The sequence below is a fragment of the Aythya marila genome (genome assembly GCF_965140915.1).
Source record: "Aythya marila genome assembly, chromosome: 11".
Taxonomy (NCBI): Eukaryota; Metazoa; Chordata; class Aves; order Anseriformes; family Anatidae; genus Aythya; species Aythya marila.
The window spans coordinates 20976823-21221279 of NC_139052.1; the positions used below are offsets into that span (position 1 = coordinate 20976823).

General features: G+C 48.2%; 6 protein-coding genes across 10 annotated transcripts; 2 read left to right on the forward strand and 4 right to left on the reverse strand.

Annotated features, from left to right (window-relative positions):
• Positions 1-65625: 65625 nt before the first annotated feature.
• On the reverse strand, positions 65626-96235 carry UACA (uveal autoantigen with coiled-coil domains and ankyrin repeats). Of its 2 annotated transcripts, XM_082769140.1 has the most exons (19): positions 96071-96235; positions 83189-83322; positions 81533-81621; positions 80718-80782; positions 80509-80566; positions 79976-80046; positions 79763-79869; positions 78637-78818; positions 78112-78149; positions 77313-77399; positions 76061-76168; positions 75266-75298; positions 74662-74760; positions 74437-74473; positions 73765-73817; positions 69976-72678; positions 69275-69427; positions 68257-68322; positions 65626-67468 (listed from the first exon to the last, which is right to left on the reverse strand). In XM_082769140.1, the coding sequence occupies exons 1-19, from the start codon at positions 96125-96127 to the stop codon at positions 67397-67399; spliced, it is 4212 nt and encodes a 1403-aa protein (XP_082625266.1). In that variant the 5' UTR covers positions 96128-96235; the 3' UTR covers positions 65626-67396. The 2 variants fall into 2 exon arrangements, with proteins under 2 accessions (XP_082625266.1, XP_082625267.1); XM_082769141.1 differs by lacking the exon at positions 75266-75298.
• A 15944-nt stretch (positions 96236-112179) lies between these two features.
• On the reverse strand, positions 112180-132106 carry MORF4L1 (mortality factor 4 like 1). Of its 4 annotated transcripts, XM_082768837.1 has the most exons (14): positions 131990-132106; positions 129424-129470; positions 127944-128011; positions 126437-126502; positions 125936-126022; positions 124917-124997; positions 122294-122356; positions 117863-117888; positions 117183-117271; positions 116786-116887; positions 115080-115168; positions 113682-113854; positions 113290-113374; positions 112180-112873 (listed from the first exon to the last, which is right to left on the reverse strand). In XM_082768837.1, exons 1-14 carry the CDS (start codon positions 132027-132029, stop codon positions 112789-112791), a joined length of 1101 nt encoding a protein of 366 aa, XP_082624963.1. In that variant the 5' UTR covers positions 132030-132106; the 3' UTR covers positions 112180-112788. The 4 variants fall into 4 exon arrangements, with proteins under 4 accessions (XP_082624963.1, XP_082624965.1, XP_082624964.1 ...); XM_082768839.1 differs by lacking the exon at positions 126437-126502; XM_082768838.1 differs by lacking the exon at positions 122294-122356.
• Positions 132107-134173: 2067 nt separating this feature from the next.
• ADAMTS7 (ADAM metallopeptidase with thrombospondin type 1 motif 7) lies at positions 134174-179479 on the forward strand. The gene is made up of 24 exons (XM_082768998.1): positions 134174-134317; positions 135420-135772; positions 138627-138798; positions 142076-142272; positions 143599-143682; positions 144480-144604; positions 145722-145871; positions 146939-147082; positions 150188-150332; positions 150495-150587; positions 151157-151302; positions 153662-153831; positions 154155-154288; positions 155972-156092; positions 156921-157165; positions 160106-160247; positions 162363-162489; positions 162630-162843; positions 165649-167466; positions 168550-168702; positions 169277-169450; positions 170155-170301; positions 170639-170798; positions 177643-179479. Exons 1-24 carry the CDS (start codon positions 134236-134238, stop codon positions 177810-177812), a joined length of 5466 nt encoding a protein of 1821 aa, XP_082625124.1. The 5' UTR covers positions 134174-134235; the 3' UTR covers positions 177813-179479.
• A 10951-nt stretch (positions 179480-190430) lies between these two features.
• CIAO2A (cytosolic iron-sulfur assembly component 2A) lies at positions 190431-196796 on the reverse strand. The gene is made up of 5 exons (XM_082768787.1): positions 196606-196796; positions 194204-194368; positions 192993-193042; positions 191232-191277; positions 190431-190928 (listed from the first exon to the last, which is right to left on the reverse strand). Exons 1-5 carry the CDS (start codon positions 196730-196732, stop codon positions 190831-190833), a joined length of 486 nt encoding a protein of 161 aa, XP_082624913.1. The 5' UTR covers positions 196733-196796; the 3' UTR covers positions 190431-190830.
• Positions 196797-197321: 525 nt separating this feature from the next.
• Positions 197322-230603, forward strand: SPG11 (SPG11 vesicle trafficking associated, spatacsin; the record flags this gene model as incomplete). The annotated part of the gene is made up of 40 exons (XM_082769174.1): positions 197322-197536; positions 198570-198754; positions 199498-199725; positions 200207-200405; positions 201019-201156; positions 201289-201752; positions 201997-202142; positions 202730-202862; positions 203214-203369; positions 204371-204549; positions 204656-204832; positions 205447-205518; positions 205959-206086; positions 206929-207104; positions 207586-207793; positions 208338-208541; positions 209454-209560; positions 210359-210504; positions 211031-211192; positions 211942-212008; positions 212518-212683; positions 213879-214084; positions 214656-214764; positions 215212-215371; positions 216587-216844; positions 217072-217272; positions 217597-217704; positions 218908-219067; positions 219485-219699; positions 220071-220815; positions 221689-221831; positions 223313-223511; positions 224505-224642; positions 225938-226071; positions 226809-226916; positions 227490-227658; positions 228358-228446; positions 228970-229125; positions 229318-229469; positions 230198-230603. The coding sequence occupies 40 exons, from the start codon at positions 197322-197324 to the stop codon at positions 230376-230378; spliced, it is 7287 nt and encodes a 2428-aa protein (XP_082625300.1). The 3' UTR covers positions 230379-230603.
• Positions 230604-232005: 1402 nt separating this feature from the next.
• Positions 232006-242292, reverse strand: EIF3J (eukaryotic translation initiation factor 3 subunit J). The gene is made up of 8 exons (XM_082769537.1): positions 242181-242292; positions 241995-242098; positions 237684-237741; positions 237322-237413; positions 236741-236855; positions 235545-235703; positions 234427-234500; positions 232006-233083 (listed from the first exon to the last, which is right to left on the reverse strand). Exons 1-8 carry the CDS (start codon positions 242203-242205, stop codon positions 232952-232954), a joined length of 759 nt encoding a protein of 252 aa, XP_082625663.1. The 5' UTR covers positions 242206-242292; the 3' UTR covers positions 232006-232951.
• Positions 242293-244457: the final 2165 nt, after the last annotated feature.

Below are 244457 nucleotides of genomic sequence, written 5' to 3' on the forward strand. Positions count from 1 at the left end.
GCGGAGGAGGACGACTGATGAGCAGCCCTGCTGCAGCGACAGCCGCTCCGGGGGCACGGCGAGCGCGCAGCCCCCAGCCCCCAGCCCACCCCGGCGCCCCCGCGGGCACCCACCCCCAGCTTGCGGGGGGAGCTGAGGAGCGGATTCAGGGATTTCCATCTCAAATCCCACTGGGAAACTCTGGGCCTGGGTTTTTATATGCAACGTGCAGAAATCTGCAGAACCTGCAGCCACAAACGCGTGCAAGAAGTCTGGGTAAAAAAGCCGATTATGGTCTGGGCGCAGGGAGAGGGCGGATTGCTGCTCACACTCTCCCATCACCAAAACTCGGCAATTTCACTGAAAACCGGTGGCACTTTCAAAAAAAAAACACCCAGGCAGAATATCACAGTCGGGTAGTGGCACAACTGACGCAGACGGAAAAATACTCAGCAGCCAATAAGTGAAAAAAATGCGAAAAAAAATCCCAAATGAAGAGCGTGAAGCAGCCACAGAGTGCGGAGCTGTCCTGGAGCGCTCGGCCAGCCGTGCCTTCACACCAGGGCTGTCCCTGGGGTTATTTCATCCTCTTCCAGAAGCCGTCGTTATCACCAAAGTGGTGGTCTCCGAGTAGGGAAGGCGGGGAGCACAACTTCCACATCGTGGCAGGTTTCGATGGAATTAATTTCTTCTTGGCTAGACTTGGCCTGAGGGGTTTCCACGCCACCAGGACCCGAGGCACGTCCCAGCAGCGCATCCCCTGCAGGAGCCGTCCTGCCAAAAGCTGGGTCTGGAGAGGCTCTGAGGAGCTCCCACAGACACTGCTGCTATTTTGCTGTTTTTCAAAGGCAAAGGGAAGGCTTTTTTTTCCCCTCTAAACACACTCGGGGAAACGGATATATTATTTCAGCTGGATTTCCCCCAAAACTTAAACAAGTTCAGCCCAAGGTGAGCCTTCAGCTTACACCATCCGAATTTGCTGAAACAATAATAAACGGGAGGCAGGGGCTAGCTGGAAAGCACACAGCAAATCCCTGCGTGGGTGCTGCAGCTCCCACCGACAGCAGCCCAGCCCCGCGGCCCTGCCTCGAGCACGAGGCATTGCGATGAGTTTTGCCATGGGAGCCACCGAACCCAAACCCTCATGGTGCAGTAATATTTAGGGTAAAGCAAATATTACCCCAAATGGGGCAGGGGCGAGCCGCAGGCCCCTCTGCAGAGCGATGCTCACGTCGGGGTGGGGAAGCGCATTTGCATTTCCCCGTATTGATGCAGGCATCCAGCTGGAAGATGGAGATGTCTTTTTAATGCACCTACATTTGAAGGCTGAATACATAATCTCCCTATTACACGTATACTTTATATATATGCGGCCATACAGCAGCGGTGATTTATGCGGGCGCGTTACACATGCAGGGGTTTGGGATCCCGGAGCACAGTGGGCAATGATTCTGCTTTTCCGTAGCTATTTATTTGCATAGCAGCGGCTGCGGATGATGAATACAGAGCGCTGCGGTCAGGGCGAGACCACTGCTGAAATACAGCCCGGCTTCCCAAAGCCGCCGTGGCATTAATTATTAACTCCGTACAGGAGATTTGCCACTCTCCCAGCACCAGACACTAAAATAGTTTCGTACATAAAAGAGCATTAAGTGAAAGCTCGGGTAAAGCCGATCGCTCTGCAAAGAGGCGTCCCGCTTTCAAGACCTATTGCTCGGCAGGAAAATTTACAATCCTTTAATTCCATTTACAACGCGGCAACACAAAAGGGAGCTGGAGACGGAGCCTGCAAGCGGGGAGACCGAAGGGGAAGAATAAAATAAACAGGACTCCAAGGGAGCCGGGATCAGGCCCGCGCTCCGGCATTCAGCTGCTCGTTAAATTCCAGCCGGGATTAGAGGCAGGAAAGCGCTGGGCACCGACCTCGGCGGCGCACAAAGGGAGGTGTATTAAGTTATATGGGTTCCATCTTGTCCCTGTTCGTGACTAGCCGTGTTGTATGTATCCGAGCAGCTCCCCGTAATTTGCTTATAAATAATTGACTTCTTCACGATTAAAATCTCTGGAGGGTCTCTCGGTTTATTCACAACAAGCCGCCTCGGCCTGCCGTGCAAATTAGCCCTTTCAAACCTGTCTCATCTCCAACAGAAACGTTATGAAGAGTGATTTTTTTATCCCCTGTAATAACCTTCAACTAACCTTTAAACTGAAGTGAATAATTTAAATCTTATTTTCATATCAATGGGGGAGTCAAGCCAAGCAATTATCTTTTATCTGTATACTCTGTCGTCAGCGAAGGCATAATAAAGTTTTCCCAAGTGGGCAGAGCGAAACAGGGAGAGAAAGAGAGAAAGGGAGAGAGATGGTATCTGAAGGCATTAATGCAACAATGAATTATTCAGTAATGAGTACAAGCTCTGCCACAACAGCAGCGCTCGGCGTTGGGTCGCGGCGCCCGGCCGGCGGCAGAGGCAGCGAGGGGTGCGCGGGGCTGGCACTGCCCGCGGGGTGCTGGGGAAAAAAGGGAGGAAAAAGGGAAAATCCCCGAGCAGGGGGCTGGGGCGGGGGGGCGGGGAGCGGGGCTGCAATTCCCCACAGTGCTCATTAACATTCTGCCGAGCACTTTTCTCCCCGAGTCCCGCCGGACCGTCCATGATCTTTTTTTTTATTAATTCATAAAATATCACACCCGTGATTGAGGCCGCTGATTGCGGGAGCAGACAAACACGAGGGCTGGTGAAATATCGCGTGTTTCATACCGAGCCTCGCCAAGTAGGAACACGGCCCTGGCATGAAATATTAATCCCTTCCCTCGGCCGTGGGCAGGGAGGAGAGGCACGGGCAGCCGGCGTCGGCAGAGCAGGCTGGGGAGAAGCCTCCACTGGGAGAAAAAACACCGTGAAGCTCCTGCATCGGGCGTCCTCGCTAAAAAGCCTGAAGCCAGGGTTTCTCTTCCCATCGCTGAAGGTGGCTCGGAGCATCCTGCTCGGCCTGGGGTGGCTGCATCCCAAAGAGCATCCTCAGGCAGGGGCGAGGGCTTTGCTGCTGCTCGGTTTTGCCACCCGGCACCAGCAGGGGCTGGGAATCCACCGACTGCCGAGGAAAATCCCACGGGGCTGGAGCCCGTTTGTGCTTGCTGCTCCAAAGCAGCGAGGAGCTGGGATAATGCAAAGCGATCCAGCAGAGCGCTGGATTAGATGCCGGGGCAGCTCTGCCACCAAGCATTAAATATCTTCTTGTAATCTTTCCACTTAAACCAATGATTAAACAGATTTAGCAGATGATTAAACAAATAAAGATTAATGGAACAAGCAAAGTAATCAAATCTTTATGGGGGAATAAATGCATGATTCAAAACAATATTAGGACAAATTGTCTAAAACTAATAGTGAATGTGTTGCTTTTGTCTAAACAGCATTTGTTGTGCTCTCACTTAGCTGCAATCAAAATATTTGCTCAAACCAGGATGGAGCTGAAAAACCTAAAATGCTATCAGTGATCTAACAGCAAGCAGTGGCTCTGTGGGATGCCCCGTCCCGGGGCCAGCACCAGCCCCTGTCCTGGGTGCAGACGGTGCTCAGCACCCTGCGGCAGCCCCAGGGCAAGGTGGGCATGGCACCAGCCCAGGGATGGCCACAAGAGGCATGGGACAGCCCCAGGGCACCCAAAGCACGGCCAAGGGGTGCTCACAGGGCCCCCAGCCCCACAGCAGCTCGTGCCAGCCCCCTCCGACGGGCTGTGCGGGGACTCAGGGATTTGCTTTTATACATAGGCAGCGGCGCGGGGTTTTCGAGCTGTAAGCCTTTTTCTTTCATCAATTTTGCATATGGAAAGATCGTGTTTGCTCTAAATACTTTTGTTTCTAAAGCCTCTTAAATTTTTGAGATGAAAATAACGAGGGGGGGGGGGGGGGGAAGAGGGAGAGATTTCCAGACAAACTGTCACAAGGCTGCAAGCGCCAAGCGAACAGAAGCAAAGCTCCACCACCAGAGCAGTTAATTAAGAGGGGAAGGAAACAAGGTGCCTAACGCAGAGATAATTGCATGTGTTCCACCATGGCACACGCGTGCCTGCACGCATGCACCCCCCCAGGACAGCCAGCACGTTTCCACCCACCGTGGTCCCTGCCGCAGCACTCTGCGGGGCCATGGGGCTGTGGACATGGGGTTCCCCGCATGCACTGCCCAGATTTTGCCTTTTTATTCCAATGATGCTCGGAATAAAGCCATAAACTTGACTCAGCATCACAGGATGGAGCCAAATTGTTCAGCGACACCGCCCTGGCACTGCTGTGAGAGCCATGGCACCGCTGCATGGGGCTGTGCTGCACAGGGAGAGCTCCGGGGCGCAGCCCTTGAACCCACACAGAAAAGAAGACAACCCTCCCTCCAGGCCAAGGAAGCGCAGCCGAAAATTCAAGGCGCATGCCTCCAGGCCCAGGGAGCTCAGGGTGTGAATGCCATTTTGGAAAGCTTGGGGCCAAAAGCCATTTTTTGGACCCCATGGGAGCAGAAGTCCTCAGTAGTCCTCAGGGCCTCCCCAGCTCCCACAGCCTTAGGGTTTGGACATCACCTGAAGCAATTGCTCCAAGGAGAAGCCCTGGTCCTGGGGGGGTGCCAGCCCCTGCCTCCACCTCGACCCCTTCGTGCTGCCCTTCCCTGACCCCCTCAGCGTCTCCTTGTTGTGCTCAGCTCCAATGCAGCCCCCACAGCCCCTGCGTGGCTCCTGCCTTCCCCAGCTGGCCCATGCAGTGCGCATGGCTCCCCCAAGCTCGTTAGTGACACCCTTATTAGCGTCAGAGCCTTGCCAGGAGCCGCATTCTACAGCGAAGAGCCCGGGACTATCACAGCCGTCACGCACACTCCTGGGATGGCGCTGGAAACGAGGCTGCAATAAAGGAGTTTATTATTGCTGTTAAATTGGAAAATAAACATCTCGCCCGGCTCACAACATGTTCTCTTTCTCACGCCTGACGTTAAGGGTAACATCAGAGCCACCCACCGCGGCACGAGTGCGAGCAGGGCGCAGCTGGGGGCCGCTCCCAGCTCCTGTCCTCTCCCTGGGGAGGTCTGAGCCCGCGACAGGACGCAGCTGAGCAGAGCCAAGGGGGGATGTGATTTTTCCAGGCTCCTGGCGAGGACTGGGGCTCAGCTCCGAGCTCCAGATGCAGTTTATGGAGAGCTCAGGAGAGAGCAGCCGGGCATCCACCACGTGCCGGACACGTGCGGTGCCCGCTGGGGCTGCTCCTGGACCAGTGTTGGTGCCAGCCAGGGACCCCCCCATCGCACCCCGGGCTTCCCGGGGGTCCCACTACAAGGAAACCACAGCCCAGGGGGTCTCAGCCACATTGCTGCACATCTGCCCCTTCCTGACCCCGTGGGCAAAGTGCTCCTGGAGCACAGCGAGTGTCGCCGGTGTGCTGGCAAAGCTCTGGCTCCTCTTCCATCCCATCTGCAGCTGTAAACCAAGTCAAGAAGCACCCAAAGGAGCAGGGCTCCAACTCCGCAGGCAGTGGTTCCTTGCAGTCACACCACCAGCAGCCTTCACCCGCCCAGGCCAGGAACACGGGGCTGGAAATTTAGGGCTAGAAGGGAGGGACAGGGGTGGCAGTGGGGCAGCTTGGCCCAGCACCACGTGCCATGCATCACATCCCATCACATCTCGACACGTTGCATCCCTGGGGCTGCTCCTTCCATCCCCCAAAAAGAGCTCGGGGCAGACCCCACCACGCACCCGGTGCCCCCAGCGCTGCGTCGGGGCCGCGCTGCCCTCGCCCCCCATCCCGTGCCACCTTGCCACGGCACCAGGGGTAGATTTACAACCAGGAGCTGCAGCAGGAGAATCCAGCGAGTCCATGACATGAATTACAAGTCTCCTTCCTGCGAGGAAGCCGCTCGGAGCCGGCTCAGCCATTGCTCCTATCTCTCACTCTCCCCCCCCCCTTTTTTTTTTGGAGACTCATTACTATATTGTGGATATTCTCCACTAAAGGGCATCTCTTTGAATGCATTTGCTTTTTTATTAATGTGTGCTAAGACAAGTCAAGCCTGATTATCATGAAGACAATTGCTGAATTCCCTCCTGGAGAAATCTCATCTAGACTGTGTAGGCGTTTTAATTTCAGAGACCCATTAATTGGCACAATTGCTTAAGCAGCTGCTTTCCGTGTCATTTTAGGACCACTTTATGAAAAACAGAGCTTAAAAAAAAAAAAAAAAAAAGTATGTGACAGGCCAGAGCTTTCTACATGGTAACATAATTAATGCACGGCGCTTCTTGCGGGCGGCCGAGCCACACGAAGCCCCCCCCGGGGCCCTGCACCCTGCAACCGGGCAGGGTGCTCAGCTCCTGCACCGCACCGACCCCGCTGCCCCTGAGCTTCCTGGAAAATAGAAAATAAAGAAAAGGGAAGGGGAAACGGCAGCCAGGAGAGACCTGCTGAGTGCATTTCCCACGGTGCGAAGCCGTGCGCCGGGTACAGCTCGGGATGCTGAGCGGGTGCAGGAATCCCTGCGTGGGCACAGGGCTTGAGGCCACATCCCCCGTCCCCATATCCATGTCCCCCTGAATTGGGGAGGTCCCGGAGTGTCCCCAACCCGCACCGCCCCTGTCCCCACACGCTGACCTCTCCAGCGGCCACGCGAGCCTGCGCCCTGCCTCGCAGCCGGCACAGACGGGCTTCCCAGAATTAGGTTAATTATTGAATTACTGATGAACAAATCCTTCACTCCGGGAGAGGTGGCCAGAGAGAGCCGTGCGCCGTTCTTTGCTATAGGCAAAAATATACATTCCCGTTTATTAATAAATAAAGCCATATCAATGCCCTAAATTATCAGCGGAATATATTTGCTAACCTGAAGCAATAGTAGGAACAATTACTTATTAATAAAGCAATAGCTAAATCTAATTACATCCCCATCAGATCCTGCAAGTAATAAAACCACAGTTGCCTTGCAGAGCCAGGGGACCTCCTGACCCCAAATCAAAGTTTAAACCATCCATCAGCTTCCAATACATTCCCAGCACATCCAGCAATTACCATCACCTCCGCTCCGCTCCCTGGCAGGGGCAGGGGTCACCCCATGCACTGCATGGCTGTAAGCTAGAACAGAGCCTTAGAAATCTCATTATCCTGTTAACCATACATTTATCTGACAAGATAAAAGAGACTAGGTGACCAAGCTATCATTAAAGATTAATAGAAAGTATAAAAAATTCAGCTGCAACCAGCATTACTGTTTAGTGCCTGTGATAGGCCTGACAGGATTATTAATCAGGCAGCCAAAAAGATTTAGGTCTTTGCTCTTGGTTTTTCATTTTAAGTCTTTAGTTTCCCTCACGCCATAGAAACCACAGGTCAGAGACGACTCTTGCTAATTGGTTCTGCAGGGTTTGAATAGTAACGACTCAGACCAATTATAAAATCACCGGGAGCCGAGGTGACAATGCTGCACGGGGCCCCGCTGGAGCGGGGACGCTCCGAATTAGGGCTGGAGCTGTTTATCACGGCAGCCCCTCTCCCGGCGCTGGGCTATTAATAAATTGTACAGATCAATGCCAGTATTAATTTTAATAGAGGGCTACAAGGATCACGCTAGTCCCAGGGTGATTTTCCCCTCATTCTTAATTCCATTTAAGTTTAACATGAAAGATTCCCAGGTAACACCTACACAGGAAGAAACGAGATTTCCCTGTTTTTAAGTCTTAAGTATTCTTTTTATTCTGCTTTGCTTTTTCCCTTTTGATCATAAATCAATGTCCTTTCACAAGTTTCCCTGGAAGCCACGTTTGCAAGCAGGCTGCGCGGCGCTGCCCTTGATTTTTCCACCCGTGAGAAAGAAAAACCAATAAATTAGGGAAGGCGCTTTCAGCAACCCTGTGCCGGGAAGGAGAGGCCCCCCCTGCCCCCGGCACAGGGGTCCCGGAGCCCCCAGCCATGCAGGCTCTGCGCCTCGTCCCCATCCCCATCCCACCACCTTTTGCCTTTCCCCCGACCATTCTTGCGTTCCTCCAAACGCTAACCCATTTTTTAAATAAAAAAAATATTGCTGAAAACATTTTCAGCCTTTGTTGGGGCGTCTCCAGAAACCATTCAAACCTTTCTAAAAGGATTTCTCACAAGGAAATATTCCAGCGGGGGCTCAGGATGGCGAAAGCCAGCAGAGGAGTACCCATCCTTTACCCCGAAAATGGAGCAAAGCAGAGAGACACACTGTGAGCTTTCCATAGGGAAAAATTGCCTTAAACAAAAAATTATTGCTCATTTCAAAAAAGTGCAAACCAATCCACTAGGGCTCTGCGTGTCCCCCCGGCTGGGGCCCTGAGCATCACCTCCTGCACGTGGCTTTGCATCCCCGCCTGCTGCACCACTCTCACCCCAGTGCCTGGAGCACCAGGAGGGGACCCGAGCAAGAGGTAAATGCAGCAGGTAAGGATGGGGGTGTCTGAAACACGGCCCAGAGCCCCAGCTGGGAATGCACTCTGCAGAACCACGGTGTTTTACATCCCCAGTATCACACGTAATCCCCCACGAGCAGCCTTATCTGCTGCACGATCATGTTTAAAAGCATTCCCCCCCTCCCCACGAATTATCACACTTCCAATCAGCTCAGTGCATTGTTTTAGGTGCTGCAGTTGGGCTGTTAATCGTCAAACATAATTGGAATTATGCAGGGAACAAGCTGGTGCTGCAGAGATGCTGCCGGGGGCTCCCTGGTGAGGGATGTGGGTGCTGGTCACCCATGGGTGATCCTTCCCCGGCACAGGGCTGCGGGTTGCTGCTGGGAGCAGAAGTCTTATGCTGGAGGAAACCTCTCTCCAGAGGGATGTCGGGTGGTCGTGGACATCTCCCCAGCCACCAGAAAGCAAGCAGTGCAGGGGAGCAGGATGGTTTGAATGAAGAAGGAGACAGAGAGAACCACAGCTGGCCCTGTGACCCCCTCCCTGCCAGGCTGCAGCTATGCGGCCTCTCCTGTGCACCCCCTTGCAGCACTGCAGCAAGCTCCCCCTTCTCCAGGGATGCAGAAACTCTGTAAATTCCTTCTCAACCTTTGAAACACAAGGAAGGAGGAATTAATTTTGCCCTTCCTGCAGCAGGTTGGGGATAGGACAAAGGGAAACCCACGGCTGGAGCGCATCCTCCAGCAGGGATGGGGGGACCTGGGGTCTCCTGGCACCTCCAGCCCCAGCTGAGTGGCACGGGAGGGGCACGGACCCAGGCTCTGAACCACACAGAGCCCAGTGGCCTGGCAAAGGACAGCACAGAAAAGGGGAACTGGGATGTGCACATGCAGCTGTGCCCAGCATCTTCCACCCGTTCGTGCTGGTTAAACAGAGCAGGCCTTTGGCCTGGGCCATATGGCCGGGCACCGCGCTCCAAATGCACACAGACACCAAAATAATCCCGAGCGAAGCAAAGCAAAGCAGAACGTCCGGCGACGCTGCGAAAACGTGAGCAGACGTGTCTCGGTTTTCGTGGTTGGAAATAAATTTAATAGAGGCTTCAACACGTCGCTGCTGCTATTCTGGGCACAGCGCTTGGAGCCGATGCGCAGCCCGCTAATTGACAGATCGGGCTCGTGATCCAAAAAACAAGAGTGTTGTCGTTGCGGGAAATGTTGTCGGCGCGGGTTTCTCTTGCTTCTCTGCCATATCTGGGTGGCACAACCATCACGTGCAGCCCCTGAGGACACCCTGCTGTCCTCACACCGTGCAGGGCATGGAGGAGATGCCCCAGGAGCACCCCGATCCCCGAGCCGCAGCGTGCTCCAGCCCATCTCCTCCTGCAGGGAGCTCCCCGACGTCAGCCTCGACGGCTCGCCAGCACCGGGGAAGTTTTCGGGTGCTTTCTCATGGGGCGATGCTCACAAACTGCTCTGCTTCCTGCCTGCAGGAACAGGCCACATAAGCAAATGGGGAAAACGGCTTTTATTTGCATCAGGTTTTGCTGTCAAAAGCAAAAGATGGTGGCGTTGGCCTTGCAAAGGGTTTCCTAAGAGCCAGCATGCTAAAAAAGACTCTGAGGAGCCTGGTTTTGCATCCACCCAGGAGCTGCAGTCGTCAGTGCTGCAACCAGAATAAATCAATTCCAGTTCTACAGGATGAGCACGGGAAGCACGAGCTGCCTCGTTCCCATCTGCAGCAGGTAGAGCTTGGCTGCATGCTGGCTTTGAAGCCTGCAAGGTTGAGATAAAAAAGAAATGCTAAAACTTCATGAAAGCGAGCAGAACTGGGATGGTGGGAAAGCTGGCCGCGAGGCGAGCCGTGCTGCCCGCGTGCTCCACGTCTGTCTGTCTGTGTCTGTCTGTCTGACGTCTTCCACGGGCATCGTGAGCAAGCACAAGGTGAAGGCAGAACCTCCGACAAGGGGCACCTCACCTGTGCTTTGCCAGACAAAATAACAAAAGTCTCCCAAAGCCGAGGCCATGTTGGGTCGGCCACATTTGCACAGGCTCCAGAACAATTCAGGGCAAAAAGTTGCAAGTCTTTGAAATAAAATTTCCCATTTTTAACAGAGCGTGAAGCCGGGCGAGAGTCACACGAGCCTGACGGGTTCAGCAAGGGAATGTCATCCCACAGGAGAAAAGCAAATCCAGATTGATCGAAAGTTCAATTCATCTCAGAGGGGTCCAAACCACAAGGAAACGGATCTAAATTTCAAACATTCCCAGGGTTTTGTGGTATTCCTATCCAGAGGGCTGGGTGGACCCATTACGCAGATGAAAACCAGGTGCAAAAATCTGTCATGAGGTGGGCTTGGACTCTGGGCTCAAAGCTTGTGGGTTTTCAGATTGAGGGTTTCGTTTCAGGGACATCTAATTCTAAGTAAATACACGTGATTCTTGCTTAAAATATTCCACCACATCCTATGGAGCTGGGTTTGCCATTTATCCCTATCTGGAGGGGATCGAGATGTTGTGGCTGCCATTAACACATCAACGTTTACCATATTATTTTCCCTGGCCTCACCGTGATGTTCTGTAGATGCACTCGGAGGTCAGCTGCCTTCAATCAGAGCAGTAAATTTACCCGCTGCCGAAGGTGCCATCCAGTCCCCAGCTTCTCTGGCCATGGGGATTTTCAGATCATGTTTGGTGCTTTGGGTTTTTTGCCTACGGGATGCTTTGTGAGCTGCCCCCAGCTGTGTGTCCGCTTCATGAAGCTCCAGCTCTGTGCAGAGACCACACAGCTCCCCGGGACCAAGGTGCCTCTGCTCCCTGGTTTCCACCAACACCAAGAGCTAAAAAAAAAAAAAAAAAAGCCTTTTTATTGGATAATGCTAAAAAATGGAGCTGCCACTCAGTGCAGAAGCTCAGAGCACTTGGCAGAAACTCTTCGCATGGTGGTAACTGGAAACGCTTGGGAGGAAAATCCATCCCTTTTCGAGGGAGGAAATGTCCGGAGTAGATAGAAGATAAGGTAGAATTAATTATTTACCTACATTAGCTGATGGAAAGCTTCTCTGGGAGCCCGCCGAGACCAGCGGGCTCCGATCTTTTATCTGTTTAGCAGGCTGGGATGGAAGAGGAGGATGGGGAAAGAAAGAGCTTAATGACGGTGTCTGTTGATCATCAACGCGAGAAAAATGAATCGCTTCCCTGAACCTGAAAAATATCAAACTGCATAAATAAATCTATTTAAATTATTAATAAACGAATTTACATTTGGAGCCTGAGCATGAGAATTAATTTCATTTCTTATGCTAAACTGGTCAGTACGGCTGATGACTCAAGAATTAAAAGATGCAGAAATGGAGAAAAAATAAAAGCTAGGCCAGTTTCATGAGAAAATAGATGCGGAGTGGAAATTCTCAGGCCCAAACAAAGCTGTAAAATGGGAGTGAGAGGAACAAAAATGGTCTGCGAGCCTGAAGCTGGGCTGAGGACCACCTCCTCTGCCCTTACAGCCCCATGGACCTGCCAGCATTTGAAATGATGCTGGCTGCCCGGGTCGGGATTGTTATGAGGGGCAGTGGATGCTCACACTTACTAAAAAATTAAACCTCAGTGAACCCCTGAATTGAGGTGTCCTTCCAGAAAACACCAGCACAGAAGGGGTCGGGCCACATTCTGCACGCCCGCCTGTATGCAGAACCTCATCAGCTGGTTGCTCCCAGGGAAGTTATTTAGAAGGTGCCAGCTTGGGGTAAAAGATCGGGGTACAATGGAGACAGGGTTGAAATCCTTGCAATCTGCTGCCCTTTCTGGGAATTTATGCCAGATACGATGTCACGAAGCAGGCAGTTGGTGGCTGCCACGGACAGGATGCTGTGGGTGGAAATGCCAGGGTTTTGGTGCACTTCCCAGACCCCCAGCACTGCTGGGACACAGGCAGGTGCCCCTGTCCCTCTGTCCGGATCCCTCCTGCTGCCCTTTTGGGGCAGCCCCGTTCCTTGCCCCCTTCCCCAGCTTCCCAGCCACGCTCCCAGCCCCTCACATCCCCCCAGGACCCGGTGTGCCCAGCAGGATCCGTCCCTTTCCCCTACTGGGGCTCAGGCACATCCCAAATGGCGCAGGTCCCTGTAATTATCCTGATCTGCTGGGAACTGGCATCTGTGATGGGCGCGTGTAAATCCTCCTCTGGAACAGACTCTCCTCGGCTGCCCCCTCACTGGAGCCCGCTCGCAGTCTCTTCTCCAGGATGTATTGTTATTTCATGTGATGAGGCATTCCAGAAAATGAAATAAAATAAAAATAGACATTTGGAGGGGCTTTTGTTTTGCTTTTTCACAGCTCCCCCCCAGTTTGACTCCTGTGAACACACTTGTCGGGTTGATTTGCTCACGCTGCCTCCTAAGCATGTCCTTGTGCTGGAGACACTGCTCTTTTAAATTCAGTTTCTCAGAATTAGAAGAAAAACTTGGCAAAGCAACAATAGGGAAAAAAAAAAAATATGAATAATCTCAGAACAGAAGTTGCATTATGTGATGTGGTTGCCATGTGGTTAAGCCTGAGAGAGGATCATGCGAGCGCATTGTGGGAAAAACGATAACAGGCTGAACAATCCGGGGGAACGCCGAGGGTTCGGTGAGGGGAGGTTACAGCGCGCACCCGGAGACACCGCGCGGCGGCTCCACGCCAAGAGATTTGTGAAAGTGAGCATGGGGCTGGGTGAGGTGGGGGCACGGGGATGTGCCCAGCTCGTGGAGGTGGTGATGGGTGCTGCTGTGCCCGGCCGGCAGCACCGTACCCAAAAGGTGCTCGCTCCTGCTCACGGTTGCAGTCCGTTCCCTGAATGTACCCAAAAATCCCCCTTGGTGTTGGATAGGTCCGTGCCACAAACAGAGCTGTGTTGGACATCTCAGCTGCCACCAAACTGGAGCCACCAGCCAGTGCAGTGCCCGTCCAGCCCCAGTGCCATGTCCCCAAAAGTGGGCTCAGCGCGACCATGGGGCCGCTGGCCATCACCATTCACAACCTGCTCCTACCGGGGTGTCCCCAAAGCATCATCTCTGGGGCACCGGCTGGGGAGCAAAGCCAGATTTCTGATAAATTTGGATTCAGATGGTTTGGGGGAAGTATTTGTGAGCTATAAAAAAGCATATTTTGTTCCCCTCGCCGTCTGAGCTGCGTCGGGGAGCTGCTGTCGGGACCGAGCCCAGCCGTCCCCCGCGCGCCTCGCCACGAGCGTTTGAGTGGGAGGGAAGTCAGCGCAGTCAGCCGGGCTCCAGGAAGCTCAGAGAGCATGGGGAAATGCGTGCATGCAAAAATCAAAAAGGAAAGGAGGGGGGGTAAATTCTCTGAAATCGTATCAGCAATGTGAATTCTGCTCTTTTATTGCGCCGTGGCTCGCTGTCAGCCTGGTCCGGCAGAGCACGGGCGATGCCCACGGCGGATCCCAGTCCCACTGGGTCCTGCCCCTGCCCACGGCCCCTCGTGAGTGAGGGCAAAGCGCAGAGGGGAGGCGAGGAGAGCGGCAGGGCTGGGGCTCCCCCAGGCAGGATGGTGCTGGGGCTGAGGCTCCGGGAGCGGGGCCCTGCGGGATGCGAAACCCGCCGAGAAGAACTGGCAAAGCAGCCCGCGCCCTGGCGCCTCGCTTTGTCTCCGAGTAATTTAGCAGACTTTAATGAGAATTCATTCACGTTATATGGTGAATAGCTGCCTTTATGGGAGACGGGAGGGGATGGAGCAGTGGGAGCGGGGACGGCTGGCACAGATGCCATGGGGCGCATCACTGCTGTTCGCCCCCGTGCCACAGGAGAGCTCAAGGGAAATGGAGAGGAGAGGGAGCAGAGGGAAGGGAACAGCGGGCTCCATGCTGCTGGGGGGCAAACCCAGCCCTGCAGCTTGGGGAAATGTGGCGTTGTCCAAATGTGCTCACCCTGGGCCACCAAAGGGCTCGGCTCTGCCTGGGGAGTGGTCTCCCACGGTGCAGGAGCCCCCAGATGGGCCCCAGCCCCCTGCAGCACCCATGGGCTCCTGCTGGAGAGGGCTGAAAGCACCCAGGGTGCAGGGATGCTGGGGGCCCCGTTCCCAATGCTGCCAGGGGGCAGAGCCCCGGGACAGGCGAGCTTCAGGAGCTGCTGAGTGCGTGCAATTAGGGAGCGATGCGAGGCAGCGGGACTCAAAATCCTAATTTGGCCTGATTAAAGCTTAATGATTCCAGCTTGGTGATTAAAGAAATGCCCCAATTTCCTCGTTCCAAAAAGCCCTTGCTGCCAAAACTCAGGTGGAGAGGACACGCAAGGCTCTGCAGATCTGAGAGGCAGCATGAAAAAATTAGGATTTCAATGGCCTGGGCACAGAGAGAAGGATTCATGCAAGCAGATGAGCCGGTTATCTAACGAAAGGGAGGAATTAAAGTGTTTTAATGAGGATTTCAGGATGAATAGCAACCTGGTGGCACCTCCACCAGCACAGAGCTGCTGCCTGCAACAATTTGAAGGGAGGCAAAGTCCAGGCTGAAGAAGTTCAGCCCCGATTCCTGCCCCGAGGGTGCCCCCAGCATCGATCTCCACCAGCACAGCGCAGAGCCGAGGCGCCCACATCACCTCCAGGTTCACTCGGTGGGAATCAGGTGTGTGGGTGTGGATGTGTGACCCACACCGTGCAGGGAAATGCTGTCTTTCTTTCCAAAAAGCCCTGCGAGGCACCGTCCCCGGAGGAGCACATGCAGAAAATAAAGCTCCCCATCTGCGCGCAGCTCTGGACCCCATTAAATCGGCCGTCTGCGGGGGGAGAGGGGCCGGCCTCAATTCGCACAAGGTGCTCTCTTCATGAAAGCATCTTTTGATTATGTTATTGCAGCTATCAAAATATTGCAGAGTTCAGAGCATTCCACAGGGATCCCCGAGCTCTTCAAAGACCAGAGGACCACGGCTGGGGAAAAAGAAGCCTTTAATTATGTCGGCTTCCATGCTTGTTTCTGCAGTGGAGTTCCTTAAAAAAAAAAAAAAAAAAAAAAAAAAAAATAAATGTTTTTAATGAGAAGAAACACATATGGCTTCATTGTTCAAACACGGAAAGACACAGCTGATTTTTTTTTTTTTTCCTTTTTAATAGATGGGCAAGTTTCTTTCGGCCCCGTGGTCTCATCCATGAGCACACACCACGGGATGCGGAGCTGGGCACTGGAGGCTGCGTGGAGCTGTGCTCACCTGGGGCAGAGCCTTTTCCCCCAAAACCCAGCCCGGGTCGATGTGCCCCTGGTTTTCCATCGCTGCCACGTACTTCAGCACAGTTTTCCTCCTTCTCAGCTACTTCAAGCCACGCGAAGCCGCGTGTGATAGGATTTCCATAGGGCAACCTGCCCCGCACACAGTGGTTTTGTTCAGATGTTCGTTTGGATCCAAATGTAAAGGCTCATTTTCCCCCCAGCACAAATAGCAAATAGAGGAGCCGAGTATTGCACAACAGCAAGCACGGGACCACCCCGGGCTTTAAAGGACATATTGAGCACATTCTTCTAATGAATTATCCTATCTAGAAAATTTAATTAATGGGCTACAGTGTGTGGTGCAGCCTGCTGAATAAAGTATCTCTATCAGATCTGCAATGCTTTTAGGAGCTTTAAGTATTAATAAAAGAGTGTTTTGTTCGAGAACTCACAGGGAACAATTACAAATAATTGCCAAGAAGGGTGCGTGCCTCATTTAAGTGACTACGTATTAGAAAGGATGAAGGAGGAGTTTAAAAAAAAATCATAATTGTTCACCCCAGTAGCACTGAGTGGCTTTTACACAGTGATTTCTGCCCTTCTCCCCCCCACCCTCCCTGCTGCGTGTGCCCTGCAGATGGGCTGCTGCCAGCGGGGAGGGATCTGTCCTGCCCAGGGCACGCACTTTGCTGTGGCCAGAGCCAGGGACGTGGATGCAGGCATCCCAAAATCCATCCCAATGTCTGTCCTGGTGTCTGTCCCGTGCCCAGCACCTGCATTTCTTTGTGGTGAGACGGGAAACCTGCAGAGCCCTGATTCTGTTCTGCAAAAGGCCGGAGCAGGCGGCATCGGCTGTTGCTGCAACGTGCCCTGAGGAGGAGGCCTCAGTGCTCCAGCCTTCATGTTGCATTTACAGCACACAAACAGCACTGCTGCACAGAAGAAAATAAGGTTATTCCCTTTTTTTTTCCTAAAAACACCAACCGACAGGCACTGCAGAGCCATCCCAGCAAGGCTCGGCGGGGTTGCAGGCTTCCCAGCCCCAGAGCAGCAGCAAGTGCTGCTTGAGGCAACGAGTGCTGGAGCAGCCGGAGATGTGCAGCACTGGGAAAAGGAGCTGCAAAACCCTTCACCAGGTCTCCTGCTCTATGCTGATGTCAAACCCGTGCCTAACATTTAATGGAAATGACAGCAGCAACCTGTGCTGTTAAACTTTGATTTACGGTGCATCCTTTCAGCTTATGCCGTGCACCATCACGGGTATTCATCCGTCAGCCCAGAAAGGCTCGAGCTGCAGGAGATGCACCCCATCATCTCCCTGTTTGGGTGGCCAAGTGGGGCAGGACAGCCACCGATGTGCACTTTGGGGTCCTCAGCCCTCCCAGACCCTTCCTGGGTCCCACAGGAATCAGACAGCAACAGGTCACCGAGCAGAAAACTTGCTCTGGATGGAAAAAAAAAGCAAAACAACCACAGAGAAATCCAAACCAAGAAAACCACATGAAAGATCCCTCGCTGTAAATAGATTTTCTGGGAACATTTCCCCATTTTTCCTCCCCTGAAGTTATAGAGTGGGATTTTCCCCATGTGCAGGGTGTGAGACGCACAGGGATCAAGTGGTGCACGCTCACTTCCAAACACACACGGGGCTCGGGTGCAGGACCCCCATCTGGAGATGAACCCAGCGCCCAGGGAGATGCAGGGCAGGGGATGTGCAGCCACGGAGAACACCCCCGTGAGTTCCTCCCCTGGTGTCTGAGCTCTACAGGCAAATGGGATATGGTTCGCAGTTTGTGTACTGCTTTCACAGCACTCGATATTAATATAGACCCCTTGGTACCCTGCCAGCGCCTGTCTTGGTGCTTTCAAACAGTAAGAACGGTATCAAGTCAAGTAAAAGAAAAACCTCCTTCAAAATGACTTCTCATGGTAGAAGGGCTTACAAAGAGCAACTTCTTGAAATGTTACACGCTGCAGCATTGGCATTTTAGCTGCCAATTTCTTTACACCGCTTGCTTTACACGACAATAGGAGAAAAGGAAAAAAGTGCAGCGATTCCCTTTCACAGTCAGCAGGACACTGGCGCGTAATGCCCAAATTAAAGCTCTGTCAATAACCAGCAGCAGAGATCAGAGAGGTAGCCACCGATGCCAAAAAGCGGCCCATTTAAAACCACCATAAAGACATAATTTTGCTGTGTTTTCACATGCAAATAACAAGCCAGGAGAGCAGCATCTCTGGCACGGAGAGCAAAGCAGGGTTCAGAGCGGGCTGCGCCAAGTGCCTGGGCGATCACGTTTAGCTGGAAAAGCTCAGACCTGTGCCCGTGAGCCTCCGCTCCCCAACCTCGCTGCATGGGGCTGCCCCGGACACGTCCCCCGGGACCTGGTCCCAGTGCTGGGGACGTGGTCCCAGTGCTGGGGACGTGGTCCCAGTGCCGGGGATGTGTTCCCAGTGCCGGGGACGTGTTCCAGGCAGGGACCAGCAGCAGGTAGCACGGTCCAAGGCCCCCATGAGCTGCAGCAGCCGGTGCTGCACGGCTGCAAGGATTCCCAGCAGCGTGCTGTCACACTGCGGGACAGACAGCAGCAAATCCCAGCCAGAGGCACGCGGTGCCAGGGCCCGTTATTTTCCATCAAAGACGCACGCGATGCTTTGGCTGCAAACATCTCGTTTTGATTTCATCGGGAAGGAATGTTGTGAACTCGGGTTTAGAGAACAATTTATTTCTCGCAATTTCTTCCCCTGGTAGAAAGCGGCTCGGTTTTCCAAGACATGATTTTCCAAAATAACACAAGAAGTTAACCATTGAAATGAAGTAATCGGCTTCCACGCTGGTTTCCCTATTGCTGCGTTTCAGAACTTAGATTAAAAATGGAAAGGGGCACCTTTAAAACTTTAATACCATTTAAATGTTCCAGTCTCACTACTGCACCAGATCGTTCAGTAAAGTAGCTAATTAAAAAATGGCTGCTGTGATGACAGACTAGATTAATAGTTTTTGAAGAGCAGCCAGTGCACCAACTGCTCCTGTAGCCACGATGAAAGCTAATAATGTAGAAAATTCTGCCAATTCTTTTAATTCATGAATATTTAAGCCTGTGAAAAATCTGTCAGATTATAGCACTTTTCTGGTGATTTTCTGCTTAAGTACATTTATGGGCAAATGCCAGTTGCTCAAGAAACTTCAGTGGAATGCAGAGACTTTTTATTGTCTGCATCACCGGAGCCCTGCTCCTTCGCACTTGGCGTTTTAGCCCCGTGATGCCCGGTCCGTGCAGCCACCAGCCTGCACTGACTGCCAGCCCACACACCAGGAAGCCCCGGGTGGTTCACATTTAGGGATTTTTTTTTTTTTTTTTTTTATATAGGAGCACAAGTGCCCTGGATTGTCACCCACTAGTGGGGATGGGGATGTGCCCAGCAGCGTGGCCACGGTGTCCCCTCCGGCTGGCTCCTCGGGCGGAGAGGCTGCTGCAGTCGTGCGTGGTTTATTGGCAGCTGACGCGCTGGCAGCTCCTCGGCTCGCTCCTTGCTGGTGGGCTGCGCTCTGCGGCGGAGCCAGGTGACTCATTTTACAGTTATTTAAAAAAATAAAAATAAATACGCCTGGTGGAAATGTAACCAGCTTCTCCCTTCCTCAAAATGCCGAAGGCTGGTGCTCCCCGCAAGCGCAGCGGGAGGCTTCCACGGGGTTTTTCTCCAGACCACCGCAGCGGGGATGCTCTTTTCCATGAAACTTCCAGGACTTTTTCTATAAAAACTGCTTGTTTCTTGCTGTCAGACCATAACCCTTCTATGCCAGCTGGAACCAGGGCAGAAGAAAGCCAGCAGCAGCAGCAGAAGCCCCTGTCCTCTTGGGACGAGGTTTCTCCATGCAGAAAGTCTGCCCAAGAGAGGATGCAACATGGGCAGAGCTGTGAGCATCGCAGTGGGCCTGGTGTTCTGGTCCTGTCCTCCCTGGCTGGGATGTCCCCACAGCATGTTGGGGCTGGGGGCGAGGGGCTGCAGACCTGCTGCCCCCATACCCACAGCCCGAGGGCTGCCCCTGCCTCCTGGCACCCCGGTGATGGAGCAGAGGTGGGGAGGGAGACGGCGACAGGGGGAGGAGTGAAGGCAAGGTGCTCAGCTGCACCCTGTGCTGGACGACCTTGCTTCAGCAAAGTCCTGAAAACACAAAGTATTCCTGCGAAACACAAATAGGAGGAAACCCCAGCAGCATTTGGAGCGTGTTACCGGAGCTGGAGGCGCAGTTCCTCATCCCAGCTGGTATGGCGGGGAAGGGAAATCCTACGTGGAGCCGCATGCTGGGGAGGTCCACGCTTTAAACCTCTACCTCAAGTCTCCTCTACACTGCCAGCTTACATGAGCGCTTTAAAACGTTACCTAAACATCGCTGTGTAATTAAGTGCTTACAGGATTTGCAGGCTATTTGTTTCACGGTTGGGAATGGCTCCTCCAAAGCGCCAAGCTCAGCCGTCAGTCCAACCCGGAGTTCCTTGCGCCCAGGAACACCACGCAGTGATGCCCTGCTAATGAAGAATCGGGGTGAACCTGGAGGAAAGGCACTTCCAGACCCATCACCGGGCAGGAGGGCACAGGCAGCACGGTGCTGGCAGGGGCTGGGGCTGGGGGTCGGGCTGGAAACGAGCTCAGGGGTCTGGGGGCCTGCCCCGGTGCTGGGGTCCCTGCTCGGAGCAGCAGCCGAGCCGCCCCTTCCTCTCCTCGCCACCTTCAGCCACTTCCAATGTCACTTCAGCCGAGCAGTAAGCAATTATGGTTTAATTACTGCGATGCTCTTCAGCAGAATTTTCTGAATAATAGTAGTGGCTTTTACGGCACCTCATTTATCCTGCTCCTCTTCACTTGCATTTGTTCTGCACGGGAGCGAGTCTCACGGGGCTGCCGCAGCCCCGGGCACCGTGGCGGTGCTGGGCCGGTCACCTTGTCCTGGGGACTGTCCCCGTCCTCCCCGTGTCCCTCCTGGCTGCAGCACAGCCAGCAGCCCCAACGCACCCGCCCCGGAGCCTCACCGCTCAGGAAGAACGCGACAAGTGCCGCTAATTCATAAATATTTAACACCCAAATCTGCTGCCTCCTGATAGCTCTTTCCAGAGTTTCTATTCTAATACGTATTCCACCCCCTTCTCCTCCCCACCGGCCCTCCTCGTTTTTTTTTCCCTTCCTCTTTGCCGGGCACTAATCCAAGTGCTGAGATGACTGTTTCACTTCCCTGCTGTCATCAGTTGTTTTTATCTTATCTGGGCCGTGGATGCCAGTCAGCAACCCGTTGCGGTCTTTCCAGTTGAGTCCTGACCTCCGCAATCAGCCTCAAGATGTCCTGTAACAAGCAGATACGGTTACTCAACTTGTCCATCAGCACTTCTGGAGGAGGGAAGGAAAAAAAAAAAAAAAAGAAAGAAAAAACAGAAAATGCTGGCACGAGGCAGGGCTGACACTCGGGGTGGAGCGCGGCCGAGCGCGGCGCTGGGCTGGGGACCGGGCTGGGGTTTGGGGGCTGCCTGGGCTCGCAGGGGCGCGAGGGCTCCCCAGGTTCGGATGCTTGCCCACTCCAGGACCCTTCCTCATCCCTGTCCAGCATGGTGAAACCTCTCTAAATTGGGGCCTCAAGCACTGGCTGTGCACATCCCTGCAGGGCCAGGGGCCGCATCCAGACCCCGGCGCTCAGCATCCCACCACAATGCCCTCAGCCCTGCCTGCCTGCACCTCCTCGCACCGGCTTCCACAGATAATTTATCAGTTTAATAACTGCATCATCAAGAAGGGCAAAGCAAGGCGAGCACCGAACGAGACCGACTTTATATACATACCACCCAGAGTAAAAACGTCATGTAAGATTTACTCGACATGCGTTTTATCAAAGTGCTCGAGCGCTGGAGTAAAAGGGCTTTTAGTTACAGCAGGTTGAAGGGGGGCACGTGGGGAAGGAGGGAACGGATGGATTTGGGCTCTGCCAGAAGCTCCTGTTGCTTGCGCATCAACATCTTTATTTTCTAAGAGAGGATTTAAGAACTCGTTGTGTATAAACAACCGAGACTAGAGTAACTTGAACGGTGAGGAACTGTAAAAGGTCGTCATGAAAAATGCTATTAGTCCGCATGAAATAAGATTCTTCCTGGAAACATGACACTGAACATCTAAGGGAGGGGGAGGAATAGCTGTAAAATGGCTACAGAAAAAGGGTTACAAATTAAATATAATAAAAAGAATCCTTTTGAATGAGATCTTAATTTAACCTCAACATCATGATCATATATTTCAGGAAATTAATCCCTCGGCCTACAATAAATCCAAAGTATAACACAACCACTTATGGTTCAGCAATGAGCCATTACTATGGGCTACAGATCCTGCAAAACTATTAGACCCATTATTTAGGAATGTGCTGAATTACCCAAGTCTAATGCAGCTCATCAGAGATCGGGGCTGCCGGTTTGCCCGCAGCACAGGCAGAGTAAATCACGGCAGGGCTGCTGCCTGAACCCAGGGACAGCTGAGCAGAGCAGAGCGCTCAGCATCCCAGATCAGGTTTGTACATCACTCCTTACGATGCGCCTCGCAGCACAAAAACCCAGCAAGGACACAAGGAGAGAGTTTTAAAAAGGGGACACCAAGGAACAATGAGAAGCAGCCGTGCAAAGCCCTTCTGTGCAAAGCCTTTGAGCACCTCGGATCTCAGGCAGGGACACACGTATGGAGGTGGAAGAACTCTGCTAAAAGGGCAAGATCTTGTTTGCCCAAAGGAATGAAACCCCAAAGCCACGACCATCAGCTTTGCCTGGCAAGGGAGCCTCGGGTGAGTTTGTATAGCCAGAGAGGAAAAATAAATCTCTCCAATTAAAGCATGCAGTTGGGGAGCTCCAGAGCCATGCGGAACAACCTCACCCATGTGCAGGGGTGTGCTGGCTTTTGTCACCATCCCACCCTTCTGTGTCCCATCCCAGCCTTCTCAGGACTTGGTTTCTGAGCAAGCATCTTGTCTGCAGGTCTCGTGGGGAAGGAAAGCCAGGCGTGGTGGGTGCAAGGCCGGGGTACGGCACGTTGCCATCCTGCCAGGGCCACGCGGGGCTCCAAGGCCCTGCTGTGCCAGCCCGGAGGCAGGGCACACCCCGTGCTGCTTTCACAACAAAATAATTGGGGACAGAAGTGCAAGTGCAAACTTCCCTCGGAGCCTCGCGGAGCCCTCCCTGCTCCGCCACGCGCGTTGCCAGCTTGGCACGAGGCTCTTCTACATATGCCCCAAAATGAGGAAAGTAACTTCTAATGAGTCAAGACTGTAACCTTGCTCTGAGAGCAAACATATGCCACCGCAGCTCCCTTGGCAAAAGCACTTGGAGCCGGTTGCTGGCGCTTCAGTGAGAGCTCTTCCCATCCAGGCTGCAGACACTTTGGGGCTCTTGATAAGGAACAAATAGACCAGGTGAAGAGCACTGAAGCTTTGCAAGCTTCAAAGGACCTGCTGGCAAAGCCTGCTGCATCCCTGCTTTATGTCAGCAGCAGCAGGACGTGCGGGCAGCTCGATTCCTCCCAGAGAAACGTCCCTGCACGCTGTCAGGGATGTTGCTGAGCGATTTGGGTGGCAAAAGGCACGGTTACAAAGACGTGCTCCCAGACAAGGCAACGCGATCGGCAGAGCACGTGCCGAAAGGGGTGAGTGCAGGGCAGAAAAGTGTGATTTCTGCAGGGCTTTCCACCCCGGCAGACCCTTCCCCACGGCACAGGTGGGGCAGAAAGTTTCCTACAGCTGCGGCCGGCCCTCCTACTCGTGGCACCACGAGAGGCTCCCCACCTGCACAAAGCGCGTTGCAGTTGGAGAAGGAGCGAGGTGGGAACACGGGGCGCTCGGCTTTCTCATCAGCTGCCCAAGTTCTCGTTTGTCGCACGGCCCCGCTCCCCGCTCGCCCGCGCGGTCGCTGCAGCGGATGCTGTGGTTTTCTCGTCTGAAATAAATTGCGCAAGAAACCCAGCCCCGCGCTGAGAAGCATTAGCTGAAGCAAAGCAGCCTTAATAGTGCTGGTCCCGTACGTCCCGCTGGGAGACTTTCAATTGATGGAGTTACAGGAGATGAAATATTCAGTAGGATTAAGAATTTGGAGGAGGTGGAAATCAAAGTGAAAAAGAAAACAAGTAAAAACAGCTTAATCTAGCCTTCTAGCACTAATTGTCATTGGGATTCGGGCTAAAACAAACACAACAAAACGAGCTGCCAATTTGAAAGGGGAAGGAAGAGGGTGAACGCGATTCCCACCGCATCGAAAGCAACCTTTTTATCTCTCCTCCACCGCAGACAGCGGCACGTGGGGCCGGGGGCCGGGGCCGCCCCAGCCACAGGAGCAGGATCCGTCCCTCCCCACACCAGGCAGGGCGTCAGCAGAGGTGCCACCAGCCGCGGGCACCGAGGACCCAGCACGGAGCTTGTCCCTTGGCACCGCGGGGAGCCGGGCACGGCGCTGCCCCACGCTGCTGGGGCGAAGGCACCCGCGAGGCAGATTATCTTCCAGCCGGAGCAGAGTTATCCAACACTGCAATTTAAGTTGACAATTACATGGTAACCGACTTGCACACAAAGAGAGGCTCTGGAAGTATTCCCAGAATACAGAAGTCTGACAGTATCCACCCAATTTGTTGCAACAACAAAGAATACTGGAATATGTCCTTTCATTTGGCAGAGTAGTGTTTTATTTTTTTAGGCTAGGTGGAGAAATTTAGCCTGCTATTTAAGGAGCTTGTTGTGTCTTGAGAGTGACAAGCCAAGAGTTTCACTAGAAAGCCAAACTCAAACACAAATTGCATCCTGTCACCCATGAAACTAAACTGCATTGAGGAAAGAAATTAGCGGGGCCTCATCTGTTGTTAGGGCCTGCGTTTCACGTCTTACAGAGATAAAACTGGGGGCTTTTTATGGCTCCCTTATACATCCCCCTTCTTCACACTGGCACCAAGGAAAACACATATTTCAGCAGGAATCTTGGATGGGCTTTATTTTTTTTTTTCAAGCACTGTCCCCATGGCAAAGCTGGATCGCTCAGAGGCACCCAAATCAACACCACAGGGTGCAGCTGGTTTTACCCACCCGAGGGCTGGGGTCACCACCAGGACCCCCGACAGATGGGTCTGGGTGTCCCAGCTGGGGCACGGCCACCAGCTGCAAAAGTGCCCAGAACCACAACACTCAGCTCGTCTGGGGAGATGGAGAGCCAGGGCGGACAGAAGAAACCACTTGTTAACTTTCTAAGTGTTCCCTGGTACTTTTACATCAGCATCTTCTAATAAAAGTAAAAATAAATAAATAGATAAATAAATAAATAAAAGGGGAAGATTTTGTGCATCAGAAGATGATAATTTGCTGAGAGCTGGGTCTCCAAAAGTTTTAATGTTGGCCAGAATTGTGTCTTGGGAGCTGCTGGGGAAAAAGCACCCAGGCTCTGGGTTTGCTCTGCTCTGAGGCCAGCGGGGAGGAGCAGAGACCTGGAACCTCCAGCACGGCCATCTCTGGGGACGTCACCTCTCCAGCCCGTGCTGCTGAAGCCTCTTTGACCTTAAAAAGATCGGGATAGCAGGCAAGCAGCGAGCCCAAAGACCTGCAGCCCTCCGGGGGTTTGTGCGCCAGGCACGTCCACGTCACCGAGCCCCTCAGCCTCTTCCAGAAGCCCATGTCAAAAGGTTAGTGGCACAGCCATTTCTTGGGATTTTTTTTTTGTCTTGCGGCCTCACTTTTGGTGGAAATTAGTCAGCTTTCCAGAGTAGAAACCTCAAGCCATAGCCACATTTCTGAACCAGCTCATCGCTGCCACCATTCCACAAACCACTTCCTGCCCCATTACCGGCAGCCAGTCCTGGTCCCGGGGCGATGAAGGGGCCAGAGCCCGGCCCTGCGCCCATGGGACCGTGGTGGGCACTGAGGGGCTGTGTCCTCACTGCCAGCCCTGCACGGGGAGCTCCTGCAGGACGTGGGGAAAAGCAGCGGTGGAGAGAGACATAACGTGATGAGAACACGGAGCACGGCGCGCAGCAAGGAAGAAGTGCCAGCCGAGACACACGGCGGTGCCCGGGGAGTTTGGTCACACCAGCCCCCAAAAGCAGTGCAAGCACAGCCCCCACTCCTGCTTCAGCAGCAGCCCTGGCAGAGCGAGTTCCTGCCCGCCAGCAAGGATGGTGTCAAACTCCAACCAAGGAGGCGATTTTTGGGGCTGGGGATGCGCCTTCACGGCCTTGCAAAGCCACTTGGGCACAAAGAGAAGATCCCAGGTTGTACTGCCAAGAGGGGCAGCCCTGGGGGTCGTGGAGCAGGGGCACAGCCGAGCCAGGCAGTGCCGGGCGTGCAGCAGCTCCAACCCCTCACCGAGCCGCTCGCTGCTGCCTGCTGCCAGCCACGTGCTCCCCGCCAGAGCTGCTGACACCAGCCCGGCACCGCTGCGCTTTCGCTCCTGGTTTTTCCCCCGCCAGCTCTGCAGAAGCAAACCCTCGGCTTGCACAAGCAGCAGCTTGAGTGCGGGAAGCGCAGGCGGGTCCGAGGGCCGGCGCCGCCAGGCAGACACCGCAACCAGCAGCAGCGTTTCACAAAAAGCTCCCCGGGTGCCTGCAGCACGGCTCCGTGCCGGCGCTTTGCAAGCTGCCGCCGCCGCTGCTGCTGCTGCTCACCTCCCGTCCCTGCCACCCCCGCGCCTTCCCCGCTCGCGCTGTGCAAAACCTCCCTACCTGACACAGGCAAAGCAAAACCGCGGCCACTCGGCCACGGGGGATTCGCCAAAGCTGGAAAATTTGGAGCGGAGAAAGGGAAAAGGGGAAGAACTCGAGGGGAACGGTGACACAAGCTCCGTGGCAGTGAGGAAGCAGGGAGCCAGGGCAGCGTGCCCCCGCGGTGCCCAGCTCGCTGCTCCAGCAGCAACCCGTGCTGACAAAACCCCCACCAGCTGGTGCTTTGCACGTGCCGACGTGGGCACGTCTCTCCTGGGCTGGTGTAATTGCTCAGCAAAGCCTTCACGGGAGGGAAAACGAGCCAATTTCACCCCAAAACAACCACCTTCCACCTTCACAGCCTGCAGCCACAGCAGTGACAGAGAGGCATCGCCAGCGGCTCCTGCCACACAGGGCAGGATTTATTCATTTTGGGGCAGGATTTATTCATTTCAGGGCAGGATTTATTCATTTCACCATCAGCAGGAGCGAGGCCCCTGGCGCAGTCCCCAGGCCACAGGGCCGTTTTCGCACTGAGAAGTTTCTCAAATGACTCAACAGAAACCAGCCCTGCTCTGGCGAGCCCTCAGAGAGGCCACAGACCAGGTCCCCTCCCACGCTGTGGTTCCCAGGTCCTGGGGAAACAGGACGGCCACCCCCACGTTCATCCCCATCCCATCCCATCCCATCCCTATTCCCATCCCATCCCTATTCCCATCCCATCCCATCCCATCCCATCCAATTCCCATCCCATCCCATCCCATCCCATCCCATCCCATCCCATCCCATCCCCATCCCATCCCCATCCCCATCCCCATCCCCATCCCATCCCCATCCCATCCCTATTCCCATCCCATCCCACCCCACAGCCCCCTGGCCTGCCCATGGGGACAGGCAGACCCAGGACCTGCTCTTCCCACAGGAGCAGCCCCGACCCGACCGCTTCCACCCCACGTGCGGAGCACCCCCGGGGCTGGGCCAGGCCACAGAGATTTGTTTTCTTTAGAGAAGATCTCAGCCTGAAGGAAGAAAAAAAAAAAAAAAAAAAAAAAAAAGACCCCCAAAAACAGAGAAGGAAAAGAAACCACGGCCACATCCTGCCTTAAACTGTCGCTCTCGATGTGTTGTTTGCCCGTGAGGATGCACGGGGAGCGGCGCCGGGGGTGGGAGCTCTCCTCCACTTGCCAAGTAACACTTCAGCTATGAGTCAGTCGGCTGAAGCCACAAATCCATTTGCTTGTGAGCACGAAACCACAGCAACCCATGCTGCTTCTCAGGACCACGTGTGCCACCACCTGCCTGCCACGGCGCTGCTTGGGACGGGGCCGTCCCCCTCCTGCATGCACTGAGCCACCACGGGCAGGCAGGAGGGCGAAGCAGTGCCCATTGCTGCCCCTCCCTGCCCACCCCTTTGCCTGGGGGCCCCCTGATTTTTTAGGACGGGCTGGGGTCCCCCGTGCCCACCCCACGAGCCCCGAGGTGCTGCCGTGCTCCCGGGGCAGAGCTGGACCATTGCCCGCAGGTGTGGGGCTGGGTAGGATGGAGGCAGTGGTGGGGTAAGGCTCCTGGTATGCAGTGTTTTGAAAGCCCGGTGCTTTTCCCCTGTGGCTTAATAAACACTCGACGTGGGTGGCTTGTGACTCACGAGCTCCATTTCGGAGCGCTACAGGTGCTGCTAGCGCGGAGAAAGCCAGCAATTAAGCACTGGGAGAGGGGAAGAAAACCCCGAGCAATTAGAGGGCCGTGAGCCGGCTGGGACCCCGCGGGAGGGTGCTGAGCACCAGCTCCCCGTGCTGCGGGCTCCCAGCACGGAGCCTCCCCGCTCGCATCCTCCGCAAAACCCTCGTGTGGCTGCAGCATCGCCGCGGGAGTGGGGCCGTGGGGTGCAGGGCTGCCAGGGCTTTGCAAAGAGACCCCTGGGGTGGCCTTGGAGGTATAAAACTGTTTTAATTCAGCGTCCAAACCATGCTTGCTCCAACCAGCACCACAGCACAGGCGGGCTCAGTGGGATCCCCAAGCTGCCTCTCCAGGAGCCCTCCGTGCAGCCGGATGGATTGGGGTGGCCCCAAGAGGGCTGGGGTGGTTTTTAGGAGGCTCCTCGCTGAGCTTCCCAGCCTGAGCACTGGCACAGCCACGCAGAGCATCCTCTTATGAATGCATGGAGGTTGTTAGAAAGGCCCAGGGGACCACATGAGCACTGCACGTCCTCCCACCAGGCTGCACGAGGAGGGTGTTAAAGCCCCGGGTGCTGCTCAGCAACACAGCCCCAGAGATCCTACACACCCCAGGCCCTTCCCTGCTCCCTGTAGGGGGAGAGCAGCCCCCCCAAAACCGGGCCCTGGCCCCAGGCTCCCACACAGCATCGTGTCGCTGCAAGGTGGGGTCAGGTTCTGCAGCGCAATTAGGAGGAGAAAAACAATTACGCAGTAGGAAAACGTGTGAGAGAAACAGCAGAGCGTTTCTGGGGGGAGATGTTATCTGCGAGGTGAAATTGTGCTCTCAGGAGCTCTGCGAGGCTTTGAACGTTTCGCTGTGGCACTGCACCGTGGGGGAAATCCCCTGCGGGCAGCACGGCCCCGTTCAGCTCTCCAGAAAGGCAGAGGTGCTCTCACCGCCCTCCCCATCTCCCAGGACAAAATGGGCATCGGGAACCACAGGTACCTGGCTGGAGCCAGGACTTGGTGACAAACCACGAACAAACTGGCTGGAGAGCTCCCAGCACGTGCCAGTCTTACGGGTGAAATTCACACAAAGCGGCCCCAAAACTCCCCCCAGATGGGGCCATGCGAGCAAGGGTAAAGGGAGGGCTTGGTCCAGCCTGCTCAGTGCTCTTGGGACCATTCCCCAGCCGTGCCTGGGGGTCCCAGAAGTGCCCGACCCCACTCGGTGGCTCCTCAGGACACTCACATCCATCCCCGCCACCCCGCAGAGCTTCAATCTCTGCCCAGACCTACAGCGAGCAAGCCCCTTTCAGGCAGGCCACCAAACGCCCGCAGGGCAGGAATACTCACCAGCCCTATTTTTATTTTTCCCCATTAGAGCAGCACCGCACAGTTTCAGGGAGCAGCCACGTGCACGCCGTCCCGGTTCGCTTTTTGCCCTCGGCTGCAGGTCACAACCTGCGCCCCGAGCTGGCTCCGCAGCAGCACTGCCCCGAGCCACGCAACTTCTTCCCTCCCCTCCACCTCCCTGCCTCCGTGTTAACCTTTTTGGCTCCTTTATTAAAGCAACCGAACAGTTTATACTCTTTTTTTTTTTTTTTCTTTTTTTTTTTTTTTTTTCCTGTGAGGTGCTCGCTGTAATCTGCCTTGAATATTTGATGTGGAATCCCCTGCGAGAGCAAGAAGTGTTTTTATGGGCGCTAGAGGAAAACTCTTGCAAAGAAGAAGTGGTAATGAGTACCCCTGAGTACCCTCTCGGTTTCACAACTGCTTGTGTTTAAAAATGAGCAGAAATTGGGCAAGTGGTTCTCACCGGGGAGCGCAGCCGCCTCTCGCTCCCAGCGATGCTCTGCGTTGCAGGAGCCCAGCCCGGGCGAGCAACACTTGTTTATTCCAATTGAAGCTGACACCAGAAGCGGTCCAGACCAACCAGAGGAGCTCATGTGTGTCCTGCTTTATTTCCAACCCAGATTAACAGCATCTCTTTAATTTCTAATGGCCTATTCTGGGATTTGCAGGCAATGTTCAAACAGCACCGAGGGCTGTGTCTCCGCGCGCCCCTCGGCTCGCTTATTCCCCCCGTGCCCGACGTCACGGCTTTGCACAAAGCAAGAGCTCTCATCCCAATTACATGGGATGAACTCGCAGGAAGCTTTTCATCACACGCGCACACGTCTTTTTCATAGCCGGGTCTCTGGATTTAACACAGCAGACACGATCCCTCTCCTTTTCAAAGAGAAAATATTCCTTTTCATTTCCAGCCCCCTCTCCACCATAACCCAGAGAAAACTCAGTGCGGAGCTGCACAGTGGCTCTGTGCTCAGCATCTGAATAAACAGCTCGGAGAAGTCCTGGAGGTGTCGGCTCGTCCTGAAAGGAGCTTGCCCCGATGCCTGCACCCGTGGAGAGCTCCTGGTGATGGCAGCCGAGCATCGGGGGCTTTTCAAGGCCGTGGCTCACTCACAACCAGAAAGCAGGAGGAGAACAAACCCACGGGGAAGAGATCCTCAAGGGCATCCTGCCCCAGCCTCCTGTGCCTGTGGGATGAGCTGGACCCGGGCCCGGGGCAGGCAGGACCAGCTGCCAGGACCAGCGGGCTGTGCCGGAGGTACCGGGCTGGATTATTTCAGCAAGGCTTAACGAGTGCCATTTGGCAGGGCTGGGGGGTCTCCCGCAGCTGCCCGGGCTTTGTGTCTGAATATCCCGGGCGATTCCTCCTTCCTTTGCCCCTGGGGGAGCCCATACACGGTCCCTCACCCGTGCAGGACCAAGAGCCCCAAAATAAGGGCCGCATGATCTGCCTGGTCCCAGCCACACAAAGGCTGCCTGCAGGCTGCCAGGAGGAAGAGGCACCCGCCGAGCCCAGCAGGCTCGCACGTGGTCCCGACGGGTGCTGGGGGGCTCAAGGCACAACATCCTGCACCAGCACGGCTGCAGAAACCTGGGAAAAGGATCTGGGTTCCCCCGAGCCCGTGCCCAGCCCCACGCTGCTGTGCCGCAGCAGGATCAGAGAACACTATTAAAATAATGTCATGTTACCTATCAATAATAAATGACCAGAATAAATTCGCTGCTCTGCGCTTAATAACCCTGCCCGATTTCCATTTAAATATCTGCAAAGGAACGGGCCCTCATCCGGCGAGCCTCTCAGATGGAGGCAAGTGCTGCATTTTGCAGAGAGAGCCCGGGAGGAACTGGCCCAACTTTTACTGGGAAAATGCTTTTCTCCTGCCGCAGGACCAAACAGCAGCAGGGGGGGGAAGAGAAGCTCGGGAGAGATGAGATAAGCCCAGTATCAGCGATGTGCTCCTGTTTAGATGCAGCTGAGCATCTCCAGCCCCAGCTCTCTACCTGCTGCTTGTGTTTCATAATGACCACTGCTGCACAGCCCCGGCTCCCCTGCCCAGCAGCATTATCGGCATTTCATGCCCAGGGACAGGACCTGGGGCTGTGGCCAGGAGAAATGCAGCAGAGCAGCAGCGAAGCTGTTCTTGGGATGCTCCCAGCTCACAAGAGGCTGCAGCAGAGCCCCCAGCTGGGATTTGCAGGTGGTGGCTCCTGAAAGGTGATGGAGAGCGGTCCCTGGTGTGAAAGGCACATCTCAGCCACAGGAGTTGGCCCAAAAAACCTCATTTCCACCACTGCAAAGTGGGGCAGGAGCAGTTCCCACTGCAGAGCCCTCGGAACCCCTCGCACCAGCCCCATGCAGGGGCTGGAGCCTCCAGGGAGCTGCACTGCTACAACACAGGGGCAGGGCAGGAGGTGCAGCCCCTGGAGACCCCACAGAGGGCTCCTTTCAGTCCTCCCTGCAGGGGAAGCGTGTGCACAGGTCGGTGCAGCATCTGTTGTTTCAACACTCCCATAAAACCAATCCAAAACTGAGAACAGAAAGCAGAGGGGTTCTGGGGCCAGGAGACATCAACCCAAGGAGCTGAGGAAAGGGGAGCCTGAGCTTTGCACCTCGGCAGCACCACGCAGCTACCGCAGCACACGCCTGTGCCCGAGCAATACGAGAGCTCCACAAGAGCCTTGTGCTAAGGATGGAGGAGGAGCTCGGCTCCTTCGCTGCCCCTCCTTGCATCCTGCCCCCTGCCCTCTGCTTTCCGTGCCGTTCGCCCTCCCCAGCCCTCCCATGCCGCCTGGGCACCCGCACAGCACCGCTGCCCTGCCTTCTGCCACCTCCCAAACACCAGCAGCCCAAAAGCCTCGGGCAGGGAAGGCCAGGCTCATCCCATCCGTCCTGCAATGGGGCAAATGCAGTCCCTGGGGGCAGCACGGGGGCACATCCAGAGCCCGTGCCCCCAGCACCACGCACCGACCCCAGCCGGGCACCCTCCTGGCCACGCAGCCCGTGCAGCCCCATGTGTCGGCGGCCCCGTTGCGTGCCTTTCGCTTTGCTTTTCAACCATGCCAAAGCAGACTGCCTCCCTCCCGGCGCTCTCAGATGTGGTTGAATCGTTTTAGCCAAAACTTCCCGAATACAAAGTTTCAACCTAAAGCAGACGCTGCCCGCAGAAAGTTTTCCCCCCCCAAGCTAAGAGCAAAGTCATAAGCAATAAAAAAAAACTGGATTTAATAATGGGAAATATTCATTATTCTTGCACACAGGCCTCTGAAGTCAAACCACCCTTGTAGGGGGAGGCATCCTTCCCCAGCAAAGCAGGATGGAGTCTGCGCTGGGTGTTCACTGCTTTTCTGACCAAAGCACGAGAAGACTGGGTTCATTTTCCCTTCATGTGGGTACAATCCCGTGGCAGTGCTCAAACCTCCTTTCTTTATAGTTTTAAAAGCTGCCGAGAGGCCGCTTTGCTGCAGCTGCTTTTCAAGAGGTCACCAAGCCAGCCTCCCCCAGAGCCGCCCACCCCAGCTCAGCACCCTGCCTACATTGTAGGCACATTTTTCAGTCAAACCCAGAATCCAAGACGTACACAGACACCTTAAAGATGCTCCCAAGCACCAGGAGGCCTTGGGGAGCAGCTCCTGGGCAGCACAGCCCCTCGCCGTGGTGCTCAGGGGATGCTGTGCAGCCTGCAAGGCGCAGCATCCCACCCTGCTCGTGGCTGCAGCGAGCCACCAGCGCAGGCAGAGCGCATGGTGGCACGGCCAGCCTGCCGCCTCCCCAGCATTTCCCACCCCGAGCAAAGTTTTAATTTCCAGCGGTCCTCCACGCCTCAGAGCTCTTTGTTCTTCCAATCTGGAAACTAATTAAACCTGACCGAGGAAACTTTTCGGATTCCTTGCCTGCTTTTATTGGAAATCATGGGAGAAATACCATCGAGCGTAAAAATACAATACGGCCCCAACAGCAGCATGAGCAGGCTTCTCACGACACGCAGCCTTAGACCTGTACTTAATGATCACCCCGGCGTTGTTTTGGGCTCCTTAAAGCAGAGCTGCCAGCAGAGCCCTCGCTGCACCGAGCCCAGGAGGCACGGGCAGGAAGCGACGTGCTTGGAGCCCGCGGCTCCTCGCGCTGTTTCTGGAGCCGTGGTGATTTGTTAGGGGACCTTGTGGGTTTAACCCGGGGTGTGGGTATTCCCCGAGGGCTGTGAGCAGCCCCGTGCAGCCCCAGCCTCCTGCAGCTCTAAAGGGTGAGCAGGGGGCTCTGCAGGCACCTGGCTGTCCCCTGCCCCTCCGTGCCACCCGGGCGGTGGAGCTGGGTTTGTTTATTTGGGGTTTCACAGCCAGAGGCTTACCGAGGTGTGTGGAAATGGGAAAAAAAAAAAAAAAAAGCCAAGAAGAGAGAGAGGTCCGCTTCAATAAAGCGCAGCATGCAGACAGATCTCTCCCAGGATGTAAGAAGACAGGAAAACCCAGCCAGGCTGCAGGTTATTTGCCCTTCCCAGCTGATGAGACAGCAAGAGGAGACCGCATCGCAGCCCCAGCAGTGCTCAGCGTGGTGTTTGTGCACCCCACAGATCTGGGAGGGAGGGAGGGAGGACACCAGGCCCCCCTCCAGTGGCACAGGACCCCAACCCACGGGCTGGGTGAGCCCCGAGGTGACCCAGGACGGGTGCCCTGCACGGCTCCCTGAGAGCCACCAGCCTGCCTGCCCTGCTGCACATGACCAGGAGAGGCGAGGAGGAGCAGGCATCTGGTGGGGACAGGAGAGAAAATCCGTGAAGCCACAGCTCCCAGGAACAGCTCGGCTCATCCCTCGTTCGCAGCCGCACACGCCAAGCACACACATCCTGCACCGCAGCGACGGGTGCCTGGGGGAAGGTCAGGCTCTGTAACCTAACATCAAGGCACCTCCCAGGCAGGGGAATTTACCATTCTGTCTGATAAGCTGTGATCCCTTAAAGAGACTCCTCTGTATCCTCCCATCTCGCACAGCTCTGAGATGCTGCCACCAGTTTAGCGGAGAGGATCACACGGAGCTGGGGCGCACGCGGCTGTTTGGGAGCGACAAGCCTCCCGTTTCCCCAGGAGGTTCTGCAAAGCATGAGCCTCCGAGCAAAGCTCCTCTTCCCAGAAAGGGAAGGGAAGGAAAAGAGCAACGCTTCAAAAATCAGATCTTCCTTTACGCGGTCTGAAAAGGAAAAACATGCAAAACACCCCACAAATTCCCGTCCCTCTGAGGAGGGCCGGCACCGCCGCGGCTCCAGGCAGTGCGCGCAGCCGTCTTGACAAGGGCACGGCGCGGCCCCCTGCCATCGCGACACCTCCTCCCCGGAGACTTTAGATCAATTCATTTCGGTGCTGGAGACAGAGATCATTTGTCAGCTTTAAGCAGGACGCCGTCTTCACCCGCTGTCAAGGCGCAGCGAAGGCAGGCAGCGTGCTTTGACAAGCCGGCGCTGCCCTGGGTTCGCTGGCAGCACACGGAGAGGGGGCTGCGAGGGATGGGGACGGGGGGGGCCCTGCCCTTCACATGGCACGGAGGGGCTGGGGGGCACGGAACAGGCACACGGCTCCAGCAGTCCTTGAACCCATGGCCACGCACTGCCCTGTGTGCAGCTTCCATCCCCGTCACATCAAGGGCGATTTTAGGGGTGGGCAAAACGAAACGCAGGCCACGCACCCCTGGTAACGGGCAGCACGTTTTCCCCGTATCAGAGTTATTCATCTGAAGGACTGGACAAACGCACACAAAAAAGGAAAATATTTGTATAAATCAAGAAATCAAGCCTGTGAATAATATATCAATCAAGGATCTCTTCTCTTGGACTCAACGAGTGCTATTTGAAGTGCTCAGGAAAACATGATTCATCTCTAGTGTTATTGTCAAAATCCATGCCAATTTGTTTTTAATAGATAGCAAGCGCTCTGATGAACAGCATCGGGAATAAAGTATTTAAAAATATTAATCTGTCTCTCTTTCTAGAATAAGCTGATTTATTATACTTTAAGCCTGAAAAAAAGACTCAGAAAGCCTTCCACGTCTCTCCCCGTGGGAGGTGCAGTATCTCATCGAGCTGCATGAGCAGCTTCTATCGCACGTTGTCGTGCCCTCCCTGCTGGCAGGGCATCTCCGCCTGGGTGGCTGTTCCCTGCTGAGCCTCCTGTGATGCCCTGTGGTGCTGAGCATCTCACCCCATGAGCCTGTTAGGGGCACAGTGCTCCTGCAGGAGACCCACGGGCACCATCAGCTGCAACGGCGAGGGTTGGGCTGCCTTTGGAGACAGCGCGGGTCCAGGAGGGAGCGCAGCAAGGAGGAGACTCACCAGGGAGACACACAATCTGCACGTGCCATTAACAAGAGTTTTTGCAAGTACCTGCCCTGGTTAATGGGAGGGGACCTTCCTCGGAGGAGGCAGAAACAGAGCTGTAGGGGATGGAGTCAGCCCCAGGCCCGGGGGATTGCGCAGGTGGTACCTGAGAGGCGCAAGCACGGCGGGGGCAGAAGGCATGGAGAACTCAATTAACCACCCATACGCACCCTGAGCATCCATCGCCGAAGCTTAATTTAATTGCAGAGAGAGCAATAAACCTTGCTGGCTTTGCAGTGCAGGCATTCAGTTCTCATTACAGTCAGCGCCACCAGCCTGATCGCTGTCCATGCGAAAAGCAAGAAGGAAAACCAGCAAGAAACAGATGACGGGCAGGAACGTGCGCTCTCAAGCCACTGCTAACGAGCTTGCCTGTGACTCCCCAGCAGCCCTGGCACGCTCTGTTTGCACAGCTCGTCAGCTGCTGACCCCCAGCAGCAGGAGGCTCGCGGGTGCTGAGCTCCCCATGGTGCCCACAACACTTAACAAGTGGGCAATCACCACGTCGTTAGGCGCAGGTTGAAGGCTGCGCACCAACATCAGAGAGTTTGTAATTAAAAGGCCCGACAGTTTGGGGAGAACTGAGGTTAAGGTGATGCTAAGGTGACGTACGGAGAGGATGCCAACGCCTCTATTAAAGGCCTGCGAGGTAACCAGAACAAACAGCTCCAGCCCTGCAGAACGGGGCAGGGCACAGCGGGGCCGCGAGCTGATCCCCAGGAGAGCAGTAGGGAAGGTCCCCGAGCGCTGCCATACAAGTTGCTGTTTCTTTTTGCCCAGCGTGAGACCAAAAGACAAGCTGAGCTACCAAAAGACAAGCTGAGCTATTACTCGCTCAGCTCGTGGTGTAAGGCAAGGCTGAGAGTGCAGACCCTGGTCCTGCCCCATGATATTTCACCTGCAAGAAGCAGTCGGGGGGAAGCCAGCACCCTCCATCGTGCTGTTTGCCTCCAGGCCACTAACGAGCAAACACCAAAATGCCTGTGCCCGATGAACAGGCTCCAGCACTTGCCCTGCTGCACAAGGCGGGCAAGGAGGGGAAGGAGCCGAGGTTTGCACCCCGAGGGGAAGCGTGCTGCATGTGCTGAGGGCTGGCACGGCACACCAGGACAGAGGACACCCAGGGCCAAGGAGCCAGGCTCCTGAGGACCGTGGGAAGTCTTTATTGACCTCGCCTGTGATCCTCAGGGCATCTGACAGCAAAACAGCTTGCCCGTGTTTGTGCACAAGGAGGGACCCTCAGGGCAGAGGCTGCGTTTAGGGCAGCAGTCTAGATTTTTACAGTCTTCCCTCCCCTCTTGCTCTCCCTCCTTAAATGGGCAGCACCGAGCGTTAATGCAGATGCCAAAACTGTGTAAAACACTTGCTGAATTCTGGGGAATTAGGAAATTTCCATTTCAATTCAAATACAAATTAAACTCAAAGTTGTCATCAAAGAAAAGAAGAAGATGAGGATCAAAGTGATGCAACACTCTGGGAAAGGAAAAGATTAAAGAAAGTAAATTGAACAAGATTTTAAAGAGATATTAAAAGGTGTTAATGCAAGCTAATGCAGCTAATGAAGAGAAAGGGAGGCTATTCAATTAACATTTGCAGCAAGGAGAGGAGAGCTTTCTACACCTCCGCTATAACATCAAAGGGTGGATGCTACCTCTTATTAAAAGGGAACATAGAATATTTAAAAGGCAGAATAGATTAAAATAGATTTCAGATAATTATGTCTACCTCCATAATAGCAACAGTTTATCATTATATTCCAAAAACAAATCTAATAATATGTGCCACATACTGCGGTTAGAAACATTCTTTGAAGTGTTGCAGAAAAGCAGCAATTAAAACCAAAGTACAGACGGGTCTGTGGTTTGTCTGGGTGAGGGGGAGCTGGGAAGGCCCAGCTGAGGCTGGGAGCTGTGCCCTGCAGCCCTCATGGGCAGCCCCAGCGGGGCGAAGGGAGGCTGCTCCGTGCCGCTGCGCATGGAGAGAGCCAAGCCGTGGAGCAGCGACCTCGGCACGCCGTTAACACGAGGTGACGGCCGCATGCTGGCAGCCAGAGCGAGCACACACTCCCAGGGACCTTCAAGTGAGATTAGGAGCCGCCTGCTGTGGCCACGAGGTCCAAGAGCTCAGCTCCAACCCCAGATCGCCAGCCCCCGCTGTCCCCCGGTGCCCAGGGCTCGCCGCCGCCGTGCTGTCACAGCAGCGCCTTCCTCAAGCTTAAACGAAAGGGGACGGTGAGGGGAAACCCCAGCAAAGCAGACAGACAGCCAAAGCAGCCTGACAACCCACGGGAGCAGAACGACAAGCCGAAGGGCTCTCTGTAATCGCCCCTCCAGGGCCCTGCTCCCACTGCCAGCCTGGCTGCTCTGCGCCTTGGCTCAGCCGCAGCGGGGTTGATGCGCACGGGGGATGTTGTCTGTTTGGTTTTGAGCAATAATTAAAGATAATTCTAGTATTTGCAAACACCTCAAAACTAAACAATGAGGAGCAAGTGCAGTAACAGCTCCCTGGATCTCGGTGGATGCTCTGCAGATTGATGCGTTCTAGCAGCAGGGACTGCTTGCGGAGCGATGTGCGGGTGCAGGGATTTCATTGTCACAAGACAAAAGCAGAAAAAACAGAGGAAACCTGTACCCTGGGTCCTGGTGCTCCCACTGTGCCAGGGAGCACCCAGGCCCGGTGCAGGTTCCGCCAGGGGAAGGCTGTAAAGCCCAGCTGGGAAATGGTATTTTTTGTGCTCACCGCATTTGTTAGCTCCAAACTGGAATCTCCGAGTGTTTTTGCACAGAAGACAGGTGCTGAACGGCCTGAAGCGATGCCCATGCCACAATTCCTTGTTCCCCACACCTCGCTGGGGTCAGACAGGGCTGGATGGAGGGCCTGGCTCTGGCCACTTCACCCCATGGGAGCACCCCCAGGGCCGGATCCCCTCCAGCTCTCAGGACAGCCTGGAAGAGCTCGGCTGCCTGGTGCCTCCCGCTGGCACAGCGCACCCGTCCCTCCCGCACCCTGCCTCGGCGGAGATGCTAACAAGGCTGAAGCAAACACCAAAGCTTTTGGGAAGTTATTTTCTTTCTGGTTGAGGGGGAAAAAGCAGAAACTGTGCTAACCCCCGGGCAAGATGTCTGAGAATTAGAATCAATGTATTTTTAATTTCCTCCCAAGGGACAGAGCACCGCCCCTGGGCCTGGGAGCCGCCGAGCTGCCTGTTTGCGCCTGGATGCCCAAAGCACCCAAACCAGCCTGGATTTGGGTGTTTTGGGAGATTTGGGCAAGTCTGTCAGCTGCTTCTGGGGCTGCTGGAGTTTTCCTTAGCGCCTTCAGAGACTTGTGGCATTTTCTCAAATTTGTCCATAAGGAAAAGTAGGCAGCAGGGAAGGTTCCTCTTTTGTTTTGTTTTGTTTTTCATTTGACACAGATAACAGAACAGAGGCGTACATCAAAATGGAGGTGTGAGGACAGAAGTTACCTGGAGCTGGTGGTTTTAGATGTCCAGTCCAGTGTAAATCTTGCTCTCCCACCAGCTCCCTGCTAACATGCAGTGCCAGGAAGCAGCCCCCTGGCAGCACTGCAGCTGCAGGAGCACATCACTGCACGGAGGGGTGAGATGGAAGGAAGGGAGATGTGGCCTTGTGCCCATGGACAGGCAATGGGCTAGCTCATGCTGGTGGCCATCAGCACGGTGCTGTCACATCCTCACCCTTCCTGCCCCGAGCCATACCCAGAGCTGCCTGGCCCCAACTCTGCCGGAGGCACCGTCACTGTCAGCCCGCAGGAGCCCCTTCCCTGAGAGCTTCCTCAAACATTTCCAGTTCATCAATCATGCCACCGAGATGATCTGCATCCTCAACATCTCCCTTAGCCATCTCGTGCAGCACTCCTGTCCTGTGGCTTCTGCCTGACTTTGAGCTGCCCCCATCCAACACAGAGGAGGAAAAGATGGGCTTACGCTCCAGGCGTTGCAGCCTGGCCACAGACAGTGCCCTGAGCAAGAGCAAAGCCTGCCCTTTGTCAGGAGGAAGCCTTGCCACTGACACAGGTCTGGTGATGCAGGTGAGAAATCCTCTCCAGTGCATTTGATTTTCTGCTCCCGTCTCCCTTCCTCCCCTGGAACAGCCACAGAGGCAGGCTGCGGCGCTGCAGGAGGGGTGTTCCTCCTCTGCACAAGTGGGTGCTTCTGCAGATTGGGCTCTCCAGCAAAGCAAACCTTTACTTTGCTGTAATTGAGCGTTTCCTTTGAACAGAATTAGCGAAACCCGCAGGTTTCGGGATGGGCCGCTCCGCCTGATGAGCGGAGGGAAAGGCAGGATCTCGCCCTTTAAGCAAGGGCACCATAACCGCACGGAATTATCAGCGCTCATTATTTCAAGTGCCAGAGGATTTCACTGAAGAGATGCAGCAGCTTAATAGCACGGCATTAGGCTGGTGACCCGCTCACCTCTGCCAAAGCAGCACCGAAGCCTCTCCTCCTCCGCTCCGTGCGGCAGCGGCGGCGCGGGCGGTTAACGACACGCCGGGGGCCTCCCCTCCTGCCCGCGCTAACGAGCAGAGCATCTGGGCAGCCCCGCGCTGCCTCTTCAAACGCCCAGCGCAGGAAACCTCCTCACCCCTGCTTGGAGGAAAAAAAGAAAAAAAAAGAAAAAAAAAAAAAAAAAAAAAACACGTTTTGGGATTTTTTTTTTTTTTTTGCAGGCAAATGTCAGCTCCAATGAAACATCTGAATTTTCCCATGGGAGATGTCTAAACAAAACATTAACATTTTGACTTAAAATGTCATTTCACTCTGGTTCTGCAATTAAAAACAAAATGACATTTCAAGTCAAAACGTCAATTCGAAACTGATTTTTTTTTTTTGTTTTATTTTAGAAACCAAAATTATATTTCAAGTCGGGAAGACAAGAGCAGGGCTTGTTCCGGAGTGCTGCTTTCTTGTAGGTTAGATGAGCAAATTCATCAGGAAACCCAAATTCTGCGAACAGGCAGTTCTAAGAAAGATGTTTCATTCAAAACTTCTCTGCCAGGAGCAAGCTGGCTCCCAAGAGGTGTCTCGGAGGGCTCGGTGCCTGCTCCCGTGGTCCTGGAAGCTTTTCCTTCCTGACCCTGCCCCAGAGCAGGAGCGCGCCTTGGTGAGCAAGGCAAACAAGACCGGGATGGAAAGCTGCAGCTGGGGGGTTCATGGTGTCTCCGCCAGGTCTGTGCCATGCAGAGATGCCGTGCAGGAGCAGAGCAGTGTCCCGGGGTGTGATCAGGGTGCAGGTGCTGTTCTGGGACAGGTCCCCTGCTCCTCAGTGCCCGGGCACTTTCAGCTGCGCTTGCTTCTGTTGGAAAACACCGCTTGACAAACCAAAACCCGCTGCAGGGACATCCTTGTCTGGATGAACCACAGAGGTGGGCTCAGCCTGAGGCCAAAGCTCTGAACAAAAAACATTTCAAACCCCAGACATCCTCTGCTGGATAGGAGCACTGCTTTCCAACAGCCAGCTCATCTCCAGCCCCCAGCCATGACCCCACAGGGCTCAGCCCAGCCTTGGGCACGCAGCCTGCACCCAGCGCCCAGCCCCAGCCCCAGTCCTGGGCTGGATTTCACCCTCAGGCTGCTGGTGATACTGGGCAGCCTCGGCTCTTCCTCGAGGTGTTTGCTTGGCACTCAACGCCGTGATCGTGGTCAGAAGATTTCCCCTCCAGTAGAAACAGAGCCGCACAAAAATTCCCTGAGCAATTTGCTGGATGAATTTAACGTCTTTGCCGTGCCTGTTTCGTTCCGTATATATAAAATATTATTTTATACGCTACAAAAATACTTTGAAACCAATTTATCCTTAAGCGCTACAAGGCCCTTCTCTTCCAGCTGCAAAAACATCTCAGAACAGGTTGAACTTTTCCCCCGAGAGGGCTGTGGCAGCGCGGCGCTGCACCTCGTGGCAAACGGATAAAGCCAGAGGAAGATTGCAGGCTGCGTTACGGTGTCGGAGGGAGTATCCCTTGCTGCAATTTAAATACCGAATAAGCAGTTACCAGAACAAGCAACTATATGTTAGAACCTGGTGAAGTGTTCACAATAAACTTTAAAACATACAAAATTCACGGGGTTTTGGCCCTCAGTCCAGACGCCGGTCTTCAGGTTATATCCATCCTGGGATGCGCGGGGGCCAGCTGCTGAGCGAGCCCAGGCTGCCGTTTCCCCTTTGTTGTACAAAGTTCATGGGAAATTCCCCTTTGCAGAGTTTTCACGTGAAATTCAGCCGCTACAAGTGAGTTTGCTCGGGGCTTTGGGCTTGCCAGGAACTGGGCTCCTGCTCCCTGCAACCACTTTGCTGGCCGGGCTCACCTCTGCTCAGCAAGGCCTGGCACCGACGTGGGCTCAGGCTGCTTCTAAGAAATTAGGAGACTGGGGAGGGACACCAGGAGCACCTCTGGCTCCTGCTGGGCCTCCAACACACAGGGCTCAGACGTGCTGGGAACAGCAGGTAATGGACAGCGTGGTACCTAGGGACCTCTGCTGCCAGAAGCATACATGCCTAACAGATTTTATGGTCCCCTAGGGTTAGATCACACGTGAGCAAGGCCCTAAGTTTCAGATCGGGATGCTCACAGAAATAGTAAGGCAGTTTTTTGATGCCTAAGTCACTTTGAGATTGAGAACGTGGCGCCGCGCAAGATGAGAGCATCGCTGTGGGTACACGCAGACGTGTTTGTGCTGCAGAGAAATCCCTCACAAGGCACGGCTGGCAAAAGAGTAGAAAAAGTGTCCTAGAGCTGTGCAGAAATTTGCTGGAGGCCACACGGAACCGGTGCCAGCGCCGAGAACAGCATCCAGGTCTCCAGCTCCCACCCCAGGCCCTCACCAACACAACCACATCCAAGGGCTCCCCGGGAGGCAGCCAAACCAAACCACAGACCCGGGCAGCGCTCGCAGCTCGGCGGCTGACACGAACAAAGAGATGGTGAAGGGAAAACCCTCTCCCTCCGTTCAGTTGCTCCCCAACCCTTCTGACCAGCAGTGAAACCAGCACCGTGCCATGCTCTGGTTGCTGCCTCCAATGCCTCTGGATGCTGCTGGCACCCCACGTCCCGCGTCCCTGTGGGAACCTCCTGCACTGATCCGGCACCGCTACCACCCTCATCCCCACATCCCTGGCACTGGGCAGAGTGGGCTGCATTCTTGCAATGGCACCAGTGGGAGAGGGGCTCACATCCCTCCAACACGACTGGTGATCAGCTGAAGGGCAGCCCGGGCTGAGAGGTCCACCCAGCATCTCCACCACCCGCTTCCACCACCACGGGTGCTGGCACGAGGAGCTGTGCAGATTTCCTGCCATTACACCGTGTTCCTTCCCCGTGGAGCGAAGGAACTGTCACTTTGCTCTAATTAGCCAATTAGGTCCCTAATTAGCTGATGTAATTACTCCGAGGAAGTGATTTCATTTAAGACAAACCTCGCTCCCGGAGCAGGCAGAGCCGGTGGCAGGAGCAGTGCGGGGACGGCACGGGGGCTGTGCCGGCCGGGCTGGTGGAAGCGGCGTGGGGAACAAACCCGGCGTCATCCCGCAGCCACATCGGGCCCGCAGAGAGAGCTTCCCATCAACAATTTGTTCTTTAGAAAGAGATCAGATAATCTAATCAGCGCGGCTCCATCTGTCGAAAGGACGAGGGGAAAAAAAAAAAAATATAATACCACTTATTTACATTTTTCCCCTTTCTTGGTGTAACTTCGAGATCTAATCAGCACCAAGCTGTGCTTTAATTGGAAATATATAGCAGACGCGCATTTCCCTACAGCTCATTTGTTTTTTTATCACAAAAAAACGTTGGCCGAGCAGACAGGGAGGCGCTCAGCGTCCTGGGAGGGGCCCTCCTGCCCCTGCTGGGGACAGCCCGGTCCCCACGTGTGCCTCGCTGTGCCCCTCAGAGGCAGGAATTGGGGTGAGATGCTGCAGGGACTCGGCTGGGTGGATAACCAGGGGCTGGCACCACGCTCTTCAGATGGCATCGCCGTGACTTTGAAGCCACGAACGAGCCCCGTGTTTGGGCTTGGAGTCTGCGCGCCCCACGGCAGAGGAAGGAGCCTGAGAGCGAAGCATCCTCCCCAGAACAAGAACAGCTATTTCTGTGCGGTGACGGGAATAGCTGCTCTCTGCCGAATGTGACTCGACAAGCACAATATCCTCCCCAGCCCTCCAGCAGCTTTAGCTGTAAAAGTCTATGCAGATATTGTGACCTTTTAGGAAGGCACAGATCTGCGGGGTTTAAATAGCACGCCACAGAGGCTCCCCGGCAGAGCCTTACGCCGGGCAACTCTTACACAAAGCACTCGCAGGAACAATTTCCAGGTCAGCAGACACGAAGGAAGAGGGGTGACCCTCCTCTGGGGGTGATGGGGAGCACGGAGGAGATGCAGATGGCACCCGAGGTGCAGCAGCCTGGGAGCAGCACGTCCAACAGCGAGGCCAGGTTGGCAGCGCCGCACCAACGGCACGGTGCAGGTTGTTACCAGCGGTTCTGAGCTCCAAATTAGCAGCCAAAAGCTGTTAAGTGCTTGAATTCATCCACATTAATGAGAAAGGGAACGAGGACAGTGACGAGACACCCAGTCTTCTCCCCAAAGCTCCGTATTAAGGCTGTCAATAATGCATGTGCACGAGCCAGGTCATTAGAGGACATCGCTGTCTGCGCTCCTTTCCCACAGCCCCGCTGGTGGCTGAGCTTGAAAAATCCCCAAGACGGGCAAATGCTAACACACTAAACTGTGGTTTATGTCACCTAGAGCATTTTGCAAAGTCTCAGTGATCTGCAAATAATTAAAGGAGAAAGCAATCAATCTTGTTGTTCAAAACAGCGATTAGCTTGGGAGAACCCGGCATTGTAATGCTGCAGGCACCCGGGGGGAAGATGCTGCATGCATAATGATAGCTGCCAGTCCTCACAAGTTCAAGGACCACGGGGGTGTTCTCCGCTTGCGATGGGAATTTCTTATCGGTCTCCAAGGCTGTGTCATCCTGTGTTTCACAAGCACTTTGCCAAAGGAACAGAGAAACAGCTTTGCCGCTTGTCAGGCACAACCTGGGCCCGGCTGCCAGCAGTGGAAGCGTTTGTAGGCGGCTGCTCCCCGGGGCACTTGCCACTTCACGAGGCAGCAGCAGCTCTGTCCTGGACAGATGAGACCCCTGGACAGGCAGCCACCCAGCCTCCAGCCCCAGCCAACCTTCAGCACTTCCACGTGCAGTGGGAAACCCGGCAGATCCACGCACCGACACAGCTCTGCTCCTCCCGAATTGCTCTGGGTGATGAAGAGAAAGAAAATCCCTCCACGAGCAGGAGAGACCAGCATACACACATATGTAGGTCTGTGTAGCACTTCCTACCCACCTTCTGTTGTGCATTTGGATGTCAGACTTTGCATCTGTGGCTAAAGCAACCCACAGTGATTTAAAAGTGATTGCACAGCATTTTGTGCTGGGTTAGGTGGAGATTTCTATTTTGTGCATCGTTACAGCAAGCAACAGTGGTTTCTCAGGCTTGGATCTAGCCTTACCACAAGGCAAAGAGGAAATTGCAATTATTTGTTGATGGTTTTTCAGAGCCCTCATCCAAGCACAACATACACGCAGCTCCCCTGACACCATCACCACACAGCCCATAAACTTCCCAAGAGCTGCCAACAGGAGCTCGTTGTCTCTGCTCCGCCACTGCTCACATCACCACCTACCTGCTTCTCCCCGCGCAGGGAAACACCCCTGCCAAGCCAAGTCCCAGGGCTGCTGCGGGAAGACTTGGCTTGAAAAAAAGAAAAAGATGAAAAAAAAAATGTATTTCAAAACCAAAAAAAAAAAAAGGAAAAAAGCAGAAAGCTTTTCCCTCAGGTCCCTCCACAGCCACTGCGACACTGAGGCGGCACCAGCCTGGGGGAAGGACTCCCCAGACGAGACAAAGATTTCCCTGCCTAGACCCAAATCCACAGAAATAGGAAGGAATTTCTACCAGCTTTCCTAGGGCAGACCCCACACGTCCATCCACCCCCAGCTCTCCAACGTGCTGCCCCACAGCAGGGCATGAGGTGCTACAGGAACACGTGGATAACTCCCCGAGTACAGCACAACCCAGCTGCCCACCACATGGACGGGGCTGCTAGCACCGAGACCCAAAAAACGATGTGGGAAACCTCCGAGAGGGCTCCTGCACCGCTCCCTGTTAGCACAGACCGTGAGTCAGCCCGAGCTGCGCTGGGAAGCTGCGGCACAGCCTCAGAGCTGCTCAGCACTCAGCCCCGGCAGGCCTGGATCCAGCAGGAGCTTGGCTGCAGAGGTAAGGCGCAGGCACCGCTTGGTACCCCACCGCTGCCTCCGGGCGCACGGCGAACCTCTCAGCATGCACAGGCACTTTGCAAACGCTCCCAGCCTGGGCGGGCACCCACTGCCTCGGGAGATGCGGGGAGGGATTTGCGTTTGTGGCCGAAACTGCTGGGAGCAGCGCTGCTCTTTCGCACGAGGCGCTGAGAGGGGCCGGCCCAGCAAGAAGGGCCCAGTTGCAATTAGGAGGACAATTTTCTGTAATGTTTTTATTGGGAGTGTTTCGCATGCCGATGGTCTCGAGAGGCAGAATTCATGCCTGTGAGGTTTTGCTTCTCAGCCCATCCCTTTGTGTGATACTTAGTTTAAGCGGTATCTGAAAGAATCAGGCTCTCTTATTATCAAAGCCACAAGCCATCTGGTTCCACTTTCCGAGGGAAAGGGAATGAGTGGAAATCTGGTTTCACTTGGGTTTTCCTTCCCTGGGTTATGGTTTGCTCTATGTTTAATGTTGTTACTGCAATATGATATTTGGGCAGTGGGTGGCCTGTTTCCCCCATTTGAAACTAATTTACAGCTTTGTCTGGCAAAATTGTTGCTTCCAATCAATTAGCACTGACACAGAAATTAAACCATCCTGGGGTCTCGACACATAGGGAAGCAGGTCCTCGTTTGCTGGAAGAAATCCTCTGTTCGGGGGGAAGCTGGTGGCTCACCCTCGCTCTGTGCCAGTCGGGGTTTTTGCTTTTAAAGATCCAGAGTGCATTTTTAAAAGAGATTTAATAGGCAAGATTGAGATCTAGCATGGATGCTATTTTTGTTTTACGGCCGTGACCTCATTAAGGATTTGGACAAACGAAGCCAAAAACGGAACACTAATAAATACAGCCTGAATCCATCAAAAGACAACTACCAGCATCTCGAGCGTTTCTTCTCCAAAAGCATGCTGATGGTTCCCCTTCCTAAACCCCTTCTCCTGCCACCCCCGGCACCAGGCACATTCCTCGGCCTTGGCTCTGTGCTACCCACAGACAGTGCAATGGGATGCGCCCCCCAGAGCATGCCAACGTGCACACTGCAGGGCCCCCAAAAGACATCGGTCTGTCCCGTGGCAGCAAGGCTTAGGTCACACCATGTCTCCAACCCGGGAGAGGTCTGTCCTGCTGCTGCCTCTGCCTCCTCCCCGCTCCTCATCTTTCTCACCAGCAGCACAGCGGAGAAGGGGTTAGAGGCTGTGCCAACAGGCCCCCATTTCGTGCCACATCCACGCACTGCACTGCAGGTCAGCCTAAGAGAACATCAGTCCCTTCCCAGCTGTGCTGTCAGGCCTGGGGTCACTGGCTACCCAAAATAACGGGCTCCTCGAGGTCCATCCGTGTTCCTGGTGAGAAGGCCTGGAGCTCGCAAGGGGAGAGCAGAAAGAAAAAGGAGCAGGGAGCTCAAGGTGCCAGCCATCCCCTGGCCCCTAAAGACCTGGCAGAGGCAGTGAGACACAACAGGAGGTGGATCAAAAGAAGAAGGAGTGGTGCCAGCATCTGGCCTGCCCTGGAGCACACAGGATGCCCCTGCTAGGAAAAACACAGCAATAAACAGGGGACAAGAGAGAGGAGCCTGCAGAGGATGGGAGAGGTTAAGTCAGGCCCTGGCTACTGACAGCCAGGTAACGTCTACAGACGTCACGGTGCCAACAGCACCTGCCCCGTGAGCCCTCAGGAGGTCGCAGATGACACATCCCAGAGCTGGAGAAGGCTTCATGTCAGAAGTGCTGAGCCAGAGCCCAAGCTTGGCTCAAGCCTGCACTTGGAAGGCTTAGCTTGCTTCAAAGGCAGCAATCACAGCGAAGGAGTTTTGGCTCCAGGGATGGAGGAGGCAGAGTCCCTGGAGAACAAACGCTGCCGAGACAGAGGCGAGGCTCCGCAGCATGCCTGGCATCAGCGAGGTTTGGGCTCGGCCTTGGAAGCAACGAGCCTGGCCTCCTCCACTGGACGTGGAACGTGAGCACCCATCCATCGGGGCTCTGTGCACAGGAGCTGAGCATGGAGAGTGAGCACCCAGTGCTGAGCACCCTGGGGATGCATCTCCTGCACACATTCAGATAGTTCCACCCCAACACAAGGCAGGGCACCACGGGCTATCCCCCTGGTAATTCCAGAGGGTTGATATTTGGAGCTCACACCCTGCTCAGGCACATCTCCCACCAAGGCTGCCTTTCTGCCACAGCTGGGAGATGGCACCGACCACTTGCTGCAGCCCTTCCCTGTGGCAGCGCCAGGGCAGGGAGTGCAGAAAAACTTGGCCCTAAGGGCTCTGCTGAACATCAGCCTTGACTCGAGCCCTCCCGAACCCTCAGCCTTCCCTCCACGCAGGCCAGCACATGAGCTCGTGCACTGCTGCTTTGAGATGCTGCCATATGGCACGAGCCCCGCACAGACAACTCCTGCAAGGGCTCAGCAGCAGTGCCTCTCTCTCCAGACCCAGCAGCTGCTAAAAACTGGAGTTTCTAAACCTTCCTTGAACGCTCGGACCCTCAGCAGTGCTGCAGAAGTGTGCATTGTTTAAAACAAAGCAAAAAAAAAAGTCTAACCTCTCTCCCAACAGGAAGAAAAATATTTTTTAAAGCACTGAAGTTTTTACAGCTGGTGAGAGACAGCAACGGGGAAGGCTGCAGGGCAGTCCCGGTCAGCAAATTCCAGCCAAAGTAAAAGCACAGGAGCCAGATATGAAGAAGGGAGATGACGAAGACGAGATAAAAACAAGATAGCTGACAGCCCAGTGCCCACGGAGAAGGGCACCAGAGCCTCGTAGCTGGAGATGCACCAGCTCTAGCTGTGAAAATTCCCTGGCTTTGAAGACCAGGTCTTCCTGGAGACAAACAGCTCTAATCCACACTCCTGAGTAATTCTCTCTTTGGCAACACATCATACCAGCATTGATTCAAACCTCAGGGCAGCTGTACTGGCTTTAATCTAGGTTTTATTTTTGTAAACTACAGTTTCAAGGAGAATGCTTGCAAAGTGGATCTGGGGATGGGTGGCAGGGAGCAGAGCCAGAATCACTAATGTCTGCAGTGGAAACACTTGTGCTTCTTCAAGAACAGGGACCAAATGTGAAAAGCTTTGATCCTAAAAAGCTAACAGCCCTGTCAGAGAGAAAAGGGGTCAACCTCTTCCACTTTTGCTAGGGCAGCTCCCTCTGCTGTCTTTGCTCACCAGCTGTTACCCAAAGACACATGTCAGTTCCAGATGGGCTCGCAGCAGTATTTCATCAACATGTGGTCATTAGTCTCCTCTGTAAAGTTATCACCTATGAAGAAACCAGTCTCCACAGAAACCAAACTTGAAAAGGAAAATGCCATCCATGCTACCCCATTCGGCAACCAGCTGGATAGTCCACAGCACATAAATTACGTCCACAGCCTAGTGCAAAGCCAGATTCAGCCCTTCTCTTTAACCACCAGCCCTCTCACACGTCGCCTGATCAGCAAGGAGTCGGCAGAGGAATTTGCACGGTGGGTACGCGGGGCAGGGCAGCAGCACTGCCAACAAGCACATTTGATTCGGAAAGCCAGATTTGCAGAGGCTGGGTGGGCACCACCACCAACCAGCTCACCCAGTGCAGCAGCCATTTGGTCCCCACATCCTCCAAGGGTGCTGTCCCCAGACATCAACGGGAAGAGAACCTGGTCCTGGGGACACTGGAGGAGGAGGATTCACCTCTTTCAGAAGAGAAGAACATACATTTTGACTACGCAGTCAATGAGACTGTGCTTTGCTGAGCAGGTCCCCCAGTTCCAGTGAGAACGGAGCTCTTGTACCAGGCTGGTGCTCGAAGCAGGCATCTGCTGCAGCAGGATGGACCAGGGACGTCTGTCAGATCCTGCACCCAGCTCTCACTGACCACAAGCACTTTTAAACAGGGAGACAAGCAGTCAATCTGAAGTCTTTGGAAATTAAGAGATCAAGCATTTCAGCTCTGTGATAGCTGTGAACCACGGCAGACACACCGCTGCTCCAGACATCCCTCTTTGCTCAGTGAAACAATTTTGAGACAGCCTGCTTGACTGCTGCAAACTGAGGCAGCTGATGCTACGAAAGGTGTTAAACACTCAGATTGAGAGATTAATGAAAATGCCTTGGAGATATTCAGAACCAGGGGTCATGCTCACAGAACAACTGAAACAACAGACGGGACAGAGCAGCAAGCTGGTATGAAACCTCCAGCACACGAGGCTGATGGTGGACAAGCACCTCTTTTAGGTATCCTTCTTCACAGGGCACTCAATGAGCAAAGCTTTCTGCTTTCCTGGCATCGTCACCTTTTGTTTTGCAGGAAGGGTCCAGGACCAGGCCCCACCAGTGTTGCAGCCAACAATGCACGAGGACCATGAAGCCATAAGGGATCTGTACAAAGCGAGGGCCTTTTCCACATGTGTCTTGTTTTCAGCGCTTCCCCTGCTTCAAAGCAATATTCTCAGCCACCTAAAGCAATAGGTTTCTATAACAATCTTCTCCAAACTCCGGAATGCATTTGGTACAGATTTCCTCTCAATTTCCACCAACTTGCCTGTATTATCTTCCTATTACTTCTGTGCTGCTGAGCACAGTATTTTCCTAAACCAGTGTAGGGATGAGAGCTGTGCAGCAGCAACCAGCTTGCATTTGGCCACGTCTCTGGCACCATCTGCAGGCTGCGGTGCCATCCACAGCACGGGGCTCCTGCTCCTCCCCAGTGGGGCGACGAGCAAAGGGCGCATGGGAGGCAGAAAGATCTTGAAAATTGTTATTTGTATACCCACGGAACAGCACATGCCTGAAAAGTCAAAGCCCAGCCTGTGTGGAAGGATGCTACAATATGCAATGGAACAGTCTCTCCTATTAACATGAGAATCACTCCACGGAGTTCATTCAGAGAAGCCAAATAATAAGAGTATAATATATATATGAGAAGGGCAGCGTGGTGCTTAGATGTCAGCAGAGAGCTCTCTCTTGGCATTAGCCAGCCCCAATTTCTATTACATTCAGAGTTTCACAAGCCTCTAGTGTGTTTATCCTCCCAAGCTCCTGGAGAGGCACACTGCTGCTTTTATCATCAGTGCACAGATGGAAAGCTGAAGCAAAGAGGGATTTGGCGACCAAACCAAAACCTGCCCTCAGCGAGTCCCAAAAGTTGAGCCTCTCCCAGCTTCTCCACTTACCCCCGAGAGGTTTTTTGCCATAAGAGAACCACGACTGTCCCTACAGACCTTTCAGCACGAGGTAAGAAAATATTTTTAAAGCCCGTGAGCTTAAGATGACTTCCTGGAGCTTTACAGGGCTGCAGATCTGAACCCCCGGGCTGTCAGGCACAAGCCCACCTCCCAGCAGGGTTCACAAGCCCACAACAGCACTTACAAGGCAGGGCTGAAAGAGCCCTGAACCAAGAGGTTCAGCCAGAACCACGAGGAGGGCACACACCGACTTATAAAGCACAAAGCCCCCAAGTCAAGACCAGATTTATTTTTTATTTTTTGGCCCAATACAACTCCCTAGCCTCATGCTTAAATTGCTAGATGGGCTAAATATTTATACTCAGGATGAAGATGACACCTGGGGAGTGCGTGCCCCCTACGACCCTCCCTTTGCTCAGCACATCAGCCGCACGCCCCGCTGCCAAGCCTCCGGGCACAGCACCACCGAGAGCCCCGGGTCCACCCCACGCTCTCCTGTGCCTGGCAGCAGTACCTGCCCCAGTGCAGATGCGAGGCTGAGCACCCCAGATGAGGAGGAGATGAGCTCTCCAGCAGTGGCTGGAAGCACGTGTCCCTGCCTCCAGGAGCTGCCATTTCGCTCACACCATCGCCTGTCACAGCCCCTGCTGACAAGCCGCTTATCGGCGGTTATCAGGTTTTGGCTGGAGGTAAGGGAGCTTATTTCCCATTCTTTGGGGAAGGAATCAGCTGTGATAGTTATGGGGAAGGAATGGTGGTGAAAAGGAAGCGCTGGCATGTAGATGAGGAATTCAGGAGGTCAGGAGTGCTAGAAACCGTGGTTTGCTGAAGAGAGGTCGGTGCGGCAAGCTGCTCTGATCCAAGGCACCGCCTTGCACAAGCGGTGAAGCAGCCTACGGGTTTCCACATCTGATGGGAAGCGCAGTTCCCAGCTCCCCAGGCTCCGAGCCAAATCCTCTGTGGAAGGCAGATTTTTTATTACAGCAACTTGAACAGGCGTCGGTTCAAGCTCGCACACAACACGTTGGGTGGGAGTGGGCAAGGGGAATTCTTCACCGCGCTCTTTGGCATGGCAGCGGCTGGCTCACCTACCAGCTCACTGCCAGTTAAACAGCACCTCCCATAAGACAAAAACAAACAAGCTGACATGCTTCTAAAGAGCTTTGGCTCCGATTTTATCATGGAATGCACTGAAGATTTAACATTGCTAGTTCTGCTTTTTCTGAACACCTGTAAGTGTTCCCTCAAGTACCTATTCAGCATGCCTTAGCACTGAGGAAATTCCACATCTGAGACCTGCACCAAGACATCCCCTTCGGTCGTCCTCGGTCTCCTTCAGAAAAACAAGCTTTAACAACATTTAAGTTACTATTCTGATCCTGGATACCAGCTTTACAAGAGCCAGAGCCCAGGCAAGGAAATGGAAGAGCATTCATTTTACACTGTATCTCCCGGGAGGTTTTGAAAGTAACATTTCCAGCACAATGAGAAACACTGCAGAATTGGCATATTTCCTTCCTGAAGATTTTGCAAAATATACTTTTTCTGCGGAAAATCAAAGCCAGACTCAGCATCGCATGATTAAAGGTTAACTAAGACTTCAAACAAGCATCATGTGATGGGTCATTCTACGGATTATGGAACACAAACTCGTCCTCCATCTTGATATCTGCATTTAATTATGGCCATGTCTGAAGGTGATGAGCAGAAAAATACAGCCTTTGTTACAGATGTGCATTTCACTCTGGAAAATCTTTGGAAAGAAAAAGTTTGCTGCACCTGTTAAGCACAAAACGCTAATGATTTCTCAGCACTATGGGGCCAAGTGTCCTGAGTTTAGGGTGAAATGAATCTGGAGCTATTTTATAATAAGCAGAAGATTCCACTAAAATACATGGCCTTTTTATTCTATGGGAAACAAGGTCCACTGGCTTAGGATGTGAGGATGCAAACGCAAAACAGGCTAGAAGAAAACTTCATAAAGCAGCACTGCAGTTGGGTTTCTCCCATAGAAACTTGGCCAGTAGAAGCCACGAGCAACTAATGCAGCACAGGGGAAAGCAGCATTCCTCGCGCTGGAAACCAGCATCTGCTTCCAGGCACATCCTCTTCACACATCTCTCCATCCCTCACTAGAACCTAATCACAGCAGCCTTTTTAATTAAAAGAGGTGGCTCAATGCACCTTTTTCCTATTGATCTGGAGTCAACAAGAAACCATAAACCAAGAAATTAAAATAATAATTTATAGCCTTTGGCCTGGCTGCCTGTTAGCTCTGTTTGCCATATTGTACACAATGGTTTCCTGCCTCTGCCAGTATATAAACTTGATACAAGAGCTCCAAAAAGTGGGAAAAAAAAAACCAAACCCCCCACACACAGCCCTATAAGGCTTCCTCTAGAAACCGGCTCTGAGGATGGTTTTCAGTTCACCCTTTGTCTGATCTGGGGCCAACCCTTGGTTCCAATCATAACAGAAAACAGAGAAGATGAAAGGCCAAACTCCATTTTTTTCCAGCTTGAGCCAGGTGTACAGCTGGCATCAGCAGCCTCCGATGGTAACATGTTCCAGTGAAGGCATGTTAAAGCAATAAAAAGAAAATGAGTAACATGTGGCTAAAAACATCTATTCATTTCACTTATTTTCTATAAATGAATTTTCCCAGGGCAGTGTTTGGGGGTTTCTTTTTAAGAGTGTTCGGTTCCATAGGCATTACAGGGTTTCCAAGACAGTGTGATCCCTCCGAGAGGTTTGAAATGCCAGCAAGCATGTCTCTTATAAACTAATAGCCTATTATTTACAATTGTGAGTGGCTCAAATAGCTGATTTAAAACCTTCAAATGACAAAAATTCCTCTGAGGCAAGATGCCAAAGTTGAGCAAACAATTTGTACGGTATGTTAAGTGTAGGGGGAAGCCATAGAGCTTGTAATGAAGCCATGTCTTGTGTTTCCAATCACAGGCAGGCAGGACTAAATGCATTATGGCAAGCTACTGAGTGAAACAACAAACCACAGGGGGGGCGAGCGGGTGGGAAGAAGAAGGGGGAAGCAAGGTTGGATTAAAATATAATTTTCTGTGGCTTGTTGAACAACATGACGTAGTTATTCCTTGATGTGCAGAGGATGGGTGCTTGCAAAGAGCACAGAGCCATCTGCTGCTCATCAGATTCCAAAGCAATTACAGAATCTGCGTGTTTTGTTGGTTTTTGTGGGAGGTTTTTTTTTTGTTGCTTTTTTTTTTTTTAATCACTTTAATTTGTTGCCCAGTCTACACAGCAAAACCCACAAGTGACAGCATGAGAAAGAGCATTTAAGTTAGGGCAACCCCCATGTGAGACTTAGGATCCAGTTTCAAAGAAGGGTTGACGTGATGGAGGTAAATGGGAAGTGGAGTAAAACCTTGCAGAGACCTTTGTGCCCAGCCGACTGCTCGAGGCTACCCCCAGAGGGCTGTAGTTTTTGATTGGGATGGGAGCAGGGGTTTTTTAGGGTTGTTTGTTTTAAAATCAGAGCACTAATTCCTGCAACAAAGGACAACAGCAAGGCTCAGCTGTACTTCCAGAAGCCATGCCCAGCCATGCCCTGTGAACAAGCTAGCTTTGATGGAAAGAGCAGGGTAAAGAAGCAGTAAGAGAGCAAGCACAGGCAGTACAGTCACTGCATCAACTCACTTCTAGCACACACCGGAGTCCTTCATGGATCGATGTGGGGACCAACACAGGTTAACAGAGCAAGTTGTTCAGAGCACACTCTAGCCACTGAGGAGCTGAAGGTGGGTTGCTGCCAGCACCCAGGGGGAACAAAGCTTCAGGAGCATGGAGAAGCCTCAGCACCCAGCCAGCATGGGGCCAGATGGTATACTCGAAGACACAGAGGTATACCAGCAGTAAATATCAACAACAGAAGGTGTCTATGTAAAGGGATGGTGTCTTGTGGGAGAACGAAGCAGTCACAAAGCAGGCCGTGAACCAGGGCAGAAGCGATGAGCACCATGGACAAAACAACTTGCACCGGCAGGCCTGCTAGGAACAGCTCGCGCAGGCAGCTGCCCACAGGCCTCCCCATGAAGGCGAAGGCCCCACGTGAGGCATTCGGGTGAAGCTGTACATGGAGCAGGACTGGGGAGGCTCCACTAGAGCCTTAAAGGAGTTCAGGGAACAAACAGAGCTTGGGCCTGCAGCATTGAGCTCCTCCCAGCTGCATCGAGGGGCTGCGGGAGGCCAAATCCCTGTCTCAGGGAGCGTGTCAGAGCGTGTACAATTCAGCTGTCAAGTACGTGCCAAGCGTTAAAAGCCATGAGTAATCCCAAAGCACTGGGTTTCAGAGCCTGGGCAGCTCTGCTTCTGCTAAGTCGGTGCACAGCCACCCCCACTTCTTCCATGAAATCCAATCATATCAGGAAAAGACAAGTTACCTTTAAATTAGAATTATTTGCAATGTTTTCCGCTAAGCACGTTCTTCAAGAGTCCTTTTCTCCTGAAATTATTAATGGAAATTTTCATTTTAACAGAAGTTTTAGGACTACCTATTTGTTTTGAAAGCACACATCTCCCCACTTACCCTCCACCTCTCTTCATGCCACGCAACATTTCCACAGCAAATATTGGAAGGTTTGAAAGAAGTGCCCACACAAACGCTCAAAGAAACACCTCTTCACAATACCTTTTGGCCAGCTGTACAGAACATGCCAAACAGCAGGCATCTTTCTTCCTACGTAAATGCTTCTGCTCAACAGCATTAATTCATTCATCCTGGATGCTGCTAAGTCAGGACATCTCCCACCTTGCTATCGGTGAATGTTTCAGACATTAAACTGTTCCAGGAGCGTGCATGAGGCACAGTCCTGCAAACAAGCTGCAGCTGGGCCAGATCCTGGTTTGCATGGGGAACAACACAGGGCAAGGTGCTATGTAATTCAAAACCCATCGGTTCCCTCACACCGAGCCCCAGGGGATTCCACATTCATGTCCATTAATACTTCAAGCATCAGCCCACCTAATAGTTTAAAGCCCTGTGTCTTGCTGTCCAGCTCCAGCCCCTCTGTGGTGTTCATTTCTCCCTCACCTATCCCCCTATAATATACTCCCAGGAGAACGGGACAGCTATGAGAGTCACATATATATTCTGTCCTGATGAGACAAGCCAGCTGGCATAGAGCACATACCTTCTGTAGCCCAAGGAAAACCCATCTGCAGCATTTGTAGCCTCTCACAGGCATCTCTATTTCAACAGAAACACCAGAGCATCCCCAGACCAAGATGGGAATACACCTGATGACGTTTACCCAGGAACGTGCTCTTGTATCAAGGTACAGTCAGAAACGTCTTGCCAACCTTCCCTCCCTGTGATGCTTGCTGCAGTTTACAGCTTGCTGTGTTAGTGCAGAGTGTGTGCTGTCAATTAGGAAATAAGCTGGCACAAAAAAACTCAGAGCCACAGGGCAGAACATCTCTGCCAGAGCCTACAGGCAGAAGCTCTGTAAGCACATTTCAATTAAATGCATTTGAAACTAACAGGGGAAGTACGCATCTTACAGAGACAAATGCAGTAAGAACTTGGCATGGCAGGCAAGATGCCTTACCTCTTCCACAGCAGCCCAGGGGTCACTGGCTGAAGGAGCAGAAGGCTTGCTAGCCAGGATCTAGAGCCCTTCCTGGTTCCTTGATTTGCCTAGAAAACCACAGAGCCTTCTCCCTCACTCCCCAGCCTCCTCCTGGTCCAAGGAAGGAGGCTGAGAGGCTAGGTTTTGTTATCAAAAGAAAGGCTCATCTGAATCACCATGTGTCTAAGTAGGCTTTTGTCACATCCTCCAGAAAACGCTCGAGTCAGCAGCACTTTTCCATGAGCAGCATCGTGGAATAGCACAGCAGAACAAACGCGCGTAACGGGAAACATCACCTCCAAATCTCACTCAGCCTTGAGGGATGAGATCCTTTTCTTTCAAGAGAAAAGGGATAAAACCAGCTTGCAACAAAACAGACAGTGGTGGGCTCACTGGGGACCCTCTTTTGACACTATTTAAGAGAAATGCATAGTTCAGTTGGAAGGCACCTTCAATGATCACCTAGTCCAGCTGCCTGACCATTGCAGGCTAACCAAAAATCAAGCGTGTTACTGAGGGCCTTGCTCAAACGCTTCTTGAGCAGGCACGGGGCATCAACCACCTCTCCAGGAAGCCTATTCCAGTGCTTGACCACCTTCATGGTTAGGAGATTTTTTCCTGATGTCCAGTCTGAACGTCCCGGGGCAGCTCTGACATGAGTGACTAAGGAGCAGAGGCCCGCACCCCCCTCTCCATCTCCCCTCACAAAGCTGCAGAGGGCAGGGAGGCACCTCTCAGCCTCCAGACCAGGCAGCCGGGCTGTCCTCAGCCTCTCCTCAGAGGATGTGCCCTCCAGCCCTTTCCCCAGCTTTGTTGCCCTCCCCTGGAGGATTGCTTTTCAGGTCTGAGGTGTGTGACGCAGGACGAAAACATGCTGTAAGCGGGTAGCCCAGAAGTGCTGACCCCATGCAAACTCCCTGAGCCAGTTCAAACACATTCCAGAGGTGCTGGCAGGCACGTTAACTTTGTCCTGACAGGCTCTGTGCCAGATCAGGCAACCTCTGTCCTCAGCCTAGCTTTATCAGATTGCAGAAAAGAGGTTATGGCAGAGCAGGTACCATCTGTTATCCACAGCTGGCACAAAAACCACAAAGCCAGCACGAGCTCAGGACTGCCAGTTCTAGCTAGTCTGACAAATACAATGACAGGATCATGCTCGAGGTAGACAAATTTGTACTGCCAGGTGATCTGATGGAACACAGACAGGTTGTTAATGATCACTAACCCAGCTGAAAGCGCTTGGAACATGGCCCGCGGTGCAAAGCGATTGCTGTGAGCTCTGCCTAATCCCCAGAGAACATCAATAACGCTCACCGCACGAGGAGCTCTCCGCCCCACAGCACGGAGCCTGAGAGGACAGTTAAATTGATACAGGGAAGACAGAGCAGGAGACCAAGTCATCCTGAGCAGAAAGACACTTGCAGGCTTCTCCTCCTGCAAAGGGCTAAGTGCCCAAAGGAGCAGTGAAGGGTCAGCGCCGTGCTTGCTGCCGGCCAGGCACATGGCCACGAGCCCCGTGGACGGCAACATCAATGCTGGCTGCTGCCAGAGCTCACAGCCCAGGGTACAACAGACAGCATTTTGCACAAGAGTTACTGTTTTGTCCTTACCCTTGTGGCTGTCTGAGCAGGCTGGCATAGATTAAGAACAGACGTATCCTAAAACACCACCCACATCACCTGGGTTATTTTTTTTTTTAATTTATTTTTTTTAAGGTCAACTCAATTAGAATGAATACAAGTACCCTTTAAAAAAAAAACAGCAGCAGTGCCAGTGTTTTCAAAGGCACAAATGCTTTAGAAGCAGATTGGTTTATTTGTTCCATGTAATTTACTTTAAAATGCGTCCCTGGATTCCCCATCAATTGCATCTGAGATACTGCAAAGGTGACCTGGGAAGTTTTTAAATCATACGCTCTATAGGATGCCACAAGCAACTCAGCCGGAGTTTAGTGAGCGGACTGGGGGCATAGGGGCTGTGCTGACGGGTGTGTAGGGGGTGGTGTTTAAATAACCTCACTTTTGGCTGTCCAAGGTCATGTTTCTGGAAGGACAAAACCAAATGCCTGCACACAGCCTTGACTGAGCTTCAGAGGAAGCATCTATAAAGCAGAACAAGAAAGGCATGCAATCTGAGGCTGGTGATCTGTTGAGGCACCGATAATTTTAAAGCTGTAAATCACTCTTCCTTTATCACCAGCAGAGCTCTTTGCTCTAGAACAGCTCAAGAGAATAAGCAGATTAAACACTCATAACATTTGCTGAGAAATTAATATGCAGCTAAGTGCTGCCATGCAATGTCACTTCTTTGTCCTCTCCCCTAGCTCTCCAGCCTGATGCACCGTGACATCCCTCAGGCAGGGGCTCGTGAGCAGCACACGGCTCCCCTCCATCAGGGCGAGCCACGACATGGAGCACCTCACCTCCACGTCACTGGTGAGCTGACACAGCCTCCTCTTGGGATGGCACAGCTTCCATCAGCCACAGCTAAAGAACAGCCCTTCGCTACCGGTACCTCCCATAGCATTTGGTTTTAGTTTTGCTAAGAAACAAGCATGGGAAAGCTCTTCTGCTGCAGATAGAAAGCTCTCAGCCCATGAGGCATTTCTGAAGCTCCTGGGAAGGGCCAGCTCCTGCACTGTCTGCTGGGACCCTGCCTCTGGTCCTGCTCCACGAAACCTGGAGAAACATAAGCAGGGAAGTCCAGTAGGCCCAAGAAACAAATCTGCATCCACTCACCCAGGATAAATCTTTTAAAGACCCCAAGTGCAGCAAAGTATTCCTTGTCCCTTTCAGAGGGGTGAGCCTTTGTCCATCCTCCTCCTGTCAGCAGCCCTCTCATCCTTTCCCCATAGGTACCCAGAGGAATAACCAGGGAATTCTGAGAGCCCTCTCCAGTCTGCAGAGGAATCGTCCCCTCCTCCCCGCTCAGCTCATTTTACACCTTCATTAAGAACCTCATTAAGGAAAGAGAAAAAATCTCCTGCCAGGATTCTTCACAGCTCCCCAGATTCATGTAGTTTTGTACCTCCCTCGCTCTCCCCAAGCAAACCTGAAATCCTAAGAGGACTGTTACCCTTTTAGGGCCCTGCTCCTCCTGCACCCTAACCACCCACAGGGTTTTGCTTTTTTACCAAAGAGCTCCCTTTATCGCAGTGAGCATTAGTTAAATGCCCCACTGGTTTTCTTTACATTTCAGCAACAGTAGGACATGCCAGACGCTTTAACTACCCAGCGCTGGAGGAAGCTGCTTGAATAGGGCTGCCACATTTCTGCCTCAGATTTCTTGTACAGAAATATGCGCGAGTGCCAGAGGTCCCATATTTTCTGAGTGCATCACGCCCACTCCTTGTATGTGTAGATGGTAACACAGCACCTCCAGAGAAAGTCCAACAGCTTGAGAGTGTCAGACTTAAGAGCTGAGATATGTACACACACTTGTCATTTATTTTTTAATTTTTTTTTAAGATACTTGACAACTCTGAGCTTCAGATCAGAGCAAGCCACTAACAGCCCAAGAAGCCTAAATGAAGACAAGGTCAGTTTTGTTTTTTTTTTTTTTCCTAGGCAAAAGACAACAAATACATCACTTGAAAATCCAGGCCCTACTGCAGCCCCTGCTGGAACTGTTAGCTCCTGTGAGATCCGCATTTAAGAGCGCCCATCAGCTACACTTCAAGTCTGCTCTTCCACAGCCAAATTCTTCCTGTCACAACCCACTGGAAATGCTCCAAGTCCCCTGTTCATCCAGCAGCCACCAACTGCTGTCCTGGATACCCGGTCTCTCCAGGGGCACACAAGAGCAGAAAGCAACACTCTTCATGAGTGCGCTTTCCCCCCAGTCCCTTTCAAAGTGGGATCAGCTCTTCAAACTTCTCCCTCATTAGAAGCTGAGACACTGCTGCAAGATGCTGCAGGCTTGGCCAAAGTGCTCTGAGCTGCTGGCAGAGGGCAGCCCTGTGCTTACCCAGGCACCACAGCCAGTCACAAACATCTCCAAGCAAGTCAGCTTGCCAGTTTTGTGCCTCGTTCAAGTGCACCGTGCTGTTCAGGCTTATTACTTCTGTAGCTGATTGCAACGTGTCAAATGGCAGCATTAGAAAGTACTCATGCATACACCATCTCAGCAGCCTCCTTGGAGCAGAAGCAGTAATCTGGAGTAATTTTCACTTCATATTTGAGATGTAGGAGGTAAAAAGAAGTACTACTTTTGCTGAAAGGGATGGAAGAGTTCAGCATTTCTTCATACGTTACGCTGTGAGACTTCGCTGACAATTTCTGCGTTTTCCCAGCTTTACCACGCTAGAAGCAACGTTGCCTTTTCCCCATCAGGCAAGCCAGCACCGCGCCCTGCTCCAAGAGATGTAGGATGCCAACTTCTTAAACACTGCTTGACAGGTCTACTGATACCTCCCAGCCCAAGCACTACCAACAGAAGTCTGCATCTTCACGGGTTCATCTCAGCTGAGACTGCATGGCAGCAGTCAGAGCAGGAAAGGCCTGCTGCCTTTTAATTCATGCTTGAGCTAAAATTAAAGCTTTTCAAAATGTGATATAACTCGCAGGAGTCCACCCACAGTCAGCTGCCTTCTCGCTGCAGCTTTCAAGCCTGGAGAACAATGTTCTCGCTGCTTTTAGCCCATGAACTGGTCGCTTTAGTATCACACCTTGCCACCTATTCTGCCGTTTCTTGTACATCCCTGTAGCAGCTCCCCTGCTAGAACATTCTCCAGTTTCGCAATTTGAAGTCAGGCCCATAGCACTGAATGGGTATTTCTCAACACACTTCTTTTAAAAACCTGTCTGTTGTTCTCGCTTGCAGCGCCTACCATACTTCTAATTCCTTTGCTTCCTATACAGGCACAGCAGCTTTTGCTGTTCTCCTGAAGCTCTAGCCAATTTCGTATTTTGAAAACGTTTTAATTCTGCTATGCCGCAACTGGCATATTTTTCTTAATTTTCCTCTTCCTACTTTTTTCCTAGGGAATTCCTTATCACTGACAAAACGATCTGTTTAACTTCTCCCTTCTCTCAAAACATTCCTTTATCACTTCTTTCAGAGGAGCTTTCAAGTTGAAGTATGCCTACACGGTCAGGAGATCACCATTTTTCATTAGTGATGTTTAGACTTTTTTTTTTTTTTTTTTTTAAACTCAACAGCATAAGTATCCCTATCATCAAGTGCTAGAATTTCTTGAAAACTAAGAGTTGTGTGTCAAAGTCCCTCGTGACCAGATCATATTATAGATTTACTTGATCTACACTAATTGTTTTTAGGTTTGTCCACAGGTAGTTAGAGCAATGTGTTCCAATTGCTAAACTGCAGCAAGTAGTATGGCAAGACACGACAAGCGTCCTTGCACCCAAAATAACTCTTACACCACACTTGACTCCCAACACATGAAGAAGCTTCAAGAGATCCTCTCTTACTTTGGAATACTCCCACTAGATTACAAAACTCTGGCTTGATGCCCTGCAGAGAATTTTTGAAGTCATCTCTGTTGTATCCTAAGAGCACATAAGCAGGAAAGAAAAACAAAAAAACAGCATTTAATGAAGTGTAAAACTAATTATTATGAAATAAAGCTAGCTGTTCACACTGGAAAGAAGTCATATTTTCATGTCCTGTTTTCCTTTCATATGCATTCCTTTCCTGTCATCTAAGATACTTGGTAAATGCACAAATAAATATTCTTCACAGTAGAGTGCTGGCTTGAAAGCTGAGTCCAACAGTAAAAAGCTTCACAATTTAATATCCCTTAATGCTCAGCATCTTTTTCACTTAATGTAAAATCCATCTGATCTAATAGCTGTGATTGAGTTATATGTATGTTTTTTTCTATTAAAAGTTAATTTTCTGAGTTGGCAGAGCAATACACACATTAGATTAAGAAAGCAGTAATCTCTACAAACTTTCCAGGACTCAGACATATTTCCAAGTCAGCTACTTAGAAGTCATATACCCACTTAAAACAGGGCTGCCGAATAATAGCAACATTGTGCCAACAATCAATTATAAGCAGCATTACCTTATAATATTGCTTTCCCGTTTCACGTAACAGATCACCATACATGTCTCATGAAGCACCCCTGAAACCTCTTCAATGCATTTCATTTACATCTGGCATTTTTGTGACCTCCCATTTTCCCCCTTCATTTATCAGCAATGTTTGTCCATGAAAGCATAAAAATTGAAAGCTTCCTTTACTACACAGGTGATTCCTCATGCTTGATTATACCAAACACATGGATTATCACTGCCATGGGAATTTTGCTGATGAGCAAACACAGCCCAGATTTTACCTTCACCTTCATGATTCAGTTGAGCCAAAAACCTCATACAGAGCACTGCCAAGAGAGTTAGTTGTTCTTTTGGTTTGAGCCCACAGATCTCCCCATTCATCCAGTATTTAAATAATCCACACCTAGTAAACCCCAAAACATTAAGCTTAGTTTCTTACATGCTAGGACTTCACAGCATCATCAACACCAAGGTAACAAGAGGGTGAACTAGCAGGCAAAAAAAAAAAAAGTCTCAGCTAGCAGGAATTACATGCTGTGTTGAGTTAGTGTTCCCAAGGAAATTGAGATTTAGTTTCTCACTTCTAGGGCACTCTTTGTCTTGCATTTCCCCCACCCCGAAGTAAGAATTCTTCGCAGTTAACCACTGCATCCAAACACAATCCTGCTTTTAAGAACAGCTTCATGCCCAGGGAAACGTAACCACAGCTAAGAGCTCCACAGCTGCCTACTGACGCCACGCTGGCAGCAGCTCTGGGTACCACTCCTCCAGAAGAAAGCAACTTTCTGATGTGCAATTGAGCTGTTACTACATCATTTTAATTTCAGCTCCACTAACTCTTTTGATAATGAACTGAGAAAGAAAAAATAATCCATGCCAAGACAGAAATGCTCCTAGAGCAAACAAGGCACAGTTCAACACATGAAAGCACTGTTCAAAAAATAAATGTTGAACTCCAGCAGATCAAATGGGTTTAGCATGATGGTTTTGAGGAGGAGACATAACAGAGTGCTCTGAAACTCTCAGCACACACAACAGCTAGTGTCAGACAAGCACCCAGATTTCTTAGAGCCTATATTCAAGTGATTACTTGTCCTGAATTAAAGAGTGACAAGAAACTACTAATAACCTGTACCAAGCTGAAGTAAATCTGTAGGAACGCTATTGCAACTATTGAGATCAAGACGTTCAGGCTTGGCAATTTTTGTTGCGTTTGATTTTGTTTCCAGACAAGCACCAACTTCTCACCTTTATTTTTTCCCTCTCATATAAATATTCCTCTGTCTCCAGTTAAAGAAACATTTTTAAACGAATCAAGAAAGTAGGTTCTCTATTCCCAGCTACCAATTCATGTTTCATAGAAATACAAAACTTACTTATTCTCTCACATGCTTTATATATACAGTTCCTATGTGGACTTCAGTGAACCAAGCCAGCAGTCACATTCAGGCTTCTAGTAACGTGACGGAGTTAAAGTTGCTAAAGTGATCTTGAAGTCATCTAAGAGTCAAACCAATTTGTGTCACTGCTGGAACAGCAGTTACAACAGTCAAGCCTTCACTCAAGAAGAAACCTGGAAACGCTGAGGTTGTACACTTCCAGCATCTGTTCTGGCACTGGTCAAGTTGTGGAAGAACAGTAAGTATTTTCCACTAGCAGCTTACACTCGATGTTTTGAGCTGGTGTTTAAGAGGCACGTTAATCAATTAAAAAGAGAGGACAAAAGTCAATTATTTCAGCAGAAGGAAATCACTCTGCTTACTAACAAAATAAAAAGATACAAATACTATTCAAAAAGCTTTTAAATAGTTAGCCTTACTCTGCAGTAAAAAAAAAAAAAATTGTTGGAGATTACAAGACCCATATAGTACATCTGAGAGTATATACAGTTATGGGGAAATTATCAGTGGAAATCACTTCAATGGTACCCTGTACGTTAACTGACTCCGTGAGGTTGACAGAATACATCTACTGGCTAAGGGGATATTTAGACACATCAAATCACAGACACATCAAAAAACAGTTCTACTTAAGTGTCATTTCCTCTTTAGAAAACCTCAAACATTTATTCTTTTACACACAGAAGCACACACACACTTAAAGGTCAAAGAAGAGACTTACAAGAACCCTGAAGAAAGGATCTGCTTACTGAGTCAGAAAAGAAGCAGCTCCTGTAAAGCCTTCAAGGTCCAATGAAGATATCATTGTTCCAGTCACTGTTTAAATACAGTAAAGTTTCACTTGCACTGTTCATACCCTAACAACTGACCACCTTACTCATTTTCACATCCCACGTGCAACAATAGTTACACCAAGTAACTAAAAATCAAGTTACTTGTAAAAATAGGGAGCCCCTCTCTTTCAATTCGTAGCCAATAAGCCAACTTGAATAGTGTGCCAAGGAATTACCCTGCAAAGACTGCTTAGCAAGTCAGGCAGCAGTGTAACATGTTACATGAACATGTTTTCATTAAAAGTAGTAGTAGAACTTCACTGTTTCACCCCCAAAACCTAGGGACTGGTACAACAGGCAGCATGCCCTGTTTGATGTAGAGGTGGCCAGGGCAGATTTACTCTGAAGAGCTAACTGGTGAAGCTTCATCTTTGATTCTTGATTAATATCATCAGAATTTTTACCAACCACAAATTCTGAAATTAGATGGAAAAACACCAATCCCAAAAAACACCAATCCCAGCAGACATCTAAAAATAAATGTGTTACCTGGTATTTGAGAGCATTGAAATGACTTCAATATCCTTCATGACCCACTACTTTGCCAAAACTATTTACATTGCTTTACCTTTTACAGAATTGACCACTACAATAAAAAAAGAAGAAAATATTTTATTAATAATGTAATATGGGAAAATATTAGAAAAACATACATAGAACTCCCTCAATAAAGAAACATACAATATCAAAATATGCCAGAGTTAGTTAGTATATTAAAACAATTTCTCTCTAATAAGAGTTTCAAGTAACGCAATCATAAAAGAATTTGGCTAAAAGTAATGTATATATACTGAGATGTTTTCTGTAATAGTCCTCTAAGAAATTAAAGGAAAGCAGCACTAGATCTGTTGTACTACAGACGTATTTAGTAAATATATTAAATGTATTTATATAATAAAAACTGTCCTGCACATTTATCACTTTCTGTATCCCCCTCTACGTGGCAGTCATCTCTTCAATTCTATGACATGACTCCGCCCAAAAAGGGACACAAAAGGAAATAAATATAACATCACTGGAATAAAAGAAAAAGAGACCTAAGCCTGCAAGAGACAGCTTGTTGGGAAGCCCAATTAACGTGAAGCAAAGAATTCAGCGTTCTTTCTTAAGTCTTTATTTTTCTGGAACATGGAAAAGGCAGCTCATCTTCTCTGCATCAGGATGCCAGGTTCCTACTTGCTAGTTATAAGCAAATGCTTTCAGCCAAGTAGCTTGAAGTTAACAGGGCTACCGACAGCACTCACGCTGTTTGCACTATTAGAACACCAACATATGTTATTAGGCTCACTTCTGAATTACTTTCTTTGAATAGTCCCAAATTATTTTCTGCCATAAAACTTACTTATGGGAATATCATCCTTCAGTTAAAAATGAAGCCCTGCTTTAATAGGTAGATTCCAAGCAAATAAAAATTCTCATTTCATTAATCTTACTATTTGCATCTTTCCCCATAAATAATCAGATTATAGTACATAATTTACAGTTAGGAGGAAAATACCTTAAAATTCCATGAGATAGTGTTTGAAAATCCAGCAACTAAATTATCTAGTCCACAGCTAAATGAGCTGCTCAGTCTACATCCATATTATGCCTAATGAAGAATGAAATTATACACAAGTAGAACTATTGCATTTATTTCAAAATGCTGCTCTACCAACTATGACACTCCAGTCCTACTACTTTAGCCTACAGTAATCAATATTACAAAGCATTCATGAAAAATTTCTTGGGTCAGGGGATAAACAAAGTTAGTGTTCTGATGGAAAATTTGATTTTTGTGTCTTGTAAAAAGCAAAGGCACTACATCTTAAAGTTTATTTAAATAAAGTCTGTAACTTGGCCAGCCAAGTTACAGCGTATACCTAAATACCCTCCATCGAGCTTTGCAGCTGACTTTCTAAACACATTGCAATAAGTGTCGATCAGCTTAAGTTACAAATAAAATAGTCACTTTCTTAATTGAAGGAGTTATACAGCTACAATACTTATCCAAGCTCATTTGAACATAATTTATTTTCAACCACACCATGAGAGTTCAAGTTATAGGACAAACTGGAATTTCTAGGTATAGGCCTCATTTTAAGAAGTGGTCAATCAGACATTGAAATAATTTAACTACTATGTCATCATTTTGACAGTCAATTTGCATACCAATTTTAAAATGTTCTACATCCTTTATTAATCTCTTGAAAAAAGTGTCAGCTCTGAAACTTAGTAGCTCTATTTTACTGTTTTGGAAGAAAATATTTCATTTTTTAAAGTTGTTTCTTATATGAAGTAACTTTCTGGGGTTCTAATTGTAGCTGTATTATCACAATTACACAAATCTCATGAAGGTTATCACTACCATAATCACAGCATTCCTACAAGCTGCAGCAGCCTTCAAGAACAACGGCACTAAACACGTCAGCAAACAAGTCCCTGTCTCATTCGAATGATCTGTAGTAAAGCAGCCTGGACATCTTCATCCATGTGACCCTAGAGCAAGCAAACACTTAGTTAAAAAGTAAAATAGGAAAAAGTCCCATAAAATGTCAGCCCTTCATAAGCTCATATTAGGAGATTCTTCAAAATTGCTCAGAAGTCTTAACTCATTGCTGTATTTTCATCATTTTCTAGATAAATCTGAAATGTTGTAGGAACCCTGTTACAGTTTTCTCATTTGAGAAAGAATGGTCTGCCTTTCTGGCCCAGTAGAGTCTTGTACAAAAATATGATTTGGGGAAAAAAAAAACAAAACCATACTGTTCGTGTTCTCTGGAAGCAACAGCTTGCTGCTGTAGCAGCGGTCCTTCTTTTGCACACTTAAGTATCTGAAGGCACAACACAAGTTAGTTGCTCAGCTCTTCACTCAGCGAGAGCCACTCAACAGGCCTGCATTAAGATTTCCAGCTCCTACTTGACTTCTCTCCCACATTACGTGGGATAACGCAGAATTAATATGCTCACATCACCAGACATTATATGTAGCAGGAACCTGCTTTGAGGATGATAATCACACTGTAGACAAATGGCCATAAGAACACAGAATGGTAAGACTACAGTGCTTTTTTTTTTTTTTTACTTGTGCTTTTTTGAGGGATCAGTCCATTCTCTCAACTTCAAAATTAAAACTCACCTTCAAAACAGGTTACTAATTTAAAGAGCTAATTAACAGATACTACTTTCAAGTTTAACGTCTTCTAGCATGACAGGTGGAAATGTTTTTAAGAATCTCTACATCCAGATGACACAGTAAAAACAATCTGAACTTGGGACTATCATACCTGTACAGCACTAAGAAGATGTGTCCGATAAACTGAAACTACCTCTTGATGCTGCCTTTTAGCATCCTATAAAAGGAAGACAAGGAAAAGAAATGAAGTCATTAAATCAATACCTATTCTTCCCATTTCCAGCTTTGCTGCCTTGGTTCTGCACACTAGACAAAGAAAAAATTCAAGGTTAAAGTTAGCTATATCCCCTCCACTAATCAGGGAAAGTCACTTTTTCACCTTTTTTATTGGTTATTTGCAGCAGAGTAATTTTGCTGAAAGGCTGTCAGAGACAGGCTGACCTAGTGTACCAGCCCAGGTGCTAAAACAGAAAACCTGTTCACCAACAGCATTAGCCATCTATTTAAAAAAAACAATTCAAGCATGCTTTGCCTTACAAGGGCCAACCTTGCAAATATTATTGAAGATGCATCCTATTTCTGAACAGATATACTAATACCTGACTTTGCTCACATACGTAGCTTTAATTATGAGCGCTACTTAAGTCACAGGAGCCAAAAATGTACGCATTTGTGCACAAAACCACAGCACTTAGCACAAAGTGTTCCCCTCCGCTGTTAGTGCTTAATGGTAAGTAATACACTTCACAACATTTGCAGACAAGAGAACAGACAATAACCAAATCCATTAAGAAAGGACCACCTTACTTTCTTTCAGAGTGAGAAAATACATGGTTCGTCTTTTTTGGGTAAGAAATATTAGCATGGAACTAGCACACAGAAATGGTCTTGGCATGAACTAGAGCAGCATCTTTCCATATCTCCTAAGCACAAGTTCTCTGTGCCCATTTCATCTGGAAGAGTTCCTAAATGTTGCAACTCTAGCATGCACAAAGAAGCAAACAGATTTACAGACAGAAGTGGTTAGAGAAAAAAACAAAAGCACATTTATGAATACTCTGCTGTTCCTCAAAGCCTACGCCCACCGTGCTCTGCTGACCACATACTACAGAAGAATCACTGTAAGCAGCATAATTGTGTGTCGGACAACACCTTGCAGAATTACTTACAGCTAGCTGTTGTTGCAGTGTTTTTACTTGGTTCTGAAGCATTTCAACCTGCTGGTTCTGCCTCTTGGAAGGAATCCCACTGGTGTACGTAAGCTGAGACAAGCCATTAAGAGCTTGTTTTAACCGCTCCACATCATTAAGCAGTTCTGTAATCTTTAAAAGAAGCACATTAAAAAAAAAATCATAAGGATGCCTCATTGAAAAAATGATATTAACTTAGAAAAAGTCTGGTGAAGAGTGGCAACCACTGAAGAGTTGCTGTCCTGGCATGCCATCATACTGGCTAAGAGATGGCTGAGGGGAGAGACATCTTTTGTACAGAACAGACATTAACATGTATAACACGTGTATTAATACTTGGAAACCAAGACAGGAATAGTTCTTGTATTTAAAAGACAACCATAAACATTCAAGCCACCAAACTGATGGAAGAATGAGCTTGTACCCCAAGAGTCTGGAACTCAAGTTGGTAGTTTTATCGGGTTGACCACAACATATGATACCAAAAGCTAACAAGGAATTAGAAAAGCTTAGCATAATGCTACCAAAACCAAGACTTCAGCTTTGCAGATTTGGGCCAGTCCTGCATACCTACTGCCCCATACACCATCATACATGAACAGCTACATAACTGCATCTGCAACCTAGCTCTTTGCCACTACATTAAAAGTGTTAGGACCGTTAACAATCTGACAGCCTACCTTGTTATCCTTGGCTTCCACCTGCTTTGCTGACTCCTGTATTCTCTTCTGCAAGTCAATAATTGTCATCAGTGATTTATCACACCTTTCTTTCTGGTCTTTAATTTCTTGCTCAATACTGCAACTCCGTAACTGAAGCAATTCCTTTTCATCCTTTAAAGAAAGCTCATTCTTTTTAGCTTGCAAAGCCTCTTCACATGCTTCCTCATACTTTTTATTTACACAAGACAAGTCTTCAGCTATGCTATTAATTTGGGCCTCCAGAGTACTTTTCATGGATTTGTATTCTGCCACGTCAATCACATCTTTGCTCTCCAGGTCTGTTAGAGCTTGTCGATTAAGCTGAATCTCAGCCTGCAACTTCTGGATTTCCTCATTTTTAACTTGGTTTTCACCCTCCTTTTCTTTTAAACTGTTTTTGGCTGCTTTGATTTCTTCTTCCAGCATTTCCTTCATTTGTGTATATTCTACCAAAGATATCGAAGATTGTTTTAGATCCAACAATTCCTGCTGTAGTTCTCCTACTTTTAGTGTCTCTTTGTCGTAACATTCCTTCTTACTTCTGAGGGCTTCCTTTAGATCCTCTATAGTGTGACCAAGCGCCTTCTTCAAGGCCTCAATTTGTTCCACTGAAAGGTGCTGACCCTCCACAGGAGCCTGCAGAGGTGCGTTCTGCTTGGCACTCTCCTGCAGCTCACCTTTCTCATCTTTGTTGCCTGTGTATTTCTGCAGCAATTCCCTCAGTTGCTTATTCAGCTCCTCCATTTTGCTTGCAAACATTTTTTCCAATTCATGGGATTTCTCGGCAAGGATATAGTTCTGTTGCAAGTCATTTTGGATGGACAAAATGCCATTTTTGAGCTTTTCGTTCTCCTGTTTGTACTTCATGTTTTCCTCCTCACTTTCTCTGCACTTCTGTGCCTGTTCCTGCAACTGCGCTTTTAATTCTTTCACTGTAGCTTCAAAGCTCTGTTCTCGGTCTTCAAAGGAGGCAACTGGGGCATATCTCGATTTAATGCATTCCTGAATTGTGTCAAGTTCCTTCTTCTGGGCTTCAATTTCTGCATGTAACTGTAAGATTTCTTCTTGACCCCTCTTATATTCAGCCATTATTGCAGCATTGTTTTCCTGAAGTTCCTGCATGCTTTTATTTAAAGTAGCCACTTTGGCTTCATGATCTTTTAAGCTTATATACTCAGTTTGTAATTGATTCTGTACAAGTTTCACCTGATTTTTCAAGGTTCCATTTTCTTCATTTACCCTCACAAATTCTCGCTTTATCTCTTCAGTTTTTTCCTTCAGATCTGACAGCTCCCTATTAGTCTCTTCTAGTGTGTTATTCAAAACTGTTTTAATCTCTTCATGTGTTGTAGCTAAAACGTACTGATCCCTGAGAGTCTCTCTTATGACTGTGTTTTCAGACACTAGTTTGCACATTTTTTCTTGTTCATCATCGTATTTTTTCTGAAGCTCAGCAAGCTGACGTTCAAGTTCAATACCACTAGATTTTAGAGCTTCCACTTCTTTTTTGTGCTGCTCTGGAGACAGGTACACAGCTTGGAAGTGGCTGATGTTCTCACTTAAGTTGTTCTTCTCCACCAGTAACTTTTCAGCTTCTGCTTTGCTTTCATTGTACTTTTTAGTTATTTCAAAAAGCTTTTTGGTCAGATCACCAACGGTCACATCACTTGTTTTTTTCAATTCTTCATGGATTTTTAAAGGCACATTCTGGCTTTTTATTTCAGTTTTTAACACTTGGATTTGTTGCTTAAGCATCTTGTTATCAACCTGAAAACTTTCAAGTTCCTTCTGCAGCGCTTGATTCTTCTGTGATAATTCAGAAATTGTTTTCCCAAGTTCCTTGCTTTTTTGCTCAAATCCACTCCTCATTTGCTCATGGTCTTCTGGCTTTATATGCTGAGCAAGTTTAGCTTTCTGAGTCTCAGATTCCTTCTTTAGAAGGCGAATCTCTGCCTGCAGTTTTTCATGCTCTCCTTCCATCTCTGCTAACTTCCTTGCCTTCTCATTTACTTCATTTGATAACAAACTCTTCATGTTTTCAAATTTCTCTGAAGTTACAGAGTGGGCTAACTTTGCTGCTGTTTCTTTGAGCTGTCCTTCTAACTCCATGACATTTTTTCCCTTTTTATCTCGCTCCATCTCCAACTTAACAAGTTCCTTCTGCAACCTTTTATTCTCTTCCACCAGCCTTCCTTCATCTCTCTTAAATTCTGCCACTAGCAATTCATTCTGCTTAATCTGGTTCCTTAGTTTACCCACTTCAGCAGAGGCTCCTTCATACTTTGTTTTCATTTCTTTCAACTGATCCTTCAGCTCCTCTGTTACCTTACTGTTTCCCGAAGCAGCTTCGTTAGTCAAGTGATCCTTCAGAGCAAGGAAGTGGGTCTGCATTTGCTTAACTTTGCCTTCCGAGTCAAACATTCTCTTCTGTACATCTTTTAAAGCATCTTCCAGTTGTTTTATCTGTCCGTCAGATTCTTCCTTGGTTCTTTCACATTCTGATGCCAAAGCTTTACATTCAGATACCTTGTGAGACAGTTCTCTCTGCAATTTGTTTATTTCTTCTTTTGCTGCACCATAGCAGGTCCTCATGTTGTCAAGTTCTTTCTTTAAAGTTTCCTTCTCTGAACTGGATGATTGGTTAGGCAGGGACAGCTCCAGGGGTCTCAGCATAGACCTAGACTGAAGATAAATTGGCACAAAAGTAGATACACACTTTTTCCCAAGTCATGCACATGTGCATTGTCAAATTCATAACTACTTTATACCTATGCTGATATGAGCATAAAATTTTCCGAGCTTCTTTTTAAATACACTATTCTATTCCTGCCCATACTATAAAATCCATATTTCACCTTTCAACAATAAAAATTGATTATAATTCTAGTTATTTTTTCCCAGTCATCAGACACTACTGACATTAAAATGCAGCTACAGTACATTCGTTTTATTTTCCCTCATTATTCATATTTAATCATACATCTGCTCAAAGAAATTGAATTTAGTAAGAGTGTCCCCTCCCTCAAGCACATGAAAACAACATTAAAAAGGAATTGGAAGAGACTGAGTATGTCATGGTTAACAGGACCTCCTTCTCAGAAAGGACGGAAGAAAACAGCTATTTTATTCTCTGTCCAATAAAGGATATCTTAAAAAAAAAAAAAAAAAAAAAAAGAACATTTGCTGTTCTGCTATGAGGTCTTCACTGCCAACCATCACTTTGCTACCAGGCACTATGCTCATTACATGGCACAGACCTGCTCTGGAAAACTCAGTTGTGCTGCAAGTACTTACTACTTTCAGGTCACTTCCTGACACGATTAGCTTAAAGCCACTTATTGTGGACAGGGTTTGGGTCTTTGGCTGGGTGATGTTTGAAGGCTGCTAGCTATCAGCAAACAAAATTGGCAGGAAATTGTTAAGTTGGCTGGAAAATAAAGTCTTATGAATTGTAACTGAATTTAAAGCAGGAAAAAGTTATGGAGATGAAAAACCAGTTATACTTGGAAGTGTGACTGCTAACCCAGCAATGTGCTGATTCAGTTTAAAAATGCCCATTACAAGCCATTCAGTACTGATATCCTCACAGTATTTAAAGCCATTTCACAAACATAACTCTAGAGGGCACCACCAGTTAAAAAAACATAGCAAGCCTAGTATATAAAATTTTGTTGTCAGAAACAGGTTAATATACATACATTTACGAGCATATTTAGCCTTCCCAAGCATAACTACCTTAGAATTTTGCTTAGAGAAAATATTTATTACCTGTGACTCCACAGCAAACACTTGACCTTGCTTAAGTAATAAATCTTCTTTTCCTGTATTTTTAAAGCAAATAGCATTTAGTCTGTTTAAAAACAATAACACAAATCACAAGAGCTATGTTTTTCCTTCCTAATTTTATTCTCTTCAAGGCAACTGTGCTATGTAGGTTGGTATTTAAGTATTCAGAGTTAAATGTAAAAGACCTCAGTTTCTGGAAATGGAATTATTTCTAGCAGAAGTGTAGGCTGAGGTACTGCATTTAAAGTTGTGCTTCAACTTGCCTACAGCAAACCCTCATGATGACCATAGCTTTCGCGTTCAGCAGAAGCAATTCACAGACTTGAGCCAGAGCACTGTTAATGAAGAATGGAAAGACTCTGGAGCAGAGACCTTGCTTAGCTTGTTTTTCATGCTCTTAGAAGACATACCAGAGTTACAACCCAGATTTCACGAGACCACAATCACGTGTGAGTAAGAGTGATCAATAATGCCCTAGAACTCAGGTACAAACACAACTGGGCCCAGCTGCCTGCCTTCTGAGGTCTACAGCGTGGAAAATCACATTATGTTTGTCTATAGTTAAAATAACAGGAAAAGGGAAAAAAAAACAAACACACACACTTTGTTTTCTAACAGTGCATCATGCATAGCACATTTAAGAACTATACTTACTATTTCCAAAGTTACTTCCAGATGTCACGAAGTCAACCTAAAAGCAAACAGTGGGAAATACAAAAAAATAAAGCTTACATCAATTTTTTTCCATATTTAAGCTATGGATCAAAGAACAGAGAAAGCTTTTCAAATTAGATAACCCTTTCAACAATTCTAAGTTCTTTAAGTATTTATTACAGTAAATATCAAGCATCTTACTACATTTCAAATCAGTTAACGTACTTCATAATATTTGAGTTTAGCTTTCAGAGCTTCGATAGTTCTTAAGCTTTCTTCCTGCTGTTTTTCCTTGGTAGCTAGGATTTTCTTCAATTCATCTTTCTGAAAGAGAATAAAAAGTGCCAAATAGCCAAGGCCACAGGAATGACCAGATTCATAAAATCTCAAGCAACTTTAAAAAAGTAGTTTAGGGAGAACTTCAACCAAAATCAGCATTGAAAAAATCCTTGAATTCTTCACTTTAAAATTCTTCTACAAAGCTGCTCATCTACAAGGACAGTCTCAAAGAAAGAGTCAAGGGAACATGTACCAACACCATGAGAATAAACTAGATTGCACGTTTATTAGCCTTGCGTTGATGAAAGTCACTACTTAAACAGATACTTACAACATTAAGTCTGTTTTAGAGGTGAGATAGGAATTAGAATATATTAGTTGCAGTATTACAAATGCTATACAGCTGTATGAACTGAGAACATATTACTAGATACTTTGTTTAGCATTTATACATCGCTTTTCTCTATAGTTTTAAATACTATTTCTTAAATGCAATATACATTTCCCCTATTTCACAGTTCTCTTACACTTTAAGGCGATATAATCATACCTCAATTTCAAGATCATCTGCAAACATTTGCTCCTGCAAAAATAACAAAAATCCCCCCACAAATCATTTTTAAAATAATATTTTCAAGGGGCTTATACACAGTTCATTAGCTGATGAGTCTATCCCAGTTTCTAATACTACATGCTTCCGATACACTGTTCCCCTCACATTTACCACCTAACCTCTGCCAACAGGAAAAAATAAGGATGTTTGTCAAAACAGTATCTCATGACATACATACTAAGCAAATAGAATACCTTTTCAGTTATCTAGACCTTATGCCATTGAGGTGGAAGAGTAGAGTTTTTCAGTTAAAAAATGCTGATTTTTGAGTGTGAATAGTAAACAGGAGGAATGGTTTGGTTGAGGGGAGGTAGTTTGTTCAGGGTGTAGGAGGGGGCTGGTATGAAATGGGAATTCAAATTTCAGAGAGTGATCCTATATTGAAAACCCTTTCCCCACCCACTTTTGCCAACTGAAGAGTTTTCACTCATTTTCCATTTAAACTAACAACTGGAAAATAAGCAGTGGCTGTAAGTACCTGTACACAACACCTACATTTAAATGGCAGATTGAGTTTACTTTCCAAATTACAATATACCAGAATACCTCATGGTTCCAATTACATTAAGTATAGCTATAAATGCTATTGCTCAACTTTATGAGGATCAGTGGATGAAGCTGTAATATCTCCTCACATGTTGAGTATTACTACAGACTGCAGGCCGTTGCAGAACAAAATGACAGCAACACATACAGAAATATTTACAGTAAAGCAGGGAATACTGAGTTTACCTCATTTAATTGTAGTTGTAGCCCACTAATTCTATCCAGCAACATCCTTTGCTCCTCTTGTACTTCTCTCATTCTATCCTTCAAATCTTGATTTTCTAACTCCAATTCCTTTAAATAAAAAAAAAAAAAAAGGCAACAAAATAAAGCAATAAATACACTACACTCACATGAGGAAAGCTAATGAATTTACACCAACAATTTTAACAGCCATTAAAGATGCATCAAGCTTTGCCTAAGTCCCAGTGATACTGAGGCCTCACTTTAGGTCTCCATCATTCTTGAGTTTAGAAAAGCACATTTCAAAGTCTTCCAGATTTGTGTCTCTAATAGGCCATTCTGACATAAGTTTAAATAAAGGTTTTGGGAGTATTTGCAGGGTAAGATTACTTTCAGTGCTGACAGCACTAAAGAGGCTGCTTACCTACTGTCTGCTAACGTGTAAAAGTAACTAGTACTAAAACAGTCCCTGAAACCCAACCACCACAGCCAAAGCTGTAATGAAAAAACCTCACTGGCATGAAGCGCAGCAACCTTTAAATGGACAAGTGTTCCAGCAACCCCAAGACTCACCCTGGTAATGCATATGAATCCAACGCATGAGAACTATACTGTGGGTCTTGGGCCTTCAATCAGTCCAGCGTTTACATCCAAACAAAGGCTGTGTAACCACTGCTAGATAACCACCTGAGGTAACCACTTGAGCTCAAAGCAGACAGGTTTCATTTAGAGATCCTTATTCTTTTAAGACAAAGGATTTCAAAATGAAAGTCTCAATTTCTCCACGGTTTGTTCCCCACAGCTTGAAGTTTTACTTACCTTTTTGAGAACTGTATTGACACAGTAAGATGACAAAAAAAAATGAATACCAGTTAATAAAACAATTATGATACAAGTTATTTTTAAGGAATACAAGTACATATCTCCTGAGAATGTTACACCTTTGTGTTTTGTGACACTATGATCTTACTGCGGGTGAAAGCAGTAGACACAAGATTAAGAGATGGGAAGGGTTGACGTGAAGAGGCTCCCAAGTATTCATTATATGAATTTTTATTTTCTTGCAAAACTTTATAGCTTATCTGCATAATTGCCACTTTACATACTCACACAATTAAGTTTTAAGTAAACAGCAATATCTATGACCTTTCTTCGTGGAATTGCTAATGCTTATTTACAATCACATCTTGTCTTTAATATGCCTGGTTCATTATGCACATGGGAATATGTAGTTGTAGAAATCCTTCTTGCTTACCTGAGCGTTATGTTCCTTCTGATACAGCCTGACATTCACCTCTTCCTGTGCATGCAGCCGATTCCACTTTTGTGACATATTAGACATCTGTTATTGCAACATTCAAAGCGTTAATTTTTATTCCTGTTGCAGCCTGACAACATCCATTTCTGGGGACAGTAGGCTGCTCTCACAACTCCCTTTTCAGCTTCCACTGGGGGGCAATACCACTGAGCGTTCAAACTTTGACAGACCGCTTCTCAATAAGTAGACCACCCACAACCTCGTCCAGACAGAAAACAGGATGCTTGTCAAAGCTCAAACCCCAAATATGCAAATAAAATATTTTTCATATAGAAATACAAACACCATCTAATTATAGATGGAATCTTCTCCATGCTACGTTTGAAGTCAACTCAAAAATACTGAATCAGTTTTGCATCCCTGTGCAGTATTAGCCACTCTCTCAACAGTACCAGCTGTGTGCTGAATTTTGGCAGTCGAGAGTGAACAGCTTACACCTCACCTCTTTCAGTTTCATACAACTGCAACATAGAGAGAGTACAAGTTTCCTAGGGATGGGAAACAAGTACAAATTTCCTAGGGATGTAGCTCACAAAAGACAGTTTTACTCATGAATCACCTTTACACGCCAGCAAACAAAGCTGATTATTTCACAGTACCAAAGATCAAAAAAAAAAATCAGTAAGATTTACACTACAAATCTGCAACCTTTCTGCAATATACACCAAACATTTGAGTTAAGAACACCTTGAAAAATGTTGTTGGGTCAGTTAAAACACAACTCAATAAGACTTACCTTTTGTTCAGACTGCCCTTTCTTCAGGGTATCTCTTCCTAAAAATAAAAAGCAACATGAAACAGGAAGGTTAAAAAAAAAAATGCATTTCATTCAGATTCATGCAAGGCATACCTAGTTAATCTACTTATGTTTCTTTCTTGGAAGGACGTTTCAAGAAATAGTCATTCTCTCCTTCCTTCCCACCCCGCACCCCATTAATCCAAAACAGGAAGCATTTCACAAGTACAAAGCTTCTCCTATAAATGAGGCTAAATCACTCCTATGATCAATACTGCAATACAAAAGATTCATCAACACTAATACCCTTTATCTCATGATGTCACAGCCTGCATTAACTTTAAGTTTTACTAAACACAAGCAAACAAAGAAGCATAACCCTTCTTTACCCTCCTATGCAGGATGGGTATCACCTTTTGGTTTAAAGCACTACAGCCATCCCACAGCCACACAAAGACATAACTTGGGGAAGACACAACCCAAATGAAGGAGTAATAGCAAGCAGTAACAGCGTGTTCTTCATACCTTTGCCGGAATCCTCAATGGCAGCTTTTATTAAAGTCAAAATGTCAATATTGTCACCGATTCTGGCATAGTAAGCACAGTCATGACCAAGGCCATCGACCAAACTAACATCTGCACCATTTTTGAGCAAAACTTCTACCGCGTCCTTGCAGCCATATTCACAGCCTAACATTAGGGCAGTCCTGAGGATGGGGAGAAAGATTGCATTCAGAGACGCTGGGATCGTGTGCTTTCAAAGGAGCACTCACAGATATAAATCCTCTGTACACTTATCTCTGATCATGGAAAGCTGAGTGAAGGAACATTTCCTCTCTCAAGAGAGGAGACTACATTTTAAAAGTCATTTAGCCAACATTTAAATATTTGTCAAAAAGCAAAACAACACTAACAGCAGCACTTCCCTGAAGCCCAGCATAAGCCCGCTGCCTTTGAGAGCACCACCCAGCTGTTTAGAAATCTCATGCGATTTTTGGCTTACTCTATTTACATACAAACATCAATAGACACAACACACACAAGACAAAAATAAAGACAAAGTTTGAGTGAGTGCTTGGGAGCCCTGGCACTGCCTCCCAAACACACACTTGCCAGCTTCAGGACATGCAATGCAAGCGCCTGTGCTCTGTCTCACAGCAGCCTCATGTCCACTGACCACCAGGCAGCCGTCCTCCAAGAAATAACAGGCAGGAGTAGCTCAGTTAGAAAGTCCCCCCACCCACTCCTCCATGTATAATGAATAAAACAGTTCTGGACCCTCAGGTCCCTTGGAAGCCCCAGTGAGACTCAGGTACCACTTCTGTCATGACCCATTTTACGTATGGATCCCAAAGAGAGCAAGTTGCAGCTGCGGACAGAAATCTTTAAAGCAGCCAACCACCATTTCCCTGCTGGCAGCAGCATGCAATACTTTCCACACAAGTCTACAGGTATTTTAGGTGCAAGAACAAGCAATAAGAAAAGCCAATTTTGTTTGAATTATTGAATTGGAACATTACTTCTGGACTAAGTCCCAGGTCAGAGTTTTTTCCTGCTGAATTTAACATTTTTCTGTAGCCTTAAAGCTAATGGACAGCCTTCTACCCTTTAACTGTGAGCAAGCGTTCTGACAACCCTCTGCATGCCTTACCTGTTTTGTTTGTCCCTGGCATTAACATCTGCTCCTCTGTCTATTAGAAGCTGACAAACTGTGGGACGACACATCTGAGTGGCCAGCACCAGCGGTGTCCTCCCATCCTGAAGAGGGAAAGAGGGCAGGAAATAAGGAAAGGCAGGGGAAGCAAAGAAAGCACAAGAACTCCAGTAGGGCTTGTATGGGAGAGAGGTCTAAGCAACAACTTACTCCATCTTTTGCATTCACTGAGGCCCCATGATCACACAGGAGCTGTATGCTGGAGGAACAGTCTGACATAGCTTTCAAGAGAAGGAGGAAAAAGCAGGTTATATTGCTGAACAACACCTTCATGAAACTCTAAGCACTGCACTGGCTTCACAAAAATTCATGCAAGTTAAAGCATGAGAAGGCTACGTGGCTTGCTCTCTTACAGCAGTCCCGAAGGCACACGTAAACTCAGACACTGCTTTAAGACACTGCACAGCATAATGAAGATTCACAAAATCCACAGAGTGAAGTTAACTTACTAACATCATTGCTCTAGAACACTCTTCATGATACTTAAGATTTTACTAGACAATTCACAGGCATCGGAAGAGAATTATAGACCTACATCCTCTAAGTCTGTTAACAAGCTTGTTATTGAGGACAAGTGTCATTACAACATATAGCAGTGGAAGTTAAAAATAATTAGGCACATCTGAGAGTTATTATCATTAAAGACTTCATATTACAGTCACCAGAAAAGCAAAATCTTCTACCTGCATCATGAAGAGCAGTTCTTCCTTGAAGATCCACATTTTCTGTTGGACAATTGTACTGTTAAAATAAGTAAGTTGGGTTATCAAATAGGCTTCACATTGCATTTAAAGTATCTCAATTTCAAACCAGTATATTTAAGAGCACCTTCCCCCACACTCCACCCAAAGAATAAAAACCGTAACAAAGGACAAGTTATATCTTTCAGTACCTGCAACAGCTTTTGCAGACATAAAGCGTGTCCATATTTTGCAGCTAGGTGCAATGCGTTTCTGCCTAAAAAGAAATATCAACGTCAATTCAGGATCTATTTTGAACATGCATTTTCTGGGGGAAGGTAAGGAGGGACATTTCTGGCAGTTTTGTAACTGTCATCTCTCTTGCATACACTTTGCTATTTGCTAAACGGTGATTTTTACTTATTTTAAGGGAAACTGCATCCAAGAATTCATGAATAGTGAGAAATGGTACAGGAGTTTTAAAAAAGAAATCTGTCATATGAAAGGCGGCTAGAATATTTCTGTAATGAAGCTGAAAACAAGAGAATATTCATTTACCAAGTTAAATTGTGAGATGAACAATCTGAGGCAAAATTAGCACCCATTTTAACTGCCCATTTCACAACATCTTTGCATAAACTTTGATATCACGTATGCAAACTAAGAAGGTAGCAGAGAGGTGCTCTGAAGTTTTGAGGGCTCAACACAGGCGCGCAAACACCTTCCATACCACTGAAGTCATAGCCCCATTGTGCGCAGTACTTACCAACACTCAGTGTAACACACTTGCTATTCAAATTAACACATTCATTTAAAACAGTTCTCATACTGTTCTTCTCAAGCAGATATAGCCTGGCTGAAATAGACCTTACAGTTAAGTGTGTTTGTTTTGTTTTGCCAACCCCAGGAAACACTAAAGAAAGGAAGGAGATCTACCCTGCAGCTTAGCTTAACCCTAAACCAAAGTGAAAACTGAGCCGGGAACTTCTGCAAATTGCACCTGAACACTTGACGAGATGAAGCATACCTGCAGCATCGGTGGCTGTGATATCAACTCCGTGAATAAGGATGGTGTTCAAACAGTCTAGGTTTCCCTTTGACGCTACAACATGGAATCTAAACACAGAAAAAAAACACTTTAAGCACAACTGTTTCATACACAAAAATAGCGGTATTAACTAGGAAAGTCAAAGCAAATAATTGTATTTTCAAAGCATTATACTGTACAAACTCAACTTTGTACAATGTCCAAATCCGGTTCTGCAAATTTCACTTTAAGGAACAATACAACTTTCCTGAGAAGTAGTCAATATTTACCTGGAATCATTGACTCAAGTAGAATACCTACACTTGCCTTTCTTTCCCCCCATTTGGGCGTGAGTATTTAAATGTATGCTCTTGCCGAAGTAAAGGCTCTTTGTGAGAAATTGCCATTTGAGCTATCTGGCATTCCATAGGGATGGGTGCAGCACCTCAAAAAAAGCACCTTTCAGAAACTAGCTATGATGAGCGGGATCACACCAAACATTTTCAGAACCACTGTAATCCAGGTGGCTATCGAGCCTTTAAGTAATGAAGGAAAAAGGAAAGTTCATCTTCCCTGTACCCCTGTCACTGCAAGCTGTACCTGTCAGTACTCAGAGTCACTCTTAACTTCAAGAACCAGACAAACGTAACACCAAGCTCTAAAACATTTATTTTATGCCAAGCTATCTCTGGATTTAGAAGAGACAAGAATAGATCCCCAGTGCTGAAAATGCAAATAAGCTAAGTCGTCAGCAGTTTGCAAGACATATGCCACCCTGCCAAGTATTCCTATACGTGTCATTTCAAAGTAACTGTCAGAACATTAAACATCGCAGCAGAAAAGATGAGAAGAAAGGCAGGTCAGAAGTCAATAGCTTGAGTCTGTTTTACAAAAGCATTAGGGGTAACTAATGTAATATGTTCTAAAGAACCAGGAGCTTGGGAAGGTGAGATTTAGCCTGCCACACAACTCTCATTACATCTGGTAGCTCTAATAACACTTAATTCAAAGCATTTGAACACTACTATAGATTATGGCTGAGTTCATCATCTAGTGAATTTATTTATCTTTACTCTTGACTGTGCTTATTTTAGATATTAATCAAGCTAGTCTGTTAAAGAACACTGCCTACAGTAGCCTTCTTAAATTGAGTTTTAATTGCTCTAAAAATATCAACTACAGATTGGCAAAACTTAGCATTTCAGAATGCTTCAAATAAACAAAGTAGGAGTGCTTGGTGATATTTCTTTCTATTAATTGGGGGCAATCCCTGTTGATTTGCATGAATAAGTCATCTACACAAAAAAAGATCAGGAATTTAACCACACACCTCTGTCAAAGATGGCTAGATTACATACTTCAAGCCCATCCCCACTGCTAGACCTTTATATTCCCAGATCAACCCTCAGTTCAGATTTCTGCTCAAAAAGGCTTCCTTTTTTCCATTCTCCACTTCAGCGTAAGAGCTATGTAATTTTCTTTGTTCAATTCCTGATTAAAAGCTTATGCAAGACTAGCCTAGATGAGGCTAGAATCTCCTAGTGTGTGTCGCACAGATTTATAGACCTAGCAGTTTTTACAGCAGCAGCAAGACCTGGGAATGGAGCTACTTCCACCAGCTTCCCCACCACCACTGCAGAACTGGAAGTTACTTACGCAGACCTCCCTTCGACATCCAGCTTAGTAGGACAGACTCCTTTTTTGGCAAGGATTGATGAAACCTTTTCCACATCACCCCTTTCAGCTGCTTTCATTAACCTGTCATCGTACTTGTTCCAGTCTGTATTCAGCTGTATAAAAGAGAATTAGAAAAGCGGGTCAGCCCGTGGCACAGCATCGATCTGCTAAAGGAACATCAATAAGAGGCTGAATCTCATATTATCAGTGGGGATGGGGAGGGAATAAGAAGAGGGATCTTTGTTTACGTATCAGGTTGTGCCTCTCAAGACCTTTAGTTATTTACAGGCAATCATACTGCAGCATCTCAATCAGGCTGTTAGCACGCTGCTCCGAGCCAGCCTGGTTAAGTCTCTCTGACCCTTACAGCAGAACACTGGGGGACAAAAGCACTTTGCTTTTCCTCATCCTGCTGGCTTCCATCTAACAGGTCGAAAACTAAAGTCGCACACAGTAGTTTCCTATACATTTAAAGCAATCTCACAGTTTTCAGTTTCTCATATTAAGCAGCTTTCAGACACTTCCTTCCGTTCTGTTGTATCTGCTGATAGCCATCAGCTGTTTGCCCTGCACAGACCAGCTACCTTTTCACTGCAGCTCTGCTTTCCCCTCTCTCCTCACGGATGCTGCTGTCACACACCCTTTGGGGAAGAGGCATCGCTTCTCTTGTGCCAACAAAGCAATTAACTCCACTGGCTAAAGGAAAAATGGAAGGGTTTCTTGTTCATCTTTACCGTCAGTCATTTAAGTTGTGATAGTCAAATAAAGCAGCCAACGGTTCCATTTCTATGTATTTAATACCTGCCTGTGTCTCAGAGCTCACAAGTCAATAAACAAGATGCACCATACAGGAACGGACAGGCCAGGAACCGCAATAACAGAGCCAGAAATCCTGCTGCTAACAGCTCCCAATCTAAATAACCATCTTCAGAGTAAGCTTCTCAGAATTCACAAAAAAATGATTTCATAAGGAAGTGGGCAGATAAAACACAGCTGCTATGATTTTTTCCCCCCCTCTGTCAACCCTTATATAGTAAAGGTAGCACAAAGAACAACAGACAAGCGTAAACTTTGTGGGACACTTGAATAGAACAACAATTACGACACCATAATCAGCAGCAGACTTCAGTTTTCACGAACTCAGCAACACGCAAGGCACGCACTAAGTTTAGCCCTCTCTCAACCAAGTTCACATTTACCAAACCCTGCACTGGGCAGAAGTGAGTGCTGAGTGCTGCCCACGGGCAGCATCCGTGCCCGCTGATGCAGGCACCGAAGTGCCCTCACTGGTGCCACTGGCTGCATCTGGCCATTCCTAAAATCAGATCCCAGCTAGCTCCGCTGGGTCCCGACTCTAACACCAAACAGATGCACCAAAAATATGCAAGCGGGCTGAGTGCTCTCTGACTCCTCTGGGTTGTTCAGAGCCAGTTTAGCTCAGCATGCGATGTTCCAGGGATGGACGCCTAGGGGGCTGCGCACGAAAAATTCAAAGTGCACAGCTTCCAATTGCCTGCAATTCCCCAAGCTATGCAGCGCGCAAAGGAAGCGCCAGTCAGTTATAAATAACCACCAACTCAGACATCTGTCACCCCCCACTTATTCCTTGTTTACTTCGAGTTTGGAATTCCAGGCCCCAGGCTAGGATCTGCCCCGCAGCGCTAAGCTGGGGCTGCCCCACACCAAACCAACCTCTCCGATTGCTTTGCACTGCTCAGGAAGGTCTGTGACAAGCCTCAGAGCCAAGCTGGATGCCGAGGACTCAGCTTTGAAAAAGCTTTTGATAGAAGAAAAAGGGACAAAAGTTCCAGGCAGAACCACTCTCTCCTTACAACTGCCCTATTAGCAGAAAACAGGATTTTTCAAGGTTTAATATAACAGAATCTGGAAGATCCACAGCAGGGAGAGCCAGTGCCAGCTGGCCCGGTCTCTCCCCTTGCATCTAAGCCAGGTTTACCTGGGTAAAGGAGAAAATACTGATAAAGAACAAAAAAAAAACAACCGCAGCCACTGCTCTGCATCTGTAGAATGGTTTGTATGATGGAGCTGTAGCTGCAGTTATCTTTGTTTCCCGTACTGCAATCACTTTTACATTCTGAGAAATCACGAAGCCTCAGCAATAATTCACTCAGTGCAATGCTTACTAAGTGACGTGAAGTAATAAAGACAGGCAGCTACTGAAGTCACACGCGCTGGTGTTTCCTCACCAAGGCGTGCAGTCCCGACTGCCAATCGATTCACACACCCATTAGTCTAAAAGCCAAGCCTGCCCGGCGTGACAACGCCACCGCAGCGGTGACACTGCTGGTCAGGGTAAAAGCCACAGGCACTGCCAGGGGGCAGAGCAGTTGTCCTCAGAGGCCTGACAAGGTTTCCTCTATAAGCTACTTTATTATCCACTTTATATGTTTTATTTAAATACCTTAAACTATACAATTTCACATCCTCAGAGGAAAGCGATGATGCCTTGCATGTCTGCAGCTGGGTTTAGATTTCCGAGCTGCAGACTTACAGCTCATGCCCGCTAGCACAAGCTCACTCAGACGTACACACAACCCCTTACCATAAATTCTTTCTTCCCATTTCATGAGTCTTCTGATTAACAAGACTGTGTTTTTTTTGTTGCTTTGTTTTTGTTTTGTTTTTAAATTACTATCATCTCAATAGAAACATTTTTCTTTCATTATAGCATCTAAATAACATCATAGGAAACTGACAAAGTCAAAGAGTACCAGCTGGGCACTTTGTATTTCAGGAAATTTCCCCGCAGTTAGTGTTGTTAAAGACATATTAATTAAAAAGGACTGGCTACAAAATTCAGGCTTCTGCATTTCTGCAGCTGTAAACCACGGCCGGTGATATGAAACCTAAGAAACCTACCGTGTCTTTAGCTGCACAAGAAAACCAACAAGTCATCATAGACCTCGCGGCTCCTTGCTGCCAAAAGCAACCGATTTATCTCGCATCGAGTTACAAACTGCCGCAGCTCAAAGCAGCGAGCCAAGCGGGTTCCCACTTTCAGGAACGGATTCTCTCCGCCACCCCGAGCTCATTTTGTTCCGTCATCCTTCTCTTAGCTTGGGTCCCCCAGCATGTTTTCTCCGTCTTCAGGATCCTCCTCAGCCTTCATCCCTCAGGAGGACGCGCGTCCCGCCGCCTGCCAGCAAGCCCGCAGCGCTCCACCGGCCGCAAGGCTCACCAGTAAATACTGCCCGGCTCCGGAATATCTTGTAAGCGATACGCAGCCAGTCTCATCAGCCCAGATCTATTTTCTGATAATCCACTACTTGATAGCCGGGCGATAGAAAGCAATCGCTATTAATACATTCTCCGCGTGCTCGTGCCGTGAGTAATGCGTGTTGGGTTCAACGCTAACAAACGAGACAAGCACGCACGGAGCTCACTACTGTGTTATGCTCGCAGACACACAAACACTCACTTTAAAATAACAAACACGTTAGTCAAATTAACCGTCAACTGACATCAAGGAAAGCCATACTTATCCCCCACTAATAACACAGAAGGACTGAAATACTAGCAGGAGTAATTTTTTCCCATTCCACCACAACGCCAAAACCAGAGCCGCGATCAGACTTCAGACAGCTACAACTGCGGAGCAGATGGAATGCGTGATCCTATTTTGACAGAAATGTAACCGATTTTAAATTAGAAAACACACATGCCTGTGCTTTAAAGAAAATCTCCTTTTACAGCGATGGAACCATTCTGAACAGGACCTGGTTTCGGCTTACTGCTGCTGCCAGCCTGTCTCCCGACTTGTTAAACGAGAAGAGTCACAGAGGCTGTCAAAACATTAAATAGACAGCATCATGATTAACAGCGGGGAGGATGTCGAGTCTCCTTTCACAAGTTTTAAATTTAAAAGGAGATCTCCCAAGTGCCGTTTTTAGAGGACTAGGTCAGCATTACAAGCGATGCACTGTTTAGTCTGCAGGAGACAAACACGGTGCACAGCAAGAAAAACCGCACGCACACACACACCCTGTAGGACGCTTGAAAGACTGCAAGCAACTTAAAATAAATGACTCTTCTGAGAAAAGCTGTTACAGGTAATTCACATCTATTCATGTTTGCACAAATTCACCCCCTCCCAGCAATGTTTAAGCTATTCTATGTTATTTGCTGTGAGCAACGGCCCTTTGCCTTATCACTCTGATGTGTTTCATGAGAGCATCCCAAGACTTCTCTGCAATTGGTGTCTGTGTGATAAAAGCGCTCCAAAAACACTGAGTGACCATCACAATGACCACATCCTCTCACAAGTTGTCTTCTGACCAGAACCAAGTCTGTCTCCTCGCCTAAAAGCAGCATCTTGGGGAAAAAAATACACACACTTTACCACTGACAGCAATAGCAAAAAAAAAAAAAAATATCTGAAGTCGGAGTGTGGTGAGAAACCACACAGAGGACTGTGCCTCCCAGGTGAACCTCTTGTCTCAGGTGTACCCAAGCCAAAGGTTTCTCTGCCTGCCTGCAGCCATTCCCGGTGACCTGAGGACTGTGTCTATCCCGTGGCCCCTTGATGCTGAAGATCATCCCACCAGGGCCTCGTCCACACCACCCAGGATTGTCGAAGCACATCCTGCTCTGGGGAAGTGCCACTCACTTCCACCACACCACCAGCACCGAGCAGGCCCAGCAAACAGTCCGGCTCCAGACCCACGCTGACAGGATTTTTGTCCGAGGCAGCTTCATCTCAGAGAGCTTGAACGGTGCAAAATAATGAAAATTCAAGTGTGGGGTCAGAGACTACAAACCCCACACACACCACACTTAAAGCTCTTAGTTTTCTTAAAGATTTGTGCTGAGCAGGGACTGATTCCCAAAACACTCACTGGCTTTGCTTCCTTGCTCGCCTTTTATCAGTGGCAGTTCGACACAGGAATTTTTTGCTTTTCATTCCTGAAGAGCTTATACAGCAAACAAGCATCTATTAAAGCGACGATGCTGCTAATTGCAAAGAAAGACTAAATCATCACTTAACAAGCATTCACATTGTGCTGTCAGTGTGACCGACGTGTGGTAAGGCAGACCTGGTTTTGCCCCACCAGACACCACCAGCACAGGGCTCCAGAGGTGCCGAGCTGCCCGACGCACCACCGGGGCCTAGCTAATAATGTCCCTTATCTCACGGGACATTCAGCAGCTCACAAACCCAGCCACTTTCCCTCTCCACAGCCCTTGTCCTGCAGTACCTGGAGCATCCCACAGCACCACCTCGCACGGCACACCGCAGAGCCCCAGCCCGAGCATCGCCCATCTCCACTATTTATGACACAGAGCACGAGGCACAGCACAGAGCCAAAGTCTGTGAGGCTGTGAGATTGCAGCCTTCAGGAACAAGCCTGTTCCTCGCCCTGCCATTGCAATTAAGAAATTGCAATGAGAAATTTCTTTGAAAATTCAGAGAAAGCAGCGAGAGCCTGAACAACAGCCACTAGAGGGACTTGTGCTTGGGCACCCCAGGTTGGGTCTGCGTGAAGCCACGCTGGCCTTCCCGTGCTAACGAGGGTAGAGGAAAGGGCACAGGGTACTATCAGCAGTGATAGGCTAAAATATATATATATATATATTTGTACACTGCTGTCGACCAGCAAAGCTAATATTTAAGAACTGTTAATTGTAATAGAATCTGTATTTATCGTTACATAAATAGCAGAATACTTAGCAAACATGAGCTTGCTGATACTGGACATCTCCCTCTTAAGAAAAAAAAAAAAAAAAAAAGGAAAAAAAAAAGGAAAAATAGCAGGAAGAGGCCCTGATGCACGCTATTACTTCACCCACTGTTACCCAAGCGACCCCACTGAGGAATCTGGAGCAAAGAAATTGCTTTGTTAGCGATCCTGATACACAAGAGGAGAGAGCAACACTGGGCTACAGGCACCTTGCACGGCTGCAGCACCCTAATTATTCCATGCATGTCAATGGGATCATGCTTCTAAGCTTCCCCAATATCATCTTTAGATACCTTTCACTACAGCTTCTCTGTAGTGAAATGTTTTGCTACGCTATGAAATAACTAACAGCATCCATCTAAACTTCACTGCTTGTCCCCTCCATCCCCATCCTGCGTGTGATGTTAGCACAAGGCCAACAGTCCCTTCCCCAACTAAACCTCGAGCAAGGTTACCAGCAGTGCTGCCCCATCACTGACCAACATTACCACCAGCCCCACACAACTTGAGCTGAAAACTGAATTGGGTCTGAAAGAGGCTAAAAAGTACTTGAACACACAACAGGCTGGCAGCTGGTTAGTTCTCTGGCCATACTCTTACTGGGGTTATTTCCCCCCTATAGAAAGGTCAAGGAATAAGACCATAGACCCTCAAAGACCACAGCATGCATTTTTCACTTTTTCAATTATTTAGATAGTAGATTAATGATAGCATAACAAACATTTATGAGTGTGTAAGACCACTAAGACAGCCAGTTGCCACCACCAACTTAAAAACACTAAGACTGCATTTCACTCACCTTAACCGTGTGAAGTAAATATTGGTTGTTTTTTTGTTTGTTTGTTTTTTCCTGTTGTGGTGGTGGGCTTTTTTTTTTTTTTTTTTAAATAGGAAAAACGCAGAATTACTGGGCTGGGTGGGCAGGAGCAGAGCTGATCATGTCTCATCCCAGCACAAGGAAACCATTAGGACCTCGAAGCCGGGAGGAGAAAGATTTAATTTGCTTCCTTTAGCAGCCTTTGATCAGCTAGGCCAGGCCATGAAAGCCCTGATCTGTTCAAGCCCTTGTTTAAAAACCATTCACAGCATTCAAGAACATAGGTGATGGCAGCATGCTAACAAAATGAGAAGTCCCAACTGTGAGCTGCTGGAAAGCGAGGCAGATGCAATACTGCTCCCTTCCCTTTGTGCATCACAGCACATTACAGTCTTACCACAAAGCTAACAGATGCACGACAAGTTAACTGGCTGCTGAGACAGCAGTACTGCTCAGGAAACTTCCACCTGGAACGGGAATTGCTCATCCTGAGTCTCCTCTGCCCACGGAGCTGCACAAACCGACTGCGTAAATGCACAGCTCATTTAAAGACAGCACGCAGGCTGCGCAGCAGCCACATAACTGCTTCCGAAACACCAGCTGTAATTCACAGCCCTTCTTAAACCTTTCAGCCTGAAAGCTGACATAAACCTATGAAAGCGAACACAGCTTCCCGTCACCACCGAGCTAGGCAGATAATCCTATTAACGAAAAAAAAAATAGGGAGGGAGCACATCCTCTAATGCCATTAGCGCTTGACTTAAGCGCATAACGCCCCGAGGAGCAAAGAGCTCTGGCAAAAACACGGCCACCACTATTTACAGCCAGTGGTCACACGTATACAAATGTTCCCATAAGCTCCCTAGAGAAAATACAGAGATCATACTTTTACACGAATAGTTATGAAACTAAAACTGCAATTTTTGATGTCTCTGAAGACTGTTTAGAAATAGCAATTACAAGAAATTAAAAAAAAAAAAAAAAAAGAACCTAAAAATGATCGGTTTTAGGGCCCTCTGTCATGAGAGAATCATTTCCCCAGTCGAGGCTCTAGGCAGTTTTCCTGCAGGGAAAGGAAGGCGCCCGCTGATACAGGAGAGTTACTCGGAAGATGCACACCCGTCAGAGAGGAGAGCAGGGCTGGCACAGCACGCCTATCAGCACGCACACTTCATCTTCCTGCTCATTTTACAGAGGTCAGAGTACATTTGTGATTAAAATTAACATTGAGACAGACACGCCCTGTGATTTCACATGGCACAAAAGGACTATTGCCTTTGAAGTAAGTTGATTTATTTGAAAACCACAGAGCCTAAAAATAGTTTTAACAGCCTAACTTTCCCCTCTGCCTTTGAGGGGGACGTTCACCAGGTGTAGCTGGAATGGAAAATGGAAAACACGGCACTTTGTATTTTATAAGCCCATCTTGCTTATCAGCACGTGTATTTTCATATAAAAGCCTTCTGGAGTTTAGGACTGCGGGAGGAAGATGTGCTGTTCAGTCTGCATGAGGGGAGGAACGGACCCAGCCTGAGCACGGAGCTCGTCTCACCCAGCAGGTTCCCACACGCAGCACGTTATGTTATCACCTCGTTTGCTGCAATTTCTCCATCTATGGAAGAATTATTGAGTGCTACAAAATGGGTGAGGCTTAGCCTAAATAGCGATCAAACCCAACAGCATTCCCAGTACCGCTCCGTTTGCACGCTTCTCTCAAAATGCTCATGTTGAGATCTTTTATTAACAGCCGTGTTGTTTTATGACTTGTTTAAATATAACTGCATCCTGTAATTAAGGTAGCAAAGTCATCTAACAGAGCAGCTTAATGGAAAACAAATAGTGGCTATCTAAAACCTTAACGTAAACATTTTACCCAATTCTGAAGGCATTTTCATTCCCACTACAAGTTCGCATGTCCCAGGTCAAGCAATTATTTGAACCTACTTCTACCAAGACATGCAACATGTCAAAAACTCTTCTCAAAAACGCTGTAAGGGCTCTAAAGCTGTGCCAGGTACTAGGTCCCTAACAGCAGAACCACCTTCTCTCCTTTCCATGAGGCTTCTGGGGTAGGGGGAAAAACCACCAGCATCGAGCACAGCAGCACGCGAGCTGCAGTGGAAGCATCGAAGGACTGCACACAACTCCAGAAGGATGCGGTCTGCTAAAATAACAATAAAATAAATATATATATATTTTTTTTTTTAAATAATGCAACTTCCTGGCGTCTCATTGCCCACAACACATAACCTAACATAACTTTGTCAATAATACACCCTCAATCTCTGCGCCTCGAGATACAGAGCAGCTTGGACACTGCTAAAAGCAACCAGAAAAAACAGGGGTTCAGCAGCTGCATCTCAAAACAGCCTGGTAAGAGCAGCTCACAGCACAACAGGGCCCTGCCTCCTGCACTTACATCCAGGAGCTGCTCCCCGGGGCCAAAGAGAGCACCAAAGCTGTCCCCACAAAGGGGACGGGAGCCGGGGAGCCCTGGTGGCCTGGGTCACAGGAGGCTGGGGAGCGGGCTCGTCCCTTCCGAAACGGCAGAGGCCAGGTCGGAGGCCAGCTGGGCACTGCTCTCCTCGGGACTCGTGGCAAAGCCCTGGTTTGGAAGCACAATCCCACCTGTAACAAAGCATCAGACAACACCAAGAACACCACGCCACTGACTCGGCCCTGTTCGGTCACCACCCAGTGATGGAAGGCTGGGATGGTACCGGTCAATCAGGTGCCATCAGCCTGCTAAAAAATATCCATATTTAATGATATCTATCTGAGCAGCAGGTCAGATGAACTCGAAATGGATTCGTCAAAAGGTGACCTCGGCCTTGTTTGAGGAATTTTGTCTGCAGGTCAGACAAGGACATTCATGCAGGAGCTCCCTGAGCCTCCAGTTTTTTAGCTTTTCTTTTTAATTACTGCATTCCAAAGTGATAAAGCACTGACGAACACTCCTTTCTAAAGCAGCCTGAAAATGACAATGCACCTGTACGCAGGCTGCAGCACACAGCTTTTGCTGAACCACAAATTGCCATTCCTCCCCTGCTCGCGTTTCTCCACGCCGACCGCAAACATCACAGAGCCGAGCACATGGCTCTATTTAACTAAATGCAAATGAAGCACAAAGTTTTTCCAAGGAATGCACGCGTTAGCACGAGCCTTAATAAAGCTTCCCGGAACCCAAACATCCCCTACAGAATAACCGCATTCAGCCTAGGAGCTGACATTTGAATATTACAACGCTGCTGATTCTTGGCCGCGTTGCCCGAGGACGGCACTGTAAAGCCGTGCGAGGCTGCACGCAGGGGTCAGGGCAGCAGGGAGAAATAACTTTACTCTGGCCAGCAGCAGCCACACTGGAAAAATTCTGCTGACCAGCCCCAGCACTGTCATCAGCGTGGCTGGCGAGAGCTGCTCAGTCTGTGCACGGGGCAGAGCAGTGACACAAAGCCATCAGTCTCATTCATTTCCAGGCCGATGTGTGCCAACAGCAGCAGCTGCCTTTATTTCAGGTAACAAGCTGAACAGAGAAGTCATCTCGGCTTGGGTTAAAAACAGGTCCTTTAACACCCCAATTTTTCCCTTCAGTCCTTCAGAATGTGCATTCCCCAGCACTTCGGTGCTACAAGCTGTTTTTAACAAATATTTTCTGCTGTACACACGGAGTGCTGCCAATTAATCGGGAAGCTGAGGTGAGCTGCAGTTCCACCACAGAGGACATCACCCAGAGGAGGGCAGGCGGTGGGACCTCACCCCCGGGGGCAGAGCAGGGACGAGCAGGAGCCCCCCCGACACAGAGAACATCACCCATTTACCAGCCCAGCAGCTCCACGGGCACCAAGGCACTGACACAAGTCCAGCTGTAACCACACGAGCTGGCCAGGTGTTAATTTAACCATCAGACATCATCACACCAGACAAGCGCTCAGAAGCCTACCTCATTTTTTTTTTTTTCCAAAACAGCTTCCACTAATTACACGCTACCTTCGGCTTTTGTGGATATATTTAAAAATAAATAAATAAATCGCTTCTCCTGGAGGAGAAAGGACTGATAGGAGTTTCTGCACGGTTTTAATCTGCTTTTTCTCACCACGTGCAGGGCTCCATGCAGCACTGACACTACCCGAGGTGCATCCCAGGCACCCGTCTCACGCCGTGTCCCGAGCGCAGCACTCCCAGGGGAGCTGCTCGTGGTGTGGATTCAGCTCCGCAGCCACCCGCAGAGCCCAGCAGAAGCCCTTTGTGGCTGTTTCCTAAGTGGGTTTAACAAGAAAAACTTCAAAGAAAGAAGCGGGCAACCCTCCTCCGCAGCGCCCAGCGACTGGAACTCGCCAGGGAAAGCTGAGCAGTGAAGGTGTGGGGCAGCAGGGGCTGCCCCAAACAATAAACGCGTCCTTCCCCAGGCACCTTCCCCTGGAAACCTCCAGGAGAGCCAAGCTGCAGGCATTTCCAGCACGCTCCTGGCACACGTAGCTACCGGTGAGCGCGGCATCACCCCCGACCATGAGCAAGGACCGTGCCCTCAGGCCTTTGTGGGCTTTGTATGGGATCTGCCATAAAGCTCCCAGCCCACAGTGGTGCCAGGGACCAGCAGCATCTGTCTCACCACGCAGAGCACTGACGGTGCTGAGCAGGCTGCTCCGATCATCTCCCAGGCCCCATCAGCCGAACTGGAGCTGGCAAAACCAGGTAATTCCTTTTTCAGCCTGGATAATGGTGGGACCAGCAATTACCCTGCCGCTTTTCATGGCTTTCCTCCATCACGAGGCAGGACACAGAGCCTCTCCCAAAAGATCACCATCAGAAAACCGCAGGGCAAGGAATTGTTACCTTAACCTGGAAGGAAGCGCTCAGAAGCGTGATGAAGGGACTGAGCTTCTCCCTACATCCCCAGGAAACAGCCCTGGGTGGGGACAGAGAGGGATGAAGTTCCCAAAACGGACAATTCTTTCCCCAGAAATTTCCAGCAGTTCCCATCCACCCAGCAGCGCTCCCACCCCCTCCCAGTGCCAGCAGCAGGGCCGGGGTCTATCCACACACCCCCTCCAGCACCCACACATTGGGATGGGAATTATTTTCCCATCCCGAGTGCCTGGTGGATAGCTGTGCAGCCAAAACATGTCCCAGACAGATAAGTGCAGTACATCGTGGGTACAGAACGCAGCTCCTCAAGGACCTCGGTGAAAGCAGCTTCCGATGACACATTGGGGAATAATTCCAGATCTCGGAGGAGCTGAGCCTGACCAAACCCGCTGTGACAGGGAGGCCTGTGGAGCCCTCACCCACGAGGTGAAGCATCTCCGCACCTATTTCAGGTGATCCTGCATCACCTCCGCGGGGGCTGCTGCCGCCTAATTACCGTGGGCTTACTCCGAGCTACCAAGCAGTCCTGAAGCACTAACGAGCAGCAGGAACCAGGGGCAGCCCACGCATCGCCAATTATCATCACAGACTCCTGAATCACCCCCGGCACAGCCAGATTCCTGGACGCGGAGCTGTCGGAGCCGCCAGGTCCCCCCCCAGCACCCATAGGTACCCCCCCAGCACCCATAGGTGCCCAGGCAGGCTGGTGTTTCCCCGTCACGCCGCCAGCTCTGAGCCAAACACAGAGCAGCAGCATTTTGGGGACTGCCAGCATCCCAAGGAGCCACCCCCCCTGCCCAGCAGCGGGCTGGGGACAGGGCCCAGGCAGCAACGAGGGGGGGTCACGGTGCATGGGGGGGTACCCAGTGGGTGAAGGGGCACGAGGTGGGCACCCCAAAATTGAGGGCACCTGAAAGGATGAGGCAGGCACAGGCAGGGCATGGGGTGGGATGACCCCAAATGGGGTTTGGGGAGGTGCAGGCACATGGGGGGGGGGCAGGGGGCTGAGGGTGCCCTGCACTGGGCAGAGCCTTCATGGAGGGAATGGCAGTGGGGAGGAGAAATAAGGGAAAATAGGGGAAAAGGAAACGATAAAGGGGAAAATTAAATAGTAAGGGGGGGAAAATAAATGAAATGGGGGGGAAATTAAAGAGTAAGGGGGAAGGAAATGAAATAAAAGGGGGGAGAAATTAATAAAAGGGGGGGAAATTAAATAAAATAGGTGAGAAATGAAATAAAATGGGGGGAAATTAATAAAATAGGGGGTAAATTAAATAAAATAGGGGGAAATTAAATAAAATAAGGAGTAAAATACATAAAACAGGGGGAAATTAAATAAAATAAGGGGTAAAATAAATAAAACAGGGGGAAATTAAATAAAACAGGGGGAAATTAAATAAAATAGAGAAAATCTAAAGCAAATCGCCAGCCCCGCTCGCAGCCCGTGCCCCCCCCGCCCCGCTGGGTGCCCCCACGCACCGTGCTGCCCGCGATGACGGCCTCGTGCTTCCTCAGCCGGGACTTGAGGCTCTTCATGGCGAGGCCCCCGGCGGGCGGCGACCCCCGGCCCCGCTCCGCGCCCCCAGCCCCGGTCCCGGCTCCTGCCCCCCCCCCCCGCCGCCGCCGCCGCCGCGGCCGGGACAGGATCGCGCCCCCCCCCGCCCCCCGCCGCGCCACCCCTACCCCTTCGCCCCGCCCCCTCAGGGCGTCGCGGCCAATCGGCGCCCGGCCGCGCGGGCGCTGCGGCCAATGGGGAGGCGGGGAGAGGGGAGGGACTTCCTCGTTTTAAAGGGGCCGGAGCGCAGGGAGGGAGGGAGGGAGGGAGAGGAGGGCAGGGGAGGAACCGCCCGGCCGGCAGGGGGCGCGCGGCCAGGGGACCCTGAGGGGACCCTGAGGGGACCCTGAGGGGACCCTGAGGGGCGCTGCCCCCATCTCACCACACATTTCCAGCTCCCTCATCCTGGGAGCAGCTCCCTCAGTTTGGTCACGGCTTTTTTCAGCCTGAGCCACGTTTAATGTTCCCTTTTCATCGCCTTGCTCCCAGCCCTGACACGCAATGTCCCGCACTTTGGAGTTGAAGGGCTTGCGTGTTATTTAATTACAAGTCGGGCTGTGTTGAAACACCAAAACCTCGCTTATTGCGGTGGGATTGGAGAAATCCAATCGATACACGTCTCCCTCTAGTAAATGTGCAAGGCAAACGCCAGCGCTCTTTAATCAACTCAGGCAAAACGTGTATTTAAACACAAATTTCTTTCTAGACGGCCTGTGTAGAAGGAAAAACGTTCGATGTCTTTAAATACACGCCAGAGAAGCCCAAAGACTGTGGGCTGTTGGACCCCGCAGCCAAGCCACACGTGTCACTGGGAGGGACCGGCGGGCTCCTCACCAAAAACCTTCCCAGCAAGTCACCCCCAGCCCAGCCTCAGCTGAAAGGCCCAGGTTTAAAATCTTCAGAGGAAAGGTGTTGGTGCCCTGAGTGCTACACGGCGCTGTCAGGGCTCTCCACCCTGAGGAGCTGCCCTTTGATGCAGCCTCCCTCCTGCAGCCACCTCCCTCAGCCCGTGGCACCTCCAGCCCCACAAGTTCGGGTCAGACTCCAAGAGCAGCTTCCCCTTGGAGAAATTAACGCCTTTGGACACCTCTCTGTCATGCAGACAGCGCTCATCCTGCCCTCAGAGGCTTGCAAGTCCCCTTTGAAGCCTGGTTCCCACCAGCGCAGCCAGGTCTTGCCCTCCTGTTGCTGCTAGCACAGGAACCTGATTGTGCCCAGCACAGCTCGAAGCAACGCAACTGCTAAAATGACAGCAGCAGCTGGGAGCTGCTGAGATCAGGATTCCCCTGGTGTTCCCTACCCATGGCAATACAAGCAGTGGTTTCCTTCAGCCAGCCAAAAGTACAAAAGCAAATTCCTAGAGGGCACCAAGGCACAGCTCCCCAAAGGGGTGTTTGCATGAGGATTTGAGCAAACAGGGCCAAGTAACATTCATGTGCACTGACGAATCCAGGCAGAAAGTTAAGCCCCATCACCGGCACCGGTCTAGCCTGGGGCAGATGAACTGGTTTGAGTTCTTCAAAGCAGAATCGTTTCTTCAAATCTTCAAATCTGAGTTGTTGCAGAATATGGTTGGTTCATTAAAAAGATGTTTAAATTACCAAAAGATTCAGCTTCCCAAAATATCCGAGTTTTGGGACCAAACTAACAGCAGTAGCTTTCTCCTCCTTCCACCAACTTCATGTTGTTTAATGGAAGCTCCTTCTGAATCGCTCCAGTAAGAGGGAAATCGGAATTTTAAAAATAACTCCTTGCTATCATTTCAGTGCCGAGACACTGCGCGTAGCAGTTCCAAGTGCCTCGCCACTTCCAAAGCAATTCCCTGTCCACAGATAACCACGCACACGAATGCATTTGCACCAACCAGCTGGGTCTCTGCTCTTTTGAAGGCTCAGCAGCTACCGCATTACGATGGCATCTGCCTTGTCAACCAGCTTTCTCCTGCTGGAGTCAGCCACGGTGACGCCTGTCACAGTCACACCGCGTTTCTCCAAGCCAGCTCTGCACAGGGGAAAGCAGTGAGCCAGAGCAGCCTGAGCAGAGCCTGCCTGATTTTTTTTATTTCTTTTTTATTTGACTCCTGTCAAAGCAGAAAGCTCCCCACGCGAACACCATCTTTCAGCCCTAGTGCCGCATGTATCAGCACGGAACAAGATGTTTCATGTTAAATTACCGGGGGCTGACTTGTGCATTTGACTGGCAGCCAGGCTGTACCGATTCAGGAGGGCACCCAGCTGATCTCGCTGTCTCAGCAGCACGTACTGCAGCTCTCACCCTGCCTCGCAGTGCCGATGTCCATGCTCTAGCCCTTCCCCTGGCCACAATCCCAGCACTTTTCCCAGGTTCCGGCCACGACGACTACAGCCTTTTTCTCACTTTTCTCCCCAAATGAATTCAAGCTGCTGCTGCTGAGATTTTTGGCAGGTAGCTCCCAGTACATCGCCCCTCTCCACAGCCCATCCCTCTCTGCCTATTAGCTAGACGCATCCTCGCTTGTCCTGCAGTGTGCTCTCACCATCGCTGTTACTGCTTCTTGGCTCTTGTCGCCTTGTTCCCCACTTGTCTGGCCAGACTTCCTCGCAGCTCTCGGCTGTGAGCGAGACAAGCCAACACAAGCCAATCTGCTGGGGCTTGTATTTGCTCTGCTCGGGCACAACCAGCAGAGCACAACCTGGGGGCGGTGAGATAAGGTCACTTCACTGCTGACAAACGGGGACCAAATGGGAACGTGCAGCTCCTGCTGGGTGTTTGTTCCACTTTCTTCCCAATTCCGTTTCATTTCTTTCTTTCTGTGTGACTTCAGACCACAGGTTTCTTTGGAGCAATGGCTGGTGCTGGCTGTATGCCTGCTTGTACACGGATGTACAGCTTGGTGGACATCCTCTAGCTGCTCGTGCATCAGTGATGCTGTGGACACCACAGCCTTTATCCTACCATGCTGCCACGGGTGCTCAGCGCTGGGATCATCAAACTACTGCTGAGCACGGCAGGACTGCACACAGCGATGCACACTTGGTGCCATTTCAGGAACCAAGGCTAAAGTTTGACCTCAGCAAGCTGCTCATGTAGCTCAGAAGCTATCACACTCTGGATCTGTTCAAGTATTTCATTTTTTGTGACAGTCTTTGCATCCTGCAGCACAACAAAGGGTGTATTTATTCCAGCAATGTTTGTGTGATACGTACGGGGCTAATGGCACACACAAGTTGCTGGCTGGCCTTCTAACAGGCCTGGAATCTAATTAATCTCTGGCAGGTTCCCGTGAAATAGAAGCAGTGTTGGCCTGCACATCTAGCAGTCAAGACAAACTAATTGGAGCCAAGCTGTACAGTGAGAACGGAGGAAGGAACGGCTGCACCACGGTGGAGGCTTGTCAGAGCAGTACGCTGCCAAGGTCTGTTTCTGCTCTATTGGAAGAGCAACATTTGTGCAATGCTCCCAGCCAGAGTTCAAAGAGAAATATTTGAATCAATTGCAAACCAGCACAAAGCTTGGTGGTCACACACTCCACAAATGTAGGCGACAGCGACTTTGGGCTTATGAGCAGGACAGACAGCCGAGCAGCAGTCCTGCACGTGGACCGGGACTCTCAGGCCCCTGCGTGCACCCAGGGGTGCCTCCCCCAGGGAGCACCCTCTAAGCAGACCACTACGTGGCAACGTGTCACCAAAAAGCTGCATCTCAACAGGCTTTGCTTCGCAGGTATTTTATCAGACAGAAAAACAGATCGGTCGGAATACGTTACACACCTCCAGGCATTCGGCTTATCAGTCAGTTTGTTAACGGGACACAAAAATCAAACCCCAACCTGACTGAGAGGGGAACACACTCCTCACTACTTCTGTTGGGGTCACTGAAGTCCCCAGCCAATGCCTGCATCACTTGCTGCCTTAACCACCCGGATAAATTAACCTCCATGCCAAGCACCCGCAGGGAGGAGGATATAATTTTATCCTCCTTTGCTGTTGACCCCATGAGGAGTTGCAGTCTCTGCTAGAAGGACACAGCGAGCCCTTGCTCTACGAGCCCTTCTTACACCCTGCCTGTGCCCAGGCTGGTGGCCAGGACACAGTGTGCCTGAGAGGCTCCTGGGGATGGAGGAGCCACAGCCACGGAGAATTTCTGCCAGGCACTGGGAAATGTTGTACAACACACAGCAAACGCGATGCAGGGTCTGCGCTTTCCACTTGTTTCACCCTCCTTTTGTTTTGGACTCCAAGAACAGGCGAGGGGAGGAAGCACGTTTAGACGGAAACCTTGCAGCCAGGGTTTGCACGCTGTGCTCCTCAACCTGCCTGGCACGGTGCCGCGCTTAGGAAAAAAAAACAAAATGTTTTAGGAAAAAACAAAATGTGTGCCAGCCTCTGGGGAGCCCACTTGGACAAAAGCTCGGCCGCCAGCCTGGCTGCTCTCACTGCTTCCTTGTGGCTGTGTCAGAGCACCCGGCTGTCGCGGGAGGCAGTGAGCCTGGCCACGAGGCACAGCACCCAGCCCAGGCACGAGACCATGCACGTCACGAGCAGCTCCCAGCACACAGCAGCAGGAGCAGTGGGAATGGGAACAGGTGGGAAGCGACTTTCCAAAGCCATATATCAGGTCAGAGGTGGGTGTGGAAACTATGCGCTGCCTACCAACTAAACAGCCAAGAGAACAGGATGTCCCGAGTGTTCCTCACTAATTCAAGCACACCCCAAAAGGAGATAACACCCCGAAGGCAGGGAATCTGCTTTGGCAGAGGGGGAAGGCAGGGACCGAAGAGCTCCTCAGCCTTCCCCATGCACATGCAGAAAGTGGCTGCAGCTCTCGTGGCTGTGTGGGACTCTGGCTCCAACTGTAAGGGGAGGATTTTGAAATCTAGCTGGGGAAGGTGAACATGTAAAAGCATCTCATCTTGGCTGTCCAAGCCTTGCTGAGCACCTCTGCTGCTCAGAGAGAGCAAATATGTTCTCGGAGAAGTGAAATTGTTGAGATGAGGCAATAGCACCGACAGCCAGCCAGTAAAGCTGGGAAGTTGGTAGCCCTGTGGTCCACGGCATGTACAGTAAATTGTATTAACTGGGCAGCACGGGTGTAAGGGAGCTGAACTTCCAAATGAAACTAAGGGCGATGGATCAGGTACCAAGTGCAGCACTGTGAGCACTCCCTGATGAGCAGTGCGTCCCTGGGGTCTTTCAGCAGCAAGCCAACAGGGAGGGCTGGGGGCTTTCTAGCAGGGGTCCCATCCCTCTGTGGGACCGTGTGCTTGTGGGGCCTCCAGCCCCGGTGCTGGCCCTGGCGGGGAACACCAGGGACATCCCTGCGGGGACCGGTGCTTCTGGGGCTGCACCAAGCGGAACAGGGCAGCGGCAGGACAAAGCCGTCACCCGCGGGCTGGTTTGGTCACACAGATAAACAGAGGGCAGACAAATAGAAGGGATAAAGAGGAGTGATAAGGAGACTAAAGGAATGTAAAGATCAAAGGGAGCAAACCATAACCCGACCTGAGTGCCTTCACAGGCAAGACAGCACAGGCTGGCGGGGGGTAACCCTGCTCCCATCCGATGGCTGATTCATTCCCAGTGAAAGAGGGACAGAAACAGGGCTCGGTGTGAATGTACAAACCCATCTGAACACCCGAAGAGCTCCAGGGAGCCGCTGCTGTCTGCGGGGAGCAGCAGCACACACACGGGTGGCAGCCGGGCCCGGAGGAAGCCGTCCCCAGCAGCTGCTTGTTGTTAGCACGTCTGCCTCCGTCCTCACGCGCAGGGTTTGCTGGCTGCCTGCACTGGAAACGGGCTCCCAGGCAACGCAGGTCGCAGTTTCCAAAGCTTTAGTGGTGGAGTTAGTAGCAGAAGGCAAGGTCTCCTTGGGGAACAGCGAGTGTCTTATCTCTGCACGCAGGGTGTCTGGGGCTGGACCATTGGAAGGTCAGAGCCTTGTTTAAATTGACATGGACAAACTGAAAGCAGAAGTCTGCTAAAGGAGCAGCTGAACCTGCAGCAGCAAAGCCCGCAGCAGACCCCTGAGGTGATTTGGGCTGGGAGTGCCTCAGGAGGCCAGCAAGGCCGGCATGCAGCCGTCTGCTCCTGCTGGCTCTGCCCAGGTCCCACACACGCCACTTCAGTGCTTCTCCTGCAAAATGCATCTCCCCCTGCACTCGCTGCTCCCTCTTGGACGCTGGCTGATGGTAAAATGGGGTATGAAATTCCTGCGAATGGGATTGAGCTGTGGAAAGGAGCTTTGGCTCGCAGCAGACAGCAATCTGCACACAAATCCGGGAGCTGGGTCAGCTGCAGAGCGGGGGCCTCAGCCCGTGGAGTGGCCAAGGAAGGAGGCGCAGCGCGTCCTGCTGCCTCCCCGCCTCGCCGGGCCAGGCAGCGAGCAGCGGCCTGAAATACCTGCCTGTTTGGTTCTGCAGCCACGAAACACGAGCTTGGAGAGCTGTTCAGGGACAGATTTTCTCAGTCTCATCACTGCAAGAGACAGAAAAGCACCCATGGGTCAAAGCATCCCGGCAGCCTGAGACCTGCGCTGCAGAGAGCCCTTTCTGCTGCCCCTTCTGTGTGCTTCTCCACGATCCAGGCACCAGGACAGGCTCAAGGCAGGCACTGGGCAGGTCCCACAGCACAGGGCACCACGTCTCCCTCAGGACAGCACCTCAGAGCATCTGCACCTCTGCCCTGGTGCTCTCGAGGGGCACACATCCCTGCCTGGGACCTGCTGCTCCTGGATCGGTGCCCAAACGCGGGGCTGATACCAGCCAGGGTGACCCCACTGCCTCTGCACCACGCCTGGATGTCCCGGGCAGCCTCGCACCGCACGTGTGAGGCCAGGCAGGAGCACAGGTAAGCCCGCTGTAGCTCCAGTTCTGTTGGGGTGCAGTGAACTTGGCTGCAAGGATGTCCCAGTGCCATATTTTGCACCACAACAGCCAGCGCTGCATCCACACCCACATCCTCCCCGCAGTCCCAGTCTGAAGGGAAGCAGCAGGAGGCTGGCTTGCTTCAAAACTACTAGCTACGGAGACCTGGAAAACACGGGGTGGTATAAAGCAAGCAGTGAAAAGCATTTAAACCGAGGACTGAACAATCTTACACAAAATAAGAGTATTAAACAAAAAGAGAAGCTCAGGAGAGCATGTTCTGGTGCAGAACCTTTCCTTCTGCAACCTTTGCCACAGCAAACGAGCCCCTCCACCTCATGCTTTCCCAGTAAAATTGGCAGGTGTGTAAGATGTGCTCTAGCTGCACGTAAGTGGAAAGAGAGGAAGAGTTTTCCCCTATTTTGCATGCTCAATTACTGTTTACAGGGATCAGGCTGGGAGAAAAACCTCGGGTACTGTCCAAGCCACATTCGTCCGTCATCGCCCCATCCAGCATCAGATCCTGGTGGTGGCTGCTCAGGGCTGGGCTGCCATACATCCCCCCCAGGTTTAGGGCTGCCGTGCCGCCTGGGTCTGTCATCCATACCAATGGAGGAAAGAAAATGGGTTGTACTTTGAATGAAAGCTGAAATTCTGGAGCACAAGACCCAGACATCGTGGAAGAGAGCCTGTTGCCAAGCCACTATAATCCCAGCACTTTCCCCCACTGTATTTAGCATTCCTGATCGTGGAATTTGGACCACGCTAATGCTGATTAACACTCCGTGTTAGGTCGCATGAGCTTTTCTCCAGCCATGGCAGAGGACAGCCACCCACCCTTCATATTTGCTCAGCATCTGACTGAGCACGCTGCTCTACCCCTTGCCAGCCAAAGCCACCAGGAATGAAAGACCCCTTAAATGTTTAACTGGTCCCGACATGGCTCAATTCCTAAACACAGAACGGTGTCCTTCTATAAACCTGGATACCAAGGTCGGGATCGCACTGATCCCGGGGTGGGAAAGCTGCAGCAGGCGACTGGGACGAGGCACGGGCAGCAGGAGCCGACACGAGTGAGCGCAGCGCTTTTAGTGATGGAGCTCTGGTAACCGCCAGCCCATAAATAATGCAGCTAATTTTACACCTGCACTCATTCTTCCACGCTAGGCATTCAGCACGGATACACTGCGGCCTAAAATTAGAGCAGGTTACAGACGTGGTCTTTAACATGTTAAAAGTAGAAACATGCCAGTGGACGCAGCGTTCTCAGCCCGTCTCTCCAGCCTGTTTCCACTCGGGGCGGGGAGAACATACCAGACACCGCTCTGGGCATCTCCTGTTCCGCGGGGCTTTTCCATCCCTCAGCGTTTTGTTACAGCACCGTGGCTGTGGGATAAATCCAGCACCGTGTGGGAGTGTGTAACCTGCCGGGCTCTGAGCATCGGCCACCTAAGCCTGCAGCCACCTCTGCCCGAGGCGCGTGTCGTGACACAGCAGTTCTCCAGCAGAATTATATCAATTCAGCCTCCCGGGATGGGGAGAACACCTCCAGCACGTGTAACTACGTCTGGGTGCAAGGAGGTGTTTGGTCACAGGAGCACCTCTGAGGTCTGGAGATGAGAGGAGCGGTTTTGGGGAAGCAGACGGCAGGGTCAGGATGGAGCTCGAGTTTGGTGGCAGTGCCCATCCGCCTTGCAGCCGGGGTTTTAGGGCAGGACCAGCGCCGTGCTCGTCCTGGCGTGTGGGCAGCTGAGGTCACAGCAGCCACGCAGGTTGAGCCGGGGCAAGGAGACACATCAGGCCAAATTACGGGGAAGGGCTTCTGATGGGAAACTCCCGTGAGAAAGAATGAACGCGAGAAGCAACTCCCCAGCCGCTCCCAAGGGCTAATTGCTGAGAGTAATGAACCGAGAGGCACGCAGGGAAGGCCCCAGCAAGTCATTAGCCCTCAGCTGGAAGAGGATCGTGGCCCTCCCTGCAGCTGGGCCCAGGCGGAGCCCCCAGGCTCCCCGTGGGGCAGGGGCTCCTGCTCGGCAGCCCGGGCACGCTCGCCTGGGTGCGGTGCCAATACCAGCCCTGGGCAGGGCTGGTGGCAGAAGCAGGACATCCAGACGGACGAGGGATGCCGGCTGTGGGGTGGAGGACAGGGTGTGCTCTGCCAGGGGTCCCATGGCATCCCCCATGCTCCTGGTGTCCCCTGGGACCGAGAGCAGAGGAGGGCACCCACAGGGTTTGCCTGGGGTGCGGTGTGAGGGCCTGGCTCGGCCCCGTCCCCAAGCACCAGCGAGCAGCGATGTTGGGGCTCGCAGCACGGGGCCCTTTGAACCCCCTGGGGTGCACACTTGGGACCCACAAGGGCTGACAAAGGCGCTGTGATCGGGGCTGGCCACGGGGGCCATCGCTCAGCCCGCTCCCACAGGGAGCTCGGCAATAAAGATGGGGCAGATGAGAGAGGGGCAGAAGCTTCGTTAGTCCCAACGCAGAGAGCTGGGCCAGGGGACCATAAATCCCTCTTGTTTATACAAAAAAAGGGGCCGCAGGGTTTTCCACTCTCCACCCAATTAAAAAACAAAAGCGGGGAGTGGAGCTGCTGATAACGCAGCCCGAGGCCGCCCTGCTTTTACCTCGGGGCTGTCGCAGGGCCAGGAGCGGCTGCGGCCTCGCTGCTGCTCCCAGTTTCGGGTGACCCCCATCCCCGTCCATCCAGGACCTGGTGAAGCTGTTGTGGGGCCGGTGCAGGAGGCAGTTTTGGGGCAGAAGCCGGGCGGTCAGGAGCCCAGCACCACCTCCACGGTGCTCAGCGCGCTGCGGCCCGAGAGGTGGCGGCCCTGACAGCGACGGGTAGCGGCATCCAGCAATAACAAATGCTGCAACGGGAGAAATATTCTTGGAACAACAGCTAGCAGCTCTGCCAGGAGCCGTCCCCACTTTGGGACCAGCTGATATTTCACTTCCAGTGCGTGCTGGCAGCGTGGCTCTGCCTGGCTCCGGTGTGGGCAATCCTCACCACCAGCACCCACGTCCTCACCAGGCTCAGTCCCTCATCCACACAAGCACCATCCCCTGCTCCCTGGGCATCGTTCTGCCAGGGGGACAAGCTGCCAGGGACACAGGAACACTTTTGGCCATACGCAGCCTCCCCACGGGGCTTCTCCAGCCTCATCTGCGCTTCCCTGCCCCGCTGAGGGCTCTGGTGCAGGGGACAGGCGGCTGTGGGCTCCCTGAGCAGCCTCAGCCCCCTGGTTTTATGTCTGCATCGCTGCCAGCCCTGGGGAGGCCCGTGGGGCACCTGCTGCCCCCGTCCTCCCAAATTGGGACCCAGGTGGGAGCAGAAAAGGAGGCAGGGGGCAGGCACTGAGCCATCAGGGCCCCAGGCATCGCTCCTGGCTGGCCTGCACCGGGGCAGAGGCTGCCCCATAATCCCAGCCTGCGTGTTTCCCAGCCCTGCCCAGAGCCCCAAAGCCCAGGGCATTTCCCAGCCCTGCCAGGGCACAAACACAGCCACAGGGACGCAGCCAGGCGCCGGGCAGCGCTGCCTCTCCTTGTTGTGGACACCGCCGGAGCCACCACGGCACCGTCCCCAGCTGAGCCCTCCTGGGCACGCGGGAGCCACCGCAGGGCTGACAAAGCAGGTCTGGCACCAGCAGCACACACACGGATCGAAATGAGACACAGATGCTGTTCTGAGGGCATGACAGCAGCGCGATCTATTTTTCTCCACTGACTTGTAATAAACATCTCCTTTGGCTCTAGGGGAACCGCAGGATTTCCTCAGCCGGGTCTGTGTTTGCCAGCTGTGGCTGCAGAGGGAGGGCAGCCCCCCGCTCCACCTCTGGCTTCCCACAGGAAACCTCCAAAACCCTGATATTTGGGTCCCCAAGGCCACACGGGTCTGGGTCTTTGCCATAAGCCCTGCAGCTGGTGCCCGGCCCCGTCCTGAATCCCCAGCACGGGGCTGGAGGAAGGCTGGGGGGTGGTTTTGGGGGCAGCTGCCGGGACACGGCTGCAAGGCCCGGACCTTGGCATGCCGGGCATGAAACGCTCCCTGCCCACACCAAAGCTTTCAGCACTGTCATAAGGCAAACAAACCTTAACACAAAGGTATGCACGGGCATGTCTGGGCACCCAGGCGCTTTTGCAAGCCTTACCAGGCAGCTAAGTGCCCCTGGAAAGGCTGCTGCGGGGCCGTGGAGGGCACCTGAGCACTGTTGTGTGCTGGGGTTGAAGCGAGGCCAGGCTTTGAGTGCACAGCACGGGGAGAGCATTTCAGCTCCCCATGGGGCCAGCACAGCCGGGTCCCTGCTGGGGCTACACAAGGGGCCCAGAGCCAGCCCTGCCGTGCTCCCCATGTCTTGTCCCTCTGTGTGAGTACACAGGTCTTATGGCAAGAGAAATTTTCAGGTGTTTTCTTTCTTTCTGTGCAAAGTGTTCCATAGAAAGAGAAGTCCCTAAAATGCTGGTGCCCCCTGCCCACCCTGTCCCCTCTCCGCAGGGTGGGCTCCCACAGCCACCCCTGCGCTGGAGAGAGGGGCACAGGGGGGAGAAAAAGGTGAGAAGAAACCCAACAAAGAACTAAAAATGGCACGGCTGTGCGCGTCATATGAAGAATTTGTTCAAATTCACAGCTTGAGCACAAGCTTTGCTGAAATTTCTCGCATTTTCAATGACAAGCAGCCCCAAAATCAAGGTGGTTTCTCAGCAGCCTCCTCTCCAAAGCGCTCTCAGCAGGACGCGTTTGTCACATCCCGCGACGAGGCAGCGCGGTGACACGCAATGCTCGCAGCTGCACGTCTGGCAGGCTCGGGAAGCAATCCCACAGCATCATTTACTGCTCATCCTGAAATGAAAGCACTGCGGGGACAGAAGGGATGGTGTTGCCCTCCCTCCTTCATTAGGTGACACCGCGCTCTGTCACGGGCTTTGATCTCCCCAGGCTCTGGGAGATGTGCAGTTGCGTGTTTGTTTTCTCCACTTCCATTACCTGCCCCGGCGAGGTAATGACATCCCTCCAACCCCAGGAGAAGGAAGCATTTCCAGGGTGATTTAGCAGCTCCTGAAAGACTGCTTTAAATAAACTAATTAGCGAGCAAGCCTTCATTTCTAGATTTAGCAACATTCAGTGCAAATTAAAGGTGACGAGCAGCATCGGAGCTGAGCCGTGCGTGACCCTCGCTGCAGCGGGTGCTCTCCAAAGGCCGGGTGCCTGCACGGGGCTTCGTGGCCATGGGGTGATGGCAGGGAAGGGCCGGTGCCAGGGGTAGGAGGTGAGGGAAGGAGGCGAGTGAGATGTGGAGCTGGTTGGGAAGCGAGGTCCAGGCAGGCAGAGTGCGCTGGTCACAGTGCCGTGCGTTTTGGGTACCTCCCTCGCTCACGAGTAAGGGAGGTGCAAAGGCTGCAGTGCACCAAGAGGGGAGCTGGGCTGGTAAAAACTCCGGGTGCTGCAGCCCCTCTCCCTCCCTGCCACAAAGCAGCTGGAGAAATCTGATTTACTTGGACTGAAGGCGATTACGGCTGCTTGACACCCAGGGAGGCAGCAGGGCCAGCAGGTCCCGTGCTGGCACGCCGGTGGGGGTCGGGGCAAAAAGGGCTGGGAGTGGGGGCGCGGGGTGGTGTTTGGCAGGGGGCACCTGCGTGGCCTTGGAGGGATGGGTTTGGTGCTCGGGAACACGCTCTGCAGGTCGCTCGCCACGTTTTTCCACATTTAGCTCACTAATTCCACTTTGTGTTAGTGATTAGCAGGAGTGACTCGGGCAAGGCTTTGAGTAATCCCCACGGACGGCATTAGAGCACCCGGAGAGCCCATTGGAGGTGAGAGGGAGCCACACGCAGACTTAATGGACTTTGGCTCGAGCCCTGCTGGGGCTGCGTGGGGGATCCATTAGCTCTTTACTCCCCGGTGTAAGCGCCTTAACGCCGGGGTGGGTGGGTGGATGCCACCAGCTCCAAGCCCTGCTGGCACCCAGGGCACACATCTGGGGGGGAAGCACTTCCCTGGGAAGATGCCACGGCTGAGCACAAAGCCATACAAAGCACGCTGCTGCCTCCCATCTCGTGGGGTGGGAGCAACTGGTGAGGCAGGGCCAGAGCAGCTCTGGGCTCTGCTGTGCTGGGAAGACCTCAAAGTGCAGCAGGAAAACAAGGAAACCACCCCCAGGCTGGAGTAAAGGAAGGGAAAGAGTGACGTAAGGAAAAGGTGATGTAGAAGGGGGTGGACAGGGTAGGAAGGGTGTTTTTAGTTTCTCCCTGCTCTAGCAGTAATAGGTAATAAATTATATTAGTCTCCCAATGCTGAGCGTGTTTTGCCAATGATAACTGGTAAAAAAAAAAAAAAAAAAAAAAAAAAAAAAAAAAAAAAAAAAAAACACAGCCCAAGGTCTTAGGTGCAAACATCCTACAAACAGGAGCAAGAGGTTGCTTTCAGTCTTAGGGTGATTTGGCAAAGGATAAACCTTCATTCAAACTCAGAATAAAATCTTGGTTCTTCTTCTGGGTAATGGTGATGGTAAATAAGGAGCAGCAGCCAATTAACCTCGTGAAGCTGCTCATTAAAGGCTGAGAAAACGAAAGGATTGTAACAAGGATTGTAACAAGGATTGTAAGAGCACCAGGCAGCAAAGGGAGCACCCAGCTCCTCCTGCATTTGAATTTTACACCCAGCTCCGGGCCCTCTGCTCCCAGCAGCAGGCAGCAGCACCCCAGGACACCAGCGCTAGGCTGGGAGCTGCCTCGGCCCTTAGCAGGACGCTGACCCGTCCCGAGGGATGCTGATCCATCCCAATCCACCCCTGCTCCATCGTCCCAAGGCTGCAGCTGCACCCCAGCGCTGCCTCGGGGTTTCCATGGCAACTCGCGGTGTAATTGCTCAATATTGTTCTTTTCCATTTAACGAGAGATCCCTGCTGCTCCTTGCAATAGCTCATTATCTCTTGTGCTCCAAGAGCCCATCCCCGAAACAGCAGCGCTCTGTACGGAATAGGATCGATTTCGTAAGCCTTTGTGTTTGGGTACAGAAGGGCAGACAGAGGGTGACCTAACCCAGCTGGCTTCCTCTCAAGGCTCCTAACAAAGGACAGAGACAGCCCCCGAGAACCTGAGCCTGCTCCCGTCACCCCATGGCGCAGAGCAGCCCCTTCCCATCCCTCCAGGCCCCCTGTGCAGGATGAGGAGCGGCAGCGGGGTCCCGCAGGAAGGGCTCGCTCCCACCCTGCCCTTTGGCAGGGCCCTTCACGGCTCCCCAGGTGCTGTGCTTTCCTGCAATAACACCGCTGATGAGAACCTGGTATTTTGCCTAGAAAAAGCAATTACTTAGGTCACAGCCCAGCCGTGCAATGCTTTTATCCGTCTTTTCAATGCCTTGCTCGGTCCTGTACTCACCCCGAGCAGCACTGCTCTCCTGCTGAAATCTCTCCTGTTGAAAGGGGGGCACAAAGCATGCCAAGTGAAATGCAATGCTCAGCTGTCCCCATGGGATGAAGCTGTTCACAGGAGAATTCCAGATCCTGTCCCAGATACACAATCAAGGTAAGGAAGCCTTTGGCACACAAAGCCAAGCTGACGTACCAAGTGGTCGAGGGGCTTCTTTTCGTACTGGTTAAGGAATTAGCTTCTGCCATGAAATAACACTCTGTGCCTGCACATGACTTACAAATAGATGTGAGCTACCAGGAAGTTGACCTAGATGAGCCATTACAGAAGAATATCTTAATAGGGTAGATGGAGATGGAGACAAAACATCCAAGAGGAGATGGCTCAGTTCAGCTGAGGAGGCTGGAATGCACGGGCATCACTCCACCACGCCCGAGCACATACAGGCTGCCTTGGGAAATGCACAGGAAGGGGAGGAAAAGAAACATCCAGGCAGGGCACGGTCTTACACAACACAATCACACAGCCCGGAGTTAATTCTATTAGTGACCAAAAAAGTAAGTCAATTTGGCAGGAACTTGCCATGTGCAGACAAGAGATGAACTTCACATGCCTGATACTGAGATCAAAGCCAAGTACAAGAGAAATCTGCTCATGAAGATAATACACACAAGGCACCTTGCAGTACTAGACCCTCTTTTCCTGCTAGCATCAGCTGAGAAAAAGTTTCACATTTCTCTTACAACCATTTCTTTACCTCCTATTTCAGCTCTTGCCACAGCTCTATCTGCAATGGAATTGAGACAAGAGTCAGGACCTGTGAGGAAGTTCAACAGCTTCCAGAAAGCCATTACAAACAGCAAGTTGACTCAGCAGTACAATTCACAGTATAACTCCCTTGCCTTCCACTTTACCCCTTAAGATATTACTACACATGTAAAATTGAACTAGAACACAAAAGTGACAGAAGCCAGGCGGAGTGCAAGCTCAGGGCCCAGGCTCTGCACTTCCACATCTGTTCTGCTCTTGATCAGCCTTACACAGAAGGTGTTTGAACCCTGGAGGTGAGGACAGGTGACACAATGTGCTTTAGTAAAACGTTCATCTCAAGATACAGCTACAGAACAGATCAGTGAAGTCACAATAAAGCATTCGTATTCAGGAAAAGACTTAAAATGTAGCTAGCTCAGAAATAGGACAAGGCCAGAAGCCGTTTTTCACTGAAGATGCATCATGTTCTGCATCTGTAACAGGCTACGTGGAGTGATGAACTTGATACTTGGTGGTACGCAAAATGGCAAGTATAACAAGGGCATTTAAAATAATTATCTCTGTATTGATTTCTGGCCTTTCCAGTGTCATAAAGTTAAGAACTCCTACAAAACCAGTTTTATGAAGACAGTATTTCAGAAATACTAGCTGAAAATAATTGGCCTCATTTACAAAGAAGCAAAGGGAAAGGAATAGAAAAGGCATAGTTAGGTAAGCTCAATACTGACTTTATATTTTCCATGAAAAGCGTACACTGAGCATACACAACCAGTTACAGATAACTACGCTTCTTGCCGAGGCTAAGAACTTTGTGACAGAAGTAGTAAAACTGCATTATCAGTACTTACAAACTCCAAAATAACCCCAGAGAAAAAGAATCCACCTCACTGAAATTGGATGCATTAGCTTTAACTAATAGTCCCTGGAGTTAAGAAGAAACAAAATATCTCCAACTCAATACTGCAGATCTTTATATTCAGAGCAATGCACTTTGATCATATGTGACATGATATTATCGTAAATGACCAGTCCAAAGAGAAATATCAGAAACAATACTTGAAATTAAAAAAAGTTTATTTGAAGATCTGTAAAACAGCTCTGTAAGAGACCAACATTTCCAAGACACTACTATATAATGCATTTTCCTACTGTTAGAATATAAAAAGTCACAGTCCTTCAACTACCTAAACAAAAACATACATTTATGGACCAAACATTTTACTTCCAACACCAAGAAAGAAAATGGGTTTGAGAGTCAGACTAATAGCACCACAACTAGGTGATCACAACCCTCACGGGTCTGAGTCTGGATTTGTCATTGCTATGCCATAAAGCAGATTCGTTAGGCACATCTTAATGTCAGACCCATGAGCACAGAAGAGTTCATACAATGAAATATAACTGCATTCTTTTCACATTCCACTGATGCAAACAGTAGCAAGCCAGAAACACCAAAGTTTCCACTAAACTCCAAGCATCCATTTCAGTACAAGAAAGTTTTCAGAACTTAAAAATGCCAGTTCCATATTAAACACACAACTTTATTCACTTTATGTTTACATAGTCTGTGCAATAGAGACATGTGCAATAGAAGGGTGAAGAACAAGACGAAGTGGAGAGTATTACAAGGATCCAATGATCACTGTGTTGCAGAGCAGCACACCATTATACTGCTTTCCGATGATATTCGGGAGGGGCTACTTCATAGTCACTGGCACTAAACAATGCAGAGGAGTTCTTTGCTAAGTACCTATGAAAGATATTAAAAAGATGAAATGATTTTCTCCTGAAATCTGTTTAGCATCACAAATGAATCAAAAGGTGTTTAACTGAGATCATAATGAATGATTTAAAAAGTATAAATCCACTTTATAAATCCATCCACATTATAAATCTACTTTATAAATTCATCCACTAGAAAGTCAGCTGTCCAAAGCAATTAAGGATCTGACACCTCGTGCCAAAAATCAAATCCAAACAAGCTGGTGTCAAGCAGCTCTGGCTCCAAGTGAGCACGGGGAGGTTAAGATTAACAGGATGGAACCGCTTACATTTGAGGTTCAGTCAGCTGCTGAACCTCAAAACCCCCCCATTCACTGAAAATAAGCAGACTTTTGTAACGTGACCCAAGTTTTGTCTTGTTAAAAGGGTTTAAAAAGTACTTACTTTAAGAAGTCATGCAAATAGTTTAACAGCAAAGCCAGACTCTTCTCATCAAGCGGTGTGTAAGCAAGCATAGCTCCGATTCGTACTGTTCAAAACAAGTAGCACTTCTTGTTAGAGATGATTAAGTATTTCAGTAAGACTAAACCTATACTAGCATATATGAAAAGCCCAGGAATCTATTTTTATGTAGAACCTAACCTATAATAATTATTTTGCATTCTAAATCATTGAATAACTGACCATTAGTCTATGGAATAAAAATAAAGAATGAAGTCCCAGGTTTCAAAGTTGCCTGTCAAATTTCTGCAATTCACTCCCATCGATACTCAAGACATGAGAATTGTAAGGATTTAATTCTCTAACCTCTCTCCAGCCTCTGGTGAGATACTTACCAAATAGCCTCAGTAGATGTGGGGCACCATAGACTTGAGACATAGGAGCATCTGGGTGATCTGCTAAGATTTCAGCATATTGGGGCCTCTCAAACTTGTACAGTAGTTGTGTTCCCAGCATGACATTGAAGTATTCTTTAATTCCAGCCACAACTTCATTGACTGCATACTCCCTGGTAAACAGAGAAAACATTGCAGATCTTGTTCTAATGACTGGATGAACATTAAGACTGGAGTTGGCTTGGCGAGTCTGTGAAAGTTCTGGAAGTCTTTTACAAGCCTTCAGATTTTTCCAGGAAAAATGTCTGGAGACCTAAAAATGTACAGCTGCGAGGAATGGTGCGTTTCAAGACCTCCTTTAAAAAATGTTTTGAAAAAGCTCGGTTTTAGTCATCTACTCAAATTAGCTTGCACAGTCCCTTCAAAACAGCAAACTTCTAAAGACGTTTACCAGCTCTTTGTTTTCAACCAAAGTTAATCCTAACTCTCAACAGTTTAAAACTGTCTGATTAAAGTAATCAGACTGAACTACTGCTTAATGGAAGGGGACAGCCATCCAATATTTCAGGCAATTGACTCTTTGTAACTCTCAGTGCCATGCTCTTACAGGCCTTCAACTTCACAACGAGTTGAAGAACAACTGTATAGGAATTTATTTTCTGTATAAGCAATCATCTGTCACTCCACCCAGCAAAAGTTTAAAGTGGCCATTACAACTAGATAAATACATCAAAACACCCTGACAAGCCAATAATATACTTCCTCTTGAATTGAAGAACAGTTTCAGACTTCAGGCTTTTGTCTGTGAAAGCAAAAAGCTTCATTTAAGAATAAACACACCCTGTTTGTTGTCACAGCTGGACCGCTGATGCAACTACAAGCAAGAATCTTCAAAGTACCACCTCAGGATGATCAGCTTTGGCCATCCGATTCTTTTAAGAGAAGTCATCATCTACCTGCCTGTCCTCCACCCCTTACCTCAACGAGAAAGCATGCCAATACGGTAACACTTTTTGCTCATCTGCTATGTAGCCTTTTTGATAGTTTGTTCAGCTTACACACAGCAAGCAACACCTAATTTCTTCACCCAGTGTAGAAAAACTGAGCTAGAACGAAGGGGATGGAGAATGATTGACTTGGCTTCTATCAGCTTCCTTCAGGAAAAAAAAGCCTGGGGAAGGGCAGGGCATGAAGGAGAAATAACATCCAGAAAGCAGAACCAGGTCTTTGAATTACCTCCTCAGATTCCTTAACTCCTTGATCACCTTGGTCTTGAACATTAACCTGAGCACAGGGCTGGGTTTATTCGTTTAACAGCTTTACTAATTTTCCCATGAACTACAAGTGCAGCAACAACAGCAAAAGATGTAGTTACGGTTTGAAACGACTGCTACTTACTTGTTATCAGTATTTCCTCGTGATTTCTTGTAGTTTGCATAATCCTCTAAAATAGAGTCAACATTCTTCTTGGCAGGAAGATAGAAGAGCTGGGAAAGAAACAGAATTGAGCAAATGCAAGTTGCCTAAGTTGTGTAGACATTTCTATCTACGTGCTAGCCTTAGACAGACATAAGGATATTTCCAGAATTAACAGGTTAAGGTGTCAATTCTTACTGAAGGAACATCAACTGTTTTAGTTGTGCATACTGAAATACTTAACAGCAACCACAGTCATGTTTCCATTTAATGTTTCTGCTGCTCAAAAGCAACCTGAACTGCCAAAGTCAATCCAAGAGCCAAAGGTATGCAGCAAAGCACACAAATGCCAGTGCAGACCTGCCTAGCGCAGGTCACACGGCTGTTGCAAAAGCAACGGTGACAGCTTTGATTATTCTTTGTCTGCTTTGCTTCTTGCTTCTACAGTTCAGCAACGGGTACCACCGTGTGAAGCAAACAATGCCACTAGGCACATGCTGGGAAGTTTCACTGCCTGCACCATCTAACGATTATCACAGCTACATCACAGCCTGCAGGACTGAAGACGAATATTTGTAGCTGTGATTGACCAGTGATCTTCCATCTGTAACACCATACACAGATCACCTGTACTCAGATACTAGTTCAGTTACACCCTGCAAGGCTAAGCAGTAAATTCACAGATTTGCTTTGTTTCTTTGAGGCACGGGCCCCAGTTCACTTACCAATTTCTTTACCAAATTCCTTTCACAAAAGCACTATAGTCTGAAGATAATCAGGTAAAAAAATCCAGTCTGCAGAACTGGAGTCAGTGTAACACATACTAATACTTAAGCACTTTTCCTGCTGGTGCAAGCATAACATTTCTATTCAGCACAAGTCAGCCTTATCTATGTAGGACAAGATTTTTGTCCATCTGGGATTTTTGCTCACTGTGAAAACAGACAGTACCTCAGAGCTGCAATAAAATTCAAAGCATGCAATTGCAGCCTATCAAATCAAAAACAAACAACTTGCAATGCTATTTTCTATGCTTCTTGCCAATTTAAGTAAGCAGCTCCACACTAGTCATGACTTACTAACAAGTTTATGAAAGCGTATTATACTTTTTAAACTGGAAGACTGTCTTGTCTAGGTAAAATTACTGTATCAGGAAGCTTTATATAGATTCTACCTCGCAGAAAAGTAGAGAATCACTGCTTTAAAAGACTGTTTCTGTCGGAGCTGTAGAACTTGAGATACTTTAAGAATTGGGCAATAAGTGATGTGTAAACAAGACAGGAAGGAACTGAGATAGAACGTCTACCACACACAATGTTCCTACAGATTAGTTGTCTACCAGCTAAGCAAACTGTTCTAAGCATGTTTGACCTACTGGCATGTTTTGAGGAACACCACACTTCATTTAAAATTACTCTACTTTCAAGCTTATGCCCTATTAAACTGAATCTATTCCAGAAATGTACATTCAGCTCTGCTGCACCATGCTCATAACCTCACAGGTGACCTTTGTTTAAAATCCAACTGGGATGAGAACTGTCAAATACACCGTCAGGCTTCTGTCAAACTCTACAGGAGATTTAGCTACCCTGCACTTGAAGAGGATATGAAATTCCAGTTTATCGTCCTTGCCTATGCACAGATTTTTTTTTTTTTTAATTTATTATTTATTTATTTTTAGAGATTACCTGCTTTTGCCTGGTGATCAAGTCCCAGTCATCTACCAGCCATGGTTTCAGCTCTTCTGGGATTTTCACCTTTACTTCAACTCTGTTCATAAATGTTTCTTCCTGGAAAAAAAAAAAAGTGAAGCCACACTAATTACTTTCAGATAACTATCCAAGATAAGAGTCACCGTATCGGTTGTTTCCACAACTCAAACACATCACTGGACTACGGAATTGCCAAAGTAGACTCCAGAGGGAACAGGGAAATAACTCAGATTTTCCAAGGCCTCTTGGCAAACCTAGGGTTTTGCAAAATTATAGCATTTCACGCTGCCGTACCACAGAACAAACACTGCTGTCTGAGCAAAGCATCTCGATTTTCTGTCAAAAAGCCTACAAGGGAATCACCAACACGTACACTTTCCACTGTTGGATCAACTCGAGCCCTCTTCTTCCTAGGAGGCTGAGGAGTCTCACTGGTACTGCTCCCCTCTCCAATTCCAGGAGCTGTACAGAAAAGAGAAGTTATGCTGCTTAAGAAGTCTGGTAAGTCAGTAAGAAATGCCATTAAAAAGAAAAAAATAAAGCATTTAAAAGTAAGATTCAGACTTCAAGTCATCTTTTACTTGCTTTTTGTTTTAATATTACTTGTATTCTGAACATCACACATTTGTGACTCTGATCTGCTAAATTCATGCTTATCTGAAGATGGAGATTTCTGCATTAAGAACAAACCAGGGCATCAGTACCTGTAACGTTCTTCGGAAGAATGTTTTTGGAGCCAGCAGCTCAGCTTTGTGAATTGTGTCCCATGTCAATAAAAAACAACTCTGACTTACCAAAGTATTTCAGATTCACGTGGATACCACTTTGCTTTTAATTTGCAGGAAGTCAAAATCTTGGCAAATAGTTTCTGTACAAATCAGCAAGTTATACGTTCCTCCTGCTGGAGGGGAATGGACATCTAAAATCCAGGAGGAACACCATAAGGTGATACTGTAAGCAAACTTGGGGGGGGCTGATTTAAGATCTTATTCCAGATAAGAATTTTTCACTAGGGATAACCACTTCCACAAAAAAAAATAAAGATATACTTACTTTTCTGTTTGTTCTTTTTTGTTTTCCTGCAAGAAGAACACAAATTATTGCAAATATAAAGACAAGTATTTAAAGAATTGAAAGCCAGAAAAATTGTCCAGTAAGTTCAGAACCATGATCAAATACTTAGCCTATTGAGTATTTAAGTAGCAGCAAAAGAAAGGAAAAAAAGTTAAGTATGATTTATCAGTACAGTTATGGTGCTTTAAGATTTTTCCAGGACAAATGGTAGTATTCACATTTTGGGGATTCATTAAACTTAAACCTACAAAAGTCCAGAAGACAGGCCAAGAACAAGTATTTTAGAACAGACCTGACCAACATTTATCAAGTAATATCTACAGATACTTCGTATTTTCCAAATACTTATAGATGTTCTACTTCAGCATTTCAGGCATCACTTAAAGACAAAATACAAGACAAGGAAACAGAGGTGATGGAAATTATGAGTTGCAGCTAGCTGACTTTCCAGAAAAAGTATTGAAAAAAACAATTTTACCATTACAGCAGCATAAGAAAGCTTGAATATCACTATCAGAATTAGTTATATGCATGAAGTTGCATGATGATGCAATCATAGGCAGTCCGAAGTTTAAGGGAGATCGTGATTATATTTACTGGAAACATTTGGAACAATACTGAAGTGTTGTTCCTAACATTTATCATCTTCCAGATGCTGCTCTCTTAACACTTCAACACTTGGACTTGCCTAAATTCTCTCTCCTTAGCCCTTACTTTTATTCCAACAGTTATGCTGAGAAGCTAACTTCCAAGAATTTTAAAAACACTATGTGCAAATATTCAAATATGTCAAGATACGTTAATGACAAAAAAATAAACTGCTACATTATTAAAACTAAAATTAAACTTTGTACATTTACTAACCTTTTCTAGAAAATTTGAATTAAGAGCCTATTAGCCATGTTTCCATTTGCTCACTGTTGATAGGAATCCAGTTAAACCCCTCTCTCAAGAAAACAGAAATCAGTGGCCTAGATTCCAGATTGTGAGGATAAAACTCTTTACCAGTACAAGATTATTTCTTTGTTAATTCATCACAACGTCAAAAGACATTTGTATTCAGTCTCTGAACCGGGATTATCTCAGTCAGGAAGTAGTCAGTCTCAGAAAGGTCTGAAGACAGGAAAAGCAACACTTTTTTCAAGCTTCAAGTCACAAGCAATCATTAGGCTTAAAAAGAACAGTGGGCAGAGTAAACATCCCCTCTCCAGGAAGAGGTAACAACTGCCAAGTGAAGTCACCGATAATGGACTTGTGTATTGAAGAGAATGCCTTTCCTTCCAAACCTAGAGTAAACAAGAAGAAACAGGGAGTTCTTTTGAGAATTAATGTCACAAGATAAAAATAAAATCAGAGCCATCAGTCTAGAAGCAGAGTGTTAGAAAACTGGAGCGGACAGACAATCCAAAGTACTTCAAGAACTACTGCAATTAAGAGAGAAAACCACACCTGTGTTGCTGATGCACAGCGTCTAGCATAAACCCATTCAGGGCAGTTGCTTGTGCTCTCCAGCCTCATTCCTTACTTCTCGATTCCTTACATTTTAAGTTATTACATCTCTGCTTCAAGCCAAAGCAGCCATCTGTTCGCAAAGTCTAAGACAAACCTGATTTAGGGAACAAAGATCTCAGGGTAGAGATAAAGCATTGCCACTCGGCAGATTTTTGATGCCTGTACAGCAGAGTGGCTCTTCGGTAGGTTACGACAGCTGTGCAAGATGAATTGCTTCTGCTGCGTAGAGTAGTGTAAACATACAGTGCACTCAATAGCCAGGAGAAAGATGCAGCATTCGTATCAGAGCTTGTAGACAGCCTTATTGAGAGAAGCTGGAGCCTGCGATAAGCAGCACATCTGTAGGCAGGCTCATTAGAGACATACAGCTGAAGAACATCACACATGTTCCTGTCCTGGGTCTGGCAGGTAACTTCCTGCAAAGGAATTCAAGTCCCAAGTGACACAAAGAGATGAAACATCCAGGAAAGGCTGAAACACATCCTTCTGTGCCATTTTACACCTACGTGTAACAGCAAGCCTCGGAACACAGAGCAGCATTAAGTGTCTTTCAGGGTCATGCCTAGAGAATCATCAGGAGAAAACAAGATTAGCTTAGTAAAGAATTCAACACAAACATCGTCACGAGGAAAAACAAGACATGGGAAGGTTTGCTTACTCTACAACAGTTACGAGTCCACGACCATCTAGGTCAAATACCTGCTACTGCCCACAGAACTCTTACTTTCCCTAAACTCGAGCCTTTTAACAAGACTTAGAAATCTTTTGGAACCTCCCTACAACAGCTGGTTAGGATGCAAGCAGCAGAACGAAGGCGAGTTACCACCTGGGGCTCTGGGATTTGAGGTTAAGACTCTTGTAAATGCCAGAAGAGGGAGATCAGCAAGGTGCCAGGTTACTGATAATACGACAGCACAGATGCAACTAAGCTGTCCAAAATCTTGAAGTCTCTCCTAACACAAGGTGTCTAGTAACAAAAGCTTACATGAAAATACTCAAGTATGAAAAGCAAAGATGCTGAAGTCGTCGTCAGCCCTCTACTGCTCTCGCAGCTTGGTTACTAAATCAGCTGCAAGGAGCAGCATTCCCATCAGAATTCAGTTACAGCCTCCAACGCTATTAGCAAAGGATAAATACTGAAGTCAGAACCAAACACATCTCCTGCATGGTCAGGCGACCTGATCTTACACGGCACACCAAAGTAGAAGAGGTAACAAGAGCAGGAACAGTCGGTAGTGCAGAACTGCTCAATACCAGGAGTAACCAGTGGGTGGGAAGAGTGTTTATTGTAGAGATACCATTAAAGGGTGAAGATGGACCAATTAATCCTTCCTCAAGATGGAAGTAAGACCAAAAACCCAATCAGAAAGCATTAAAAAAGACAGGAGTCGTCATCCTCCTTCCCCTCCTCAGCACAGTACTGAATTAAAATGAGGAACACGCTGCCACAGGATGCTGTGGAGGCCAGAGGCCCAAATGGTGCAGAAATTAGGTAAAACAGTCCTACAAACGCCTATTAAACCCATCACATGGATATAGCCTCCTACTCAGAAGTCCCTTGCTGACAGGCTGCTAGGAGCAGAGGGTATTTTTGGCAGAAAAGCACCGCAGACTTGACTCACTTGAGGACTGTCCCCAGGTACGTGCTGTCAGTGACCACCAGACAGCACAGCGGGTCAGGAAAGTCTCCAGCTGGAGCCACAATGGCACTCCTAGGGTTGTTACAGCCTTAGGCAGCTGGCACAGAGGCAGTATTCGTATGCTGCCTGACATTTAGAGGACTGAGTAGCTCGTGTGAGAGCTACGAGCTACGCCAAAGATGGTAGGGGATGCCCCAGAGGACACGCAGCAGGAGCACATGCTTTGGAGCAACGTGTTCAGATTAAGAACAGGCCTTCTGTTAGAAAAAGTAACAATAATTCACATTTAAGTTGAGATACTGCTTTGAGAACATCTCTAGTAACACTGCTTGCAAATACATCAAAAAAAATACGTCTTCTCAAACCTGTTCCTCAGTGCCATACCTTCACTCTAACCCTCTAGGTTGCCCTTCTTCCTCTCCGAGCACAGGCTGACTCAGCTTACTGGTTTTAACATAATAATCACATTAGGCCCATCAAAGGTAGCATCAACTCTTAGAAACTGGAATTCAGCAGTACCATGGATAAGACAGTCTAGGAAAGCCAGTACCTGTAGGGTTGGATTTCACTTTCGGTAACCCACTGTAAACACACAAGTGTTTTCTATCAGTTTTTCTAGTTACCATATGATGATTAATTTCAAAAGAACTGTGTACAATTTGCATTTCATGCATATTTCTATTTAAATACCACTTAGAAATAGCTTTAAAAAACCTTTTGAACTAGTTGCTGCAGTTTACAGAACAGTTACTCTGAACAGACTCAAGCCATGACAAAAATACAGATTACAGAGCAAGATCAATCCTCACATTTGTAGCACCATCTACAGCAGCAGCCGAGCTCTCAGACTCGCAGAGCACAGTGCAGTTTATTACTGATTTCCATGGAAAGAGAACTCCAGGCTACAGTAAACATGCAGGCCAACTGTAATCTTCTAGAACAATCCAGTTTCAAAACCCTGAAGTCAGTTGTCTTCCACTTTCTGAACAGCGGGCACCAAATGCATTTAGCTGCCCAGAACATCCCCTTCTCCCAGCTGAAAACTTACACATTTCAGAGAAACTAAGTTCTGTTAGTCCACGCCAGCTTTAAAAAAAACACAATATTCTGCAGCACTTTGAATTGTTAACTGAATTGCTACCAGAGCTTACATCATTACAACTGACGACTTTAAGAGTCGCTAAAGGAAATCTATGAAAGCAAGGAGGTTTGGATTTCAGGATGAAAATCCTGGTTTGACAATCCATCCTTAACTCACCGCGTCGATATTGTAGGGGTCTCCAAACAGCAAACAGTATGCGCTCCATCTCGTCTGAAAAATCTAGGCACAATGGGGGTTGAGTTAAGGAAAGAATGTCAGACCTAGTGCTCAGCCTTTAAGAGAATCTATTTAAGATTCAAAAATTTACCTTTTTAGCGGTGTTTTACAATCTTATTGAACATTCCTGGAGGATAGTTTTTTCTTAGACTTATTTCCTTTGCATTCTCGTTTGGCTATCTGAGGAATAAGTTTTTACAGGTAAGTTTGAACAGCTCCCTCTGTTCAATCCTCCAAGAATGCTACAAAAGGTAAATTTTGAGGCCTAAATAGGTTGACAGCGTTACCCTTTTAGAATAGTTGACCAGTTTCTCCCCCTCCCCACCAACGGTACGTTATGTACCTGCAGCGACCTCAGATTTATAACAACAGAACAATCCCGAAGTGTGAGCTGTATTCCCAGATTTGTCACAAGCCACCTTGACTTCAGGTGTAAGCAGGATGTGAGCAGCAGCAGTTGAGGCAATAACGTGCAGTATCGCAACCCTGCATCACTGCTAAGTTCAGTCACTGCATTTCCTCCCCTCAGCCTCCAGGTAGGGAAGAAGATAGGGAGACTTTGTTGGAAGAACCAGAGGTCTAATTGAGAAGGATGCTGGTAATGGCTAGAGACTAGGAGCAAGATCAGTGCAACAAGCATATGGGACCCTGTGATAGAACCTTTCACATCGCAAGACTGCTGTTTTAATGACAGGCTTTCCTCCTCCCCCTTTTACTACTCTGATCTTCCACCTTCAAGGAATTAAGCTTTCCAATCACCATGAGAATTAGTTTCCTGTATGTTTTGCTACACCAGAAACAATCGCTGATGCTTAGTATTGTGATGACAGCAAAAAGCAAAACCACTCCCTTTGCCCAACTGGTTTTAACCAAGAGTAAAGACAGACCCAGTAACATGCTTTTGAGCTTTGAGTTTAAACAGAAGCTTAAGATGAAGTCCTTTTTGCTGCGTCACCTTGGATGCAAGGTGATTACATGTGGGGGAGAGGATTAAGCTGACTTTGAGTTCTACTGCTTTTCAAGTGGAGGTTTAACATTTAGCATTTTCTCAGCCCCAGAGAGCAAGTCACCACCCCACTGCAATCAGCCTGAACTCCCAAAACGCCTGAAGCTGACAGTACGGGGAACCTACTCCTGAATTTACTCTTAGGAAGTTCTCTGTAATGCAATTTGTAGTCATGAAAATATTTACAATTGAGTCATCACCACCTATGTCAAAATTATACATTAAATTAATTCTACTCCTACTGAATAAAACACAAGCAGACTCAAGTGCAACAACCCCTCGAGCAGTCCCATTAGTAATTACCACAATTTAGATATTTTAATTAGTTTTTAATGACTTGCATTAGGAACTGTCTGAGCAGGCTTTTTTCCCCCACCTCCTCCAAATAAAGACAGACTGACTACGTCCCTGTCAGAAGCCCATCCCAAGCTGAGAAAGCACACAAAACCAGTGTGCTTAAGGCACTTCAGAATCTGTAACAACAGACCAAAGGAATATACACGCAGCATTATGACCAAATCCATCTAACTCCCCATTTCGAAGACCAAAAGACAATTTACAGCCTTGGATAGGCTTTGGCCAGCTGCAAAGTGAAATCTGCATTCAGGATCTAGAGCGAAAAAAGCCTTTATCCACTGCCACTGCACTTCTCAAGCCAACGATACTTATTTTGTAACGCAAAGTTACCCATAAGTGAGGCATGAAATGCGAGGCTGCTGCCAAATGCTCTTAGCTGCTGAAATGACATCCCTTCCTTCCTCGTGAAGACTAGAATAATAAAAGGAGTCAGCAGTTCAAAAGATCTAGGATATCACATTAGAAATGAGTATATTTGTGATTAAAAAACTGAAGTACTACCCCAAACAGAAGAGTTTCATGACACATGAGCAAAGCAAAAGAGCTATGAGAATCTAAGCATAAGGCCACACAAGCCTATTCTGAAAAACAAAAAGGATGAAATGGAAGAAATCTGACAATTACGTTCTGATTTTTTTTTCTAATAAACATCTGAGCTTGCTTCTGGTCTCTTAAGATGCAAAACCATTTTAATAGCATGTGTTTAGATTTGGAAAAGACAGCAAAACACCAAAGGCTTCCTAGAAACGGTTTTAACAACTGTACAGTAAGAAGGCAAGGTATTTTAAGGATTTTTTTCCCCCCACATAAGTGCTTGCGCAGCCCGGAAGAGCTGCAAAGTTCTGTACAGAAACCAATTTCACTAAGACACACAAGTCTTATGAGGACGTCACAGTTGAGTGTCAGGCAACTAACTTGAGAGGAATAGTATTCCAGAGAACTATGAAGTGTTAATGTTTAGCCTACTCAGTACCTGGATCCAAGATTAAACATCATTCAGTCTTGGAAGACAGTTTTAATAAAGTAATTCAACAAAAGCCTTTCAGATACCTCCACAGTAAAATGCCTGCATGGGTTGTGTCAGGAGTAAAAGAATGGTTCTTTAGGCTAAACTATAAGAAGAAAACTATTTAGAGATCAATAGTAGAACTTACAAGCAAAAGTTTGAGTTTTTTGTTTTTTAAATAAAAAGCTTCTTACACTTCAACATTTTTCTGCTGCAGACCAGATGTCTTCTTGCCCGGAGCAGCACCTCTCATCTTCCCCTCTGCATATTGTTCCCTTTAAAAAGAATACATTTTGCAATAAGACTAACAGGAAAAGAACCTTGTTTTCCCCTCAAAAGATAATAGGTTATACAGAGTATTCACTAAACTTCTAGTAAGTGATTTCAAGTCTTATTTGGGATAAGGAGGAACAAATTCAACTCAATAGCAAGAAAAGGACTTTAAAGGTTGGGCTAGGTGATCTTAGAAGTCTTTTCTGGCGTAAATGATTCTACGATTTAGGCTTCTTCATATAACAAACTTCAGAGTATAAACCTCCATTTACACCATCCTCTTTACTCAATCACCTAGAAGCAACACACTAACTGCTTCTGAAAAATAGGACATTCTAGACAAAAGCACTTTTGTTACACAAAAAAAGAATCAAAAGACTAGCACTCATAAAAATCAAAGTATTTGCATGCATCTTGAAGCTGCCTGAGAAGATAACAGAATGGTTTGGGTTGGAAGGGACCTCTGGAGTTCATCTGGTCCAACCTCTCTCTCAGTCAGGGCCACCTAGAAAAGGTTGCCTAGGAACATGTCCAGACAGCTTTTAAATATCCCCTAGGATGGATATCCTCAGCAGTTAACAATGTATTTTAGGGATACTGCATAAGGATCGTTTTTGGTCACCTAACTTCTGTGTTACAGAAGGTACTTGCAGTTCATCAGGTTGCCTCTCCATTTCATCAACCTACTCTTCATTGAAACCCAAAGTAAGTTTTAAAACTAAGCAGCAGCTCACTCTTAAATTTCTGGAGCACTGAGATCAGAATACCTCTGTAGGCCAAAGCACCACAAAGAACAGAGACATCCTTCTTGAAGGCATTTGTTGTAGTTTTCTTTTTTTGGTTGTTTTGAACTTACTGCCCTCCTTTGACATATAGCTGTTGGATTGAAGCCCTATAGATAAAAATTATTCTGCTAACAGTGATTAACAAAAATACTTACTGATTGGCCTTTTGAAGTTCCTTTTGTTTCTGCAAATTGGTATCCACGTATTTGAGCACTCTGCTTTCTGGAACCCATTCATCCCAGCTGGAAAAAAAATAAAAATCAAACAATTGTTCAAAAACACCACAGAACTGCATTCTACATAAAATAGGATCAATCAAAAGCTTTGCAGAATTTGAGACTGAACTTTGCTTTTGTTACAAGTCACGGACTGGCACAACTGAGTGTAAGTTACTAAACGCATTCCCCACTGCCTGAAGCTGTAACAGTTTCTCTAGGGAACTGTAACCCTCAGTCATTTCTGAAAGTTTCCCAGATTTGAAGGATAGGCAATTTGGGAGGGAGGGGACTGTCTTAATATAGAAGAATCTCAGGAGAAAAAAAAATCTACACTTACTAAATCACGGGGCATCTGTAGCCATAACTATATTATGAAGCGAGTTTCCTTTATCTATTCCAACATTTTATAGGTTAACAAATTCAGCAATAAGATCTTACTGTAAGAAGAAGAGCTCTGATTTCTGTCTGTGAAGGAAACCAAGATGGCATGAATATTTGAAGAATCTGAAGTGAACGATGTAAGAGAACAGGTGTTGGGGAAATTGCCATTATGAGCAAGAATTCCACTTTGACAAAGAGTGGATAATCCGAGCAATCTGACAAATTATTTCAAATAAAAGCACATTAAAAGTGGCCAAGTTATTCTGAAACATGCAAGTTAAAGCTCTTTACATGAGTTCTGTGTCATTTTCACTACATGGCAATAGCTACCACCCTTGGAACACAAAAGTGACAAAAACCAATGCCACTGCAGGAATATAAAGTTTCCAGGATTCAGACAAGCCAAGCTTTGCATCCAAATGCTAGAGAAACAGACACGCAGCTGTACGTATCCTAAGGTTCCATTTTTAGGATAGTGCTTTGGTCAGATAGGTAAGCTCCTTGTCTTATTCCTGTCTGTACAGCTGTGAGACCTCCACAGAAGTGCTATATAACTGCAGTCCACGTTATGCTGTATGATGAAAAAACTTCCTATCTTGTTGATATGTGCAGAAAAAAAATAAGCCGAGCTATTAACAAGTAACAAAGGACCGTAATTACAGAAACCAAAGTTAAAAAAATCACATTGTCCCAGTTGTATAGATATTGCAGCAAAGCCACTTTTAATGTAGCTGGAAGCTTGAAGGCAAAAAAAAAATATATATATATATATATAAAAAAAAATCAAAAATCAGAAGGCCTTCTGGAGTCTGAATAGCTAGAGCTTCTGCTCACTAAAACCTTCCTTTTCTTAAATTCAAAACCGAGTGACAGAACTCAAATTAAACAAAAACTACACAAATGCAACAATCTCATGACAAAATTAATCCTCAGTGAGCTGCGCATTGTATCATGAAGACATCTTTATTCTTTAGAAGCATCTTACCGAGAATTCTATTATTTGTGCAGAAGGGAAAAGTATCTCTAACAGCAACTTTGCATGAAAGGCCAGAACCAAAACACAGGTTAAAACTGCTCCTGTGAAACACTAAAACAGACAGCTCTTCCCATTCTGAAAGCAGCCTTCACAAAGGCATGTTTTTCCAAATCTTTGCTGCCAGAAGCAATTTAAGAGTGAAAAACACAGCGAGTAGAGCACTTTGATCCACTGCACCAGGGATTACCTCTCATACCGGCACGCAATAAGAAAGTTTTTACACTGAATATTTCTGCCAGGGAGGAATTACAATAACTGCTGTCAAACTTGAACAGAGTACTACAAAGCCTTCCCATTCATTAGTCTGCTGACACCCTAAGCTAGTTTGTCTAGATAACCAAGGCCTGCAGGAAACAGCTAGTTAGGCAATGTTTTCTTTGTGTTGCTATAAATCATTGACTCAGCTATACAAAAATGGGTCAAATTTATAGAACCTTCTAAAGACACAGAGGGAAGAGCTTGTCCATCAAGACAGTATTCAAACCGATGAAAAGAGACAATGAAGGTCTGCTTTATGGAAATACTTACTTTTTATTCCAGCCACTGTAATGGATGAAGTATTTCACTTGCTTGTCCTTTATGGCAACCTTTACACACTGGAACAGAGAAAAAAGTTTGGTCAGTACCACTGAGAACAAGAAGATCTCTGAACGAGTTTTGCTTTGTAAGCTTCCAGACTCTAAGCATGCAGAGATTTCATGCAAGCAATTGAAATACCTGGCAGCAAATTCACAGCAGAAAGGAAGTTCTCTAACACAAGTTACTGCCTATTTAGATTTGGAAGGGCTAGGCAAACAAAGAACTCTGCTCAGCTATCCAAAGGGCCACTTTCATTGACAAGAAGGATTGGAAACCCCTGAGGGTGACCCAAAGAGTAAACAAGCAGTCACTTAACTACCCCAAGATTAGCCAAAAGCCATTCACTAAAGAGCTTGCTCACATGCAGGCCCCTACCTCACAGACAGGTAAGCTGGCTGAAGTAGAGGAGTCTTCAAAAGTACAAAATAGATAATATGGATCTCTGCAGTCACAGAGAGCACATTATATTCAGTAGAAAGGGTTGCAGTAAAGGCTTTTTCTAGATTAAGAATGTACAAACGATGTAAATAAAAACAGGTACTCCTGTTAAAGACTGGCCTCTAAAGACAACACCTCTCAGAAGCATCCCTCCCTGAAACTCTTCTGTCTGAAAGTTCAGCACAGCCTGCAGGACATCAGCGCAGCTCAGCCAGAGGAAGACAACGAGATGAGCCGGGACAAGCACGCACACGGCTCATAACTGAACCTTCCCCTGCACCCTGACAGCTAGGAGCTGAAGCTACCACATCTGTGTAAAAGGAGAACATGGCCAGAGACTTGCCTCTTCCTGCAGAAACACAACCCAGACGACAGACTACATAACCCTGTCTAGTCTTATCTTGGTGCCCGCCCATGTTCCCAAATTCCTGGCTACACCAAAATAAATCCGTCAGCTTAGTCTCAGATAAGGCACTTCATCCAGAAAGGATGAGCCCTGCCCTGGAGATGCTGGGATACAGATGCTGCTGTACCACTTCACAACATTCTCAAGTTGCTTCACTGTTGGAACACGAAAGCACACCCTCTTTGGCTCTAACTTCTAATCCCTTTTCTCTTGCCATGCTGATTGAGTCACCTTTAAGTACTTCTGAGAATCCAGTCTTCTGCCATACAGCATTTGCTCAAGATCACTGCCATATCTCCTCCCTGTACTTCCTCCAGTTTAAAGAAGCATTAATACTTAGGTGTCAACACAGAGCAGAACATCTTATTTTACTGCTGAACTCAACACCATCATGCATGGAACAAATTCAGTGTCACCCAGACCTGCAACTAGGAGGAAGGATACTAGGATATCTACCTAATATCCTTAATTTTAGCTCCTGGCCTTAAACCCATCGATGTAAGGCATAGCGAGTAAATTAATACAATTCTTTACTTTCCTGAGCAGCAGTGAGAAGCGCCTGCAGCAGCGAGCAGCCACACGTACCTTTGCTTCATAAAGGAGAGGTCCATGAAAACAAAGCACTCGCTCACCTGAAAGAAAGTTGCAGATAAACATCTTAAAATAATCCTCATATATCATTTCTGCAAAATACACGTTATCAAGTGCAGCACAGAACGAATCCCAGGTCAACCAAGCAAGGAACTCGAAGGCAGAATCTGATCTGAGAAGCAGGTTGCTGTCTGGAACATCGATTTACTGTCGTACAGGAGGATCAAAGCTGATTACTTGGGCCATGAAGGAAAAGACAGACTCCTGAGGACTTCCCCAAAGAACACTCATGCCAGGACAGCTGCACACAAGTCATATCTGAGCCTGCCCACAGCTCTGCAGAAGGGCTGGTTAACTTCAGCAATCAACTGGCCCCAAGCCCTGTGCTCCTGCCTGCACTTCTGGCCACCCCCAGCCTGCTGAGGGTACCCCCATTTTGGGGAATGTACCCCCATTTTTGTACATTCAGTACTTTGCCATAAGTCAGAACTTCTTTATAATCACAGCTAACAACCACAGACTGCAGTCCCCGCATCCTTCACACAGTCCACGAGCACTGCTGGAAGCCACACCTCTCCTGCAATCCTTATGCAAGATCTTTCTAGGCAAGATGTCCACATTTACTACGAGCAAGGACACGAACCTCGGTGTTGCAGAAGGGTTACCACGAGCACAGAGGAACGCCAACGGGCTCTTCCTCCTCCTCAGCTTACTGCAGACAGGCACAAGGCTTCTCCTGCACACCTACAGACTGCTTCTCTCCTGCGCTGCAGAGACACCCACACCTATTCATTATCCCAGAGACGGGGTTTGGAAGAGAACAGTTCTTCAGCTAAAATAGCTGGCAGAAGCTAGCTGAAGATGCTCTGTAACACTCAGGAATGCCACGCTACACAGAACATCCCTGCTGCACCAACGGCTTGCACCCAGGCAAGAGCGGGCAGCTCTCCCGGCCCCGCTGGCGACACCTTCACGTGAGAAGAGCTTGGGGAAGGTGGAATTCAGCTGCCCACTCCTTCAACTGTTCGACGTGCAGAGCATTTATAGAAGCAAGAAGTTCCACTTTCACATCAAAGGGAAGGCTTGTGTCACGGCCCTGACATACAGGCTGGTAACCAGCATCTTGAGAACAGACCAAAACCAACAAAATCCCACCAGCACCACCAGGAAGACAAATCTGCTTTAAGCCTCTCCGAAGTTGAACTTGACATCTGAGGAAGACTCCCAAGACATTTCCCATTCGTTTTTAAAAAAAGTCAGTGACAAGATTAACACCCGAGATACCAGCAGCCACTAACTCCCACAGGACCAGGCGCCGATCTCCGTTCCAAGAGTGCCCGTACAGACAGCTTCTAAGCACACCTATCATTTCTCTTGGGAAATCTACAATTAAAATAATTTCACTTGTCATGCTGTGAATGCCCACAATAAAGCACTTGAGCCTTAGGCCTGCAGGCAGCTTTATTCATGGGACGTTTCTCCATTTTGGTGCTAATGCTGAGATTACAAACACCTATATTTAGGGAAGAAAGTCCAAATTTGAACACCTGTTATAAATTTAAGCCACATGTATCCCTACAGCTATGAACCATTTCCGTCTGGAATTCTACCCAACCTTTACCTTCTGCAGCCCATTCCATTTCACCTGAACTCAGTTGTTACATCGTGGATCGCACGTTAAAATCCCGTGTGTTCCTGCAGGTTAACACACTGGTGTCAGCACGTGGCATGAGGTGCCAACACACAACTGACCACGTTCTGCCCCCAGCTGCCCCGATGCACACCCAAGCACTGCACTGAGGGGGGCTGAGCAGCCAGCCTCCAGCCCTTCTTCTGCCAGCTGCATTTTTAGAGACACAGCCACGGCGAGGGACGGGGAAATAAGTTTTCATTTACCTGCATCAGTACCAACCACAGCCACTACCTAAAAATCAAGATGAATGCAAAGTAAGCCCTGCAGGAAGCAAAATCCTATCCGTTATTGTCCTAAAGCACCGGGTGTGTTGATGTTAGCGTGGATCCTGTGATCCCACCCCAAATGCTGCAGGGCCCCAGCACGGCGCCCATCGCCCTCCTGCGCGAGGGTCCCCCCTGGGAGCTCCCCATTAAGCAGGGCGAGTGATGGGCACCTTTTGAGCTGGAGAAGATAAAACTCCTGACGTGGCCAGAAGATTTCAACACTTTTAATGTATGTTAAAAATTAACACGTTAAAAATTAACCTGCATGAAAATTAAGCGCGCTGTGCGTGACAGGGAGGGGAGAAGGGCAGCCTCAGGCCTGACGGGCAGGATAGGCCGAGAAGAGGAAGAGAGGAGGCCCGGGGGACCCCCAGCCCTTCCAGAACAATCTCCCCGCCTCAGGGGCCGGGGCCGGGGCCGGGCCCTCCCCTCACGCTCCCGGGGCCCGGTGCTGACAGACGCGGCCCGGACCCAGCGCCCCCCCCGAGGGCGAGCAGGCCCCGGGGGCCCAGCCGCGGGTACCGGAGCCCCCCCCGCCCGCTCCCTTTGTCCCTTCCTTTCCCTCCCCAGGCCCCGAGGGACCCCCCAGCCCCTCGCTCACCCTCCTGGAACTTGGGCTTGGGGTCCTGCTTGGGCGCCATTGAGGAGCGCCTCCCGCGCCGCCCGCCCCCTCCCCCGGCGGCCTCACCGCCGCCGCCGCCGCATCACGCGCGGCCGGCCCCAGCCCCCGCCGCACCGCGCATGCGCCGCGCCGCCGCGCCGCAAAGCACGCTGGGGGTTGTAGTTCGCCTCGTCAGGAGCCGGACACCCCCCCCCCCCACTCCATTATGCCCCCCTTTTTTCTCCGCGCCCCCAGACTGCGCGGCTCTGTCCGTGAGGCTGCGGGGGGGCTGGGGAGCGGCGCTGCTGATGCGGAGCTACACGAAAAAAAAATAAAAAAAAGCAGAGAAAGGCAAAAAAGAATTACCCGCCCAACGTGGGGCTCGAACCCACGACCCTGGGATTAAGAGTCCCATGCTCTACCGACTGAGCTAGCCGGGCGTTGACACCAATGGTTGCCTCTGCGGTACTCGGCAGCGCCGCCCCCGCTGCGGCCTCCCCGGCCCCGAGTGGGGCCCTCAGGGGGCGGCCGACCCCCGGTACAGCCCCGGGGCCCGCGGGGACCGAGCCGCGGGGCAGGCGCCCACCCTCGGGGGCTGGGGCCGGAGCTGCCCGCAGCAGCTGCCCCGCTGCCTCCTGCCCTCGCTTCTGCGAGCGTAAAGCTGTGCGTGTGGGCAAACCCCTCGTACTCGAGCAGCCGCGCTCTGTTTGTACATGCAGCCGAATTGTGTGTTTTTCTGTCAAAATGCTTCCTGTGATTATTCGGCCGTATCTCTGTTGTCATATTTTCACGTTATCACTTCAAAAAATAAAAAAAAAAAAAAAGGAAAATGCTAGCCAGGCAGACAGAAGTGGAGCAGCACTAGACGTAAACGTCTGGGAAAGCCACGCGTGGCCTGACAGCACCAGACAGTCTTCAAACCCTCATGCTGGCTTTTTTTTTTTTTGAAGAGATAAGGAAATAAATATTTTGCAATTCCACATATGCTTCCTGTACAGACTGCGCTCGATGCAGTGTGGGGTTGGGAGGGCAGCAGAGCCACATATCCATCCCAGCGCAGGAATGTCAGTGCTGTGGGTCACTGCCCCTCTCTGGAGATATTTAGCAAGGAGGAGGCAGAAGTGGCCAGATTCTGCTTCCCTTTGGCGAAACCACCGTGAATGCAGTAGCACGGCACTCACTGGGCACTCGGTGGCCTTGCTGGAAGTTGCCCAGAGCCATTCAAGTGCAATTGGTTTTTAAACAGCAGGGTGCCTTCAAAATTAACCTCGTTCTTCTCTGTTGCTTACAGAAGACACAAAATGCCTGATTTGGATGAGTCAGACATGAAAATAATGGCACATCGAGTGCGCTGCACATTATGTATGCAGACCCAAACTGGCAAACACTCTGACCTGGGCTTCATCCTATATCAAATACATTTTATCATGTCTTATAGCTAAATTACGCTTACAAATGCAGACTTCTGAGCATGAACTGCTCCGTGTAAAAAATGTCAGAGAGCTCCCCACAACCAAACCTGGAACACCCTGTCCTCATAAACCTGACCCACAAGTAATCTTTCCAAATGTGCATATCAGAGACTAAGCACTCAGTTTGGCTATTCCTTAAACATTTTAGCCTTCTGGCTTAAATAGATAGAGCTAGGTAGTGAGATCTGTGTGATCCTGACGTGCAGAGAGAACAAGCAGGGAAAACAATACAAATAATATGCTCAGTTAGTAACAGTCACATATTTCATGAGGAAGGGGCTATACTTGCCTGCAGTCTTCATGCCCTGCCAAGGAGTTATTAAATAGAAAAAAAAAAGAAAAAGATGTAAAAAGGGAAAAACCCCAACCTTGTAGTGTCGTTATCAGTAGAAGGGGAGATGGCAGCCCAAATAAAGCCTCAAAGAGGCGTCGTTTTTCGGTGACATTTGTGCAGTGGGACGGGGGAGAGGTGGCAGTCTCGTGGAGGAGACTGCAGGGAGGGTGCGGAGCGCCCCTGGGTGCTGCGGGCCCCTGGGTGCTGCGGACACCCCCTCGCAGCGGCCGCCGGGGGGCAGCCCCGGGCCGTGGCGGCCGCCGGGGGGCAGCGGCGGGGCCGGGACAGCGGCGGGGCGGCCCCGCGGGCCGGGACACGATCGTTGCCCGGCCCGGCCCGGCCCGGGGCTGCCCCCCCCCCCAAGTTTTTTTCGGAGCCGAGCTCCGCCCGTCGCGGCCCCGCCGCCGGGCGCCGAGCCGCCGGTGCCGCCGCCCGCACCCATGCCGGGCCCCGGGGGGCTCCTGCTGCTCGCCGCCGCGCTGGCCGCGGGCACCCGGCAGGGAGGCAGCGCCGGGCAGCCAGGTCGGGGTGCTGGGGGGTGCTGGGGGGGGGTACTGGGGGTGCTGGGGGTGCTGGGGATGCCCGCCGGGATGTGCACGGGGACGCGCTGGGGATGCCCGGGGGTGCGGAGCCGCGGCTGCCCCCGTGCTGCCGGTGCGGGTCCCGCCGGTCCCGGGCTGCCCCCGGCTCCCCCCGGGATCCCCCCCGGGGTCTCCGGTCCCGGAGCGCCGCGGCCGGCAGCGGTGGGGGCACTGGGGGGCTCCGGGCACGGGGAGGTGTCCTGCTGCCAGGCATCTGCTGCAGGGGCTCCAGCCTCTCTTTCAAAAGTGGGAGCTTTTCTTTTCTTTTCTTTTCTTTTCTTTTCTTTTCTTTTCTTTTCTTTTCTTTTCTTTTCTTTTCTTTTCTTTTCTTTTCTTTTCTTTTCTTTTCTTTTCTTTTCTTTTCTTTCCTTTCCTTTCCTTTCCTTTCCTTTCCTTTCCTTTTCTTTATTTTTCTCTTCTCTTTCCTCTTCTCTTCTCTTCTCTTCTCTTCTCTTCTCTTCTCTTCTCTTCTCTTCTCTTCTCTTCTCTTCTCTTCTCTTCTCTTCTCTTCTCATTTTTCCTTTCCTTTCCTTTCCTTTCCTTTCCTTTCCTTTCCTTTCCTTTCCTTTCCTTTCCTTTCCTTTCCTTTCCTTTCCTTTCCTTTCCTTTCCTTTCCTTTCCTTTCCTTTCCTTTCCTTTCCTTTCCTTTCCTTTCCTTTCCTTTCCTTTCCTTTCCCTTCCCTTCCCTTCCCTTCCCTTCCCTTCCCTTCCTTTTTCTTTTCTTTCTTTTTCTTTTTCTCCTTTCTCTCTCTCTCCTTTTTTTTTTTTTTTTTTTTTTTTTTTTTTCCCTGTAGTTGTTAAACAGCAGGATTGTGTGCATTGAAACCAGGACTGGCCCCAGCCAGTGGAGAGGAGAGGTGGAGATGCATTGCAGGAGGGCAGAGAAGAGAGTGAACGTGTGGACAGTGCACTTAGCTTCCAGGCACTGGCAGCTGGCAGCAGTAGTGGACACAACTTACAGATCAACAGATATTTGGGTGCCTGACCCCACTTAGGAAAGGTGATTAACCCTAAAGCTAACCACGAAAACCCTTTCTTTGCAGACCCTGCTCTGTGGTCATCAAGCAGCGACATCGTTCATCCGATCAAGGTTGACGAGACTGGAGCCTTCCTGTCCTACGATTTGTCCCACCGAGTGCTTCACAGAAGGTCTCTTTCCTCCAAGAGCAAGTTTCTCACCTTCTATGAAATGCATTACAAAGGCCAACCCCTGAAATTCAACCTGAGCCTCAACAACAACCTCCTCGCGCCCGGGTTCGTCAGTGAGAGACGATACGGGGGAATCGCTGACGCCAAGATCCAGTCTCACACTTACAACTCCTGCCACATGATTGGGGAGGTTCAGAGCCGGACCCTGAAGGGCGGCCTGGCCGCGCTCAGCACATGTGATGGCCTGGTAAGTACTGAGGTTCCTCACCCACAAAAAAACAGCAGAAGCTGTGTGAAATCCTTTTTTTTTATTGTGAAAGTAATGGCAAAAGTCCTGACAGCAACAGAGTCAAGATCTCATTGTGTAGGTCTGATGCTGCTGTGGATGGGCTGACTGTAAATTTCCCATGGATTCCAGCGGTTTGGGAACTCTTGGGACTGTGTTTACTTGTGTTTGTGTCCAAATTCCCAAAGACAGCGATTCTCATATCGCATCTGTCTTCCAGTATATAAATGTAGGATTACGACAAACACATCTGAAAACGAGGTTGTTCAAAGCCTGGAGCCTGGTTGTTCACAGCAGGATAGTGGCTCGTATGTAGTGAAACTCCTTTAGGTTTTGCAGATGTCAGCAGTCTTATTCAATTGTCAATATTTTCAAAGGCAGTTGTGGCATGTTAAGAAGGGAAATTTTGCTGAAAGCCACTGTCATTAATTAGAGAGGGGTGGAGGCTCTCAGCAAGGCACATTCACACCGTGTCTGCAGTAGCTTGCACCTTCCTGGCACAGCTATCGGGTCCCCACGGGGTTTAACATCTCACAGAGATTTGCAGGAGCGTTGGTGCCAGTGGAGCAGCTGTGGGAGGTTTTGGTGTGTTCAGTGGTCCAAAAGCGTTGGCTCTGGCAGGATAGCATGGCAAGGCCGTGCAACATGCTGGGCGCATCCTGGAAGGTGTCGAGGTTGTGCTTTTCCCACCAAATTTAGCAGCATCTGAGGGTGATCGGCACCCCGCACTTCACAGCTCCCTGAGCAGTCGGGTCTGGTTGTTCTGGTTGCACTCTCACCCTCAATTTCGCAGCTGGGGTTCTGCCAACGAGGGCGTGGGGTCTGGAGGAAGCCTGCCAAAGAGAGGGAGCAGAGCTCAAGAAGGGGCAAGCAGCTCAGCCCGGAGCTGGGAAGCACGGTCTGAGCTCCGTGGCTGTCTTCGCGTTGACTCCCTCCGTGACTTTGAGCAGCTTTTCTGCCCGAGGAGCTGGGAGTGGAGGGACTTCAGGGGGATAAATGCTGCAGGAAACAGCCAGGCCTTTCATTCTGATACAGAATAGACTGATGTGTCTGGGAGGAACCCACGACCTTTCAATTCATTTTTCTGTGGATGTTTGGATGAGAGAAATCCTGGTGGCTGTAATGTGCACGGGAATAGAAGCTGTCGTAAAGCTCCCTTCAGAGTATTGCATGGACAACACACACATGTACTCGTAACATGCGAGGCTCTGGAAACGTTTGGCTTTCTGTCAGACAGCAAACCACGGAAAACCACGCTAACAATGTGCTGTGTGTCTCACAGAATTATTTAGGAAAGAAAAGCCTGTCCCTGAGCTTTGTTACAGTGAACTCACTGTTACCAACATGCCACTTGCATCGTGCTAGGTATTCCGGGCTGTGAGCCGGGAGGCTCAGTGCCACGGGCTGCAAGAGCATGTTGTGTGGGCACGTGGTGGGGATGCGTGGGATGTCAAGCCCAGCCTTGCTTTACTGGAAGCACTCTGCAGCTCTTAGCCATGTGCTCTCAGCAGCTGGTCCAGCAGTTGTTACGTGCGTAGCACAAGATAATCGTACCTCAACACCCGTCCCCACCTTTGGGATCTGTTTCTCTGAAGGCTTCACCTTTCTGGGAGTGCTTTTTCAAGACTTTAAACGCCTCCTGTCAAGGATTCCAAAATGCAATGTAACACTGAGCTGGACTGTGACAAACGAGGTGCAGTAAGGTTAACAGGCGTGCTTTAAACAGAGCAAACCAGACCTTCCTGCAGACAGCAACCCGCTCAGTGCTTCTGCAGAGCCTCCCCGGGGCAAAACACAGCCCTTTCGGGGCACCCCCAGCAGGTTTACATGGGGCTGCTCCAGCTGCAGACCCCTGCCCAGGAATTTTTGGTGTCTGAGTGTGAATCTGCCCATTCAGAGAGCTTCTCAAGCAGCAAAGCCAAGTGCTTGCAGATAAGTTTGTTCCTGAGATGCAGTTTGGGGCTCTGGAGTCCTGGGTGACTCCGTAATAACATCTTGCATTTGGACCGGGGTCAGGGGATTGTAATTAACCAAAGAAAGTTTTAGGGTGTCGCTTCCTGCTGTAGGAGAGGTCCCGGTGACACATCCTTTCCTCATTGCACGGGGATGCGATGCTCCTTGTCCCGACACTGACTTTCCATGATTTGAGTCCCTGCTGAGATCAAGAGCTCCTGCGGGTTCCTCCTCCTCTTCCCCAGGGGTTTGCTGCTGCTTGTCCACAGGAAGTCTGCAACCTGAGGGTTCAGTTTACAGCGACGGGGCTTAGTGCAAAAGGCCAGAAGCAACTGACTTCATCTCCTGAGGATTTCGTTATGAAAACATCTCCGCTGGTCCAGCAGTTGCTCAAAACACTGGGGCTGCACTGTCCTCAAAGCCACACTTCGGGCTTTGTCCCTGGGCTTCGCAAAGCTTCTCCAGGAAGGTCAGGGAGAGGCGGTGTGAGCATGGAGGAGGAAGCACAGCACACACACATTCCTGGTGTGCTCTGCTTCTGGTTCTCTGGAGAAGGCATTGCTCTGCCTCAGCAGCCCTGCAGCCCCTGAACTCCTCAGCGCAGCCACCATTCAGCTCAGCACCCCCTGCACTTTGTGGCTGGGATCTCTTTAGCTTCCCGTTCCCTTAATGATCAGTCCCCGCTTGCCTGTTCTCTTTGGTCTGGGATTTTAGAGCTCACAATATCCACAAACCTATTTTCAGAGGGGACCTGCTTCTCCCTGCAATATTTTGCAAACCTCTCCCGTTCCCAGGTTCTTTGGTGTGAGTCTGTGCTCGATGCGGGTGGCCTCACGGTGACGTCTCTGTCTCTCCCCGCTAGAAAGGCGTGTTTCGGCTCATGAACGAGGACTATTTCATCGAACCGGTGGCCGCCAGCATTCCCGAGGACAGAGTGGCACAGCCCCACAGGATATACAAACGCCACGCTCCTGAGCACCGGGCAGAGCAAGGCAAGAGGCAGGCGGCGGCGCGGGCAGCCTGCGGCGTGCAAGGTATTGTCTCCTTTCTCTTGCCTCTCACCATGGGCCAGTGGCAGCCGGGTCCTGGGATTCACAATTTGAGTTCTGCAGTTTTGAAGTGCACGGTGACAAGAGCCCTGGTCCCCTCAGCAGACACGGTTATCTTAAAACCCAGCGTTAAGCTCCTGAGATAAGCTCCCAGTAGCCAGCTTTTAGCCATAAAGGACACCTAGCTGGCCAGCAAGGAACCCCTTTTGTGTCTCAGAGCACTGAGGCACAACTGCCCCATGTGCTCGAGGGGATGGGCCCTGGGTTTTGTGGTGTTTTTTGGGGGCGGGGGGCAGCACGGGGCTGCTCGGTTGGGGTCTGTCCGAGCAGGGGGCTCCTCGCTGCAGGACGGCCAAGTTTCCAAAAGCGTGGGCACACAGCAATTTCCACGAGCGTTTTTCTTGTGGGAAGGCTGACCACCGCTTCAAAACGCGACTCAAGAAAATTTGCTTGCTTAGTTTTGTGGCATTTATGACTGCAGCCCACAGGTCACAGGAATTATTGCAGGGTTTTTTTTCTCCTGCCAATTTTCCTGTGTTTGCTTATGTTTCTCACATACATGACTCCAGTGCATGCTGAACCTCAGGCCTCTCGCTCTCATCTTTTTCTTCCGGCCTTGCTGCAAGCGCCCTGTGATGTGGAGGCAGTGTTTGTTTTCGTTTACATGCAAGCATCAGGTTTTGACCTTTCAGAGTAAAACTTGGCTCCCATGAGCTGAATTCCAGAACTCCCATTTAGTCCAGCGATCCAGGTTGTCTCCTTGATCCTTCTGCCCTGCAGTGTTACTGCGATGCAGATTCAACTCTTGTTTGGAGCACCTTGCTTGCAGTAGTGTCTAGGAACCAACTTGATTTCCACAAGAGCAGCTCCCCCTCCTGCTTTTTGGTGGGGTCGAAACCCAGCATTTTTCCTCAGTGGCCCACCCACTCCCCATCTGCGGGGCTGGCCCCGCTAAACAGGTCCTGGGAAAGGCAGGAGGTGGTGGCTCAGATGGGCAGCGCTGTCACCTGAGAGCAGGTCCAGGAGGGCCTGCAGCCTGTGCTGCTGGCAGGGCTTTGGCTTTTGCTGGAGCAGAGCTCAGAGGCTCCATGGCACAAGCACAGGAGCACAGGCTGAGGCTCTGGTGCTGGGAGGGAGAGCGTACAACACTTACAGAAGGGCGTTCAAAGTCTTTTCCACGATGAAGTCTCAGGGCTAGTCATAAATTGGTTGCTTCTGTGAAGAGGAGCAATCAGTGAGTGCTTCAGGCAGCCCGACCGCTGGAGCACAACCCCACATCCCTGGGGGCTGGTCCAGCTGCTCTGGGGTCTGTGTTGCCCTTGTGATTTCGGGGCTGTTTTAACTCAGCTGAGATAGATGGAAGTTGGCTGTCTGCCTGCAGCAAAATCGTGTCATGGGGAGGTGTTTGCCTTAGGTACACATCCTGGAGGCAGGAGAGGCAGCAAGGGTATGTTCCTAGCCAGAAATGCAGAGCAGGTTTTAAACATGAGGGCACTCCCTGCCTGGGAAGCTGGGCAGCATCCCCATTCCTCAACACTGCCTGCCCAGGAGCCTGGCCTCCCAGCGAGCTGCCAGCTCTGGCCAAGGACCCTCTGCAGCTCTCAGTGGAAAGCTGTTGGAAAGCCTGGGTGCCTTACTAGTCTGGGTCTTGGAAGCTGCATCCTCCAGACAATGCGTGGTGATTTGCTTATTTCCTAGAGCTCTCTGCTTCCAGAAACCTTGCTTTATTCTATAATCAGGTTGTCTTTAGGCATTCTTCTGGTAATCTAAATGAATACGGGGATAATAGAATGGCTCCTTCTGGACTTTGAAGCCTCTAAAATCCATTTGTAAAGGGATTTCACTGGTTGTAATATGGCCAGTGTGCAGCACACCTGGATCTCTTCTGGAACACAGACCAGCAACGTGGCCGTGATGTATGTGCCCTGGAAAGGAAACTGAAAGTCTGCAGGATTCGTATAAATTCAAGTCTTTTATTTTGTACTGACGTCTTGCTGGCTTTCTTTGCAAAACACCACGCTGCCAGATGGTGTTAGGCTGACCTGGTATTCAGCTTCTGTCAGTCCCCTGTGCTGCATGGTGTGAGCCTCTGTGTGCAGCTGGGCAGGCGTGTGAAGGGGATCTCCCGGGGAAATGCCACTGCAACCCTCCTTGGTAGCCAGGGAGCCGCCAGCAATGAGCTTGCTGAAGTCCCTCCACGTCCCGCATGGAAGCTCAGCAGCAAAGGACGCAATGAAAACAAGCTCCAAGGAAGGCGTTGTGATTAAAGTGTCACAGTGGTATCAGCAATTCATCAAATTATCCAGATACTTGGGATTTTTCAGTCTGGGGGATAAAACACTCTTTCACAGCTCAAGTACAGTAGAGTCCATAAAATGTGAAAGTCCATTGTTAACAAAGTGAGGCAGAGCCCTTAGAAACTGGTCATAAAAGCAATTCCCACTGTGTGCAGTGTGGTTTGTAAAGCCTTTACCCAGCTTGGGGCTGACCCTGACCTTGATCTTGGAGCAGCAGCACAGGAAAAGTCTCGGCTTGAGAATTCCCAGTTGCTGGTGTGCCTTAGGAGCAGCAAAGCTCTCCTCTGGCGTCGTGTGTCTTTTCAGCCCGATGAATGTCCCTGTTGTTCCTCCAGGGACAAGCAGCACAGGAACCCAAGGTTCTGTCTCCATGTGGCCAAGGAAATCTCTGTGCACCCTGCGGGTATTTCGGTCTTGCCTAGGACAGGGGATGATCTTTGGGATTTGGCTCAAGACATCAGTCCAACTTCAAGGACATGGAGTATATCCTTTTTGCTCTTTCCCAGCAAAATAGAAATGTAGGATTACACTCCTACTGAGCCACTGGTGTTTCTCAGCAGTGCATGCTCAAGCATCTCTCCGTGGTTGCCTGTATTCATGTGTCAACACAAACCATAAGTGCTGCTCTGCTCTGGAGGCTGCGTGTTAGTCACAAAATATTCAAACTCTGTTTCAAAGAATTTACTTCAAATGCCTTTTTTCCTCTTCTTTTTTTTTTCCTGTCATGCTAATGCTGCTGTGCTACACAGTGAGATCAGAGTCTTCAACTCCCAGTGATTTTTTGGAGCATACACCACAGCAAAATTGCGAGGAGGTTCTGGGTTCTGAGTGTGGGGCTTCCTTGTCAACACCAGAGAGTTCTCTCCCTTATTTCAAAAAACGGGGGGCTTGATGATATTTTACCAATGCTGCTGGCATTTAAAAATAATTTTAAAAATGTTTCTTTTCCTATTTAATTTCCTCAGAATCCCGGGAAAATCTGGAGAGGTCTGAGAAGCGGCGGGAGAGATGGGAACAGAAACAACACAGGAAGAGAAGAATAAAGCAGCGCTCCATCAGCAAGGAGAAGTGGGTGGAAACGCTGGTGGTGGCAGACACCAAGATGATAGAATACCACGGGAGTGAGAACATCGAGAAGTACGTGCTGACCGTGATGAACATGGTGAGTCCTGGTTTGCTGAACCGCAGAGCTGCCAGGTCCCTGGAGATGCAGCTATGAGACGTAAGGGCCACTGGGCTTGCCAGGGCTCAGCCCTAGTGGGACCTCAGCAAATCTCTCGACAAACAGCCCGATCCTGCCTGCACGTGGGCTTTTCTGCACTGCTTGGTGCTCCGTCTGCCTCTGGAGGATAAGGAAACCTCCTTGCAGGAGGAAAGACCCACAGGGACATGGGAGCTTTGGCTCAGGCTTCCTTGAACTCAGCACTGGCAGTGCCAATGAGAAGCACTAATGAAGGAAACACTGCAGGCAGCTGATGTTGTGTTCCTCACCTCATCCCCAAATGCTGCAGAGCCGGTGCCAGCAGAGAGCTGTGAGTGGCTTTCCTGGTAAAGAGCCCCTGAGGACAGCCAAGGGAAGGAGCTGAGCCCAGAACCAGACTGTAGCTGAGCTGTTTTGCTGGCACCAAACCACGGGAGCATTAAATGTGAAACCCATAGTCAGGCTTTAAAAGCTAATTGTGATAATTTCATTGAAATGCCTCAACGGCTCATGCTGCTGCTTGAACTCAAGCTTCTCTGGAGACGTCCACTCATAACTAGATGGTCTGGTGTGCTAACAAACTAATCCTGCACAGCCGGGGTGCCACTGTTAGTTTTGCCTGGAGTCACAGAATCAGCCTGGCTGAGGTGAGAAGGGACCTCAGGAGGTCACCTCATCCAGCCCCCTGCCCACGCGAGGCCACCTTGAGCAGGCTGCCCAGGGCCATGTCCAGAGTCAAAACATGAACGTGGTGGGCTTAAAAATCCAGGAGGTTTCCCTAAAGCCGCAAGACAAGCAGATAATTCAGCGTGAGCTGGTACAGTCTGTTTGCTCTCCTGCTGCTGTGGTAACAGCCATGTGCATTTCAGAAGAGGGCTTGGTTGTTGGCCAAAAAAGAGGGTGGGACTGGGTAGAGGATGTCAAGGTAAGATCCCTGGGTTTCTCCCAGTTGGTGAAGGCACTGCAAGAGCACAGGGATTTGAGATGTTAAACATGTCTGTTAGGGAGTGAAGGAAGAAGTGGTTCCCCAGGCATTTCTGGTTGAGTTTCAGTGTGCTACACAGACTACAGCAGTTTCCAACGGATGTCGTCACACCAGGACTGCTTTAGGCCAGGTCTGCATCTGGTCTTGTCTTTTGTTTTTGGGAATTACCCGAGATGTTGTCAACAACCTTCAGTAGCTTCCCTTTGAGCTCATGTTGCCTTGCAGATGTATTTACCAGCAGAACTGTCCCAGGGCAAGGTCTTTCTTTGGAGCTTTATGTGTTTGGCCTTTGTGTTTTGCAGGTGGCAGGGCTGTTCCACCATGCCAGCATCGGGAACCCTATCAACATTGCCATAGTGCGACTCATCCTGCTGGAGACCGAAGAGGTAAGAAGAAAACAAAGTGACTCACATTTCCATCCTGGCAGCCAGACTGGGATACACAAAGAGCTGGCCTTGAAAGCCTCTAAGGTCAATCTTGCGCTGTTTGCCTGGATGAATTTGTGTAAGATTCATGCAGATTCCCATGCCTCACTTCCTTGTCTTCTGCAAGGCCTGCAGCCGTGGTAAAGTTAGGAGGATTTTGTGGTGAGAGGAGCTGTGGAGTCTAATTCTTATAATAATTTCTAACTCAGCCACTTACTCTGCGCCAGTATCTTCCCTCCCATCCTATGACCCGTGGGACATTACCTGATGCCACTGGTGCTGTTACCCACAGCAGCATCCCTCCAAACCTGGAGCAGTGGCGGTCCCCAGGCAGCTCTGGGGCTGGGACTGGGTGGCTGGAGCTCGTTGTGTCCCCGAGGAGCGTCCCGCCGGCGGTTGTTTGTGCTCCCCAGCTGCAGCGGCTGCTCGCAGGGAGCCTGACGCCTCTCGGGCTGGCTGCCCAGCTGCATCCTTCTCTAAAGCACATCAGCCAGGATGGAATATTTTCCTGCAGTGTTACTTAACCCCCGGTGTTGGGTGACTTCATGTTTCGGTTGAATCACAGAGGAAAAGAAAGTGGAAACGGGCTGTATTCCCACCCAACCTGTATCTTATAAGATACGAAGCTATTCCCTCTATATGGCAGTTACTCCTGATCTCGCTCTGATGTGTCAGAGGTCAGACCCCTTACCACTGCATCCTGAAAAACAAACAGGTCTGTCAGCAGTATGACAGCAGACTTTTAATTGTTTTGACAGGAGGATCTGAAAATCTCCCACCATGCAGACAACACCTTGAAAAGCTTTTGCAAGTGGCAGAAGAGCATCAACGTGAAAGGAGATTCCCATCCCTTACATCACGATGTTGCAGTCCTGCTCACAAGGTATTGTGCCTGTGGGCTAATTTTATGCTTCAGGTGCTACCCTGCCAGCTGGAAATCCCTCCAGTGGCTGCAGGCAGGTGGGACACAGGCAGCCAGGGGCACATCTCAGTGGCAGCTGAGACACCCTGTGTAAAATCTCACTCTCTGTACCTGAGCCCTGTCTGGATGCCTGCACATACAGCACAACATAAAACAAGAAACCTGAAGGTGACCTGACCCTGACAGCAGGAACTGGTCTCAAACCTCAGGTTTAAACCTGGAGACAGTTCCCAGTTGAGTAGAAGCTGGGGTTTCCAATCCAGGTTTTCACCACAGCCCTATTGGCAAGCACCAGAGTGGGTGGATCCTTGCAGCAGATGTACACAGGGATTAGCTCTCCTTTTTCCCTTGCAGATGAATGCAGGGATTTGCAAAGGAGCCTCAGAGCAGGCCCCTAACCTCCCATGAAGCTGGGTGGAATTCATGCCTCTGGCCAAGTTTATGTACCTTGCAGTCAAAATGTAGTTTGATGGTTTCAGGCTGCAGCAGCTTGGATGTTGGCAGTATCGTGGTTGTTTGTGCAGTGATTCACAACCCACAACAGAATTATCTTCTTTAGGAGATTTCCTTTGTAGCAGAAATAAGGCACTTAAGGCCGTGCACTTCGATGGAGCTGTTCATCCTGGGTGGCTGGAGGTCCTCTGCCCTGGACCACAGCACCCCTGGGATGTACTTCCCCAAGAAATGTAGTGATTGCTTAATTATTCCCAGCATCAGCTTTATTTATACAATGGAATAAACGTAGCCAGCCTGGCTTGCAGTTCACATTAATCAGTCTTTCTAATAAGCTGGGGATACCGAGAGAGTAAAGGGGAAAGGAAAGGCCATAAATCTTTCTGCTGCAGAAAGACGTTTGGATGTCTCCATTCCTGCTTCTGTTTGGCCAGCATCTGCTGGGCTCAGGCACATCCCCTTAGACCGGGCTGGGGAGGCAGCGGGGGCTTGCTCCTGGGCAGCTGCCTCGGGCTGGCTCTGCACACACAGAGCCCTGCCCGCGCTCGCTCTCGTGTTGTCCTTTGGTTCCTGCTGTCTTCATCCCCTCTTTGCTGTGTGTGTGTTGTTGTTTCCAATCACCAAGGAAGGACATCTGCGCAGCGATGAACAGACCCTGCGAGACCCTGGGTCTGTCCCACGTGGCGGGGATGTGCCAGCCCCACAGGAGCTGCAACATCAATGAGGACACGGGGCTGCCCCTGGCCTTCACCGTGGCCCATGAGCTAGGACACAGGTACCCCGCTTTCCTTCTTCTCCTTTCTGCCCTCTGTCCTCTGCATGGTTTAGTCAGGACTTGACAAGGGACAAGTAGAAGTTGGCAGGATGTTGCCGAGCAATTGCCTGAATCCAGGGGAATTTACCCTGGGAACTTCATTCCAGAGTTAAGTTTTTGATTGCTCCAGGTTCAATGAAAGTCATGTCCAAGAAAACACAGACAAATTACACATGTAAGTTCTCCTGTGTTGCTGATGCTACAGTTAGTGGAGAAGAGGGTTGCTCATTACAAAGTTTTAAAGTAGAGTCCATGTGTATAGCATCAGTGACAGAATTGTGCTTGTCCTGATTTCAATTAAACTTGGGAAGGTCATTTGAACATCATAGTCCATAACAATATAGTTGTACAGTAAGTCTGTAACCAGTAAGTTTAATTAAACTGACTTGGTTTGATATTCTCATTACTTTTTTCTTGGCTGAGTTGACAGTAAGAAAGCTAAAGTAAAAATCTTGTGTAAAATACGTACATTGGGAAAAGCTCCATGTAATAATTATACATCATATTACATTTTGGATTTAATATAGATCTGTTCAGCTAAATGCTTGCTTTGCATGCTCTCTGCATGAAGCACAGTCCGTTGGCTTTGTCACTTCAAAACAGCAAAAATATCCCTGGTTTACTCCAGTGCAAGGCCAAACAAGCTCCTGGGGCTGTTCCCCTTGCTCACAGTGTCGCAGGACACAGGGGCTGGGCACAGCCCTGAGCACAGCCAAGTTTCCCCAGCTTACCAAGCAGCCTCCTGCTTGCCACTGCTGGCCACGGCAGCTCATCCAGGGCATGCTCTTGGCATCCTCTTAATAAAACCCCACTGCAGCCTGTCCCCTACCACATGGGACAAAACTTGTGGGTGTCTCTGGTCCCGTTTCCCAGATAGCCAAATGCTCTACTCCCTGTTCATTAGCAAGTCCCCACGAAGCTGTGAATGTTTTTAATGTCTGGTGTAGCGTCTCGGAAAGCAGAGAAGCTGCGTGGTTGTAGCGGGCATGCGGCTCACCTCTCCTTTGTGGGACTGTGCTCTTACACAGTTTTGGGATTCAGCATGATGGAAGCAGCAATGACTGTGAGCCAGTTGGGAAAAGACCTTTCATCATGTCTCCACAGCTCCTGTATGACACGTCCCCACTCACCTGGTCCCGCTGCAGCCGGGAGTACATCACACGATTCCTTGAGTAAGTCCTCACTTCCTCTTCTCTTCCCTTTGTGTCTGTACTCGGGGCCGAGCTGGCTGCCACAGCTTGGGGCTGGGTTGGGCTTTGGGGTCTGCAAAAGACTTTCTGGTCTCAGAAGTCAACCCCAGGGCACTGAGGGGGATTTCTAACTTGCTCGGTTGCCTTGGTCCTTGCTGGGAAGGATGAGTATTTGAATGCAAAGGCAACAGAGCGTTTGTGCAGCAGCACAGTGCTTGTTGCTTGAACAAATACAGCTAGAGCACTTTTCTTCATTGACTTAGCTGTCGGGATTCCCAAAGCATGGTTGCCCCAGCAGCAAAATTCTGGCGCTGGCTCTGCTCCTCTGAGCTCCAGTGTCAGCGACGGGTCGCTTGCACCAGCCTAACAGAGGGGTGGCCGTCTGGAAGCACGTAGGCACGTCCAAGCTGCCGAGCAGAAGGAGCAGTTTCCCATGGCACTTGGGGTTTGTAGCACTCGGTGCACCCCAGAGAACCTGATCTTGCTTTCTGCTCGTCCCAGGAGCAAGGCTGTGCTTGGGGCGAATGCGTGATGGCAGCAGGCACCACGTGAGGAGATGAGACCAGGCCAGATTCTTTCCTGCATTTGTTTATTTTTAGTGCCCTGTGGCTGATTTTGCAGTCTGTTGTTATTAAATTCTTAGGAACGTGGCCCAAGTTTTACATTTGTCAGCCAGGGTCTTGCACTGGAGGGAGATTTTTCTTCCTTGTCACGGGAAGGTTAGAAAACAGCCAGAGCATCTGCCAGAAGCAGCGGCCGAGCAGCTCTGGCTGGGGCTGCGAGCTGCGTGGTAGGAAGGCTGCCTGGTGCTGAGCTCCCATTTCTAAATCCCAGCCAATGGCCCGAGGTAGGGTGAATGATTGTTGATTTTTGGCTTTCAGTGGAATGGGGCTTTCTCGCATCTACAGAGTTCTTGGCCCTTTGTCTTTAACCTTCGCTTTTAGATGAAGCATTTCCTGCTGGCAATAACCTTGGGTTGCCGTTAGCTGCGGCAGGGAAGAAGCAGACCATCTGTCTGCTTGTCCAGTGGTGTTTTGGTCTCTTTGCTCCCGTCCCAGAAGGGGCAGCTCTTCCTCCAAGAGTGGAGCAGAGTTCAGCAGGCGTCTCTCCGCGGCTGTGACATCCCCGAGGCGAAGGAGAGGCCTGCTGCGAGCGCAGACATGAGCTCGTTTTAATACGGTGTTGGCAGGAGAACGGGCAGGAGCGAGCCAAAAAATGAGACCCTGCTGACCTGGGGTTGCTAGATGTGCTTGGAACAGACCTCGCGTTGGGAAAAAAAGCCCTCTCAGATGATGGTGATTGTTTTACAGAAGAGGGTGAGCCCTGCTGAACAGTTAATGTTGGAAAATGGTTCGTGCCTTCGATGGCAGCACGGCCCTGCTGCTGCTGCAAGTCGGGCAGGGGGCTCTGCGACCCTCTGTGAGCATTCGATGGCATGGAGAAGGCTCCCTTTGCCTCCCAGCAGCTGACTGCCGTGTCTCCCTTCAGTCTTCCCTTCTCCAGACCAGACAACCAGGTTTTCAACCTCCTCTTGCAGTGCTGAAGGTCTTCATCCAGCCTCCTCCCGTGGTTCTCCTCCTGGCTGACCCACACCATGCCCGTGGCTGCAGCACCCTGCTAGCTGCGAGCACCCAGCCCTTCCTGCAGCAGTGCTCCTCTCCGGCCATTCCAGCTCCTCTGTTTGTGCAGCTCATTCTTCCCAAGTTTAAATCCTTGCCTTTGTTTTTATTGAATTCAGTCCTGTCTTCTTGGGCCTTTCTTGGAGTTCTCCAAGAGCTTTCAGAATTTTAATCCCGCTCGCAAATGTATTTGCAGATCCTCCCAGCCTCCTTGCACATGGGGATTTAATCACCATGCCATCTATCCTATCATCTAGCTCATTAATGAACAGGCTGAAAGAGGCAGATGCAGTGCAGAGCCCTGTGATTTTTTACTGCAGTGTGGGTTACTGTCGATCCCTTCAAAGCCAGATTCAAACTCATGCCAATTTTTGCTGGCTCAGTAAAGTTTTTTGGCAAAAGGTGGAGGCCAGCTGAAGGCACCGTAGGATAACTGTAAAATATTTAATGAAGAAATAGATTTTGTTCATACCTCTGGGCAGTCAACAAGGAATCTAAACCACTCCCCACGCTGGGGCTGAGGAGCTTTCCTGTAAGCTGAGGCGATGTTGGGCTGCTCCCAGCCAAGCGAGGGGCTCGCAGGTGCCTGGTGGGGACCCCGCAGGTGCAGGAGGGGAGAGGGGCAGCGGGTGCCTGCTGTGCCGGGTGTCACCCTGCCAGCACCCCACAAAGTGGGTGCTCACTGTGGCTCCCGACCTCCTGCCAGCCCCGCTCCCTGCTGCTGCCGAGCTGGGCCGTGTCGGCAGCTTGGGTTAAAAAGGAATCCTGGTTCACGTTGATTTAGACCTGTTTCCAATCACAACGAGCTGAAGTAATCTAATCTGCTCCGAAACCCACGCTGGAGACTTTGCGTTGCTGGAAACAAGTTTGTTTAAATCAACACTGTAAGCTAAACTAGTGACAATTTCTTGTGTGTTTGGGAAGTATCATAGCAAAACCACTCGCGGCGGAGCAAGGCGGCCAGGAACAGCCTCTCAGGCTCCCAGGCAGCCTGGCAGGGGGCCACAAGCTGCCTTGGCAATGCTTCGGGCTCCGTTTTAATATCTCTTTTCTAAAAACATGCTGTCCAGCACAGGCTGAGCACTGTTTGTAGCGGCAGATATGAGGGTGAGTGAGTTTTGCTGCTGACAATCCACTTTATTTTTATTACCAGGGCACTGACATTAGAGCCAGAGCATCCGTAGGGACATTTCGGGAGCCAGCCTGGTGTATGAACGCGAGGACAACATCTGCTTCTCTGCAGTGCAATGTTTGCTCAGCGAAACCCTTCACCTTGAGTGGTGAAACTGAGGCCCAGGCCCCCCCGGCTGAGGACTTTGCTAATGAGCTAGTTGCAAATCTAAGGAGCAGGGAGTTATTCCCAGGCAAAGCTTTCCAACGGGGAGCACCAGGACATGCTGGGGGGTCAGTGGGTGTCTCAGGACTGCAGCGGGCAGGCAGTGACGCTGCCCTGGTGTCTCTCTTTCAGCCGGGGCTGGGGGCTGTGCCTGGATGACCCCCCTGCCCGGGAGGTGTTGGACTTCCCCCTGGTGCCCCCGGGCGTCCTCTACGACGTGGGCCATCAGTGTCGCCTGCAGTACGGTGCCTACTCCACCTTCTGTGACGACATGGACGTAAGCTGTGGTCTCTCCCAATGTTGCATGAACTCGGGCAGCCCCAAGGGGGTTTTGGTGGCGGGGGCTTTGCACGGGGCGACCCTCTCCCTGTGAGTTCAATCTGTACCAGTGAGCTGGTCCGTGCAGTAACCACGTCCTGTGCAAATGTGCTTTCTGCAGAGCGTCTGCAACACGCTGTGGTGCACAGTGGGGACCACGTGCCATTCCAAGCTGGACGCTGCCGTTGATGGCACAGCATGCGGGGAGAACAAGGTGAGTGGGAGCATTCCCATCCAGAGATGGAGAGCCTCCTTGTCCTGCATGCAGGGGAAGCTCTTTGCCAGAAAAGTGTAAAACCTGGAGTTTTGCAGACTGCAGTGCATGGGGAGGGGCTCACCTCGCTGCCCTCACTCTGGGGGGCACACTGGCATTGCCCAGTGGAGGGGCTGGCAACCTGCAGGGACGTGGGGGGTACCCAAAGACCCTGCTGTGCCGTCAGCCACTACAGGGGCTTCTTGACCATGGTAGCATAATGCTGTGAAGTTACAAAAATACCTGCACGTGCCTCTGCTCAGCACATTAAGGGTCAGTGCTGGGGATGTGTTGCCTCATTTGAATCTTCAGACAGCCTGCCAGCCCTGAATTTCCCATAGCACAGAGGGGAACTGGGCTCTGGCAGATCGTGGCTGACACCCAGGCACCCTGGAGTGAGTGAAGCTGGGTTTGCACGGGGCGATACAGGTGCTGGGCTTCAGTGCTCCCCCAGGGCAGGGCTCTCCAACTCAAGGTCCAACTGCACATCATTTACCTGGGCTCTCTTCTCCTGGACTTTCCCTTTGCAGTGGTGCTTCAACGGCGAGTGCGTGCCAGTGGGTTACCGTCCCGATGCCATCGACGGCAGCTGGGGGCCCTGGAGCTCGTGGGCTGCCTGCTCGCGGAGCTGCGGCGCGGGCGTGCAGAGCGCCGAGAGGCAATGCAGCAGCCCCACGTAAGTGAGAGCAGGCTCTTGGGGTCACTCGGCTCCTCTGTGCAGGAGAGGAGCCCAACGCTTCTCACGGCCTCATAAAGCTGGGGCTGTCACCTGCCCGGCCTGGTTTTACCCAGGTCTGCACTGCACAGCAGAGGAGGGGTGCCAGGATGTGGTTATCCTCCTGAACAAAGTGCTTCTGAAACACCACGGGCGATTCATTTCCTGGGGGTATCTGTCCATCTGGGCAGCAGAAGCCCCTGGAGGGGCAGAGCTGGCTCTGTCTGCTCTCACACGCAGCGGCTCCTGCCCTGTGCACGCAGAGCGTGCTGGAATGTGATTCCAACAAAGAGCACAGGCTCGATGCCTGTAGATGTAAAACATACCCGGCGTCTTTTAATGGCAGAAAAGAAAGCCAGGCGTTCTCCCATCGTGATTCACCATCGTTTTGAAAGCTCCCGCTGCTGCTTATCAACCCTTCTCTCCCCGTGAGTGATTCCTGAGCGTGCTGCATGCACTGGGATGCTCCCTGCTCCCTGGCTGGCAGCCGGCTCCAGCCCAAGGGCTGACCCAGGAGCAGCATTGTCCACGCCGTGACCGCCGCGCTGACCCAGCTGCTCCCCAGATGTCTCCCTCCTGCCCAGCCCCTATTGTATTGAATTTGCACAAAAGGCCTCTGGCTCGCCCAGGTGTCAGAGTGCCCTGGAACAGGGAGAGAAAAGGGCTTTGTGAGCAATTTTCCAGGGGCAGTCAGTTTTCAATGGCTTAAGGAGATTTGAAAATGAAGGATCTCTCTAATGAGCCCAGATGTGCCTTCTGCCTAACTTCTTCCCTGGGTGCTTTGTTTTTAGCACATGCTATCAGACTGTTTAAAGAATCACTGTGTAATCTCAGGCCTAGGTCAAGAGCTAGGTTTGTGTTTGACATGAGTTTTGTGACAGAAGTGCAATTGTAGTTTATGGAGTGTTTTAAACACAGCTGCAGGCATGTAGGAGAGCAAACACTGTAAAAGCAGCAGAATTCCCCTGGCCAGTTGTTTGCTTTGGCCACTGTAGGTAAATCTTCAGCTTTGCCTTTTGGATGAAGTGAACAAATGTGTGCATTGGGTAGTCCTTCCTGCCGCAGGCATTTCCTTAGGGAAGGTATGTAAACAACTGGAAAATAATAATTAATTTTACTCCCCTCAGCAAAGCGTGCCCAGTCTTAACTGACTGGGGAAAAAGTAATTTTCATAAGGTCGTGGGGATGTGGGCCATTGAAATTGCAGTCACCAAACCAACCTTGTGAAAAGGCATAAGAAACTGGTGGCAGCATTCTGAGAGTCTGTTGGCATGTAAGAAAAGCCCATTATTGCCTTTAAGGCCCTCTCGCTTTGAAGATGTTGGAAAGAATGATGTGTTTTTAAAACTGCTTTCTGAAGTACCCTTGAAAGTAAGTGAGAATTTATAGCCTCGCGTGTTTCTGGCTGTTTCTGGCATTTAGGAATCATAAGCATGAAAAATCTAAAGCCTGAAGAAATGTGTTTGCTCTCAATAGATGTATTTTGTGATTTCCCCGTTCTGGCCATGTGTTCGTTCTGGACCTGTGTGTCACCCTGCTTGGATCACCAGCAAAGTCACAACCAGGCAGAGCTGTGGCGAGCAGGGCGGGTGCAGCACTTGGTCCGCAGGGTGTCACAGTGCCCGGCAGCAGGAGGAAGGAGGGATTTGGACATGAACACTTCTGGTTACATGTCTTTACTAACTGGTTTTATAGCTTCGTAAACCATGCCTATAAAATTGGCTATATTTGCAACATTAAGGAAGGATGGTCAGGAGGGACGGGACGCAAAAAGTAGCTGTGAGCCTCCAGTATCTTCCCAGGGGACTCGCAAAAATGACTGCTTCACACGTCCCTTTTTCGGTCTGGTTGATCCTTCCATGAGGCAAAGAGGGGCCTGGGGACCAACAAATCCAACCCCTCCCCTGCACTGCCGCAGCCTGGCCGCTGCAATGCTGTGCTGAGTGCCGAGAGCAAGAAAGCAAACCTGGCCAGAAGCAACCCCTGAGTGAATTAGGCACCTTCCAAGGGAACAGAAACAGAAACAAACAGCAGCTGGAGCAAAGTCAGCTGGGCTTGGAGTTCTGTCACCCTCCGGAGCTGGGGGCTTTGCTCTCTCCATATCTCTGCTGTGTGTGCACCCGTATCTCTGCCAAGTGACCAAGGACTTTGTGCAGAGCATCAGTGTCCCCTGCCCAGCAGGGAGCTGGAGAACAAGGACATGGGTGATGCTTTCTGAGCATTTAAAAATCTCCTCCATACATTAGGGATTGCAGTTATTGTAAGGGAGTTTCCCCTGCTGTGCACTGTGTTAATTTCTGCTTTTCCCTCCCGCGAACAGGCCGAAGTACGGGGGCAGGTACTGCCTGGGGGAGCGGAAGCGGTTCCGGATCTGCAACATCAGGCCGTGTCCCCCCGACAAGCCGTCCTTCCGCCAGGTGCAGTGCAGCCAGTTCAACCCCATGCTCTACAAGGGGAAGCTCTACAAGTGGACGCCAGTGCCCAACAACAGTGAGTGCGCACAGCCTGCCGCCAGGCTTCTCCCGAAGCCCTGGCAGAGAGCCTTAGATAGATCCTTGCCATGGCTTGGTCTTGCTGGAGCTGCCTGTAAAAGATTTGCCTTCCTTTCCCACCAGTCTTGCAGTGTATTTATGCCGTATTTTAAATTATGGCTGGGTTTGCAGGATTAATTTGTGTTGTCGGAGATGGTTACATGGAGAGAAGGTGGCACCTGTCCGTGTGAGCCCAGGGCAACGCTGCTGCAGAAAGCAGGCGAATGAAGGCGTGCAGACCCCGGCTCCTCGGGTTCAGTTTCTGTCTGTTCGGCTCCCCAGTTAACCCCTGCGAGCTGCACTGCCGCCCGGAGAACGAATACTTCGCAGAAAAGCTGCGGGATGCTGTCATCGATGGGACCCCGTGCTACGAAATGAACGCCAGCCGGGACATGTGCATCAACGGCATCTGCAAGGTATGGCCCTCACCACGGTGTGCCAGGGGGCAGCAGCTTCCCCATGCTCCAGGAAGGGCTGGTGATCGGGGCTGTGCCTGCTGTCCTCTTGCAGACATTCCCTGACCCGTTTTGTTACCATTTTTCTGCACGGAAATGAGGGTGAGCTCTCCATATTCACAAGATATTTGGTGCAGGGGTATTTAAGCCTCTTTGCTGGCTTCAGGGAAATAGAACACAAAACCAATGAAATACACAAAGTACATTTTCACTTGAAAATAAGGCTGGGGAGATGGTAAGGGCAGGTGGAGAGGACACCCAGCCCAACCCAGCCCTGCAGTGCTGGCAGATGCTGCTCTGACCCACAGCCTGCAGCAATGGAGATGTCTTCCCTAGCCCCAGCAGCCTCTCCCAGCACTGGGGTTTGTTCTGCCTCCCAGGCTGTTGTTGTTCTTTCCTGAAAGCTCCGTGCAAGCTGCAGCATGTGGCAGAGCTGCCTGGCTGCTGGCTGGGGAGGGCATCTCTGGCTCAGGAGGGATGGGACAAGGATCAGAGAGAGCTGCAAGGAGAAGGCAAGTCAAGTCCTCTCCTCCTTGTCACTTCTGTGGAATTCTGGGCGCTGCTGAGGGCTGTCATGCAATGGACGGCGCAAAGAGCAGCAGGGAAAATAATCAGTAAGCAAGGTTCAGCATGTTGCATAAAAACCATTCGTGGAAACTTCCTCCTCTTCCTGGCTGCGCTGCCAGTGGCACCAGGCAGAGGCCGATGGCAATTGCTCTGCACAGCAGGAGACTCGGAGGAGGTCACATTTCCTCCTTTAATAGTCTGTAGGTTACTTCAAAGGCTGCAGCGCACAGATGCACAGGCACGGGCTCGGGGGAGAGCTCAGAGGTCATGGTTTTTACTTGGCACATACAAAAGAGCGGGATCCAGCAGCTCTCCTCAGATGACAGCACGTTCACTCAGAGCTAACTGCACACGTACAGTTGTCACTGACTGCAAGCCTGCTGCTGGCTTCAACACCAGAATTAAACCTGGCTCAGTACAGAGCACTGCAGTAGCTAAAATAGTTCCAGCACGTGTGTGCAACTGGCTCCCTGGACACATCCTCCTGGAGCTCAGACTAAAGGCTTCTCGATGGCACGGGGCCCAGCAGGACCCTTGGGGAATTGGCTGCAGTTTTTATTGTGTGGAGTCAGATGGAGTCTCCGTTTGATCGAGCAATTTGGCAGCTGCCTAGGTCCGAGGTGTGGAGAGCTCCAGCAGAACGTAGGAAAGGTTTTGGGGAAGTGTTTTGAGACAGGATTGGCAAGGCCAAGGATCAGGAGGCTGGCCCAGCTAGGCACAGCTCTTAGCACGTGCCGACAGGCTCTGGGGACTCAGGGCTGCAGAGCAGGGCAGGGGAAGGTGACGAGATGCCCCTCTGGCTTCTCAGAGCTGTATGAACAGGACAGGGGGCTGCAGGCAAACACTAGAGTGAGAAACCCCCATTGCAGCCACCCTGGGTGTGCCACCCATCCTGCAAAAACACTCCAGCTCTCCACTCTCCAATCTATGTTCCTTTTTTCCTGCCGTCTCTCTGCTGAGGCTGGTCCTCATAACTGTGGTTGTTTCCCACATTTGGCTGCTGGAGCCAATTCCAGCAAATCCCTGGGTGGGCGCAGGCGCGGGCGCGGGGCCGGTGCTGATGGGGCCTTGTTGCAGAACGTGGGCTGTGACTACGAGATCGACTCCAACGCGATGGAGGACCGGTGCGGCGTCTGCCACGGGGACGGCTCCACCTGCCACACCGTCCAGAAGATGTTCGAGGACAGCGAGGGGCTGGGTAAGGGCGCTCGGCACTGACCCCAGAGCAGGACACCCCTAGGGGATAAAGACAAGCAGCACGCACCGAGCTTTCAGCAGCCACAGCCTCCCCAGGGACCAAACGGTTTGGTGGAAAGCTGGGGGGTGAGCAGAGCGGGCTTAGGGCAAGCACACAGCTCCCAGCCACTGGAGAGCAGAAAAATGTCTTGTTGTTTGAAATGGTTTCCTTAAAACAACCCCCCTGCCCTGCAGAGCTCATTTTTCCCTTGATCAGCAGTGCACGGGGAAGGGGTGGTTTGCAAACAAAACCCCAGCGCTGCAGGGACGTCCTGGGAGGCAGCACCCCGGGAGGAGGGATGGCTCTGCAAGCACCATCACTGCTCCGGGCTGCAGGAACCCAAGGGACACGGGACTTTGTTTCTGTGTGTTCAGGCAGACCAGCACCAAGAGCCAGGCTCCCTCACGCTGCTCGCTCGCAGTGTTTCCTCAGCCCAGACTGGCTGATTTTGATGAGATAAGGTCCAAGCAGTAGCGCAGGGAGCAGGGGAGTTGCCTTTCCACTTCTTGCCCCTCAGAAGAAAAATATTTCCTTACTGCTGTTTGTGCTTAATGACCTCAGAACAAATCTCTGCAGCCTGAAGCTCGTTTGGAAAGGCTTAAAATGATTTTGTGGGTTGACAAGGACATGATGAAAGTGTGTAAAGCCCTTGCCAGCGCTCAGGCAGGAAATGTGTTTCTCTGATGTCTCCAGGAGATGCCAGCACCCTGTCCCAGGGGGCACTTAGCTACCCCAGGGAGCAGATCGTGTTTGTGACTCCCCCGGGGCAAATGTTTGTTGCATCCCCAGGGTACGTTGATATTGGGATTATCCCCGCTGGAGCCCGAGAGATCCGCATCGAAGAAGTCGCAGAAGCCGGCAATTTCCTGGCGCTGCGGAGCGAGGACCCCGAGAAATATTTCCTGAACGGCGGCTGGACCATCCAGTGGAACGGGGACTACAGGGTGGCAGGCACCACCTTCACCTATGCCAGGACAGGGAACTGGGAGAACCTCACGTCTCCGGGGCCCACCGTGGAGCCCGTGTGGATCCAGGTACGGGCTGGGCTCTGCCTGCAGCCAGGGCGTGCAGCTGGGGAGCACGAGGGGGCATGAGGGGGCTCTGCAGCCTTCCTGTGTGGGGCTGCGGGGAAGGGGTCTGTCCCAGCACTTTGTGGCCACCCACGGGAAGGGGCCGTGTCCCCTCCCCAGTGTGTTTTCCCCAGAGGCGATGCCACCAGCAGCTGAACACACGCTGCTGGCCCGGGGAGTGCGTTTCTGAGCTCGGGGTGGGTCTGGTGCGCGCTGCTTCCAGCTGAGCCTCATCCAGCTTGCAGCATTCCTCAAAATATTTACACAGGAGAGAGAGTATGAAAAGAAATAGCTGGCTTCCGGAGGCTTTCTCCATATCTTATCAAGAGCAAGGGAAGAGCCCGTGGTGTTTCTGGCAGGCCTGGAGCAGCCTGTGGGTCCAAGTGGGCTCCAGCGGTGGTGGAGGCAGCAGGGAGCTGGGAGCTGCCACACCGTCACCCCTTGGCAGTGCCACGTTCATGCCAGCATCAGGCCCCCGGCACTGCCCGGGGTCTGGGTGAGGGTTCACACCCCTTGGGGGTGCTCAGGCAGGTCCAAAGCCTGGGTGGTGCCTTTGTGGTTCTTGCTGGTCAGGCTCTGCTTGCTCACAGCACTGCTGGAGGCAGAAAGTGAATATCCAAGAGGATCACTTGAAATTCTCCGAACCAACAAGAATTTTCAGGGTTTACTCATTTGTCCACATGGGAATTTCAGCTCCCCTAAAGTAAGCTGTGACACCCCCGAGGCACTGAAGGGGTGAGCCTGTGATGGGGCAATGGTGTGTATGGCCAGTCAGGAGTGTTATGGTTACACCCACAGTCCTGAAAAAAGCAACACGTTCAAACCAAATTGTGTTGCACATGTGTCCAGGATGCTGGAAGTGCAGGGGAGGAGAGCATCTGCTGGTCCCCGGGGGCTGCTCCCCGTGGATCCATGTCCCCAATTCACCTGATGTGCCCTGGGGGTGCTTTTAATAAGAGCAACCTCACCAGGCACCGCACCCCTCCTTGGCTGCAGCAGTGGCAGCTTAAAATCGCCTCGTTTTGCTAACCAATCCCATCCCATTAATTTGCACCTTATTTCCATAGAAAAGAGTTGCCCAAGGGATTGCTTTTCGGCACAGCTTTATATTACACGAGCTTTGCACAGGTTGCAGTGCCCTGCGCCGGGGACAGCTGAAAGTCAGTGCAGGACCAGAGGGTCCGGGATCGTGGCTGGTGGGCAGCTTTGTGGGAAGCTGCTCGCTGCCGACGTGTTTGGGTTGGTGGTGAGGGGTCTGCCGGGTCATGCAAAGCTTTCAAGAGCTGACGTCCCTGCCCCCAGAGGCCAGGTTTTCCTCCGGAGCCACCGGTGGGATTTGTCCCCCTGACTGCGGTCCAGCTGCTGTCAGGCTGAAGTTTCTGTGGGTGCCAAGCCGGCTCGGGTTTGACCGCCACGGTTAAAATCCGAGCAGTGTCCTGAGGGGTTGTGCACCGTGGAATGTGAGGATCCCTCCTCGAAATCACACCACGCAGGATGTAGGAATGAGTAATGCTTGAGCCCTAGAGGTACGCTTCGTGACTGTGGTTTAACCTTGGTTTTTTTCCCTTTTAACCACCCCCTGAGAAATGAAGAAAGAGATTGTCTCTCCTTGGGTGTGCTGCCTTCATTAGCACAGCAGCAGGAGGAAACTAGGGGGGTTCCCGCTGTGCCCTGCAGCCTGGGCTGGTGGAGCTGGGCAGGGAGAGGATCAGGTCTGCTGCAAGCCTGGGATTTGGGGCTTTGCACAGCCCGGGTCTTATTTCTTGTGTGTGCATTCCCGGCCTCGGTGCCCTGCTTGGTGCAGAGACGGGGTGGGCACGGAGCTGTGGAGCTGTGTCCCTGCAACCCCAGCTCGCCCAGCAGCCCGAGCCAGCCAAAAACTTGGGTTTGTGTTTTTGCAGAGCTTCGGGGTGAGAGGGCTCCTCAGCTCCTCTGCCTCCAGGCCTCGCTTTCCCCTGCTAATAAGGACACAGGCGTGCTCAGCACCAGCAAATTGCTGGGATGCTTTCTGGGCTTCATAACCTAATTAAAACCTTTTGACAAAAATGTTTCAATATTCATGAAGAGGTTTTGGAAAGACGCCTTTGCTCCTGCTAAAAGCTCCAAGAACAACAAAGCTTTGGCAATAATGGGAGCACTTAGGCTAAAAAAAAAACACATTTGAACTCGCAGCCTTTTGGGAGTGCTGACTGGTGCTGGGGGCGCTTTGGGCAGGGCTGACGTTAGCCATAGGAGCAGCCGCACTCATTTGGAGGGCAGCAAGAGCCACATAGCGAGCGGGGAGAAATTATTTTCATTCCTTCCAGCGTGTGTTAGCAGCCACTGCGCGGGTGTTTGCTGCCGGTGGGCTCCTTGCTGGGTGTTGTGGCACACACAAAACGTCCTCACCCAGCTCTGCCTGGGGCAGGGACATCGGGGCCCTTCTCGGGGCAGGACCCGGCCGTGCTGAACCTGGAGGAGCTCCTCGGGCTGAGCTGCGTTTGGCAGCGGGACCGGAGGGAATTAAGAAGGAAATCCTTCCAGGCTCTTTGGCAGAGCAGACGTAAAACCAAAGTCCTGGAAGCTCTCAGCGCTGCCGCTGTTATTTTTATTATTACCTGACGTTTCCACAAGCCCAGCGCTCTCAGCTGGGGCACTTCTGCCCTCACACTGCTTTGAGCACTTGTAGGGTGTGTTTTCTGACACGGTCGCGTGCTGCTGCTGGGGTACAGCAGCCAGCCCAGCACCGTCCCTGACCAACAGCGAGAGAGGGAGCACAAATACTGCTCCAGCATGGAGCTGGGTAGAGAGTGACATCTGCATGGCCTTGGTGGGCCGTTATCCCCTGCAAACCTCTGCAATGCGACATCCATCCCGGCCACCCTGCGCTGAGCACGTCTCTCACCACGCACCGTGTCCCCACAGCTGCTTTTCCAGGAGACCAACCCCGGTGTGCGCTACCAGTACACCATCCAGCGGCCGGCCGACAGCGAGAATGAGATCGAGCAGACCGAGTTCCTCTGGCGCTTCGGCTCCTGGACCACGTGCACCGCCACCTGCGGCACCGGTGAGTCCCGCTCAGCCACCCCGCACCACGGGGCACCCAAAGGGCTGGGGGCTCAGCCTGTCAGACAGCACTTCTCCTCCTTTAGTCCCCCGTCTCCTCACTAGACAGCATAAATGCTGATGGGATTTTGTGGTGCAGGGAGGCAGCAGGGCCTGTGCTGTTCCTGTGCTGCACCAAGGCGTTGGAGAGGCAGCTGGTGGCAAGAGCTGCACGTCCGTGCCACGCTCCCCATCGCAGCCGTATCAGAGCACTCTGCTGGCATTCGGCTTAGAAATTCCTGGGTCTTTGGTTTCAGGAGGTCTTGAGGATGAAAAAAAAAAAGGCAGCATGTGCTGAGGTCGTAGCTCCCTAGCGGCCCCTGCCACGCTCAGCCACAGGAGCCCGTTCTTTATCAGCGCTTTCCTCACTTTGGTGTCCTGTTACTGCGCCGGGTGTCCCTGGGCCATCAGGCTGATCGAGACAAAAAGCTTTAGAGGAATCAGAGAGTGTCAAATGGCTGGTCTGCAGCCTGGCCGGGCTGGAGAGGAGATTATTTCAGGAGCTTGGTGGGGGCAGAACATTGTGGTCCTGTTCAGGCACCATGTCCTGTCTTCCCCTCCTCTTCACTGTGTCCCGAGCGCCCTGGGCTGCAAGGGATGGGAAGCTTTCGAGGGATGTGTGTGTGAGCATGTGTGGCCGTTCAGTCTCACAGCACTCCGCAGAGCTGACAGCAGTGAGTGTTTTCACTTTACTCCATAAACAGACGTCAGAAGGATCAGGTCTCTCTCTGTTTCTCTCTCTCTCTCGGCTTTTTGGCTTTCTCCCCAGCTGAACGTTCCCCAGCAGCAGAGCCGGGCTGAGCATGGCGCTGGGCTGCTCTCAGGGTACCCACGGGCAGGGAACAGATCCTGCACATGGCACGGGGTGAGGCTGGGGGCAGAGGGGGCTGCCTGGAGAGCAGCCATGGCTCTGGGTGAAAGTTAAAGGGAGAAAGGAAAGATCCCTTTGCGTGGAAAGCAAAGGGACTTCACTGACACTTGTCCTTTCTAAGCGGGAGATGTTTCCTGCCTGCTCCTGGTAGATGTGGGTTGATTCCTGCCGTGAAGCAGGAGGGATGTGGTGCTGCATGAGCTTGCGGAGCTTTTTACCTATTGTTGCTGTAAGAGCTCTTTGCTGTGGATTTGCGTGGGCGCCCACGAGATGCTGCACTGCAGCACGTGCCGTCAAACAGGACGGGAACCAAGCTCTCTTGCTTTTATTTAAAACCAACTTTCCATCGCATGGTTGGCTTGACAGCTTCCAGAACAGAAGGGAAAGGTAGGAGCACATCAGACACAAGCTGGCCAGTGAGGTTGCTCACCCCACAGTTGTTCCCGGGGCTGAGATACTTGGGATTTGGGAGAGCTTGGCACAGGGACCTCATCTCTGCCAGCTCCGTGCTCAGAAACCTCCAAGCTCCAGGGCTACAGTGCCCGGCAGCTCTCCCCAGCAGAGCTCAGCAGCTCCGGGCCCGTCTGCGCTCAGCTGGTCAGCGTTATTTACAGCCCTCCCGAGTCACGGGTCAAGTATGTGTGGCAAAAAAGCAGGACAAAAGCCGACAGCGAAGGCAGCGTGTTGGAAGTGAGGTCATCCTGAAAAATGTCACCCGTGAGTGCTGCAGGACGGGGGCAGGAGGCTTCGGGGTGATTTATCCACAAGCTGCAGCAGGGCAGGAGGCTGCCAGAAGGAATTGTGCTGCTGCCAGGTCCATTCTCGTCGGAAAGCTCCCCCGAGCGCCTGGGTGTGAGCTTGCACACCCAGGCACGTGCACACACACACAGTGGCCGTCGTTTTCCAGCACAGTTACACTCCCTGGCTCTAACCATAGAGGGATCATGTCACGTTTCTGGTGTCCAGCTCTTCTTTTCCCATCTGGGCATGAAGGGAGCGTTGGTGCCATTGGCAGCATGCGAGGGGCACGTGCAGTGGCAGAGGTGGGCTCTCAGCTTTCAGTTTCAGTTCCAGTGAAGGTTTCATTTTCCTTCTTCTGGTTTGGGTATCTGAGGGTTCTGGCGAGGCGTCCTGCTGCTTGCTGACGGGATGCCCAGTGATCTGCTTGGAGCTGTGTGTCGAGCCAAGCCTTGTCTGTGTCCCCAGGGGTGCAGAGGCAGATCGTGCACTGCGTGGAAAAGCTGGCTGGCATTGTGGAGGAGCGATACTGCGACGCGCTGACCCGGCCTGACGACCAGCAAAGGACGTGCAACGAGGAGCCCTGCCCCGCCAGGTCGGCTCTTTGTTCCTTTGCTCCTTCTCAGCACAATTTCGATGCCCAAACCACCCCAGCAGAGGCAGCAGGGGCCTGGGGATGGCACGGGGCAGGTGCTGGCTGCAGCACGCACATTTACAGCATTCATCTTCCCCCAGGTGGTGGGTCGGCGAGTGGCAAAAGTGCTCGGCCACGTGCGGGACGTCGGGGCTGATGAAGAGGACAGTGCTCTGCATCCAGAGCGTGGGGCTGGACGAGCAGAGGGCCCTGCAGCAAGCCGACTGCCAGCACCTCTCCAAGCCAGAGTCCACCGCTCCCTGCCACCGGGATGTGCCCTGTCCCTCTCAGTGGGCCGTGGGGAACTGGTCAGAGGTGAGACAGGGACCTGGGGTGGTCGCAGTTCCCTGCAAAGGTGGCCAGAGCATAGACGAGGTGCCACCAGGATGTCCTCAGCCTGGAGCAGGCAAGAGCTCTCCTGGTACTAAAGTGCGTCTGGGGCTTGCATTACAGCACCAGATCACACAGAAAGGAATTTCATGGCACAGAGAGGTCTCGGTAAGGAACAAGCAGCAGTGTTTTTCCCATTTTCTCCTCTTCTCTTTCTCTGAGTTTTGCTGCTTTCTCAATCAGGCAAGGCCATGCTGCGTGCTCGATGCGGAGGGGGCAGAAACAGGACGTGTTAAAGCCTTCAATGTGTTTTCCAGCCCCACAAGTCTTTCCCCTTTGTTCTGGCAGAAACCTTACAACTATTTCCTGCTTGCAGAGGCAAGGTGCTGCGGGCCAGCCAGGGTCTAGCTGTGCTGTGCACGTGCGTGGCGGCGGGTGGGCGTCTGCTCTGTGCCCACACGAGCTGGCACGGGGCTGTTCTGCCTTGCTGCTGCTGCCAGGAGTGGGGCTCATCCGCAGGGAGATCTTCAGCAATGTGCTTAAAGGAGAGAGAGAGAGAGAGAGATGTATAAAATGCCACGTTCGGTGGAGACCCGGTGCAGCCTTTTTTTATTTTTGCATTTTTGCGGTTGAGGTTTTTAACCAAAGAGCCGTAACTCCTCGTTTGAGCAGTGGTTTCAGAAAGTGTGCAGCGTGAAGGAAAGTACCAGGAGACAAATCAGAGCCTGGGAGCAGAGCTCGTTGCTAAGAAACAGAGAATAAAAATGCGAACAGAAAATTTGAAGGCTAAATGAGAGCTATTTAGAAATATTTTTCTAGAGGCCCACAAAAGCCACAATTGCTCGGTTGAGAAAGAAAGCTGCAATAGTTTAAAGGAAAAGCCCCAAATCCCCAGTTGCCCCGGGGTCTGTCCCAGTGCTGCTCCTCTTTGGCTTTGCCATCTCCGCGTCTGTGAAACCATGAAAAAAGCACTTGAGATTTTAAGATGTCTGTGACTTTTCTGTTCTTCCTTCACTTAAAGTGAGACTCCTCTTTCTTTTCTCCATTGCCACCACCACCAATAAATGGAGAAATTTGAGGGGCCGGGAAGCTTTCCAGCAGCGTGGTCCATCCACCCAGTGCCAATCAGAGCGGCTCCTTTGCTTTTTGTGCTTGCAGAGCCTCGGGCAGGGCAGCACGTGTGTCCCGTGGGGAGCCCACTGGAGCTGAGGGGGGATTTGCAAGTTTGCTGAGCTCATGTGTTTAAGCACTCTGGTGGGTCCGGGAGGCAGTGCTTTCAGAAAGACCCCGCAGCAAGGCACACCCAGCTTCACGGGCTCCCTGCAGAAGCTGTGCTGCTCTCAGACGTGCTGCTAACACGCGAGGCTCTGCCTGCAGAGCATCTGTCTCCTGCTCTCAGAGGCACGTCCCGCTGTGCAGCTTGGCGCTGCGATGCCTCCTGCAGCCATGCCTCCTGCGGTCCCGTGCGTGGTGCTGAACACCCTGCAAGCTCTGCTCCTTCCTCCTGTCAAGCTGCTAATGGCACTGGCTCCTTATCTGTGCCTTGGGGGCTCTCCTGATAACCAAGGCTTGGCAAATAACCCCCCTCCTCCTCCTGGGAGAGCTGTGATACCTGGAGCTTATCTCCCAGATGGAGCCCAAGCCATTTGCTAAGAAATTTTGGCTGAGTGGTGGAAGCTGAGCTCTGAGCTTCTCCCTGATCTGGCAGCACCGTCCTGGTGGGGCGAGGCAGCTTGCTGGCACCTCGCCTGCAGGGGAGGCTGAACGGAGATGCTGGATTTTGGGGACATTGTGCAGTGGGTGGGAACGGCCAGCCCTGGTGTTCCGAACCCTGCCTTGTGCCAGGCACATTCCTGGGCTGCAGGTCCCATCCAGGCACTGGAGCCTTGCAAGGACTGAGCAAAACCAAGAAAGGCTCAAAGTTCACGAGTCTGTGTTATCTGAGGACCACATCTCCAGCCCAGCCCAGCGCAGAGGTGCTGCAGGTACCCCGAGGGCTCTGTCTGCCCACCTTAAACTTCCAGTGCCGGTGGCCGTGCACCAAACCCTTGCCCTAGCACATCCCTTTTCATCCAAAGAACGGTGATTTTTGCAGAAATCCCCTCTGCTGGGTTTGTTTGACGTGGTGGTTGTTTATTCTTGCTGGCTGGGATGTGTGAGCGTGTTGCTGTGCGTGACCAATGCTCTGTGCATCTGCCACAGCAACCTGCAGCAGCCCGTGGCCTCTCCAACCCACGTGTGGTGCTCATAGCTCCACGGTTTACTTATCGTGCAGAAAACATTGCCGTCCCTCGCTGCAGCTTGTGGGTTTCTTCTATACTGGGCGACCTCAAAGAGACCATTGTGGTGGAGGAGAGGGCGTCTTCCACAAAGCCACTCATTGATCCTCGCTAGGACAACACCCCTGTTATTATCTCCTTTAAAACATTCCCTTCCAGAAGAAGAGATGGAATTCATGGGGATGGGCCACTTAGAGCAGACCTAGTAGCTCAGCTTATCCAAAGCCCTTTGCGGTGCTCATCTCCTGGGAAAATCACTTCTGGCTGCAGTGCAGGACAGGGATCACTCTGAGCAAAATGCCCTGCGATACGTACCCCTGCTGAGGGGCTCCGAAATGGGGAGACAGCCCCGGAGCCCAGCAGGCACCCGACTGCCCCGCACCACGATGGGACCACCGGGGACCCGGGTGGGTGGTGGCAGAGGCAGAGCCACGGGCAGCCCAAACCAACGCTTCCCCTGGCCTCCTGCATCTCCCGTGCTCTGAAATGTTCGTTTCTCTTCCTTCCCCAGTGCTCGGCGACGTGTGGCAATGGGACACAAAGACGCCCTGTGTACTGCAGCAATAATACCCAGGCGACTTGTGATCCTGAACAAAGACCCAGCTCGGAAACTATTTGCTCCCTGCCGCAGTGCCAGATGAAATTAGACGACGCCAACACTGACTGGTCCGGCAGCGGCTCTTCCAGCAGGGAAATGTTTAATGAGATAGATTACATCGGCAATAACCACATCACTGAATTTAACCCCTTAATCCCAAACATCCCGGAGTCCAACGACGTCAATATCATAACCGAGGAGGACTTCTCATCCAGAAAAGGAAACGTCTTTGTTGATGACTTTTACTATGATTATAATTTTATCAACTTCCATGAGGATCTGTCCTATTACCCCTTCACCGAGAAAGAAACCAAAAGCGAGGTCCCTAAGCCCGAGCTGAGCAGCAACGATGTGGAGGAGCCCCCTGAGCTGCCCGCTGATGTCCTGCACACCGTGGAGCCAGGAGGAGGAGCAAATGGGGACGATCTGGTGAAGCAAAGTGAAGCAAATATTTCTGCTCCCGTGCACAGCGAACGGGAGGCAGAGTCAGGGGGTTTTGTCATCCATGACCTCCTTGGTGTGGCCCCAGAGCACAAGAGAACCAGCACAACCGCTCCCAGCACGGCGGCTCCTGCTCCCACGGGTGATGAGGGGGGAGAAGTGCTTGTGCCCCGCTCCGAGGAGCTGCTGCCCACGCAGCCTGCAGGGAGTTGGGGCTCTCCCAGCAGCCTGGGCAACCTGCTCCCCGATCAGCCCGCAGGCACCGTGCTGGCAGGCTCTGTTCCCACGTGGGATGGGGATGCTGCCGCCCGCAGCATCGCTCCCTGGGCTCCAGCTGCTCCCTCCACGCCGCTGCCTGTTGACAGGGGCAGTGCTGGTGCAGACAGCATGTCCCACAGCCTGGGAGAGCCTGGGAGCAGAGAGCCTGCGAGCACGGTGCCTCCTGATAACACTGCCAGCACTGGGATGGGCCTGGAAAACTCACGGGAAATGGGGTTTGTCATCACCAGTGATGGTAACGGTGCTGCCTCCAAGGCCGAAGAGCAGGAGGAGTCGGCAGAAATGCCAGCAGCAGAGGGGACTGTGAGCACGCACACAACACAGGAGCAGCCACACATGGCAGAGGGGATGGGTGCGACCTCCCCCACCACCCGCAGACCGCAGCAGGAGGTGGGCAGGAGCGCTGAAAGTGCTGGTCCCATTGCAAGCCCTCATCCTGCAGGTGCTACGGGGAGCCCCCCGTGGGAGGCAGGGCAGCAGGCGGGGTACAACACCCCCCTGTCCCTCACCTCATCCCCCTTTGTGGCCACAACAGCCCTGCCAGCACCTGTGTCCGTGTCCCCCACCACTCCTGGGCTGCCCACCCAGCTCACCTCCAGCAGCCTCCCCCAGAGAGCTGCCCTGGCGCCAGCCCCCCCTGAGCCCCCAGCTCCGGGGTGGACCGAGGGGAGCCTGGGGGAGACGTGGGTGCTGCAGCACCCGGAGCCAGCCCCCACACACCCCCCCCAGACCTCCAGTGTGGCCCAGATGGGCAGCACGGCTCCGGGGCAGCGCTCCCCATCAGCATCAGCAGCCCCAAGGACATTTGCTTACGGAGATGGAGATGGAGATGGAGATGGAGATGGAGATGGAGATGGAGATGGAGATGGAGATGGAGATGGGGAGCAGGAGGGATCCCAGCCCACTCCCATGCCCCCAGGGCTCTGGGGGCAGGACGAGGCTTCGCTGCTGCCATCCACTGCTGAAACAGCCGCTGTGACACCCAGCTGGGAGGTCGGCAACTGGAGCGAGGTAGGGTTTGTGTCCCATTATTGTGTCCCATTATTGTGTCCCTTTAGAGGTATAACGGGGCTGGTTTGGAGGTAGCAGACCTGTCCCTTCCCCAAGACCACTCTCTGGGGCACTGCTCTCTGCATGCAGCTAACGCAGGCACTTTTGCATTTGGGTCAAATGCTGACAGCACCGAGTGCCATGGGGTGAAGCCAGTGTGAGTTGGGTGCCTGTGGCCCTCGCTGCAGCCAAAACTCTGCCAGGCACCGGCCGTGGCAGCTCCTTGCCCTCTGCAGTGGCACTGCCAGCTCAGGAGGAGCCGAGAGCACTGAGCCCCTGCTGTGGCTGGGCACATGGTGAGAGCAGAGTCTGGCCCAGGAGCAAACATCTGTCATTTTATTGGCAAGAGTGGTTTAAAATACGCCCCAAAATGACAGAGATGTCAAGGCTAAGGTGCATTAGGGCTGCAAATTACCGCAGGGAAGGGGCTGTGCTTGGCGTAGTGAATGGGGGATTATCTGTAATTATCAGCTCTCACTTTACTGCGGAGCTGTCCCGTGGCTGCTCTTTGCATTGCGCTTGCAGTGACAGACAAATGGCTTCTGCAATCCCTGGTAATGGGCTTTTATCAGAAAGCACAGAAATAAGAAGCCTTCTGTGCCGCAAACCACTGGAGACCGAGCGCCGGGGAGCTCTTTTCGGGAGGTTGCACAAAGGAGCCAGTAAGTGGGAGGACAATAGTTGGTGTCAGTGAAATAGAGTCACACATGAGGGCTTTGTGAGGGGGCACCGAGCATCCCCAGGTGCTCCCCACGGAGCCGGCGGGACGTCGGTAGTGTTGGAGGGAGCCCTGCTCTCGGTTTCAGCACCAGGGCAGTGCCTGGCACGGGGTTACGCTGAGATAGTCTGTTCGGAAACCCCTGCACAGGCTTTCGAGATGAAAACACTGCTGAAAAGTAATTCAGAGCAGTCTCCAAAGTGAGGGGTGAATCCCTGCCTCACCACAGCCCGGTCCCGTTCCTCCAGCACCCTCCTGCTCCCCGGGAGGGGGCCGTGAGCCGAGGCTGCCCCCCGGGTGCTTTAGGGGCTGCTTTTTCTTTGCAGTGCTCGGCCACCTGCGGCGTGGGCGCGATCTGGCGCAGCGTGCGCTGCAGCACGGGCACGGAGCGGCACTGCGCTGCTGCCAGCAAGCCCGTCCCCGCCAGGAGGTGCTCCCTGAGGCCGTGCTCGTCCTGGCGCGTGGGGAACTGGAGTAAGGTAAGCAGGCGTGCTTGCCCTGCCTCTCCTTCCACACCATTTCCCTTCCTAACGCACAGAAAAGGGCAGCAGCAGGTGCCTGCCGTGCGGGTGGTTATTCGCTGTCTGTGCGTGCTCCGGTCCCGTGGATTGCAAAAGCAGAGGTCAAATCTTGCGCTTTGCACAGAGTTTAAATGACTTTATCCCACAGTAATGGGGTGGTTTAAAAGCCAGCACTGCTGAAGCTCATTGAAGGAAGGTTTGAAAGTCTGCAAAGAGCTGTTGAGAAGCCACAGCAGCAGGACGTGTTTGCGGTTAGGTTGGAGGAATCTGCTGGGTTAAACAGCGGCGAACAGCCCGTGTTATTCTGCGTGGCCTCCATCTCTGAGACACGTGGATGGGAGATCAGCAGCTGCCTGATGCAAAAAGGCTTTGTTTTGTTGCAGCTGGGAGCTCCACAGGCTTTTAGGTGTAGAGAGGTTGAGCATTATCCCAAGCCAGCCCAAGGCAGAGCACGTCAGTACGTTATTTTATCCCGTGGGACTGCCCTGCACCAGCCCCTGGCTGCAGCGTGACGTGCCTCTCCTTTGCCCAGTGCTCCAGGAACTGCGGTGGAGGGGTGAAGGTTCGGGACGTGCACTGCATCGACACCAGGGACCAGAGGCTCCTGCGGCCCTTCCACTGCCAGGCTGTCCTCTACAAACCGCCGGCGCAGATGCCCTGCCAGAGCACGCCGTGCCTGGACTGGTACACGTCCTCCTGGAGAGAGGTAGGAGCTGCTGGCTGGGGCTGAGCGGTGCCCACACATCCCAGCGCCTCACAGCAGGGAGTTGTGCCTGAAGTGGGCATGGTGCACGAGGAGAGGTGTCAGCCAGGCTGTTTTCAAATTTTTGAGAGCTCTTTGCAGATAAACACAGGAGGAGGGAGTTGTTTGTTGCCTTTTACCAAAAATTGAGCTGTAAGGTGATGGTGAGCAGTGAGGTCACCTCAGAAACAGTCTACAGCCTGTGTGCTTGTGATGTGCTGTTTCACATCCACAACTATTTTTCAGATCTCCCCCTGCTGGGCTGGCACCTGGTGTTTGCCCAGGGCACGAGGCGCAGGGCAGCTGCTGCAGGGGAGGTGTGCGGCAGAGGGGAGAGCATCGCCTGAGCCCGGGTGATTGTCCTGGGCAGTGGGCTGGGGCTGCCTGTTAAATGTAGGAGCAGATGCTTGCAGAACATCTCCTGTATCTGCCTGCCTCTGGAAAACTTCGAGCTAGTGTAGAGCACCCATCTCCCTAAGGAAACCACGCACTGATAGCAGCTGCAGCTGCTAAGTTGGCATTTGACCCTGGAAGCAGGGCTTGTGTTTGCTTATGCTTTGGTAGGGGCATTTTTCATTCTTTTTTTCCTTAAGAGTCCAAAGCACGGAGTGTGTCTGCTGTTCCACCATGCTTTTGGCTTCCCCTTTTGACGAGTTTTGTCCCTGCAGTGCTCAGAGCCCTGCGGCGGAGGGGAGCAGGAGCGCCTGGTGACGTGCCCGGAGCCGAGCCGCTGCGATGAGGCCGTACGGCCCAACAACACCCGGCCCTGCAACACACACCCCTGCACCGGCTGGGTGGTGGGCTCCTGGGGGCAGGTGAGCACGGAGATCTGGGCTGAGAGGTGCCGTGTGCCCCCCTCCCATGGTTTCTTTACAAAAAGTAATAGCTAAAAATGTTCCTGGTGCTGTCATTGCCGTGGCTACTGAAGTTAATAAGCTTGGTCAGTGCCATCTGCCCCACACCCAAGTTGGCTGGGCACCCTCGTCTGCAGCACGTGGCAGAATGGGAACAGCTCTTGCACAAATGCAAGGAGAAGGGGTAAAAAAAACAACAGCCTTCCAAACCAAACCGGGGAGTGGTGCAATAAAAGCAGAAAAACTCCCCAGGGCCTGGTGCTGCCGGCCCAGCTGACAGCTCTGCCTGCTCCCGCAGTGCTCGGCGCCCTGCGGCGGGGGCATCCAGCGGCGCCAGGTGAAGTGCATCAACACGCAGACGGGGCAGGTGGAGGAGGACAGCAGCCTCTGCGACCACGAGCCCTGGCCTGAGAGCACGCAGAAGTGCAACCCGCAGGACTGCGAAGGCACCGAGGCGGGTGAGTGAGTAACGCCCCGTGGGCTGTGCTACTCCTGGTGACTAAATATTCTCTCTTTGATGCGATCGTTCTCCCCAAGAGCTTGTGTGAGCTGTCTGGTGTCACCCCTTTCCAGGCAGACGGTGCCACGCTGCCACTCAGGCAGTTGCCAACAGCTATCCCCGCTTGGTTTCGAGGGGATGGGTGTAAACGTGTGTCTGGGTCGTGCTGCAGTGCCTGGATGGTCAGGGCTGAGGTTGGGGTCGATGTTTTACTTTACATAAGACTGACAGAAGTCATAGCGGAGAAAGATGAGAGGTACAGGAGGTTATGTGCTGTGGCTGGGCATGAAAACTTCTAGCTTCACACAAGGGTGCTGCGTTTTCAGTGCAAGCACAGAGTGCTCCCGAGCACCCATGCAGGTGTGACCGCCAAGGGACCACCAGCACCCACCAGCGGGGCTGCTGTGGAGGAACCTGGGGCAGCAGTGATGTGTTCCTTGGAAAGAGGGAGCCAGAACTAAAGACCAAGAGGTGAAGCTTTCCGACCATTATAAAACTTCTGAGACGAGCATGGGCACTGGGTTGGCTTCCTCACTTTCCCATTCAGTCAGAGAAACGTGTCCATGGCAGCGGGCAGCTCCCTGCTAGCCAGAAACGTGCACGCCACAAGGGTTGAGAGCTCTTCAGAGGAAAAGCAATATAATGGGGGGTTAGATGCTGCTGATATTGACACGCTAATCATTAATCAGCCTTATCTTCTCAATGTGTCCGCAGAACAAAGCTTTTTGTCTGCCCAGCAGGGAACATTTCACCCACGGGAGCTGGCCATAAGGCAGAGCTGGGGGGGCTGGAGCTGGCCCCGCAGGGGGGACACCCCACAGCCCCGTCCCTTACCCGTGCCACCTCGTGTGGGTGCTGCAGGCAGCCCTGCTCCCCCTGCAGCTTCCCTGGTTCATCATGGAGGTGGCACCTCTGCAGGAGGTGCCCATGGCACCGGCTGCTTTTGTCAGGGGAACGTTCCCACCAGCACGGGCTGGCGGCGAGAGCCGCGTGGATGCTCGGCACGGCCAAGGTTGTACCAGAATAACCGTGGGGATGTGTAGGAAGCACACAAATAAATGTTACAATTCTGGCTTCGAAGTGACATAAATGCTCTGGCCGCGGCCCAGGGCAGGAAACGCCTCTTGGAAATACAAACATTTCCTGCCAAACTCCGAGGAGGAACAAAACTTTCACATGGCAGGAAGTCACAGATGTGTAAATCCACAGGCAGAGGCTCCCAGAAAAGGCATGAACATAAACTCTAGCCCTTTCCTGTGTTTTAAAGGATCTTTATTGCACAAGATTAATGAAGGCTGTGGGGATTCAGTGTTTACGTTAGGAGGACAAGGAGTCTCCATCTCCCGTAACACGAAGTGCGCTGGTACCAGCAAGCTCGTGTTGGGCTTGGGGAGCAAAAATGTGAGTAACCTCAGCAGAATTTGAATGTTAAAACATAATCAGACAGATTTTTAAAGGAGATGGAACAGAGCAAACAAACAAACATCTCACTGGCAATTGGCCCTCTCCAATTAAAGGAGGTTGGAATTAATTAAAACCAGAATCCTGTTCTGTCGCTAGGTTATAAATTAATTGATGATTACACAGAAGTTATTTTTAAGTGCGCCTGTAGTTTTAGGGCTGAATCCAGCTGTGAGTGGGGAAGAGAAGGTCGGCTGTGTCCTCAGATGGCTCCCAGGCAGCACCCGAGCCCACCAGGCACTCGGATGTGTCCGAGTTGGGTCCGGGCACAAGGTGGCACGGACCCGGAGGAGGACCCAAAGCCCGTGGCTGGTCGCCCCATGCCCAGGACAAGCTCAGAACAAGGCCACCCATGAAGGAGCCACCGGTGGGTGCGTGGGGATGGACACTGCCCTGCTCAGCCATCCCCAGGTGAAGCTCCTGCCCCCAGTGCAGGTCCCAGGGGCTGTGCGGGGTGTCCCGGTGCTGTGCCAGGAAAGCCCTGCTGCTGCCGCTCGCTCCGGAGGGGCGCGAGGGACGCCTCTGCTCTTGGCAGCCCTTCCGAGGTGATAAGAGTGGGAGCGGATCTGCTGCACTGCGGACACGCTGCCAGAGAGATAAGAGCAGCGTTGGTCTCAGGAAGGCTTCTTGTGCTGATCCCAGCCGTGCCTGCGCCTGGAGCCCAAGCGGAGCTTTGACACCCACATCAGCCACTCCTGTTCCCAGATCATTCCCAATTCCTAGAGAAACCCTTTGGTTTTTTTTCTCCCCAGTTTTCTGGGATGCGTTAGCAGACGGCCGTTGCCCATCAGGATCTCAGCCGTCAGATCCCGGAGAGGGAAAGGAATTAAAGAGCACGGCTGGCCCCAGAACAAGTATGCACAAACGGGCCCTAGATGTGGTTTCTCTAGGAATTAGGCAGCTGTTCCCTGCCAGCGGGAAGGGGGGGCTCAGCCTCGTGTCCCGGGAGCAGCGCCAAGGTCGGCTGGTTTGGGACAGCCTGGATGAGGGCAGACCCCGGGCTCCTCTCCTCCTCCCACCCCTGTGTTTGGCTCCCCAGCCGGTGGCTGGCTGTGTTTCCAGCCACCTCGAGATTAATTGGCAATTAGGCATTGTATTCCTTCTTGCTTTCGGTGGGGGAATGAAATTATTCATGGCTCTGCATACAGCTAAGTTTGTCCACAAGGGATACCCGCTAGAAATAATTGCAGCGAATTCCAGTTTGCTCTCAGCTGAGCATGGAAGCCCGCATCCTCGTGGCGAGACAGGGACGCACTGCTGGCCGAGTCATTAAGTGCCCTTTACCTACTGCTAATTAACAGCAGCCGTCAATAGAGAGCGGGAGCTTGGGAAAGGATTCTTCTGGCTTTTAGGAAATGTAGCAGCAGTGGTTGTTGCACAGTTTAGCCTTACCTACAACCCTGCCTTCCACGGCAGGGGCCGTGCAGCCCCAGCCCAGTGCAGCTCCCGCTGAAACCTGCACACCACAAGAGAAAGCACAGTAATTGTCCTACAGATGGAACAGGAAAGGCACGTTTCCTCTCCCAGCTGAGAGCAGCGGGGTCTTGCTTAGTGCAGTGCCTGCACGCTTTATGTGAATGACCTTGGGATGGGTAACGGCAGGGAAGATGCTTCTCCCCCCTCCTTGGCAAGCTGTGAGTACATTTAGGTTTCTGAAAGTGTGAATTGCAATGGGCTTCAGTGTCCAGTGCGAACAGTTAGGGTGAAAAAATCAGCTCACCTCCAGCGCTGGGTGCTGGGTGCACGGCACAGGGCACCCTGTGTGGGCACGGGGCAGCTGGCTCAGGCTGCAAGTGCTAAAAGCAAGGAAAGCAAGAACAAAACTGATGGAGAGCTTTCCCCACGGCCCGCAGGGTCAGCACCCTCAGCTGCGCGTTAATGCTCGCCCCAGGCTCTGGAAGCAGAGGGCTCAGGGCTGCTGCCCAGCACTGTTACCCTGCCCGATCTTGTACACAAACAGATGTGAAGGAATCAGGAGCCCATCGATGCGAAATGGCCGCGTGCTGCTGCCTCCGTGCCCATTGCAGGGTGCCCACGGGCGTTGCAGGATGCTCTGGGCACGGCGCGTTGGAAGTGGTTTCCAATTCTGGGGAGGAAGCTCGGGGTCATGTTCAGAGGCTTCTTTCAGCAGAGCTGGCTTTTCCTACTCCTCCCTTTATTCATAAGAATGAAGTGGAAGACAGCACAGTTGTTTTTCTTGAGTGCAGGGAAAATCCTCCAGTTCTGGCTCTGCATCAGCTCTTAGGAAATGAGAATTTCTCTGTTGGATCCAGACTCCAACAAAGGGCTGATCCCTGCTCGCCTCCTGAGAGCGCTGCCATTGCCCCCTTCTGTCTGCGATCCCCTGGGCAGGGGGGGGTCACCCTTCCTCAGTGATGCGTGGAGCCACACGGCTCAGACTGAGCAGCAGAGCCTGAAAAATTGGCGTTTTCTGCTTTTCCCTCTGGTTTTCCAAGCTTTCAAAGTTTTACAGGCTTTGGCGTGCGCAGCACGAGCTGGACGGAGTGCTGGGTGCTCGGTGAGAGCAGCACAGTTTTGCTTTGCAGTGCCTGGGGGAGTTGAGGCCAGGAGCATCGTGCAGCACCAGGGATGTTCACGTTGCATGTGATGCACCAAGAAATGCCTCGCTGGCCTGGCGCCGGGGCCGTTCCTGGTGCTGCAAGAGCACGGTGCTGCCAGCGGGGCTCTGAGGGCAGGGACTGCGCCGTGCCCGGGGAAATGAGCTTGAAATGAGCTGGAAATGAGCTGCGGGGGAGACCAACGGCATCCGAGCACACATCGCTCCCGTGCTCACCAGTGACTGCGTCTCCAATGCTGCCTACAACAAAGCTGCTAAATGCGGCGCCTCCTCCAGCGCTCGATCCCAGTGGAGGGCACCGCAGGCCCAGCAGCAGAGCTGGGGCCAACGCTGGTTAAACTGGGAGCTGGCTCCGAGAGCGCCCGGCAGGCCAGAGGTCAGCGGCTCAGTGCGCTCGTCCTGCTGGCTCAGCGCTCAGCCCAACCTCTCCTTGTTTTTACAGAACCTGTACCAGGAAGTTTATTTTTCCCCAGCATGAAAGTAAATGCTTAGGTCTGTAAGGCAGAAGCTTAAATGAAATTTAAAACGACTTCCACACCGGCTTAAAAAAAAACAACCGCAGAAGTGTGGGTTTTCAGTTTCTAATGTGCTGACTTAGCCTGGATTTGGGAAGCCCTGCTTCAAGCCATTTCTGCAGAGTGAAATTTGGCACCATCTCGAAGATTGGAGCGTGTGCTCAGATGAAGTGTTAGGATTATAAAAAAAAAAATTGTTAATAGAAAAAATAACAATAAAAGGATTAGATGAAAATTGGGTCAAACCTATGGGGACCTTCTGTGAAGAGCTGAAAAATGAAGTGCTTATTGCAGCTTCCTTTGCCCAAGCCCAAGTTCCAGGGAGGAGCCGCGGGCGCAGCCAAGATTTTCCGCGCTGGGTCTGACCCCGCGTGCATCCACCCCGGGGCTCTGCACTGGGCCAGGGTCTGGCCGCCCTGGGAAGCCCCCGGCGCTCAGCAGCTCCCGGTGACTTCATTTCATAAAAATGCTTTTTAGAAATGGATCCTGGCCCTGGGCTCGGCGAAGGAGTGGTGGCCACCTCCGGTGCAGGGGCGGGCGGCTCTGCCCTCCCTCCCAGCCCGTCCCGGTTTCCATTCCGCAGCAGGGGCGCCTCGGATGTTAGTGCAGCGTGCGAAGGGAGCTCTCGGTGGCGGGGCTGACGGGCTTAAGCCTGCACACAGGGCCTGGCGATGCAGCTGTGGGAATTTCCATCCCAGCACCAGGGCGCTGACCCGTTGGAAAGGGATCAGACGAGAGCGGAGCCGTCCGCTGCAGCCCGGGGAGGTTTGCCCTGCAGCGAGGCTCCAGCAGCAAAACCCCCACAGCTCCTGCAAGGGAGGGCAGGAGGCAGCTTGGGCGCGATCCATGAGTGACTTTCTAGGAAGGCTGCTGGGATAAGCACGGGCTTTTTGCTTGGGAGCAGCCCCAAGCAGCACAAGGTGCACGGCTGCCTGCTGAATATCTCCGTGTGCTCTGCGGGACCATCCCAGCACGGCACGGCTCCCGCAGCAGTGCTGAGCCTCCGAAATGTTGCTGGTGTTCCCAGCACCCCAGGTGGTGGTGCTGAGCTCTTCTCAGCCCCCGATTTACGCACGGTGCGGGACTGGCTCCGGTGCTTGCTCCCAGTCAGCTGTGGCCACAGCAGCATCGGTGTGAGGTGATTTCTTCAGGGCACAGAGACACCAGGGCTTTGCAGAAATAGCTGTTGTTAGCGAGGAAGAGAGGAAATACCTCGACCGAAATAGAAAATTAATTTTAGAACAGGATAGTGACCTCCGTGCTGGCGGGGTGGGGGCGCTGAGGGCTGCGACTGAACTCCAAAGAGGGAGGAAAAGTCTCTGTGCTGCATCTGCTGCTCCCTCGCGCTCACTACTGAGGACCAGATTGTCCCTCATGGGAACGGGGGCATCAGCCTTTCCCTAAACAAAGCCCTTTGTTCACCGAAAGGAGACGGGGTGGGGCAGTGATCAGCAAGAGCTCCCCGGTTCCCTCCCCACCGCTGGTGTTTCCCCAGCAAAAAGTGCCCTGGGAAGGGGAAAAGCTTTTTGTGGAGCCGTCCGGTGGGGGCTGTTTGGTGGGGGGGCCACAGGGCTGCCAGCTGCAGGAGCAGCCTTTGCCCTTTTCCACAGAGAAGCCGTCGTGTTAGTTAATCACTTGTACAGGAGGTGAATTGGACAGAACTGACGTAATTCAAATGTTTTGCACAGCTGTGTGGGACCCGGTGATGCACATGCCTGTTTTTGTGTAAACTGAAAACGGAGGAAATGAAGCATCCAAGCACAGCACCGAGGCGAGCCTGCAAACAAGGCGTGCGTGGCGCGGGGGCTGTGCCGTGCTGCAGCCCCTTCGAGCCCGGCCAGGCTCTGGTGGAGCGAGCAGCTGGGCAGAGCGGGGCACGGGAATGGGGCCGATTCCTGCAGCCTCTGCTGCTGGTGGGGGCGAGGCTGCTCCCTCCTCACACATCCCATGGGATGCCCGGCACCAGGCTTTGTACGTGGCGATGAGGGAGGGCGTTCTGTGGGGGGCAAGGTCTCTTCGGGCAGCATCCAGGGGGGTGGATGAAGTGCCTGAGTGGTGCCACCAGTCCTGGAGAGGGCTCCTGCGGCTGCCGGGTGCTTGTGGAGGAAGCGGTGGCTGCGGGCACTTTGCTCAGACGAAGGCGGGCTCTGCATTTTCTGAGGTCCCTGCCAGCTGTGCTGTCAAATGCCTGATAACCGTCCGGGTGCCGTGGCAGTAACGCTGTCCTTGTCCTCTCGCATCCCCTCCAGGCTTCGTCTGCGAGCGCGACCGCTTGACGTTCAGCTTCTGCCAGACCCTGCGGGTGCTGGGAAGGTGCCACCTCCCGACGGTCCACGTCCAGTGCTGCCAGAGCTGCCGCCAGCACGGGCACCATGCGCCCGGCCGGGACCGCGGGGACGAGCGGGCCTCCAGGAGGTGACAGGACCGTCCCCGAGGGCAGAAAGCACCGGGACCCGCGGCGGCTCCGGGAGCAGCCCTGCGGCACGGCAGGGAGCTGGGGAGCAGCCGGGCGTGCTGCTCTGTCGCCACACGGTGCTCTTGCAAAACACAGGGAAGGCTCCATTTGTTGTATTTGTGCTCCACGTAACGGTGCTCAAACCTTCAGTCTGAAAAATTGCGTCTGGCTCGGGCTGGGTGCGCGGGTCCCACGGGGAATGGGCCGGGGCGGGCGCAGCTCTCCGTCGGGGTTGCAGCCAGCACTGAGCGAGCAAAGAGAAAGCATTTTAGGGAAGGGAAACTTAAAGCAGCAATAATTTGGGGGAGACTTCTCAGAAATGCTTATGGTGCTATCACTTGACATTTTAAGCCTCTTGATGGTGTTGGCAGGCCAGCACGAAACTCCTGACTTTTATCATTATTTTTATATATGTACGTGAGTATCTGTCATTCCACCACTACAGCTGACCATGTGGAGTCATTTTTTTTCCCTTAAGGGTCTGGAAGCTGGCAACCCATTTCTGTAATTTTCATTGACTTGTTTACGCACTGAAGCTAAATAACTGTAATTTAAGAAATGGAGAGAGATCAGAGGCAGAAAGCTTTCGGCTTCAGTTCCCACCAGCAGTCCCAGGCTCGCAGCGCACACAAGGGCTCTGCCCTCTTCATCCCGCTGCTGGCTTCTGCTGCAAAGCCATCGCCCACGCTCCTGGGCAGTGTGGAGGCACTGGTTAGGGACATCAAGGCATGAATGAAATGAGTCTTGCTCTGGAGCCGGACAGCGTAGGCCCCTGCACGTGCTGATGACAGAGATGGGAAGCGGCTCTGGCCCCAGCTGGGAGCCTCTGCCCGGCAAACCCCACGCGCTTCCCTTGGCTGCGTGGCTCCTCGCAAAGCCCGACTGGCAAAGTGAATTGTACTCACACAACTGGATTTCCGTATGCAGTTATGGCATAGAAGTGTAATGGTTGGTTAAGGTGTTTTTCTGTGCTCTCGCCAAGCTAAAACCCTTCTTTCTGCTTATATAGAGTCACTTCTGTTAAGGTTAGTCGATTCTTTTATCTAGAGTATCTGCTATTGTACGAGCGGCACCTCGGCTCGCGCAGCCCTCGCAGCCGGTGCTCGTGTGCTGATCCTCGGTGTCTGGGGAGGTTTTGCTCTTGGGTTGGTTCCTGGAGGGTGTCGGGAGCATCTCGGTGGCACATCCTTTCTGTGGTACTCTTCAGGCTATAGAAGATGAAACTGGGGAGACCGCAAACACAACCCTGCTTGCGCTACACTGAATGGAAAAAGGCCTGAGCCCGGCACGAGCTGCCCTGTGTTGAGCAATGCGGTCACAGAGTCCAGGATGGATTTTTTTCTTCATTTGTACTGTCTGGGACAACGTGCAGCACTGCCGCGTAACAAGGGAAATTCCTGTGTGTAATTTGTATGTAAAACAAGCCAAGACTTCACTGTTTGTGTTGTACTCCTTTCCAATGTGGTGTCAATTTTTGTGTTTCAAAGCCTGCGTGCATTCCTGTTTTCCTTTGCGTCGGCACCATCTGTCCTCTGCTTCTGTCAGTGCTCCGAGGTTTTGCTGAGGAACAGCCTCCAAATGTGTTGGGTTTTAATGGCTATAGCTCATAAGTGTGTTAAATTAAACAGTTACCGAAGAAAATGGAAGGGTTTCATATTTTCTCTTCCCTTTGGGGAATTTTAAAGGGCTTTTCACTGAAAACTCAGTTAAGTGGAGGCTCTTTAGGTACTGACAACAGCAGGGGTTTGATTACTCTCATCTTAGCTGCAGCAGAATGGAGCAATCAGTTTGCATCTGAAAATCATTTAAGGCAGCCGATTGAAACTGGAATTTGTGTGATTACAATCTGAGCTCTATAGATTTGGGGTAAAGTACTGGCACGCACAAATCTAAAGGCTTCAGCTTTGGATTGCGGTGCTGCTGACTCCAGGATTGCAAATCAACTCATTTCAGTGCCAACTGTAAGGACGAAGCAGCCCGAGTCAAAACGCTGCTGCTCCGTGTGTGACACCACAGCCAGCGCAGGCAGCTCACATCGAAACGCAGACGCTCATCGCAAGAATTATTTAAATTCTCCCTGATTTATCTGCACTTCGATACATTAGAGGTGAAACACCTCTGAGAGCGGGACCTGCTCTAAACCAGAGGGTGCGCAGGGGGGTGCAGAGCTCATCGCTTCCTCTCGCAGCAAATCCAGACCGAGCCCAGGAGCAGACTGGGATATTTCCTTGCTCTGCATTGTCAATATTGGTGTTTGGACCTGCTGCTTGTAACCAAGGAGCTAAACAGAAATGCCTTTTTTATTAAAAAAAAAAAAAAGTTTCATTAATGTGTCAATACTAGAAGGTCATTACTTTAGAAATAACCACAGCAGTAGTCTGCACATGAATGCAGAAAAGCAATTATAAATCAGAAGATGTTTGGAATAGAAACTGCTTTTCTCTGCAGTATCTAAGGGCGTGGTTTACCAGGAAAGCAAGTTTATCCTTTTTGCTACGTTAATTAGAGCAGAGTGTGAAAGAGAAAAGCAAGAACACGTCAGGTTCCAGCTTCTGGACATTTTTTTTAAAAAGAAAATTGAATTTCATTCTTCTGAGCAGATCCTATGTGCAGCAGCAGAGCAGGGGGTCGCTGGCTGCCCGTCCCACCCGGCTCTGCACCAGGCCGGGCACCTGGGGGCTGCAGCTGCAGCGGGCGTCATTTCTTCCCAGAACTCACCCCAGCTCTGCAGTCACTATTCCGTTTTCTCCTTAGCGTGTCTTTCAAGGCTTACTCATTTTCCTGGCGCTGTTCGTGCTCCGGTGTCACCAGGAAAGGTGCGGTCTGCTTGCTCTTCAGAGGCCACGGCCACGGTCCCCGAGCTCGGTGGCCTCACACGCTGCCCGCCGGGATGGTGCCGCACACCCTGGGCCCTGGGGCATTCCCCTCCCAGCCCTCGCTGGCAATAGCCCTTGCAGAAGAAAAGCCCTAAGCGATGCTTTTCATCACAGATACAGGATATGTGGCTACCGGGATGCATTCAATTTGTCATTATAAGATACTTTTGGTTCATTACTTCAGAAAGACCCCATTGAAGACCAACTGTGCACAACACGTATGCTTCATTTGCCACACAGCAAAGGCGGGTTTTCCCACTAATTGTGAACCTTCGCAGCGCGGGACTCGGAGTCTCTCTGACCTTTGTCCGCTCGGTTTTACTTGGCCTGTTTGAAAAACATTTGGTTTCCCTGCTAAGCTGCCGGGCACGTTGTTCTTGCAGCCAGTTGCCGTCCGGACGCGGTGCCCTGGGTCAATTTAACGGGTGCTGCGGGCTGGCTTTTTGGGCAGGAATGCACGTTTAAACAAATCTAGCCAAGCTTAATCACAGCAGCCACTGATAGCGGAGCAAGGCAAGGCTGGGAAATGTCTCCTGTTTCAAGTGAGTTGGTCTCAAGGCATTGTGTCATTGTGCCATGCATGCCAAAGCCCGCAGACTGCACCAATTCTGCCTGCAGCACGGACACTGCGGGCTGCTGGTGTCTGCGCACACCGACCTGCTCACAGCTGTGCACGTTTCGTGTGACCACACGGACACACAGGCAGCAGGGCCCCTCGCTGTGCCACCGCCGTGCTAAGTCGGGAAGCACATGCGTGGTGTAATGGAACCAATGCTCTGCAAGGTTCTGCAGGGCACCCTTTCGGATGTTTTAAACAAAACCCGAGGCAGCAAAGCTCCCCCTGCGCAGCTTCCAGCTGCTGACGGCTACCACAAGGTGCTGGGGGGTGGCAGTCGGGCACAGCACAGCAGCAGCATCGCCCCTTTGAGTGGAAGAACGCAAACCCAGACGGGCAAAAATGGAGAGATCTGTGCCAGTGCTTTTGGCTGAAACTTTCCTGACACCGAGCATTGGGGGGCTCACCAAGAGCTGCGACAATGTGCAGTGTTTGTGCCCAGACACCTCACCCAGGGAGCGGCACTGCTCCTCCTCAGCCCCCAGCCTCCCCCAGCCCCTGACCTCCGGCTGCCCCAGCGCACCCGACGTGGGCTCAGAGCAGATGCTCACAAGTAGTTTTTTCCTGTATTTCCCACAAAGGAAATAGAGCAAACAATATGTTTTTTTGAAGAGGCTTTCAGTTAAGTTTCCTGACATCTATTGTAAACTTCGGCTGCTAATTAGGGAGCAGGGAAAGATTTGCTCACAGGTTTCACTTGCCGTTTTTCAGTGTAACATGTCATCCACCCGCAGACGGCGGATCTGGCACGAGGGGAAACCATCACATCATGCAGCTCCGTTCTTGACAAGCTGTTGATGAAACAAATTTGAGAAATGATTTGACCCTGAAGGCAATGTGCCCCGAAGTGCAGCTTTGAAGTGATTGCTCAGGTGTGCTGTGGGAGCAGGAGTTGGCTGGGCAGCGCGGGGTGTGCTCGGGAGTTAAAGTTCATCCAACGCTCAGTGCCAGCACCGGGGGAACTAAGCCCTTAGCCAGGCCGCTTCTCCCACTAATTGTTAAACCTTGCCTGCTGTTTTCATTACGATTACAGAAATATTGGCTTAAATGACTTCTCCTCCCAGATTTTGCTACTTCCCATCCAGCCTGCAGCTGCAGCCCCTCTGAAAACCATCCTGACACCCACGACACCAAACGTCCCTGATGCCGAAGGACTTGGCTTGTCTTTTTTCAGGGCCAGTTGTAAATACAAAACCTGTTTCTCCACAGGCTTTCTGTTTATGTGTATGAAGACTTTTATGTATAAACAGATGATTTCACTGCTGTGCCACCAAGCAAACCACCAAGGCCAGGACACCACAGCAGCTGGCGTTGCCTTGTGTCGAGGAGGTTGCAGCTCCCAGCAGTGCTGGCGTGGGCACAGGGCATGTCCCAAGGTCACTGGGAACCCCCAAAACCTCCACTGCCTCTCCTTCCAGCCTCCTCTTAACATCCTCCTCTCATCCTCCCTCGTACTGCAGACAGGATTAGATCCACTGTCCCCACATGGCCTCCGGCTCCCTGAAAGCAGGAGGCAGGCACAACTTAAGAAAAAATGTTGAAAAATGCAAGAACTCTCTTTTTAGGGGACAGTGACCGATGTGGGAAAGAACAGGGCGAGGATCTGGCAGCAAGTTTGTGGAGAGGGCTCGTGGCTACAGAAGGCAGCCAGAGCTGGTGCTGCCAAACCCCCGGCAGGTAGGGGCAGGAAAGGAGGGCAGCAGGGCTGAAGCCCTGCCCTGCCCCTGCAGGCTCCACCTGTACTGGCACAGTGACCTGAGCTGCTTGGGAAAAGCTCGTCCCCATGTAAGTGAGGATGGTGGGACAGGGGACAGGAGTGACTTGGGAAGGTGGGCACCAAGCAGAAGTATCAGACGTTACCAAAGTAGTGAGGTTTCTAGAAGGAGTGGCAGGATGGAGTTGGCCAGCACTGCGAGACTCCTGAAGGCAGCTTCACAGGAAAACCCCCAAAAGGAAGGCACTGGGGCACAGCCCGTAGCTTGTGTTTTGCTGCTGCTTCTATTTATTTGTCGGGATCTCCTGAAGCCTCTCTGAGAAGAACCAGAGGTTTTTGGCTTCAGATTGGAAATCGGACCTTGTGTTCCCCCTGGTTACCTCCAGACATTTCCAGAGCTGGAGACGGGAAGGAACTGAGAGCTCATTAATTGGGAAGCAACAGGAATTTTATGGAGCGGGTTCTTTGTCACTTATTAACAATAACACTTAAAACACTTCCGTATCTCAAGAAGCCATGGGATTGCCCTGTCAGAGCACCTGCGTTCTGCAGACTGTCAAATTCCCCCTCCCAAGTGCTTCTGTCCGGAACAGACAAACTCAGACGGAGTATTTTAATCCCCAAAGGGCCAGGGAGGTCACCGGTCCTCCAGCCCAGCACCAGCTGCCCAGACAGCGAGGGATCCCGTCCCGCAGGTGACCGAGCACGAGAGGAGGCCAAGCAGGAGGCAGCGAAGCACAGAGCAGGAATAGCTCACAGCCAGCCCCTGGCGGCAGCGCTGTCCCCACATAGTTTGCTTTTATCCAGGAAAATTTTGCATTTTTGGCACCAGCTTTAGGCAGCAGTGCTGATGTGGTCCTGCTGCAGTCACTGTGCTGGAGACCCCCTGGGTGCAGGGGGGCTCATAAACCCATTTGTAATCTGTTGGCCACAGATTTTACTCGTGTTTGTGATCCCTCCAAATAACCCCTTAGAAGTCACTAATGGAGGTTCACAAGTTGATTTTTAAGGACTCAAGGAGTGATTTTAGCCCATACAGGATCAAGTAAAAATAACTGGGCTTCGTTAGACAGTAACGGGGTGGCTTAAAGATACAATTAATTCTACACTGACATGCCTGATGGCATAATTACAGCCTCAGCTGAACCCCATTAAAGCAAGGTGCGTCTGCTGAACTCCCAATGAGCCAACCCTGCCCCAGGACCTGGGGACACAGCTCAGGGGGCAGCCAGCATCCACCCTGCAGGAACCAGCCCAGCCTCCTGGATCACAGCAAGCACATGGCCCCTTCTGCACCGCAGTCCTGTCCACGCTTCACGGAGCAAATTTCATCATTTATATTTATTTCTGTCCCCTTGGTGCAGGGTTGATGCGGCTATCAGCAAAGCCACGTTTTGGGAAAAGTCGGAAAAGCGAAGGTAGGACAGGAGGAGAAGGATTTGAAGAATTTTGTTGCTTTGCCAGTTTTACCACCACCAGCAGGAGGTGGGAGGAGAGAAAGGAGAGAGAAATAAGCTGCTCTGGGCCTTGGCCACACGGCTGGCAACAAGGCACTGCATGCTTTGCTCACCCAGAGCAATCGGTTTTGTCATGAAATGAAGGAAAACTGCTTCACACGTGTTGAGGGAGGGGAGAAAGAGCAGGAGGATCTGCGCAGCCCGGGACAGCATTAGCAGAGCCGCTGCTCTCCTCTCTGGGACTCGGCTTCTGACCTGTGTTTGTGCCTTATGGAAAGCTCAGCAAGGCTGGATGTAAATATTTAGAAACATCTATATGCTAAAAATAGTTCTCTCTCTATATGCTCTGTTGCCATCTGTCTAACAGCTTAAGCATGGCTAAAAAAGTTCTTCTACCCCTTCTGTTCCCAATCCTATGGCCCCACTTGAGTTTCTGAATTCCCTCATCTCCAGCTTGCTTTTTCCTCCCACCCCTGCAGCTCAGCTCCTACATATTTCCCCAAGCTGCATCACCCCAGTCCTACACCCCATCACCGAGCTTTTGGACACAAGCCCCGTGAGCACTCGCACAGCCCCGCTGCCATCAAGGCCGGGGTGAGAGCTCAGGGGAGAATTCACCAGTGGCAGAGGAAGCGAACAGGCCCTTTACCTAACTTTGCAAGGACTTGCAGCCCAGGCAACTGGGCTTTCCAATCTGTTATTTTCTGCCTAGAGAAACAGGAGCTGCTAAAAACACCCTGCACATGCACCTGGAGCTCAGCAAAGGGAATATCCTTCTGGAGGAATGGGAGAAGAGGAACAACCTACCTCTGTGCTCAGCCCATGGTGTGATGCTGCGCTGGGAGCTTGGGCAGGGTGCTGGGAGCAGGGGCTCACGGCTTCGTGTGGCTCCATGGCTTCTGGTGCCCTCTGCAGTTGTAAAAGTAAAGGTGTTTTTAAAAACTCAGCTCACAAACTCCATCAATCACCGTGACTACACACAAGAAAGCCACTGCAACTGGAATGCCAAGTGGTTCCCGCTCCTGTGCATAACTCTAAAATCAGTAAGGCTTCCTCGGGGAAGCAGCAGCAGGGCTTTGCTGGGCTCATCTGGAAGCAAACACCAGTGGGCAGGCAGCACGCTGCATTTTAAAATATCTCAGCCATCAGTGGCCTGTTCCTGTTAGCAGTGTGGAGGCTGCAGGCTGCAGCTGGGTGCCAAGCACTCATGTGCAGGGAGTAAGGCATCACCTGCTGCCTGCCGTACTTCAATGCCATTTACGTGCAAATCCCACACTCGCTTATCTGATTACAGTCCAGCAGCTTTAATTTAAATTAAAGGTTTTCTGAAACAGGCTGGGACTCTGAAAGCATGACTTGGAGCATCTTTGTGTGGAATCAGGAAATGAAATAAGATAGCTCTTTTGGGATTACGTTTCTAGAGGAATAAAGCAAGTCAGTGCCATTTCCCTCCCCAAGAAAAGCCTTTTCCTCTTCCCAGGGTACTTTGGGTCTTTCCCATGGCTGAGGGATACACTTACATTTAAATCCACATGGAGCTGGTGTAACTTGAGCAGAATTACTCCCCCAAAGCCCATTGACTTTTGCAGGAGGCTTTGCTTGCAGCTGGTGGCCCACAACACGCAGTAATTCTGCAGTGCACACTGCACTGGGTGCGGGCAGAGCTCTCCCTCCTACAAACACTTTCACCCCCTGAAAACTCATTTAGCAGAGGCTCCTCTGGGACACATCATTCAAATCCAAACTGATCTATCAAACAGCTGTCTCTGGACTGTGGCAAAACTCAGTAGGGAACAGGAAAAGCACTTGGACATTTCAAGGCTGCGATTAGTCCCTTCCCAGAAATTAATAACCCAACAATGGGCTCTGCCATCAAGCAATGCCTTTATGGCTTTCCCTCTGACGTTAAGGCACCGTTTCCCTTTGCTACATGATTTAGGTCCTCAAGGGACTGGTCAGGGGCCTGCTGATGATTTTGAAGCAAAGTCCTAAGATGGGCCTTTATGGATAGCAGCGTGATGGTCCTGGTACAAAGCTAGGATGGGATAGGATGGGATGGGATGGGATGGGATGGAGCCCCCATGCCTGCTGCAGTCGCAGCCCCATGCACGTACAGATGGCTGCACGTGGTGCTGCTCTCCTACACTACAACACAGCATGAACATCAGCACACCACAAAATCAGTGTGAAAGATCAAATGCAGGAGTTTTGGTATGGCAACAGACAAAGCGGGAGAATGTGTGTAAGTGCTATTTTGGGACGTGTGGTAGCAACAAGCAAGTTTTTTCAAGGGATGGGGGTTTTCCAAGAAAGTTTCTGCTTTAAAGGCAGAAAACGTAAAATGTGGAATTAGAAGATAAAGTGACGGCTCTGAGGGACAACTCCCCGGTCTCTAATGGTGGCTTTAAACCAGTGCAACCTGGAACTCTGATAAAGAAAATTATCTTTGCCCCATAGACTTACATCTGGGACCATTACTAAGCAGCCCAGAAGAACCAAGACAAGCAGCAAATAACAACAGCCCTCGAGCTGTAGTTGGCCCCATGCTCACCAGCAGCCTGCGTGCTCTCAGTCAGCACTGGGACACCAGTTGGACTCGATGATCCTTGTGGGTCCCTTCCAATTCAGGATATTCTGTGATTCTATGGGACACAGCCCTGGCTTCGGCTGCTGGTGGCTGGGCTGAGCTTCCCTTCGAGGTGAGAAGAACTGCTTTTAAGGAACAGGGGAGGGAAAATAAAAAAACAGGGAACACAAGCACAAGTTTTGAAAAGCTACTGATCACTGAGGTCTTATCTCAATGCTCCCCCTTGTGGGGAAAAGGCTTCCAGAGCATTTTTCTCTGCATGATTCTTTCTCTCCAGGAACTATTACAAGTTTAAAAAATAATCCTTTGCTTTTGTTTTTCTCCTTATGAAAAGTAGCAAAATGAAAGATTTCTTCTATTAAATAAAACAAAGTCAGAATAGCTTTAATTTTAAAATGGAAATAGAGACTCTTCTGTATAAGTATTACTCTCCTCTATGCTACTTCGTGAAGACTTGCAGATAGCACCTTGAAGCCATTTCAGATATGATGCATGACAGCAAGTCTTGTGGAGCAATAAATGAAAACAGAAGTTGCAAGAAACAGCACAAGCACCACCGTATGTCACAGTTTAGCAATTCAGAAATTTCAGGAAGAAGTGTTGTATTAGTTAATTGTCATCGTCAGCCTACATTTCTAAACAGAGTAAGTCCTTTATATTTATTAAAGACTATTATTTGGGCTCATTTTTCCATTTGTGTTACATGTTTTATGGATTTACCGTGCCATCGTGCTGCTCATTCTTCTTCTTAGAGCATCCTTAATAGAGTTTTGAAACGACAGATTGCCCCCTACTGTTTTTCTCTTGACTGTCTTTAAAAATAGAGCCCCGGTCTAGCTGGAGCCTTCAGGCTCCATCATACTAAAATAATTAACAAACTTCCTTTATTGTCCACTGTTACTGGAAATTCTCAGAGCAAGGTTACTACTTGCCACCGAATTCACAGCTTTCAGAACAGTCTCAGAAACTCTTAATGAGTTCATTACAGGTTATTGTTCATTCTGTTCTAAGACTGCTATGAATTGAATTGATTGAATCTAAAATCGTGACATCCTGGGAAAACATTCCCAGCAAATGAATGCATAATTTTCAAAAACTGTTCCAGATGAAATAAAATATATTGTCACGGCATCAAAGCATTTGCAGAACTTAAGGCCTCTTCTTTATTGTTATTTGATGATGATGCATTTCGACATCTAACCGCATAAGTTTGTCAGAGGAAACCCCAGACCCTCCAAGAGAATCACAGCAAATACTGAAAATGTAATTCTTTCACAGCTAACATTGCCAAACAAGTGTCCAGCTACATAGCGTAATGTAGTAGTTTTAAGTAACCCCTTGCAAAAAACACCCCAGTACTCCTAAGTTAGGGGTGACTGAGGCTGCAAAGAGCAAAGAACGTGCTGCAGAGCCATCAATAAACAGATTCATTACTGGTAAACAAAATCAGCCATACACAATACCAAAACTTACTATGTTTAAACTACACATGTTGTTATTTATCATCCGTTGTACACAGCTGGGGAAGCACAAGGACTAACCCACTATCTGCATGTACTGAAACTACAATTTGCAATTGCATCTAACTCATTTTATTAAAGAATAAACCATGGGGAGTAAAAACATTGGTCTTGTTCTATACCTCTCTTCTAACGGTATGGCACAGCAAAACCAGGCACCTTATCACAGGAAAACATCTCCCTCTGCTTCTCATAGAGAAGAAACTACTTTATAGAAGTAGTTGTCAAGTAGCAAGCCTGTTGAAAAAAGCAACACCACAAAACCTCACAAAATGCTTCCATTAGGATACTTTTTGATAAACTATCCCAGCAGTCGTCTAAATGCACAGATTGTTGGTTTTGACCAAAATCGGACATAAGTAAAAAACGTCCATGGGTTATTCATTTTGGAAACACCACCACAATTTTAGTTCCCCATGTAAGTACCAAGCAGTTAGTTCCCTTCACATCCTGCTAATACCTAAGTAATGGACATAGCACTGCCCCACATTTAAGGTTACATCCAATTACACTTCACAGAAGCATCTGTACTTAACTTATAAGAACTTGTAGGTTCTGCCTGTGGACATACACAACTTCCCTCAAGCTAAACTCAGCGTGAGCATTTGAACTATACATCAAATTTAACTTTAGGGATTCAGCTTCAATTAAGATGGTAATTTAGCAGATCCTTTCTCTTCCCACCCCCTAGCTGGAACTGCCAGCTCTGCAGAAATGAAGTAACCCATAGAAGAAAAGAGATTGTTGTCCACCCTTTCCCCTCTCCCCATTTTTTATTTTTTATTTTTGATAAATAACTTGGGCACCAACTGTAAGATTACAAGCTCTTATTGGCACAGCTGTGACATTTGTCAGCATACAACTTCACAAAGGGAAAATTTCCTCTGCCATTTATAATGCACAACCTAGCTGGAACCCATTCAATCATTTCATGCCTTCAGGAAAGCTTTATGGGGCTTACCATTAAAATGGTTACAAATCCCTGAAATCTCAACAGATGTTTGCATGGAACCCCAGGGATTTTTTCAGTGTTTAACCAAATACAAACTCACTAGAGTGATCACTGGTTCAGTGAGGAATGGCTCCCTACATCTCATACAAACCACTGCAGGGGATAACTGTTATGCTTAGACCAGGTAACATCCCCTGAGATACTGGAAGAGCCTATCAGGTGCTATGGGGCACGCAGGGATGGCAGTAGCCTCTCTTACCATGGACATGCTCACCACTGAGGCCCTCCTGTGGCTGTACAGCAGATACTGATTGTCACTTCCATTGAGAGGACAGCTGAGTGCGAAATAACTGCTTAATTCTTCAGGGAAAGTAAATTGCATGGTTGAATCCACAGCTGCAGTAGGAATCTAGCCCTAGGGAAACGTCTTCAGAGAGAAAGCATATGACAGCTGGCAACATTACATACACTCCAGATAAGATTAGTGAGGGAGCAGCAAAAAGAAACAGGACAGTGGCAACCACTGGCTGCGGGATTCTCTCGCTTTTCATGCTGCAGTTCAGTTGTAAGGAAGAACAGGATCAAACTGGAAACATTGCCCATAGGAAACCTTTGCCTTCAAGATAACTGTAAAGCAAAGCCTCCAGAATCAGAAACGTGTATTTATAGGGAAAACAAAATATTTAGCAGGAATAGCATCCTAGTAAAAATCTACCTTGCTGCAGTCCAATCGCTTGTTTCCAAATTCTTTTTCTGAATTCATTTCAATTTTAATGTGTTCATCAGCAACAAAGTAGTTGAATGACACGCTTATTTCTCTAACAGAAATCTTAACCTAAGCTTAAAGAAAAAAAGAAAAAAGTTTCTGAACTCAGAAAGCAGCATTTCAGTATAAGAATCTGTTTTATTTTTATCGTTCAGTGATTGAAACAATATAGAAATTTAACCTGCAAAACTGAATTTATATCACAATGTCTATCAGAAGGCAGGACATACAGTGTTGTTTCATTTTTAATCAGATAAAATATTTCTCTGGACACCAGGTATTACAAACTCTTAACACTATACACATCACTTTATTTCAGAGACTAATTCGTCATAATTTAAATCTATCTTATAAACAATTTCCTTTAAAAAAACATATGGAAGATAAAAAGAACTCAAGTATTAAACTCAAGGCCTTGATTATTTTTTCTTTTTTTTAAACAAAGATATTTTAAGAAATGTATCAAAATGATAACTCTGTGGGTATTATAGCTACTAGTCAGGCTCTGTAACACACTGCTCCACAATTTCTCTCAAGTTTGGATTCTCCATCGCAGCTGCTACTCTCTCTTTGTCGTTGATTTGCTTGTTGACTGCAAAACATCATACGAAAAATAAAGTCAGAAACAGTTTCAGTGGTACTGTATAATGTATACTGCATCAGTAACATGACAAATGTAAGACACCACATTGCAGTGAAGTTTCTCCAAACCTCATTAATGGCCAGCTCAAAGAGGGAGAAAATGCTGTGTACAGTAACAGCACATTGCAGTAACTTTTACTGCAAATTGCTATTTAAGAGAGTATTTGTTTCTGAAAAGGATAGCAAAGCAGGGGAAGAAAAACACTTCTCAAAGAACAGTCTAAAACTGCTCTCATCTGTAAGCTGTACTTACTGTCTTCTTCAGTGGAATGTGTACCTTCAGATATGTAGATTTCCAGCTGAAAGAGAGGTCATTAATGTTAGATTCATACTTTAATCGTGAAATATATTCATTACTGGAAGAAAAAAGTGTACCATACACATACAATGCACGTAATCCATACTTTTAGAAATATTCACAGACAATGGAAGGGCATCAATGACAATAACTGATCTTAGACTTTATTGCAATATAATCAGAAGACAATCTCCTCCCCTATTAGAAGAGGCACCAATAATTCTTTTTCAAAATTGTGGAGTCACTCATTCCTCTCTAATATTAATGGCTTACATGAGAAAGTAATTGGAGTTAGGCTACTGGAAACATAAGAGAGAACTGGCTCCACCTTTCTACCAAGTTCTCTGCTGCTCACAATTCAGGGACAATTTGTCTGAAAGCCGCTAGAATTGCAAGTGTCACCTTCACAAGCTAAGAACTCTTGAAAAGACACGCAAGTTTTGCTCAGTGATGAGAATCACAGATGATGTTCTATTTGAAATGGTAGTGTAATACAGTATCTATTTCCTGTAAGAGAGCAGACTATGTGACTAAAAGCTAAATAGACATAAATCACCTTCATGCATTTAACTTAACAGCCTAGGAGGAAAAAAAAAAAGAAAAAGAAACATGTCAAGCCACAACTGATGAACAAAAAGAAAAGCAAGTAAACAATGCCTTTTATCTTATCTCACTGAAGCTAAACTTAATTGTTATCATGTGTCCAGCACAACAAATCACCATCTACCTAATTATCTAGAAATGCAAGTCTTGCTCTACACCGTTTAACTGGAATGATGAAGCTAGCAACTATTAAAAAATAAGTAAGAATCAACACCATAAATTCTAAGCTAAAGAATTTATATTATTTTGGGCAAGTTTCTAAAGGCCTATAAAGATTTCATGTTTGTCACTAAAGGTCTGCTCTTAGATCCTGCTAAAACCTAAATAGCTTTCTCTAAGGATATATTAACTCTCTTTTCCTCTATACCCTTACATTCCAGCAGCACAGCCAGGGCTGGCCCCTTTTAAGGCAGTATAATAACCAGGGTCAGGCCCGTATATCATCTATACAACTGTTCCTACGATAGGTCATAAAGAAGAGATTTCCTCAACCCAGCTCCAGTTCTGAATTCTGCAGTCCTTCTGAACCCTAATAAACCTATTCTGAAGTTTTTCCTTCACAGATGATGCCTGGTAGAACTCCCCTGAACTGATTTCTAACTGACAATAGTTATCTTGCTTTCAGGGCTGCTCGCTCACATAGGGTCCACTGGCGAGAGCTATCAGGCATTCCACATGGTACAGCAGATTTAGCAACTACCAACATTTTATTTTTATGATGCTTTGATATGTAGAAATATCACAGAAGGCTAAATTCATTGTCCCCCAAGGCAAGAGCATGACTTAGATTCACTGTAATATCGGCTTTGAAAACACCCCCTCCTCCACCTGAACGTCAGCTGGCCAGAAAAGCCTTGAAATGAGGCGTATTTCAGAAGGTCAGTGACAAACTGCATTTTGTAAAGGAAAGGAAGAGCCACAGTTATTCAGAGATCCTTTCAGGTACTGCACTGTACTTCGACCCTACAGAGGCAAATGACAAGCTTTTAGGAAAAAATCATCCTCTATCACAGTTCGCAAATTAAAAAAAGGAATGCTGCTGGGTCAAGTAAAGAGAAGTTGGCATACAGTCATTCAGGTAGTTTAAAGCAAGTTCCAGAACAGACAGCTTACCTTATGTCTAAAAGGCAAACATCTCTGAAGTTTTATTCTTAAACAAAGGCCTGTTTGAAGAAAAAAAGAGAATTTCTTGTCAAATTCGAGGTTTGAGGTGCATTCTTAGAGTATGACCACTAGCCAGCTGCAGTTTGCTCACAAGATCTGACTTCGCGGTGAGCTACACGTGGACGAACACAGCCAAACTGCAGCCCCAGTTTGTCCTCAGGCTGAGCCAGCCGTGCAAATGCGCCCCAAAAGAAACACCAGCTTAGAGCAATCTGTGCAGCTGAGGAAGTGTGGAGAAGGAAAAAAAATAAAAAAGCTGTTTACTGCCTACATTCTTACCCACACTAACCAACTATTTAGAACAGTTGCCATAACCCTTTCCTGTACCAGAACAAGGAACTGCGTGCTTCAAAGGTCACACACCACTGAAGGATTGCACAATCACTGATGAACAAGGACCCGGCCAACATTAAGTGCCGAGGATGTGATTAACACCAGTTTATGATGACAGGTATGTAATTGATCCTCAGGTCTCAGTGTTATCCTACTGACACCCCTAACAGGGTCAAACTATAAATTATTAGCATTCTGCATGCTAATGCTTACTAGCTATACTTCAATTTCTACATAAAGCAGCAAGGTCTATTTCAGCATAAATACACAACCTTAGTTAAATTAAAGGGTTATGTTCTTCTAAATTTTAAAACAAACTGTGAAATCTTTGTATTGATATACCGTGGTGAGACTTGCTGATCTTGGTACATTTAAAGAAATTATTTCAGAGAGCAGACGTGATCTCTTCACAAATAGCAAAAAAAGCAAAACAAGCAAGTGCGGATTCTCATTGACTGTAACTGCTCTCAAATTCCTAACAGTTCATAACTTTGTTTTGATTGCACATTTTTTTTTCACATGCACGGGGAACAACCCATAAGGGAAGGGAGAATATAAAGAAGGAAGTCTGTACCACTTCTGAGTAGATTTTTGAGAGCTGCTCTTTTTGAAGACTCTCCCTAACTTGAAAAAAACACAAAACCTTGAATGACTCCACATCTTCTATTTCTTGTTTGTTTGTATGGCTAGGAGGGTTCTCAAGATGAAATTCCCAGTCAAACTCCTGGCACAGCAATACTGCCTTTAAACTAAGTAATACATTATTCAAAAAACCTAAAATTAACTCCACATTCATTGTTACAGATTTAATGAAACTAAAATCTTACCAATGAGAGTCGCCAAAGAGCAATGAGGTACTGTTGGTGTAAACCTGATGATAACCAGATACTCATCTTCACCGATCTCATTTACTTCGACGCAGCTTTCCGTTACCACTTCCAGTTCTTCTAAAGTATTAGGTTTCTCCGGGTCCCGGATAGTACGGATTATATCTAAAGCAGGAGACAAGCCACCAACAATAAAGTTGCTTTCCTAAATTTAATACAAGATGCTTTTGATTAGAAGCACTGTTGATATTGATCCTGCTCAGAAAAGGCAGAGCTGTAACTATCAGTGATGTGTTACCTCGTGAGTTGCTTCAGAGCTGGGCACACTAAAGCACTTCTTGTTCACTGTGCACACACTTTTCACACTCTGGTTCTAAACTTGTTATCTGGTTTTACAACCCCATTTTAATAAATAGGAATCAAAACACGCCTATTAAAGGATAAGTATTACCTTCAGAACTACAGCTGACTTGAAATTAGCCTACCCAAAAGATAAGCACAGATACAATATTTCAGCTAGACTTTGAACAACCTGAGAGGCAAGCAAACTGAACCTTTTACCAAGACAGGTCAATTTTCCTTCCCACCTTTTTTCCCTCCACTTCCCAGCCAGGGCCTCACAGATAAGATTTTGAAGCCATCTTAAGGAAAGCCAGTACAAAAATAATGCACTAATCCATATTTATCTGTATCAGTGGTCACCTCCTTAGCTTGTCAAATGTGGGGATCAACCAGGTTTAATAAACCTGTACAGAAAATAACTGAGTTGCTTTCCATAGAGGTAATGTGTTCTGGATTAGCTTGTGGAAGTTTCATCACACAATAAAACAGAATTAGCCTTAGCCAACCACAGAAGCCTAGCCAAACAAGGAATTACTTTGTCGATATGTAGGACAGAATCATCTCTGCATTGACATTTCCTCGTAACTTCTGATACATTTTTCCTTCTGTTTTTAAATTGCATCCTCCTTCTGTGTGGAAGTCTGACTTATACAAGAGCGTTATCAGTTACTTTGCCAAGCAGCAGGAGGAACACTGGAACAGATTTTGTTTAACAGTACTTCATGGATGCTGCTGGTCTTTTAAACTGAAATTTTACAGCCAGATGCTTTAATTCTGCAAAAATTGTGCACAAGCATAAGACTATAGGTGAGCTGAAATCAGCAGGACTAGTTACATGCTTAAGGCTCATAACCTAAGTCACTAGAACTGCTGGCGTTTTCACATACCTCTATTTAAACACCACTCAAGTTTCAAAGTTGAGTTTAAAAAAACAAAAGAGGAAACATTGTCAAAGTCTTTTCTGTGTACAGCATTGCATAAAATCCTCGCGCTGTCTCTAATTAATTGCATAAAATCCTCACGCTGCCTCTAATTGCCTACACAATAGCAGTGCCTTCGAGCTTCACAGCATTTGCAATACTGCAGGATCCTACACGGAGCGTTTCCAGAGGTGAAACCTCTCCATATCTCACAGGCTGAGCACCAAGAAGCCAGTCGCTTGGTAGCTGAAGTTTTGCTGGACTCCCCCGCAGCCCTGCCTGGAATTCCTGGCCTTTCCAGGTGCGCCCAGTCGCTTCTAACCCCAGGTGATGAATGTGGAGGTAACTCCGGGAGCAGGCCCACAGCTGCCCCTTTCCCTTCCCACAGCCAGGAGCAGCGGTCTCATTATGGCCCCGTTACAGCCCCACCGACTGAGCTCAGGCAGGGCCGGGTCCCTCAGCGCACCCCTGTCTCCGTGACCACCCCACACACCCCACCCGTCCCCAGGCAGCCCAGGGACAGCCAGGAGATGCCAGGGACAGGCCCCAGCACCTCACAGGGCTGTGGGCACCCAGGGGGCCGCACCCGGCCTGCCCCACAGCCCCACAACCCCACAGCCCTTCTCTCTCCCCCACACGAGGACCCCCCACACCTCCTGCACCCCGACAAGAGCCTGGGACCACGGCCCCCCCAGACCTTCACAGGCCCCTCACAGATCCCCCCAGGCCCCTCACAGCTCCCTACAGGACCCCCCAGACATCCCCTAAGCCCCCCAGGCCCCTCACGGACCCCTCACAGACCTTCACAGACCCCCCCAAGGTCCCTCACAGACCCCCCCAGGCCCCTCCAGACCTCCTCTAGGCCCCCCCATACCCCTCACGGACCTCCCCCAGACCCTCACAGGCCCCTCATAGACCCCCCCCAGGCCCCTTCAGATCCCCACAGCCCCCCCCCAAAGGCCCCTCACGGCGCCCCCACACCTCCACAGACCCCTCACAGCCCCCCCCCAGCCCCTCACAGACCCCTTACGGCGCCCCCCAGCCCCTCACGGGCCCCTCACAACCCCCCTCAGGCCCTCCCCAGACCCCTCCAGACCCCTCCAGGCCCCCTCACGGCCCCCGCCGCTCCCCGGCAGTCACCGTAGACCTCGAGCGCCTTGTCCTGCTCCATGGCCCGGCCCCGGGGCTCATGGCCGGCCCTACGCGGCGCGGAGTAGCGCAGCGCCCTGCCCAGCGCCTGCGCCAGCAGCCCCAGCACCAGCGACATGGTCCCGCGGCGCCATGGGCAGCGCGGAGCGGCCCCGCGCGGCCACCGTCCGCCAGCCCCGGCGGCGCTCTGTGGGGGCGGGGCGTGGTTATCGGGGGCACGCCCTCTGATTGGACGGGGCGGGGCGTGAGGGGCGGGGTTTAGCTCGTGCTCCGCCCACGGGGCGTGGCCACCAGTCCCCTCAGCGGTCTCTTAGGGAAGCCTGAGGGGAATGCTGCGCGCTGTGCCTTTGGTTCCTTGGTTTTGGCAGCTGTGGAGGCTGCGAGCAGCGTTTGGTGGCACGTATTCCGCTGTCAGTGGAAACAGCGAGCTAGTTAATAATATATTTGATATATTTAATCTATTTAATGATAATCTCGGCCTCACCCGCCCGCCGCAGCCCGCGCTGACTGATTGAGACTACAACTCCCAGCACGCAACGCGGCTCCCCCCTCGCCGCCCCTCAGGCGGCGCTGCACAGCGGTGCCTGCTGGGAGTTGTAGTCGCGGCGCGCGGCAGCGCTCTCAGCTGACCGGAAGGGGGCAGCCCCGCAAGATGGCGGCGGGCGGCGCCCCCTGAGGAGGACCCGCGGGGGGGGCGGGGAGGCAAAATGGCGGCGGGCGCCGTGAGGGAGTTGAGGGTGCTGCTGGCGGCACGCTCGGGGCAGGCCTGGGGCTCCCCGCGGGACGCGGCCCGGCTGCGGTTGAGCAGGGGCCAGGACGCCCTGGGAGCCCTCCTGGCCGCCGGCGGCATCCAGCTGGAGGCTCTGGCGCCGGGCGGGGGCGGCCGGGCCCGGGGCTGCGCCCTGCAGGGAGCCTGGGCGGAGTAAGTGAGGGGCTGGGGGGGGGGGGCCGGGCTGGGGGGGGCTCCAAACGCCTCAGGAGAGTGAGGAGGGGGGGGTCAAAACCCTGCCATGAAGAGCTCTTTGTGTAAAATCCCCGTGCCGCGGGGTGCTGAGGGCTGTGAGGCGTCGGGGTGGGCTGCCCGGGGAAATGGGGCAGTCCCCGCACCTGGAGGGCTTTAAAAGACGTTTAGATGTATTGATCAGTGATCTGGTTTAGTGGAGGACCTGGGAGTGTTAGGTGAGGGGTTGGGCTGGGCGATCTTGGAGCTCTCTCCCAACCTAGGTGGTTCTGGGATTCTGTGATTACAAAGGTTTATAAAATAAAAGGTGTGGAGGGAGGTCGCCCGGCCTGCTAGATGGGCTGCTGTAGAGCCGAGGCCTTGACTTCCTCGCCTGGTGGTCAGGGCGAGCGCTTGCGCGTGACACGAGGCGGTCACAAGGCGCCTTCAGGCCGTGGTGGTGGCTCCCAGCGCTGAGGCAACCCCATGGGCACGCTGTGGGTCCCAGCAGGTGCGGTGCTGAGCGATGGCAACGCCTGCATGGTGCTCTGTGCGATCCTCTGTGCCCATCCTCTGAGGCCCTGTAGATGTTTCCTCGTTGCCCGCTCCCATGTGAGAGCAGGTACGGATGGAGACGGGCACATGGAGAGTCCGTCAGCCCAAGCAGCAGGGGGGCAAAATGGGTGTTAGGCTCTCTTCACCCTAGCAATGCTCCTCCTGCTTCTAAAAGAAGTCCCGAAGCAGAGTGTAATGTGGCATGGGTGACAAAAGAAAAGAATTACAGAGACAGAAATCTGGTCTCTTTAGCAGAGAAGTAGGGATTTCTCAAGCAGTGTCTTGCATTGCAGCCGCCTTTAGAGAACAAGCATGTTATGGTGCGGGAAGGGGCGGTGGCAGAATCTTTATTTCAAAAGGTTAAAATTGAACTGTACATCATTAGCATGCTTCCAGAACTGTTCAGTGTATGAAATGGGGAAAGTAAGGTCGATAAACACACTGAATATTGCATCTTCAGCTTCCTGTGGGAGAATACAGAAGATTGTGATCTACAAACAGACAAGACAAAAATAGTGGCTCTTAGTAAAAATCACGAACTGTTCGTCTATGAATTCACTATAGAAGATGGAGATTGTAACCTGATTTTCCTGCACAGTTGTAAGGAAGATACGCTTAAAAAGCACCTCGAAGTCAAAAATATTAGTGAGTAAATCTCAATGTGTATTCCATATTTGTAATTGTTACAGGTCCGATTTTGTCTGCTTCATTTGGTGAAACAAATAGATGCAGAACACAAGGGAAGTGTGAAGTATTTTTGCACTGATTTAGCGTGATCAGAAGCAGTAATCATGAGCTTGACAAATAACTGACACTTCTGTAATCAAAGGTGACATTGTTAAAAGGAATTAAGCTGTTGAGGGTCAGATGTTTGGATGACACAAAGTCAAAAATAAGTGTGTTCATGCAGCTGTGCTACCTCCAATTTTCACCGTCATATCAGAACAAATGGGGCTGTTCACTAATCCAGCAAAGACTAATTATGTGTTGAACCTTGTGCTCCGTGATTGGCAAGTGTAGTGTACAGTCACAGTGCAGTCTTTGCAGGACCTAGGGCTTTGAAGTTTTACATATTATTTAAAAGTTTCCATTGCTAAAATATCTTTATTTCCAAAGATTGTAGCTTTCAGTGCTGACTGAAAAATGGTTTTGTGATTTTTTTGCATTCTTCAGAAGTAGTGTCCATTTAAAAAACTTGTACTGTTGGACACTGTTCTACAATTAATACTCCTGACAAAATATGAGATTTAAACAAAAACAAGCCCCAAATCACAACTTTTATCAGTATAGCGGCTGAGGCAATGTCTTTGAGCTGTGATTTTCTTGAGATACCTTTACAGTCAAAAGTGCCAGATTGCCATAATCCTAAAATACCTTTAATTTTACAGGTCTTTCTTCAATATTGTCTTTGAGGATACTGTCTTTTAAAGACAACAGATGCCTACTTCTGCTCAATAACTTCATTGTTGTGCATCTTACCTTTCCTGGAGAAGATTCAGCATTAGAGACGTGTGACTGCATTACCCTTGATTTGGCACCGCAAGTTTTGGAAAGAATAACAGATATAAACTTCTGCAGGGGAATTCTCTTCTTTTTAGACAGTTCTGGCTGGATTTGTATCCTTTGCAGTAGGCACTAGCTGGCGGTGTAAATGATCTGGAAGAACAAGGTCAGTTTTCTTCTTTTGTCAGGATTACACACAAGTTTCTTTTAACAGTCTTTTTTGAAGGTGCTTTCGGCAGAGGTTGTGTGGTTGTGGTCATTTCATCAGAAATGTCTGGGTCAACTCTAGTTTCTCAGCGTATTAGTGGAAATTCGTTCCACACTGGAGTATTGACTTTCAGCACTTTTGGTATGTAGAGCTGTGTATAATGTGCTTAAGTCTCCTGTCCCTAAGCTTTCTTTTCTTAATTAGATGCTTTAGAATTAGTCTACCTGGGCTTAAAACGCTGCTGTAAAACAAGCAGTTCTGAGTGTTTTGCAGTGCCAAGATTGACCTGGGCTACAAAGTTAACAATTCACTGTCTTCCTCTTCTGTGTAATTTCTTGTTCATTGGACTATCTGAATCCTGGTGTTTTCTTTGACACCTTTTAAAGACATATTTGATTCTTTTGATGGTGCAAATCTAGCGAACATTGATGTAGCGCTCTGCCAGGGAGGTGTGCAGCATGAGAACAGGAGTTCAACCATCACATCACTGCTCACTGCAGTCAAAGTGTCATATGATCTCAGTGTTGCTGTGATCATCAGTTCTTCCAACAGCGCCATTTCTGTGGATCTAAACAAGTACTTCAGGTATGTTTGCAGTAGAATTGCTCAATGAAAGTTTTAGCAGAATTGCTAAATGAAAGTTAAGTACAACTAACATTAAATGTGCCTAATCTTAGTCCTGTAACAGCTGAGATGCTGTCAGCTTTTTATTCTGAGTGCTGACTCTAGGGTAGAGCAGAGATTTCACATTTGTTTAAAGATTGCCCATTAATATTTGCTGTACTTTTTAAGTGACAGGACAGAGAAGTAGAAATGTTTTATAGTGGATTTTTTTTCTTCTAGGAAGATAGGGATATGTGCTCTCAGTTACTGCCAGTGCAGGTTAACAACACCTTTCAGAAGAACGGCAGAGCATATAGGATTGTTAAACTTTTCTGATACAGCCTTACTGATTTTGCTTGATAAATTAGGACAAGATTGTAATTTAGGCATTGTCTATCTCAGAGGAAATACCATCAGGTTTTGATGGCTTACCTAGATACATTTATGTAGATACTGTTAATCAGAGAGAAAACTGCTTCGCTGATAGCTCCCGTTTTTTCTGATTTTACTCCCGATAGAGTTAAATATGATGGGGGAAAAATTAAATAATCCATCATGGAGGTAAAAATTAATTCTAATAATGATTTCTTTTCAGACAGTTCCCTGGGCATTTGATCTGTAAAAGAGATTCTCAAAGTCTTCCAGTGAAGCCACCTGAAGGTCTTGATGAGGATGACCTTGCTAGTTCTGAGTACAGTATGGAGCTTATGTCATCGTCTTTTCGTGTGGACAGGTACATAATGAAAATACTAATCTAGAAACCAAAAAACATATTGTTTGACTGAGGAAACGTTAAAAGTTGGGTTAGCTGTGTTGTTCCTTCCGTAATACGTGGTATTATGGATAACTTCTTTCTTCATCCCAGGTCCTGGAAGGCACACTTATCCTCACTACGCGATGCAATCAGGAAAAGAAGACCACGTTCTCCAAATTTGGTGTATGACACGAATTTACCGTGGTATCAGTATTTTACCCACCTTGAAGATCATGATCCCTTAATCTATGAAACTCCCGAGAAGGTGCTGGCTGTTGTTCCGAAGGCTGTTTGGTGCGTCCCTTCCAAACCATTACAGAGCAGTGGTACAACTCTCAGTGATTCAGGGCAGCACTGGAAACAAATCTGTGTAGAAGAACCACAAGAAGTGGTGAAACTGGAGTGTAAATCTGTAACTGGAGTTAAAGCACTGTTTGTAATATTAACAAACGATGAAAGATTGACTCTTGCTCTCTGGGATTTCGAGTCACAAGATGTGACTTACTACCACTTCAGCAAAGATACTGTTTATGTGGATTGTAACGAAGATGTGCCATTATGTCTACTTCTGACAGGTGAACGGCTTTTTTTATGTAATTGTTTTGGTGCAGGCTTCAGTTAAAGAGGCTTCTTGTTTCTGGTCTTCTTCTGTCTGACTGCTGTTTGTGTTCTGTCAGCCTGTCTGGCTGCTGTTGGCTAATTATGAATGTGTTCTTGCTGAGGTGAAATCCAAATGGAGTCACTACAACTTTGTGTTGTTATCTGCTGTGTAGCAACTTGCTTATGTGTTTTTAATTATGATTTGATTCTTTTATTTAGAGCATGGTCTTTCCTTAATTCTGTTTGGTTTAACTCAAGAAGAGTTTTTGAATAGATTGATGATCTATGGCAGTGCTGGAGTCGTAGATTCTGTTTGTCATCTCAATGGATGGGGACGATGTTCGATTCCAATACATGCGCTAGAGGTAAATAAGGCTGATTCATGTCCTACAGCTCTAATTTCTTCTTTTGAGAGAAACCTTCTTTAAAAAAAAAAAAAACACTATTAATCCAGAAGTCTGGGACTCTGCAACAATCTGTCCACACTGTAATTCTGTGTCAGTGTATGTTCAGTCATGTTTGGAGGGAGGGAGCTTAGATGGAGACATTTGGTAGGGTTCTTTTAATTTGTTTGAAGGGTGTGATAGAAAGTGAACTGATAGGGAAGGGGGGGAAGGTTCACAGCAGTTTTCAGTTGCTGTAAGCTTATTCAAAGTCCTGATTCTCACAATGCTTTTTTATATCCCCCATCAAACTCTAATAAATTGCTTAACTAACATTTTATCTCTAAAGATACTGGGGCAGTTTCTGCAAAACCAATTAAAAGAGCATGGCGGGCACTCAGCAGGTCATCTTGTTACTCCAGGTTACAGGCGTTGCACATGTAGTTTAAATTCCTTCTTTTCTTCTGCATGCATACTTTGTTACTGCATATGAAGTAAAAGTGCTAGCAATAAGTGTACCATGTATTTTTAGACTATGTGTGTAACGGTGCTACTGTGTGTCTGCCTAGGCTGGTTTGGAAAATCGTCAACTAGACACAGTAGACTTGTTTTTAAAAAGCAAAGAAAGTCTTTTTAACCTTTCTGCACCCTGCTCTGGACCCAAACAATCTACTGATAGTGCGTCTGAGTCTTTTCTGAAAAGTGAGTAAAATACTGTAATACACTGAGGTTGAGATTGAATTGCCTTTCAGTTTATGGTTTTGCATTTGTAAAACCACATCAAATTGCCTGTTCTCTTTTATGTTGGGATGTTGCTGTATTGCAGCTTCTTTAATTCCAGAAAATGAAAGAGAATTGGTGTACAAAATGTGTTTTTTTGATTGAGTTCTAGCAATGACTTGTTCTAAGCATTTTGATGTGAAAGCAAAGCATGTTACATAAGTTGTTTGACACACTTTAGAAGATTTTAGTAGCATACCTTTATTCTAATTTATATTTTATATGATCACTCGTGATAGAATGCAGATGCAACTTCTTATGTAATTATTGCAGATTTGGAAGAGCTGAAGCCAGCTTTAAATTTACTTTGCTCAGCAATCAGAGAAAATGATATGGAACCTCAGAGTAAACACTTTTCTGAGCAGCTGCTAAACCTCACGTTGACTTTCCTTAGCAAGCAACTTGAAGAAATTTTTGTCCACACAGAGGGTAAGATTACTCATTTTGAATCATGCATAGTAATGTAATATATAATTGTTTAGATAAATAAGAACTCAATTTTTGAATTAAAAGCCTAAATTTACTTAGAATTAATGAAAAAGGGCTTGCACTAGAGTTAAGTGAAAGGTATTATTTAAGGGGAAGCCTGAGAAATTAGTATGAATACAGTATCTGTATATAAGCACGAACAGCTATGATCAGGCTGTCACATCAGGCCAGGGTACCATCAGCTGGATCATATTGGGACGTCAGGATGTGTAAGAATGGCAGAATCAGACTTTAAGGTGATGCTGGGTCCTTCATAGTAGTGCAGTTAAATGGCTTCACTTTAGCCCTCATCCTTTTCTCAGAGCCACCACCTGAAATACATTGGCACAAATATTCCTGTGGCCATGGAATGGAGCAGACTAGTTTAAGAAACGAGTTCAGCTGAAAAATAGCCTACCAGGCACTTCCAGTTTCATTTACTGTGTGGCAACAGTTGTATGTCCCAATATAACCCAAGGGCTGGTACAGAAAAAAGAACAGTTGTCTGATGGGAGTGCAGGCTGTTTGTAGGGGTGCATAACTGCTTAAGGTGGCACTGTTGCTGAAATGTTGCCCTTTGAACTACAGCTTAAAAGGTATAAGAATCGAGTAATAGCTGATATATGCTGTGTTAAAATGTCCCTGCATTTTAAACGGGGCTTATCTGACGAATAATTAGTTAAAAATTTTAGTTGTCATTTACTTGTCCCTGAAGGGCAAATACATCCATCAATGAAGTCAGGTGCACCTCTCTGGAGCAGTGGTAGGATGGTGAGTGTAGCTTGATAGTGACTGTCAGTATCAGTACCTGTACAGGTGAAATAGCAATATAGAGATGATGAGCTCTTTCCTCTGAGGTTGTTTTATTTAGTGAAGTCAGGAGAATGCATTCAACATTGATCAGCATTAAAAATGTTGTGTCGTTAATTTCATTTAACTGATATCTTGGATGTTCTTGACAGAACCTGATGAATACTTGCAGAAGGCTGCAGATATTTTAACTGATTACATTATTGAACTTAGGACATTTATGAAAAATTACCCTCGGCCACAAATAAATATCGCAGATGTAGGAAGTGATCTTGATGAAGACCTACCTGCAGTGGAAGAAAGCCAAACGTGGGAAAAACTGACACCAGAGGTAAAAATGAATAATCAGTTTTTGACTATTCAGCGCAGGAATCAGAGGTGATAACATTGAAGTTTAATGGCACTAGTTTGTTCCAGATTCTTCTCTTCCCTTTCAGGAAGTCATTGCTGAGGCCATCTTAAGCAACAAAATGCCAGAGGCCCAAACCTTCTTCCGAATGCATCAGCATCCTGCTCAAAGTCTTCAAGAATTTATTCAGACAGGTTTGAATCTGGTCTATGACCGTCTTCTGAAGGACAATACCAGAGAGGCCTCAGAACTTTTAAGAAATATGGTGAGAGGTGTTCAGTAAGCATGCTGATAGTTTTAAACGCTTCTTTATGACTAATGAAACAAATTAGTGGTAAGAATAGGGGCAGGGGGCTGAGCTTTCTTGTGAATGTAATTATTCTACCACATTGAATCATAGAATAGAATCATAGAATGGTTTTCATTGGAAAAGGCCTTAAAGACCCTCTAATTCCAACCCCCCTCCTCCACAGGCAGGGACACCCACCACTAGATCAGGTTGCTCAAAGCCCCATCTAACATACACTTCATGCAATTAAAATTACCGTGCTTTAAAGTACTGCTTTGATCACTAACGTACGTTCAGAATGTTGAGGGAGCGTTACTCATGAAAGCATATTGATTAATGTTGTGCTTGGGGAAGTGTAACGGTGATCGTGAAAGGAGTAGGTAGTAAAGGGTACAAATCTGTGCAAACCTGCTAGAGAGATCACACAGATCACCGGGTTATTACAGCATCTCAGTAGCTGGTGAAGTGAGTATCACAAGCATGCTTGTAAAAGGTTGTGCACTTTGGAAAGAAAACTGGTGCGTTTATTCTGTCAATGTACAGCTGCATCCGTACAGTTTGCATACAATGAATATCTTCTTTTTTGTTAGGGCTTTGATGTGAAGCAGCAATTGCATAAGATATGTTTCTACACAGTTGATAAACATGTACGAGATCTGTTGGTAAGTGTAGAAAAGTTGTTTTTTTTTTTGTTCTAGCTGATGTTCTCAGCTTTGAAGATTGATATTTATTTATGCTGAGAGAAAGCATTGTATCGAACATACTTTCAGAATGGGAACAGTTTCTGTCCCTGCATCCTTGCAATGTGGTTGCTGAAACATGTCACCAAAATGCCTATGTTCTTTTCTATTTGCAGTTAAAGTAAAAATTAGTTAAAATGTAATTTCTTTGTTCTGTGTCTGATCTAGTGCTCATCTTTTTACACACAGTATGAAGTCTTGTCTCTCTTGAAATTTGGGTAAAAGTGTATTTACCTCAGTGCAGTTAGCATTTTTTCCTACAGTTGGCTAACTCTCTACACTTGCAGGGTCATTTGCAGCTTAGATATATTATAAGTAGAGAAAATATATAATTGGAGGTAATACTTTAATTTGAATTAAAGGTGAAAGTTTTGCAAGAAGAAAATTATTTTTCTGAAAAAGAGAAGAAAATGATAGACTTTGTGCATCAGGTTGAAAGCTTTTACTCGGAGTCCTTCCAAGAAAATAAAGAGATTCAGTCTCTTTCCAGGTAATGTGGGTTATCAGTTTTAATTAGTAATTGATAATGCTAATAGTATTTTAAATATCCTGGCTTCTACATCACATGTGATTTACTGCACTAACAAATATGATCTCCTGTTATCATCTTAAATGAAGTATATAGTCATAGAGTCATTAAGGTTGGAAAAGCCCTCCAGGATCATCTGGTCCAACCACCCCCCTCCCACCACCGTCACCCTCTAAACCTTGTCCCCAAGCACCACGTCAAACCTTTCCTTAAACACCCCAGGGGTGGTGACTCCTCCACCTCCCTGGGCAACCAATTCCAATGCCTGACCATTCTTTCTGTGAAGAAATGTCTCCTAATTTCCAACCTGAACCTCTCCTGGCACAACTTGAGGCCATTTCTTCTTGTCCTATTGCTAGTTGTCTGCCAGAAAAGGCCAACCCCTAGCTCACCGCTACTACTATACAAGTATTTTATTAATGAAGGATATTATTGGAGCTATTAATCAAGCAAAGCATATTCAGATGGAATGTTTGTTATATTTTTGATATGTCTATGATATTACAAACAAAATAACCCAGAAAAATAATTTTAGAATTAAATAATTGTAAAAATATTACATATTATTTACTATGCCAATTTTGGAAAAATGAGGTAATTCTTTGCCTGTTGGTCTCCTATGCACTCTCAAACTTTTAGCTCAATAAGTCCTGCTATGAATTTTAGCACTGTCATCAAAAATTAAATAGTAAAACTTGTTAATTCTCATCTTTCATCTTTTCATCATCTCCTATTTGTTAGATTGCATACTTTTTCTTTTTTTAAAGTACTAGAAAATGTACTAATGCCAAACTTCATTGCAGTTTAAAGAATTGGAGAAAGGAGCAAGACTTTTCCGGACATACAGCTGCTCTAGACTTGTTGAATTGTGAAGGACATCGGGTTCACAATAGGGAAGTCAGAGTGATGTTTAACTGGGCTCAGTGGTGGGATGAGCCCATTCAGGAAATGATTCTTCTACCTAAAAAAGCACGCCAAGGCAAGTATCGTGGTGTTGAAAGTTAGAAGAAATTCTGAATTAAAAATCTGACTGTCTTTGAAGTAGCGTATTGCGATTGTGTAGGAGTAGCGTTGATACAAGTAAAGCTGCGTGCTACCACAGTAGGTCACTGACTTTTTTGACAATTGAAATTCTGTTGGGATCTGTGTTGTTGTGTTATGACAGGTATCCTGTAGGGAAAAATTTGGAACTATCTGAAAGGGAATTGTCTGATGAATTGCCAGTTGCCATAAATGTCATACCCTGCTATGGTCTGCAAAGCTTATTGCACCATAGTATTTTATTTAGCTTTTCTGACATAAAGCTCTAATAAGGTACAACAGTATATTTATCTCAGCATTGTTCTTGTAAAAGAAGATACCTGTTCATTAAAAATACATAAATGTATACAGAAATGTCACTATTTTGCTAAAATACTTTTTTTCTGTTGGTTTCATCATTTTGCTTTTTTCCAATACAGAACTTTCCACATGTAATCCTGAGGTTCTTTGGATGCACTTGACAGCCCAGCATGACTGGCTTAGTATTTGTTCATGGATTGAAGAATCTGAGCCCAACCAGACTTTGCGTGGACAGGCGAATTGGCCCGCTCTGACTGCAGACATTGTTGACCGAAATACGTTGTGTAGTGGCTATATGAGAAATGATATATTGAACAAGCTGGCTAGGTATGTGCCTTTAACGTGTTATACTTGCTTTCTATCTTACATGAAGCCAAAATAAGACAGTTACTGAAGTACATGTTAATAAAATCTTTGATACCTATTCATTTTATATTGTTTAGTGCCCTTGTTTAAAATGGCACAAATCCATCAGTAAATTTATTTTTAGTTGTGTACTTGCACTTCTCTGTACTCTGAAAACAAGAAGAAACATGGGAGCAACAGCAATCCTCTGCCAGTGTTTTGATCTTTCAAAAAGATTATATACCTGCTGTCCATTTTACTGCAAGAGAAAAAATTCTGAATGTAGTATTTCACTCCTTATGTCCCATTCTCTACAATGAATAGTAACTAGGATACTGTTAAAGCACTATCAGAGGTATTTTGTCAGGTTACGTTTGCCTTGGTAGTGAAGTAACTCCTTAGAAGGAAAACTCTGTTTTGTAAGTTTGAAAATAGCCTCCAGAACTTTGTAAAGGGACTAATCAATGTGTATGTATGTTTTTTTTTGTTGTTTTGTTTTGTTTTGTTTTCTCTCTCTCTTTTTAAGAAATGGCATTTTTGTCCTTTCTGAGTTGGAAGATTTTGAACTCCTGCTCCAAAGACTGGTTTACCTAGGGGGAGTACTGCAAAATCCTCACCCTGTTCCAAAATACTGTGCTGCAAATGGTTTGGACTTCCACACTCATTTTGTCCTTCACTGTTTAGAACATAATCTGCAGTACATGTTGTACACTTACCTAGATTACTACAGGTATGAATGCTTTTTTCATCCTTTGGATTACATGCAGATTTAAAGAATGGAAGACAACTTTAACAGTTGGCAGTAAGAGTTTTCTTAGGCTCTTGCTGTTTGTCCAGCGAGACTTCTTGGGTCACAGCAGTGTCATTTAATGAAAAACTGTGAGGCAGTGTTAGGTTTCATTCTGTATTGTTAAGCTTTATCCAGGTTATCTTGTCATGATTATTTGTGTGGTAGTCAGTGAAAAAAATGTTTATGGTTGTAATGAGTGTAATATTTGTAAGCAGTGCAATCTCAAATGAGCCAAGGCAACTTGCTCTTCAGAAACTGTCACCTGAACACAGGTAGTTCATCCTGTATTCATTGTCAAATAAATTGCTGTTTTCAATCAAAATCAGTATTAGATGGGATTTGAAAGAGAGAGAAATACTAGTTATTGGAACTATACAAATAGTTTCCAGTTAGTGAATACTTTGCTATTAAAATTTCTTTCCTACAACTCCTTCTAACTGTGTAGTTGGTAAGAAGGTAAAAGTGGGGTAGAGAAAAGCCAACAAAATTATTTTTTTTCCAGTGTGTGTAATCAATTTTAATTTCATAAAATATTCAGACTATGGAGAATGGTGTTTTTGAATCAAGTCTCCTCTTTGGAAAATGTTTGGGGTTGTCAGTTCTGGAAGCTGTTATTTTGATTGCAAGCAAGCACAGAAATGTAAACTTAAGGTGTCTCTGGCAGTTTATCAGCTAAAGATGTACATCTTGTAGTGATGAGTGGTATGATTCAACTCTGTCATGATAATGGATGAAATAAGTCACTGTAACACCAAGTCAGATTCTTTTAACTTTTAATGCAGTTTTATATTGGGGCAGAGGATGCTTATAAATACTGTGTTTTCACTGTGTTGCTACTGTTCTCTTTTCCAGTTTAACCCCTTCAAATTGCCCTATTTTGGATAACAAGGAATTGCATGAAGCACATCCCTGGTTTGAATTTCTTGTGCAGTGTCGAGGGGTTGCCAGTAATCCGCGAGGTAGGAGTCTGGTCTTGCTCAGCAGGTGGTCTGAGGTTTAAGCCAAGTATTTGGAACATCTGGATTTAATTCTCTGCTCTGCTGTAGACTTTTTTTCATCGTGGCAAATCATTTATATGTGCATTGATCGGTTCCATAGCTCTAAAACACAGCTTATAATGTATATTTAAAATGTGCATGAAGATCTGGAGATATGTCAGAAACGGTTTGTGTATGTTCATCATTGCATCCAATTTGACTTTATTCCTAAAAGGTTGAGCAGCAGGAGAATAGACACAAAAATGCATGTACCATCAAAATTAAAGCTTCACATAGTTCTTGTGCTGTATTATGACTTCTCTGTCCCTTTGGTTCTGTGTTTGCTTGGACCAAGACATTTTGTTAGTTATTGTCATTGATAATCCACGGAGTTTGTGTGCTTGCTTCATTTCAGCTTATTTTTTTTAACCTTTCATCTTTTTTAGTGGCATCCATTAACAAATGATAAAAATAATGTCCAAGTGAAGAGCATGCTTTTTTTTTTTTTTTAGAAAAGTTTTAGCAGTGTGTAAGGTAAAGAATTGAACCAATAAAATGGAAAAATGCGGGATTATCTAAACCAATCAGTGGAGGTAAAATTGTGGCATAAAATTAGGGAAAGTTTAGTGAAAATGGGAAGGTTTTAGCTGTGTTTGTAAGTTATAAAAAGGTCACTATTAACAACAAAAAAAATCATATTTGTAGAAGAGTTATAATGTACAATTTAATAATTTAATACTTTTTTCAATAAATTACATCTCACTTTTTTTCCCTTTCTAGATCCAAAGATGATTTTTCAAGCTAGTCTTGCAAATGCTCAGATCTTGATTCCTAGTAATCAAGCCAGTGTGAGCAGCATGCTACTGGAAGGACGTACACTATTGGCACTTGCTACCACGATGTATGCACCCGGAGGTATTGATCAGGTACCGTGTGGAACAAATTATTGACAGGTTTTTGAAGAAATTCTCACATGGTATTGAAAATTCAAATGAATAAATTGATAGAAATAAACACACTAACAACAACAAACACTGTCTTCCCATATGAAAATCTAGTTTTGTTATTGCATGTTTCAATTTCTTGACCAAATGAGAACTCTTAGGGGTAGAGCGTTTGATCTTATGTGGCTTGGAAATAGTAAGACAAAGTGGCTGTGACTTGGAATCTTTAGCTTCTTTATAATAGTTACAGCTGAGAGTGTTTATAGACACTTGTGTTCCTAAAATAGTTCAAGTTTGAAAAAAAAATCAATAAATTTCTAAAATGCCGTGTATACATAGAGTAACTTAAAACATCATGTGTCTAATATAGCTTACAAGATTTTTTGGGGGAAAAATGATGCTCTTTGTGTTGTTACTGTTTATCAGATTTCCATGAATGAGAGTTTTATTATAATCTTAATGCAATTTCTTCTTCTTAATTGAATAATTTTGCTTCCCTTCAATGTAGGTTCTTCAGAATGAAGATATGGAAAAACCTCTAAAGAAAGTTGATCCACAGCTTTTAAAAATGGCATTGAGTCCTTACCCCAAGCTCAAAGCTGCTCTCTTTCCCCCATGTACTTCTCGTGGAATTTTGCCACCTGACATTTCTCTTTACCATCTTGTTCAGGTATGCAAAATGTTTCTCAATAGAGCTGTTTGTTAGAACAAAGGTAAACTGAGAGAAGTTTGTTTTCAGCTAAAGCCTGGAGTGTAGGGACCGTATCTTGTTTTCTTGGAATTCTTAATTTGGACCTAAAGTTTATAGCTTCATTAAAAATATTTTTTTAATGGTAGCTAAATATTGGTCATATTGAATCTGGCTGATATTTTTTTTAAACATCTGCTGTGTTTAACTTCAGCAGAGGTGGTGTGTGGCAGCTCCAGAATATCAGAAAAGTAATATTCTTGCTGCATTCAGTAGACAGGTTGTTTAGTATTACAAAAATTAAAATGTTTTAAATTGTCTAAGGGAAATTGAAATTTAGAATTAAAGAATAATGTCTCATGGAGTGTTATGACATGTTTCTGGGCAAATGTCTTTTACTTTTTGAAATAAACTGCAAGTTGGAAGAAATGACAGAAATTACTCATTATCAGGAAAGTGGTAGCTTTGCTAAAGTGAGAGCTTAGCAAGATGCTTAAACATGTTCTTTCCCTGTTTTGTTAGACTAAAATCTAAGCATTTTCTTGCATTCGTTTATCTACTCTGTAGGATCAGAATGTAAATACGTACATTTGAGAGAGGCCTGCACCAGATAAATAGCAGCATAAGCAGTTCTTGACTATCTGCTAATATAGGTCCCTAAAATATTCTCTAGTCTGGTCAGATGTGAAAAGCTTAAGCTGTCTTAATATGTTCTGTGTCTAATCTTTCAGACATTAGTGCCTTTTGATCCAACTAAATTATTTGGCTGGCAGTCAACAAATACTCTTGCTCTATCAGGTAAGTTAATTTCATGATTTACATGCTTTTTAGACAGATCCTAGGATGAAATAGCTTCCAGTGGAATGATCTGAAGGATAAATATAAAAGGCTATTCCTTTAACAAAAAAACAAACAAACAAACAAACTGTATTTTACTAAAATTAGTAAATTAAATGTTTTGAAATTAAATTATGGTTAGATATGTTACCTTTTTTCCACTAAGCTCTTTACATTATTTTTTTTTCTAAATGTATTATGAAGTAGGAAAGCAGTGTTTTGTTTTACAACTAAGTTGAGGGCCTATGAAGAAGTGATTTGCCCATGGCTATTAGAAAAAGTTACTGCTTTTACGGTTCTGATTTTACAATAAAAATCGGAATTTCAGTGGGATTTGGGTATGCTGAAATTTGAATTAGAACCCGTGTTAGAGGTATTTGATTGTCATCTCATGTTTAGTAGCTGAAAGCCATTTTCTATGTTTAATTCAATTGTTTATCAGCTTATAAAAATGATAATATTCTTTCTAGATACATCAAGTGACTTTCCTCATTTTTCATCCCCTGAACTGGTGAACAAATATGCTGTAATGGAACGACTGGATTTTTTGTACTATTTGCAACATGGACGTCCAGCATTTGCTTTTGGTACATTTTTGGTCCAGCAGTTAGTAAAGAGCAAATCCCCCAAACAGCTGTAAGTTTTCTCTAAAATGTTAGTTGGATGGTTCTGTGGGAGTTACAATCTAGCACATGGAGTAGCTTTAATGCTTCCCAACAGTGTGGAAAAAAGTGGTGTTCATAATATCACTTAAAATTTTAGGTGTCCTGGGAATCCGTTCAGTTTAGCATCAAGTAGGATAGAAATAAAATAATCACCTAAAAGATGGTGAGCTTTATTATTAAATCTTCATTTTAAACCTGAATAAAATTTGTATAATGAAAGCTAGGATTAAAGAACGTTCCAGTCATATCAAACACAGGTAGGTTTTTCTTCTAGGGAGCTTAACCTCTAGATAACTTTATGGAAAAAAGGTGCCCCTCTACTTGGACAGTTCCTAAAGATGACACTTCTTCAGTTAAATAAGAAGAATGATATACTAGAGATTGAAGGAGTTAGCTTTTCTGTCTGAAGCTTCAAAATCATGTGCTCAAGAGAATACAGTCGGACTATGCATGCTTCATGAATACAATAAATTTACAATTCATATTCAGTAGTGATATCAGGGGAAATCACTATTTGTTTCTAGAAGGTCTTGTTTGTGTATTAGTCACTATTTGTTTCCTTTCATGATTTTGATATACATGATATACAAATCAGTTTCTGGTATCTGGACAGGCAAGATTTGGGCAAAAAGAAAAGCATACCTTAATGAAGGCTGAAGTGTTGAATATTTTAGAAAGGTGATTTAATGTAAGACCTGAGCATGCATGAATTTTTCAGTTACCATTATGGAAAAAATTATGGAAAAAGACATCTGGTGAGCCAACCACTGTTGAAGCCTTCAGGTTGTCTTTTTCGCTTAGAGTAGTCTACAAATCAGGTTCTTGATGCTGCAATGCTTGGATTGTAAATTCTACAACGGGACGCTTTATAATTTAAAAAAACAAAACAAAAAATCTGCTCTCAGGCATATTTATTAATTTTAATATTGATTACATTGCCTTCAGCTTTTTAAAGTTTATTAAATTGTGAACTCCCTGCTTGCATTTTGATCATTTCTTATATATGGGGCTTCGTTTTTATAACTACATTTTTCTAAATGTGCAACTTGGTTTGTAAATATTTCCCATGCTAACGAAGTCTTCGTGTTTAGTAAACCATACATATGGAATATTTGTGTTTGAAAATTGGTTACAAATCACGCATATTGACTTATTTTTTGTTTCAGGATTCAGCAAGCAGGAAATGAAGCCTATATTTTAGGCCTTTCTTTCTTCAACATACCTTCAGTAGGAGCAGCTTGTGTTTGTTTTCTGGAACTGCTTGGTCTCAACAGCCTCAAACTGCGAGTCGACATTAAAGTTGCAAACATGATATTCAGTTACAAAACCAGAAATGAAGAATCTCAGCGCAATGAAATAAGAGAATCTTTGGGTAAGCATGTCTTTTGTTTGCTTTAAAATAGGGTACTATTTATTTATTAGGAAGAGATAAAGAGAGACTGAAAGATGGTGCTTAACTTCTTAGGAATGCAATGAGAGCATTTCTGTCCTTTGAAGAGTTAAGACTTTTGCTGTTCTTATATTCCTGCTTCTTACTAATTCTGGAGGTGCATTTTGAACCTGTCATGCTAAATAAGGCAGGAACACTAATGCATGCTTTTAAACAGCTGCCTGAGGCTCAATTTAATTGCTTAGTAAGGTTCCACCTAATGTTGTAATATAACTAGATTAAACAAAGGGACGTTACCAAATCACTTTTGTAATTGAAAACTGCTACAGTAGAATCAGATGTTCAAAGCTGTAAGGAAATTAAATTTATCCTAGGAATAATTTTAGAAAGTTTGATTGCTAAGTAGACATCTGCAGGTGTCTTTTTGTCCAAACTGCTGGCAGTTATTGAAGCATTTACATTAATAGGATTTGTGCTTCTTGTTAATTCCGGTACTTTCGAAAATATTACCTGTATTCTAATCTCAGAAATAATAATATATTCTTTTAAACAGTTGAAAAGTTAACAAAGTTGGCTGAAGGTGAAAAAGCAGCAACAGAGGAAGTTCTTATCTCCTTAGAAGAAGCCTTCTGGGATGAAATTGAACATCAAGGAATAAAGAAGTAAGGAAAATGTAATTTAAAGGATTATGCTGACAAATTGAAATTGAGTATTGAATTTTACCATCTCTGTATTTAGACATTATGAAAGAGATCTGAGTCTTATTACAGTAAAATGAACATCAATATTTGAGTTTAGCATACAATCTTGGTATTTCAAATAACAGGGGTAGTAGATGTATATTGGCAAGAGTAAGGAAATTCTGTCAGCATGTTTGACTAACAGCTCCTCGGGACATGCTTAAGAGAAAAGATTATTGAATTATTTTTCTGGTAGAAATATCAGTTTATTACAGTTCAGGCTTAAAATTTTGTTCTTAAGTATTTTTCCTTTTTTTTTATTTTTGTTTGGTTTGGTTTTGTTTGGTTGGTTTGTTTCTTTTTTTAGATACAGTACACAGAGGCAAAATTAGAAATGCTGATTTAATGTTATCTTTAAATTGGATGCAGGACGTCTAGTGACTCTAGAAGGCAGTGGTCTTTGGTAATGCAGTTCTGCAAACTCCATAACACGAGGCTGAGTACATCTTACCTAAAGGAATGTGCTAAATCCGATGACTGGCTGCAGTTCATCATCCAAACCCAGCTGTACAGCTACAAGCCAGATGAGGTAAGCTGTCTGTGTATGGGTTTAAATGAAGATGAGATTTTCAAGAATGCTCATTGTGAAGCAGTAAAAAAAAAAATAAAAATAAAAATAAAAAAAATTGAAAATAAATAGAAGGAAAAAGGGATCCTTCTAACAAGAGAATATTACATTGTGTAGACAACAGAAACTTGAAGCCTCATCAGTTTCCCGGGAGTTAGAATTTGTCTCAGGATGCTCAGTAATCCTCTGTTTACGATAACCCTTCCTTTACAGCTGGATTTCCTGACTTTTTTACTTTTCTCTGTCTCTTGGTATGTGAAAAGCTAACACAAGATAAAGGAAATTGACTCCAGAAGCAGCTGAATCTTCAGCAGATATAATAATGTGCTTCCAAGGGCATGAAAGCTAACTATTAAAGGAGAAGATTAGGAAGAAACTTCCTGTTTCAGTAATGGAGAAAACATTTTTCAGAGAGAATTGATTTGAGTGTCTCTTTTGAAGTGCATTGGGCATAAAAGCATTTGCCAAAAAGAGACTTCACTTTCTTGTTAAATTTAGTTGAAATTATGACACGTTCATACAGCTTAATTCGTGTTTTGTTTTGTTTTTTTTTTGTTTTTTTTTTTTTTAATCATTTATTAACAGTTTTTTTATTGGAGAGTTGGTTACCATATGTTCAATTTAAGTTTTAATAAAGCTACTCATCTTTCTTTTCAAAAGTTACATTGTTTTTGTGTAAATATATTTTACCTTTTGAGACTCCAGCTCTTCCATTTTTGTTTTTAGTGTAATTTAAAATAAACAAAATATTACTGGTAGTTAAAAATTGTATGCAATTTAGGAAGGGTAATAGGAGGAAGCTAACTGGAAAATTGCAGTTTAGATGATACTTAGGTCTGTATTTTTTTTAACTTGGATCTTTTCATTGCTTTCACAAAAATACATAATTACACAAAAGCATCTAACTAGACATGAATACTTTTTCATCATATGAGAAAAATGGGTTTCTTTAAAAGGCATTTTAGATTCAAGTAAGAGGAGGAGTTTCAACATTTTATTAGAATAATTCACACATACAGAACATGCTTTCTTCTCTAGCTCTCCAGAAATGTTCTAAGCAATCAAATTTGAAGGATGTTTTGCTTGTCTTTTCTGCATATTTAATGCTTCAGTCATCCTTCCCTCATTCTCTTTGGACCATGCTCTGTATAGATGCTCTTGGTTTTGTTTTCTTAGGTCATTTCTATTCTTCATGGATTCACTCCCATTTTACAAGATCACTTGATGTTGGCATTGGAGAAGTTACCGTTTTCATGTGCTGCTACAGGGAGTCCTGCAAACAGTGCTGCCAGCATGTTCAAGAGCAAAAATGTGAACAGTCTCTTTCAAATCCTTTTTCGATGTCAAGAGAACTCCAACCCGTCACGTTACCTTTTGACTGAAGGACTGAGAGAGCATGCTCCCATTCTGAGTGTTTTAGCAGCATGTTTCCAAGTAAGTATTGATCAAGTTATTTATCTTCTAGAGGAATAAATTATAAGTAATTAAGACGTTTTTATTGTGCATAGCTACTTTAAATGGTAGATATGCAGGTTGCATTCATCATTTTTTTTCCTCAGTTGTAGTAATTCTAATTAGTATGACACATTTAGCCAACTTAGACGCAATGAAGTGACATGTGTCATCTGGTTATTATAAAAACCATCATTTTTATTTGACAGGATGCCAACATTATTCATTGTCTTTGTGTCTGGATAATTACTACTGTGGATAATGTTACCAGATCTGAAGCAACAAACCATATTCAGACATCAGTAGAAAATCACATATGGGATCTCCATGACCTATCACTTATCTGGAAAGTGTTTTTAAGGAATCAAAAAAGTAAAACACTTATAAAGGGCTTCCAGCTATTTTTAAAGGTAAGGTCTTGTAATTTTTAGTGATTGTAGATACTTGAGCGTATCTCAAATGTTCTTGGAGAGGAGAACACATACAGTTTCCCTTCCATCTTGGTATTTTGTGGCCTAGATAGCCTGGGTGTAATCTACTGAAAATCCTGTCCAAGGAAGAATATTGTTGAAAGGAAGTTCTTCCAACAGTTACAAACCTGCAGGTCATATATCAAGCTTGAAAGCAATTTTAATAAATGTGAACTTTACTGTTCTAGTACTGAGGAACACAAAATTACTCCTTTATTGAGGTACTTATAGGAAAGAGTTATAATTTATTTTTGTGTCTTAAAGGATTCGCCTTTACTGCATATACTGGAGATGTATGAACTGTGTATGAACTGTAAAAAATATAATGAAGCTAAAACCAAACTGGACAAGTTTCAGGAACAGCTCACAGAAGTAAGATTTAATTTTCTGTTAACCTCTTTGCATAGGTTATCTCCCTACTACAATGTCATAGCCATTTAATGTCATATATGAAAATAATTAAAAAGACACTTAAAATTATCGTAGAATTGTTTGGGATGGAAGGGACCTTAAAGATCATCTAGTTTCAACCCCCCTGCCATGAGCAGGGACGAAGGGATCTAGGAGCTGATTTGTGAAGTAACAGGTTTCAGCAGATTCTTTCCATTGCTGGTAGTTGATGGAGAATTGTTTTTGACAATTTGTTCAAAACTTACAGTGCATTTTTCTAAATCATTTTGTTCTAAGTTGATATGGGCACATTGAAATACAATTGCAACTTCCTTGAATGAACAGTTTGCTGTTTGAGAGTTGGCATTTAGTAAGGTAGGAAAGTAAGGTAAATTGAGTTATTTGTGTTGAGTAAAAGTATGATATTCTTTGTTGTGCTGATAAAGCAGTGACTTCCAGAGAACACCTATTCAAGAAAGACAGCTGTTTTTAAATATGTTACAAGGTTTCTGAAAGAATCTGTGATAGTGCTTTAGCCCTGGCAGTTGTTAGAAACTGTATGGACTTTTCTTTGAAAATGACTCAGTGAAGTGAATTACTGTCCTACAGTCCATGTAGAACACTGATTTAGCAGCCGGTTTTAGAGGACCAAAGTGGTTTCATTCTGTACCCTTGGTTGTCACGTACAGATATTTTTGCAAATTATTTCAGTTCTTTCCTTTCTGTCATGATTTTCTAGTTCCACGAATATCTTGGTGACTAACATTCATGCCATTAGTGATTGGTTGTTTTCCTTCCTGCAATTCAAGCTCTGGCTAGATCAGTTTCCTTTTCCTATGTACTGCTTGCAGAGTGGATATGCTTATAAAGTACAGCTGTATGACAGGAGCTATTAAGCTAGCACTTTATTTTATCTACCCATGAAACCTTCTTGCACCTTTTATCTCCTCCGTGGTTATCAGGAGCAATTGCTGGTCACCCTGTAATAAAATTTACTATCTTCAAATCAAATTCAAGCATATATTGGCAATGAAGCAAGTGCCCACTTGGGGAAGGCAGTTCATCATTTCCTAAAGGAGTTTGATCTGGCACGCCTCTGATAAGCAGTGTGATTGCCAACAAAATGCAGAGTATACTTGCCAAAAACAAAAAACACAACACTTACAATTCTTTTTGTATACGCAGCTTAAAACATCAGATGAACCAGCAGCTTCAGAATTACCTGTGCAATGGTTGGAGTCACAAGCATTGTTTCTTCTTGAATTGATGATGCAGCAATGTAGAACAGAATATGAATTAGGAAAGCTCTTACAGCTGTTTGCTGCAACAGATAATCTACTCGATGGTAAATACAGCTTCTTCTGTCAGGTGATAGCACTGCTTTAACCTGAAGACCGCATAAAATGTTTTTTTGAGTGACAGAAAATGTTTACTTGAAGTGTATTCATATTATTTCATTTTTGTATGAGAATTTACGTAACCAGAATTGGTTCTTATGGTGAACTGCAGCAATGAAAATGTAATTCTATGCAAGTCTGTTTGGGAGCATGATTAAGTGCAAGTGTATGCTGATGAGGAGTACACAAATGACCTACAGAAGTATTTTAGTTACGGGTTCAGAATATATTTTTGGCTCCATGAAAACTTTAGAGCATAAAATCTGTTCTCCTTCTCCAGCAGGGTCACATGCTGGAATAAGCAGCAGAATTTCCTCACGTTTAAAAACCAACTGCCTTTAATTGTTTTTACTCCTTTGAAACAGGCCCTTATGTGAAGAAACTCTGTGCACTCATTGAAACCCTGAAGGATTCCTCCGTATCAATTAATCGCTCCATCCTAACCAGTTACGATACAGAGACATTTCAGAATGAGTGCAGATCAATTTTGGAGCAGCTACAAGAGAAAGGAATGTTCTCACTGGCTCGGGAGGTAGCAGAATTAGCAGAGTTGCCTGTGGATCATGTAGTTACCCAAGAGGTATGACATAGTTCAATAATGACAGTCACCTCTTAATAATTCTGTTATTGGCAGTACTGAGAACATAACTTCTCTGCCTTCCTGAAGCAGGTTCATACTGAAATCACTTTCTATTTTAAATGCAAGTACACTGAGCAAGTTGGCTACAAGTGCTGTGCTGAAAAGGACAGCACATCTTTTCTTATTCTGTTATTTCTTTTACTGCTATATAATCAGTTTCATTGGTTCTTTCTAGATGGATTTTTTTATATTGAGACATGTAATCTTAATTCAGTGTTCCAGTATTCTGGCTTTGCAGTGTTTTTATGTTTGTTTGTTTGTTTGTTTTCTTTTGAAAGACAGCTTTTTAAAGCCTTTCTGAATTTTTGCAGGTTCTAAGAGATCTACATCTTTTAAGAGACATTGGACAGTGGCAACTAAAACAGACAAGAATTAAATTCTGGAAGAAGTGTAATGACAACTTCATGAAAAATTCAATCTCCAGCAAAGCTGCATCTGATTTTTTTTTGAATCAGGCAAACACAGTGTTTGAATCTTCAGTTCACGAGAAGATAAACAGCATTATGGAGAGACATCTGTTGCTTACCTTAGCTGGCCATTGGCTAGCCAAGAGTGACTCAGTGTCATTGGACAAATTAGAAGAAATAGAGAAGCAGATCTGGATTTGTCGCATCACACAACAAACATTATCCGCAGATGAAGGGTCAGGCAAGTCAAGACTTTCCTTCCGTGGCATGGTGAACATGGATCTTACCTTTGATAACTTAGCAAAGGAGTTCTCTTTTTCAAAGCTACCTGCTCTGAACACACCAAACTATTTAAAACCAGAGGGTCTTGAATTCAGAGAGTCTGAACAGACCTTGACAAACGATGAGAAAGAATCACTCAAGTTTTTGATTGGATGCCTTCTTGATGAAGGAAGTGTACATGAAGCCAGCCGTGTGTGTCGATATTTCCATTTCTATGACAGAGATGTTTCACTGGTATTGCATTGCAGAGCTCTGGCCTCAGGGGAGACTGATCTAGACAAATTACACGCAGATATTCAGACTCTCCTTGTAGCAATAGAGAAGATGTATGAAAACAGTGCATCGCAGCAAACAAGAATCCCAAGCAGTAAGTAACACTAACCTGTTCAGCCACTTGACAAGTAATACCATTGTTGGAGTTCTACTGGACATGTCTTCTTTTGTTTCTGTGTTTCCCCAAGAATTTCTGCAGGAAGGTCTTTGTGACAGTGTCTTATTTATTTGGTTCCTAAATCCCCTGTTGAAGGGAATTTGAAGTCTTGTAATATACATTGATTCTATGTGCTTCAAGCAGAGTCTCTTAACCACTCACTTTCACAATTCAGTTCAGGTAAAGTAGCACTGAATGTTATCTATGTTCCTGCTTTTGGAAGACACACTCCAGTAAATCTTGAATGTGTTTCTGGAGCTGAAACAAGGAAACATTTTCATCATGTATCTCTCTGAATAGTTTGTTACGCTATAGTGGGTTTAGTGTCTTAGTAGTAGTAAGGCTGAGGATAATAGTGTTTATATATAAAGTATTGTATGCATATTTAAGAAGTATGAAAGAAAAAGCTGTCAGCTGGAAAATTACTTTCTAATGCTAACATGTATAAAGCTTAATAGGAAAATAATAGAACAGAATAGAAGAGAACAAGTGAAGACTAAGCCATCAGGAAGACTGCTGAACCTGTTTCTGTGCTCTCCTATGCTTACAAATTTTACATCTGAGATAGTGTGAATGTTTTGGATCGTTTGTGTCCTACGGTATTGTTTGTATACTGATTAAAAAAAAAAAAATCACTGGCATCAAGAGTTCAGTTTTCAAAGACTGAGAAAGTGTTTCTATATATAAGTACAGCAATCTATAAATACAGCAAGTTGTATTTGCTAAAGATTTCTGAAGTCTTGCTCCAAATGTAAGGCTTGTTGTTGTCTGTCTTTATGAGAGAGGAATTCAGAGGGTTTTTGTTTCCAGCATCAAGCTTAGAAGACTGGACACACATTGTTGCTCCGTCTCCAGATGACCAGGTTGTTATCAGTCTGAAGGCTCTCATAGATGAATGTGTTCATGGGAGAAACTACTGCAGACAGGTTCTCTGCTTATATGAACTTTCTAAGGTATGTATCTAATAATAATATTGAAGAAATATGTGGTTTGTATTAAGTTGTGCTATGGAAGTTTATTTGGAGAAAAGCATAAGGAGTTTTGAAAGTACTCATTAGGTGCCTGAAACAAGCTTCAGAGAGGGAAATTACCAGTCCTTTTTGTGGAAAAATGGCCAGATGTTTCCGAGACATGAAGTGTTGAAGTGAACTCAACTCCTAGACTCCCCCTACCTTACTCCAGTAAGCTATATTTCAGCCTGTGTCTCTTTTGATGTGCCTTTTTTTGTGATTTTTCAAGCATATGTCGTTCATCTGGCACTTTGCTTTAGGCCTTTGTTGTGGCATGCCTTCATAATCACCACCAACCCAGAAGCAGACAAACAGCAGCTGTGTTAGAAGTTCTAGCACAGAAATGCTCTGCGGGCTCCACACAGTGGCAGCTCTTACCCGGAGGCTGCTTAAAAGATTGGCCAGTAAGTTCCAAGTGATTTGACCTAGACAGCGATAGGAGAAGTAGCAGACTGTGTTGTTAGCTGCCTGTCTGCTCCTCAGCCTTCGTGACTGCCAGCAGCCCACCTCTGCTTTTTGCCAGAGGCTGCTGCTGAACACTTCTTTCAGAGTACCTCTAGAGGGTACAGACCCTTTGCATAGTACTTGGTCCATAGTTTTGGAATGTAGTATTAATTTGAATAGACCCAGCAGTATGTGTGCTGAAAATATTACTGTCATCTTTGTCATAGAGGTTCTTAGTGTTTGTTTTTTTCTACAGAATTTTTAATGTCTCAAACATCCGGGGTGAATGCTTTAGGTTTGAGCTAGGGAGGAAGTAGTAATATGACTGGCTTCTTCCCTTTTCTGCCATCCATGTTGCCTGAAGCTGGATGTCTATACTTTTGAATAAATAGATCACTGAGATGATTGCTGTGTCTATGAATTACATATTTAGATTAATTTCTGAAGTTGTAACATGTTACATCTGACTCTAAAGAGCCTCACCAGATCCTCTTTCAAATGTAACAAGTGCAAAAACTGGGGTATCTTTTGCACTGAGGGTCTGTGGTGTATAGAGATGAGGAAAAGTAACCCCATAAGTAAAACTGTTACTTATGAAGAAAGAAAGAAGAAAAAATCATGGTCTGGGAGGATACGTAGATTCCTCTCTTTCCTTTAGCAATTTTCAGTGTTAAGGTTTGTATTTGCTTCAGAAACACATCTCTCTCCATTGGCACCAACTCTGTGAGTATAAAACTTCAAACACAAAGTACTTACATGCTCTCCTGATCTGGAGAAACATTAACGCTGAAGAAGCACAGGTGAAGATACTGTTAACTGATAAAAGGACAGATTGTGTGTTTTGAAACTAGGTTTCATCTTGTCCTACAGCGCTTCCCTCTTGCATCAGCTAATTAGGATGATGTGCTGCAGGTCAGTATATGTTCTGTGACTGGGTTTTTTTCTGTGTACCTTCTTCTAAGTGTCTGTGTATTTCTTAGGAATTGAACTGCTCGTACAGTGAAATGTCAGCCCATGACCCTGAAGAAGTGCTTCGAGCAATTCTATCGTCCCACCAGCCAGACAGATGCAGGAAAGCTCAGGCATTCATCACCACACAGGGTCTCCAGCCTGAAATTGTGGCAGAGTTAGTGGCTGAAGAAATCATGCAGGAATTATTGGCATCTTCAGAAGGGAAAGGTAGTAAAGGTTCTCAGTCTTGTTTTTTAGCATTTTTGGCTTGTAAATATGATATTTTTGCATCTGAAAAACAATCCTTGGTCTCAAGATACTTGAGTGCTAATAACAGTCAGTAATGTTTAGGCAGCTCTGAAAGGTTTTATACAGATACTAGATTGTTGTTTTGTGTCCAGTGTGGTGTTGCAGTATTCAAAGATTTTTTGTTGTACTTTTTAGGGATGTACATTTCATGGTTTAAAAAAAAAAAGGCATGTTTTTTAATCATAATCTTTGAAGCCCCTCATCATCTGACATGGAAAGACTTGTGTTATTTTTTTTTTTTTTAAAAGCGTGGCCAGATTCTCTTTTTTTTTTTTTTTTTTTTTTTTTTTTTGAGATACTCCTTAAAACAGAATTTATCTGTAGGACTTTTGTATTTGAGGAACTTTTTCTTTGCCACAGCATTAACAACAAAGTTACATAAGAAACAATGATGGAGGTTTGGGAGTCCAAGTGTGCTTTCCTCTGTCCCTATTTTCTTCTACTATGCTGCCCCTCCATTGCAGATTTGCACCTTTACTGCTCCCCTTGTATCAGTTCACTTCTATTAGCTCAGGTGATTTGTTTCACATCCTTTGGAAGAGTCAACTTACTTGCCCAACAGAAAACAGAAATAAAGAAGAGTTTTCTGTTGAGTTTGTGAGTTAAACTGGTTTGTGTAAGAGTATGAGTCAGGGTCAGTGCCAGTCACTTGCTGGATTTGTGAAATTACAGGTTACATTACAGTAGCAGTATGGGTGTTCTGTAGGATTTCAGTGGATCAAATGTGCAAAGTAGAACTATCTGATACTCAAATTTCAGCAGTAAGATCAAAACCATCTTTAGAATTGTAGTTCCAAGTCATAGGTCAGTGTGGATGGGGTTATTTTATTTTTATTGTTTTTCTATTAATGCAGCCAACCTCTCCTGAACAGGTAGCACTTTTGGCATAACTCACTCTCTCTCTGCATACAGGACAGAAACAAGTTTTGAACCCCGCAGCTGAGAGTCAGGCATTCCTACAGCTTGCTAAGCTCTGCCAGGATCACACACTGGTTGGCATGAAGTTACTGGATAAAATTTCCTCCGTACCACGTGGGGAACTGTCATGCAGTAAGTAGATGGCAAAAAATACTTGATGGTAACTAGTACATCACTGAGCATTGCATTACTTAGTTTAAAGTCACATCACAAAGAATACAAACAATGCTGATGGAAGCATCTATTACTGATCTTAAATTTGATGTTAATAGATCTGAATATATGCACAACAAATAAAAATATTGCTTAAGTATCACACGAATTTACTTTCCAAACAAAATCCACTTTTTTTTATGCTGATAGCTGGGAAATAGAGTCAGTGATTTACCTGAACTTCAGTAGTTACATTATACAGAAGATGGGTATGGTTGGCTTTCTTCTTATTAGCCACAGTTAGAAATAACTTTTTTTTAATCTGTTTGTTAAAGTGACTTTTTGATCTTTTGTTACTGGAATCGATTTTATACTTTGTGGCTTTATGGAGATCTTGTCATGGAGTTTGTAAAACAAGGTGCTCTGGCAGCTAACCAGCAGAGGCAAATTGATACTGGAAATTTGGAATACCTATGTATGAGAAAACAAATAATTAAAAATATCACGTTCTGTGCAGCCTGTTTCCCTAGCACTTTAGTCCTATTGTCAGATCTTAACTTACTCCTTAATTTGTCTGGTTAAGTAGCATAGGGGTCAATATTAATATTTTTATGTATGACTGACTAAAAGTAAGGAAAAGACTGAAAAGAAACAATGTTGGGAATCACTAAATTGTGCTGGAGCACTGTACATCTTAGAATGAAGCCTCTGCTAGAGTACAACATTTTCACAGATAGAGATATACAAATGTTTTGAAACTAATTATAAGTTTATGGCATTAGCTATATTCATTGCAAAAATCTGCATTTTTATGGAATTGATGAATGACTTTTTTCAAACCCAGATGCAGAAGTTGTGGCCTTCTTTTTTTTCTAATGGAGAGCTGATTGCCAGAAGTGGGATGCTGATACATTTATTGTATGTTTGTCAATCAGCTTTTGCTGGAGGAGGTTGGAAATTTTGTATTTGGAGAAAACAGCATTTCAGAAAATGATCTGAAGATCATTTCAGCACAGACGTCAGCACAGGCTGGGAAACCAAACTGAGTGCATATTGCAACAGAAACTATAGCTTAAAAGTTGCACAGGACAGAGCCGTAATAGCTCAACTTTCTAATCCAATTCTGCTGTTTATAACAGGAAAAGTTGTGTATCCTCTGCAGAGATGGTATCAGGTTTGTAGACAGACATTGTTATCCTCAGGTTAAGACTACAACATGAGAATTAATTTCCTCAGTTTATGAACCAAAGTACCAGAGTTCTTGTATCCTTCAGTTACAGAATTGCTGATTTTGGCCCATAATTGCTTTAGTTTGACTTGCCACATGGAAGGAATCACTAGAGTCCTCCAAGCAGCACGGCTTCTCACAGATGAACATTTAGCACCTAACGATGAGTATGGACTTGTGGTATGTATGCTTGATGCCATATGTGTATCCAGAGGCTGTATGAACATTTTCTTGCATGTGTCAGCAAATAACTTTGCTCTGAGCGGTGTATGGGGAGCAGGTGGGTAGCAGAATGGAATAGTCTTTCACCTCTGGTTGGTCTTGTCCTGCTTGTCTCTGGAAGCTAGAGGTGGAAGCTGAAGCTGGGTTTTTGGTCTGATGTGTGCATGTCCTGATGGACAGATTTTTATGTCACAGAATCCTTGGAAGACTTCACTGGAAAAATAGAAGTGGAAGAGTGAGATGGCAACAGGGTAGTAAATCAAACTGAGAATTTCAAAGTGATTCAACTACTTGTGAAATGTGAACGTTTTTATTACCATGCTGTCACACATCTTTTAAATCTGTCTTGAAAAGAATCCTGGATTCTGAGACACACTCAATATAGTGGTGATACTGCAAGAGGGAATGTACTGAGGAGTCTAGAAAGTCCTCTGCGTATTTATATTTGTTAAAATTACACCCTTTCACCTTAAAATAAAAAGGTGCAGTGAGTTAGATTAAAAATAAAACCTCTTGGCTCTAAGGGAATGTCTGCCTGCCTAGTGCAATACAACTAGCTGTACCGTGTAGCTGTATCAGCTAGTACAGCACTCTTGCCTTGTGCAGCCTTTTCCCTGCCACAGCACTAACAGCTTTGTGAGAAAGGACTTTTCTGCTTTGCTTTGAGCTGCATACTTACACTGTTATTTCCACAGGTTCGTCTTCTTACTGGAATTGGCAGATACAATGAGATGACCTACATCTTTGAACTGCTGCATGAGAAACATTACTTTGAAGTGCTCATGAGAAAGAAATTAGACCCAGTAGGTGGAGGGGAATAAAGCTGGGAAAAGAGAACTGTGTGTCTGTGTCAGAAACTGATATTTACACAGCAAGGTGGAATTATTACTGGAGTCTAGGAAGTGTTATTCTAGTTCCACAGCGATAAATTAATTCTGGGTTTTATCCGGCTTTTAGTTGAACAAGTTTGTTCTAATTAGTCCAGTGCTGCAACGAGAACAGCATTGAAGCTTCAAGCTTGGGAATGTCACTTAGAGTTTTTGTGTCCTGTTTTGTTTTTCTAGTTTGCTGTTTCACGGGTTTTTAGAAATCATAAAATAGTAAATATTTATAGCTTTATTGTAAAATAAATAATTTGTTTTTAACATTTATTGTATAAGCATTTATTTATAAATAGGTGCATAGCTACTGGATTTTTTTGCCTGACATAGCCCAAGTGTAATATTCTCATTATGTCTTATTGTGGAGAAACCTCAAAGACTGTTCTGATACAATTTTCCAAAAAGTGATCGTTATAGAGTTGTTCGTGAGTACTAAAATGTGAATGAAAACATAAGCTTTTCAAATCTTAATCTGATGTTCCTTCATTTGACCAGAGTGGGACACTGAAGACAGCTCTGCTGGATTACATCAAGCGTTGCCGCCCGGGGGACAGTGAAAAGCACAACATGATAGCCCTTTGCTTCAGTATGTGTCGGGAAATTGGAGAGAATCATGAGGCTGCTGCTGGCATACAGCTTAAACTCATTGAATCGCAGCCATGGGGTGAGTGCAAACTGCAAAAACAAGAAATATGAGTTTGCATGTGCATCAGGTTGCTGCTGTCTGCACCACACAGTTGACTGAAGGTGCAAAACTTCTGAAGAATTAAAATGTACCCGAATGTTCTGTATGCTATTATTGTTTAGGAAGGAAGGCACAGTGGGCAATTGGAGTTTGGATTGCCTGTGTTTTCTGGTAACATCCATTAGAATTCCACTGGCTGGAAGGAAGGTACTGTTCTTGTACTCAGTGGTTTAGCTGTAGGTTTTAACAAAAAGTGTATATATAAGTGTTGACATTCTGTGCAAAGTAACTCACATCTGACCTTAGTGAGTTCTGTACAGCTGGGAGAGTGCTGTGGAGCATACAGAGATTCCAGTGTGGAGCAGTTAGTCAGTGCTATGTCAAATGCTTTTCTGAATTTATCTGATAATAGTTAGTGGTTGTATCTACCACAAATGTGTGATTTGGATTTATTTTCAGTATTCAATCACAAGATTAGGTTCCTGCAATACCTTTGGCTCATAGTCAAACAGGTATCACTGCTCCTTTGCGATTTTTCAACTTTTTTTTTAATATAAGAAATCTTTTTTGCTGCTTTCTGAAACAATAGGAGACAGAGACTTGGTATCAGGAAGTATTTTATAGCTTATTTTGTCACCTGTGTAAATAGTAAGTTTTTGCATTTTTTCCCCATTTCAGAGGAGTCTCTTCAAGATGTTGCGAATTTAAAGAAACTGCTGATGAAAGCTCTGACTCTCTTTATTGATGCAGCAGAAAGTTACTCTAAGGTAAAACAACATGAAATTGTATCACTTCTATGCAACACATAAGGAGTGAGCTGAACTGAGAGAACAAAGAAAGCTGCTATAGGGAGGATGTGCAGAATCCCATCCCAACAAAAATTAAGCAAGAAAAATCTCTTGCTCTGTCATTTCAGCAGTATCCCAGCAGTCTCAGTAACACTATTGTATCAAAGAGTTGTATGGAGTTCCATTTTAAGACTTCTAACAGCTGGGATTACAATTAGATTCCCAGTTTTAGAGGAGTGACCATGAACTTAACTGCTTTACTCTAAGGACGAGTGAGAATAGAACAATATAAAGAGTGTTTAAGAACTGGTGTGGTTAGGATGATGAAAGTAGTATTTGCAGTGAGTGAACCTTTATTTAAAACTAATGGAACATGATAAAACTGCAGTGATCTACAAGAGAAAATACTAGATAACTCTGAACACATTGCTTCTGTCAGCACTGTTTATTGTTTTCCTCTAGAGACATACTCCAGCAGCTTGTGTTTATTTTTACTACCTAGGACTCCTGCGTCCGACAGTCCTTGCGCTGCAGTCGGCTAACAAAGCTGATAACCCTCCAGCTGCATTTTCTGAACACCGGTCAGAGCACTATGCTGATTAACCTGAACAGGCAGAACCTGATGGAATGCATCGTGTCCTTGCCTAGATTCTATCAAGTAAGCTTTCTCATCTGTTTTCTTTTGAAAATGATTGCTTTAAACAGCAGGTGCCTAAGCACTCTGCTCCTGTGAGCATAATGCTCAGAGGTAGGTCAAACTGAAGATGTAGAATATTTAAAGTATAGGAATGTTTCTGTACAAAAGTAAACTCTTCCAGCTTAGTAATTCCAGCATCTGTTCTCCCTGAAGGCAGCTATTGTGGCTGAGGCTTACGAGTTTGTTCCAGATTGGGCTGAAGTTCTGTATCAACAAGTGATCACCAAGGGAGACTTCAATTACTTAGAAGAATTTAAACAGCAAAAACTCCTGAAGCCTAGCATATTTGAGGAGATTGCTAAGAAGTAAGTAGTTCTGTGGTCAAACTGGGAACTTTCTTTTCCACAGACTAGAAGAACAAGTTGCACGTTTAATGGAATGCAAGTCAGAGTATTGTTAAAAACTTTTCTGTGATAAAGTATGGCATATAGGGACCTGAGATCTATGTTCAGTTTCTTAAACATATTTTGGAAATAGCACCGGATCTATCATCACTGGCAGCCTTTGCAGTAGTTAAAGGGGGCTTATAAAATGATGGAGAGTGACTCTTTGCCTGGGCAGATAATGACAGGACAAGAGGGGAGGGTTTTCAACTAAAAGAGGAGAGATTTAGATTAGGGGTTAGGAGGAAATTCTTCGCTCAGAGGGAGGTGAGGCACTGGAACAGGTTGCCCAGAGACGTTATGGATGCCCCATCCCTGGAGGTGTTCAAGGCCAGGTTGGATGAGGCCCTGGGCAACCTGATCTAGTGGGCGGTGTCCCTGCCCACAGCAGCAGGTTGGAAGTGGGTGAACTTTCAAGTCTCTTCCAACTCAAGCCATTCTAGATCATTTCAGCAGAATAAGTAGGATACCTTAAGGCTAGTCATATTGGAGTCATAAAATAAATCAGAGCAAAATGAACAGCCAAGAGAATCTAATCTATGTGTTGAGCCTCTTAAGAAATACTCTTAAGAGCATTAAGAAGTGCTCTTGTAGCAAGACAATGATTATAAGGCTTTCTCCTATTTCAATTTTATGTAAATTATTTTCAGGGTTAAACAACACCCACCTACTGATGCTGCTCTGAAAAATCTGAAGAAGTTGCTTGCTTACTGTGAAGACATCTATATGCACTACAGACTGGCTTATGATAACAAGTTCTACGATGTGGTAAACATGCTCCTGAAAGATGCACAGACTGGATGTTGTCTTAACGACATGCTATCAAACTAGAACCCATCCTCCATGAAGTAAAGACTGACTCTGACAGTACCAGTGCCACAACTTGCATGGTTAGTACCGATTCTTTAACAGATATTTTATCAATTACCTGCTTGTAATGATATGTTGCTATGTGAAAGTAACTCCAGAAAACTGGTGGTGGTTGTAAATATTTAAAATGCTGATACTGTGTTAACCTATAAGCGTTTTGTATAATAAATCCTACTGTTTACAAAATACTCGACTACTGGCAAATACAGGCTGGAACCTCAGAGATCCAGCAGCCCTTTAGTTTAGGGGCGTGGATGATGGATCACCATAGGAAATAAGCAGAATTATCAGGCTCCTTTGAAAGTTTTAGGTGCGTGCCAAGTAACCTATTGTTTTACATATTCTCTGATTCCACTCTCATTAGCCAGTTTTTGTTTTCTAGCTTAAGTGCTAAGCTGAAAGTCTCGTACAACAGCATGTACTTAACATAGTTGCTACTGTCTTGGTGTGCTTAGACAGGCCTACTGGGCAGACAGTTGGTATTGAGGCCTTAAAAAGAGCTAGCAACCCAAGTATTTTGCCACTTAGATCCTTAGCGTAAGTTTAGAAACCAGGGACATGTAACAGGGTAATACCTGAACAGTGCTTCACACAACCATCAGCTTCTCTCTAATCCAAAGACTTTATCTCCTCCACAAGATGGGTGGGAGGAACTGTAGCATAAAAACAGCTTCAAAGTAACATCAGTCACATTAAGCAATGATACTGTGCTATCTCTAAATATTAAACATTATCCTAGCAACAAGGTTGCTATGGCAATTGTATTTTTAATTAGCAAAGGCATGCTAAGTTGGATTTCTAAGTCGGATTGGTATCTTAACAAGCTCCCTTTGGTTGCTGAACAGTCACACTAGCAACCTTTGCATATGGCATACTACTTGCATAGGGGTATATAAAGTCCAAGTCATAGCGCCTTTGATACACCTTTAATAAAAGATTAAGTAGCACAGATTATGCCAGAACAGAACACTGTATTTAAAATTCCAGTTCTAGTCAGTCTCATAAGACTAATTTAGAATAATCACAGCCAGCTCAGTCTAAGTTAAATAATGACTAGCAGCCTTTAAAGTTCCAAGCATGAAAGGAAATCCCCAGCCCTGATTAAAAATTTGGGACCACTAATACTGGGAAGCAGAACTCCTGCCTTGTAGAAGCACACATGTATCCTGTCCGTATTAGGAACAAACACGTGAGTAAGCCATAAATAAGTTGTAAATGCAAGACTGACTTCTTATAGTAAGTATCAGTTGCCAGCTGGAATAGAGCTGCACTGCTAAGGAGGCTGCCCTAAGACATTTCTAAGGTGAGTACAAGCTACTGACCTCAGCACTTCCAGCGACACAGATAATTAAGTTCACTGTGGAAATGCAAAAGTATTTTGTTTATCAGCAGCAGCTGTACATCTTAATTTAAGGAAAGCTGTTATACAGGATTGAAATCTTGCACCTCTAACACCAGAGAAGCTGCAAGTCAGAGCAAAGTCTAGACTTAGTAACAAGCAACCACCACTATTCATCTCACTTTTGCAACTCTCTTCAAGTACTTACATTGTAGTACACTGAAAGAACAGGTCCAAAGACAGCTATAGTGAAGTCCTCACAATAGTGATTTTTATTAAATTAGTTGCTTTATAAAACATTGCAGATGTCATAATTGTTAACGTAACAATTTGCCCAACTGTAGTAACTGTTGCAGTTTGCTAAGCAAGTTTTTTTTTAAATGAAAGAAAATGGCTGAGTCATGAAAGATTTACCACAGCCCATGAGAGACCAAAAGGAAGTCTTATTTTTTACACTTACTTAAACCAGGCAATTAACTGTTAAAGAATACCCAACCCATACAGCTGCATTAGTAGAAATTTAGATGAATGGAAACTAAACTTCATACTCGTCTTTTTTTTTTTTTTTTTCCAAATAAGGCCCTCTTTCCTTGTTCTGACCCAAACAAGTGTTCTGTTTAAATGTCAAGCTTTGAAGTAGTGGGTATCTCAAGTGATGCATTCTATGTGCAGTATCCTTACTTTGAAGTTAGCAGTTTCCCTTCACAATATACTGAAAACCTCAAGCTCTAACTTAAGACAAAGCAATTGTAATACTAAGTGCACACCATGCCCTTGCTGCAAACTGCTTTTGTTCATCAAACAATTCATTCACGGAGCTACAGTTAAGGCCATGTCATTGAACTGTGCTGGTAATAATACTTTGCCTTGTTGAAATTCATTTCCAATTTAGTGGCTGTTACTATAAAAACCAAATAGCAACAATACCGTTATCAGAATGCTGTGCAGTAGTTGGTTTTTTAAAAATTTTATTTTACTGTAATTTATACAGTTTTTTAAATTTCTTCATTCTAACCCCTTGAGCACAAAACAGGAATCCCAGTGCTTTAGCACTGGCCTGACAAGAGTTAAACCACCAGCACAGAGATACTGCAATTTTGATTGTAGCATTTGGCAGAATTTAAAGAAAGAGAAGTTGTGCTACATGTTTAAGGGATTATGGGCAACAGAAAGACAATAGAAGGGGAGATAAATGTCACATGAAGTCTTCAAAGTCTTGTACATATTCTCCATCATATCCTCCATAATCAGCCAGGTCATCTTTCATAGTAGCCTTTAAACCACCTCCAGGCACAACACCTTTTTTCTTCTTTTTGGCTTTACTTTGCTTAAAAAGGAAGAAGAGCATGTTTACTTAAAAATCCACAGTAATTTGTCGTTATTTAAATTTGAGTGATGCCTCTTGTTTTTGAGGTATGAACACTTGCATCCTGTACTCGTGGTGAATGCACTATTGCCAATGATTTCTGCAGCAGCATTTCATCCACAACACAATCTATTGATAGTAATGATTGAGTGTTCCACAGCTCCCTGCATCACCCATTTTACTGTTTTGTTATTCATCCTAGTTCACCTAGACTCTAACCAAGTAGACTAACTACGCCTACTTTTAATTTTACAAAACTAAACAGTTATAAAGCTCTGCCTTACTGGATTGGTATAGTTGCAGGATTCAGTGGCTAGCCAAACTAATTTACAGGAAAAGGAGAGAGCATAAGAACAGAAAATATACATACTTTTTAAACTTTTTTGGTTCAGTAAGTCACAGGCTTCTCTCCAAAGTGCAGTACATATTAAAGAAAGAGTTCATCATGTTTACCAACCTCTAGACTTAATGCAGTAACACTACATAAAATGTTTTGTATTCAAGTCATTCCTGCAGAGTTCCTATAGAACTGGCATAACAGAAGAACACCTGCCACTGAAACGCGTTGTATTTAAGAGTCCCATTTTTCATTTACAAGCTACTACTTACAATAATAATGCACTGCCATTTGTTTTCTACCAATCCTTCACTTTGATTTAAAACATACTGGAAAAAGCGTATTGCCAGTGATGTTTCTGTTTAATTTTATTGCTTTCTAATGATTCAACTAATACTTGAATTCCAACTGATCTGGGATTTTAAATTTATATTATAAAATACAATGTTATAATTTGCATCAGCAGTTAAACTATTACATCATCTTTAAAAACTTATTTTTCCTTGCCTATACAATTACTGTTCCTTCAGTTTGCATGACACTGCAGAAATTCCAGCTATCTGCTATTCAAAATGACAAACTTTGGTAAAGATTTAAAGTTACTTCCCTATATTGATATTGACATTTAACTGTAACTGAAGCTGGCTTCCATTTTCAGGGTATTGGCATAAGTCATTTTAACTCCAAGGCAGCGCAGTGTCAAATGGAACAAAGTTATCGTGCAGGTAAGATGCATGTAAATTAAGGGACATTTTGCCTCTGGTCTCTAGATTCAGTAAACGCCTGATTATCTCACACATCTAGGAGTATTTACGTAGTTCTAAAACAGTATCCAAGACTATCATTTCATCTACTACTACATGTAACAAAATCAGCAGTTCAATTCGGCATTAGACCTATTTCCATTTTCCAGATCAGCGTCTTTAGCAGATAATGTTATTGTTACAGAAAAGCGTAGAAGCCTTACCTTTTCTTGTTTTTGTTTTTCACTGCATAGTACTGTCAAAGAATTTGTGATCTTTTTCAAATCATCAATTTCCACTGCATTAGGAAAAAAAATAAAAATAAAAATCCTCATCACTATTGATTTTACAAGGCAGTTAAATAATTTATTTAACTATCTATCAAAATTCTATCAAAAAACTATGGAGGTGAGCATCAATAATAAGTAAATACTGGCAATTACTTGATATAAAACAGCAAAATATATACTGGGTAATTCTGAGCCTTTTGATGACAACTGCTACTCACATGGTCCCTAGTATGCAGCTTGAATGTTGGGGAAGGTAAGATTTTGCAAATGCAGAGTTAGCAAACACAGGAGCCTTAGTAAGGGGACATTTGAAACAAAAATCTAGCACTATGATGTAATGCAGTAAAATATGGACTGTTTTAGACACACACATGAAAAGGAGCGCTGGAATATTAATAATAAATTATCCAAGAGATGTCAAGTCCTTCACTTTACAAGACCTGGAATCCATTTGAAATGTATGTTACTAGCTTCAGGAAGCCAACAATCCCTGTATTTATGCAGCATTAAATAGTATCAAGTTACCACTTTGCTGAAGGACAACGTGTGTCCGGTACAGGAAAAGATCTCAAACAATGAATTCATCAAATACTTCAGCCTACCACAACAGTGGGAAAAAATTATTTCAGTTTATCTGTGTATGGAATTCATGCTGAATTCCAGAACAATTTATTTTGCAGTCCCTGAATTACATTATCTCAATTTTATAATAGTTTCCTTCCAAATTGCTACTCAAATTTTCCGGCTCAGAGAATCGTTTATTTTCCAGAAGCTGCTTCAGGAGAAGACATTTATATCGGCAAAAGAGTTTACACTTTTAAAGTGCCTGTATTTAACTGACTTGCAGAATGGCTGTAACAGTACAAGCACGTGATAAGGTTTGTTGGGCTGGAAATTGGATACTAGGTCAGTGAAACAGACCAGACTAGACTTTACTTACTATAAACTGCATAGATTAATCTTGATTTACATTTTACTCTCACAGCATGTTTTCACATTCAACCCCACTACAATTTTGGCAGTACATTCTAGAAGTCTTTCACTTAACTTACATGAAATACATACGTCTCGAACTAACGCTTCCAAAAAACTGGCATAATGTAATGATTTTTCATATTGTGTAATTTTTTCTTTTAGTAGTTTGCCAAATTCCGTAAAGTCATCTTTTGAAGAGGGATTCATGGCATCTATTCCACAAGTGTTATTTACACCTGCAAGGAAAACCACAGGTTTTAAAGAAAACATCAGCTGTAGTCCCTAAAAGATGACACCAACAGGAAACAAGTAACCCCATTCACAGTCAGTTCACTTCTGCTGAACCTTTGCAAAACTAAATCTGAGGTTTTCTCGCTCCCCATGGGCTTCTGCCAAACAAAAACTACCAGCCTGAGTCACTAACCTGGACCTGAAGAGGCTTTGCTCTAAAGCTTAGTCATTTGAAGCAGCTATTTCTGAAGCACTCTTTGCTACATGTAACGCTTCTCCCCTTCCAGGGTCAGTGCAGAATTTAATTGGCCCTTCGCAACTGTTTTAAAGCAACCCCTCCTCCCCAAGGCACTTCACTCTTTCAGAAGATACACAGCAGAATTTTCACTGAGTAACAAGCCGAATAACCCACTTCAAGCAAAGAAGCAAGCTTTCGTGTTTGAAGAACGCTGCTATAAATCAGCGCCTTTGCCAGCTGTGTCAAAGCACAGAGCCAGAACAAGCTGCACTAAGTCTATTTCCAGCTACCCAAGGAAACGAGCGCACTCCAGTAACCGAGCTGCCTTTCTCGACATCTAGCTTACTGCACAGACTGCCTGAAGTAAAGCCTGCGTGCGTTATGCTGCGCCACACTCGCCCAAAGCCTCATCAGCCTGAAGTCTGCATTGTAAAGCAGCTAAGAACAGACTGCACTTTCTTCCTTCATGTGCTCATCTTTTGATCAGAAGCATAACTTAGTCAGGAAATTCAGCCAGCCATCTTTTTCCTATACCATTCTAGCAAGACACACTAAGGAAAAGCCCCTTACATTCCAACGATGGCTCTGCAGTTCCTGCAGTGAGTCCTTAGCACCAGGCTATGCTTCCAGTAGTTTGGTTTTAGAACCCACATTTATTCTCAGTAACACAACCTGCACGTGCTCTAACAGTCAAATCCTGATCGATCCCCTTTGCAGGATCCCCGCACAGAACTGAAAGCTTCATTTAGGGCTGCACTCCTTTTGTCATGTTACAGTTGCATTGAGTGGGGTACAACAACTTACCAAAGGTTTCTTTTGCTAACTCAAGGTCTGACTCCTCTTGCAATTTCTTTAGCCGTAGTTTGTCTGCTAACTGTTCTTCTGGTGTAAGTTCTCTATGTTCCTCTGGTGCCTCTAACTGGATTTAAAAAATGTATACAGGGGAACATTATATTGAGCAGAGGTATTACAGGAAATAATTTTTTTCCAGTGCCACTTGAATAGCTTCTGCCTGAAGTCAGTACACCTCAAGCATGTACAAACCTGAAAACCATCCCAATTAACCATAACAATGCCTATTATTTCATTTAATAAACTGTTCATTTTAACTAAGATGTGCCTTGCCCCTTCTCAGAAGTTTCACAACTGCATGATTTACCATGAGGTGCATGCAACAGAAATGGAGATAAGCATTATTTCCATAACCCAATTACATTTCAGAGAAATTAAAGCTGACATCCCCCAGATGTTAAGTACATGACCTAACTTTGTTTTATCAGACTACTCAAGGCCTTCATAGGTCTTGTTGAACCTCAAAAAAAACAGGAAAAATCAGAACAAACCCACCCTTTAAATGTATGAGACCAAGAAGAAAAAGTAATTACCCTTTTTTTAAGCTCCTCTTGCTTTTTCTTTTGTTGTTTTTCTTTTTCTTTTATTTTTTCTGCTATTTTCTTTTTTTCTGAAACTTTGGGTTCTGTAAAACATTGAACAATATGACACTCGAGGTTTACCTTTTTTTTTTTTTCTCCAACAACCAGAAAACCATTAATCAAAGAGAAAGCGACAGAGCTCAGTTAGCACAATCTGTTCACAGAGAGGCTTTCTCAAAAGACAAGACAGGCTTTCTCAAAACCAAACCTGATCCTATTTGGAAAGTGGTTTTGATACTTCAGATACACTCAGGACAAAACCAGCGTCTTTTCCGACACCGCACACAGTGAAATGTATTCCTTTTAAGTCTCACCTTGTTTTATCTCTGTCTCCTTTGCTTCCTCCTCTTCCTCCTCATCGTCCCAGTTATCCTACAAAGTAAGTTTTAATTACGATGAATCTTCACAGGATTCTTCTACAGATAATTTTTACTTTTTGAGATAAACACAAAGAACGGGAGTTTACATAGAGCCTCTTTAAATGCTCGCATATCCATTAATCTGACGTATTTGAGTTCAGAAGCAGGGGTAAGTCATTAGAGCTGTAAAATAAGGATGCTACTTTTGGGAGCAGAGCACAATGTTTCAGGAGCTACGAAGAAGGCGGCTTTTATTCAAAGAACTGCAAAGTTCCTGTCAACAGTTCGAAAAGCAAGGTCACAAGAGTCAGATCAACATCCCATGATGTGAAACATGACTTTACTACAGCTCCTGGTACTAAACACTGCATAATACCGGGACGTCACCTGAGGCAGCACAGCCACTGCTGGGAGCAGCCACGCTGAAAGCCACCCGGAACCCGCTGGCCACGGGGCTGTGCTGTGAGCAGGAGCGTGGCCGTGGGCACACGGGCGATGCGCGGGGGCATCCTGATGCAGGAGCTCCAACACGCAGCAGCCCTCAGACCACAAGCCTGCAGCATTTTCCTTAAGAGAAGGAACTGCCAGAACACCCTTCCCACAAACACATCACTGGAACGTTCTCAATCACATCCTCAAGAGCATTTTCGGAGCTCCCCAGCTGTGGTGCCCGCAGAGGTTCTCTGCTTTCTGTTTCCACCTTGGGCACGCTCCTCATGGCCGCACTCCTGTGCCCGGACAGGTGGCCCTGGCTCAAAGCAGCACACGGTTCAGGTGAGTATCGAGGAAGCACTTTTCAAGAAGCGACCCGTTTCTGTCACCTGCAGATGTTGTGGCAGTAATCCCACAGTTCCTCCTGACAGCTGTCTGGGTAGGGTTTAGGGGAATACATTTTATTTTCCCAACACCACTCCAGCTTCTGCTGGATGACCCAACCTCCATAAGGGAATCAATGCTCTAAAACTGATCTGAAGCTACATGCCGAGCACCACAGGGCACACACACCAGCAGTTAGAGCCAAGAAACCTCACAGGCGTCTAATTTTAGTTCCCTGTTTCAACTCAACTCGCAAGCTTAAAAATTATGTTTGATGAGGCGCAGCACATGCAAGGATCGCACAGCCCGTCAGTGCATCACTGCGAGTAACCTGACAGACTGAGCCCTCAACTCGGTCACTTCCACCTCACGGCAGTGATGCAAGCAGCCACCCGAACTGCTCATTTCAGGGGCTGGCATTGGCGTGACAAGAAGACTGAGACAGAAGAACGCAGCACGCGCTGCAATGTGCTGATCCAAGCAAGGAAGACACCCAGCCACCAGCTCACTCGAGTTAATTGGCACTTGTCAGAGACTCAGCTTCCCTTCCACATTCCAAGGACCTGACTTGAATTTGCAGCAGCATTAGTTCAGCTCGTATCTAATTAAGAGTTTGTTCCACCCATGTCCATTACTGCTGTACAAAGTTTGCTGCCCTATCCCCTGCCCTCTCCTTCACAGATGGGGGTTTTAAAATCAACTGTTCCCTACTGCAAAACCCTGCGAGGCTGAAGGCAGCCTGTCCACTATGCAAAGGCACCAGGAGGCCCGAAAGAAACGCCAAGATTTCATTCCTACATGAGGACTTCCCCAGAGGACGTGCGGGCAGGGCCTTGCACACCAGGACAGGCTCACACTCCAGGCCAGAGCACGGTGCTGGGCTCAGCTCGTGAAGCTCTGGTGATGGAACAACACACAAACAGCAGAAACCAGAGGGCAGCGTGGCCACCTCTCATCCGGCACGGCCTCTCCCTTGTCTCTTAGGTGGGATTTTCAGGTGTCAACTTGAGCCAAAGAAGTCTCCAGCTGTCAGAGAGCCGCCAGCACGCTCCTGGCCGGCAGCGTCCAGACCCCGGGCACCCGAGGACTGCTCAGCCCAACAGCAGCGGCCTCCCAGCTGGGCTAACAGCAGCTCGCCTCTTCAAGCTCTTCTATTCCTGTCTATAAATTTCAGTGAGCTCTTGGAGGAAAAGAAAATTAGTACTGCATATTTGCACTGAATACAAAGTGATTCAAAAGAGGACGCATTGCACAACATAGCCACTAAAGCAGCTTAAAACTCTGAAGTATTTCAACAATGCTCATTTACACGTACGGAGCTCAACTAAGGGCACTGAAGTCATCTTCCTTTTCATGGAAATAAACCTGTGATGAGAGCAGCTCTCACAGTTTCATATGCACCCTGAACACACGAAAATGCTTTTTCTCCCCACTCAAAACCAAAAGACACGATTTGAGAACGACAGGCACTCCACCATTCCAGTTCCCAGTTGTGCCTGAGCACTCTCCTTCACCAAGGCTCTTGCCTGTGTAACAAGCGAATTTCCTAGTTTTGGTTTGTTGAGCAAAGAATTGCCCAAGAGTAAATAGATGAACATTCCCTGGCAGGAGGCCCATCTTCTGGGAAACTTGTGTTCTGGGTAACGTTTGAGTTTTATTACTTCTGAAGATGCTAATTTTAAACCTGGGGAAGTCACCGTTTCCTGAACTTTAAGTTACTTTAAGTTCATTATCAAAACAGCTTCAGAACAAACTACAGAATCTGAATATCTAAAAGGCATTCCAAAACGTGGAATGCCTGCGTTAGGACAAATTACATGGAAAACACCTTGTGCTTGTATTTTAGACCACACAATTTTTCTTCTGCAGGGCTGACCCTGGCGAACGAGGTATCCAAACAAACCTAAGCTACCTCCCTAGCTCAGCTCTGAGATCTTGAGCGTTTGTAAGTACAAGCAAACTAAACCAGAACAGGACAGCTTTATCTGCTGGACGGGCCCTTCTCTCCAGATGCAGCTCCAGGACTAGAACTGTAACCCTTGAGAAAGGGGGAAGTAGCTGCACTCCTGGGGCATGGGGGAAAACCTTGTGCTTTTATTAGAGCAGCCCCAGAAAGCGCAGGTGTCTCTCGGGGAATGACAGCTCACAGCCCAGTTCGCTTGGCCACATTCCATCACAGCAGGAAAGTTTCCCACTTTCAAAGAAAGGAGGAGAAGCAAACTTCACAGACACACTAAGTCTGGTATATTCGTCCATGTGCACACATATATAAAGATTAAATACAAATTTCTATGCATAGACCTGCTCTAACCACACTTTTTACAAATGACTGCAGCCACTGCACACAGAGATACCTCCGCTCCCTTTGCCTGCTGTAATGTGACATCGGTGATAACTGCAGGGTGTGGGCATCACCACATTCATGAAGTAAAATGGACAGCCTGTAACTTACAAAAAATACGTATTTTTTTAACAGATTAACTACTCTTTTCATACTACCTATAAAAACAAATACCCACCCTGAACTCCAAGGACAACTTGAGTCAGTGTTTTTCAGAGATTCTGGTAACGCAAGCACAGGCTGAGTAACAAAACGAGCAAGTCCTCACCTCGTAAGCAGCAATTCTCTACTCCGAAAGCTTTGTACCTGTGACTGCAACGGAGCAAGCAGGGCGCCTGGTGAACCACCAGGAGATTGCCTGTCACAGGATCTCAGAAGCTGGATTTGAACCCAAAAGGTGTTCTCCAGTTTACCTATTTCCATTCCTCCTCCTCTTCAAGCCCCTTCCTCGTACATTTCCTGACATTCGTTGGCTCCCTGTCTGCACGTACACTAGGCGCACCGAGGTTTGTGTCATCCCCCACCCAGCAACCTGACTCGCTAGGGGACAGCTGGAACCACATGGAAGGAAACAAACTTTTACAGAAAGCCAGCTTCTGTAGGTATCAGAAATGAACACCCACACACTCTGACACCAATTCCACGCTGACATCGCTCCTCGAACGCACCAAAACCCAGTCCCAAACAGCGCCTTAAGCAAACATATGGCGAGCGACCTCCTGAAGCTGCCAACACCGCGGTGCCCGCAGCGCCTTCCAGCTGCGGCCGGGGCCTGGGAGCGGGACGGGGCCACGCTGCGGCAGCCCGGAGCCTGCAGCCACCACGGCGCAGCCCTCCCCGACCCCAACCCGGGGGCACGGCACGCTCCGGGCTGCGATGGAGCCTCCAGCAGCGCCCAGAGCCCGGCAGCACCGGGGGGGGGGGTCCCCTTAGGGCCGGGCCCCCCCTCCCGGCCTCGCAGCGCCCCGGGGCCCGACCCACCCCGAGGGAGGCCCGCGGGCAGCGCGGCCTCGGCTCCCCCCGTTCCCCCCCTCGGCCCAGCGCCGCCTCCCAGCCCCGGGGGGACCGCGGGGACCCCCCCCTGAGGCGCCCGATCCCGGCCGCGGCACCTTCACGTCGTCCTCCTCATCCTCTCCGGCCCAGCGGTCGCCGGCCGCCACCCCCGGCACCAGGCGCTTCGCCACCGGCTCCACCACCTCGAAGCTGTCGGCGTCTGTGGGGGAGAGGAGAAGCGGGTGAGCGGCTGAGGGGGAGGCTGAGGGGGGCTGAGGGGGCCCGGCGGGGCCGCCACCTACCCCACGAGTCCGCCTCCGCCGCCATCTTCGTGCCGCGGCCGCTCCGCAGGCGCCGTGAGTCAGCCCCACCACAGCCAGCGCCGCGCGAGGCACGCCGGGACGGCGGCGGAATGCCCGCCGGCAGGGGGAGCGGGCCGGGCCGCCATGAGGGGAGGGACGCGGCCGCCATGATGGGAGGGACGGGGCTGTGAGGAGCCTCCCCTCATCATGGCGGCGGGGAGGCTCCTCACGGTCGGGGCCCGGCCGCCGAGCAGCCCCCGGTAGCCCCCCGGGGCTCCGAGTCCCGCTCCGGGGGCTTCCAGCCGCGGTCTCGCTGGGCTCGGGCGGGCTCCGGCCGCGGCGTCCCGCGCACCGCGTGAGGAGCCCCGGGATCCCACAGCTCCCTCACGGCCCTTCTGAAAGGGTTACAGAAATGGCAAAAAAATAAAAAGATTTTACCGAAGGAGAAAAAGCTACCGTGTGTATCAATAAATTAATCTAGGGGTTACCGTCACATGTCGTCTGAATTTATTCCCTTGTCTCTGCTGCAGTGAAAAAACCCACACCTTCTGAAGATCCTTCACATATTAAAAATATAACAACACAATTCAGTCAGAGCAAGAGGCAAAGAATGAGGAGACGCCCACACGTTGCCTGCCAGGGGTCCCCAGTTCCGCAGGCTGCCAGGGTGCCCAAGCACTGAGCCCAACTGGTTCTTACTGGGGTGGCAGCTGCTCCTTCCCTTCAGCCCTGTGGGGGCCGATGAGGGGGTGCAGCCACAGCCCTGCCTCGGTCCTCCCAAAGTGGGGTCTGTGCTCCTTGACCCCTCTAACAGCAGGGACAGGACTGCTGCCACCCTGAGGTACCTCAGCAGCGTCCCCCATACCCTGCCGAGAGACCCCCAGCACCGCCGGAGCGCAGCGCTGCGCTAGCTCGGATGGGGCCTTCCTACAAGAACCCCACTTCTGGTGAAACACAGAAATAATGTGCAATTTATAGGTATATTTGAGATTAGAAGAGGATCAAGAGCCACAAAAGCTAGAAGTTCAAACCTAGCGATGAGCCCTTGGGTTAACGTGGCGACACACAGCAGTTTTTCCACTTTGCTTCTTTAGAAAGGCCAGAATTCCACCAGCCCTACCCCTAAAAAGTAATAAACCCCAATCTTTTTACAGTTATCAATACAATTGGTTAAAGACTCATCAGCGCCAGAATTAGGATGCTATAGTAAACCAGATTCAGTTTCAGTTCAGTCAACTTGTGCCAGGGGATTATACATTTTGGTTTATCGTAGGCTTGCAAACAACAGTTTGATAATTTTAAATAGCTGCAGGTAATTAATGAATTATTCACAGAGTTTTCATAACATTTCCTTCAGCAATGGAACAGCTTTGTTTTCTAATAGGCTTTCTCAGTATTAAAATTTCTGTGCTTCAAACATTATGCTCCCCATCTGGGAATAAAGGCACACGATGCTGTGACCCCAGGAACGAGGAGGCTTTTGCAGGCTGTAGCTCAGGACAGAGGATTTTGGGGTGTCACCACACCCGCTTCATGACAACACAACACAGCAGCGTGTGCTGGCAGCAATGCTGCAGAACTTTTTAAGGTTTGTTGAGAAGCTGTCCAACAGAAATAGCGAAGCATGCTGCACATCCTAGGCGTTTCAGGATGCCTCCTGACGATTATAATTGAAAGCTCCCTGGATGTGAACAAATTGCGATGGCTAATAACTGCTTCCTACCCCCAAAAGAGCAGAGAGGAACTATTCACAGGAGTTGAGTGACTTTCTGCTCCTGCCGCTCCACCTCATGGAGACAACAGAGACACAACTGTCAGGACAAAGACAACTTAGTGAAGTCACAGCCTGGATGGGCAGCCTTATTCTGAAAGAAATAGGTCTTACTAATGAGGTGTGTTCCAGATTCATCTGGAACACAGATGAATGTTCCTCTAGCAAGAGGAAGATCCTCTTATGTTAGCTAGAAAAAATATGACTTCCAAATTTATCATCCGTTTTTTGTTGTTACCCATTTACCAGGCACTAGAAATAACATTAGAGACATAATTATAGATCAAGTAGTGTAGTAAATTATATCCTCACCGAGTCTAAACAGTTTCATAAGCTCAAATGTTCTGTGAGGATAATTATGAAACTACTAGGAACTGTGTGATGATTGGGAACATAATTGTAAAAATATTATATATTTACACAGCACATTTAAATTTAAGCTTGTGGATTAAAACAAATAAGTATTACTCCCATTGTATAGACAAGGAAATTAAGGCACAGCTCTC

Excerpts from the sequence above, each read along its gene's own strand:
- CIAO2A (XM_082768787.1), bottom strand. The coding sequence starts at position 196,732 with ATGTCGCTGGTGCTGGGGCTGCTGGCGCAGGCGCTGGGCAGGGCGCTG. Across the intron at positions 193,043-194,203 it reads CTCTTTGGCGACTCTCATTG|GCCTTTGTTTAAGAATAAAA; the intron begins GTAAGATTTTAG and ends TTCTTCAAACAG. Across the intron at positions 190,929-191,231 it reads ACATTCCACTGAAGAAGACA|TCAACAAGCAAATCAACGAC; the intron begins GTAAGTACAGCT and ends GATGTTTTGCAG.
- EIF3J (XM_082769537.1), bottom strand. The coding sequence starts at position 242,205 with ATGGCGGCGGAGGCGGACTCGTGGG. Across the intron at positions 236,856-237,321 it reads AAGAGGAGCTTAAAAAAAGG|TTAGAGGCACCAGAGGAACA; the intron begins GTAATTACTTTT and ends TTTTAAATCCAG. Across the intron at positions 233,084-234,426 it reads AAAAACAAAAACAAGAAAAG|CAAAGTAAAGCCAAAAAGAA; the intron begins GTAAGGCTTCTA and ends TTCCTTTTTAAG.
- ADAMTS7 (XM_082768998.1), top strand. The coding sequence starts at position 134,236 with ATGCCGGGCCCCGGGGGGCTCCTGCTGCTCGCCGCCGCGCTGGCCGCG. Across the intron at positions 134,318-135,419 it reads AGGCAGCGCCGGGCAGCCAG|ACCCTGCTCTGTGGTCATCA; the intron begins GTCGGGGTGCTG and ends CTTTCTTTGCAG. Across the intron at positions 157,166-160,105 it reads TGGAGCCCGTGTGGATCCAG|CTGCTTTTCCAGGAGACCAA; the intron begins GTACGGGCTGGG and ends GTGTCCCCACAG.
- UACA (XM_082769140.1), bottom strand. The coding sequence starts at position 96,127 with ATGAAGAGCCTCAAGTCCCGGCTGAGGAAGCACGAGGCCGTCATCGCG. Across the intron at positions 80,567-80,717 it reads GTCTGCAAAAGCTGTTGCAG|TACAATTGTCCAACAGAAAA; the intron begins GTACTGAAAGAT and ends TTATTTTAACAG. Across the intron at positions 73,818-74,436 it reads TGGAAGTAACTTTGGAAATA|GAAAAGAAGATTTATTACTT; the intron begins GTAAGTATAGTT and ends TTAAAAATACAG.
- MORF4L1 (XM_082768837.1), bottom strand. The coding sequence starts at position 132,029 with ATGGCGCCCAAGCAGGACCCCAAGCCCAAGTTCCAGGAGG. Across the intron at positions 126,503-127,943 it reads TACAGTGGCTGGAATAAAAA|ATTCTTCAAATATTCATGCC; the intron begins GTAAGTATTTCC and ends CGTTCACTTCAG. Across the intron at positions 116,888-117,182 it reads TTGATCCAACAGTGGAAAGT|GAAGAAACATTTATGAACAG; the intron begins GTACGTGTTGGT and ends TTTTTTTTCCAG.